Here is a 238,659-nt window from a genome sequence, read left to right as displayed (position 1 = left end):
TGTATCAGTCTCAGTGGAAGAAAAACTCTCTACATCTCAACAGAGTCTTAGACCAGTGGTTCCTAAACTTTAAAGTGTGCATCAGAATCACCTGGAGGGCTTGTGAAAACAGATTGCTGGGCCCTATTCCAGAGTTTCTGACTCAGTAGGTCTGGGAAGGGGCCCAAGAATTTACATTTCTAACTAGTTCCCAGGTGATACTGATACTAGCTGGTGGGCCGAGAACCATACTCTGAGAACCACTGGTTTGCACATACTACATATGTAGAAAAAGATATATTGTAATGTTCTTATACACATGGCACAAAATATATAGAAAGACAACTGGTTTTAATGAATTCCCAAACATGTAGGTTAGCAAGCTGAATGTTTCTAAAATAATCTGCTAAAGCGTAATCATTTCCCCTTATAGTAAATTACATTTCAAAGTCTTAAGTCCTACACAGTCATTTTAGAAAAATCCATATAACATTTATACCAAGTTGGCTATCCAAAAGAAAAGGGACATAATATTCTAAAGAGTTAAGATGAATTTGTTAGGAAGGAATCATTACTATACAGCATTCTTGGCTTCTTTGGAATGATTAAAGTGCATAATATCAATAGGGTATTAAGAATATTGCATAAAAGTTTGCAGTCCTCAGTGCCACTAACAGTCACAGAAATACTAGCATGGGGAAAGCAGCCCTATCTCAAAGGTACAACTATCCTGACCTGTTGCTGATGGCTCTTTCTTCAAGCACCACCACCATGGTAAGGAGCTGGAATACAGGCAAAATTAACAAAAACCAAGGCACTCCATCCAACTTTATCTGATCAAAAGGAATTATCTTAGGTCTGGAGGGACTCAAATATAAATTTTTTCTCATTTCCTTTGATACTTTTTTTTCTAGGTAAATTAACTGAGGACAGACGAGAAGTACACTGACATAAACAACTTTGCCGAGTCTAGTTAAAAAAAAAAGTGACATAAGCAGGCTTTACCTAAACTATGTTTTAGTGATTTATTTCCATCTAATTAACATCAGAGAAAATGCTTTGAACACTTTCTTCCTGAAATTTACACACATCTATGTGCATGGAGTTTCACAGATGCTAAAATTCTCATCAGTATTCAGATAAGACCTACCATTAGCTGGTTGAGATGAAGACAAACTTAATTTATATAAAGCTTGAACAGTCTAATTCTGTAATCTTTTACCCTCTCCCAAAGAAACAATTCTAGTAATGTACCTTTTCTTCCATTCTTAAGCCAAAGGAAAGAAATGGAGAAAAGAAGGTTTAAATGGAAAAAGTGAAAGCTGGGACCTATTGAAACTATTTGTTTATGTGTTTTTGGAAATAGTGAAGAATAAAATTATAAATGATAAAAAGGCACTTTTCCATAGCATTTGATCTAGATATAAAATATTCATTTAAAAAATTTCCTGAAAGAGAAAGTAAAAACATAATTTTATTAATAAATGAGGCTACAATGGCATAAAAATAAATGGGGATTGAAGAAGTAATTAGGCCAGATGTGGTGGCTCATGCCTGTAATCCTAGCACTTTAGGAGGCCGAGGCAGGTGGATCACTGTGTTAGGAGTTCGAAACCCGCCTGGCCAACATGGCAAAACCCCGTCTCTACTAAAAAAATATAAAAAAATTAGCTGGGCCTAGTGGAGGGTGCCTGTAATCCTGGCTACTCGGGAGGCTGAGGCAGGTGAATCGCTTGAACCCGGGAGGCAGAGGTTGCAGTGAGCAGAGATCGCACACTGCACTCTAGCCTGAGAGACATAGCAAGGCTCCGTCTCCAAAAAAAAAAAAAAAAAAAAAAAAAGAAGTAAAGTAACTAGAGCACTGGGACCATCCACAAATGATACTGTAGATATTATTCTGATATTTATTACATCATGAGCATTATCTCTACAATTTTGCTCTAGTGACACTAACAAGCAGAGAAGAAAACCTCTTTTTAATACATGTTATGAGATTCATAGGCAGTTATTTTTCTAACCTATGGTCTTTCTTCATGGAGTCCCTCTACACAGTCTAAGGCATGCAGATATAAGACAGCTGTCTTGGTTAGGGATAAAACCTATGGTCATAAAGCAGAGGAAAGCTAATTAATTTTAAAAATCAATTAGGAAACAGATATTGGAAGAGAAATCTTCATCAGAAAAATGAAAAATTATAAGATTACTATGTATGGTGAAAATGTATAACCATGGTGACTTTGAGTCTTTAATTATGAAATCATTTTATCCTGGTCATTATTTGTTGATGCATCTAACAGATTCACTTTCCTAAAACAAGCATTTATAAAGGCTTAAATGGTCAAAAAGAATTATCTTAGTTCTAGAGGGACTCAGATACAACTTCCTCATTTCCTTTGATACTATTTTTCCTAGGTAGATTAGCTGAGGTTCTGATGGGCAAGAAATGCACTAGAATAAACTTCCAAACTACAGCACATGTGATATTACAAAAAATGAAAATAAAAGGCAAGGAAGGATGGATGGAAGGAAGGAAGAGAGAAGGGAGGGAGGGAGGAATAAGCGAAGGAGAAACGAAGAAGGCAGGGAGGAAGGGAAGAAAGAAGGAAGGAAGGGAGGCAGGAAGGGAGGCAGGGAGGGGAGGAAAGGGAGGGAGGAAGGAAAGTCCTTCATTAATACTTCTTCTATAATAAAGCCCTTAAAAACTTGTTCTTTTTTTAAAACGATTTGTTTTAAAACAGATTTGCATTGGCTAAATAACACGATACTTTAATCATAAAGGTAACATGATCAAGCTTAGAGGCAAAATATGACTTCGAATGATCTTCACCCATGTTGTTGTTGGTGTGGATATATAATGGAATGACAATAAGGAATCACACACATACACACACACACACACACACAGAGAAAGAGAGAGAGAGAGAGAGAGAAGCTCCAAGCGTTAATGTGAGTTGCTGAAAGCTAGAACAATTAAATGTAACAATATAAAGAAGAAAAGGTGGCTCACAGTTTATTTAGGTCCTTCTGCCATAAATACGTTTAATAAACTGTTGTTTCTATGGCCTTTGCTGGCTCACTGAGTCTCTCCCATATGTAGCTATAACTTGTAACAGTAATCAGGAAATTGCATTATTAGCACAAATATCAACCACTGAGCTTCAAAGAAGATGAATACTCCTTGTAGCCAAATTGTATTTTCAGAACGTTGTACTTAACATTGACCTTTAGGGGTAAGGAACATTTAACAATGTAAAAAAAAACAACAACAAACCTATTATTATTGAACAAGAATATGGTAGCATAGCACAGCCCTTGTATAAATAACCACAAAATTTATGAGAATAAAAATCGGGTTTTCTGCCTCCATCCAATCAAACCACTACAGTTCAGGTATATATTCTGTTCTAAACTGAGATATTATAAAACAGAAAATTGGTCCCAGTGACTTGGCATTGCCAATCAGCATTTGATAACAATAAACCCCTTGCTAAACCACAGAAGTCAGCACACAAGCCAGTTGCCACTTCATCCACAGTTCTGTATTAACAATCATCCTAATTAGAACTTGGTGAACAGATAGATTTCTTTAGTCTCCTATGTAATCTCTTAGAAAAAAGTTCAGAAAATTCAAAAATAACTTACAGATTTTTATTTCTACTACTTCTTTTTATACCTGCTGGGTTTGCTTTGTCTGAAATTTCAATCAACCCTACTTTAGGGTTAGAGTTTTACATTTTCAAACTGAAGCACTGGATTGTGTGGCTGATCCTCCTCATAACCTGAACTATACTGGGTAATTTTTCCCAATAGGGGCTGGGGGAGAAGAGATACACTGAGGAAAATACTTTTGGTTCAGAGAATTTATAAAGTAGCTCTGGATATTACAAGATGGGAAAAATGTTATTAAAATTACAAACATGGGTTTTCTTAGTGTCTTTATAAATAAAAGGCATAGAATACAGAAAGCCAATTAATAATAACAATAACAACAATAATAAAATATTAAATATATAGTGAGCAAAGACTGAATGGCTCATTCTTGTGAAACACCATTTGACGCAATTGCCTCAATGGGTTTCCTGACTCTTAACACTTGGCTGAGTGAAAGCTCCAGCAGACACACAGTAAGCTGCCTTTAGCCCACTACTAACATCAAGGAACTGCCTGATGGAATGGCCACAGATGAACAGGTCATTTGTTTCAAAAGATACTTAAATACTCAATAAAGACATAACAAACCCCACCCCCCCTCACTGTTATCAGACGCCACGTTGTGGTAGAACATCAGACAAACTCACAAATTTACCACAAAAATGTGTGGCAAAAAAGAATAGTTTATATATATGTATATATATAAATTTCTATATTTATGCCAATGTACTCACTCAGTACAAATAGCAAAATAGTATACCATTTCCTAAATACAAAATATAGCTTTCCAAAAAAATGAAACACACATTAGATATAAACCATCCAAAACTTGAACGATTGAAAACTGTATTCAAAATTAAATGACCCAGAGTAGGTCTCTTTCTGAAAAGTTCCCTTCATATCGGCAAGAAGCCTGTACTACTGAAAACGTAATTCAATGCCTCTCAATCAGAGAGAGAAAGAAAGAAAGGGGCAGAGGTGGAGGGAAGAAAACGTGAGAAAAAAGAGAAAAAGACAAAAGAGCACATTCAAAGAACAAAGGAAGATCATCACCAAAAAAAAAAAAAAAGAAGGAAAAATCTGGCTGTATAAACAAAACCAACACCACAATTCCACACAGTTCAACTAAATGTACAGGATAGAAAAAAAAAAAAAAAAGAACAGAAAGTTAGCCTTCAACAATTAACAGGTTATTTTTTGTACACTTAAAAAATAAATGAAACGGACAAGGATACCAAAACATTATATCAACACATAGAAGCCACACACACGTTGGCCTTACACTGCATTGACAGCTTTCCACATGCCAAAAGGAAAATGAGACATAAGCATGTGTCCAGACACAGGTGGTAGTGAGAAGCAGGCATCCCACGGGTGGCAACAACGCCCAAAACTGTATAACTAATGCTACAACTGCCAAGTTCTGGAGTGTGTTATTTTGCTCTTTATAGATGTAACACAAGTTAATTCTTCATTTTAAGTCAATGATATGACCCTGTAAAGCCTAAGGCTTGTGGGAACCATCAGGTAAGTGACCACTTCAAACTGTAAAGCACTGAGGTGACAAGTGAATTTATACTCACTGCAGATCAGGGAGAAGTGATGTTTCAAGAAATTTTAGTTTGCCTTTTTTTTAAATTAAAATTTATACTGTTTCCTATTAGAAGGAAAAATTTGAAGACTTCAGAACAGCACCGTTCATGGGGAAAAATGTGTTGTTTCTCAGGAATTAACTCCCAATAATTCCTAAGACAGTACTTTCTGCCCTGTGCTGCAGGACTGCTAGGTCACCCTAGATTAAAGTGGCCAAAGATGCTACAGGGTCATAAAGCCAGTAGTATATCAATAGTTCTCTAAAGTAAAGTGAAAAAGAGGTAAAAAGTAATATAGATGTATATAAAAAGGGAACACCAGCCTAAGACTGGGTTAAGAATAAAACACTCAAACTTTTCTGTCAATTTAAACTACTGTAGGAGGATATGAGAACATAATTTATCATATATTATCCCCTTCATTTTTTACAGATAAAGATAATTATTTTTCTATGCACAGTTATGGCTAAACCCCTTAGTAGAAACCCAGACAACTAACAACTCTCTGAAAAAATAAAATCAATGGCATTCCAGCTGTTCCCAGTTTTCTAAGTGTATCATCTGCCTTTGTGTTAAATCAAGAGTTCTTTTATCTGCATATACAGTTTACTTGTTAGAATGTTACCCCTTCAGTTTCTCCAATAAAACTGAAAAAAGATTCCTTCACTTTGGCCAACAGCTGTGCCTTTTATATTGAAAAAAATAACCGCCTTAGTTACTACTGAACTTTACTTTTTCAAAAGCCATTACTTGACTAAAACAATGCAGGAAAGAAAATAATGAAGAACGAAAGTAAACATGATATATTATTTTCTAATAGCAATAATAACTGAGTGGTCCAGCCTTTAATTTAAACTGTACGTTTAAGGAAATTGCGCCTAGGAAAATAATAACAATTCTGCCAGCTGGAAACTCAAATAGATTCTCAGTCATCACTGTTATTAGGAATATAAAATATGAAGATGTTAACATTTGTGGTTAGTCACTGCAACAAGCAGCATAGGTGTGCTCTTTTGCAGTCAGAATAAAATCTATCAATTTACTCAAATACAGTTTTTCATATTTTGTTTTGTTTTTAAAATAATAATTCTCATGGAACCACAAGATCTCAGGACATCTTGGAATCAGGATTTTCTTCATGGAATTTCTAAAAAAGAGAAAAAGTTTAATGTAACTTACGAGGGAGGGAAGTATTTATAAAGTGTCTGATACCCTGAATGATCCTAAAGTATATTATGGTACTATAAGTAAAACTTTTTCATATTTGATTTTCCACAGACTTTTCTGACTCAAAATTTATTTCTGGAGGAAGGGATGATTATATCCAATATATAGTACAGAGGAAACACACTGTGCATACTCATCAGATGTTTTGTTATTCCAAGGCAAAGAAGCTCAGAAGCAGAAGGAATTTCCAATATAGGTTGAATATCCCTTATCTAAAATGCTTGGGATCAGAAGTATTTCCAATTTCTTTTTTGGATTTTGGAATATGTACATACACACAATGAGATATCTTGGGAATAAGACACAAGTCCAAACATGTAATTCACTTCTGTTTCATATACACCTAAAAAGATCTATCACAGCTGAAGGGAGCTGGGAAAATCTTTTTTTCCCTCAGGGACACCAAATCAACTGCATGTTGTGAGCCTGCATTTTGACTATGACCCTATCATATGAGGTCAGGTGTGGAATTTTCCACTTGAGATGTCATGTCAGCACTCAAAAAGATTCGGATTTCAGAGCATTTTGGATTTTGGATTTTTGGACTAGGGATGTTTGGTCTGTATTAAGTATATGACCATAAGCTATCATTCAGAATAATTTTATTCAGAGTAAAAAAGTATCATCTTGTGAGGAAGTCACATTTTAAAAGTTTAGAACTAAACTACTATTACTTAACCTAAATCTGTTAAGAATAAAATTTGATGCTTTCCAATAAGAAGCCAAAATGCAATACTTACATATCCAGTTAAAAGGAGCCAGTCAAGTTGTTCCCTTGGTTTTGCAACGAAACAAGCAAATCAATCTTTTCGATGTTCTGGTTGGTGTTTATAGAGGATGCCAGTGGAGAATTCTCTGGCATTTGCTGAGAAAGAAGTGTTGTCACAGGTGGCTGGCCCTCATTTTGTGGTTGGCCTGGCTGACTTATGGCCATCAACTGATCAGGCAATGTAGCTGGTCCAGAGGTTAAAAGCTGACTACAGTCTGCAGAGACATTGAAAATAGAAGGTATCTGGTTAGTGAAGATTCATGAAAAGATATTAGTTGTTGGGGCAAATTCATTACTGCATTCTCTTTGTACATTACTAAAAGTTAGGCACCTGACAGTCCAAGAAAAAAGTTTTCACAGATTGGCACTGGAATTCATCTTAGGTTTCCTTTAAGCAGTCTAAAAATACAACTTTGCTTAAATATCAAAAGTCCTATATAAATTCCTTGGTATATTAACATTAAAGATGGGTTTTTTTTTTTTGAGACAGAGTCTTGCTCTGTCGCCCAGGCTGGAATGCAGTGGCCGGATCTCAGCTCACTGCAAGCTCCGCCTCCCGGGTTTACGCCATTCTCCTGCCTCAGCCTCCCGAGTAGCTCGGAATACAGGCGCCCGCCACCTCGCCCAGCTAGGTTTTTTTTTGTATTTTTTAGTAGAGACGGGGTTTCACCGTGTTAGCCAGGATGGTCTTGATCTCCTGACCTCATGATCCGCTGGTCTCGGCCTCCCAAAGTGCTGGGATTACAGGCTTGAGCCACTGCGCCCGGCCTAAAGATGGGTTTCTACCTCCTTAGAAACTACTGACTTCAATTGGCTAAGATATTATCTGTCATTCTTACTTCGTTTTCCTTTTAAGTTTACAGCTTAAAATGGCAAACACACATTTTTATACATAGGCGCCCGGCCTATTATCACCATTTTAAATGAGAGAATTGAGACCCATAAAAGCCACATAACTTATACAAGATCTCATAGTCTATAGGTGATAGAGTTCTAACTACAATCTACACTCTTAAAACAACCGTACAGGACGGGTGCGGTGGCTCACGCCTGTAATCCCAGCACTTTGGGAGGCCGAGGCCAGCAGATCACTTGAAGTCAAAAATTCGACACCAGCCTGGTCAACATGGTGAAACCCCATCTCTAACAAAAATACAAAAATTAGCTGGGTGTGTTGTGCAAACCTGTAATCCCAGCTGCTCAGGAGGCTGAGGCAGGAGAATCACCTGAACCTGGGAGGCAGAGGGTGCAATCAGTCAAGATTGCACCACTGTACTCTGCTTCCTTCTAATAATAATGATGACCAATTAAGTAATGAAAAATTAGAGTTTCTTACTATTTTGAATGCCAAATAAGAACATTCCTGATGTCTGCTGAGATGAGCCAGGAGAATTCTGTAGTTGGTTCATTGTGCCTCCTGCTGTGTTGTGAAATAAAGTAGCCTGTGGTTGAGGCGAAGATGAGGCTCCTTGAATTCCAGGCATGTTGTTCTGAGGGGAATAAAGAGGAGACTGTTGCATATCTTGTTGATTTATACTGGTCTGCAAGGCAGACATGGATGCTGGAGATAAGAAGAGTGTTACTTGCTGCTCTTGAGAACTAGGTGACCCTTGTACCAACTGAATCTGAGGAGAGCTATGGAACAAGGGGGTCTGTGATGATTCCGACTGGGTAGGACCTGGGTTCTGAAGTGAGGAAACTGTGGACTGACTCTGAAATTGCATGGCCTGTTGCTCTTGATTCATTGGGGCCATATTACTTTGTTGGTGAAAAATTGACTGGTTCTGTTGCTCCTGATTAGCCATTGGATTTTGATTTGGGTTGAATATCATGTTTGGTGGTGGTTGCTTTGGAGACGCCATTGTAGCCATGGTATTCTGATTACTGAATAAAATGCCCTGTTGTTGTTGCTGCTGCTGTTGCTGCTGCTGTTGCTGCTGTTGCTGCTGCTCCTGGGATGGAGAGTTACTCTGCATGGCAACTATTGAGTGCTGTGACTGGAACATGGTTCCTTGTTGGCTTTGAGGCATTGGATTAGGTGGAAGGGAGCCCAGGGACACCTGAGGCTGAAATAAACCTTGCTGGGGGGGTTGTGCCTGTTCTTGGGAAAGCATAGGGGTCTGGATGTGTGATATTGGAGCTTGCTGTTGGAAAGCAGCTTGTTGTTCAGTGTTTGATGTTGACTGAAGTGGAGAAATTGAGTTCGGTGCTGCAAAAAATGCTTCTTGGGCTACTGTGTTAGTCTGAAGATTATTCATGGGACTCTGGGAAAGAAATATGTTGGTTGACTGCTGGTCTTGAGGAACTGAAGAGCCCTGTAACACAGCAATGGTACTTTGAGAGTGAAACATTGGAGGCTGCATTTGTTCGGAGGAGGTTGTAGAAGTCTGACTGTGGACAATAGGATTTGGACTATGAAAGAGAGAACCTTGAGTTTCCTGGGAAAGATTCTGAGCATCGGCAATAGGATTCTGAGGATGAAAAAGTTGGGCCTGTGAATGAGAAGACTGCTGCAAAAAATTTCCAGATTGAAGTGACATCATCTCATTCCCTTGCTGGAATAAACCATTACCTTGTTGCTGGGTACCACTATTCTGAACACTCATCATACTTTTTGTGGATGAAAAAAGGTTAACTTGAGGTTGATTGTCTCCACTATGTTGCATTTGGACCATGGTCTGAAAGACACTGTTCTGAATCTGTTTTGCTTGTGTTCCAGTTTCTTCTCCATCTCCTGAACTTGATGTCTGAAACATGGTAGTGCCAGGGGTTGCAACCTGCTGTGTGGTGGTTGTAGAAGTTTCATTTCCAGAAACTGCAGGAGGAGAAGAAAACAATTCACACTGCATTTGCATATCCTCATTGGTAGACAATGCACTCATCATGTGAGAAGTCTGCTGGTAAACTGGCGATTGCTGAAGGTTTCCATTTGCTGAAGCAGTTGAAGGGAATAATTCTGACTGAATCTGGGCAGCTGCCTGGCAGATACTCTGTTGCATCTCCATCACCATTGCGGCTGAAGATTCCATCACTTGCTGTTGTTGCTGCTGCTGCTGTTGATTAGATAATGTGTTTTCAGACTGTGGATGAACACTTTCAGCTCTTCCAGGTAATAAATTATCTGGTCTGGTATGGACTGTTGGCTCTGTTGAGGAAAACATTCCAGGGCTTACACCACTCTGAATTTGACTGACTTGTTGAAAAATATCTGCACTAAGCTGCTCTTGAACATTCTCATTACCATCTGGAGCAGAAAATAAAACTGAAGATAACTGTTGCTGTGCCTCTAAAACTTGCTGGACCAAGTCAACACTTCCACTGCTGCCACTAGCAGTACTGCCTGTAAAACTCCCTGCTTGCAGCTGCTGAATAGTATTCTGAAGCTGACTCACACTATTTGGTGATGGAAAAATATTTGATGAAATCTGCTGCTGTAAAGTCTGTGCTTGTTCTTGTAGTGGTGACTGCTGCTGCTGTTGTGACGCCTCAGTCAGTTGTGACAAATTAACCACTGTGCCATCTGACTGTAATACCTCTCTAGACTGAGTTTCTCTTGTCTGAAACTGTGTAGCCTGCTGCAATAATGCATCGCTGTTGGGCAGCTGACTAGAAGCAGAAACTGCTGGAAAAGTACCAGGCTGTGAGATGTCCTGGGTTTGAATAGTTGTCAGGGTCTCTGGGTTGTATGCCTTGGGCTGAATCTGCTGCTGTTTTTCATTTTCAGAAGGTAGGTGGGAAGATGATGGTGATGAAAAAGAGCCATTTCCTGCTATGTTTGAGATGTTTTCTAATGCTTGCTGAGTTGATCCGACTGTCTTTGTAGTCTAAAACATAAAAATCCCCAAATAATATGAATATATAAACATTAAATAAGTTTGTAACATACATCAAAAATCACTATTGTTTGGCCAGGCGCAGTGGCTCAAGCCTGTAATCCCAGCACTTTGGGAGGCCAAGGCGGGCAGATCACGAAGTCAGAAGATCGAGACCATCCTGGCTAACACCGTCAAAACCCGTCTCTACTTTTGAAAAGACAAAAAATTAGCCGGGTGAGGTGGCGGGTGCCTGTAGTCCCAGTCACTCGGGAGGCTAAGGCAGGAAAATGGCGTGAACCTGGTAGGCGGAGCTTGCAGTGAGCTGAGATCATGCCACTGCACTCCAGCCTGGGTGACAGAGAGAGACTCCATCCGTCTCAAGGGGGGAAAAATCACTATTGTTCTAAAAATATATGCAGGACCAGTTTTCCACTCTATATTATCATCATTTACAAAACAGGTATGGGACTACAATTCTCCATTATATGATGCCTCATTTTCCTTGGGATATATTTTTAAAAAGTACTATAAGCAAAGATAGTCAAACAAAGAAGTAGAATAATCAGCTATTGATATACTTAGGTGAATTAAGGGTAATCAGAACACATTAATTTTATGGTTCATCAAGAGCAGGTATCAAAATATCTCAATTTTGCAGCTCCTCAGTAACATTACAGGGGAGAAGACAAGTAAAAAAAAAGAAATAGAAAGTTACGGGAAAAGACTGGGAAAAAAATAAAAACACCTCTTAACTCTGAAAATGCTAAAATTAGTACTTTCATTAATATCTCATATAACATATTAATTCCTCCCGTGTCAAAATGTATATTGGAAGTCACTTTGTGGGCAATTTTGCTGAAGTATAAAGCATTCCCTCTTTACAGCAAAATTCATTAAGTACATCCAAAGTAAAAGCAATGTGAAAAAAATAGGAAAAGTAAAAGACAGCAATTTTTATATAGGAGGTTAGAAGTTGGAGCAGTAGTCAATATAGCTTACCTTAAAAATAGTGGAAGATCTTTTTTCTGCTGTTACTTCCATTGGAGTAACATCTTCACTCTTAATCATACTGCTTGGTATGAGTGGAGTGATCAGGGCGTTAGGAATAATATTTACCTTATCTAAATTACATCCAGTAGTTTTCATTGCTGCATACACACACAAAAAAAGAAAAGTTTAAAATCACAAAAATTACCAACTATTTTATTCTAAAATTTATTATTAGTCATGATTTAAATGTCTATTTTTTGATGCTATAATGGTAGCATGAGATACAAAACTGGTATATTAAGATGTATCTTCCCTTTTATGAAGTGCATTGGCTGGGGGACCTCTGGAATGGGCCTGGAACTATAGCTTAAATATTAATAATAAGCTTAAGCAGTTCGATTACCAGGCTATATTCCCCAAGACCGTTCCAAGTGCCTTGAATCATACTACCCAACCTGACCAGAGTATATTATAGGATACAGCTTAAAAATCTCCAGGAGGATAAAGCTACTCAATTACAACCACTACACTCTTCTCTTAGGATTTAGCTGTCTGACAATATAAAGTCTCAGAACTTCTTAAGGGCTATGAGATTGTCAGAGCACTTCTTTCTTAAACTAAGTTCAAGCTTCTCATTAGAAAATACCACCCAGTGATCAATAAATTTTGCTTTTCTAAATTAAAACTAATTAGAAAATTTGAATATGACAAGTTGGCACATGGACACAATTCTCTTTTAGACTGGACTTTAAACATCTTTTTTTTTCCCCCAGAAATAAGGGCTATTTTAGGTTTACAAACCAAATTTCCCAAGCAAAATGAAAAATTATTTCCCACCTCCTACCACCTCCATTTTGAGGAGTAGTTAGTTCTAGATTTGTACCTAGAGGCAACATATAGCAAGATTCTACCACTCCACTATATCTACTTTTCCCCCTTGATTGCTTTTCTTTCTTCTTTTTTGTCTACCTGAGTCTGCACTGGCACTCAGTGGTAGCTACCGCTACTGCTAATGACAATCTTCTGAGTTGAGCACATAGCCAAATCCTGATTTAAAAGTTTACTACCACTTGGAGGCTCTATGGAAAGAGTCTTCAGAAAGCATAGCTGTTAAATTTCTTAATTTGATACCGAGAAGAAATCCTGGCTATAAAGCTTTTAAAAAGGCACATGGTATATTAGTTGGATAGCTCCCTTCATAAATTTTTTTTGTTGTTATTGTTAGTCAATATGCTGCTGAAAGGCCAAGTGTGGTGGCTCATGCCTGTAATCTCAGCACTTTGGAAGGTTGAGGCGGGCGGATTACTTGAGGCCAGGAGTTCGAGACCAGCCAGGCCGACATGGTGAAACTCTGTCTCTACTAAAAATACAAAAATTAGCAAGGCATGGTGGCACATGCCTGTAAATCCTAGCTACTTGGGAGGCTGAGGCACAAGAATCGCTTGAATCCGGGAGAAGGAGGTTGCAGTGAGCTGAGATTGCTCTACCATACTGCAGGCTAGGCAACAGAGCAAGACTCTGTCTCAAAAAAAAAAAAAAACCTGAAAGTAAATATTTTCATCTAAAAATATATTTGCAATTTTCTTGTCTTCAACTTGCCTCACAGCCATTTGGCTAAAAACCTAATTCCTATGAAAACTGATTATTTTGATAGAGGGGAAAGTGCTCATTTAACTTTTGACATTCCATGTTTTATTATTCTACCTGTTTGAGAAATGAATCATTTATTCATGAGTTCTTTGGACCTATTTTCACCTAAATTATAATACCAATACAATTCCCCTAACCACCAGATTTTTATTTTATTTTATTTTATTTATTTTATTTGAGACAGGGTCTCTCTCTGTTGGTGGGTGTGCAGTGGTACAATCAGGCCTCACTGCAACCTCCACCTCCTGGGCTCAGGCAATCCTCCCACCTCAGCCCCACAAGTAGCTGGGACTACAGGCACACACCACCATGCCTGACTAATTTTTTAAATTTTTTTGTAGAGACAAGAGTCTCATTATGTTGCCTAGGCTGGTCTTGAACTCCTGAGCTCAAGCGATCCTCCCTGCTAGGCCTCCCAAAGTGCTGGGATTATAGGCATGAGCCACCACACTCGGCCTACAACCTAATTTTGACTGAGACAAAACTTCAGATCATGTACAGGGCAGGCATTTAAAAGTAATCTACGAATATCCCATAGAACATTTTTAAAACCATTGGTGTTATCTTAAGTTGATCCTGTAATAGTCAACTACTATTCTTGCTTTTGAATTTCATTAGATCATGAGCTCCATGAAGGCAGATGTTATCGCCTGTTGCACAGTAGGTAATCAACAAATGTTTGCTGAGTGAATGAAGAAAAGAATTAATCTTACTTTAGCTTTATCACTGTCAATTTAGTTTGTTGTGGATTATTTGGTTAATCCTACAAAAATAAAAATATGGGCCAGGTGCAGTGACTCATGCCTGTAATCCCAGTAATATGGGAGGCGGAGGCAGGTGGACCACGAGATCAGGAGTTCGAGACCAGCCTGACCAACATGGTGAAACCCTGTCTCTACTAAAAATACAAAAAATAAAATAAAATAAAATAAAAAATAGCCAAGCGTGGTACAGGGCACCTGTAAATCTCAGCTACTGGAGAGACTGAGCCAGGAGAATCACTTGAACCCAGGAGTCAGAGGTTGGAGGTTGCAGTAAGCTGAGACCATGCCACTGCACTCCAGCCTGGGCAACAAAGCAAGATTCCATCTCAAATAATAATAATAATAAATAAAAATAAAAATATACAGTCTGTATTTTTCTTTTTAAAAATATTCATTCATTCATTCATTCACTCACTCATTTATTCAATTAGAGGCAGGGTCTCATTCTGTTACCCAGGCTGGAGTGTAGTACCTGCAGCCTCAAACTACGGGATTCAAGTGATCCTCCCACCTCAATCCCTTGAGTAGTTGGAATTATAGGCACTAGCCACTGTTCCTGGCTTATATTTTTATTAACATTATTTTTGGTCTAAAAATTTCCATGTTTACAGTCAAGATTATATTATAATTCAATTAGAAATTACATATAAATAAATATATCACCTATACAGTTACTGCTTAACAGATCTACAATTTTTCTTAAAATGTATTTAGATAGTAATGCTTATTATCTTCTCCCCCTTTCTGGAAAGTGAGACTAGGTAGAGTTAAGTTGAGCAAGACTCTTTTATCTATCCTCAGCTGACCACTGACAAGTATGTCTACCGGTAAGACAAACAGTAAAAGGACATTTTAGTCTAATGCTCATGCACAGATATAAGTCTTTCTACTGTCATATGCACAAAGGTCACAGAGGTTAATTTTATTTATGTTCCAATCCTTTTTTTTTTTTTTTTTTCCAGAGTCTCACTCTGTTGCCCAAGCTGGAGTGCAGTGGCTCAATCTGGGCTCACTACAACCTTCGCCTCCTGGATTCAAGCGATTCTTCTGTCTCAGCTTCCCAACCAGCTGGGATTACAGGCACACGCTACCATGCCCGACTAATTTTTTATTTTTAGTAGAGACAGGGTTTTGCCATGTTGGCCAGGCAGGTCTCAAACTCCTGACCTCAGGTGATCCACCAGCTTGGCCTCCCAAAGTGCTGGGATTACAGGCGTGAGCCACTGCATCTGGCCTTGTTCCAATTTTATCTAAGTCTAGTCCCACCAAAAACAGTCCAAAATGTCTCCAGGCCAGACACTAAGTTTGTCAGATATGTTCCATCTTGTTAATTTAATAATAATCTTCTAGTCAACTTCAATTTAGTAGTACATTATAAATGAAAATATCAGATTAATTTTTTTCTCCTCCTCATTAAGAATTAATTTGCTCTAAGAACATCAAGCTGGCATCAATGCATTACAATCCAACACTTGCATTTTTTCTCAAGTAATCTCTATTTACCAAACTATTTCTCATATGTGATTTATATATATTTTTTGAGGTAGAGTTTTACTCTGTCGCCCAGGCTGGAGTGCAGTGGCATGATTGCGGCTCACTGCAATCCCTGCCTCCCAGGTTCGAGAAATTCTTCTGCCCAATCTCCCGAGCAGCTGGGATTACCGGCACGCACCACCACGCCCAGCTAAATTTTGTATTTTTAGTAGAGATGAGGTTTCACCATGTTGGCCAGGCTGGTCTCAGATTCCTGACCTCAGGTGATCCACCCACCTTAGCCCCTCAAAGTGCTGGGATTATAGGTGTGAGCCACCATGCCCAGCCTGATTTAAATTTTTTATCAAAAAGGTACATAAACAAAACAAATTTCTGCTTTGTTTTGTTTTTGAGAGTCTTGTTCCTTTGCCCATGCTGGAGTGCAGTGGTATGATCACAGCTCAATCCAGCTTCAACCTCTTCAGGTTAAGCAATCCTCCTACCTCGGTATCATGAATAACTAGGATGATAGGTGCATGCCACCATGCCCGGTTAATGTTTATAATTTTTTTTTTTTTTTTTTTTTTGAGCCCGAGTCCTGCTCTGTTGCCCAGGCTGGAGAGAGCAGTGGTACAATCTCGGCTCACTGGAACCTCCACTTCCAGGGTTCAAGCGATTCTCTTGCCTCAGCCTCCAGAGTAGCTGGGATTACAGGCACATATCACCATGCCAGGCTAATACTTTTTGTATTTTTAGTAGAGATGGGGTTTCGCCATGTTGACCAGACTGGTCTTGAACTCCTGACCTCAGGTGATCTGCAAAGCTCAGCCTCCCAAAAGTATTGAGATTAAAGGCATGAGCCACCGCGCCTGGCCTATTTTTTTTTTTTTTTTTGAGATAGGAGTTTCGCTCTTGTTGCCCAGATTGAAGTGCAGTGGCACGATCTCGGCTCACTGCAATCTCTGCTTCCTGGATTCAAGCAATTCTCCTGTCTCAGCTTCTCGAGTAGCTGGGATAACAGGCATGTACCACCATGCTTGGCTAATTTTGTATTTTTAGTAGAGAATGGGTTTCTCCATGTTGGTCAGGCTGGTCTTGAATGCCTGACCTCAGGTGATCAGCCCGCCTCGGCCTCCCAAAGTGCTGGCATTATAGGCGTGAGCCACTGTGCCTGGCCTGTTTTAAGTTTTTTTTTTTGGTAGAGACAAGAAATCTTCTCACTGTGCTGCCCATATCTGTTCAGCAATAACTACAGATGATGCATTTAATTATTAGCCAATGGATATCTATCATCTCAAATTTCTGGACTCAAGTAATCTTCCTAAATCTTCCTACCTTCGTCTCCCAAAGTGCCGGGACTATAGGTGTGGCCCACCGTGCCTGGCCTTACTTTCCTTTTTTTTTGTTTTTGAGACAGGGTCTCGCTCTGTGACCCAGGCTGGAGTACAGTGGCATGATCTTGGCTCACTGCAACCTCTGCCTCCCAGATTAAAGAGATTCTCCTGACTCAGCCTCCCAAGCAGCTGGGACTACAGGCACCTGCCACCACCCCTGGCTAATTTTTGTATTTTTAGTAGAGACAGGGTTTCACCATGTTGGCCAGGCAGGTCTTGAACTCCTGACCTCAAATGATCTACCTGCCTCGGCCTCCCAAAAAGCTGGGATTACAGGCATGAACCACTGTGCCCGGCCTCATATACTTTTAATATTGGGGAATTAAAAAAACAAAAAACAAAAAAACAAAACTCCTCCATTCCAATGTACTTTAAAATATATATAAACATATTCAGCAAGAAAAATATCAAATTGGAAAACAAGTCTCTACATTTAGTAAAATTAAACACGTATTTATTTTACAATATGAAAGATACCCTGCAAAGTATTGTAAGTACTTAAGAGAAAATAAAACAGTAAGGTGTGCTAGAGAAAACATATAGGAGCACCTAATTACGATTTTTGAGAATAATCTACTTGGTACCTTTCATGGCCTCTTCAAAGGAGCAAGGTCTTGCTGGACTAGATATTTCCTTCTTCACATTTACATTCAAAGCACCAGCTGCTGCTATTAAAAAAAAAAAGATTAATGTATTTATCTACATTTACTCATCCTAAAAACCTTGTATCTTAAACTCTTTAATTAGAATATCTTGTCACACAGTATCATTTAATTATTTGTTTAGCAGAAATTCTAGTTGAGGTAAATTTCTATCCTCTAAATTCTCCAATCTCCAAGTGGGCAGAGCATGCGATCACTTAGCAAAACAAAACCAGGCGGGGTGCAGTGGCTCACATCTGTAATCCCAGCACTTTGGGAAGCCAAGGTGGGTGATCACTTGCGGTCAGGAGTTCAAGACCAGCCTGACCAACATGGTGAAACCCCATCTTTTTTTTGAGACAGAGTCTTGCTCTGTTGCTCAGGCTGCAATACAGTGGCTCGATCTTGGATCACTGCAATCTCTGCCTCCTGGGTTCAAGCAATTCTCTGCCTCAGCCTCCTGAGTAGCTGGGATTACAGGTGCCTGCCACCACTCCCGGCTAAATTTTTTTGTATTTTTAGTAGAGACAGGGTTTCACTATCTTGGCCAGGCTGGTCTTGAACTCCTGACCTTGTGATCCACCCGCCTTGGCCTCCCAAAGTGCTGGGATTACAGGCGTGAGCCACCATGCCCAGCCTAATTATCTATTTATTTATTTATTTATTTTTGAGACAGAGTCTCGCTAGGTCACCCAGGAGTGCAGTGGTATGATCGTGGCTCACTGCAACATCCACCTCCCAGGTTCAAGCCATTCTCCTGCCTTAGCCTCTTGAGTAGCTGGGATTTCAAGTGCATGCCACCATGCTAGGCTAATTATTTATTTATTTTTTGAGATGGAGTTTCACTCTTGTTACCCAGGCTGGAGAGCAATGGTGCAGTCAAGGCTCACTGCAACCTCCACCTCCTGGGTTCAAGGGATTCTCCTGCCTCAGCCTCCCGAGTAGCTGGGACTACAGGCGCACACCACCACACCTGGCTAATTTTTGTATTTTCAGTACAGACAGGGTTTCACCATGTTGGCCAGGCTGGTCTCAAACTCCTGACCTCATGTGATCTGCCCATCTTAGCTTCCCAAACTGCTGGGATTATAGGTATGAGCCACCGCACTGGCTGCCAGGCTAATTTTTGTATTTTTAGTAGAGATGGGGTTTCACTGTGTTGGCCAAGCTGGTCTCAAACTTCTGATTTCAAGTGATCTGCCCACTTTGGCCTCCCAAAGTACTGGGATTACAGGCTTGAGCGCCCAGCCTACTATAACAAATTTAAACTATAAATTTAATGGGCCTGGCTGGGCGCGGTGGCTCAAGCCTGTAATCCCAGCACTTTGGGAGGCCGAGACGGGCGGATCACGAGGTCAGGAGATCGAGACCATCCTGGCTAACACAATGAAACCCCGTCTCTACTAAAAATACAAAAAAATTAGCCGGGCGAGGTGGCGGGTGCCTGTAGTCCCAGCTACTCGGGAGGCTGAGGCAGGAGAATGGCGTAAACCCGGGAGGCGGAGCTTGCAGTGAGCCGAGATAGCGCCACTGCACTCCAGCCTGGGCGACAGAGCGAGACTCCGTCTCAAAAAAAAAAAAAAAAAAAAAAAAAAATTTAATGGGCCTAAGAATATAAATCAGTTCTAAAAACTAAAGTTTAATAAATTACAAATAAATTGGTTCTTGCTTCAAATGATTACATATTTTATTTGAATACATTTTATTTTTTTTTCCTTTGAAACAGGGTCTGGGGCTCTGTCACCCAGGCTAGAGTGCAGTGGCATGGTATTGGCTCACTGCAACTTCCACCTCCCAGGCTCAAGCCATCCACCCACCTCAGTCTCCCGAGTAGCTGGAACTACAGGCGCACGCCGCCACGACAGGCTAATTTTTGTATTTTTGGTAGAGATGGTGTTTTGCCATGTTGCCCAGGTTGGTCTCAAACTGCTGAGCTCAAGCAATCTGCCCACCTCAGACTCCCAAATTGCTGGGATTACAGGCATGAACCACCATGCTTGGCCTTAATTTCTACTTTTCTTTTTTCTTTTTCTTTTCTTCTTTTTTTTTTTGAGACGGACTTTCGTTCTTGTTGCCCAGGCTGGAGTGCAATGGCGTGATCTCGGCTCACTGCAACCTCCACCTCCCGGGTTCAAGCAATTCTCCTGCCTTAGCCTCCTGAGCAGCTGTGATTACAGGCATGCCCCACCACACCCGGTTAATTTTGTATTTTTAGTAGAGACAGGGTTTCTCCATGTTGGTCAGGCTGGTCTCTAACTCCCGACCTCAGGTGATCTACCTGCCTTGGTCTCTGAAAGTGCTGGGATTCCATGTGTGAGCCACCACGCTCGGCCAATTTCTATTTTTCAATATATTTATTTTATATTTTCTAATATGTCAAATGATATAACGAAAATAAAGAGAGGAATTTGTACACATCTCCTGTGAATGAAGTTAAATAATTTATCTTAGTATGTTTCACAGTAGGTCCAACAAATGATTTATAGGCAACTGAATGGAAAAAAATACACATAAAATATTTATGCATGACATTAATTCTAGTAACAATAGATTTAAAAATATAAACTAATCCTTGAAAAAAATTTAAATTTCTATTTTAAAATCATGTTATTAGTAATTTTAAAATTCTTCTTATTCTTTTTTTGAGATAGGGTTTTGCTCTGTTGTCCAGGCTGGAGTACACTGGCCTGATCACGGCTTACCGCAGCCTCAACCTCTCAGGCTCAAGCGATCCTCTCACCTCAGCCTCCCGAGTAGCTGGGACTACAGGCACATGCCACCATGCCTAGTTTAGTATTATTTTTTCTTTGTAGGGATGGGGGGGTGTCACTATATCGCCCAGGCTGGTCTCGAACTCCTGGGCTCAAGTGATCCTCTTGCCTCGGCCTCCTGAAGTGTCAGGACTACAGATGTGAGCCACCTCACCCAACCAGTAATTTCTTTTTAGAAAAAAAAGATGTTAAATATTACATCCCCATTTATTATAGAAATCACCACTGTGGAGTTACAGCAAATAATGTCTAGTGTGATTTCTGTGTCTGAATAGGCTGAAGTAAAAAAAAATTTAGGATGTTTTAATGGCTAAGCAAAGCTTCAGAGACTATCAATAAAACAAAGGTTTTACGACTCTGGAAAGTATCTAAGTGCCTGAGAGCACACACATTTTGATTTGGGGCAGTATGGCCCCATTGGGTGTTAGAAGGTCTGTACCTGGAAGAATGTGTGGAACTAGGATACGTTCACTTGAGCCTTTGCCTTGACCCTACCTTTAGACCATGTAACAGGCACCCAGGATCCCTAGATTTTCTTTTTTTTTTTTTTTTTTTTGGGATGGAGTCTCACTCTGTCACCCAGGCTGGAGTACAGTGGCGCAATCTCGGCTCACCGCAAGCTCCGCCTCCTGGGTTCATGCCATTCTCCTGCCTTAGCCTCCCGAGTAGCTGAGACTACAGGTGCCCACCACCACGTCCGGCTAATTTTTTGTATTTTTTAGTAGAGACAGGTTTCACTGTGTTAGCCAGGATGGTCTCGATCTCCTGACCTCATGATCCACCCGCCTCGGCCTCCCAAAGTGCTGGGATTATAGGCATGAGCCACTGTGCCCGGCTGATCTCTAGATTTTCTGTACAACTATCCTAGATTTTGTGTGCACTCTTAGGCATATTAGATGGAAGCACTGATTAAGGTATCAAAAGGCTTCCAAGTATAGGATGGAGCCAAAAAATGTCAAAAGAAGGGTGGCAGGTAGGGATGCTCTCTCCTCATGCTACCACAGCCCAGCTTAGAATTCAAAGCAGTTTGAAAATTCTAAATTCAAATTTAGCCTTTCAGGTTGTTATGAGGGTATTTTGGTCAAAATAGTATAGGAGGTATATTTCACTTAATGATTTGTTAGTTTTATTTATAACTTTTAAGTATTTCAATAAATAGTATTAACAGTCACCACTTCTACTCCAACCCGTAAATATTAGGATGGACCTTGTTGTGGCTGCTATAATTATACACTAATGAGTAATCAAATATTTAACAACAGTCCCTAAATGAACCACAACAGCTATTAGTTTGCCATACTGAGATAGGCCAAATTTTCTGTGCCCAAGTTTTCCTGAAATCATATTCTCTCTCATGGACACTTGAAAAGATTATCCTATTTCATAAAATACAAAAAAGTAAAATTGTGGCTCATGCCTGTAATCCCAACATTTTGAGAGGCTGAGGCGGGCAGATCACTTGAGGTCAGGAGTTAGAGACCAGCCTGGCCAACATGGTGAAACCCTGTGTCTACTAAAAATACAAAAATTAGCCAGGTGTGATGGTGGGCACCTGTAGTCCCAGCCACTTGGGAGGCTGTGGCAGGAGAATCGCCTGAATCTGGGAGGTGGAGGTTGCAGTGAGTCGAGATCGCGCCATTGCACTCTAGCCTGGGTGACAGAGCAAAATTCCATCTCAAAAGAAAAAAAAAAAAGGAAAACTGCGGGAAGGCTAATTAGCTGTATCACAGAGGCAGAAGCTAAGGCATTAGATTGTATTAGAAAGTTTGCATACCTTATATTTCTTCAAACAAGGTTTTCTAAGAGTGATTGCTATCTGTAACATACAAAATATGTGGGGAAAAACTTGAAAGAGCAAACATATGGTAATGATTGCCTAAGAATGGCCAAAATTAGGCAATTAGTATAGCCTTTGAAGTAGAATAGTTAAAAGCTGTTTATTCAGCAATTTATCAAAGGGCAATTTTTAATAATTAGCATTTATCACTAAGAAATGAGGATTCTTAATGTTGATGCTAAGTACTTCAAAGTCCTGAAGTCTCTATAATTAATCAATAAAAACAAAGAAACAAGTGAAGACAAGAAAATCTCAGTGTTTTCAGGATAGCAAAACCTTTAAGGCTATTCCCTGACATAAACACCTTTCCCTTCCAACACAACTGATGCAGAAGCTCATCAGGAAAAAAATCCTATGTATTAATTATACCATCTCTCTTCTCATGTTTGTGCAAGCTCCTGCAAAACATTAAATGTCAATATTTAGTAACTAACAGTTACTAAAATGCTTTAACTATCATTAATTTTCTTTCCCCCCTTTTTCTTTTTGAGACAGAGTCTCACTCTGTCGCCCAGGCTGGAGTACAGTGGCGCGATCTCAGCTCACTGCAAACTCTGCCTCCCAGGTTCACACCATTCTCCTGCCTCAGCCTCCCGAGTAGCTGGGACTACAGGTGCCCACCACCAGGCCCGGCTAATTTTTTTGTATTGTTAGTAGAGACGGGGTTTCACCGTGTTAGCCAGGATGGTCTCAATTTCCTGACCTCGTGGTCCGCCTGCCTTGGCCTCCCAAAGTGCTGGGATTACAGGCGTGAGCCACTGTGCCCGGCCAACTATTAATTTTACATCAAATTTCCTTAGATGTTTGAAGCCTTCCTAGAAAGGAAACAATAAAATATTTGGTCTTTGAGAATAAGCCAATCTTCTTTCTCCTATTTTTGTTGAAGCCAGGATATTATTTCTAAACTTTGCCTTTTTGGTCCAAAGTTTTTACACATGATCTTTAATTCTGAGACAAATATCAAGGTTTTTAAAATTTGTTTGTTCTGTTTTTTGACAAAATCTCACTCTGTTGCCCACGCTAGACTACAGTGGCATGATCTTGGCTCACTGCAACCTCCACCTCCTGGGTTCAAGAGATTCTCCTGTCTCAGCCTCCCACGTAGCTGGGTCAATAGGTGCCCACCATCATGCCTGGCTAATTTTTGTATTTTTAGTAGAAAGGGGGTTTCAACATTTTGGCCAGGCTGGTTTTGAATTCCTGGCCTTAAGTGATTCGCCTGCCTTGGCCTCCCAAAGTGCTAGAATTATAGGCGTGAGCCACCACTCCAGGCCTTCAAGAGGTATTTTAACAGTGCTGTACTGTGGCATACCTTTTGCAGCAAATTAGTAGAAAATAATGCTGCAAAATTCAGATATGACTAAAAATAAAATAGGAGGCTGGGAGTGCTGGCTCACGCCTGCAATCCCAACACTTTGAGAGGCTGAGGCGGGCAGATCACCTGAGGTCAAGAGTTTGAGACCAGCCTGGCCAACATGGCAAAACCCTGTCTCTACTAACAAAAATTAGCCATGCATGGTGGTGCATGCCTGTAGTGCCACTACTCATGAGAGGCTGAGGTAGAAGAATCGCTTGAACCTGGGATGTGGAGGTTGCAGTGACCTGGGATCACGCCACTGCACTCCATCCTGGGCAACACAAGACTCCATCTCAAAAAGGAAAGAAAATAGGAAATAGAAAAATTAAGTGATAGAAAGCAATTAACTTAAACTAGTTGTAATTCTGTCCTGGCTACTGTTTTCTTCACTTTTTGATGCCAGGGCTTTCTTTCTCTGTCACCTTTCTTTACCTTCTACCTCACTGGATCTTGAACTATATGGAAATAACATACTAATAAACTACAGATAGAGAAGAACTGCTAATTCTGAAGTATGCCTGAGACTGGATTGAACTGAACCAATGGTAAACATGGCAGAAGCCAAGCCTAGGTCAATGGAGCATGCAAAGAGTTTCCATTTCCAAAATGTTCTCCCCATTTCTGCCAAAAGGAGCCTTTTTCTTTTTTCAGGCATCTAAATGAATGCAGGCAAACTTGTGAGACACTTCATAAACAGATATCTTCTAAACTTTTAACATTTTAGGGTCGGACGTGGTGGCTCACGCCTGTAATCCGAACACTTTGGGAGGCCAAGGCAGGCAGATCACAAGGTTAGGAATTTGAAAGCAGCCTGGCTAACACGGTGAAACAAGGAGAAACCCGTCTCTACTGAAAAAACAAAAATTAGCTGGGCATGGTAGTACACGCCTGTAGTCCCAGCTACTCGGGAGGCTAAGGCATGAGAATAGCTTGAACCCAGGAGGCGGAGGTTGCAGTGAGCCAAGATCGCGCCACTGCACTCCAGCCTGGACGACAGAGCGAGACTCCGTCTTCTCCCCACAAAAAAAAAAAAAAAAAAAAAAAATTAGCTCCTCTAATTTCTAAAATATCAGGTTTTTGTTTTTTTTTGTTTTCTGTTTTTGAGACAGTCTTGCTCTATCGCCCAGGCTGGAGTGCAATGGCACAATCTCAGCTCACTACAACCTGTACCTCCCGGGTTCAAGCAATTCTCCTTCCTCAGCCTCCCCAGTAGCTAGGATTACAGGCGCCCGTCACCATACCCAGCTAATTTTTGTGTGTGTATTTTTAGTAGAGACAGGGTTTTACCACGTTGGCAGCCTCGTCTCAAACCCCTGACCTCAAGTGATCCACCGGCCTCAGCGTCCCAAAGTGCTGAGATTATAGGCGTGAGTCACCGCACCCAGCCTAAAATACCATTTTAACACAACCACTTAAAGTTATATTTAAAATATTTATCAGGTATTATGGGGCAATATAGAAAGAAAAAAAACATTTATTCACCATCAGTCTTTGATGAGATTTTTTATTTTATCACTTGTCACTAGTTTATCTCCTGTCTCAAAATGTACCCTATAAACCAGCCAAACTAAACTGTTAGCAATTTCCCAAAGTTGTCACTTTCATGTTTCTGCACATTAGTAGTCAATGCATGGAAATTCTTACGGAGGAGTAACCTGTAAGATAGTTTCAGAGAATCTGACTTCAGAGCATTGCTGGCTTTTATTATTATAATGTAAGGTAGAAATGATTCCTTAACATAAGAGTAAAAGCAGTATTTGGTGGCTGTCTTCTTAGAAAATAATGCCATTTCCAAAATAAACTAACATTAATTCATCTTAGTGAGCAACTTTCTTTTTGAGATGGCTAGTCTTCTTAATATTCTTTCAAAAAACTGGAAATTAACTATTCGTTTTAGTTCTGAATTTTTCATTTTGACATACCTGGGTCTGGAGTGTAAGTGAATGGTTGAACATCATGAGATCTTCCAGCGTTCGTCACTACATATATTCCCACTGACACAGGCAAAGTTATATGTTGGTCATGATAGGGGGGAACCTTCACAATAAGATGATTCTAATGTAAAGAAAAGTACAAGAGTTGGAAAAGAAGCAACACTTACATTTAAAATTTTTTAATTAAGTATATTTCCTGTTAGCTGTAAAGTTTAAAAAGTGATTAAAATAAAATAATCTATTTTAAAGCTCAGGTTCACAGGCATCAGGATATTAATCTTAACACTGCTTTAAAGGTAAAATCCAAGTGTTTTACAATGGCTTACAAGGTCAAGATCCCTGCCCTGTCAACTTCATCTCATTCCTCCTCTTCTAGTTCACTATACTGTAGCCACACTGACCTCAGTACCTTCTTTTAACATGCTAAACTCAGTTTTACCTCAGATTCTCTATACTTGCTATTCTCTTCAACTGCAATATTCTTTCTTCACCTCCTCAAATGGTGAGTTCCTAACCCATTATCAGGTCAGATACAAATGTCACCTCAGAGAAGCCTTCCCTGATCATCCTATTTAAAGCAAAACCCTTCCCCAACCTTGTAATATAATATTGTTTATCTCCATAACAGCACTTATCATCACCCCTGAAATTACCCTATTTGCTTGTTTTTTTGGTCTCTCTCCAAACACAAGAATGTAAGCTCCATGAGGATCTAGGTTGTTTTGTTCTTCACTCTGTCTCACTTGTAAAGAATAGTATCTTACATAAGGTACATATTGAATAAAAGAATGAATACATTATTAGAAAAAAATATGCCCACCAAGGGCAAAGTCAGTTACCATATGTTCTGTACAACCTCAATGTGAGATGTATCTCACAATGCAGTTTGCTACTCCTAACAACATAATTCTCATTTTAAGTCAAACTGGATTCAGTTTATCCACATCTCAGTAAACCAAAGATGTTTTTAGTTGCAATAGTGGCGGAAGCATTCTTATAAGAGAAAGGTAGAGTTCTTAATGTTTCACCAGTACTTAACTCAAGGGGACTATATCTTCTTAGAGGGTAATATGAGCCATATTTGACTTTTTTTCTTCTTCCCTAGTACATTATTATAATGGTAGGGGATATCATAGGGCAGTGATTATGCTTTTTTACTAATGATCTGATTTGTAGGAGGCCGAAGCTGACAGCTGAGGGTGATGTGAGTTTGATGACATTTAAAATTTAGTTAGACTATATAGTTTGTTGACTCAGTTGAATAGAAAACATGGGACAAATTAGATCAAGGTCAAGGTTTCCATTTCTGAGAATTTAATTTGTTTCTGAGCCATCTTAAAACACTCTCTGAAATATAGTCACATTACAAATAAAGAACTAGGCCGGGTGCAGTGGCTCACGCCTGTAATCCCAATACTTTGGGAGGCCGAGGTGGGCAGATCACCTGAGGTCAGGAGTTCGAGACCAGCCTGGCCAACATGGCGAAACTCCATCTCTACTAAAAATACAAAAAATAAGCCAGCTGTGGTAGCACACACCTGTAATCCCAGCTACTCGGGAGGCTGAGGCAGAAGAATCGCTTGAACCCGGAGGGTGGAGGTTGCAGTGAGCCGAGATCGCACCACTGCACTCCAGCTTAGGCAACAAGAGCGAAACTCGGTCTCAGAATAAATAAATAATAAACAGAACTAGCTGGGAGGCTGACATGGGCGGATCACCTGAGGTCAGGAGTTTGAGACCAGCCTGACCAACATGGGGAAACCCCACCTCTACTAAAAATACAAAATTAGCCCGGCGTGGTGGCACAGGCCTGTAATCCCAGCTACTCGGGAGACTAAGGCAGGACAATCACTTGAACCCAGGAGGTAGAGGTTGTGGTGAGACAAGAGCGCGTCATTGCACTCCAGCCTGGGCAACAAGAGCATAACTCTGTCTCTAAAAAAAAAAAAAAGAACTAGCTTCTAATTTACGGCATTAACAGAATGCCTCCTAAGTTAGCCATCTCAAAAAAACCACATTTTTTTCAACGAGGTGGAAAAACATGTACAAATATGCATACATCCAGTTATGAAGCAGGAGCTAAATCTGAACACATACAAGGTCATAAAAAAATGCACTGGTATTGATCCAACTTCTAAGAAACAGAGTTACTGAATCTTGTCTACCCTCATTTTTACTCTGTTGTTTAAACACTACAACTATGTCACAGAAACAGTCTACCTAGAGTTAAGGAGATGGGTGAATGAAGAGCCTGTGAGAGCTTCCACTCTTAAAATTATTTGGCAAACTCCATAATTCAAATTATTCTTTTGAATAAAAACTTGTTTCTTGGCAATTAGTAACAGGATTAGTGTCTACAAATCAGATGCATATTTTATCAAAATACTTTTACTCTACCTGCTTTGGAATGCACATTTAAGTAAAACTAATTTTGAAAGCTTTAAAAAACCAAGTGAACCTATTTTGCTGCTAATTCTTCAAACTTCCTCAATCTGAATCTAGAAATTCTACAACTGATCTGAATTAAAAATTCAGTAAACTGTGACTAGTGATCAAAAGTTATTTTTAATACCCTCTCATAAATTAGAATCAATTAAATATCACTGAGCTAGGAATACAATACATACAAAACATACAAAAGGTTGGGAGGCCTTGGGAGCAGGTATAATGCTCTTCGGGATAAAAAGAGGAAAATAATTGAATTTTAATTTCTTAGAAAAATCTGCTTAGATTCAAAATAGCTTTTTCCCTAGCAGATAATCTTTTTCAGAGTGTACCAGCAATGGTGCTAGATATCTTTGATTCTTCTATGAGATACTTTTTCTTTTGTCACATTAATTTTACAGTTGGGAATATATATAATTAGACTATCTACAATTAGACTTAACCAAAGACCCATTACAAAATTACTCTTAGAACCAATTTGAAAAACATAACCTCCAAGCTTTCACATCTTTGTTTAGTTGTTCCCACAGATTCTTCTGAGGATCTTTTTTTTGTACTTCTTTCAAGAATTTTCTTTCCACATTTATACCATCTTCCCTTGAGCTATCCTTTTATGTATATTTGTATATATAGATTGAATATCCCTTTATATACATATTTTAATAGGTAATCAATGTTATATATAACTCATCTAAAAAGGGAATAGATATAATGAACGACCATGTACCCATCACATTTGGTATACATGAGCACGAGGTATACTATGGACCACAAATATTGAACAAAGAATTGTTTTCCCAGATTTCATTAGTCTCGATATTTATAATATTATATATATATATATTTTTTGAGATGGAGTTTCACTCCTGTAGCCCAGGCTGGAGTGCAATGGTGTGATCTCAGCTCACTGCAGCCTCTGCCTCCTGGGTTCAAGTGATTCTCTTGCCTCAGCCTCCTAAGTAGCTGGGATTACAGGCATATGCCACTACACCCAGCAAATTTTTGTATTTTTAGTAGAGACGAGGTTTCACCACATTGTCTAGGCTGGTCGCGAACTCCTGACCTCAGGTGATCCACCTGGCTCGGCCTCCCAAACTGCCGGGATTACAGGCATGAGCCATGTGCCTGGCAATATTTATAAATATTATAACAGAAAAAGTGTAATACCTGACGAATTGATTTTGGGTTTGCAACTGAATGGCTATTACAATCTTTCATAATTGCAATTTGTGAAATTATCTTTCAAAGGTCTTTTCTACTATACCATCTGCTGGATATTTTTAAATATTGTAGAGATTCCCTTTCAACCTTTTTTGTGTAGGTCTAATATTTCTTTACTGATCACATCCGAAGTGTCTTTTCTTTTTTCTGTTTGAGACAGGGTCTCACTGTCACCCAGGTGGAAGTGCAGTGGTGGAATCAGGGCTCACTGCAGCCTCAACTTCCTGGGCTCGAGTGATTCTCCGACCTCAAGTGATTCTCCGACCTCAGCCTCCCAACTAGCTGGAACTATAGGCATGTGCCACCATGCCTGGCTATGTTTTAAATTTTTTGTAGAGATGGGATCTCACTACGTTGCCCAGGCTGGTCTTAAACTCCCAGCTTCAAGCAATCCTCCTGCCTCTACCTCCCAAAGTGCTGGGATTATAGGTATGAGTCACCACGCTCAGCCTCAACACATTTTTTTCCCCCTAAATGTTTACTTTGTGGGTTTTCTTCCTTTAATATAATCTCTAGAATCAATTCTCTAGGATCTCAGCTCTGATTCTACTCAAAGAAAAGGCTTCCAAGAAAACCCCTTTAGAAAAAAAAAAAAAAAAACCCTCTCTCTGAAAAAGATAAAAATGAACAAAACCACAGAATTAATGACAGATTATATTATGATTTAGTTTGTTTACATACTTGCTTGCAAAAACCCCAGGACCTCTAGATATAGTCACCAAATAAGGATATAATTCCTTTCCATTCCACCACATGTCTTATTTATTATTATTACTAGTCTTTAATCTACCGTAGCTGGCATAATTGCCCTGAAAAAAAGTGTTTTAAAAATATAACTACCCCATGCCTCAAAGGGAAAGAGAGAGAGAGAAAGCAAAATGGAGGTAGGGAGGGAGGATAACTTATGAATATAAAGTTCTATACAAAATAGCAAGTTAATACTATAATTTGTTGGGGCTATTTCATAGATATTTTGTATAATTTATAAGGCAAGTCTCTCAATCTCCAGAAATAGCCTCCTTATCTATAAATCTTTATCATAAGAATGACAATCATAATAGAGCATTACGAGCAAGGGAGTCTACATTAATCTAACCAATTTGTCAAGAAACAAAACATGTCCATAGCATACAAAAGTACTGCATGAATAAATTAAGTTTCAGTTAGGATTAAAACTCTAGATATTTAAAGACCTGGCTGAAATTAGGGTTTGAAGTATCGTCAGAAAGAACAAATGAACCTTACTTAGACCACACAGTCACCCATCTTTTTCTTCAAGGTGAATAAAATGAACTAACGAGTTTTTCTTGTGTATCTATTAAGTGTTTGGTATTACAAGGAACACAGAAGAATTATAATACATTGCCTCTAACCTCCAGGAGTACTCCAGAGAAAGCTATTGTTGGTTCATGGGAGTGGAGATGGTCTGATCAAATAATATAAGAAATAATAAAATGTTAGAGTCAGAGGAGTCTCAAATAATCTAACGAAAGCACTTATCTTACAGATCAGAAAACTGGGGCACAAAAGTGATTTTTCTTACTTAGTTAACACAGATTGCTAATGACAAAGCAGGTATTAGAACTTCAATTAAGACTAGTCTGACAGTAAACCCTAGGAGATATTGTCCAATGGTCTGTGTGACAAAGGAATGTTTGTTAAGTCCCACTATCTCTTTTCTACAACATGTAGTAGCATGAGGCCAGAGGAAAACTTGCCACATAGCATTTGTCTAGGTATATAGGAATCTCCACACTATACGATATTGTGTAGGAAATAATTAACTTTACCCAGAGAGAGTTCTGGTCTTTACCTTTGGCTGCTAGGAGGTAATCTCTAGGTTCCTGCAATGTCTTGTGTGACAGTGGTATTTACTTGAGAGATTTGGTCACTGGACAGTCTAACAATGTAATTTATAACAGGCTTTGGAACACACCATATAAATTCCAACCTCGTAGTGAAGACCAAAGGTCAGCTGCATGGGCAGTATATAATCACGTGTGAAATAATAACTCGGGACACCAAAGGCTCGGGTGAGCTTCCCTGGCTGGTAATTCTCTAAGTATTGTTATTAACACACATTGCTATGCCAATATGGTAATGCCTTTCTGAGGATGACAGAAGGTTGGTGCCTGGGACACTCCTAGACCTTGTGTTATGCATCTTTTCCCTTTAACTGATTCTGATTTCTACCCTTTTGTTGTAAAACTATAGGCACTAGGCTGGGCGCAGTGGTTCATGCCTGTAATCCCAGCACTTTGGAGAGGCCGAGCCAGGCGGATCACAAGGTCAGGAGATGGAGACCATCCTGGCCAATATGGTGAAACCCTGTCTCTTCTAAAAATAAAAAAATTTGCCGGGCGTGGTGGCTCAAGCCTGTAATCCCAGCACTTTGGGAGGCCGAGACGGGTGGATCACAAGGTCAGGAGATCGAGACCATCCTGGCTAACATGGTGAGACCCCGTCTCTACTAAAAATACAAAAAACTAGCCGGGCGAGGTGGTGGGCGCCTGTAGTCCCAGCTACTCGGGAGGCTGAGGCAGGAGAATGGCGTAAACCCGGGAGGCGGAGCTTGCAGTGAGCTGAGATCCGGCCACTGCACTCCAGCCTGGGCGACAGAGCGAGACTCCGTCTCAAAAAAAAAAAAAATAAAAAAAAATAAAAAAAAAATAAAAAAAAATAAAAAAAAATAAAAAAATTAGCTGGACATGGTGGCACGTGCCTGTAGTCCCAGCTACTCAGGAGGCTGAGACAGAAGAATTGCTTGAACCAGGGAGTCGGAGGTTGCAATGAGCCGAAACCGTGCCACTGTACGCCAGCCTGGCGACACAGCAAGACTCTGTCTCAAAATAAAACAAAAAAACAAACAAACAAAAAAAACGATAGGCACTAAGTATAGCACTTTCCAGAGTTCTGTGAATTGTTCTAGGAAGTTATCAAATCCAAGGGGACGGTGGGAAAACCACTGTTTGAGCCACTCGTTCAAAAAAAGAGGGTGGCCTGGGGACCTTTGAACTTGTGTCTGGTATATGAAGTGGGAGCAGTCTTGGCTGTGCCCAGAGCCTTGAGTCTAGCAATATATTGGATATATGTTTTAAATTTTATTAGGTTTTTAAAAATACACAAAGGAATAAAAAGTAAATTTTAAAATGACAAGGAAATTATAAACTTTTTGGATAAAGTGGCTATAGATTGTCCAAGTTTTGCCTCTTCTATTTTTCTACCTTCCTTCATGTGTTCTTCTCTTTCCCCATCAGCTTCTTACACTAAATTTTAGGCTTTGGGTAATTGACTCATTAGCTTGTTCCTGTTTCTCTCTTCTCTGTCTGTCTTCGGTCTATACCTGTACATACTACTACCTCTTCTGCATGTGCCCTTCTAACTTGCTTATAAATTTGGCCTTCTCTTAGTCTCAGTCTCAGTTTCTATGGGTTTGTTCCTGTCTGCTCTAAATACTAATTCCTAAGTCAGGTCTTGGTCCTTGTTTTCAAGTTTTCATTGTTATTTGGAAAACAATACATGGTGAGGTCCTCCTACAAATACAGACTCTTTAATATCAGTGTGATGAGTGCTTCTAAACACAAGAAGGTTTAACAATCATAAAGCACCTGAAACATAACAGATTCTCAAAATACTGGTTTCCCTTTTATTTAACTATATAGTAGATTAAGATTATGCAAATCCTCAGAGAAAATAAATATCAGGAAATAAATATTTTGTTTATTAACAATGGAAACATTTGCTAATGCTCAACTTTTTAAAATAGAGGTGGTCATTTTTAGCATTAGGAAAATAATTCTAATTCAGTTAAAGAAACTCAAGAAAGAAACTTTAAATGATTCACATCAATCCCACAAGAAGAAGAAATTTAATCTACTGATTCAGGAAAATTTCAGAACAAAACTGAATTGCTCAGAGAGTGAACAACCAAATTATAAAAAAGCTTAAATTATACCTGATGAAATAATTCCATGTCAATTTCAGCTTCTGACTTCCAAGAGTTTTCATCTGATTGAAATAAAAATAGTGATTTATTAAATTTTTGAACTTTTTTTTACTCTGTAGCTATGACTATATCCATAAAACAAAGTGAAAACATGCAAATATCTGTACCACAAATATGCGTACTTACCAGAAACATTTTCTTGGAAAATAACTTTAGTTCCTTTCAGAAAGTTCTTGCCGATTAAAAACACTTCTTCTTCTCCTTTCACTGAACAGCTATGCAAGCTTTTCTTCAAGATTTCTGGCACTCCTGCTGGCTGAGCTGTGGAGATACATATGCATTCTATAACAAGAACCACCACAAGTTATTTCTTACTTAAAATCAACCTGCAGTCATCCAGTTCTATGGGTTGTCTTTTTTGAAAGAGGGGTAGTAAATATTTTTACAGTAACACAATTATCTGGAAAGGCTATAATTCTAGCTCCACTGACATCAGGCTTGGCCACGTGACTGGTTTGGATAATCAAATATGAACTGAAGTAATGTGCCAAGTCCAGGTAAAAGCTTTGAGAGCCATCACATGGTTTTACCAGCTCGGTTATTGTAAGCCACACTGAGTTTTGTTCTGTTGTCTTTTTTAAATTGTATGTTATTGCAGTATCATTTAGACCTCAGCTATTGATACAAACAAGTATCCCGTCTTTGTTAAACACAAACTGAGCATCCCTAATCCAAAAATCTAAATTTTTTTTTTTCTTTTGAGACACCCAGGCTAGAGCAGAGGCATGCTCCCGACTCACTGCAACCTCCACCTCCTGGGCTCAAGCAATTCTCCTGCCTCAGCCTCCTGAGTAGCTAGGATTACAGGCGCACACCACCATGCCTGGCTAATTTTTGTATTTTTAGTAGAGACGGGATTTCACCATGTTGGTCAGGCCGGTCTCGAATTTTTAACCTTGTGATCCACCCACCTCGGCCTCCCGAAGTGCTGGGATTCAGGCATAAGCCACCATGCCCAGCCAAAAATCTAAAATCTTAAATGCTCTAAAATCCAAAACTTTTTGCGTGTCAATACAATGCTCAAAAATTTATACACCTGGGCCAGGTGCAGTGGTTCATACCTGTAATCCCAGCACTTTGGGAGGCTAAGGATGGAGGATCACTTGAGCCCAGAAGTCCGAGACCAGCCTGGGCAATAGTGAGACCTTGTCTCTACAAAAAAAAAATCAAAAAAATTAGCTGGGCATGGTAGCATGCACATGTAATTCCCAGCTACTTAGGAGGCTGAAGTGGGAGGATCACTTAAACCCCGGAGGTCAAGACTGCAGAGAGTCATGATTGCACCACTGTTAAGTACTTATGTGTGAAGAGGTATAAGAAAAGGATTGCTTCTTGGTAGCATATAAATTCAGAGTCAGGTGAAACCCCGTTTCTACTAAAAATACAAAAAATTAGCTGGGTGTGACGGTAGGCACCTGTAATCCCAGCTACTTGGGAGGCTGAGGCAGGAGAATCTCTTGAACCCGGGAGGTGGAGGTTGCTGTGAGCCAAGATCGTGCCACTGCACTCTTGGCGACAGAGCAAGACTCCATCTCAAAAAAAAATAAAAGCAAACAAATAAAAATAAATTCAGAGTCAGGAATGATGGTGATGCCAAACAGGTTATTTACAAAGATTGTTTACAAAGGTGGCTGGAACACTGTCACCTTTGCTTTTTGAAACTTTGATGCACAAAATTATTTAAAATATTATATAAAATTACTTTCAAGCTATGTGTATAGGTGCATATGAAACATAAATGAATTATGTGTTTACACTTGGGTCCCATTCCCATGAAACCTCATTATGTATATGCAAAGAAATTCAAAGTCCAAAGAAATTCAAAACCTGAAACACTTCGGGTCCTAAGCATTTCAGATAAGAGATACTTAACCTTTTTGTATATGCTAAATGACATTTTCAACAATGCTGGGGAGTTTAAAAGAAATTGTGAATGTATAAACAAATACACTGGCCGGGTGAGTTGGCTCACACCTGTAATCCCAATACTTTGGGAGGCCAAGCGGGGGCGGATCACCTGAGGTCAGGAGGTCGAGACCAGACTGGCCAACATGGTGAAACCCCATGTCTACTAAAAATACAAAAAATTAGCTGGGTGTGCTGGCGCATGCTTGTAATACCAGCTACTCGGGAGGCCGAGGCAGGAGAATCGGTTGAACCCAAGAGGCAGAGGTTCCAGTGACCCGAGATTGCACCACTGCACCCCAGCCTGGGCAACAAAAGTGAAACCCTGTCTAAAAAAAGAAATAAACAAAAAATAAAAAAACAAAAAACAAGTATTTTCTAGAACCTACAAGGTTAATGTGTGAACAGAATGGAAAGGGTCATTGGTCATACACTGACAATTATATACCCTAATAAATGAAGAATTAACTAAATCAGTTTATTTAACGTAACTTTTTGGAGTAACAGGAAATAGATACTTGGTTTTTAAAAACATTCCAGAAACATATGGTATGTATTGTTCTGATAAGAAAATAAAAGGTACAAAATTACATTAATATGTTGTATTACCACAATGAAATGTAAAGCGTATAACCTTTCCCTCCATTTTCAAATACTGTGTGGAAATTCCACTTCACTTATTACTGGTAAAACTTTTTCCCGTATCTCATTTTTTTCATTTATGTGTTAAAGGCATAAGATGGCCAAATGAGGTCCCAAAGGTTTAGAATATATTTGTCTTCTACATATTTGTATTTACATTACAGAAAGAACTAGTCTGTTACTTTCAAGATAATTTAGCTTTTGGCCTTTTAAAAGGTCCGTTCTTTAAAGTTTACGAGATGGGTCCCCGACAGATGCCATACTAAACTGAACTGAAGTCAAGATTATTTAAGCACTAACTTTTATTTTTAAGTTATTTATTTATTTATTTATTTATTTATTTGAGATGGAGTTTTGCTCTTGTTGCCCAGGCTGGAGTGCAATGGTGCAGTCTTGGCTCACCAGAACCTCCATCTCCCGGGTTCAAGCAATTCTCCTGCCTCATCCTCCCGAGTAGCTGGGATTACAGGCATGCACCACCACGCCCGGCGAACTGTATTTTTAGTAGAGATGGGTTTTCTCCATGTTGGTCAGGCTGGTCTCAATCTCCAGATCTCAGGTGATCTGCCCACCTCGGCCTCCCAAAGTGCTGGGATTACAGGCGTGAGCCACTGCGCCCTGTCAAGTTATTTATAAGCTGACTCTTGAAAGGGATAATGCTTAAAAATTAGAACACATAAAAAAGCAACCACCTTTTTGGTATTATAAAAACTGTGTACTTTTAGATGCTTTTCAACTAGCAGTCTTAAAAATAAAGTTGATTACACTCCTGTAATCCCAGCACCCTGAGAGGCCGAGGCAGATGGATCATGAAGTCAGGAGATCGAGACCATCCTGGCTAACACGGTGGAACCCTGTCTCTATTAAAAATACAAAAAATTAGCCGGGCGTGGTGGTGCCTGTAGTCCCAGCTACTAGTGAGGCTGAGGCAGGAGAATGGTGTGAACCGGGAGGCAGAGGTTGCAGTAAGCCGGGACTGCCACTGCACTCCATCCAGCCTAGGCGACAGAGCAAGACTCTGTCTCAAAATAAATAAATAATAAATAAATAAAGTTGAAAAAAATAACGAATATCTAAATACTGAAAATTAAGTAAGCAAATATTTCAACCCATCAAGAGAATAAAGCTTTGTAATAATGTTTAGTAGAAGGACATATTTAATAGAAAATTTTAGAGTACAAAGCCTACATCTGTTTATGTATATTACTAATCCTGTCCAAAATTTTAAGAGAGGGATAGTTTACTTAACAATACTATCCTTTCCCCAGAGCTGTGGGATAGGTAGAAATAGGGGAAGTAGAAAATTCTTAAATTCCGAGTCAAATTTAATTTAGTAAGCATAAGATAAAATCTAATATATATTACATGTAAGAAAGCCATGATTAATTTTGTCCTATTAAAAACTACTATAGAAGGGTAGATATGAAAATCTTTTCTTTTTTCTTTTGTAGAGACAGGATCAACAAGACCTCACTCTGTTGCCCAGGCTGGAGTGCAGTGGTGCCACCATAGCTCACCGTATCCTTGAACTCTTGGGCTCAAATAATCCTCCCATCATAGCCTCTCAAGTAGCTGGGTCTACAGGCGCATGCCACCATGCCCAGCAAATTTAAAACATTTGTTTTTTGTGGAGATGGGCTCTTGCTATGTTGCCCTTGCTGGTTTCAAACTCCTGGCTTCAAGCAATCCTCCTACCTTGCCCTCCCAAAGTGCTGGGATTATAGGCATGTACAACGGCACCTGGCCTTTTTTTTTTCTTTTTTTTTTTTTTTAAAGACATGGGTTTGCCGGGCGCGGTGGCTCACGCCTGTAATCCCAGCACTTTGGGAGGCCGAGGCGGGCGGATCATGAGGTCAGGAGATCGAGACCATCCTGGCTAACACGGTGAAACCCTGTCTCTACTAAAAATACAAAAAATTAGCCGGGCGTGGTGGTGCGTGCCTGTAGTCCCAGCTACTCGGAGGCTGAGGCAGGAGAATGGCGTGAACACAGGAGGCGGAGCTTGCAGTGAGCGGAGATGGTGCCACTGCACTCCAGCCTGGGTGACAAAGCGAGACTCCGTCTCAAAAAAAAAAAAAAAAAAAGACATGGGTTTGAATCCCAGGCTGGATTTAAACTCCTGGGCTCGAGTGATTCTCCTTCCTCAGCCTCCCAAGTAGCTGGGACTACAGCTGTGTGCCACTGCACCCAGCTGAAAATTGATATTCTTAATTTGATTTAACATAACAAAATAATATAAACATACATACCAAAACAAAAAACATATACACCTATATTTTCTGGAGAACATGAAAGATGTTAAGAATGTAAAAAGGGGCCGGGCGCGGTGGCTCAAGCCTGTAATCCCAGCACTTTGGGAGGCCGAGACGGGTGGATCACAAGGTCAGGAGATCGAGACCATCCTGGCTAACACAGTGAAACCCCGTCTCTACTAAAAAATACAAAAAACTAGCCGGGCGAAGTGGCGGGCGCCTGTGGTCCCAGCTACTCGGGAGGCTGAGGCAGGAGAATGGCGTGAACCCGGGAGGCGGAGCTTGCAGTGAGCTGAGATCCGGCCACTGCACTCCAGCCTGGGCGACAGAGCAAGACTCCGTCTCAAAAAAAAAAAGAATGTAAAAAGGGATGATCTATCCCCTTAAAAACAAACAAAAAGACAAAGGATCCAATGGCCACTGTTAAAGCAATAATTAGAAGTAATTTTTTTAAAGCCACAAGGTACTGCATGAATCCTGATATTACAAATTCTTTCCACTGAGTGTCTACAGAAGGAAGATCAAGTATCTGTTTCCTTTTCTCCCTTCCAACTGTGTCACCTTTTGGCCCCTTTCCTTTTCTACCTCTGTCTCTTCCTGTTTCCTTCTATCTCCCATTCCAATCCCAACTCTTCGCACTAACCAATTTCCTTTTTACCTCTCATTTTACTGCAACTGCTTAAACCTGCCAAAAAGTTTATATTCATGGAAATAAACACAAGCCAGAAACTTATAATGGAACATACATTTTAATTTTTTTAGATAAAAATATTTTTGGGGTTCTGTGTTTTACTGTGTATCATTTTTATGTTTATTCTTCTTTTCCTCCCATATCCAGCTCTCAAAGTCTAAGTTTAAGCATCAAGCTTCCTAAGTGGTCAGGATAAAATTCAAATTATTTTGCTGAACACACAAGTCACTTTATGAAAGAGGTGTTGCCTACCTCTGTAACCTCAAATCTTACCATTTCATCATGTATATCTTTTTGTTCCAATCACATCAAACTCTTCTTATTTCCCCCAAAAGGATCATACCCTTTCAGGGAGCATATTTATACACGAATCCTTCTGCCCAGAATGACTATAGAAGGGCAGATATGAAAATTTTTCAAGTAAATCCCATTTTACTTGTTTTACTTCTAATTGTGTTTTAAGACAAGACAGAACAAGTTCTACCATCTCTGAGCAGTCTGAATTAGATGCTCTTACTATATTTCCACTGTACTTTAGTCACACAGCTACTGTGCAGTATAGCATCTTTATATAACTATATAATATAATTGGAAGCTTATATAATTTTTATATACAATTAAAAAAAAAGAGGGACAGGGTCTTGCTTTGTTCCCCAAGCTAATCTCAAACTCCTGGGCTCAAGTGACCCTCCTGCCTTGGCTTCCCAAAGTGCTCTCATTACAGGTGTGAGCTACCATGCCTGGACTATATACAATTTTATATACACATATATGGAAGTTAATATAATTTTATAGTAAAATTAGACATTTACTTGCCTGTTTTTTCCCCTAGCCTGCTAAACTGTAAGCTCCTCAAACTATCATCTTTAATTTCAGAGTTAAGCACACTGTAATTATCCATTGAATTAACTATGAAGCTTTCCAAAAACAAACCATCAATTGGCAAGTCTTTTTGTTTGTTGTAATGCACTACAGGTGACTCTAACCTACACCCAGGACTGAGAACCATTGCATTTAATTTATGTTGACTAAATGAGTGACTGAATGAGCAATGAGGCATATTTTGTTATCAGAACACATTACCGTTTCCCTGAACTAAACTGTAGCCTCCAGTAATTATAACTGTTAAAAAAAAAAGTAGGCTAGAAACAATAAATTAAAAAATTTTTTAAAAAGCACTCATCTGAACAATTTCCCTTTTTTGTTTTTTAGAGACAGGGTCTCTTGTATAGGCTGGAGTGCAGTGGTGTGATGACAGCTCACTGCTATCTCAAAACCCCTGGGCTCAATGATCTTTCTGCCTCAGCCTCTTGAGCAGCTGGCACTACAGGCACATGCTACCATGCCTGGCTTTTTTTTTTTTTTTTTTTTTTTTTAATTTTTGTAGAGACAGGGTCTCTCATTATGTTGTTCAGTACACTTCCATTATAAGTTTCTGGCTTGTGTTAGTTTCCATAAATATAAACTTTCTGGCAGGTTTAAACAGCTGGAGTAAAATGAGAGGTGAAAACAAAGTTGGTTAGTAAGAAGAGCTGGGATTGGAATGGGAGACAGAAGGAAACAGGAAGAGAGATCAGCCCGGGCTGGTCTCAAACTCCTGGCCTCAAGCGAACCTCCTGCCTTGGCCTCTCAAAGTGCTGATATTACAGGCATAAGCCACCACACTCAGCCTTATTCTTTAAAAAAAAAAAAAAAAAAAAAAAAAGGGGGGTTGGGGGAATGCTAGAGAACGATGGGTGGATCATTTGAGGTCAGGAGTTCAAGACCAGCCTGGCCAACATGGTGAAACCCCATCTCTACTAAAAATACAAAAAAAATTTAGCTGGGCAAGGTGGCACATGCCTGTAATCCCAGCTACTCAGTAGGCTGTGGTAAGAGGACTGCTTGAACCTAGGAGGCGGAGGCTAGGTCTCACTATGTTGCCCAGCCTAGTTTCAAATTCCTGGCCACAAGCAATCCTTCCACTTCAGCTTCCCAAAGTGCTGGGATTACAGGGGTAAGCCACTGTGCCTGGCCTTGAACAACTTCACTGCCTGCCAAATTTGCTGACTGATCTTATTAATATAAACATTTTTAGTAATATGTCATATATTGTTTTTAAAAATAGGTCAATAGGCCAAGCACAGTGGCTCACGTCTGTAATCTCAGCACTTTGGGAGGCCGAGGTGGATCATTTGAGGTCAGGAGTTCAAGACCAGCCTGGCCAACATGGTGAAACCCCATCTCTACTAAAAATACAAAAATTAGCCAGGTGGTAGTGGCACACACCTGTAATCCCAGTTACTCGGGAGGTTGAGGCAGGAGAATTGCTTGAGCCTGGGAGGTGGAGGTTGCAGTGAGCCAAGATCGCACCACTGCACTCCAGCCTGGGCAACAAGCGAAACTCGGTCTCAAAAAAGAAAAAAAAAAAAAAAAAAAGAGAGAGAGAGAGAAATGTGAAAAGGAAAAATTTTCCTATTTATTACTTGTAACAATAATCATTAGAGAGAAACTACAATTATGGTGAGACATACATAACAACATAATTGAATTTACACACACAAACACACACACATCATTTTCTGTCCATGCCAAGGTTAGTGATAAGAATTGAATTTCCCACTCCCAACACTATACTGTACTATTATAATTAGTAATCAAAACTTCTGCCATGTTGTTATTCACAAAGTCCTCCTTACCTTACTCATGTTCTAACACAGAACAGTTAGAACCATAGCAATTTACCACACAGTGAAGATGTTTAGAAAACGCTTTCATTTTGTAATTTACTTCTGATAACCAGCTCAAATTACTTTTTTTTTTTGAGACAGTTACAGTCTGCCGCCCAGGTTGGAATGCAAAGGCATGCTCAAGGCTCACTGCAGCCTTGACCTCCTGGGTCTCAAGTGATCCTTTTGCCTCATCTTCCCAAGTAGCTGAAACTACAGGCACAAGTCATCACACCCAACTTACTATATATGTTTTTTTATTTTGTAGAGACAGGGTTTTCACTACATTGCCCAGGCTGGTCTTAAACTCTTGGGCTGAAGTGATCCTCCCACCTTTGCCTCCCAAAGTGCTGGGATTACAGGTGTGAGCCACCATACCTGGCCCAAATTACTTTTTAAATCAGCATATTATGATAATAGGAAACTACAAAATGCTCCACATCTTTTGAATTGTATCCCAATTATTCATCTCTAGTTTGGTCTAGAAAATCTGACTACTGCTTTTAAAATATTTCAAATTTTGCATGATCACAAGCCGGAGTATGGGAAATATCTAAAATTTAGAGATGTCTAAAAGATTAACAGAAAATGAAAGAAACTCCATATGTTTAGTATCTCCATATCTTCTTACTTACTACACAAAATTGGAGAAGAGGGTGTTTGCAGTGTCAAAGTGGAGCCATCTTTCCTCGTGATATTAACTCGAAAAACCAATCTGGCACGAGTGCTTTTTTTCTTGGAACCAGCAATTCCTATTCTGGCTTCAACATCAGCATTCCTCAATTTCAATATCCCTACGCAGTCCACCCTAATACAGAAAAAAATATATAAAGGGACATTTTGTTGTATAAATAGTGTAAAGCTCTTAATCAACAAGTTTGTTTTTTAACATTTTGCTTATCTATTAATTCTGTGAATATGTAATAAAGTTACAAAGTTCCAAGTTCAAAACTACAAAAGGGTAAATTCTAAACATTCACTGTTCCTAATCCTGTCAATCTTTTGTTTATAATAATAAAGAAAAAGTAAAAAAAAAAAAATCACTATTTTAAAATCTGAACATAAGTAATGGCTTATAAGAGACCTTTTTTTTTTTTTTTTGAGATGGAGTCTCACTGTCACCCAGGCTGGAGAGACTGGAGTGCAGTAGTATGATCTCAGCTTACTGCAACCTCTGTCTCCTGGGTTCCAGGGATTCTCCTGCCTCAGCCTCCTGAGTAGCTGGGATTACAGGTGTCCGCCACCATGCCCAGCTATTTTTTGTATTTTTAGTAAAGATGGGGTTACACCATGTTGGCCAGGTTGGTCTTGAACTCCTGTCCTCAAGTGATCTGCCCACCTTGGCCTCCCAAAGTGCTGGGATTACAGGCATGAGCTACCGCACCTGGCCAGAGACCATTTAAAAAAAAAAAATTTAGCCTCTTTCTTTACAGAGCTAATTCTGAAAACAGAGAAAATGGATTTTACTTTTAAAAACTTAGTAGCTGCCTCCAGAAGGATGGAATATTAGACAGCCACTAAGAAGTATGTTACCACATTGAATGATATGTGAAAAACGCTCATGATATGTTAAGTAAAAAGCAGATTACAAAACAATGGGTACACTATTTTTTCAATTTTGCCCAAAAAAGACTGGGAAGACACACATTAAAACAGTGGTTATTTCCAGGAAGTTGGTTTTTATTTATTTATATTTATTTAATTTTTTTGAGACAGAGTCTTGCTGTGTCACCCAGGTCTGAGTGCAATGGCGCTACCTCAGCTCACTATAACCTCTGCCTCCTCGGTTCAGGTAATTCTCATGCCTCAGCCTCCTGAGTAGCTGGGATTACAGGCATGCACCATTACCCCAGCTCATTTTTGTACTTTTAGTAGAGCCAGAGTCTTACTATGTTGCCCAGGTTGGTCTTGAACTCCTGGCTCAAGAGATCCATCCACCTCAGCCTCCCAAAGTGTTGGGATTATAAGCATGAGCCACTGTGCCAGGCCGGAAGTTGGTTTTTAAAGGGCATGTTTTTAGCTTTTTATTACCCTGTGTTTTCAACGTTTTTTTTTTTTTTTTTTTTTTTTTTGAGACAGACTTTCGCTCTTGTTGCCCAGGCTGGAGTGCAATGGTGCAATCTCATCTCACTGCAGCCTCTGCCTCCAGGGTTCCAGCAATTCTCCTGCCTCAGCCTCTCACGTAGCTGGGACTACAGGCATGCACCACCACTCCTGGCTAATTTCTATATTTTTAGTAGAGATGGGGTTTCACCATGTTGGCCAGGCTGGTCTCAAACTCCTGGCCTCAGATGATCTGCATGCCTCAGCTTCCCAAAGTATTGGGATTACAGGCATGAGTCACCATGCCTGGCCCCTTTTTCAACTTTCTTATATTGACTAAGTACTATTTTTATAATCAGTAAATTCTTTCCTTTCCTCCTCTACTATACATATTTACTTTTATAATTGTCTTTTTTTTTTTTTTTTTTTGAGACGGAGTCTTGCTCTGTCACCCAGGCTGGAGTGCAGTGGCGTGATCTCAGCTCACTACAAACTCCGCCTCCCGGATTCAAGCAATTCTCTGCTTCAGCCTCCCAAGTAGCTTGGATTACAGGTGCCTGCCACCACACCCAGATAATTTTTTGTATTTTTAATAGAGACAGGGTTTCACCATCTTGGCCAGGCTGGTCTTGAACTCCTGACCTCATGATCCACCCACCTTGGCCTCCCAAAGTGCTCGGATTACAGGTGTGAGCCACCGTGTCCAGCCCCTTTTTTTTTTTTTTAATAATTTTCAAAAGTTACAAGTTAAAAAATATTAACGAGGCCAGGCGCGGTGGCTCACGCCTGTAATCCCAGCACTTTGGGAGCCTGAGGTGGGTGGATGATTTGAGGTCAGGAGTTCGAGACCAGCTTGACCTACACAGTGAAACCCCATCTCTACTAAAATACAAAAATTAGCCAGGTATGGTGGTGGGCGCCTGTAATCCCAGCTACTCGGGAGGCTGAGGGAGGAGAATCGCTTGAACCCAGGAGGTGGAGGTTGCAGTGAGCTGAGATCATGCCACTACATTGCTTGGGCAACAAAGCACAACTCCCTCTCCAAAAAAAAAAATTTACAAAATATTTCTCAAAATGTCTTTTTTCCAACTAACCTTTTACCAGTCTACTTAAAATGGCTTTCAAAAGGAAACTGAAAACCAAGTAAAGTCTTTAGCAACTATCCAATACACAAATAATTACAACATAGGTCTACCCCATACAAATATATTTCCTGCTGTTATGATTCAGTTTTACAACTGAAGGTCCTTTACGCAAGGCTTAAGGAAAAATAATTTTTAAAACTTAAATGTACAAGATGAAAAACACATAATCTAAATCTAAAGATATATATTTTTTAAATACAGGAAAATAACAACCAATGGTGAATTTAAACCAGCAATACGCGTTTCACATCAAGATGGAATAAGGCACTTCATAGCCTCTGCTGAACAGTTTCTTGGCCGGGTGCAGTGGCTCACGCCTGTAATCCCAGCACTTTGGGAGGTCAAGGTGGGTGGATTACCTGAGGTCAGGAGTTGGAGACCAGCCTGGCCAAGATGGTGAAACCCTGACTCTACTAAAAATACAAAAATTAGCCAGGGGGGCGGTGGCAGGTGCCTGTAATCCCAGCTACTTGGGAGGCTGAGGTAGGGAGAATCACTTGAACCTGGCAGGCAAAGGTTGCAGTGAACCGAGATAGCACCACTGCACTCCAGCCAGGGCGGTAGATGGAGACTCTGTCTCAATAAAAAAAAAAAAAAAAGTTTCTAAAGCAAACATTAAGAAGGTGGAATTCAGGAAAACAAATCAAATCGTAGTTTTTATTTTCAATGTTACTATTATAAACCCAAAAAAGTAAGTCTTTGGCCAGCTTTCAACTTGGCTTTGATATCCCTGCCTTTACCGTGGGAATTCTTTTTTTTTTTTTTTGAGACGAAGTTTCGCTTTGTTGCCTAGCTTGGAGGGCAGTGGCACAATTTCAGCTCACTGCAAACTCCACCTCCTGGGTTCAAGTGATTCTCCTGCCTCAGCCTCCCAAGTAGCTGGGATTACAGGCATGTGTCACTACGCCCAGCTAATTTTTGTACTTTCAGTAGAGACAGGGTTTCGCCATGTTGGCCAGGCTGGTCTCTAACTCCTGACCTCAGGTGATCCACCAGCGTCACACTCCAAAAGTGCTGGCATTACAGGCATGAGCCACTGCACCTGGTCCAACCATAGGAATTCTTTAGCAAAGGGTAAAAGAGTTAATTTTAACCCACAACCATTCTGAAGTAGTGTCCTTTTTTATTCATAATATTTAAAACATTTTAATAAAATACTCAAAATCTTCTGTACGTTAGAAACTGAACAATTCTCCTGCCTAACACAAGAGTGTAATATATAATGAAAAATTCTTACTAAGTACTTACGCCAGTGTCATGTTGTTGCTAGGATCAAGGCCGACTTCTATAACAGTAGTGCCTTCAATGTCCACTTCTTTGCAAGGAGTTGTATTTCGTCCAGTCACCCTGCAGGCCTGATAAAATCCATGTGGTTTCACTCGTCCAGAGTCGTTGCCCACAAACACTTGCAACACTACAGGTTCATTATGGCCTTCCAGCTGAAACAAGAAAACATGCAACAGAAATACTAATTAGCATTTCAAATAATCTAATTATAAAATCAAATATTTAAGACCAAATCCTATACTTGTAACTGAATTACATTTAAAAATATTTAAATCTTCAAGAAAAACAGAGGTAAAACATTTTCATAACAGAGTTGGCTAAATTCCTGAAGTAAGTCATAGTTTTAATTCTGTAATAACCATACTTAAATTATAAATTTAGATGTTAGATGATAAATTACCATTTATAATTTATTTGTACAAGCAGATGAGAATGAATACGCAGTACTTTAGGTAGCATTTGGGTTGCTCAGGACCTACCACCATAACAATGGAAAAACTCACGAAACTGTTAGTGGCATCATCATCATCATCAAATGAGAGTACATATACCGTATTTTTATTCTACTAAAGCTACTTGAGTAGAAAAGTATGAGTGCAGCTATATGAATAACAAGGAAATGAAGCTCATTTTCATGGACTAGATACATACATATAACATCATTAAATCCTGGGATAAAACATTATGGTCTGAGAGATTGCCAGTTCAAACGGGGATCTATGGCTCATTACAGGTCTCTAGCAAGCCTTCATAAATTAAATTATAATTTGTATGCTGAAAAATAAATAAATATTTAAAATAGCATTTGGGAACAAATGTTTCCAATACTGATTCTTGATAAGGCTTATAGTTAAACATTGAAGCCGCTAATATAGAATGCAGAAAATCACAAAGTAAATTGTACAATGCATGCCAAACAAAGTGCTTAAAAAATTCACACATGCCTTACAGCTGTATCTCTACAAAATGGTATCATAATGAGGAAAATAAGCAAACCCCAGTCAAATTGCTGGTCAGCAGAACCTAGAACAGAGCCTGGCACATGGAGAGTGCAGTATTTGTTGAATGAATGACTAAACAAATTTTTAAGGTCAATTCATTCCCTATCATAGTTAAGCAATTAATCTAACAATACTTCTAAGTAGACAAAACATAAAGTCAGGGCAATTAGGTTAAACGTAATGACCAAACTACCAAAATATCTGGCTAGACAAATATTTACACAAAGCATAACATAAATTTCTCACTTGCCTGTTACCTGTCCTGGGTTTGAAGGATTGGGTGTGGGTTAAGGCAGTAAGTAGTGAAGAAGGGTAGGCTTGATATTGTACACATGACTATTAACCAACCTTATAAATGGTGGCAGACACGTTTCCTGATTGATCCAGAGAGTTTCAATCATAATTTCATTCAAGTATAAAATGAAAGGCAGTCCACTTCTACTCCTAACTTAAAATACTGTTTAAATAATATATTTATACAAATTGTATTTAATAAGAATCTACCATGTGACTAGCCAAAATTCCTCCCTATTTAGTCTTTTGCAAGGGGTAGGGACACTTGTTAAGTCTTCTCCCCATTCTCCCATTTTTTTGAGGTTTGTCTTCAAAGACAAATATTCTTTATAACAAGATATCCTAGGTGTTAAGTCCCTTTTAACTTTTAGTCTCAACTTTTAAAAAAATTAAGACTCAACTGATATCCCATTTCTTTTTTTTCCCTCATTTCCTTCTTTCCCCCTGTACTTGAGTGGATGCAAATAATATCCCATTTCTTAAACCAAAGCCTTAAGTATTAATCAATTCTTTTCTCAGTACAATAGTCTTGATTACTTAACCATCTCAAAAACCTTATTTTCAAAGTTCTCAATAATTTCTACTCTATTTCTTTGAATTCACTTTAATATTTCTTCCTCCAAGGCGGGAGGATCACTTGAGATCAGGAGTTCGAGACCAGTCTCACCAACATGGTGAAACCCAGACTCTACTAAAAATACAAAAATTAGCTGGGCCTGGTGGCACACACCTGTGGGTCCCAGCTACTCAGGTGGCTGAGGCATGATTACTTGCACGAGGGGACAGAGGCTGCAGTGAGCTGAGATTGCACCACTGCACTCCAGCCTGGGTGACAGAGTGAGACTGTCTCAAAACAACAACAAAAATTCTTTCTAAATATAAAGTTTGAGATGAATCTAATTCAAATATCAAATATGAGGGAAGAAAATTCAAGATTTGAAAATATTTTACTTTTCAGGACATATTCCCCTTTACATTTTAACTAAAATTCAAATGAAAATAAAGTAAATACCTTTACTGTAGGAAAGCCTTGCTGTGTTCTATCTTTTACTGAGCCGCGGCTGCCCTCAGTCAGGTACCGAGCTCGATGCTGTGTCTCAGGTTGCACAACTATCTTCAGCTCCTTTCCCTCACTTTTAACAGGATATTGTCCACACAACATAGGGCTCTTCTTTACTCCAGTTCCTTTTTGGTTTTCCAATGTTCTGAGAAATCAGAGCACAACATGGAGAAAGTATCAAAAAGAGTTTTTTGATTAAAAAAAAAAAAAAAAGCAGCCATCTAAGACAAAGGAAGAAACAGAACTGGCAATAATAGTAAAAACAACTATTTAGCTTGCTGGCAAAATAAAATATTGCCTAAGGGAAGATACATGAGCCAAGTATCTTTAAAAAGATTTTGTAAAAAAGTTTACTATATGATGCAAAAATAAAAGAAAGTACGTTTGACAGAAAAGAAAATGAACGTAAATGAGTGGTAGGAGGAAGGGAGGAAGACTGACTGCAATAAACTGAAACTAATACAAAAGAATAGTTAATGTCACTATAACCTTTCACACTGTACTTCAGTCAAAATAAGATTTAAAAATTCCATGTATGCATTCCATATATAAATTCTAAATTTTATATAAAGCTATAAGATTAACTACTGTTATTTTTTAATTGCAAAGTAAAAGAAAAAAAGTGAGGGTAGCAAAAGCAAAAATCAAACCCCCAAAAACCCTACATACCCCCATACAAAATGGCCTACAAACCAAATGAAGGTATATGTAGCTTACTCTTTTTGGTTTCCTTCTCAGTAAATCAAACTGAAGAAATTATATAAAAAATTAGTGATTCAATTTTTATGGGGAAATTAGCTTTACTCTAAACAATCTTTTCTAGGAGTGTGATTTTTCAGATTATTTTTATTTGTGATTAGTTAAGTAAAGCTCTCAATAAAAATTTTACAATCTGGGCTTGACAGCACCAGCATTCTACCTTTTTTTTTATTTTCTGAGACGGAATTTTACTCTGTCACCCAGGCTGGAGTACAGTGGCACAATCTCAGCTCACTGTAACCTCTGCTTCCTGGGTTCAAGTGATTCTCCTGCCTCAGCCTCCCAAGTAGCTGGGATTACAGGCGTGTGCCACCACACCTGTTTTTATATTTTTATTAGAGATGGGGTTTCACCATGTTATCCAGGCTGGTCTTGAACTCCTGACCTCAGGTGATCTGCCCACCTTGGCCTCCCAAAGTACTGGGATTACAAGCGTGAGCCACTGCGCCTGGCCCTTATTGTTTTTAGTTATGCTTTTAACATTTATTTATAATGCATTTGCTATGTGGAATATATGTTCAAAGGAAAACAGTATCCCAAATGGTGGTTATGACTTCAGGCGAACACATTTAATCTGTAAAATAGTTGAAGCACTGCAAATACATAATAAAAATAAGTAAAAACAATATTGCTAGTTATCTTTCCTTCTGAGCAACGGAGTGGTGGCTCACACCTGTAATTCCAGCACTTTGGGAGGCCAAGGCGGGTAGATCACCTGAGGTCAGGAGTTCGAGACCACCCTGGCCAACATGGTGAAACCCCAACTCTACTAAAACTACAAAAAATTAGCCAGTGGCAGATGCCTGTAATCCCATCTACTCTGGAGGTTGAGGCAGGAGAATCACTTGAACCCAGGAGGTGCAGGGTTGCAGGGAGCCCAGATTGTGCCATTGTACTCCAGCCTGGTCAACAAGAGCAAAACTCCATCTCAAAAAACAAAAAAACAACAAAAAAACAAAATTCACCTATGTTTTTAAATAAAGTCAGGGTCATAGCTTTCTCTGTGACCCCCCTAGTCCTCAGTTTTGACTCACATCAAAGATCCAGGAGCCAGATGACTGTGAAGAAAAATCTCCTCTAAAAGCAACCAGATCCCAGTAGGAATATTATGACTTCAAACACAGAGGAGCTAAGCAGGCTTAAACCTGGCTCTAATGTTTACCCCTCTAGCTGTAACCAAGTTGTTGCCTCAATCATCAAGAACAAAGTGAGAAAGGCACTATCTTCAATGGAAATGGGGAGTAGGTTGAATTGTTGGCTAAGAAAGGGGCAAAAGAATGGAACAAAGAAGAACTGAAACTAGCACAGGAATTCAGTAAGACTGATAGATAAGAGGAAGAGTTCTCAAGGCGCAATACTGTGCTTAATCATCTTCATATTCCCTGAACCTGATACAGTTCCTGAAACATAACAGGTGCTGAAGAAATCTTTGTTGATGAAGGCAAATAATAAGAAGAAAGGGACAAAGAAAGGAAAGCAGAGAGATAAAGGAGCTTCTGTAATATTAAGATGAGAAAGACCTAAGATGAGAAAGGTCCTAAATGGACAAGGAATGCTATTCGTGCAAGTTTGACATAAGTAGGTCAGATTACTTGTGCAAGTCATTTAAAAGGCCCTGGAAGAATAAATTCTATGAACATAAGTATCAAGTTGAAGCTGGAACAATGGGCAATAAACCCTGTTGTTCTTTTCATCATTCTGGGTACAGACCCAGAATTGGTCTAACTAGTGTGCAGTTCCTCACACATGAAAGTCTATGATATTTTGTTTTATACTAATCTTAAAGTAAAAATATTCATTTATTGAAATGATGTAGAAATATCCCCCAGATACACATACAAAGAGATGAAAAAAAATACTGCAAAACGATAATAGCAGGTTTACTGAGTGACTAGATTATGGGGTTTTCTTGTATTTTTCAAATACTTGTAATTCATATCTATTAATTTTATAATAGAAAAGGGAAAATTTTAGTTTGAAATATAAGGAAAATTCATACAGCATATTAACTTGGCAAGACATGTTTTTATACTCACGCTAGTCAAGCTAATATTTATAAGGGCAAATAAATGAAAATGAGTTTTACTCGTCTAGCAAAACAAATGATCTCACTTGGGATGAAGACTATTGAGTGAGTATACACATTATGGCTTAAAAAAGAATATCATATGTAATTAAGCAATTTCTAAAATGGTACTTTAGAATTCCTTAAAACTATCTTTATTTTCTAAAATGTAAAAATGGAATACATACATATTGAGATGTATAGACATGTAAAATCATGAAAACATCCACTAACACTTAGAAACGTAGTCAAGTTACTAATTTTTAAGGCATGATGGCTTAAGAAAAAATAAAGTAGCAGTCAGTTACATGGGATTTTACCATGTAAAACCAAAAAGGAAAATCCACCATCATGGCATATTCTATTCACAAGTCTTAAAATGACATTCTAATTTATGTGTGCTGCATAATCCTTCTGGTGGTCTATGTCAAAAAAAATAATTTTCACTACAAAAAGCCTAAAATAGGTTTCACATCCAGATGACATCATATCTTAACTTATAGAAATATCTAGAAGAGACATGGGGCAACTGATTCTCAGGACACTTAGTTGAGAAATTTAAGAATGATATGGCTAGGAATATTCAAATACTAAGCTTTTTTGTAAAAAAAAAAATGGTTTTATTCTTTTTTTTTTTTTTTTTTTTGAGATGGAGTTTTGCTCTTCTTGCCCAGGTTGGAGTGCAATGGCGTGATCTTGGCTCACCATAACCTCTGCCTCCCGGGTTCAAGTGATTCTCCTGCCTCAGCCTCCCGAGTAGCTGGGATTACAGGCATGCACCACCATGCCCGGCTAATTTTGTATTTTTAGTAGAGACGGAGTTTCTACACATTGGTCAGGTGGGTCTCGAACTCCCAACCTCAGGTGATCCGCCTGCCTAAGCCTCCCAAAGTGCTGGGATTACAGGCATGAGCCACTGCGCCCAGCCAAGTTTTATTCTCTTATTAGACTCTAACATTTTAGTCATATAAAAATGCTATTTTCATCTACAAGCTATCAGATTTCTATGTGGTATCTTGAAGATCAATAAACTGCTGTATATATTTTAAAGTACATTTTCTAAATACTTAGTATGATATAAATTGTAATTTTATGGCACATTAGATCTAAGGCTATATTCTTATCTCTCAAAACATTTTAAGATTTTTTTCACTGTTGAAGAATACAGGCTTTTAGCTTGACATGCTCTGAAAAATTATTTTTAAGGCCTATTTTTCTATATATTCAGGTATGATTTCATCCTTTCCTCAACATAGTTGTTATAAATTCCAATTTCAAACTTCTTCCATCATTTCCATATACTAGTTTTAAATTTTTTAAAATTACCTAAGAAGCTGGACACTTCTTCTGCTTGATGGAGTTTCTGCTCCATGAATTATTTCATGAAAGAGACTGTCTTGACCAATTATACTTTCCCTGGGTAACCTCAAATCATTTCTAAGATACAGCTATCATACAAACGTAGAAGCAGAAAAGATGAAGGTCAAGATATTTAATTAGCAACTGCAAATCACTGTGTTTATTAGTCATAAGTAAAAATTATATTTGCTCTAAATTTGAACCTTCAACATTCATTTTGATATAAAAATGAAAATTTATCTTCCAGAACTTTATATTAAAGACTTTCTCCACTAAAGCATAAATAAACACACATACATAATTAAATGATATTCATGAGCCTTTTAGATCTGTGCTACTATCACAGTTACTTTTAAGTATTTACCTCCTGTATTCATTACATTTCAGAGCCTTATTTTATAAGTAATAGTTCTACAAATATTATGTTCTGAAATTCTTGACTTTATTAAATGGCAACATTTTAGGAAAGAGTATATCTTGTTTTCTTTTAAGTAATTTACTAATCTGGACTTTCTAAAACTGAAAAGCATTTAAATATTCATTTTCATTTAACTACATCACCCCAAAGGAGGTAAAGAAGCAGTGTAGAGTAATTATTGCTTAAAGGGTAGATATTACTTTTTAAAACGAACTGAGGGAGTGCTTAAGGGCAAGTTTAATATACATTAAGAATATTCTCTATAATATTCAACTGGATTTTTAACTGAAAAAAGATTAGTGATGTCATCAAGTAGTAAACCAATCTAAAACTTCCTGACCACTTTTTGTGTAAAACTGAAATTGTAGGAGATCCTGGGTCCTAGCGAGTTAAATTTTAACAAATTATTTTGAATGTACTATAGAAAAATCTAATTTAAAAGTCTAGCAATTAAATATTACAATAAAATTACTAAAGGAATTAAAAATAAGTCATACTAGTCTGCATTATAGCAGTGAATATTCTGTAACATAGCTATTGAACTGTATTAGTGGGTAGTGTGACTGACAGAGATGAAAGAAAACTCAAACATGTACCATGATCCTGTTTCATCACCCTCTAAAGAAGTAACCCAGAATCACAGAAAAAAAATGAGTGATTTAAAAAAAATATTGAATCTGCACAGTGTATTAGTATCAAAGGAAAAAAGCTTATGATACATGAATCTAAATGATGAGAATCAAACTATCAATTTAGTTTTTTCTTGTTTTCATCAATTAAAGAGAAAAAAATTTAAGTCTAAAATCTTCTAAAAAATGTAAACCATATGAGGACACAATGTGAAAGAGAACACAGCTCTTAGTGACTGAGTTGTTTTCGATAGAGTCGTTACATTGCTAGTTATTTCTATGAGGAAATATATATATATAGATACACATTTTTTTTTTTTCTTTTTTTTTGAGATGGAGTTTTGCTCTTGTCGCCCAGGCTGGAGTGCAGTGGCATGATCTCGGCTCACTGCAGCCTCCACCTCCCAGTTTCAAGCGATTCTTCTGCCTCAGCCTCCCGAGTAGCTAGGGTTACAGGCATGTGCCACAATGCCCAGCTAATTTTTTTTGTATTTTTAGTAGAGATGGGGTTTCACCATGTTGGTCAGGCTGGTCTCGAACTCTTGACCTCAGGTGATCCACCTGCCTGGGCCTCCCAAAGTGCTGGGATTACAGGCGTGAGCCACCGCGCCTGGCTGAGTAAAAATATTTTCAAGTCCTTTTAAAATATAAATTCATTTGAAATTTAAGTTATTTCAAAACAGATTATTTTCATTTTCTACTACCTAACTATACTGGTAATAAGATATCTATTGCTAGAATCTATGATTATTTTATTTTCTAGCTAGTAAAAGTTGGTAATTTTAAGTTAAAATTTTCAGGTATTTCAATGATAAAATTAGCACTGTTGCTTTATATGCAAACTTGAGCTGAGCAATTAGGAAAAATTGGGAATGTTTTTTTGTTTGTTTGTTTTGCATAATGGTGATAGAATTTTAAAAAATGTGAATACCAACCCATTTCCCGCTTTTGAGTTGCCTTTGTTGTCCGTGGTAAGCTGAGAAAGCACATAGTGAGGTGCTTTGGCACTGTCGGCATCAAATATATCCATATTAGATTCTTCACAATCTCGTCGTTTGACCCCCGGCCTCTGCTTTGGATTTCGTTTTCGTGATTTACGAGGTACCTCAGTGTTATCATTGTAGGAACTGGTGCTCATGTTACTGAAGTTGGAGGGGGAATCCTCCATCCACATACTGCAGCTCTGCTCAGATTCCAATCCACACCCCTCATCCTGGCAGGACATCCGACTGTTATCCAGCAAGTCCTCAGGTGGTGGTGAGATGTACAAGACTGTGTGCCTCTTCGGTGTTGATGGATGCTGCTGAACTGTGTTACTGGTTAACTGCTTTTCACTTACCCCTCTGTTACTTACCCCCACGGCTGAGGAGCAGCTCTCCACTTGCATAGCCTTGCTGTCGGTGACTGAGGTAGAATAAATGGTAGGGCTGGAAGAGGTGGTAAAGGAGCTGCAAGCACCGCCCATGGAGGAAGAGGAGGGAGCTGAAGAAGCATCTGCAGTGTACAATTCAAGAGTAAATACACTATACATGTTTTCACCTATGCTGGCTAGCAGTCCCATTGAAAATGTGATTTGTGAACTGATTGTTTTTCCCCAAAATGAATAGTCAGAATTTGGTTACGTTTTAGAATACAAATGCTTCAAGCAATATAAGGCCTAAGAAATGCAATTTTAAAAAATGCCCAAATAGCATTATTTTACTTGTGTTACAATCAATAGATTTTTTAAATCTCATTTAATGTTTTAAGCTGTAAAGCAAAAATAAAGCTTTTATTGCCTCAGCTGGACATTCTATTGAATTTTAATCATTTAAAGTAATAAAGAAAACCCCAATACGAAATATATGCTTGTGGTCCACATTCAATGCCAATTAAATAATTCATTATAGAATTTGAAAAGTGGGACTGTGCTTAGCCACAAAATATTAAAATAAGTTTCTAACCTATGAAGCAGAGAACTACAGGTCATTTTTAATGCAGACACTCCCTGCTTCAGAGGCAAATCCTGGAATAAAAATATGAGAAAATAAATGAGAAAAGAGCTGCTGATTATTCCAGATATCAATTATAAAATGAGAAATAAATAGAAAAAATATATAATCAACTGAATTGGAGGCAAAATGGAACTGGTATTGTCACTATGATTTGTTGTAAAATCTAGGAGAATCAAGATGAAAAAGGTTTGATTTGGAACATTCTGGGTTGTGGAAGATAGACAAGTTAATCATTGGGTCTCCAGAAGCTGGAAGTGGTAGTTCAAAACCATAGGCTCTAAAATAAATCCATCCTTTATGACATAATGAAAAGCAAAGGAAGAACTGATTAATGGATGGATTTCTCTTATAAAGTACTTGATTATATGCTTGACAATTGGTTAGAGCTGTTTATTTTCTCTCTTTTTAAAGGGCCTGGTTGATTGTGACTAATAAGGGAATTTTCCAATATAAGAACAATGGTAAATTTTACTGGCTTAAGTCTAACAGAAAATAGTTAAGCATAAAAATCTCTGGAGAGCATCAGAATTAATTTTTTTATAAAACTATTTATCTATTATGCCTAGCAAGAAATATTTAAGTAGATCTTTTCAGCATGTGTGGCAACTGGCAGAAGAGCTCACTGAAAATACTACTACTTTAGCCCTTAACAGCATAACCTCAGAGGTGCATTGATTGCTAAGGTTGGAAGTTGTCATGACTAACATTTTAGATATCATTTTATCTTGTTCACAATATGGAAAGGTTTGTCATCATATACACACACAAAAATAAAAATAGGTAACGTGACAGACAAAGATATGTTTCAATCTAAAATTAATTTGTATCTATGATCAAGTATGCCACTGTTTTAAAGTGTATAATAAAACTGTGATGTGCAGTTACTGGAACTGCAACATACACATGAATTGTAATATAAAGAGCAAAATGTAAGAATGTCAATCTTTACATAATTAAAAGCCAAGTGCCAAAGATCTGTTTTTTTAATTGAAAACATGTATTTAAAATACACCTAAATTATTTAAATGAACTAAATCCACCCAGAATTCTTCATTGCTGTCAAGGCTAAAGAGCACAGTAATTAATATTAGTCATCAAGAATATGATCTACATAATGCCACATGGAAAGATTTTTCCCAACTACTGTAAGTGAAGGAGCCTAAAGAAATTAGATGATACCAGTTCCATTTTCCAATATGTATCCTTGTCAAATGCAGTAGCTGAAATTGGAAAATTCAGTCACTTTAAACTGCATTCCAATTTAAAGGAAAACTTATCAATTTTGTATCATGCATTAATGCAATGTTTTCTTAGTAAATAAATATTTTAAAAGGTTTGTAAAAACTACAAAATCTATATGCTAATGTCAGTGACAGTTTAGGAGCTGATTTGTAGCCACTTTGAGTTTAAATATAATTTTTTTCCCTGTCTTTTGAAAAATACTACAGAATTCATTTTAGAAAAAATAGAAAAGGTATTACATCTAACATTCCTCCATCTGGTCCAACTATTGGCAAAAACAAAACTAATTTTTTGTGTACTTATGAGCCTACGTTCTTCATTTTCAGAGAAATACAAGTATGCAGCATACAAGTATGCAGCATGCAATATTTGCAGTGGAACACACAAAACATGAATGCTGTGAACTTATATTTCTATAAAGCAGCTTTCTCCCACTCACCCTTTTTAAATCTAAGGATCATGCACATGAGAATGTAGAGTATGAACATCTCAGGGATCCCTGTTCATGACAGATGGAAAGTACAGGTGAAAAGCAATCATGAACCCAAAAGCAAGTTATATGGTATTATGAATTTAATATGCACGATATAACCTTGTCTTGTTCTCTGAGGTAAAAAAATTTATATTGCAAATCTTATCAAATATCAAAACCGTAATGATTATAAAACCCAACTGATTTAACAGTCATACATAAGTGTGTGTTCTGGGATAAGTATGCCAAACTGTGATACCATATCCTACATAAATTTAAATATTCTACACATTTTCCATGGACAGCTAACACATGATTATGTGTGCACAACTGCCAGATTGATCCTGGGTATACTTAATAAAGAAAAAGCACAAAATTATGACACTGAAAATATTAACTCTGTCAGAAGAGAACGGTAAGCATTTTTTAACTGAAAATTACTTTTTAAAGTGTACCTCAATTGCAAAGATTCCACTCTTTTTAAGACAAATGAAATAATTTTTTTTTAAACTATAAAACCTTTTTTTTAAAGGCAGGGTCTCGCTCTGTTGCCCAGGTTACAGTGCAGTGGCATGATCATGGCTCACTGCAGCCTTGACCTCCTGAGCTCAAGCAATCCTCCTGCCTCAGCTTCCAAAGTAACTGAGACTACAGGCACACAACACCATGCATGGCTACTTTTTAAAATATTTGTAGAGACAAGGTTTTGTCATGCTGCCCAGGCTGGTCTCAAATTCTTGGGCTCAAGCAATCCTCCAGCTTTGGCCTCCCAAAGTATTGGGATTACAAGCATGAGCCACCACACCCAGCCTAAAATTCTTTACAATGGTACTACTGATACTCTGATGATGATAATGATGTATAAAATCTTTCATATCAAAACATTACATTCTGGTTAGCAAGAGATCTGAGTGCATTAATTAATAATGCCAGGTGAGGTAGTAAAGTGGAGGGTAAGAACTGTGAGCACCTTAAAAGCATTGACAATATGTTTCTCATCTTAGATCCTCCCAACACCTATCACAGTGCCCACATTGTAATAAAATTCAAATTTATTAAATTGATTTATGGGAAGCCAAAAATTTGGTATGTATTTTGAGTTACATTAAATTTAAGCTGGCAAATAAATATAGGTTGAAGAATAAAAGAATTTACTACTCAAAGTACTTAGATATATATTACTATGATAGCATTATTTGATACAGGGAAAATACTAAGAGTCTAGGGGTAACTATTTGATATCTCTACCAAGAGTACTCTAGTAATTTTATTTCTTTAAATTATAAATAAGCCAAATTACCTACTTCTATATCCATAAATCTAACATGAAAAAATCCTTAATATCCTATTAAAATATAAATACATAAAATAATGATATCCAAACATTTTAAATTTCTAATGCTAATTAGTCATTTCCAAGCATTCTCAGAAAAGTGCTAACAAATCCTCCTGGGAATATTGTAAATGTACTTAATACATCTATAAAGACCTTTCAGTCACTGTATTACTAAATAAAATATCAAAAAAACAGCTTGATATTCTATAGAACTAAAGTGTGAGTGCAACTCTGACCTATGTATTCTTTTTTTTTTTGAGAGGGACTCTCGCTCTGTTGCCCAGGTTGGAGTGCAGTGGCACAATCTCGGCTCACTGGAACTTCCGCCTCCCAGGTTTCAAGTGATTCTCCCACCTTAGCCTCCTGAGTAGCTGGGATTACAAGTGCCCACCATCACGCCCAGCTAATTTTTATATTTTAGTAGAGATGGGGTGTCATCATGTTGGCCAGGGTGGTCTCGAACTCCTGACCTTAAGTCATCTGCCCACCTCGGCCTCCTGAAGTGCTGAGATTACAGGTTTGAGCCATGGTGCATGGCCATATGAATAAATTTTATTGATTTTTTTTCTTTTATGAAGGAATTATCTTTGAACCTATAGTCTAACTTATATAGAATACTTTTCTTTTTTCTTCTTTCTTCTTTTTTTTTTTTTTTTTTTTGAGACACAGTCTTGCTCTGTTGAGGCTGGAGTGCAATGGCACTATCTTGGCTCACCGCAACCTCCGCCTCCCGGGTTCAAACAATTCTCCTGCCTCAGTCTCCTGAGTAGCTGGGACTACAGGCGCCCGACACCACGCCCAGCTAATTTTTGTATTTTTAGTAGAGACAGGGTTTCACCATATTGGCTAGGCTGGTCTTGAACTCCTGACCTTGTGTTCCGCCCGCCTCAGCCTCCCAAAGTGCTGGGATCACAGGTGTGAGCCACCGCACCTGGGTTAGAATAATTTTACTTTTTCTAAAGCATTTTCTGTGACCACAGAAAACACAACAAACTAAAGGAAAATTAATAGACCATTCTATAATTTACTCATATAAATTTATAATGTCAGATTATTTAAAATAGAATAATTTTATCATTTGAAAGAGGAAGGTAAGTGTCATATGTAAAGTATCCTGTATTTAAGTCTATATGCCACTATTAGCAGTAGCCAATTATCAGACCAAATGCCAGTAATGATGGTGAACTTGAATTGTGTATATGGCTTCTTTTAAGAATTGATGGAAACTATAAATACTCAAAAATAGTTGAGATTTAAAGACTGGCAGATATTAAATAATATCTACATGGAATACGGATATCGCAGAATCTGTAATTTAATAACAGATGAAAAAGGATTTTCTTTATTTTGTTTTTTTTTTTTTTCTTTGTTGAGACAGTTTTGCTCTGTTGCCCAGGCTGGAGTGCTGGGGCACAATCACAACTCACTGCAGCCTCAACCTCCTGGGCTCAAGCGATCATCCCACCTCAGCCTACAGAAGAGCTAGGACTGCAGGTGTGCGCCACCATACCTGGCTAATTTTTGTATTTTTTGTAGAGATAGGGTTTCACCATGTTGCCCAGGCTGGTTTTGAACTCCTAGGCTCAAGGAATCCTCCCACCTCAGCCTCCCAAAGTCCTGGGATTACAGGAGTGAGGCACCATGCCCAGCCTGAAAAAAGATTTTAAATGGTACCATTTATAGAAACCCATGTATACTTTATATACTCCTTGCTTAAACTGTATTTTAAACTTAAGAACTATCAGTTCTAGATTTGTCAACCAGAAATTATTTTAACTACCATAATATATTACTGCTTAAAATATCATAAAAAAGATATAATACTTTATATGGAACTAACAAAACTTTTAATAGAAAGCTTTGAAATTAGAAATATTTGCTGAAGTTCTCAAAAGAAAGAAATACCTTTCATTGATTTAAAATATATGACAGAAATGATATTTAACTTCCAAGCTTCCAAGATTAAAATTTGATCCCTAACATTTGAATATGTACATATTTTATAATTTTTCAACATCTGTACAAAATTAATTGAGTTTTCTAAAAAAGCCAGTTAAAAAAAGGCCATGAAATTTTGCAAGTGTGCTAAGTGAACAAATAGTGGAACAAAGAAGGAATAAATTATTGACTATTCAGAAAATAATCATTTAAAAAAAATCGAGTATTTGGAAACAATTTCCTCTTTTTTTGAGACGGAGTCTTGCTCTGCTGCCCAGGCTGGAATGCAGTGGCGCAATCTCAGCTCACTGCAACCTCTGCCTCACAGGTACAAGCGATTCTCCTGCCTCAGCCTCCCGAGTAGCTAGGACTACAGGGGCCCGCCACCACGCCTGGCTAATTTTTGCATTTTTAGCAGAGACGGGTTTCACCATGTTGGCCAGGCTGGTCTCAAACTCCTGACCTTGTGTTCTGCCCGCCTTGGCCACCCAAAGTGCTGGGATTACAGGCGTGAGCCATTGAGCCCAGTCTTTTTTTTTTTTTTTAAGACGGAGTTTCGTTCTTGTTGCCCTGGCTGGAATGCAATGGCACGATTTTGGCTCACTGCAACCTCTCTACCTCCTGGATTCAAGCGATTCTCCTGCCTCAGCCACCGAGTAGTTGGGATTACAGGCATGCACCACCACGCCCAGCTAATTCTGTATTTTTAGTAGAGACAGGGTTTCCCCATGTTGGTCAAGCTGGTCTTGAATTCCTAACCTCAGCTGATCCGCCCGCCTCAGCCTCCCATAGTGCTGGGATTACAGGCGTGAACCACTGTGCCTGGCCAGAAACTATTTCTGATCTAAAACACATATTGTTCAACCTTAGTTATTTATTCTTAAGCATTATATTTTTCTTACTGGTAACAATGACCAATTCTGAATTTCTTATCTGATAAAAGTCACCACATACAAGGACATATTTTCAGATTAAAGAAGAAAGATATCCAGAAAAAAAAATTGTAAGCCCAACACTCATGTTGCCAAGAGATTGAAATATCTAGAACACACAAAGTGGCTGCAAACCTGCTTTGTCAACACCTTACATGCCAACCTTCATTTTCTACTTTTCTTCTTCTTCTAATATTAATGTAAAGTTTAAAACTTTACAAAAAGTTTTAGTTTCAATCAGTATCAATCCAGTATTTAGAAACAAACAAACAAACAAAAAAAAAAAGTAAGAAAGGAAGAAAGAAAGGAAGAGAGAAAGAGAGAAGGAAAGACTTATGAAGAAGTCTGAAAACGAGACCGACCTATACCCTGGGTGAGATTGGATGGGTTAAGTGTCTCTGGTACTATTTGTCTTCACTATTGACAGACACTGTCACACAACCCACCACACGATGCCTGTCTCTGAATGGCGAAGCTAGAATGCAAGTTAAGTGTATTAATAGAAAAAACAACTAGCATCCCAGCATATAAAATAAGCATTCCAGATTATTAAAAAAAACAAAAATTGTAGGGTTGATCATTTAATTTACATGATTAAAACAGTTTCAATCTCCCATTTGTACTTTTCCCACCCAACATATGTTTACATGTTAAAATAAGCAATGTTTTAAAATAAACTTCAAAAAAATTAATCATTAAGCTCTGAATGCATGTGGGGAAATTTCTTAGACAAAATTTTTATTTACTCTTATTCACCAATTTGTTCTGTTTATAGATGCTCTCTAATCCATAAGCCAGAATTATCTCTTTCAGGTGTTTTTCAGGCTGTTCCCTTACCCAAACTCTTTTGAAGTGTGGAAGAAGATATGTTCTGAGCAATGCACTTACTCTGCAAAAAAATCTATATTTTAGCAGCAAAATAACCTTTTCATTTTTCAGATCACGTTGACTCCTACATACTTCTTTATACTCCCCTTAAAAAATATACCAATTTATACTTTTAATGATATATGCTACTTTGTATAATATGTTTGATCATAGAGGCTCTATTTCTTAAAATAACGAGCACTACTGCTGAAGCTGAAGGGTTTGTTACTGACTTATTGCAGACATCTTTTTCTTCTCCAGTCCATCAAATTGCCACTCAGGGTTCTAATATTATAAAACAATTACTCTCCAGTTTTTAATCTGAATTCTCCTTAAATAATTATTTCTACCTTATCAGAGTACCATTAATATACTCATATAACATTACTAAAGAGTGCTCCCTGAAAAATAAAATGCTTATCCTGAAACTTAGAGCAATGTTTTAAATGTATTTTTTGTTCTATTCAAACAAAAATTTTTTCTATTCAAACAAAAATTCAACCCAAAGGATCTAAGCACAGTGCATAAAACATGTACTAGATATGCACGTTAAATAATTTGATTTTTAAGTTTATTTAAAATTTTTTCCTAATGGAAGAAAAAGATGTTTTCCATCATCCAATGATTTAAGTACTACTGGATAGCATCACTTGTCAATACTGAATGAAGAGACTAAAACATAGATATAATCTTCTATCTCAAATAATTTAAACACAAAAGGGAATAATTATGCTAGCTGACAGCTACATTTATTACAGTGCCAAATATACCAGAAAGTACAGGCTAAAAAGAGAGAGAGACAGGGACAAATACTGTACTACTGAAAGATAATGTCACTTTCAGATAAAAACAGAGTATCACTAAACTTCAAAATGAGAGAAAAAAACAGTTCCAAGGGATGTTGTCTGAAGGACACTTCAATACTCTACATTTTAAATAGTTTAGATTAAAAAACAAAGGCATTTCTGCCAATTCTACTCCAATGTTTTTGCTTTTTTTTTTTTTTTGAGACGGAGTCTCGCTCTGTCGCCCAGGCTGGAGTGCAGTGGCCGGATCTCAGCTCACTGCAAGCTCCGCCTCCCGGGTTCACGCCATTCTCCTGCCTCAGCCTCCCCAGTAGCTGGGACTACAGGCGCCCACCACCTCGCCCGGCTAGTTTTTTGTATTTTTTTAGTAGAGACGGGGTTTCACTGTGTTAGCCAGGATGGTCTCGATCTCCCGACCTCGTGATCCGCCCGTCTCGGCCTCCCAAAGTGCTGGGATTACAGGCTCGAGCCACCGCGCCCGGCCTTTTTTTTTTTTTTTTTGAGACTGAGTCTTTCTCTGTTGCCCAGACTGGAGTGTAGTGGTGCGATCTCGGCTCACTACAACCTCTGCCTCCCGGGTTCCAGCAATTCTCCTGCCTCAGCCTCCTGAGTCACTGGGATTACAGGCGCTCACCACTAATTTTTTTGTAATTTTTAGTAGAGACGGGGTTTCGCCCTGTTGGCCAGGCTGGTCTTGAACTCCTCACCTCAGGTGATCCACCCGCCTCGGCCTTCCAAAGTGCTGGGATTACAGGTGTGAGCCACCGCGCCCAACCCTACATTTTTTTTTAAATATGACTAAAACAATAATAAAAAATAGTTTACAGCATCATTAAAAACTTCTGATTTAATCAGCTTTTAGACCTGGGTCTGGAGTAAAGTGTACATTAGATCCAATTGCAGACAAAATAAATTGCGTAGACAAAAAAACCAGAAGTCATAAATTGCTCTACCAGAAGTTTTTTGTTTTTTGTTTTGTTGTTTGTTTCTTTGTTTTTGAGACAGAGTCTCACTCTGTCGCCCAGGCTGGAGTGCAATGGCATGATCTCAGCTCGCTGCAACCTCTACCTCCCAAATTCAAATGATTCTCCTGCCTCAGCCTCCCAGGTAGCTGGGATTATAGGTGCCCGCCACCACACCCAGCTAATTTTTGTATTAGTAGAGCCGGGGTTTCACCATGTTGGCCAGGCTGGTCTTGAACTCCTGACCTCATGATCCATCCACCTCAGCCTCCCAAAGTGCTGGGATTACAGGTGTGAGCCACCATGCCCAGCCTCTACCAGAAGTTTTGATCATTAACCATGCAACTTAAATAATTTCATTAAAAAAAATTCTATGAAGAACTCTTAAACAGCAGACTTTACGGAATTATCAGTCCTTCAGAAACTGTCTGTCCTTCCTATGATTTCATCATCCTCTATCAATGTTCCTTTTATACACAAAGATTCTGATATGGTTTAGCTGTGTCCCCACCCAAATATCAACTTGAATTTTATCTCCCAGAATTCCCATGTGTCGCAGGAGGGACCCAGGAGGTGGTATTTGAGTCATGGCTGCTGGTCTTTCCCATGCAATTCTTCTGATAGTTAATAAGCCTCACAAGATCTGATGAGTTTATCGGGGGTTTCCACTTTTGCTTCTTCCTCATTTTCTCTTGCTGCCACCATGTAAGAAGTGCCTTTTGCCTCCCATTACAATTCTGAGGCCTCCCCAGCCAGGTGGAACTGTAAGTCCAATTAAACCTTTTTTCTTCCCAGTCTGGGGTATGTCTTTATCAGCAGCATGAAAATGGACTAACACAGTAAATTGGTACCAGGAGTGGGGTGTTGCTGAAAAAATACCTGAAAATGTAGAAGTGACTTTGGAACTGGGTAACAGGCAGTTACCCAGTTACTGGAACAGTTTGGAGGGCTCCGAAAAAGATAGGAAAATGTGGGAAAGTGTAGAATTTCCTAGAGACTTGTTGAGTGGCTTTGCCCACACTGCTGATGGCGATATGGACAATAAGGTCCAGGCTGAGGTGGTCTCTGATGGAGATAAAGAACTTGGTGGAAACTGGAGTAAAGGTGACTCTTGTTATGTTTTAGCAAAGAGACTGGTGGCATTTTGCCCCTGCCCTAGAGATCTATGGAACTTTGAACTTGAGGAAGATGAATTAGGGTATCTGGTGGAAGATATTTCTAAGCAGCGAAGTATTCATTAGGGGACGTGGATTCTGTTAAAGGCCTTCAGTTTTATAAGGGAAGCAGAGCATACAAGTTTGGAAAATTTGCAGCCTGACTATGTGATAGAAAAGAAAAACCCATTTTCTGGGGAGAAATTCAAGCTGGCTGCAGAAATCTGCATAAGTAGCAAGAAACCTAATGTTAATAATCCCCAAGACCATAAGGAAAATGTCTCCACGCCATGTCAGAGACCTTTGTGGGAGCCCCTCCCATCATAGGCCCAGAGGCCCAGGAGGAAAAAGTGGGTTTGTGGGCTGGGCTCAGGTTCTCCATGCTGTATGTGGCCTAGGAACTTGGTGCCCTGTGTCCCAGACGCTCCAGCCATGGCTGAAAAGGGCCAATGTACATAGCTCGGGCTGTGGCATCAGAGGGTGGAAGCCCCAAACCTTGGCACCTTCCATGTGGTGTTGAGCCTGCGGGTGCACAGAAGTCAAGAATTGAGATTTGGGAACCTCCGCCTAGATTTCAGAGGATGTATGGAAACCCATGGATTCCCTGGAAAAAGTTTCCTGCAGGAGTGGGGCCCTCATGGAGAACCTCTGTTAGGGCAGTGCAGAAGGGAAATGTGGGGTTGGAGACTCCACACAGAGTCCCTACTGGACTACTTAATGGAGCTGTGAGGAGAGGGCCACTGTCTTCCAGATCCCAGAATGGCAGATCCACTGAAAGCTTACACCATGCACCTAGAAAAGCCGCAGTCACCAAACGCCAGCCCATGAAAGCACCTGGAAGGGAGGCTGTACCCTGCAAAGCCACAGGGGCAGAGTATCAGCGTGACCTGGATGTGAGACCTGGAGTCAAAGGAGATCATCTTGGAGCTTTAAAATTTGACTGTCCCACTGGATTTTGGATGTGCATGGGCCCTGTAACCCCTTTGTTTTGGCCAATTTCTCCCATTTGGAACAGCTGTATTTACCCAATACCTGTACTCTCATTGTATCTAAGAAGTAACCAGCTTGCTTTTTATTTTACAGGCTCATAGGCAAAAGGAGCTTGCCTTGTCTTAGATGAGACTTTAGACTGTAGACTTTTAGGTTAATGCTGAAATGAGTTAAGACTTTGGAGGACTGTTGGGAAGGCATGATTGGGTTTGAAATGTGAGAACATGAGATTTGGAGGGGTCAGGGGCAGAATGATGTGGTTTGGCTGTGTCCCCACCCAAATCTCAACTTGAATTGTATCTCCCAGAAATCCCATGTGTTGTGAATCATGGGGGCTGGTCTTTCCTGTGCTATTCTTGTGATAGTCAATATGTCTCACAAGGTCTGACGGGTTTATCAGGGGTTTCTGCTTTTGCTTCTTCCTCATTTTTTCTTGCTGCTGCCATGTAAGAAGTGCCTTTTGCCTCCCACCATGATTCTGAGGCCTCCCTAGCCATGTGGAACTGTTAAGTCCAATTAAACCTTTTTTTCTTTTCAGTTTCAGGTATGTCTTTATCAGCAGTGTGAAAATAGACTAATGCAGGTTCCCACTGACAGAGTGTCAACATGACAGAATAACAGAGTCAGAAAGTATATCCTATGGCCCACGTATATAAACATCCTGACTGGTGTGTGAACTTCAAAATAAGGCCAAAAATAGACTGGGTGAGAACGGAAAGAAAAAAAGTCAAAATAAAGTTCAAAACTAATTTTTATAATCTATTTTTTTAAAACCTTACTAATGGCCGGGCATGGTGGCTCACGCCTGTAATAACAGCACTTTGGAAGGCTGAGGTGGGTGGATCACCTGAGGTCCGGAGTTCAAGACCAGCCTGGCCAACGTGGTGAAACCTCATCTCTACTGAAAATACAAAAATTAGCCAGGCATGGTGGCAGGTGCCTGTAATCCCAGCTGCTTGGGAGGCTGCGGCAGGAGAACTGCTTGAACCCAGGAGGTAGAGGTTTCAGTGAGCTGAGATTGCACCACTGTACTCCAGCCTGGATGACAAGAGTGAGACTCTGTCTTTAAAAAAAAAAAAAAAAAAAAAAAAAAAAAAAAAAAAAACTTTACTAACAAAGGAAGTTAGAAACACATGGGGAAGGAGGTCAATGTTTATTCAATGATTACTACTTGTCAGAAAATGTTCGGTTATTTTACATATTTATCTTCATAAGAACCTTAAGAAGAAGCTGGTATTATTGTCTAATTATAAGGGTAATATTATTAGAAATAAATTTAACTTCCCAAGAGTTCATCTCTATAGGAGATATGATATGATAGCTATCAGATTCAAATCCAGTCTTTATGACTCCAAAGCCCGTGTTAATCTCATCTGTGACAAAAATAAACAAATAAAACTATGTATATGTTGTGTGTGTATTTGTATGTGTCTGATCTAGAGAATGGTTGTATAGACCTGGTACTTTGAGGTGCTTTCTCATTCATTTTCTGATTTAATTTAGTTGATGATAATACCCTGTAATTATACGGGAAGAATAAATTTTACCTGAGTAGGCTAAATAAATACTGCCAGTACACATATACTTGATACACATATGCAATGATGGATGAAAAGTGAATATAACTTTACTTATGCCAAAAATAAATCCATCAAGTATCTAATATATCCCAATACCTTTGTTAGTTTTTAACAGTACAGTTTATTGGACACTTTTATTCATTAATCATTTGCACCCAGTGATTTTAAAATTATGAAATATTTAAAACACCCATGTACCTTCCACTCATATTCAACAAATGCTACCATTTTACTACATATGGGTTTTTTTTTTTCTGAGTCGGAATCTCACTGTCGCCCAGGCTGGAGCACGGTGGCATGATCTTGACTCACTGTAACCTCTGCCTCCCAGATTCAAGCAATTCTCCTGCCTCAGCCTCCTGAGGAGCTGGGATTACAGGCACCCACCACCACACCCGGCTAATTTTTGTATTTTTAGTAGAGATGGGGTTTTACCATGTTGGTCAGGCGGGTCTCAGACTCCTGACCTCAAGTGATCTGCCCACCTTGGCCTCCCAAAGGGCTGGGATTACAGACATGAGCCACCATGCCTGGCCCATGTATGATTTTTCTAATTTTATTTTTTTAATTAACAAATCATAAATATTCACGGGGTAGATAATGTTTTGATACATACAGTGTACAGTAATCAAATTAGGGTAATTAACACATCCATTATCTCAATATTTATCATTTCTTTGTATTAGGAATGTTCAATATCTTCCTTCCAGCTATTTGAAACTACATAGTATTGTTAACTACAGTCAGCCTACAGTGGTATAGAACACTAGAACTTATTTCTTCTATCTAGCTGAAATTTTGTATCCTTCAACGAATTTCTCCCTATCCTTTCCTTCCCCCTACCCCTCCCAGCCTCTACTATCTATCCTCTGTCTTACTTTTTACTTCTATGAGATCAACCTTTTTTAGCTTTCACATATGAGTGAGAACATGAGGTGTTTAACTTTCTGTTCCTGGCTTATTTCACTTAATGTCCTCCAGTTCCATCCACATTGCCATAAATGCCAAAATTACATTCTTTTTTATGGCTGAATTCCAGAGGAAAAAATATCACAGAAACAGTGAAGTTCCTTTCTTATAAAACAATTAGCTATAAACACTTTTTTGCTTATATTGTCAACCTTGTTGGTGATATAAAAAAGTCCACTTCTATGCATTAATTTCTTAGGCAAAATTGTACAAAATGCATAAAACAGTAACTGTATCTATTTTCTATAAGTATTTAGCTTATGAATGTTTGCAAATCTGTGAGCAGTTTCAAAATGCTGTTCTGTCGATTCAAGTAATATAAAAATATGCTTGTTTATTAGAAACTGAATAAATCATAATATTTATAAAAGTGTTATTAAGAGGACAATAAAAAGAGAACTATTAAAGGAACAAAGCAATAATAGGCCAAGTTTGCGTTTTGGCAATGTCAGTTTGTAACTGTCAAACAATTAGCAGTTGTTTCTGAATTAATGGCTATAGGCCCAAGTTTGCTCTCTAATAATGCAGACTTCAGCATAAATCCATCCATACATACCATCTATATGTATAAGTGTATGTATTTAAATTTACTATGTAATTTCAGTACAATAAGATAGAAGGAAGAGTAGAGATTTTTAAATCTGCTTGCAACATGTTTGTAACTGGGATCTGACTTACTTCTAGAAATGGTCCAGTTTTCTTGGAAAAAAGGTAATGGCCATAAAGAATAACCAAGATCAACTCACAGCATTTTAGCTCACAACATCTAGAGGTGAATCACCTTTCTTGTTAGTGGGTTTCAGGTTTAATTTCATGCATAGTATACTACATTAGGTGGCAAAAATTCTGAAATATGTTAACCCGGAAAGCAATCAAAGGCAAATTTCTTCCTCAAATTTAGTCAACTCAAGAAAATCCTCATTATGTAACTGTAAATACTTTCTAACGTAAGTAAATAAGTAATAATAAATTCAATGGGATAAAAAATTCAGTTGCTAGAAATCACTTTTATTAAAAATTATTCTTCTTGGCCAGGCGCGGTGGCTCAAGCCTGTAATCCCAGCACTTTGGGAGGCCGAGACGGGCGGATCACGAGGTCAGGAGATCGAGGCCATCCTGGCTAACACAATGAAACCCCGTCTCCACTAAAAATACAAAAAAATTAGCTGGGCGTGGTGGCGGTGCCTGTAGTCCCAGCTACTCAGGAGGCTGAGGCAGGAGAATGGCGGGAACCCGGGAGGCGGAGCTTGCAGTGAGCCAAGATCGCGCCACTGCACTCCAGCCTGGGCGACAGAGCGAGACTCCGCCTCAAAAAAAAAAAAAAAAAAAAAAATTATTCTTCTTCTAGAAATCAAATTCCCATTTGAAGATCCTGACACTTGTAAAGGAGAAGTATGGCTTTTCAACTCAATATTCTATACACTGCCTAGTTAACGATCTTGTGTTTCCCTAATTGAAGTGATAGCACACAATGCCAAATTGCCTCAAGCACAATGGCAAAGAGGAATAAAGCAAAAAAGAGAGGTACTTTATGGCTAGAAGGATTGTGATATAACATGCAAATTATCTATCACAATTCTTGTCACATAGCAGGAACTTTAAAATGATAATATATTTTCATTTTTTAAAAGCTGTCTCCTACAGGAAGGAGTAACATATTTTCTTCACCTCAGTTTTTGTACAGTATATTGTTATAGATGGTTTAGAAATTTCTATGATTTTAATTCAGGTGATTAGGACATATGAAATGAATTAAAATATAGCTCTTGTTTGATTACAGGACATTAATTTGGATCTCTAGTGCCCTCTCCTATAGTATAAATAGCACTCAAGGAAATTTTGTAGAAAATACTTGTTACATACTTGAGATTTATTAAGTGACATGGCATAGAAGTCAAAGCACTATATGTCAAAGCTCTTCCAAAAGAAAAATTTATTATATGGATCACTTCACATCAAGTTATGAAGTTAAAAGCCGACAGTGGTCCAACAAGTGGAGATATTCAACCAAGATTTCCACTGTACACACTTTATGACTGTGTATTATCTATACATGTTAAAAACTGCTATGAAGCTAGCCAGGTGTGGTGGTGTGTGCCTGTAGTCCCAGCTACTCAGGAGGCTGAGGCAGGAGAATCGCTGGAACCCGGGAGGTGGAGGTTGCAGCGAGCCAAGATCACACCTCTGTACTCCAGCCTGGCAAAAGAGCAAGACTCCATCTCAAAAAACAAAAACACAACTGCTATGAAGTATTAGTGTACTGTTACTTCTAAAAAGAGTACTAATATATAATTACTGAAACCAAAATATCAACATTATGAAACTATGCAAAAAAGAATTATTAATATGTTATTAAGATTCTCTGGCTGAATTATAAAATCTATAGTTTAATTCATTATTTTTCTGTTTTGTTTCTTTGAGACAGAGTCTCACTCTATTGCCTAGGCTGGAGTGCAGTGGCGTGATCTCGGCTCACTGCAATCTCTGCCACGTGAGTTCAAGCAATTCTCCTGCTTCAGCCTCCCAAGTAGCTGGGATTACAGGCGCCTGTCACCACGTCCAGCTAATTTTTGTATGTTTAGTAGAGACAGGGTTTCACCATCTTGGCAGGCTGGTCTTGAACTCCTGACCTTGTGTTCCACCCACCTCAGCCTCCCAAAGTACTGGGATTACAGGCTTGAGCCATTGCGTTCGGCCTAGTTTAATTCATTGTTTAGTTCAAGAATTTGAATTAAAAATTTTAAAGAAACTTGAAACAGTCCACTTGGCAAAATATATTTTGAAATAAACTAATATTACACAACGTTATATTCCCAAATGAAGCCAAACAAATCGAGTCTATGATAGAACAAGAAAATAACTTGATTTCTTAAAATAAAGACTAAAGTTTATTGTTTACTTCCATGAAAGACTTTCTATTTTAAATAAATTAATTTAATGATTAAAACTGTAAGCACATAAACAGATTAAAAATCATATTTGGATATAGAGCATGTGAATTATGCCTCAATAAAGCTGTTATTTAAAAAAACCCAAACCTGCCATATGTCTTTTCAAAAGCCCCAAATTCTGATATAACTCATTTAGTTCTCCTAAATAATACCTATGTTTTAATTCTGTATAAACTATACTATGGGATTATCCAACACAAAAACAAAAGAATCTTTTCATGATTTGTACTTCTTCTTAACAAACTCCTTATTTTGCCAAAAAGTGTCATCAATTCATTTGGATAACTTTTATGTTTTAGGAACATGGCCTCTCTTTTAACTACTGAGAACTTACCAAATGGTTCAGAAAGTTTATATTTTTAAAGCTTTTATTCATTGCTATATTGAACATCTAAGGCTTAACTACATTTCCACTGGGACAAAAACAGAATTCTTAAAAATGAGGAGGAGGGCCCAGTGTGGTGGCTCACATTCCAGTGCTTTGGGAGGCCAAAGTAGGAGAACAGCTTGAGGCCAGGGGTTCGAGACCAGCCTGCGTAATACAGCAAGACATCTCTACAAAAAATTAAAAAGGCCGGGCGCGGTGGCTCAAGCCTGTAATCCCAGCACTTTGGGAGGCCGAGACGGGCGGATCACAAGGTCAGGAGATCGAGACCATCCTGGCTAACACGGCGAAACCCCGTCTCTACTAAAAACACAAAAAATTAGCCGGGCGAGGTGGCGGCGCCTGTGGTCCCAGCTACTCGGGAGCCTGAGGCAGGAGAATGGCGGGAACCCGGGAGGCGGAGCTTGCAGTGAGCTGAGATCTGGCCACTGCACTCCAGCCTGGGCGACAGAGCGAGACTCCGTCTCAAAAAAAAAAAAAAAAAAAAAAAAATTAAAAAAAAATACAGGGCCGAGCATACTGGTTCACACCTGTAATCCCAGCGCTGTGGGAGGCCAAGCACGGAGGATCACCTAAGCCCAGGAGTTCGTTTGAGACCATCCTGGAGAAGCAGCATAGTAAGACCCTGTCTCTACAAAAAAACACGAAAATCAGCCAGGTCCATCACCTGGGGTCAGGAGTTTGAGATCAGCCTGGCCAACATGGTGAAGCCCCGCCTCTACTAAAAATATAAAAATTTGCTGGGTGTGGTGGCATGCACCTGTAATCCCAGCTACTCGGGAGGCTGAGCCAGGAGAATTGCTTGAACCTGGGAGGTGGAGGTTGCAGTGAGCTGAGATCACGCTGCTGTACTCCAGCCTGGGTGACAGAGTGAGACTCTGTCTAAAAAAAAAAAAATTAGCCAGGTCCATGTGGTGGCATATGCCTGTGGTTCCCAGCTACTCATGAGACTGAAATGGGAGGATCACTTGAGCCCAGGGGGTTGAGGCTGCAGTGAGTCAAGGTCACACCAGTGCATCCAGCCTGGGTGACAGACCCTGTCTCTAAAAATAAAAAATAATAATAATAATAATAATAATCGCCCCGTGTGGTGGTTTGCACTTATTTCCCAGCCGAGGTGGGAGGATCACTTGAGCCCAGTAGTTGAAGGTTGCAGTGAGGTGAGCTATGATCGCACCTTGCACTCCAGCCTGGGTGACAGAGCTAGAACATGTCTCTTTACAAAAAAAAAAAATGGGGACAACAACAAAATTGGTGACTCTGAACTCCACCTCACAGATTCTGACACTTGGCCCCATGAAGAGGGGAGAAACTGTGTCTAAATAAGCCCCTTTCCCCCACACCGTGACCCTGGGATTAGAGGATTAAAATGTATTATTGATGTGAGTGTGTAAAAGTGTGAATTGTGTAGAAGCAGATAAAGGCTTGAAAGACACTTTTAACCAATATTCTGGATTGTGGATTAGCAGCATCATATTTACTTATTCCCTTAGTAACACGAAGAGGAAAAAAAATCTAGATTGGTGAATCTGAGAAACACATTTTAAAAAATTAAACAACAAAAAATGCCCATGAACACTCATATGCCCAGTCTTTAAATTTTAAAATTTAAATTAATTTAAAACTTGTCAAACACAAACCTTTATGGCAGAACTAGAAGTCTGTTCCCACCAGGCCCTCATACCTGAGAGCAGCCAATCCGGCTCCTTCAAAACTCTGAAGAATTAACTTTATCAAGAGTCAGTGTTTTCATGCATTTCATATTTTTTCTTTTTAAGATGGAGTTTCGCTCTTGTTGACCAGGCTGGAGTGCAATGGCACGATCTCGGCTCACTGCAGCCTCTGCCTCTCAGGTTCAAGCAATTTTCCTGCCTTAGCCTCCGAAGTAGCTGGGATTACAGGTGCCCGCCACCACACTTGGCTAATTTTTTATATTTTTAGTAGAGATGAAGTTTCACCATGTTGGTCAGGCTGGTTTTGAACTCCTGACCTCAGGTGATCTGCCCACCTGGGCCTCTCAAAGTGCTGGGATTACAGGTGTGAGCCACCACACCTGGCCTGTATTTTTTATAAAATGCTAAAGATTTTTTAAAAACCCATACAAGTCTAAATTAATGTGCCTTCCCCTAGACATCTGTCTAGCCTTTTGGCTAGAAAAACATTGAGTAACTTGGTAATATACTCCAAGTATCTCTGACAGTTACATCGCCAAGAATATTAATATGTCAAATAAAAATATAATTCTAATGATATATACTGATTTCCCTACAATAATTATTCTGTGATTTAAACTCTCTTGTCTATAATGGTAAGGTATAAAGTACTCTTTCTAAGCTATCAGAATCCTAGAATAATCTACATTGGTTGCTAAATTTATATTTTAAAAAAGATTATAAATGACTTGTTAATGATCATATAAACTTTCTGTGTGTGACTATAACAAAACTAGAAAGGTTACCTTCTTACTCTCTTTGCCATCTTTACAACGTCAGTAACTTCACGGTAAGAATGTATTACTTCAAAATACTTCCTTTGATTAAATTTCTTATTTTCATGATTTTTCAACTCACAGGTTTCAATGTAATTTATCTTGAGAGATTTTTCTCAAATATACTGGGATGGGGGGAAGGTTAATATTTCATTAGTGACCCAAATTCAAGAACTTTTTATATATATATATATGTTTATATATATATATGAATTTCTAAAATTCAATTTGGTATTATTTAAAAGGAAGAATAGTTCTTTTTCTAAACCTAACATTTTTTCCAGCTTTTAAAAGGAACTGGATCTACCGTCAACAGATGTTAAAAAGCACAGAAGAAACAGACTTTTAGTTCTATATAGATTCAACGTATCTTTAAAAAACAATCTCAAAAGATACAAAAGAAATCAGTTAGTCAATTTCTACTTGTGGATTTAAAGTGAAGTATCTCATAAAAAATATTTTATCTTTGTCATATTTTATTATCGGATGCAATTTTAAAACCAGATTTAAAACTTAAAATTCCAGAAAAAAATCATGAGAACCACTTTAGAACCCAGTGGATATAAAGCAAACCAGGTCATCTTATCAATTTGATTACTAAAAAGTTCACTAATTCACAATTAAATCCACAGAAACTGTTAGAAAGTGTCTGGCAACACATGAACAGTGAGCAGGGCTGATCAGTTTCTTTGCCATATTTAAAGTTTTCCTGCCTTCAACCAGGAAGGCTTCAATAATGTACTATGCAGCTTGAGAAAGATTGGTACATAAGGTTAATGGTACATAGGTTAATGCATATGAGAAATATATTGGAAGTTATACTATGGTACCAATATCCTCTTTTAAACCAAAACTTTACACTTTACTGTTCTCATTTTGAAACTAAAATAATTTACTGAAAACAATGCTCTGATAAACTTTAAATATCATTTTTAAAGACAAGAAGTGTCATATTAGGCAAGAAACCTCTAATTAGGACAGATAAAACTTCTATATATATATACGTTTCCTTTTTTTAAAGCAAACACACTTAGCAGTCTATAAACCCAATATTAGGTGGGCAAACTAATATTAAGAAAGCACTGATACTAATTTATCACTGATAAGACTTTTTTCTATTAGCTTGTCAATTTTTTATTCTTATGTAAAATAAAAATTTGAGCCAATTGTATATCATTAAGTGTATGATTTGAGAGCTGAGTAAAAACAAATCTAATAAATTTCAAACATTACTTTCTATACTTTTTCACTGATATAAGAAAATGTCTTTATGTAAATATTATATTGACATCCTCCATTACTTTCAATAAATTGAAAACAACTACGAAGTCACATATATTTTCAAATATAATAAAAAGGTTTCAGTAACATGTTATGAATATAAAAGACACTTGAGTGCTTCAGTCATTTTTCAGATCATATAAAATATTTTCCCTCGGAGCAAGTCTTTAAAATTAACTATTAAATAGAAACTCAAATATAATTTTCTATTCACAGCTTGGTATTTAACCTTTTTAAGCGCAGTCAACAAAACAACTTTAAGCTGGTTCCCATATTTGAAGACAAGGTCCATTTTAGGAAATGGCATTTATAGATGTGACAATGTAAAATTTTAAGAAATAAGAATTACATCAAGAAAATAATATTGAAAAAGTTTAAGGTTAAAAGTACATATTTTAATGTCTCTTTTTAAAACCCTCAAATCACACTCTTTTTAATATGAATTTTGCCAGCACTGTTCATGTTGGCCAGATTTCATGTTGGCCCTAGTTTTCTTTAATAAAGTAAAATGAAATGCATACCAGCAGCAACAACAGCTGGAGGAGGCGAGCCTGCCTCACCACCGCTTGTCTGACTCATTGATGCTACAGATGTTTCTCTAGATGGAGGTAACTGTAACTCCTTTGGGAGAAGATCATAGACAGATTCTGTGGGGAGGGGAACGAGAGGAGAAAACAATTTTTAAAAGAGATTCAGTCAACAATCTAATATTATATGTACAAAATGAGTATGTCTTTTCTCTCATGAGGAAAACTGTATTATTCACAAACAATCCCACAAAATTAATGTAAAAAGTTATTAGCAGCTAAGCACAGTGGCTCACACCCGTAATCCATGATTTTGGGAAGCCAAGGTGAGAGGATTGCTTGAGGCCGGGAATTCAAGACCAGTCTGGGCAACACAGTGACCCCATCTCTACAAAAGTTTTTTTGTTTTGTTTTGTTTTGTTTTGTTTGTTTGTTTTTAATCAGCCAGGCATGGTGGTACACACCTGTAGTCCCAACTATCTGGGAGGCTCAGGTGGGAAAATTGCTTGAGGTCAAGGCTACAGTAAGCCATGATCATGCCACTGCACTCCAGCCTGGGTGAGACCCTGTCTCAAAAAAAAAGGAAAAAACTTTTTAAATTTTTTCTTTTATTATATAACCTTATTGAACTGAAAAATGAATTTCCCATTAGTTCTGTCCCTGTTTTCTTGTTGGTTTTACTTCTTATGTTCAAGACAGTCTCCAGAAAAAGTTATTAACATTGAAAATTGGATAAAACTAGACAGAATGGAAGAAATGCCAAATAATCCAAGATGGTCCAGTATCTTCCTTTGTAATAGTACAAGTAAAACTTATCCTTTACATATGAGATGGCATATACTACACTACTGTGGATCAGCTTTAAATTGGCTTCTCCAGTCAATTAGTATAGTACTGCTCTTTTACCCAACACCCTTGAGAAAATATTTTAATTCAACACTATCATAATTTATTTTCCCAATTATTAAAATAAATCAATCTAATCAAAGAAAAACTTTGTGGATTGAAGTGTTAAAAAAAAAAAAAAAAAAAAAAAGGAATGTTATAGCTCAAGCAAATACTTCTTACTCTCTGAGGCATCCCCAACCCTGGAAAGGTAAAGGCAAAGGAAACTCTTAAATCAGACTGCATAACCTATTAGGTTACGATTACTTTTGTATTCCAGATTAAAGAATCCTGTATCTTTTAAAAATATTTTGTAATACTATAATTGCCCATAAAATCATATCTATTAAAATATATTTTAACTTTTTAAAAAATCCCTTATTGTATAGGATTTTAACAGAAGTATTCCCAAAATATCCTCTAAAGGTAGTAGAATCAATATTAGAAGGAACTTCAAAAGACCGATTAGAGTCAGGCACGATGGTCATGCCTATGGCCTCCCAAAGTGCTGGGATTACAGGTGTGAGCCACCACACCCGGCCTCAAGTCTTTTTTTTTGCCCAAACAAAAAAGAAATGTGAAAGAACAAATTCGATAAAAAGAGAAAAAGATCTACCCAAATGCATTTATGATTTATGTGATGGAAAAAAATTTATACTAGTAATAGCCCAATCACTAACAGCATGTTACCACTCAGGATTCTATCTCCATTTCTCCAATTATTAAAATAAATTAATCAAATCAAAGCAAAACTTTGTGGATTGAAACACTCTAACTTTCCCAAAGAAGGGTATAAAGTTGAGTCCCTGTTAGAAGTATAATAGTAATGTCACTAAAAAGTACATGGAAAGAAATTAAATGCAGAATTTGTTATACTCCACCCCTCTCCAAAGTCTGCCCCTCAAAACAAACAAGTAAAATGCAAAGTCAAGTGGAAGGTATAGGAAGCATGGATTCCTTCACCAAAGATGTTTTCTGATTAACTGACTCAAGTGTTTGGAAATAAAAGAAGTCAGCCTGCGAGAAGTTTATCATATCTATCCAAGGGAAGCTGTAGTTCATATAGTCATTACCAGCACAGGATTTTATTTCAGACATAACTGGGTTGGTTCTGCTACTTTAAAATAACTTCTCTAAGACTTAAAACATCATTTAAACTCTTCTTTTACCCCAGTACCCCAAAGATATTCCCTCTAAACTATAACCATACAATCCAAACACAGACACTGGCCTTTCTCTTAAATCTGCTTCCCATGGGATACCTAAAGATTAAAGTAATATAAATTATGCTATTAATACTGTTATTCATCCCTAAATTCAATCTAAATTAAATGCTTTTACAGTCTCCACTGTAGAATTTTCATTCTAGCCAATGAAAGAAATCCTGAATAAGAGCACATGTACTTTACTTTATTTTATTTAATTTGAGTCAGGGTCTCACTCTGTCATCCAGGTAGGAGTATAGAGACACAATCAAAGCACACTGCAGCCTCCAACTCCTGAGCTCAAGAGATCCTCCCGCCGCAGCCTTCCAAGTAGCTGGGACCACAAATGTACAGCATCACACCTCGCTAATTTTTTTTTTTTTTAAACTTTTTGTAGAGACAGAGTCCCCCTCTGTTGCCCAGGCTGGTCTCAAACTCTTGGACTCAAGTGATCCTCCTGTCTCAGCCTCCCAAAGTGCCTGGATTACAGACATGAGTTACTGCATTTGGCCCATATGTACTTTCAATCTATGAAAATGACAGTCCTAAATAAGTGCCAGCTACTTCATGTTATGCCACAGTATCTATTTTTCTTATGTTATCTTTTAAATCAGTTCAGATATATAAGGCAATAATGAAATTCCAGGGTTTATAAACACAAGATATGAAGAAACAGAATGGGAAATCCCTAATGGAAAGGCAGCTTCTGAGGAAAGACTCCCTTAGAAAACAAAAGCAAAATCACTTTTAGATGAGAGAGAAAAGAGAGTGAGAGAGAGGGAGAGAGAGAGGGGGGATATGGGTATAAAATAAGGTTTCTTTTTGGAGTGATAAAAATGGCAGTGGTTACACAACTCTGTATATATATATATTAATAACCACTGAATTGTACCCTCTAAATGTGTAACCTTTATAGTATGTAAATTATATATCAATAAAGCTGCCTTTTTTTTTTTTTTTAAAGGAAGACAGTAATAGAAGAAGCACAAGTAAGAATTACACAAGAGCAAATAGGGTATCTAACAGTGCTCTGATAAACTTCATGGACAAAATCATCTCTCTTCACATAGTTTCTATATATGAAGAAGGCCAAGCTGCAAACTAATTTGTCTTTTAAGGCTCTTCTACTAGAGGATCAGGAAAATGCTGCAGGCATAGTTATCCAAAATTCAGTAAAATATGTGATAAAAAATGTTTGTAAGTTATTGTAAACAAGATGAAGAAATATAGACTTAATAAAATAGATGACTTCCAAACAACAGTACCCAAAAAATGTATAGGTTCAATCTGGAAGAAGATGGTTATTATATCACAACTTGAACAAAGATATGAATTTTCAAATGACATAGGCTTAAAAGGGATTAAATCTTATGTCATAATTCATCACAGATCATGAAAGACTGGAGTATCTGCCCAAAGGAATAAGATGAAACTTAACAAGGATTAATGTAACAGCTGGTAAAATCTGCTCTTGTGAAATAAACTTACATGTACTCACTATTTCTCTTTCTCTCTCTTTTTTAATCTAGAAGTGATTTTACTTTTGCGTTCTAAGGAACTCTTTCTTCAGTCTGCCAAGACTAGGGTGATTATTTTCTTTTTATTTATTTATTTTTTTCAGACAGGGTTGTGCTGCGTCACCCAGGCTGGAATGCAGTGGTGTGATCATGGCTCACTGAAGTTTTGACCTTCTTGCTCAAGCGATTCTCCCACTTCCGTCTCCTGAGTAGCTGGGACTACAGGTGCATACCACCATGCCCAGTTACCTTTTCAATTTTTTTGTAGAGACAGGGTCTTGCTATGTTGGCCAGGCTGGTCCTGCACTCCTGGGCTCAAGCAAGCCTCCTGCTTTGGCCTTCCAAAGTGCTAGAATTACAGGCGTGAGCCACCATGTCTGACCTATTTTCTTATATACTTTTCTATTAATGCTGCTAATAATTTGTGCGATAACGTGTAATCAACTCACCTAATATTTCATTATAAATTTTAGTTGACCAAAATGCCAGGTTAAGTGCACTGCTTAAGTATCCATGTAGTAGAACTAGGACAAGTGCACTATAATAACTCCATTAACATAAATTACTAATATGTGTAAAAGAAAAGTAGACAGAAAGGGAAGCAAGTTCAGAAGATCAAGAATCTGTCTCATGCTGGTGCATTCTCATAGAGCCCAGGGCAACTGGAAAAAGGAAATAGAGGAATGAAATCAACATTTTCAGATATTGAAAATAAATTAATGCTTCCCAATGTTGGGTGGAAAGGAAAACAATGTAAAAATGCACTGACTGGTTGGCTTGTTTAATCATTCTGTAAACTCTAATAGATCCATTAAAGTCACTGATTATTTCTGGGTTAATTCAATCCTTTATTATTCAACACTGTCTATAAGAGGGTGGAAGAATTTCACTACAGTGGGTCAAATTTAAAGTAGGCAGAAATCCTATTCTGAGGCACAAGACAGTGAGAGAGAAGAAAAAATTGGTAATTTAATAGGGCAACTTAATTTGTTGGTTGTTTGTTTCTTCTCAGTTGGGCACTCTATGTCCAAATGGCTGATCACCCAAATCCCCTTCTCTACTGCTTTACTGTTACTGGTCATTCCAGGAAGAGATGAAAAGACCTCAAAAGAGTGCAGGGAGATAAGCCACAGGAAACAGCTGGGAAAAGACACGCTTTTCATGCTGTACTCACTCAGCAAAATAACAACACTAATAACGTAATTACAGCTACTATTTTTTGAGCACTTTGCCAGGCCAGGCTCAGTATACATATATTCTCATTTAACCTCAAAACAATCTTATGAGGTAGGTTTTATCAATAAAGAATGCGATATCTGTGTAACAGTAAAAAAAAAAAAAAAAAAGAAAAACACGTGATAAAAGAAAGATGATAAAAGTTTAGGACAGTGGCTTCCTTTGATGGGAGACAAGGAGGAGCAGAAATAAGCTGAGCTGTACAATGGGTTCACAGGTGTTTTTACTAAAGTATATAATCAAATAAAATACATACAACAAAATTAGGGCTATACATGGATAGAGCACAGCCTCACAGAGATGCTACAAAGTTTAAATAAGTTGATCTCTTGAAAAGGAGTCTCAGTTCTTATTCTTTCTTAGAATTTTCATCCCTGCCTCACCTTTGTTGACCTAAGAGGTGGCATTTGGTGTTCAACTGCTTTGGGGTCAGAGAGTAAAAATCGAAATAGTCAGAGAGCCCATCTACTTTATGACTTTTCTCAAAACTGTCTTACTTTCAAGTAGTAAAATAAAGTTGTACAACTAATACTACTGACTTGCATCTATACAGAGATGAATCATAAAAAAAGGAAAAAAGCTCCATAAATAAGATGTTTCTGTTCAGTTGTCAAGTAAGCAGCTAAAGAGAAATATCTGTGGTAAAAAAGAATGTTCCTTTGTGTTGGGAATGCTTTAAAAAATCTAACAAGAAGTAAACTAATGCTCAGAACAGATATTAGTTACTCAAACAATGAATGCTCTCTGATATGAAATGTAAACATTATAATCCTGAAAAATCCATTTCTAAACATTTTAATCTTGTTTTAAATATTAGATTTTACTTTTTAAAAAACTCTAAATGTGAAACTACTCTAGGAATCTGAAAGAGTTAGAAAAAACCTTCAGAAAATGGCTTGGGAATGAAATGCCTTACTCTTCCACCTCTCCATTAACTATCTCAATCAGCTGAGAAATCCCAAGCCTATAATTTCACATTAAATATTTTAAAACAAAATGCCTGGCATCTCCAATATGCCAACATAGTTCTGCATTGAAGAGAGACAGCATTCATTTTGTTAAAAACACTTCAAGCTTGACAGTCATCATACTTGGCATCTCTACTGGAAAAAAATGTACTGGCTGCAGGTCCACTGGATATTTAGTTTCTAAAAGAGTATGCAGTCCAAGAATAACTGGTAGGTAATGCTCTGTTTTAACAAATTTTTCTCAACTTCCCAGTTTAAGCCAGTTTACTAGTCTGCTGCCACATATTTACTTATTCATATCACTTCCTCCAGGTTGTAGTTCATTACTGTTTTCCTAAAACAATCTAGTGTTTTAAAGAAATTTTAAATAATATACAGCAGTATAAATTACATCAATTTGGGGAATAAGAAAACTAACTTGAGTTCTACAGACTTTTTTTTTTTTTTTTTTTTTTTTTTTTTTTTTGAGACAGAGTTTTGCTCTTGTTGTCCAGGCTGGAGTGCAATGGTGTGATCTCAGTTCACCGCAACCTCCGCCTCCCAGGTTCAAGCAATTCTCTTGCCTCAGGCTCCCAAATAGCTGGGATTACAGGCATGTGCCACCACACCTGGCTGATTTTGTATTTGTAGTAGAGACAGGGTTTCTCCACGTTGGTCAGGGTGGTCTCGAACTCCCAACCTCAGGTGATCCGCCCGCCTTGGCCTCCCAAAGTGCTGGGATTATAGGCATGAGTCACCATGCCCGGCCTTCCACAGACAATTTAATATAGTATACCATACATTTTTTTCTACTAGGTATTATTTTTCACTTAAAAACTTTAAAATTATGTTCAGCCAGGCAAAGTGGCTCATGCCTGTAATCCAGGCATTTGGGAGGCCAAGGTGGGAGGATTACTTGAGCCCAGGAGTTTTGAGACCAGCCTAGGCAACACAGCAAGACCCTGTCTTTACAAAAAATACAAAAATTAGCCAGGTGAGGTGGTGCAAGCCTGTAGTTCCAACTACTCGGGAGGCTGAAGTGGGAGGACTGCTTGAGTCCAGGAGGTCAAGGCTGCAGTGAGCCATGATTGTGCCACTATACTGCAGCCTGGGTGACAGAGCAAGGCCCTGTCTCAAAAAAAAAAAAAAAAGAAAATTGTTTTCTAAATAACCTCTTAGCATGAAAGACAGAATGGAATATACCAGTCACCTAACTCTTCTGATTATCTACATTTTAAATTTCTTTGTTATTTTCTGAAGAAATTACTCGAGTCTATCCTAGAAAGAACAAAACTCTCAAGTTATCAAGGATCCATACATCACTGAGTAAAACATTTATGGTTTATTTATAATTTTTAGATATCTTACAAGAGTACCTTTTCAATAGTGTTTTAAGAACTTTGGACTCAGATGGAGTCCAAGAGGAATAAGGAGGGCTCAGAGGAGGGTATCAGAAGCCTAGCAGGGAGGGGGAAGGATACCTATAGAGAAGAGGGGGAGACCTGGGAAGGGATTTCAGAGCTTAAGCAGGGTGAGGAGGACATAAATGAGTGGATGAGAGGGGCAATAGCTATTCCAGATGCAGAGTCTGAGCAACATGAAGAAAGTATCTATATAAGATAGCCTAGTGTGTGGTGTCAGAGCCTAAGCAGGGTGAAGAATATATTAATATCTGTGCAGAGGAGAATGGCTCAAGTTGGAATGTTGGTGCCCAAGGAAATGGGATGAGGACAGCATCCACACAAGAAAGAAGGCTGATGCACAGGGGGTCTGTCTAGGGTGGGAGGTTGGAACCCAAGCAGAACGCAAATCTCCATATGGATGGACAGCCTAGCCCAAGGAGTAAAAGCTTGAGTAGAATGAGAAGGGTCTCTGTGGAGTTAGCAGGGAGAGCCCAGGATAAAATGTCAGAGCCAGAGAAGGGTGAGGAGGGTATCCAAGCAAGGGGCAACCAACAGAGGGTATCAGAACCTAAGTAGTAATGAGGATGTCCACACAGAAGGATTGCCTGAGGTTGGGTATCAGATGTTACCCAGCAGGTATAAACAGTGTGCCCACCGGGCAAGAGAGGGGGAGCCCAGCACGGGGAGTTACAATCCACACAGGGTGAGGAGGGCATGTGAGGCCTTGGAGCCTGAGCCGAATAAGGAGGGCATCTGTGTAGAAGGGTTGCCTAAGGTGGGAAAGTAGAAGACTGACTAAAGAGGGCATTTCCATAGATGGGCAGCCCGGAATGGGGTGTTGGAGTTCAAATGGGGTACGGAAGACATCTACAGGGGTTGAGGGAGCAGGAGCAAAGGGCAGTTTTAGGCAGGATTCAAAATCCTAGCAGGATGAGCAAGATAGGAGGCTGCCTACCTAGTAGGGCTGCCCAAAGTGGGGAGTAAGAAACCAAGTAGACTGGAAGCGTTCACAGGTGAGCAGGACAGCCCCAAGTGTCAAGAACATCCATGTAGGAGGCAAGCTATGAGAGGCCAAGTTGGGTAATTAGGGTATTAATGTGCCAGAAAGTGGGAGGCAGTAGCAATGGGAGATTGGTTACAACAGGAGATTGATCAAATAAGTAAACATAATAATATGAAAGGAAATCAAGTTTCTCAATAAGATGAAAGGAAATCATGTTTGTCAAACAATGAGTTACAAACATAGGGAGAAAAGAAGAAGGAACCCTACAGTATTGCATTGCAACCGGAGGTACTGATGTGAACTCCTTAGTCAATATGTATGGATAGAAAAATATAGGCATAAATGTGTGTATATGTGTGTGTGTGTGTACACAGATATATAAATATACATATATTCCCTAGCTTCTGTCCTCTGAAAGGTCCTAGGAGAAGCAGCACCCCAAAAGTAACCAGAGCTTTTCAGAGAAACAGGTAGTATCAGGGCTAGGACAGGCAAAATAGAAGATGAACCTGGAATGTCTTGTTTTACTAAAGGTAAGAAAGTACTCAAAGAATTATGGCAGCATATCAAAAGGACACAAAAGACAGCATGGGTCGGGGTGCGGTGGCTCACGTCTGTAATTCTAGCACTTTGGGAGGCCAAGGTGGGCGGATCACCTGAGGTGGGGAGTTCAAGAGCAGCCTGGCCAACACGGTGAAATCCCATCTCTACTAAAATATAAAAATCAGCTGGGTATGGTGGCACATGCCTGTAATCCCAGCTACTCGGGAGGCTGAGGCAGAAGAATCTCTTGAATCCAGGAGGAGGAGGCTGCAGTGAGCCGAGGTCGCAGCACTGCACTCCAGCCTGAGCAACAGTGAGACTCCATCTCAAAAAAAAAAAAAAAAAAAAAATTTAGCTGGGAGTGGTGGGAGGAGGAGGCTGCAGTAAGCCAAGATCGTACCACTGCACTCCAGCCTGGGTAACAGAGCAAGATTCTGTCTCAAAAAAAAAAGAAAAGAAAAGAAAAGGAAAAGAAAAAGAAAACCATAAAAGCCCAGGAAACACCAAGGAATGATTTCAGACTGAAAGAAACTAAAGAGATATGACAACTAAATGGACATATAATTCTAAACTGGATCCTTTTGCTATACAGGAAATTATTGGGACAATTTGCAAAACCCAAATAGGATCTGAGGACTACGTGAAAAAAAAAATGTATTGATGTTTATTTTGGTAGCTATATTGTGGTTATGTAAGGGAATATTCTTATTTGTTAGAAACACAAAAGTATTGGGAGGCAATGAGGAACCATGTCAGCAACTTATTCTCAAGTGATTCAGAAAAAAAGAAATAAATTATTTGCACTATATTCACAACTCTTTTGTAAGTTCAAGATGGTTCCAAAAAGTGCATACAGGCATACGGTTCATTAGGAATTTATTAATTACTAAGGAATCAAAAAATTCAGCTATGTAACTGTAGTTACACATTATAAGATCTCAATTTGCAAAGAAATGAATCTATCAGAGTAAACAAACTTATTTCATGTCTTCATTTTTAGATATCTGGCAATCAAAAACCAATCCAGGGCCGAGCCTGGTGGCTTATGCCTATAATCGCAGCACTTTGGGAGGCCGAGCAGAAGGATTGCTTGAGCCCAGGAATCAAGGCTGTGATGAGCTGTGATTGTGCCACTACATTCTAGGCTGACAGAGCAAGATCTTGTCTCAAAAGAAAAAAAAAAAAAGAAAAAGAAGAAAAGAAAGAAAAGAGAGAAAAGACCAATCTACCTTGTTCTCCCTCTCACTTTTGCTATGCTTTCTGTTAAAAAAAAATAAAATAAATATTTTGGTTGAAAAAGGCAACAGAATCTTGGTTACACCATATACCATGAGTCTTCTCTTGGTCATATAATTACTTGTTTGACACCTTATTTGCCACACTCACAGGGGCTAAGTATTTTTGTCTATGCCAGCTCCTCTTCACTATCACCTTCAGCCTGACAGAGCAGTAATTAAACGTTCATTCAACATTTATTTAGCACCTGCACTCATCTAGGGACACAATACAAAAGAAAATCACCCTTATTAAGCAGTTCACAGTCTAGAGACAATAAAATGAGTCAAGTTTAAAATAATGCCGTATGTGCTTTAATAAAGTATGCAGTGTTACACAACTGGAGAAGGAACCTTTAATGTTATCTGTGGAGGGTCTGAGAAGGCAGCACAGAGCATGTACACCTGAAGTCAATCTTGAATACTGAAATGGCTATTTAGCAGACAGATTTGGGAAAAGGAAGGAGAAACTATAAAAGCAAATCTGAACAAAAAGAGTATTTTCAACTCAGTTTTTTAAGTAACTCAGTTACTCAGAACATGGAAGTTACAAGCAGTAACATGAGATGAAACTACTAAAGGCAGGGTGAGGCCAGATTATGACAGGGTTTATGTATCATGCTAAGCAGTTTTATCCCTCAGCACACAGGGAGACTTTGAGGGTTTTAAGCAAAGAAATGAAACTCAAACATATATTTGAGGAAGATCATCCTACCAGGAATACAGAGAATAGATTAGGTCCTACAGATGGAGATGAGTAAGAATGTTTTTCCAATAGCCCAAGTAAGAAATAATGAAATCCTGAACAAAGGAAGTGGCAGTGAAAATAGTCAATAGGCTATGAATTTAAAGCTGTTTAAATGGATGAACTAAATTGGGTGACTGGCTACAGAGGGGAAGGGAGAGGGAAAAAAAAGAGAGTTCCAAGTAGCACATAAGAACTCTGGCTTGGGAAAATTGATAAAAGATGGTGCCATCTCCCGTGATAGAGAATATAGGAGTTAAGAGTAAACCTGGAAAGAGGAGAATTCAGTTTTAAATGATGAATTTGGATGCCTATGGGACATCCAAGTGAATACATAAACAGGAGAGAGGTCTAGCAATTGAGGTTACTAAACACATATCCTGCTTTAAGCCTGCTTTACTTTTGTTTTTTATACCAAATCTGTCCTAGAACTAGAATTTTTGTTTTGTTTTGTTTTGAGACAGGATTTCACCCTGTTACCCAAACTGGAGTGTAGTGGCACGATCACAGCTCACGGCAGTCTCAAGCTCCCGGGCCTAAACTGATCCTCCTACCTCAGCTTCCCGAGTAGCTGGGACCACAGGTGTATGCCACTATGCCTAGCTAGTTTTCGGTGTGTGTGTGTGTGTGTGTGTGTCTGTGTGTATGTGCTTTGTAGAGACAGGGTCTCCTTTTGTTGTCCAGTCTGGTCTCGAATTCTTGGACTCAAGTGGTCCTCCTGCCTCAATCTCCCAAAGTGCTGGGATTATAGTCATGAACCACTGTTCCTGGCCTAGATTAATTTATTTAGAGTTATTGCTTGCTTTTAAAAATACATGTAAGAAATAAAAATTCAACTTGCCCATGATCTCATCAAAGATAACTATTAAAACAATGGTATACTTATGCTTCCTTTCCATATTTTAATGCAAATTTTTAAAAAGTTGAATAATATACATAAACAATATCAAATTTTCACTTGAATATAACATTAATTTCCTACATGTACCATTTCTTTGACACCCCTCAGGTTGTTACAAATCACTTTATATCTATTTCCTCCTTCTCCAAATGGGTTGAAAACCCTTCATGGACCAAAGCTATGTCATGTCTTCTCTAAGGTTCGGCAGTACTCTACTTAGAAGAGATACTCAGTGTTTCTTGATGAGGTTATCAAAATATTAAGGAAAGTTACTGGGTAATAATTCTAAGTTGCAAAGCAAGCTTCAATAAAACTTCTAATTTTAGTATTATTTCAGAAACACTGCTAATAAATAAAAGAATAAATGAATATATCAGTGGTGAAGAAACAACATTGTACCTGCTATAAAATGAAGCACAGCTTAGTAAATATTCTCATTCATTTATTCATGTAGTCATTCACTCAATAAATATTTATGGACTGCCTGATGTACATCAGGCACTCTTTCAGGTTCTGGGGATACATCAACAACAAAACAGACAAAAATCTGTCTTCATGGACCTTCCATTCTAAGGGACTTATATTACAGTGACTGCTGGCTTGTCTGGTGCTACAGGCTAAGTGTTAGTGTCCTGCCAAAATTCATGTTGGAATCTAAAACCCAATGTAATAGTGTTAAGAGATGAGGCCTTTTAGGAAGTAAGTCATGAGGGCTCTGCCCTCCCAAAATGGAATGAGTGCCCTTGTAAAAGAGATTGAAGGACGCTGCCTTGGCCCTTTCACCACATGGGTACACAGTGAAGAAGGCATCATCTTCAAAACAGAGAGCAAACCCTCAGCAGACACAGAATCTGTTGTTGCCTTCATCTTGGACTCTCCAGACTTCAGACTCCAGACTGTCAGCAATGCATTTCTATTGTTTATAAATTACCTTGCCTAAAGCATTTTCTTATGGCTGACAAACAGAGGAAGACATCTGTTAAAGAGAAAAGGAGACTCCAGTTTCCTCCCATTTTTCTACCCTTACTAAACTCACATTTAATTGTTACCAGTAAAATAAGCTCATTTCTGGAATGTAAGCAATAGAAAAATGTCAACATACGTTCATTTTAAAATTTAGAACACATACTTAAAACAGAATTTTGCTGAGTGCTTATAAAACCAATACTGAATAGAGATCTGTTCCATGGCTATTAACAGCTAACCATATTATATAACCATATATTTAATAATCATTCCTCTCTAAACTAATCATGTCCTTGTAAACATACATAATAATCTATCAATGAAAAGAAACAAGCAGAATTACAATTTATATTATTTTACATATATTATTGTTTTTGATCTTGAAAAAACAGTCTAATATTAAATTCACAAGGTAAGATCAACAGCATCTTCAAAAATAAGAAAAAACTAATTTTGTCACCATTTGTTCATTTCATGTGCGTAGGTACAAACACAGTAAATCACATGTACACAGAAACGCGAGTCTGTTCCCAGAAAGCTTTCAGTCCAGTGAGGTTGACTGAAAGCACATAAATAGCGAATCAAAACTGTATCAAGACACATGAGCTATGAGGGAAAAAAGGTAGTAGGAGAGAAGAAATTATAATACAGAGGGCAATGCAAGAATGGTATGAATGTAATGAATGTAGTTTTAAGGGTTTAATCTAATCTAAATTAATCTAAAATTCACATTAAAAGCATAGAATTTTAGAGGTAGAAGTGGTGAAAGTATTTGGTGTAACCCTCAGTTTTTACAGAGAAGAAATAATGTTCCAATTAGGTTACGACTTGCTTTGTACAGCCAAGACTAGTTAAAGCTGGGTCCCAGGCAGGAGAATAGCTGGCTGAAAGATAAATTCTTTCCCCAGCATTCCTGTCTATGCAATTAAAGTAACACTGAGGTTAGGAATGCCATCTATTTTACTTACTATATTATTGTGCCTGGCACATAATGGGCATTTCAATAATGTGCTTAATAAACAAATGAATGAATAAGCAAATCATCTACCTTAAGTGATTCTACCCAAACAATTCTAAAACATAAATTCCTGTTTTTATACCATAATCTTAGAAAGGAAAAACAAAAATATTAGACAAACAAAAACCAAAAAAACCCATCTTGTTTTCCTGTCATTACCAGAATAGCCTACTACCTGAACTAAAAATGTTACCTATGTTTTTTAATCCAAATACTCTGTCCACTCACATCCTATCTTCCAACTTCTACCCCATTACCATCTAAATCACCAATTTTCTGATTAACAAAAAACACTTTTCATAAATCAGGGTCTTCACTTTCAGTTATTTTTAAAGCCTTAAAAAGTTAGTTTTCTTTTTTTCTATTTATACACACAAATTTTTTCCCTTCTTTGAGCCAAAACTGAAGAAATCAACAAGGCACTTGCTCTGTCTTGTCTGTCTATCTGTCTCTCTCTCTCTTCTCGTCTCACTCTGTTGTCCAGATGGAGTGCACAATCATGGCTCATTGCAGCCTCGACCTCCCAGGCTCAAGTGATCCTTACACTTCAATGTCCCAAGTATGCTGGGCCTACAGGCTCATGCCACCATGTCCAGCTAATACTTTCTTTTTTTTTTTTCTTTTTTTAGTAGAGACAGGGTCTCACCATGTTGTCCAGGCTGGTCTTGAATTCCTGGGCTCAAGCGATTCTACCACCTTGGCTTCTCAAAGTGCTGGTATTACAGGTGTGAGCTACTGCACCTGGCCCCACTTTGTCTTTTGTGTTCTACACAAAGATTATCACCCATAATCAAGTATTCAGACCTCATACTTTGAGATACAAGCTGATGTTTACAGAGATCAAAAATAAGTGTCTACGATGAGTGACAATAAACAAATGACCAAATTCATTACTTCTGCCTCTTAATTTTTTCCATTTTAACTTTGTTTCCCTTACTCCCCATACAACTGCAGAATGCCTCTAACTTAAGACTGGTTTTCAATAGGGAATACCAGAATTTCATGTAGAAATATGTATATATTTTTTTTAACCTCAATGAAGATGCTTGGGATTTCATCACAGACCGACTACTGAATAAGTGTTTACAGGGAATAAGATCACAGAATGTATAGGTGTATAAAGCTTCACAAGTGATTCTGGCTAACAGCCATTACTCTGAAGCATGAAATTCAGCTGGAATGAAAATGGATTGGCTTGTGTTTACCACCTCTTTAAGCATTGCTAGTTAATTTATTTTTTCTTAAGAGTCTAGGAAAGAACAGCAACCAAAGAGCTGAACCAACTTCTTCTGCAGACTTTTTTTTTTTTTTTTTTTTTGAGGCGGAGTCTTGCTCTGTCTCCCAGGCTCAAGTGCAGTGGCGCAATCTTGGCTCACTGCACGGTCTGCCTCCTGGGTTGACACCATTGTCCTGCCTCAGCCTCCCGAGTAGCTGGGACTACAGGTGCCTGCCACCACGTCTAGCTAATTTTTTGTATTTTTAGTAGAGACAGGGTTTCACTGTGTTAGCCAGGATGTTCTGGATCTCCTGACCTCGTGATCCGCCCGTCTCGGCCTCCCAAAGTGCTGGGATTACAGGCGTGAGTCACCACGTCCAGCCAGATTACCTAAATTCTTAAACCTTGAGGAAAAAAAATTATATTTACATAACAAAAAGGGGAAATAATTGTTATATCTTTTTCCTGACTAAAATGACAACTACTATTTCACATGATGGTAGATAATTTTCAATATACTTAGATTGGATATATGTAGACTTGAATATACCTAAAATAGTGAAACAAATTAGCAGAGCTCCTGTTATTTGAGCCTGAGAGAAATTATCTAGAATTACCCCTTACAGGCAAAGACCAGATTCACAATGAGTAAAACTGATTCACTGATAGTGTATGGTAGCCCTCCAGATCATCCGCCTGGCTATTCTTTAGTACAAATAATATTTATTCTATAAAAGTTTAATACATTGTTTCTTACCAAAAAAGAATACCTTGATTGTGTTATATTAACCAGAGGTCAGTTTACTGATGGAAAAGGCCATTAATTTTTTATTTTTATTTTTTTTAAAGACAGGGTCTCACTCTGTTGCCCACTGGCATAATCACGGCTCTCTGCAGCCTCAACCTCTTAGACTCAAGCAATCCTCCCAACTCAGCCTCCCAAGTAGCTGGGACTACAGGCACATGCCACCACGACTAGCTAATTTTTGTATTATTTTGTAGAGACTGGGTTTCACCATGTTGCCCAGGCTGTTCTAAAAGGCCGGGGCTCAAGTGATCCACTGCTTAAGCTCCCAAAGTGATGGGATTACAGGTGTGAGCCACTGTGCCTAGCCACAAGGCAATTTTTTAAAAAATGAATTGTGATAATGATTTTCAATTGTCATTTTACAATAGCAAATGAAAAGGTAGCTTGTGCAGTCCTTTGTGCCACAACATGGTCCATAAATAGAAACAGAGAAACAGCTCTAGAAAATTGAAAATTGTTCTAAAAATAAATAACTGAAGTATCATGACTTAAAGTTTAGAAAGTATTTTATATGCACAATCATAACATTGGTATTTGTGAAAAGTGCTTTGACATAAAGTATACATAAACAAAAATGGATAATTATTATTAATCTTATAGGTCATAATTTCAGAATTCTTTTTTATTAGTGTTTTTTTTTTTTTTTCTTTTTTAAAAATGACTAAGTCTTGGCTCTGTTGTCCAAGCTGAAGTACAGTAGTGTGATCATGGCTTACAGCAACCTCAGACTCCTGGGCTCAAGTGATCCCCCCGCTTCAGTCTCCCAAAGAGCTGAGATTACAGCCGTGAGCCACCGCACCCAGCCAGTTTTAACTTTTTATTAAAGCATGACATATACGTATAGTACAATTCTTAAGTCTTGAGCTTGCAGAATTTTACAAAGTGAACATACCCATAACATACCCACCACCAAGCTGATTAAGCATCCCTCCACATGCTTTACCTCTTCCAGAAGTGACTGATCTTCTAGCTTTTATCACAGACTATAGTTTTGCCTGTTTTTGAATTTTATATAAAAGAAATTAGACAGGATACGGGTGCAGACCAAAAAAAAAAAAAAAAAGCCACAATCTATTTTTGGATCAGTTTTGATTTATTGAATTTTCTCCTCATTAAGTGTTTCCATGACTGGTGATTTTTTTATTGGATACCAGATATTGAGAATTTTACCCTGTTGTGTGCTGAATATTTTAGTACTCCTATAAATATTCTTGAGCTTTGTTTCAGGATATGGTTAAGTTACTTGGAAACAGCTTGATCCTTTTGGTATTTTCTTTTTTTTCTTTTCTTTTTTTGAGACAGTCTCACTCTGTTGCCCAGGCTGGAGTGCAGTGGCGCAATCTCAGCTCACTGCAACCTCCGCCTCCCGGGTTCACGCCATTCTCCTGCCTCAGTCTCCTGAGTAGCTGGGATTACAGGCGCCCGCCACCGCGCCCAGCTAATTTTTTTGTATTTTTTAATAGAGACAGGGTTTCACCACGTTGGCCAGGCTGGTCTGGTTATCCGCCCGCCTCAGGCTCTCAAAGTGCTGGGATCACAGGCATGAGCCACCGCGCCCGGCCTTGGTTTTTGCTTTTAAGCTTTCATTGTCAAGAACTACAGTGTGTTTAGTCCAGGGCTAATTTTTCCCCACTAATGAGGCAAGACCCTTCAACACTACCCAATGCCCCTGAAAATAAGAGATTTTCTACTCAGGCTGTTGCAAAAAGACATCATATCCAGTCCTTTGTGAGCTCTGGAAACTGTTCCCTCTAATCCTCTCAGGCAGTCCGTCCCCGCTCTTGTCCCCAGCCCACTCCCCATCCTTGAGTAGTTCCCCACATGCATACAATCATTACCACTCAACTAGATACTCTAAGGAGATCCTCTACAGATCTCCAGAGTTCTCTCTGAGTGTACCTCTCCTTTCTAGTACTCTGCATTGAGAACCCTGGCCATCTGGGCTTTCCCAGACTCCTATCTCTACCACTTTGACTTAAGAAGACCGCTGGGCTCTGCTTTGGTTCCCCCTTTCTGTACCACAGCCCAGGAACTTTCTCCTGGCAGTAAGCCAGGGAAACTGTAGGCGTCATCTCATTTGTCTTCTCTCTCAGGGACCACCGTTCTTCATCGCCTGATGTTACATATAAAGAAAATCACTGTTTTATATATTTTATCTGGCTTTTTAGTTGTTTTGGGCAAGAGGTAAACCTAGTCTTCTAGTTAATCTACCTTGGCTGGAAGCAGAAGTTATTCTATTATAATTTTAACCCATTTCAACATGTTCTTTGCTCAGGGAGGATTAAGAATTAACATTACTATTTCTACTTGACAACCTTCAATAGATTTGAAGAATTTTCAGGTTACTTAATATTCAATAAACAGTGTATGTGCCTTATGTAACATGCTGGGTTAAGCCCTCTGAGGCTTAAAAAATTAGTCTTAATTTTGTAAAAGCACAAAATACTCTGTACACACACAAGTGTATCCTTTAGGTGCAAAGAGATTTAAAAGAAATTAAAGATGTAGTAGTTCCTGCCCTCAAAGAACTGAAAATCTAGCTGGGATAAGGTTACACACTTACACACACACACATACACACACTTAGAGAATAAAAATAAGTTGTACAATACAGAAAATGGGGATACTTAAAGACAAGAGACAGGAAACCAGGGTCCTGAGTAATTAAAAAGTGCCGTTTGGATCAGATCTAGTAATGTACTAGCACAAGCTTACCAATTGTATAATAAAGTAGTTTTTCTTTTCTTTTCTTTTTGAGATGGAGTCTGGCTCTGTCTCCCAGGCTGGAGTGCAGTGGTTCGATCTTGGCTCACTGCAACTTCCAGCTCCCGGGTTCAAGGGATTCTCCTGCCTCAGCCTCTCTCGAGAGGCTGAGATTACAGGCGTGTGCCACAACACCCGGCTAGTTTTTTATAATTTTTGGTAGAGACAGGGTTTTGCCATGTTGGCCAGCCTGGTCTCGAACCCCTGACCTGAAGTGATCTGCCCGCCTTGGCCTCCCAAAGTGCTGGAATTACAGGCGTGAGCCACTGCGCCCAGCCAATAAAGTAGTTTTTCTAGTACACTCTTATAGAATTATACTACCATAAGGATTTAGTTTTCTAATTTCTTTTGAAGCACCAGGGCCCTTATGAAATTATATCAAATGCAGAAGTACCTTTTCAGAAATCATAGTTAAAAGCAGTTTGACTACTGCTGATAGGAGGAAAACAAACACATGAAAGGGAGTAATGAAAAGAGAGAGTGGAAAATAGAAAAAGTATGTCACAGAATCAAGTCAGGAAATTGAAAGTATCTTAGAAAACTGATTGAGAATCTCTTCCACTACATGAGAGAAAAAGAAAATAGAAAATGAGAAGACCAAAACACATTTTTCAGAAGTCACAAGTTGAGAAGCTTTAGTGAGATGGATTCAAATGTGCTCTAGAAGAGAATTCAGTTGTTTCCATTTGCCAGTGGCTATGCTCTATAAGCAGATGCTTAAGAGGTGTGTAAGAAATCCTTCTACACCCATTTATCTTTAAAGAGCCAATTACAACATATGCAAGAATTAAGGGGTTAAGACTCAGGGGATAAAGGTTCTAGTATTAAAGGTTGTCAATATCATTGTTAAACAAAAGCATATAAATTTTCATTTGGCTTGATCAGAAAGTCACAATCATGACTATACATAACAGATAATTAGGAGGCATTTCAAGTGTTATTGTAATCTCTCTTTTTTTGCATTAAAGGGGATAAAGTAAAAAGAAGAAAGTTACAAGTTTCCTCGGAAAAGTCTACAACCATTATACAAAGCATCTGATCCTTGTGTCAGTATACCAATATTGTTTATAATAAATAAGAGGTAGGTAGCATGTCATAATGAAAGAATGAAGTTAGTCAGAACTGAGGTTTCACCATAAATGTATCACTTATTTTTTGTGTGACCTTGGACAAGTTACTTAACACAGCAAGCCTTGGCTGTCTCATTTATAATACAGTGGTAATACCTATCTACCTTGTAGAGTTGTAAGCACTAGCAACAATGGGTAGAACACACCTAGAACTATTATTAATATATTAATTGGAGCTACTAATATAGATAAAAGCTATAATTTCTGCCCTCGAAAGGGTTAGCAATGAGGAAGTGTTACTGAGATATTCCACGGGCATTATTTCTTTTATTCCAAACGCAATCTGATGAATACCTCATGCCCGTTTCAAGATGATTCTGATTTCACTTCAAAATGTACAGCTTTGGCAGGGCACGGTGGCTCAAGCCTGTAATCCCAGCACTTTGGGAGGCCGAGACGGGCGGATCACGAGGTCAGGAGATCAAGACCATCCTGGCTAACACGATGAAACCCCGTCTCTACTAAAAAAATACAAAAAAAAACTAGCTGGGCAAGGTGGCGGGTGCCTGTAGTGCCAGCTACTCGGGAGGCTGAGGCAGGAGAATGGCATAAACCCAGAAGGTGGAGCTTGCAGTGAGCTGAGATCCGGCCACTGCACTCCAGCCTGGGCGACAGAGCGAGACTCCATCTCCAAAAAAAAAAAAAATACACAGCTTTCCTTTCGTTATTGTTGTTGTTCTGAGACAGTCTCCTTCTATCACCCAAGCTGGAGTACAATGGCGCCATCTCAGCTCACTGCAACCTCTGCCTCCCCAGTTCAAGCAATTCTCACGCCTCAGCCTCCTGAACAACTGGAATTACAGGCGCACCACCACGCCCAGCGAATTTTTTGTATTTTTAGTAGGGATGACGTTTCGTTATGTTGGCCAGGCTGGTTTTGAACTCCTAGCATCAAGCAACCCACCTGCCTCGGCCTCCCAAAGTGCTGGGATTACACCCGTGAGCCACCATACCCATCCAGTTTTCCTTTCTACAAGTCTTGTACTTCCTATAGTATATACCTGGACTTTAGAAGTGTTCTGTTTCGCCTGCACAGTTTAAAAAAAAAACATTTAAAATTAATTACCAACATTTAAAAAACAGATTTTACATAAAAATCTCAGACCTTTGGTTTCTCTTGAATCACAGGATCCGGCAATACTAAATCCACAAGAAAAACTGGAACTGCCTCCTTTAGTGTACTCTCTAGTTACTTAAAGTACCGTTCAGCCAATTTCTCTAATGGATATTATGCTGTCTGTGCCCTATAGGCACTTGAGTTTTTCAATCTCTCTACTAGGGTTTGCAAGATATGGAAGGGGAAGATGGGAAGATAAAAAATGAGTCTTTCCTGAAGAAACCTTGTAAGAGGTTAAAGACAAGAACAGTGAGTGGTCCCAACTTTCTTGATCAAACAGCCCTTTCCAGAGGCAAATTTAATGAGAAAGAACTGCCTACAACAGCCAAAGGCTGGTAAGTACCTATTTTCCAGAGGGTAAAAGGATATAGCACCAAAACATTTCCTATTAAAAGAAAAAAGGGAATAGACTTTCACAGAACTTACAGGACTCTTAAAGAGTTTAGTCTATTTCTTTATAGATTTAAAAACTGGGGCCCAGAAACTGAGGATTTGTCCAAAACCAGATAGTTAATAGCAAAATCAGAATTAGAAAGAAGTTTCTCAAAAACCAAAAATTCAATTTAACAAACATTTACCAAGCGCCAAGTCATGCTCCCTGCAAGATGCTATGATACAAATATGTACAGTAGTACTCTTTACTGTATACTACTTTTCTATTTTTTTTTTTTTGAGACAGTCTTGCTCTGTTGCCCTGGCTAGGGTGCAGTGGTGCGATCTCAGCTCACTGCAATGTCTGCCTCCTGGATTCAAGTGATTCTCCTACCTCAGCCCCCAAGTAGCTAGAATTACAAGTGCCCACCACCATGCCTAGCTAATTTTTGTACTTTTAGTAGAGATGGGGTTTCACCATGTTGGCCAAGCAGATCTTAAACTCCTGAACTCAAGTGATCCACCTGTCTTGGCCTCCCAAAGTGTTGGGATTACAGGCATCAGCCACCGCGCTCGGCCTCCATTTTCTTTTTTAATGTTTTTATAGAATTTTTAAACATCCAATAAAGGCCATTTTCCTTTAAAAAAAACTTCTTATACTTAAAATAATTAAAAGTTGGTAGTCAAACAAATACATGCACACACACGCTATAGCATATGAACAGCAACACTATTAACAATGGCCAAAAGGTAGAAAAAACACAAATGTCCATCAGTGGATGAATGGGTAACACAAATCGTGGTATCCATAGAATGGAACAGTACTCTCCCACAAGAATAAATGAAGTACATGCTACAAGGTGGATAAATCTCAAAAATATTATACTAAGGGAAAGAAGCCAAACATAAGAGGTCACATATAAATCCAGAATAGGCAAATCCATAGCAACAGAACACAGATTGGTGGATGCCATAAGTTGGGCTCATGGCAGGCACAGGAGGATGAAGATGGACACAGGATTTTTCTTCTGGGAATGACAAAAATGGCTTTGAACCAGATAGCTAGATAGAGGTAGTGGTTGCACAACAGGATTTTCTTTAAAATGATTGATTTATTGTGCAGTTCATCACAATAAAACATTTTTTAAAAAGAACCCCTACTCATGGACACAAAGAGGGGAACAGACACTGGGGCCTACTTGGGGGTAGAGGGTAGGAGGGAGAAGGTCAGGAAAAAATAACTATTGAATACTAGGCTTAGTACCTTGATGATGAAATAATCTATCTGTACAACAAACCCCAGACCCGAGTTTACCTATATTAGAATTCCTTATTTGACCACCAGGTGGAATATGCCACCTAATTCAATGGGATCACTCTACCCATTACAAAAGAAAATTCAATTGAGCATCTACAAGGTATGAAGTGCAGTGCTAGATCCTTTAAATATACATTATTTCAGCAAACTTCACCCAATCAAGAGAAACAAATTTATTATAGTAGGAAGCACAGAGTCTGTGTATGCACGTGGTCCTGGTACCAAATTGCCTCCATTTAAATCCCAGCTCTGCTGCTTGCTACTATGTGCCCCTGGACAAGTTACTTTTGGTCTGTTTTCCTCTCTGTAAAATAGGAGTAATGAGGCTATCTAGACTTTATATGGTTGTTCTGAGGATTAAATGCAATAATCCAAGAATCCACTGACCTAGGCTATTAGAAAGAATTAAAACAAATATTAGCTACTAAAATTAATTATATAATTAAGTATAATATAGCTAAAAATTAATGTTGTTGGAAAATTTTAACTGTTAGGTCTCTCCACCACCAAAAGCTGCTGCATATGATAATACTGACAAGGAAATTGTTCAAATCTCAAGTTTTTAAATTTAGTATATATACAAAGGAAATGATAATCCTAGAACTATACACACATCACAGAATCAGACCTCAATACAGAAATATGTTCTATGGTGTTTTTTGTTTGTTTGTTTTGAGATAGGGTCAGAGTCTGGCGCCCAGGCTAGAGTGCAGTGGTGTAATCTCAGCTCACTGCAACCTCTGCCTCTCAGGCTCAAGCCATCCTCCCACCTCAGCCTCCTGAGTAGCTGGGACCATAGGTATACACGATCATGCCGGGCTAATTTTTGTATTTTTTTTTTTTAGAGACAGGGTCTTACTTTATTGCCCAGGCTAGTCTCAAACTCCTGAGTTTAAGTGATCTGCCCACCTCCCAAAGTGCTGAGATTACAGGCATGAAACACCGTGCCTGGCTGATATGTTCTATTTTAACTCCAATAATGCATGATATAAATGAAACACCTGAAGAAGATTTAGAGGGCTGCCATAAATATAAACACTGCAAATTAAAATCTATGAGAAAAAATTAAGAGAATCATAAAAGTTTCAGTTATAATGTTCTACTATCTGAAGACTCCTATTTTAATATTGGCACACTTTATTTAGGTTACAAAAGTGATGGACAAAAAGGATGTATAAAGGATTTAAGGGAGATATAAAGAGGATATATCATAAAAATTCAGAAATTTTTTAAAAGTATAAGAAAGAAAATAAAAAGTCACTTCAAATCTCAATTCCCATAGATCACCATTCTAACATTTTAGTCTATTTTCTATGGGCCTGTTTTATTAAAAAATAAAACTAGGATTATAATTTTATATGTTTCTTTAAAAAATATAACATACAATCATGAATATTTTCTTCTATCATTAAATATTCTTTGAATACATGTAACATGATTTATAATAATACATATTTATTTAATACATAAACATGATTTATAATAGGAACATAGGATTTCATTTATGAAGGTTTGTTAAACAAAAGTTAACCAAGGCCAGGGGCAGTGGTGCATGCCTATAATCCCAGCACTTTGTGAGGCTGAGGTGGGTGGATTGCTTGAGCTCAGGAGTTCAAGACTAACCTGGGCAATGTGGCAAAACCTCATCTCTACTAAAAAAAACAAAAAAACAAAAAAATGAGCTGAGCATGGTGTTGCACGCCTGTAGTCCCAACTACTTGGGAGGCTGAGGTGGGATTGCTTAAGCCCAGTAGGTTGAGGCTGCAGTGAGCCAAGATCGTGCCACTGCACTCCAGCCTGGGCTGGAAAATCTTTTCTCATAGATTTTGAGAGTGAGAGCCTGTCTCTCTCTCTCTCTCTCTCTCTCTCACACACACACACACACACACACACACACAGTCTGGGCATGGTGGCTCACACCTGTAATCCCAGCACTTTAGGAGGCTGAAGTGGCAGATCACCTGAGGTTGGGAGTTCGAGACCAGCCTGACCAACATGGAGAAACCTCATCTCTACTAAAACACAAAAAATTAGCCAGGCATGGTGGTGCATGCCTGTAATCCCAGCTACTCAGGAGGCTGAGACAGGAGAATCGTTTGAACCCAGGAGGCGGAGGTTGCAATGAGCCGAGATCATGCTGTTGCACTCCAGCCTGGGCAACAAGAGTGAAACTCCATCTCAAAATAAATAAATAAATAAAATAAAAATAATTAAAAATATAATAACCAAGATTTATCTACTTTCCCTTAATCTAGACAAGGAAAATAACATTAAACTGTAGCATGAAGGATTTTAATTAGCTAGAAAAATTTTAAATAATGATTATTTCATCTCAGTTATAGAATTCTCCCAATGAAAAAAAGCCTTATGCTTTCAATGTTCTTTATTTAATAGACTGGAAAACTGAAGTTTAAAGCTATGCAACTAAATGAAGTAGCAGAGCAAAGATTTGAATCCAATCTGTTCTGACTCCAAAGCCTATGCACTTAACCTCAACACTATAGATTACAAGATGGTTTGGGGGTGGTCTTATCTAATAATATGCAGGCAGTCTTAATCATTTGGATCCATTCTCAAGAGAAAGCTAAAAGAATGCAAGTCTGAAGGATTCACCTTGAAATATGACAGCAGAAGAAATTTAGAAATAAAAGACAAATTTAAGTATTTAGAACAGTACTCATACCAGTACAGGGGGAAATCATTTGTACTATATTCATTACAATGACTTATAACAGTTAAAAAATAAAATGAAATAATAGTCCATCACCAAAGGATTGGCTAATTAAATTTTGTTATTTAAACCACGTTGCTTGGCATGGTAGCTCACACCTGTAATCCTAGAACTTTGGGAGGCTGAGGCAAGAGGATCACTTGAACCCAGGAGTCTGAGACCGGCCCTGGCAACATAGCAAGATCTGGTCTCTACAAAATTTCTTTTTTTTTTTTTTTTTGAGACGGAGGCTCGCTCTGTTGCCCAAGCTGGAGTGCAGTGGTGCGATCTCGACTCACTGCAAGCTCCGCCTCCCAGGTTCACTCCATTCTCCTGCCTCAGCCTCCTGAGTAGCTGGGACTACAGGCATCCACCACAACACCTGTCTGATTTTTTTTTTTGTATTTTTAGTAGAGACAGGGTTTCACTATGTTAGCCAGGATGGTCTCGATCTCCTGACCTCGTGATCCGCCCTCCTCGGCCTCCCAAAGTGCTGGGATTACAGGCGTGAGCCACCGTGCCCGGCCTCTACAAAAATTTTTTTAAAAAATAGTAGCCGAGCATGGTGGTGCACACCTATAGTCCCAGGCACTTGAGAGGCCTAGGCTGGAGAATCACTTGAGCCCAGGAGGTCAAGGCTACAGTTAGCCGTGATTGCGCCACTGCACTCCAGCCTGGGCAACAGAGAGAGACTCTGTCTCAAAAATAAACAAATAAATAAATTACCATGTAATATTTTGCAGCCATCACAAATTATATATATATTTAATAACAGTAGGCAAATAAAACAGATGTATAATCCCACTTATGCAGAAATGTATAAATAAGTAGATATGTATAAATATATACAGATGTCTGAAAGAATAATCACCAACATATTAACAGTGGTCATACCTAGATATGGCAGGACTGCATGTGATTTGTCCTTGTTTTGTGGTTTTCCATATTTAAAAAAAATTTAAGTGCTTAAGAGTGTGTGTGTGTATGTGTATGTGTGTGCGTAAATTCTAATGGACTAAACATAAGGCAGCAATAGCAGAGAAAAGTACAAAATTAAAAGAGAAAAGACCAATGGGGGACACTTCAAGGAAAAGACGAAGCCTGAGATATGTCTTGAAGAATTCCTTTATCCCATCCCTATTATTTTTCTATCATATTCATCCTGTTAATCATACCCAATCCTGAATGACCCTAAGCACTCATCTTCAACACTCCTGCACCACAGCTTCTAAGTTTTCAGAGAAAAATCAAAATTGTGGACCAGTGCCACTACGAATTTAAGATCTTCCTCAAAGTAGCTCAGGAGCCTTTTTTTTTTTTTTCCAAAGTATTCCTCATCAGCTTTACTCCCCAATTCCTCATGATGATTCTCTTAAGGCTACTATCCTGTATCTATCATTCTTGGCAAATGACTGTCTATTTCTCCACAGCAAATTTATAGGACATAAATTTCTCATACTTCCTTTCCCAGATAAAAATTATCCTTACCTCTCCGGGCTCAAGAAAAGAAGCAACCATATGTACTAGATCCCTTTTTCTTCATTGTTCCTCCAAAACTTTCCTCTACTAATAATTCCTGTCCTTTCAACTCCCTCATTCCACAAGATTCCTATTCTTATATATGCTTTTCTAGTTTCCACTCTCTTCTTCCCCTCCCAACTATTCTTACTTAGTACTATAGTTGTCTTCCTAGCTGCCTCCACTTCCTCTATTCACATTTATTGCTCAGCCAACTACTACTTGGCTTCTGTTCCAACCACTCTCCATTCAAATTGCTCAGTTATCAATAAACTCCTAATTGATTTATTTCCAATTACTGACACAATTGACTACTCCTGCTTTCAGGAATTCCTGTTTATTTTCTTCCTTTGTTGGCTTCTCTTTAGTCTACTCCTCTCTTCATGTACCTGAAATACCTTGTTTTTTTCCCAGAGAAATGAATCCTGTCTTTTTCTTTCTCACTTTTCTAATCTAGAATTCCGCCACTTCTTAACAACCTCCACTACTACAATCCTGATCTAATCATCTCACCTGAACTACTTCAATTGCCTCCTAATTGATTTCCTTTTTCATTCTTACACTTTATTATCTACACTGTAGCCAGTATTCATTAAAAACGTAATGCAGATGACATCGCTCCTCAGCACCCATCTCAGCATAAAACCCAAAGTCCTTACATGATCTAGCACTTTAATATCTCTCTCCCTCTCTCTTCTACAACTCTTCTGCTTTTCCACTCTGCTCCAGGTATACTGCCTTTATTGCTACTTCTTGAACACGCCAAGCACTTTCACAGCCTCGATGTCTTTGTACTCGCCTTTCCTCCACCTGGAAAACTCTTTCCACATATATCTCCATTGCTTACCCTTTCGATTCCTTTAGGTGTCTGTTCAAATTAGACTCAAAAATCACTATGATCATGCTCTACAAAATAGTGCCCCCATCATTTTCTTATCCCTCCGAACCTTGCTTTATTTTTTTCACTCCCAGTTTTTAAATTCTTTTTGAGACTGAGTCTCGCTCGGTCACCCAGGCTGGAGTGCAGTGGCACCATCTTGGCTCACTGCAATATTCACCTCCTGGGTTCAAGCAATTCTCCTGCCTCAGCCTCCCAAGCAGCTGGGATTACAGGCACGTGCCACCGGGATTACAGGCACACGCCACCACGCCTGGCTAGTTTTTTGTATTTTTAGTAGAGACAGGGTTTCACCATATTGGCCAGGCTGGTCTCGAACTCCTGACCTCAGGTGATCCTCCCGCCTTGGCCTCCCAAAGTGCTGGCACTGCAGGTGTGAGCCACTGCGCCTGGCCAACTCCCAACATTTTTTGAGATATAATTCACATAACATAAAGTTCCACCCTTTTAAAGTACATGATTCAGTGGGTTCTAGTATAGCCCAAAGTTGTGTAGTCATTACTACTACCTAATTCCAGAACATTTTCATCACCTCAAAAAAGAAAAGCCATCCCCATTAGCAGTCATTCTCCACCCCCATTCCTTGAATCCCTGGCAACCACTAATTTACTTTCTGTTTCTATGGACTTGCCAATTCCCAAACCCTGACTTTTTTTTTTTTTTTTTTTTTTGAGACAGATTCTCACTCTGTCACCCAGAGCCCAGACTGGAGTACAGTGGCACCATCTTGGCTCACTGCAACCTGTACCTCCCAGGTTCAAGTGATTCTCCTGCCTCAGCCTCCCAAGCAGCTGGGATTACAGGCGTACACCATTGCGTGTGGCTAATTTTTGTATTTTTAGTAGAGACGGGGTTTCACCATGTTGGCCAGGCTGGTCTCGAGCTCCTGACCTCAGGTGACCCACCCACCTCGGCCTCCCAAAGTGCTGGGATTACAGGCGTGAGCCATCATGCCCAGCCTACCCTGACATTTTTATAATCATTTGTTTAATGTCTGTTTCCAACCACCAGAATATGAACTGGTGAGGAAAAGGACTTTATTTTCTTTACTTTTTGTAGCCCCAGCATATAGCTTAGTGCTTGTTACATAGCAGGTGTTCAATATCCCATAAGCAGCTCAATTTCAACATATCCCAAACTGAACTCATTATCAGACTAGGAATGACAGCAAAAGAAAATGATAGTCAAAACTGATATCCAGAGTTCACCATGATGAACAGTGCACTGTTAACCTACTTTCAACTTTTAGGATAACGTGCCCTTTACTGTGCAAGAAAATCACTATATATACATATATATACACATATATATATAATAACTGTATCAAATATAACTTGTTGGCTAAAATATTTCTAACACATTTATTTAGTCTGTGCTACCTGCAGTACTCTTTTTCTTTTCCCAGTTGTCACTAATTTAGGACCTTATCATATCCAGCTTTTGGTTTACCAAATCTTTCATAGCTGCTTCCTTTCCCTCCTTTTCCCTCCCCTTCCCTCTTCTCTAGCTCTAAAATCCAGCCACACTGAATTTCTTTCAGTTCTTCAATACACCAAGCTCTCGTTTACCTCCAAAACTTCTAACATGGTATTCTCTCCTCTGCCTGGAACACTCTTCCTCCAACATAGCCCTTTAATCTTTACCTGACTAATTTTTATGACTTCAGGACTGATTTTGAAAGCAAGTTTATCTCCTATCAAAAGCCCTTCCTGATCCCCGGGCACATAGGCACTCCTCTATTTCCCACCTCATCAAACTATACTTTCCCTTTCAGAGCACCTAACACATTGTTTTTAATTGATTATTTACTAGTCTGACTCCTGGACTATGAAGTAAGCTCAATTAGAGAAGAAATCACATTTATGTCTTTTACCATTATAGCTGAAAATACTCAGTAAATAAATTATCTTGGCTGCAGTTAGAGAAAAAAAATGGATTGAAGTCAGAATACTTTTTCTTTTTTCTTTTCTTTTTTTTTTTTTTTTTGAGACAGTCTCACTCTGTCGCCCAGGCTGGAGTGCAATGGCACCATCTCGGCTTACTGCAACCTCTGCCTCCCAGGTTCAAGCAATTCTCCTGCCTCAGCCTCCTGAGTAGCTGCGATTACAGGCACGTGCCACCACACCCGGTTAATTTTTGTATTTTTAGTAGAGATGGGGTTTCACTATGTTGGCCAGCATAGTCTTGAACTCCTGACCTCGTGATCCACCCGCCTTGGCCTCCCAAAGTGCTCAGGTTACAGGTGTGAGTCACTGCACCCAGCCCTTTTTTCTTAAGACTAGCTCTTCTAATGACTAACAGTGTCAAATTGGGCAAGTCTCTTAATCATCTGGAAGTTTGGGTTTTATTATCTATGAGAATATATATCTCTCAGATGTCAAAAAGATTAAATGAAGTAATATACATCAAAGTGCTCTATAAAATTATGAGCAAAGTACAAGACTAGTGTAATATCTACCTGCCCAGTCTCTTATAATCTAAATAATCCTGTTATCATAACATATTAAGTCAGCCCATTAAAGTTACAAGTAATTTTTCTCAAAATGCAATCAACACATTTGGTAAATACAGTAGTCCTCCATTATCCATGGTTTTGCTTTCCATGGTTTCAGTTACCCATGGTCAACCAAGGTCAGAAAATATTAAATGAAAAATTCCAATTTAAATAACTTATAAATTTTAAATACAACACCATTCTAAGTAGCATGATGAAATTTTCTGTTGACCTGAGAGTCTAGCTCCATCCCAACCAGGACAAGAATCATCCCTTTATCCAGTGTATCCATGCTATACACACTATCTATCTTTAGTCACTTAGTAACTATATGGATTACCAGATTAACTGTCAAAGTATCACAGTGTTTGTATTCAAGTAACCCTTATTTTACTTAACAATGGCCCCAAAGTGGAAGAGTAGTGACATTTGGCAATTTGGATATGCCAAAGTGAAGCTTCATTTAAGTGAAAAGGTGAAACTTCTTAATAAGGAAAGAAAAAAATCGTATGCTGAGGCTGCTAAGATCTATGGGAAGAATGAGTCTTCTATCTGTAAAACTGTGAAAGAATGAAAAAGAAATTATTCATGCTAATTTTGCTGCCACACCTCAAACGGCAAAACTTACAGCCAGAGCAAGATAAGTGCTTAGTTAAGATTTAAAAGGCATTAAATTTGTAGGTGAAAGACATGAACAAAAAACATGGTTTACCCAATCTTTCATAGCTACCCCCTTTCCCTTCACTGACAGCAACATGTTGCACCAGAAACCCATGAGCCTAAAGGAAGATTTCGACAAGGGATCCCCTGAAATGACTGACACAGACTTGGGAATACAGAAGGTCAATAGTAGCCTAATGCTGTGTCACAATGCCTATGTGATTCACCTCACTTAGTTTCATCACATCGGCATTCTATCATCTTACATCATTATACGAAGGGAGAATACAGAACAGTAAGCTATTTTGAGAGACCACATTCACATAACTTTTATTATAGTATGTTGCTTTATTGTTCTATTTATTAATAGTTGTGATGGTTAATATTGAGTGTCAACTTGATTGAAGGATGCAAAGTATTGTTCCTGGGTGTGTCTGTGAAGGTGTTGCCAAAGGAGATTAACATTTGAGTCAGTGGACTGGGAAAGGCAGACCTACCCTCAATCTGAGTGGGTACAATCTAATCAGCTGCCAGCACAGCCAGAATAAAAGCGGGCAGAAGAATGTGAAAAGACTAAACTGGTTTAGTCTCCCAGTCTACATCTCTCTCCTATGCTTGATGTTTCCTGCCCTCGAACGTCAGACTCCAAGTTCTTCAGCTTTGGGATTCGGACTGGCTTCCTTGCTCCTCAGCTTGCAGATGGCCTATTGTGGGACCTCACCTTGTGACTGTGTGAGTCAATACTCCTTAATAAACTCCCCTGTAGATATATACATCTATCCTATTAGTTCTGTCTCTCTAGAGAACCCTGACAATACAATAGTTATTATTATTAATCTCCTACTGTGCCTTATTTATAAATTAAGCTTTATCATAGGTATGTATGTATAGGAAAAAACATAGTATAGTCATGTGCCACATATGTTTCAGTCAAGGATAGATCACATATATGACAGTGGTCCCATAAGATTATAATACAGAATATACAGAAACCTGCTATATGGCACTTACTATTGACATTGTGGATCAAGTAGGGAAAATGGATGATACTCAGCAATGGTGCTGGGACATTTGGTTTTCCATATAAAAGGTATATAAAGACTTATAAATTATAATTAATATACAACACTGGTCCCATAAAATTATAAAGAAGATGAAAAATTCCTATCTCCTAGTGATGTCATGCCATGTGTTGCCTCCTCTGTTCAGATACACAAATACTTACTATTGTGTTACAATTGCCTACAGTATTTAGTCCAGTAACATGTCGTACAGATTTGTAGCCTAGGAGCAACAGGCTAAATCATACAGCCTAGGTATGTAGCAGACTATCCCACGTAGGTTTGTGTAAGTACACTCTATGATGTATGCATGATGAAACTACCTAATGACTCATTTCTCAGAACATATCCCATCGTTAAGTTACGCATGACTGTATATATAGTGTTTGGTACTATGCTCGGTTTCGGGCATCCACTAGAGGGTCCTAGGACATATTCCCCACAGATAAGGAAGGACTGCAGAATAGTTTCAATTCCAGCTCTGAGCAGTTTCAACTAACAAGCAGATTTTCCTGAACCTATTAAAGTAGTCAAGCACTAATAGGTTAATGAACAACCAGGGAGCTTGGAGTAAATTCACCCCATTAATAGCTACAGCTGAAAACAGGATCTGGAAAAAAATGGCTCTAATATGAAAATGTGTTAAAATACAAACTTTAATATTTAAAAATTCTGATAAGCTTATATTTTTATACTGCACAAAATGGCATGTTTTCTTCCAATAATAAACTCCAAAATTCAATTTACCGTATTTCCTCCTTCAATTTAATTTGCTTCCTTTTTCTCTCCCCATTCTACACACCAAACAGTTTTCGGATCACATCCTTTTTACCTGTGTTCTCAAAATTACTTTGTTAAAAATGTAACTAGGCCAGGCACGGTGGCTCCTGCCTGTAATCCCAGCATCTTGGGAAGCTGAGGCAGGAGGATCACTTGAGCCCAGAAGTTCGACACAAGCCTGGGCAACCTAGGGAGACACTGTCTCTAGTTAAAACAAACAAACGAACAAAAAAAAAAAATTAGCTGGGCCTGGTGATGCACACCTGTGGTCCCAGCAACTTGGAAGGCTGAGGTGGGAGCACTGCTTGAGCCTAGGAGGTGGAGGCTGCAGCCTGGGTGACAGAGTGAGACCCTGTCTTAAAATTTTAAAAAATTGTTTTTAAAAAAGAAGTAACTGTGCTGCAATACCACAAGTAAAGTTACTCATTCGGCAGACACCACTTCATTTCAGTTTCCCTCCTAAGACATTTCACTATAACATCTAGAAAGATAAAGACAGAAACTCAGTAAAACTCACAGTTTTAAAAGTTGACCAATCAAAATAAAATTCTGACTAGTATCTGTTGGCTAATTTATGTATTCATAGTAAGAGCATGTATATATATAAAATATTCAAAACACACAGAAAACCTAAAACTAGTTTATTCATTTTTGACACATAATGCAACTAACTAGAAAAAAATATGTAGTTAAACCTGGGATTTTCATGATTCCTCATAAAAAAAATAAAATTCCCAATAGTTCCAGTTTTAAAAAGGATTAAATTCCTAAAGCACCCAGACAGGAAATAGATGTGAATCCATTCTTATATCCACGCCTCTGTGCTCAACTTCAAACTCCCAAGAATAAACCCTACTATACTCTGAAAGCAGCTTATTCCATTTAATGATCAAATATATTATTTGCATTTAAAGGATATATCTAAATCCCTTAGTTCTACACTAAACAAGTACCAGTACATTTTATGATTAATAAGCATTCTTATATTTTTAGTTAGAATGCATTTTTCAGAAGCATGAATTAAGGGGAGTAATCAAAAGATGAGAAAACTATCAATTTCATAAGATTAATGCCCCTTAAAAATTTAAGTTAGAAATATTATGAGGGAAAAAAAAGCTTCACTTTAATCTTAATCCCTGTAAAGCACACGTTTTAGTCAAGATTTGAGATCATAAGAGTTTGAAATAACCACAAGCTTTTATTTATTTATTTTTCTCCTCACAATCTGTTCCCATGTTCACAAGATTTTAGAGACTATAATAATTTCTAACTGAAAAAAAAAACATGGAAACTAAGTACCATGTATCATCCTCTAAAAAGTAATTACCACTGAGCATGGTGGCTCACACCTGTAATCCCAGCACTCTAGGAGGCCAAGGCGGGTGTATCACTTGAGGTCAGGAGTTTGAGATCAGCCTGGCCAACATCGTGAAACCTGTCTCTATTAAAAATACAAAAATTAGCCAGGCGTGGTGGTGGGCACCTGTAATCCCAGCTACTTGGGAGGCTGAGGCAGGAGAATCGCTTGAACTCAGGAGGCAGAGGTTGCGATGAGCTGAGATCGCGCCACTGCACTCCAGCCGGGGTGACAGAGTGAGACTCCTTCTCAAAAAAAAAAAAAAAAGAAAGTAATTATCATTTTCCTTTTAAGGATTATTGGTAGGAGTTACAACTAAACCTAAAAGAGCCACTAAATATCATGGAAAAAGAGAAACAATAAAGCTTAAAGTTTTTATAGCTTTGGAAAAAATTTTTGTGATTTTTTTTTTAAATCAAGACAAGGTCTCATTCTGTCATCCAGAATGAAATGCAGTGGCACAATCGGAGCTCACTGCAGCCTCAAACTCCTGGGCTGTGTAGGAAGGGGTCTTGTTATGTTGCCCACTCTGGTCTTGAACTCCTGGCCTTAAGTCATCTGCCTTGGCCCCATAAAGTGCTGAAATTACAGGTGTGAGCTACTGTGCCAAGCCAACTTTCAATTTTTGAAAAATTTTTTGTTAAAAATATCTTGAACACCCAAAAAGATTTGCTTATCCTGAAAAACCAACTTTTTCCTTCAAACAAAGATTCAACTTTTTTCTCAAAATATTCAGAGCAAGTTAGAGATTCATAATCAAACAATGTTTAAAGGCACTAGCATAATGTAAAAAATTGTTCATAGAAGCTTCACGATAACCTTGTTAGATAAAAAGGAAATGAGGATAAAAAGAGGAAAAGAAGTAAAACTAGCAAAGTTTAAAACAGATATTTGATTATGTTTCCTGACTAGAAATTCTGTACTTTTCCCCTTACTAAACAGCTTCCTCCAACTTAACTGAATTGCATATTTCATAAAACAGCAAATAATTTTTCCATGGTGGCCAGCCTGAAAAACCAACTATCTAAAGCTTTCCCCTTCATCTTCATCCTCAGAGTAAGAAAACTGGGGGGGAGGGGGAGACTCTTCAATAATTTTTTCATATGAACTAGAAGGTTAGAGAAAATACAATTTGTGGCCAGGCACAGTGGCTCATGCCTGTAATCCCAGCACTTTGGGAGGCCAAAGCAGGCATATCACCTGAGGTCAGGAGTTTGCGACCAGCCTGGTCAACACGGCAAGACCCCGTCTCTATTAAAAATACAAAAATTAGCTGGGCATGGTGGCATGCATGCACCTGTAATCTCAGCTACTAGGGAGGCTGAGGCAGGAGAATCGCTTGAACCCAGAAGACGAAGGTTGCAGTGAGCCGAGATTACGCCGCTGCACTCCAGCCTGAGCAACAGAGTGAGACTCAGTCTCAAGAAAAAAGAAAATACAATTTGGGAAATAAAATGATACAGCCTCTCACACATTAAGGTCCAGATCGTGCCTAAATTTCTAGTGATTTGAGTTAGAAGACCTGAAAGATTCCCCTTTGTCTCTAATCCCGCAACACTCTACCCCAGATGGGGTGGGGAATCCCACGACACTGTACCAAAGAAAGGTAGCCATTTAAAAAATATGTTCAGCAAAACTGAAAAATAATTACATGGGACAAATCTCCCTATCCTGAACAACTAAACTCTTAGGCTGAGGGAGGGGAAAGCCAAAAAAGATATAGAACACAACCTGAAATCTATATAACACTAAATTTAAAACATGATTTGGTTTAAACCACTTCAGAATTAATTTTCTCCTTATAATCATCTCGTCTGAGGCAAAGTAGCTACGAATAACAATTTTCCAGTATTTACAAACTGAATTCAACTGAGTCTTATTTTAACAATACAAATACAAAGAAGAACTAGAACTGCCTTACACTTTAAACCACCTTTACACAAAAAATCCTGAACTTTGACTAATACAGTTTTTTAAATAGCATTTTAAATATCCTAACCTGAAATTATTTGGAAACTACTTTGTTGCATACCATAGCAAAATTGTCTAAAACAAGATTTGTCAATTTACCAATCCATTTACAATATTAGAGTTTTTAGTCACTTGGTACTCAGGACTCATTAACGTCTGTACTCAGACAACCTACAAGTGCCAAAAAGGAGAGCTTTTTATTTATTTATTTTTATTATTTGAGACAGGGTCTCACTCTGTTGCCCAAGCTGGAGTGCAGTCATGCAATCATAGTTCACCGTAACCTTGAACTCCTGGGGTCATGCAATTCTCCTTTATCAGTCTCCTAAGTAGCTAAGTCTACAGGCATGTGCCACCAGACTTGGACTAGTTTTTTTAAAGTTTTTGTAGAGACAGTTGGGGAGGGGGAGTTGGTCTTGCTATGTTGCCCAAACTGGTCTCAAACTCCTGGACTCAAGCAATCCTCCCACCTTGGCCTCCCAAAGTGCTGGGATTACCGGTGTCAGCCACTGTGCCCAGCTTAAGGAACTGTTTAGATGCCTGAGGTGTCAATGAGTCATCTGTGATGAAAGAAAAAAAGATACAGAGAAGGAATAATGAGAAACGAAATTATAAATAACTTATATTTCAAGAAAAATAACTTCCTGTTGCCTAGCAAAAAAATGAGAATTTCTCTTTTATTAAATTCCTCGGTTGAGAATTCAAGAGTCATCCTGAGGTAGACACTGCAACTTGAAGTTTCTATTCAACCTTAGTCAAATACAAAACTTAAGGCTATTGCTTTCTACTCTATTCTCAGCTGTTTTCACCGCTAAATTTTTTTTTTGCCCTCTTATTTTTATCAAATTTTATCCTTTGAGTTTCTGAGTTGAGGTTTCATTGTCATTTAAAGATTATCTGTCTTATATATAGCACATCCACATTTGGATTGCTAAAACGGTATTTTTCTCATAGGACACACCATCCAATTCTGTTACGAAGAGCTATGTTTACTAAAATCCGTGATCTCTGAAATATCCAATTGATAGACAAGTTAGACAAACAACGGGCTACTAAAAAAGAAGTAGGAGGCTGGGCATGGTGGCTCACACCTGTAATCCCAGCACTTTGGGAGGCCACAGCGGGTGGGTCACCTGAGGTTGGGAGTTCAAGACCTGCCTGACCAACATGGAGAAACCCTGTCTCTACCAAAAATACAAAATTAGCCAGGCGTGGTGGCGCATGCCTGTAATCCCAGCTACTTGGGAGGCTGAGGCAGGAGAATCACTCGAACCCAGGAGGCGGAGGTTGCGGTGAGCCGAGATTGCGCCATTGCACTCCAGCCTGGGCAATAACAGTGAAACTCCATTTCAAAAAAAAAGAAGTAGGAAAAGGGGAGGGTCCAACACCAAGAAGGACCCTGCATGTAATGCCCTGGTCTTTCTTTGCTCCAAAACTAGACAGTGGTAAATATTCAAATCATTCTACATGGTCTTTTCTTCATAAACTTCCCTCTAATCTGGCATTTCAACATGGATGGGTTTTCTCTTCTAGGGAATATTATAGGTTCCAACCTAACATGATTTTTCCAAAAGAATCCACCTCTCATAGTCTACTTTTTCTGTTTCATTTCAGTCATACAATAAATGATTGCTAAATTTCACTTCTAAATATATTTGATATGGGAGATTCCAAAACACACTTTGTTTCTTTACTAGTTAGTAGTTGATGATTCTGGTAAGTAGCCTAGCAATTTGAAGAAGTACTTTCTAGTGAGAAAAATAACAGAACAAGACATATCTAAATTTGAGGGGAAATGCACTTTTAAATTTACACACAAGTAAATAAGTGTGATGAGAACACAATTACTCAGTAGCTATCTTTCTGGCTGTAAGTTACCTTTATATTTTTAGGATTAGCAATCATCTCTCTTTTGAAGCTTGGCACCCCAACAGCCCATTAATTTCACCAAATATAGGCAATCCTGATTACAGACCTTAAGTATTCTCAGGAGTTAGTTGGTTTTTATAATTAGAAAAGATATTAAGCTAATATGCTAGTCAGGTTATCTATCAGGAAATTATTACTTGGTGAAAGCACTAATCACGCAACCAGGTACAGTGGCTCACGCCTGGAATTCCAGTACTTTGGGAAGCTGGGGCAGGTGGATCACGAGGTCAGCAGTTGGAGACCAGCCTGGCCAACATGGTGAAACCGGTGTTTACTAAAAACACAAAAACGGGCCAGGTGTAGTGGTGTGCACCTGTAATTCCAGCTACTCAGGGGGCTGAGGCAGAAGAATCGCCTGAACCTGGGAGGTAGAGGTTGCAGTAAGCCGGAATCGTGCCACTGCACTCCAGCGTGGGCAATAGAGTGAAACTGCGTCTCAAAAAAAAAAAAAAGAAAGCACTATAAATTGCCAAAGTGCCTAATTTATAACTAAAATAATTTATTCATAAAATCTATCTGCGCACAGCTAATATGCATTTTACCAGTAAACAAACGTACTGGTTAAGATTAACTTTAATAAACAGAGTCATATTCCTATTCTCTCATTTGTTCTCAAATAAATTGTCAGCTGTGGCAATAATCTAGTGTTATTCTTTCAAATAGAAAATGCTTTAGTAGTTGAGGATCATAAGAAATGAAATTAGGGTGGGCACAGTGGCTCACGCCTGTAATCCCAACACTTTAGGAGCCCGAGGTGGGCAGATCACTTGAGGTCAGGAGTTCAAGACCAGCCTGGCCAACATGGCAAAACCCCATCTCTACTAAAAATACAAGAATTAGCCCAGCATAGTGGCAGCGGCTATAATCCCAGCTACTCAGGAGGTGAGGCAGGAGAACTGATTGAACACAGCGGGGTGGAAGTTACACAGAGCAGAGATCACACCACTGCAGTACAGCCTGGGCAACAGAGTGAGACTCCATTTCAAAAAAAAGAAGTGAAATTGAAGAAAAATAGGCCGGGCATGGTGGCTCATGCCTGTAATCCTAGCACTTTGGGAGGCCGATGTGGGCGGATTACCTGAGGGTTGGGAGTTCAAGACCAACCTGGTCAACATGGTGAAACTCCGTCTCTACTAAAAAAAATACAAAAAATTAGCCAGGTGGTAATTTCAGCTACTCAGGAGGCCGAGGCAGAAGAATCACTTGAACCCGGAGGCAGAGGTTGCAGTGAGCCGAGATCACACCACTGCACTCTAGCCTGGGCTACAGAGCGAGACTGTGTCTCAAAAAAAAAAAAAAGAAAGAAAGAAAGAAAAATAAGCACTTTAATGTTCACACAAAACAAAAACTACACTACCTAACAGTACCTTTTAACCAGGCCTTTTGATGAATACAATCACACCTAGAGTTAATCTAGCAGTTATCTAGGGTCCTTATGAACCCCTATCAATGTCTAATTAATAATACAAATATGAAGAGAATACCTTTATGAGACTTAGTAGGGGTTTACAGTTTCCATAGCTATAGAAGTATGTCTTATTTCACTAATACAGCTTTTCTTCTTCCTGGCTCACTGCCATAATTCTGTGACATTTATTAGAAAACTGCAATCCTATTGCTACTATTAAATACAAACATTTGCTTTCCAGAAATCAACAAAATCAATCAACCAAGCATATTAAAAGTCAAAAAAATTTCCAATCGAGGCCGGGCATGGTGGCTCACGCCTGTAATCTCAGCACTTTGGGAGGCTGAGGCAGGCAGATCATGTGAGGTCAGGAGTTCAAGACCAGCCTGGCCAACATGGCAAAATCTTGTCTCTACTAAAAATACAAAAATTAGCCAGGCGTGGTGGTGGACACCTGTAATCCCAGCTACTCGGGAGGCTGAGGCAGGAGAACTGCTTGAACCTGGGAGGTGGAGGTTACAGTGAACCAAGATCACACCACTGCATTCCAGCCTGGGCAACAGAGTGAGACTCCGTCTAAAAAAAAAAAAAATCCAGTCTAAACAAGATTAATATGTCTATGCCTCATGAATTTTTCACAAAGTCATCTGTAGTCTAGTCTGGCTTATCAAAATCTAGTCTTTGATGATCAAAGATGTAATATAGTCAGCGGTATTTAGGTCATCTCATTTACATCTAAAGCTAAAGATTCTAGGTCCCACATAGAAAGTAACAGAAACTCACACTCTCTGAAAACAGAAGGAAGAAAACCACAAATGACAGACAACTAAAACACTATATTCTTTTAAATGCAAAAATGAAAATATTCTCCTTTCCACATACCACCACACAATTACGTCTCACTAACTTTACAAAAAAAAAGTAGTGCATCTTACTCTTAAAAATTTCTAGTTTTTTGAACGCCTTTTTTAATTGCAGTAAATTATACATAAAATTTACCATTTTAACTATTTTTAAGTGCACAATTTAGTGGCAATAAATCTATGCATGACACTGTGCAACTATTACCATTATTCATTTCCAGAACTTTTTCATTACTCCAAACTCTGTACCCATTTAACTATAGCTTCCTAATCCTCCCCTACCCTCAGCTCCTGGTAATCAATATTCTACTTTCTTTCTCTGCCTATTCTAAGTAGTTCATGTATCTAGTTCCCTGATGTAAATGGAATCATATAATATTTGTCCTTTTCTGTCTGGCTTATTTCACTTTGCATGTGTTTTCAAGGGTCATTCACACTGTGGCATGTAACAGAATTTCATTCTCTTTTAAGGGTGAATAACATTCCCTTGTACTTATATACCACACTTTGGAATTTATCCATTCATCTGTTGATAGACACCTGGGTTGTTTCCATCTTTTGGCTATTGTAAACAATGCTGCTAGGAACATTAGTGCACAAGTATCTTTTTTAGAGTCCCTGCTTTCAGTTCTTTGCGGTGTATACCTATGAGTGGAATTGCTGGATCATATAATTCTACGTTTAACTTTTTTGGGGGAACCACCTGTTTTTCACAACAGCTGCACCATTTTACATTCCCACCAGCAATGCGTGAAGAAAGCTACTTTTATGAGACAGCCCCACATAATTAAAAAAAAAAAAAAAAAATTGGGCTGGGCGCAATGGCTCACGCCAGTAATCCCAGCACTTTGGGAGGCCGAAGGCAGGTGGATCACGAGGTCAGGCGATCAAGACCATCCTGGCCAACATAGTGAAACCCCATCTCTACTAAAAATACAAACAAAAAAAAAAATTAGGCCGGGCGCGGTGGCTCAAGCCTGTAATCCCAGCACTTTGGGAGGCCGAGACGGGCGGATCACGAGGTCAGGAGATCGAGACCATCCTGGCTAATATGGTGAAACCCCGTCTCTACTAAAAATACAAAAAAAAAACTAGCCGGGCGAGGTGGTGCGCGCCTGTAGTCCCAGCTACTCGGGAGGCTGAGGCAGGAGAATGGCCTAAACCCGGGAGGCGGAGCTTGCAGTGAGCTGAGATCCGGCTACTGCACTCCAGCCCGGGCGACAGAGCGAGACTCCGTCTCAAAAAAATAAAATAAAATAAAAAAATAAAATAAAGTTCCCTATGAGAACTTTAGCTCACTATATTACACAGTTACACATTTTGCCCTAAAGCTGCGTCTTTCAAGCTCCAAGAGAACTTTCTGATTCAAGTATTCTGGATTTAGAGAACAAATCCACCTCGATTTTCAAGTGTCGGGTGTGGTGGCTCACATCTGTAATCCCAGCACTTTGGGAGGCCGAGGCAGGCGGATTACTTGAGGTCAGGAATTCGATTCCAGCCTGGCCAACATGGTGAAACGCTGTCTCTACTAAAAATTCAAAAAAGTAGCCAGGTGTGGTGCCATGCGCCTATAGTCCCAGCTGCTCAGGAGGCTGAGGCAGGAGAATCATTTGCACCTGGGAGGCGGAGGCTGCAGTGAGCCGAGATGGCACCACTGCGCCCCACTCACTCCACTGCACTCCAGATGACAGAGTGACACTCTGTCAAAAAAAAAAAAAAGAGAGACACAGAACAAATACACAATTTTCATCTTATTTATCTAAATTCTTGTCTTTACAGATTAAATAGTTCCAATCCTTTTTTTTTTTTTTTTTTTTGAGACAGTCTTGCTGTGTCTCCCAGGCTAGAGTACAGTGGCACGATCTCGGTTGGCTGCAACCTCCCCCTCCAGAGTTCAAGCGATTCTCCTGCCTCAACCTCCCGAATAGCTGGGATTACAGGCATGTACCACCACACCCAGCTAATTTTTTTGTATTTTTAGTAGAGATGGTTTCATCGTGTTGGTCTTATGCTGCTGACCTCAAGTGATCCACCCACCTCAGCCTCCCAAAGTGCTAGGATTACAGGTGTTAGCCACCACCCCAGCCCCAAGTCTTTAAAGGCCTAGTTCCCCATTTGTAGTTATTTTAATGCAATTATTATTATTCCAACTGAAACCTGCTACATGGTTGCATATAACTAGAGCACAGTCCTCAAACTTCCAAAACCCTTCCTTCCTTCTTTTCTGGATGTAGGATTCATTCATTTACTCATTCATTCAACAAATATCAAGAACCTTTCAAATACAAAGCACTTGTGCCAGGTGTTACAAAAATGCAACGTATAGTCAATGCCCTTAAGAAGCTTACCATCCAGTATAAATATCTAAGTAAAATTCACTAGACGTTCTTTATGGTTTACTGCACCTTTACTTCTATGACTGATTCTAATATTTTACAGATTTTATCATATGCTAGGTTTCTTTCCCTTAACACATGCATAATCTTGTGTTTAAATACAAAAGCTCAGCTAGGCCTGGAGGCTCATGCCTGTATTCCCAGCACTTTGGAAGAATGAGATGAGAGGATCACTTGAGGCCAAGAGTTCAAGATCAGCCCGGGCAACAGAACAAGAACCCGTCCCTACAATGTTTTTTTTTTCTTTTTAAATTAGCTGGGTATGGTGTTATGCACCTGTAAACACTGAGTAGTCCCAGCTACTCAGGAGGCTGAGGCAGGAGGATTGCTTTAGCCCATGAGTTCAAGACTGCAGTGATTCATGCTCATGCCACCACACTCCCAGCAGCCAGGATGACAGAATGAGACCCCATCCCTTAAAAAAAGAAAATCATAAATACAAAGGCTTTCCTACATTTTGACAAACCTTTCTTCAAATCATTTCCATAATTTTATTAACACTTAAAAAACAGTGATTAAAAACAAATAGAATACTTACAAATAAATTTTTTAAAGAATTGTTGAAATAAAGATCTAAAAAAAAATAAAAAGACATCCCATGTTCATGGACAAAAATATTTAATATTAAGACGGTAATACTCCTCAGATTAGCCTACAGATTCAACATAATTCTTATTAAAATCACAGCTGACTTCTTTGCAGAAATTGAGAAGTTGTTCCTAAAATTTATATAAAAATTCAAGGGACATTAAATAGCCAAAACAATTCTATAAAAGAAAAAAAGTTGGAAGGTTCACACTTCCTAATTTCAAAACTTCTACAAAGCTACAGTAATGAAGACAATATGGTATTGACACAGGATAGACATATAGCAAAATGGAATAGAACTGAGAGTCCAGAAGAAAAAAACAAAAACAACCCATACAACTATGCCCAATTAATTTTTGACAAGAGTGCCAAGACCATTCAATGGGGAAACAAGTCTTTTCAACAAATAGTGCTCAGGCAACTAGATATGCACATGCAAAAACAATGAAGCTGTTAGGCTGTTACCTCACACGATATACAAAATTAACTCAAAATGGATCAAAGACCTAAATGTAAGAGTGAAGATTATAAAGTTCTTAGAAAAAAACATAAGTATACCTCTGTGACCCTGGGCTACACAATAGTTGTTAAAATATGACACCAAAGCATGAGCAACAAAGAAAAATAAATTGGCTTTTATCAAAATTAAAATATTTGTGCATCAAGTAACACTACCAAGAATGTGAAGCCAACACACAGAGTGGGAGAAAATTTTTGCAAATCAAATATCTGATAAAAGACTTATATCCAGGATATATAAAGAACTCTTACAATTCAAGAATAAGATGACAAATAACCCAATTTTATTTTATTTTATTTATTTACTTATTTATTTGAGACAGAGTCTCGCTCTGTCACTCAGGCTGTAGTACAGGTGCATGATCTCAGCTCACTGCAACCTCCCCCTCCTGAGTTCAAACAATTCTCCTGCCTCAGCCTCCTGAGCAGCTGGGATTACAGGCATGCACCACCACACCAGCTAATTTTTATATTTTTAGTAGAGATGGGGGTTTCACCATGTTGCCCAGCCTGGTCTCGAACTCCTGACCTCAAATGATCGGCCCTCCTCAGCTTCGCAAAGTGCTGGGACTACAGGCATGAGCCACTGCGCCCGCCCGGCCTAATAACCCAATTTTAAAGCGAGAAAAATTATTAACAATGTATTACATTCTTGAAAATCACTAAGAAAACAGATTTTAAGTGTTCTCACCAAAAAAAGTTAATGCATATATTAATAAGCTCAAATTAGCCAATGTATACATATTTCAAAACAACATGTTGTACATGATATATAATCTTTATTTAATTTTTTTATCATAAAAAGTTCACAAAAGCCTTGAATAGGCATTTCTCCAAAGATATATTAATACTACTGTCTAGTAATCACATGAAAGGATGCTCAATATCATTAGTCATCAGAGAAATTAACTCAAAATCACAAGAAATACCAATTCATACCCACTAGGATGGCTTTATTAAAAAGACAGACAGAGGCCAGGCGCGGGGGCTCACGCCTGTAATCCCAGCACTTTGGGAGGCCGAGGCGGGTGGATCACAAGGTCAGGAGATCGAGACCATCCTGGCTAGCATGGTGAAACCCTGTCTCTACTAAAAATACAAAAAATTAGCCAGGTGTGGTGGCAGACGCCTGTAGTCCCAGCTGCTCGGGAGGTTGAGGCAAGAGAACAGCGTGAACCCAGGAGGTGGAGGTTGCAGTGAGCTGAGATCGTGCCACTGCACTCCAGCCTGGGTGACAGAGCTAGACTCTGACTCAAAAAAAAAAAAAAAAAAAAAAAAGACAGATAGGTACTGACAAAAAATGTGAAAAAAATCAGAACCCTCATACACTGCTGGTAAAAATGAAAAAATGGTACAGCCATCATGGAAAGCAGTTTGGCAGTTTCTTAAAAAGTTAAATATAGTTACCATACGACCCAGTAATTCCACTCCTATGTATAGACAGACCCAAGAGAAATGAAAACATCTATCTATACAAAAACTTGTACATGAATGTTCACAGCAGCATTGTTCATGACAGTGAAAATGTGGAAATGACACAAATATTTATCAACTAATGAATGGATAAACAAAATGTGGTATAGCCATAAAATGGAATACTATTCTGCAATAAAAAGGAATGAATTACTGATGCATACTATAACATGGATGAACTTGAAAATATTATCCTAAGTCAAACAAGCCAGTCACTAAAGACCACATATTGTAGGATTCCTTTTACATGAAATGTCTAGAATCAGGCAAATCCATAGAGACAGAAAGTTAACAAATGGTTGCCAGGACCTGAGGGAAGGGGCAAATAGAGAACGACTACTTAATGGTAGGGGCCTTCTTTGGAGAGATGATAAAAATGTTCTAGAATGTGTAATGATGATGGTTGCACCACATTTGAATATATAAAAACCACTGAATCGTACACTTTAAAATGGTTAAAATGATTAACTTTAGTGGGGCGCGGTAGCTCATGCCTATAATCCAAGCACTTTGGGAGGCTGAGGCAGGCAGATCACTTGAGGCCGGGAGTTCAAGACCACCCTAGACAACATAACAAAACCCCACCTCTACTAAAAATACAAAAAATTAGCCTGGTGTGGTGGCACACTCCTGTAGTCCCAGCCACTCAGGTGGCGAGGCACGAGAATCACTTGAACCCGGGAGGCGGAGGTTGCAGTGAGCCAAGATCGCACCACTACATTCCAGCCTGGGTGACAGAGTGAGGCCCTGTCTCAAAAACAAAACAAACAAACAAAATGAACTTTGTTAACTGAATTTTTTCTCAATTTTTTAAAGAAATGTAATCAGGGCCGGGGGCGGTGGCTCACGCCTGTAATCCCAGCACTTTGGGAGGCCGAGGCGGGCGGATCACAAGGTCAGGAGATTGAGACCACGGTGAAACCCCGTCTCTACTAAAAATACAAAAAATTAGCCGGGCGCGGTAGTGGGCGCCTGTAGTCCCAGCTACTCAGGAGGCTGAGGCAGGAGAATGGCATGAACCCGGGAGGCGAAGCTCGCAGTGAGCCGAGATCGCGCCACTGTACTCCAGCCTGGGGGACACAGTGAGACTCCGTCTCAAAAAGAAAAAAAGAAAAGTAATCAGGACCCAGGTTTTAAGAATTTGGATTTCAGATGGGCGCGGCAGCTCATGCCTGTAATCCCAGCTCTTTGGGAGGCCGAGGCAGGCGGATCACGAGGTCAGGAAATCGAGACCATCCTGGTCAACACGGTGAAACCCCTTCTCTACTAAAAAAAATACAAAAAATTAGCCGGGCGTGGTGGCGGGCGCCTGTAATCGCAGCTACATGGGAGGGAGAGGCAGAGTTCATGTGAGCCAAGATCACACCACTGCACTCCAGCCTGGGCAACAAGAGCAAGACTCTGTCTCAAAAAAAAAAAAAAAAAAAGAATTTGGATTTCATCCTAAAGCCCATGGATACTAGTAAAGGATTATTTAGGCAAGTGATAAGTTTGGATTTGTATTTTAGGGAGATAAACCCTGCACAATATAGTGCTATAAATGCCTAAACTTTTTTTTTTTTAAAGTTTTTTAAGTTTCGCTCTTGTCACCCAGGCTGGAGTGCAGTGGCAAGATCTTGGCTTACCCCAACCTCCATCTCCTGGGTTCAAGCATTTCTCCTGCCTCAGCCTCCTGAGTAGCTGGGCCTACAGGCACACACCACCACGCCCAGCTAATGTTTTTGTATTTTTTAGTAGAGACGCAGTTTCACCGTATTGCCCAGGCTGGTCTTGAACTCCTGATCTCAGGTGATCCACCCACCATGGCCTCCCAAAGTGCTGGGATTACAGGCAGGAGCCACCTCGCCCAGCCCTAAACTTTTAATATGTAATAAATATTATATATTTAATTACATTACATATTAAAATACATATTCCATTAAAATACATATTACACTAATATGTAATCTAATGTAAATGTAGGAACACTTGAGTTGTTCTGAAGCTTATGCTAATAAAATCCTGGTTTCTTGCTACATTCTGAGTATGTTTGCCAAGTAATTTTCCTCTGGATACATACTTTTATTTTGCTTATTTAACAAGAACTCATATAGTACTTACTATGTGTCAAGCACCATTCCAAATGCTTTAGAAATACTAACCCATCTAACCCTCCTTACAGTTCTATAAGTCTACTATCCCTATTTTACAAGAACAAACAGTCACAGAAAGGTTAAGTAACTTACCTAAAAATCACATAGCCAGTTAGTAATGCATGTTTTTGAACTGGGTTTTTATTTACAACCCTGATAAATATGTGGGACTTTTGATCTGCCTATTATCATCTTTACCATTTGTAATTTCTAAAAATAGCACTTCTGTGCATCTGTTCTCAATTTAGTATGCACTATTATTTTTCTGCGCAGAATCTACAGTGTTAATTCCATCCATCCTTGTGAAGTTTGGTTAAAAAATACTTTCAAGGAAGTGTCTTTTTAGTTTTTATTTACCATAGTTTACACTGTAAGCATGTTATTTGTATTTACTGTAATATAGTGGTAATTTAGTTAACTTAATGACATTCTGTATTTCAACTACTTAATTACTTAATTTTTTTTAAAAAAGCAATAATTAGTTTTTTAAAGACTTAAGTAGTCATTTTATCCAAAGCATCTATAATTCAAATATTACATATAAATTATCATCCCGTACTCAATATTAAAGGCAAAAATTAAGAAAATGAAAGGTTCTTTAAAAATAATTATAAAATTACATCTGTGTTTATTTTCCCATCTATTCACCCTATGTTAGCCCAATATTCTAGAGAATATAATTTAATAATAGACACAAAAAAGAATACAGAAAAATGTCTTGGAGTTCACAATATAATTTTATTAAAACTTATGGCCAGGTACAGTGGCTTGTGCCTGTAATCCAAGTACTTTGGGAGGCTGAGGCAGGCAGATCATGAGGTCAGGAGTTCGAGACCAGTCCGGCCAATATGGTGAAACCTTGTCTCTGCTAAAAATATAAAAAGTTAGCCAGGTGTGGTGGCGGAGGCCTGTAGTCCTAGCTACTTGGGAGGCTGAAGCAGGAGAATCACTTGAGCCTGGGAGGTGGAGGTTGCAGGGAGCTGAGATCATGCCACTCCACTCAAGCCTGGGCAACAGAGTGAGACTCTGGCTCAAAAAAAAAAAAAAAAAAAAAAACTTATTCAGATTAAACTTTTATAGTGTTTCTAAAGTTCTTACAAATGTCAATTAACAAGGTGTTTAGAAGTTGAATATTGACATTTGGGAACATTAATTTATCATTCATTCCATTTTACCATATTTTTTTCAAGTAAAATCTTTGTTTCAGTGTTTCAGAATGACAATCCAACAAGTTGCTACTTATTGGAGAAAAGAAAAACATTAACAAATTCACAACTCCATTGTAAAGGATAGCTATTTGTTGGCTTAAGTCTATGTTTGGCTTATGGTCACTGCCATAGGACACACTTAAACATGTGTTTTATTGACTTAGATGACAATAATGAAAACTTTAATTCAAACAAATAATTTGAGTTATGTAATCAGTCTTCTACCAACAAATATTTAAGTCTTCTATTGCATTGCTAATAAAAGCATGTTAATGCCTAATGTCTCAAACTAGCTATACAGAATACAGTATATGTATGATTATGGGCACATCTGAATTTTACTCAAAATTAGTGTTTATGATACATAGTTAAACACAAGATAGTACTCACTTGTAAGGGACCAAAAACTCACATTCTGCTTTCACCTTTATGCTTAACTGTAGAAACTATATATCAGAGTACAGTTGTCCCTTGGTATCTGTTGGAGATGGGTTGCAGGACTTCCCACAAAATTTTCGGATGCTCAAGTCCCTAATATAAAATGGTTTTGTATTTGCATATAACCTATGCACATCCTCCTATATACTTTAAAACATCTCTAGATTACTTCTACCTAATACAACATAGGTGCTACATAAATAAATAGCTGTTATACTGCATCATTTAGGGAATAAGAACAAGAAAAAGAAGTCTGTACGTGTTCAGTACAGGTAAAAAAAAAAATCTTTTTTTTTTTTTTAAACAGGGTCTCACTGTCACCCAGGCTGCAGGGCAGTGGCACGATCTCTGCTCACTGCATCCTCTACCTCCTTGGTTCAAGTGATCCTCCCACCTCCGCTTCCCAAAATAGCAAAATATCACTATTCATATAGCTTACATTAATACTATTTCTTCTGTTGCCCAGGCTGGAGTGCAGTGGCAGAATATATATAACCCATATCCTTTATAGAAGTATCGAAGTGCACCCATTTTAAATGTTCCATGACTTTTTTAAAAAGTATGTATGTTTGTGTAATCACCATGGTCAAGATAGAGAACATTTCAATCATTTGGTAAAGCTACCTTTCGGTCCGCTGTAGTTAATTCTGCCCACTCCAGCCCCAGGCAACTACTGATCTGCTTTTTCTTACCATAGATTAGGTTTGTCTTTTAAAGAATCTCACATAAATGGATCTAAACAGTGTGTACTCTTTACCTTTTTGTTGTCGTTCAACGACCACAACCTTCTAAAAGGGAACACGGTATTTTAAAAACTGGGTATAAAGGTAAAAAACTGTTTGTTCCTTTATAGATTCCTGTATTATTCTGTAATATAGCCAAGCATATATTTTTCATATATATACGCAAGTACAGGCCACTTAGCCATAATAGTGTTGTTTATTCATTCACTCAAGATGAATTTACACATAGGTTCTGGCCCATGTTGCTTACAGCTTATTAGAAGAGACTAAACTACAGGGGGAGGGTTAACTTCTAAACTACAATTTACAATAGCAAACCTCCTTTATAGAGGCTTGTTTTTCAGAAGAAGGGAAATAGAGAAAGGATACAAGATGCGATAGCAGAACAACAAAATGTATAGACTATCATGAGAAAATGGACACATGGGGTGAAAGGGGCAGATTAAAAAAGACAAAGCGGAAAGAACCAAAGTAAATTAATAAGGGCTCTATGCAAAATACCACTATTCATATAGCTCACATTAGTACTATTTCTTCTGTTGCTCATCTCTTCTTGAATTTACTTTGTCTCTGAAACATACTAGCAGAAATAGGGAACAATGGCATCCATGCTTCCATAAAACTCCTGCCAAAGAAATCAAGAGCCCCATGGCACCTTCATTTCTAAAGTAATTCTCCTTAGGTGGTGGCTTCTGCTTAGCCTTCTCCTACTTTTCACTTCTGAGTCCCATCATCAGCCAGGACAGAGGTGTTTCTCGACCTCCTGGGCTCATGTGATCCTCTCACCTCAGTCTGCCTCCCAAGTAGCTGGGACAACAGGTGCATATCACCATCCTCGGCTAATTGTTGTAGAGAGGGGGTTTCGCTACGTTGCCTAGGCTGATCTTGAACTCCTGAGTTCAAGTGATGCCTCCCCTCAGCCTCCCAAAGTGCTAGGATTACAGGCAGGAGCCACTGAGCTAGGCCAACATAGGTGTTTTGATCAGCCATCTGCTTCATCTAAATGTTAAAGACACTCACCAAAGTCAGGCAATGATTTGCTAATTTGGAGTGTCAAAATCTTCCCCAAAAGGGTCATAATCATATTCTTTATGGATTTTTGTATGTGGCTTATAAAATTTGTCTCATTACTTTATGGAAGCTGCTTAGCTAAAGAATCCTACACAAGGCATTCTTTTTATACCATCTGAACAATGGTGTAATCTTATTAAGGCCCAAAGTATAAACGCCAATTTCAAATGTTCTTTTTTTTTTTTTTTTTTTGAGATGGAGTCTCACTCTGTCACCCAGGCTGGAGTGCAGTGGTGCGATCTCGGCTCACTGCAAGCTCCACCTGCCAGGTTCACGCCATTCTCCTACCTCAGCCTCTCAAGTAGCTGGGACTACAGGCGCCCGCCACCATGCCCGGCTAATTTTTTTGTATTTTTTTAGTAGAGAAGGGGTTTCACCGTGTTGGCCAGGATGGTCTCGATCTCCTGACCTCGTGATCCGCCAGCCTCGGCCTCCCAAAGTGCTGGGATTACAGGCGTGAGCCACCGCGCCTGGCCTCAAATGTTCTTACTGACTGTAAGACAGTCAATATAATCTCGCAACTCTGGGGTAAAACTGGTGAAGTTCAAATTCCAGCCTCATCCACAAGATACGTGCTCTTGGGAAAATTAGTGGATCCCTCCGTACCTCAGTTTGCTCATTTATGAAATAGGGATACTGGTACTACATCGCAGGATTTTTCTAAGAATTAAATGTGAAAAATATATGTAAAATGCTGTTAAACATAAACTGCTTGACATACAAATTGCTCAAAAAAGGTTTTCAATTATTACTAACACTGAATTTATTCGACTAGCATGTCCGACAAAGATTGCTTCAAGTAGACTTTTTAAATTAAAACTAAATTTTTTTCTTCTCTTGCTTTATTTATTTATTTTATTATTATTATTTTTAAGACAGGGTCTTGCTCTGTTGCCCAGGCTGGAGTGCAGTGGCAAGATCCCATGATCCTGCAGGCTCACTGCAGCCTTGACCTCTTGGGCTCAGATGATCCTCCCACCTCAGCCTCCTGTAAAACTAATTTTATAAAGATAAGCATAATCAGCCTGGCGTAGTGGCTCACACCTGTAATCCCAGCACTTTGGGAGGCTGAGGCAGGCGGATCACAAGGTCAGGAGTTCAAGACCAGCCTGACCAATATGGTGAAACTCCATCTCTACTAAAAACACAAAAATTAGCTGGGCATGGTGGCAGGTGCTTGTAGTCCAGTTACTCAGGAGGCTGAGGCAGGAGAATTGCTTGAACCCGCAAGGCGGAGGTTGCAGTGAGTCGAGATCGCACCACTATACTCTAGCCTAAGCGACAGAGAGACACCGTCTCAAAATAAATAAATAAGTATAATCAACAACTTAGCTCACTATTAGAAACTTTTCTGTTCTTCTCTCATCTTCAAAACTAAATACCAAATTCAGTAAAAGACTAATCATAATGTTTCCTGGATGAAAAAGTAATAAACATTCATGGGTGGGAAGCAATAATGATGATCACATATATACCACACAAATATTAAAAATAAAAGAGAATGGGCCAGGCACAGTGGCTCATGCCTGTAATCCCAGCACTTTGGGAGGCTGAGGCAGGCAGATCACCCAAGATCAGGAGTTCGAGACCATCCTGGCCAACAGAGTTAAACCCCATCTCTACTAAAACAATACAAAAAATTAGCTGGGCATGGTGGTGCGTGCCTGTAATCCCAGCTACTTGGGAGGCTCTGGTGGGAGAATTGCTTGAACCCGGAAGGCAGAGGTTGCAGTAAGCCAAGATTGTGCCACTGCACTCCAGCCTGGGCGACAGAGCATGACTTCGTTTCAAAACCCCCTCCAAAAAAAGAGAGAAGTATATATTTTTCAAAAGCTATTAAGAACAAATAAAAGTAACTGAACTCTCATGTAACAAATGTTCAGTTCAAATCATTAAATATATATATACTTTATTATATCAAGTTTATTTATATCTGAAAGCTAGATCCATTATCTGTAGTTAACTCATAAGGGAAATCTCTACCTTTACACTCAAGTACATAATTATCACTGGTCTTATACTCTGTTAGTTTATTTAACCTTGACTTTTATTAACACAAAAGCAAACAAGACACAGGAACCTTTTTTGTGTAACTTGAAATAAAATATTAGCCACAGCAAGAAAAGACAATAATATAAATTAATAAGCAATATTTCTATTGAAAAATGTCTTACCTCTCTAAAGTTAACAGGTCTATATTCTATGCCACTGAATAATCAAGCCTAACTGATCTCTCTGATTAATCTGATCTTTGTTTTTTTCTAGTTACTCTTAATATAAAATATAATCTAAGGAGTCAACTTTTTCATATAAAAGTGGCTGTTTTGGCCAGGTGCATTGGCTCACGCCTGTAATCCCAGCACTTTGCGGGGCAGAGGCAGGTGGATCACCTGAGGTTGGGAGTTTGAGACCAGCCTGACCAACATGGAGAAATCCCATCTCTAATAAAAATACAAAATTAGCTGGGTGTGGTGGTGCACACTTGTAATCCCAGCTACTTGGGAGGCTGAGGCAAGAGAATTGCTTGAACCCACAGGCAGAGGTTGCGGTGAGCTGAGATTGCGCCATGGCACTCCAGCCTAGGCAACAAGAGCGAAACTCTATCTCAAAAAAAAAAAACAAAAAAAAAAACGGCTGTTTTTTATACATAATACTAATCACACTAGGAAATGTTTTTCTGAACTACCACTCTGAAATTTTAGGGGACTCCTGGAATAATCAGAGTCAAGAGTAAATTAAAAGCAGGTCAAGAACCACCTGATTAGAATATGAATTTATGGCAGGGTGCAGTGGCTCACGCCTGTAATCCCAGCAGTCCGGCCGTGGAGGCCGAGGCGGGCAGATCACGAGGTCAGGAGATCGAGACCATCCTGGCTAACATGGTGAAACCCCATCTCTACTAAAATACAAAAAATTAGCCAGGTGTGGTGGCAGGCGCCTGTAGTCCCAGCTACTCGGGAGGCTGAGGCAGGAGAATGGCATGAACCGAGGAGGCAGAGCTTGCAGTGAGCCAAGACCACATCACTGCACTCCAGTCTGGGCAACAGAGCGAGACTTCGCCTCAGAAAAAAAAAAAAAAAAAGATATGAATTTATATCCTTCTATTTTAAATAAGCAATAGAATTCTAGTATTGAGTGAAAATAATGAAAGCAGAGTTCAGGAGGGGACACAAAAACAGATGGTAAGCAATCAGAGAGATGGATCTAAAGACAAGAAGCTGGGATGAACTAGGTATGAGTTTTGACATGTTTGAACTTCATTACTTCCATAATACTTTTAGTTTACTAGACATAGATCCATAGAGATTATTAGATACTAAACAAGAAAAGAATTCAATAGATTATTTTTCATGTTCAATGTTTTCAAAAAATCCTTTCCAAAAAGGTATCTTCGTACATAAAATATTACAGGCATTTATGATCTAACTATGATATAACAAGGGCCCTAGGAAGATATATAAATCAGAAATATTCTATAAAGTCAATAAAACATCGCTACTATGTTTAGGATTTTCCATTTTTGCACTATAAAGTATAATTCTGGATGGTACCATATCAAATAGATTAGCAGTAGTAAACAAAAAATCATTATTTATTTTCTCCTCATTGTCATATTTCACATTTTCTTTTAAAAATCTTCTGGTCTTAAATGTTTAATTTAAACAAAGATTGTGGCCAGATGCAGTGGCACATGCCTGTAATCCTAGCACTTTGGAAGGCTGTGGAGGGTGGATCATGAGGTCAAGGGATCAAGACCATCCTGGCCAACATGGTGAAACCCTGTCTCTACTAAAAATACAAAAATTAGCTGGGCATGGTGTGGCGCCTCTGTAGTCCCAGCTACTCAGGAGGCTGAGGCAGGAGAATAACTTAAACTCGGGAGTTCATGGCGGAGGTTGCAGTGAGCCGAGATCCCGCCACTGCACTCCAGCCTGGCAACAAAGTGAGACTGATAAATAAGTAACAAAGATTGTATCAGATCAGCATTTAGGTCTTATTTAACCATTTCTTTCATTTGATACATCATATAATCTCTTAACGCATGCTTTTAAAATCATTAAAATTGTTAAATCTATTGTTTATATTTATCTATTTTTCCAATTTGCTTATATTCTTATTTTTCCTGTTTTATCTATGATTTTTCTATAATCTTATATTTCTCTATTTCTAGAATGATTCATTCAGTTTCATTTCTATCTTAGTTTTTCATTTGTCAAAATGAATAGTTTTCATTATAGAATGTATAACAAATGGCGCCTTTTCTCTGCAGCTGAATTTTTTTCCCAGGCACTTCAAAAAGGAACCCTAGCCTTCGAATTTGAACTTACTAATGGCAAACCATTTTATTTTAAAATATATATATAAACCATGTTCTTTAAAAAAGGAAAATACAAAATAGAATTGAAAAATAAAAATCTGTGGTGTATACGTTTGTTCAGGATTTTTGTAATACAAGTTACTTTGAATATAATTGTAACAGCATAATTTTTATTTACTTATTTTATTAAGAGTGTCACATGTTAATTATGAGGTTATCAGAAACATCATTTAATGGCCGTGTATTATAACATTAATTAATTAGCCAGGACCCTTATCCCATTGTCAGGCAATTATCACATTAAATTTAAAAAGTGGTTGCAAGAAAGACTAGCACTGTTTTGATAGGAAGGTTAAATGCAAACTCAGTCCAACAGTAGACATTTTGAATCTACTTCTAAAGTTTAATAATACCCAAGTGCAGGCCGGATGCGGTGGCTCACGCCTGTAATCCCAGCACTCTGAGAGGCCAAGGCGGGTGGATCACGAGGTCGAGAGATCGAGACCATCCTGGCTAATACAGTGAAACCCCGTCTCTACTAAAAAATACAAAAAAAATTAGCCTGGTGTGGTGGCAGTTGCCTGTAGTCCCTGCTACTCGGGAGGCCGAGACAGGAGAATGGTGTGAACCCAGGAGACAGAGCTTGCAGTGAGCCGAGATCATGCCACTGCACTCCAGCCTGGGCAACAGAGCGAAGACTCCGTCTCAAAAAAAAAATAATAATAATAATAATAATAATACCCAAATGCAGGTTTTCCAACCTGTTTCCCCCCAAAAAAAATTAAATTTGGAAAAGATACATTCTATAAAAAAAAAAAAAATTATATCACACCAATTACTTAAATTCCCCTCACTCTGGGTCGAGTTTTTAAATACTATTAATAGATGAAAATCTAGACTACTGATGTAAAACATGCATACATAAATATTACTACACAGAACTTGATAGCATATACCATTGGTAGTTAGTATAGCATAGTAGTTAAGAGCCTAGGCTAAAGTGAGACTATGTGGGTTGGAATCCTGGTTCTACAATTTACTAGCTTGTGACTCTGGGTGAGTTACTGAAGCTCCCTATGCCTTCAATTGCTCATCTCTAAAGTGGGATAATAATAACCATCTCAAAAGGTAGTCAGGAGAATTCACTGAGTTCTTTTTTGTTTGTTTGTTTGCTTTTTGTTTTTTGCTTTTTTTGAGACAGAGTCTCACTGTCACCCAGGCTGGAGTTCAGTGGAGTGATCTCGGCTCACCACAACCTCCGCCTCCCAGGTTCAAGGGATTTTCCTGCCTCAGCATCCCAAGTAGTTGGTATTACAGGTGTGTGCCACCATGCCTGGCTAATTTTTTTTTTTGTATTTTTAGTAGAGATGGGGTTTTACCATGTTAGCCAGGCTGGTCTCAAACTCCTGACCTCAAGTGATCTGCCCGCCTTAGGAGTTCTTATTTGTAAAGTTTCTTGGCACACAGTAAGCACTCTATAGCTAGCATTTAGTTGTTTAAAATTTTTTAACTTTAGCTAACATTTACTGAGCACTTACTATGTGCTAAATTAAATGCTTTACATGAATTTGCCTCAAATAATCTTCACAAAAACCTAGGATGAGGCACTGTTATTGCTCCCATTTAAAGATGAGAAAACTGAAGCAAAAAAGATTAAATTATTAGGCCAAGGCCATACAAGTAAATGTCAGAGCAATAATTTGAACTCAAATCTAGCAGCATGGCCTACAATTTTAACATGGGTTATAGAATACACTATATACTAGAAGCAGTAGCCTCCTGCAGTACTCTATTTTGAAAAGAGGGCAGGAGAGTCACAAGAGACTTTGCTGAAATAAACTAGAGTAATTAAATGGAGTAATAAAAATTAGTAAAAATAGTAAAAGTAGTAAAAGTAGTAAAAATAGTAAAGTAGTAAAAAATAAATAAAATAGTAAAAAGTAGTAAAATAAAATAATAAAAAGTAGTAAAAATAAAAAAAAGTAAAAGTAGTAAAAATAAATGGAGTAATTAAAAATTAATATAAGAAATAACTCACTGTCATACAGAAATATTTATATATGAAGTGATATGATGCTTGATATTTGTTTTAAAATAATCCAGCTTGGGAGAGAAGAAGGGATAAAAGAAACAAGATTAGATTGATAATGGTGAAACTGTGGTGATAGGTATATGGGGGTTCATTATTTTATTCTCTCTATATATTCTTTAAAATGTCAATAACAAAAAAGAAATAGCAACAAGGTGGCAGAGATTAGACACTTCATTACAGAAGCAAACAACTTCTTTAAGACTCCCTATCTCAAAAAATTTTAAAGGACATGACATAATTGATACTTATACGTGTTATATTTTATATATAATTTCCAAAAGGGTAGCCTTACTTTAAATAATTGAGAATCCTCTTAACTAAAATGAAAAATTAACAAAAGTATTTAGGCATAAACATGTAAATAAACATGCTAAATGGTTGTATTTCCATCAGCTCACTAAAAATATTTGCTTAAATAATTAACACTCATTTTTTTTTCATGTCTTTCTCCTCCCTGATCATCTCTATGATTATGACACTCTATGGTTTGTTGCCCAGGAAATGGGATGGGTTTGTACAGACAAATATGTCTCTACAACATGGTCACAAATTGAATACGAATAAAAATCAGAAATCTGCTTCACTAAGAAACACTGCTAAAAATTTCTCACTTCAAATTGTAGTTTTAAAAATATTTGATTTTCATACTAATTTGTATCTATGGGCTGCTTATATGTACAAAACAAATATAACCAATTATTAATTTGAGAACATTTTATATGCTCTAAATTATACTGTTAAAAAAATTTAGCTGATACTAAAGGAAAAAACTAACATTAATTAAGCTAGACGCTATACTAGGCAATTTAATGCACATTGGCTCACTAAATTTAAGAGACAGCTACATTTTAACAGGAAGAATATTAAAGTTTAGAGAGGTAAAATCCCTTGCCCAAAGTCATAGAACTAATAAGTAGCTAAGTTGGTATTCAAATTTAAGCTCAGCTACAAAACCCACTTTCCCCCCACTATCCCAGACTACCTCCATGGGAGGCAAAAATCTTCTCAAGTCAAACTTAAATATTTAGGGCCTTTTTAAAGTAGACCATAAAATGTTTGTTACTGGTTACATGTGTATTTCACGATGGCCGCTTGGCTCTGGATAAAGAACACTAACACGAATGCAGAAAGTATTATTTCTTCTACTGTGAGACTTTTTTTACTTTTTTTTTTTTTTTTGGTTTCTTAATTTCAGCATTAGTTTCTCTTCTCTACAATGGGGAAATTAATATCTTTGCTGTCCAATTCCAGAATTATAAAGATTTAAAGATGATATATGTGAAATCACTTCAAAATCTACAAAAACACAGAATATTTTGTCTTAAAATGTTATAACACACACACACACACACACACAAAGCCAAAAGTTGTCTAAAGTAAGTGTAAGCTGTTTAAACTTATCTACAAACTCTATTAACATTTCCAGAACTTTCTAAAACCCCTTCTTCTAAGCACAGCTCAATCATAATCACTATTACTTGGCTTTCCTTACCCTTAAGTATAATTCAGTAGTAATGGCATCAATGATTTTGCAATAAATAATTAACATATCATTTTGAAATGCTCAGCATATAAATGTTCTAAATTCTGAATTTTCAAACTAATTATGTGTTTGGTGTCACTCTTTTATATTCATGTTAATGTTTGGGCCTTTTCACATTCTATTTTGTGTATAAAAAGCTAAAATGAAGGTCTGGAATTCTAAAGTAGAACACTCAACACATAATTTAAAATGATTTTTTTTCAGTGTTTCTCAAAGCAGATATAATAGCCAACAAGCACATCAAACGCAGCAACAAAATCCATTGAAACATTCAGCTGCTCTAGAAGAAGGATCAGACTCTTTTTTTTTTTTTTTTTTTTTTTTTTTTTTTTTTTTTGAGACGGAGTCTCGCTCTGTCGCCCAGGCTGGAGTGCAGTGGCGCGATCTCGGCTCACTGCAAGCTCCGCCTCCCGGGTTCACGCCATTCTCCTGCCTCAGCCTCCTGAGTAGCTGGGACTACAGGCGCCCGCCACCGCGCCCGGCTAATTTTTTGTATTTTTAGTAGAGACGGGGTTTCACCGTGGTCTCGATCTCCTGACCTTGTGATCCGCCCGCCTCGGCCTCCCAAAGTGCTGGGATTACAGGCGTGAGCCACCGCGCCCGGCAGAAGGATCAGACTCTTAAGGAGAAAACGACATTGTGTGAGTTTGCAAAGTTTCATACTTTCCCATTTAAACTCCATTTCAGAGAAACCTTTGCATACTAACACAATATGCTTTAAAATGGTACTTTGCTGACCTTCCAATAGTCCAGCTCTATGAAAATTCTGTGATGGGTGTAACTTCAGAGAATCTGAAAAACACAAAAAGCATTAGGTACTTTTTATGCTGAATGAGGAAAAAAATGCCAAGGATAGCATACATCTCTTATATAACCGCAATGTGTGTATATATATATATATATTTTGTGTGTGGGGGGGTGGGGACGGAGTTTCGTTCTTGTTGCTCAGGCTGGAGTGCAATGGCAGGATCTCAGCTCACCACATCCTCCGTCTCCCAGGTTCAAGCGGTTCTCCTGCCTCAGCCTCCCGAGTAGCTGGGATTACAGGCATGTGCCACCACGCCCAGCTAATTTTGTATTTTTAGTAGTGACGGGGATTCTCCATGTTGGTCAGGCTGGTCTTGAACTCCCAACCTCAGGTGATCCAACTGCCTCGGCCTCCCAAAGTACTGGGAATAAAGGCACGAGCCACCGCGCCCGGCCAACTGCAATGTATTTTTAAGCGCTAAAGCCCGTATTTGTGAATATATTCCCCGCAAAAGAGGCTGAATTGTCTCTATATTGGACTCTAAGCTAAACTTAGATTTTCATAAAGTATGTTTCATGGAAAATTATCTGATGATTACTGCCCAAATGGTGATAATGTCTTGACTATTTTTAGCATTCAATTCTAACACATTAGCCCTGCTTTAAGAATCATCTCTTGATATGCCTTTTTTTTTTTTTTTTTTTTTGACATTCAAAACTACAATATTTCTAAAGTACTTCAGGTAATGTTGCCCAGAAAACATCCTACAGGATGGTGGCTGCCAACTAAAGTCACTGGAGCAACAGACAGTGGCTACAGTTACTAAGTAGGACTCTGTGTACAAAATCAATGGTCAGTCTGTAAAGTCCAGTACCTTTCAGAGTAAACCATCTCACTCTGACTCACTTAAACAATTTAGATACACTAGTATGAAGGTGAAGTCCCTTTTTTGGAGGGGGTGGAATAAGCAAACGGATGGATACATCAAACCAAAAGCAGAAGAAACACCTACATTTTTTTTCTTCATACGCTGAAATGAATAGTTAACAACCCAGTTACGTCTTTTGCCCCCTCCCGGTGGTTTAAAAAGCGGTGAAGAGCGCAGTGGGAGTATTTTGGTTTTGATGCCCCTTGCACAGGGAACCTGTTCTGACACATTCTTGTGGTGTCCAGTATAGGAATTTCACCTGAGTAGAGATCTGCTCCAGTGCTAATATTTCAGATGCTGGGAATCCCCTGCAGGCCTTAGCCAAAAGAGTTCTTAAATGAAAAATCTCTGTCCTGAGCTCCCTCCTGCAACCAGCCTTTGAACAGAAAAGCAGAGAAAATTCTCAAAGGACAGCGTCTGTGCCTGGGCTGGTCCTCCCGGGAGAGGAGAGGAATAAAACCAATCCAGAGAGGGCACCCCCATCTTTGTAAAGGAGAAGGGAGAAGTAATTAGAATGCCACGGAGGTGGGAAGAGAAAAAAAAAAAAAGAAAATTCGGGCCCTTTCCAGCAAGAAGATGACGAGGAAAGGAAGAACGCCTGGTCGAGGGGGGCTGTCCCAACATGGGGAGGGAGTGGACTAGGCCGGAGGGAGAGGGGGTGGAACGACGGCGCACAAACAAGCTGGAAGGGGAGGAAAATGGTGACCCTGCACCCAGAACCGGCTCCAGGCCACGCCGCCCGCTTGGGGGCAACTTTGCTGGGGAGGAGGGTGCCGGTAAGAGAAGACGCGGCGACCCCATCGCGGTGGCCCCAAAGCGGGGCCCAGTCTGGGGCCATCCCCGAGCCCGGGAGGCCGGGGCCGGCGGCTCGCGGAGCCTGGCGGGGCCGGACGGGCTGAGAGCGGCTGGGAGCGACCGATGCCGCAGAGCCCCGGGGGCCGACGGAATCTGGGCCCCGAGCGGCCGGCGGCTCCGCGGGGGAGGGGCCGCCACTGCTCCGCCCGCCCCCTCCACCGTCACCCCGACCCCTTCGGCCTCTGCCCGCTCCGGCCAGAGAAGCCATCGGGATCGCGGCTCAGCGGCCCCAGGCTCCGACGGGGACCCCTCGCCTTCCCCGGCCCTGTCTCCCCGCCCCCACGCCCCACCCCCCAACCTGACTCACCTCGCGAGTACAGGGACTTGGGCGATTCCAGGTCTAGGTCCGCGCTGAGCAATGAGATGAAGTCCGAGGGCATCGCAGCTCGACCCAGCCCGGCCCGAGGGCAGCGGGAGGGGGGGAGCGGCGGTGGCGGCGGCACCTCCTCTCCGAGACCGCGGGCACCGAACCGGGGGCGACGAGGCGAGGGCGGCTGCAGCTGCCTCCTCCTCGAGGGTAGTGACTTCCACCGGGCCGAGGACCGAGGAAACGATGGCGAGGTGGAGGGTGAACTCCACGGGGACTGATTCTCGGTGGCCAGGAGAGGGTTCAGGGCGGGGAAGGGGAAAGGAGAGAGCCAAAGGGTCCGTTTCGTGCTTCTCCTCAGCGAAAACTGACGGTCGCCGCCACCGCCGCCGCCGCTGACAGGAATCTGAGCCCCGCCCCCCGTGGGGCACGGCGCAGGCGCGGAGGGGGGGCGCCCGGGAGCGCGGAAGAGCCGCGGCGGCCCCCGGAGGGCGGGGAGGCGTGCCAGGGAACAGCAGCAACAAGGGCCTCGCTTCCTGCCGCCGCTGCCCGGGTTGCTGTTCCCGAGCCGGGGAAGGGCCCCGCTGCCAGAGTGGGAGGGAGGCTGGGAGGTGGCCGCGCGCTGGGGCCCCGGGGAGGGAAAAGGTATTTGCAACGACCTGGTGGCGGCGAGCCTGAGGCGGCCAGCCCCGCGCCGAACCGAGCGCAGGAGACAGAGCCGGGGCAAGCGAGGTGTCCCCGCGAGCCGGAGACGGACCCCAGAGGCCGGCTATGGACGGGCTTGGCTGGCCCAGGGTCTCGCAGGGGGCCGGAGTGTCATCGCCCGGACAGCCACCAACCCTTTGGGGTTTTCACAGCAGTGTCTACAAAGGGACTGTCAAACCCATTTCTTAATTAGGAAATGGCAAACGGTATCCCAAAAACCTCGAGTTACTGATTTTTAATTAAAGTACTTTCTCCCCCAACACTCCCCTCCCACCTTTGGAGACTGACATTTTTTTTAGAAAACGGTCTCTCTGATTGTGCTGGGGCATCCGGGTTATTCGGAGTGGGACATAGAACACAATTAAAAAATTGGATCATGTGAATCCACCTGGCTGTTTTAGAGGAAAAATAAAAAGTAAAAAGCAAACCTCAGCGCTACTCATCCAAACAGTTTTTCTTTTTTCTTTCTTTTTTTTTTTTTTAACTTTTGTATTAGGCAAGGATGGAGGAAGAACGCGTTTAATTGAGTTTTTGCTCTTGCTCTTCTGTTCGTGGAGCCAAAAGTTTCCGTTGCAAAAATTTAAAATCCTCACCCACACCGCAGAGCGTTTCCTGATTCTAATAGACTTCTGAGAAATTTTTAATCGAGTTATTGAAATATCAACTGGAGTACAGGGTGTACATCTTGGAAAGTAATTTTAATCTTGTGTGGAATACTGATGCCAGTAGCCACGTGGGCAAGGTTAAGCTATTCGAATTGGTTTCTTTGTTTTTTGTCTACAAAGATAGTTACAAATCATGAAAATCAGTCTGTTGTAATATGTGCGTGTGTGTATATACACACACGTACATATACATATATATATAATTATAGAGGCTTTTTCCCATGAGATTGAGCAATTCTCGGGACCTGGAGTGCTAGGGTTGGGGTAAGAAGCTCTCTGCAAAGGAGGGCCCAGTACAGAGGTCGCTGAGGCAGGGCCCTTTACAAAGTTTTACCTGTAGACCTAGAATTTAAACATGTGTCATCAGAGCTCACCTATCTTTCCATCTCAACAGTTGATTCAGGTTGCCCAATTGTCTTCACTGAATTCTGTGTAGTAATCAATCCTGTGAACATTTTTCTTTTGTCAGAGGTTCAGAAAGCTTTTCAAAGCCACCCCAAGATGCCAAAGCAGAACAAGAAACTACCCTCAAATTTCCATCTCTGCTCTATGGTGTTGTGACAAGTCCCAAGGGAAGTCCCTTCATAACTGATAAGAGCCCACTCATTTGAGAGAGGAAGATTGAAACCTCACATTCCCCAACAGGCCAAGGCTTACTGAAATCCTACAGCTTTTGAATTGGAGTAAACACACCTCTTGGAGACCACCACCCCCCAATCCATTAGTCAATACATAGGGTAGCGGAGAAGAAATGCAATTCACCACCCGATACTAAGAAAACTGAGTGAATCACTCTGAGCAGATCCCATTTCCCCAGACCGATGTAATCACTTAACAAACTTAGGGTATAGGAAATCCCCAGTATGGTTCTGACCCTAATTAACTAGTCAAGAACTGGCAAGGCCTCTTCCTTTTTTTCTCTCAATCCTTCTCTGCCCTTTTGTGAACTTTTTTCCCCCCATTGAGGCTTTGTTGTGTATGTTAATCAGATTTCCCCTGATTAGGTAAGAGCAAAGTGAAGACAGGCCTACCAAAGCGTGGCTTAACCTAAACTGAATTCCCTGAGGGGGATTCTGTGGGCTCAGGCCTCACTCACCTCGTTAGGTCCTGCATTAAGCATGGATTGTATCTAAATAGGTATTTGAAAAATCAGCGTCCACAACCACCCCCTGCACCTGTCTTCTTACAGAGACATATTCTTTTGTTTGTTTGTTTTAGACAGAGTTTCACTCTTGTTGTCCAGGCTGGAGTGCAGTGGTGTAATCTCAGCTCACTGCAACCCCTGCCTCCCGGGTTCAAGTGAGTCTTCTGCTTCAGCCTCCTGAGTAGCTGGGGTTATAGGTGTCCACCACCATGCCTGGCTAATTTTTTGTATTTTTAGTAGACATGGGGTTTCACATGTTGGTCAGGCTGGTCTCGAACTCCTGACCTCAGGTGATCCACCCGACTTGGCCTCCCAAAGTGCTGGGATCACAGGCATGAGCCACTGCACCTGGCCTATATTCTTTTTTTTTTTCTTTTCTTTTCTTTTCTTTTCTCTGATTTTTTTTTTTTTTTTTCGAGACAGAGTCTCGCTCTGTCGCCCAGGCTGGAGTGCAGTGGCGGGATCTCAGCTCACAGCAAGCTCCGCCTCCCAGGTTTACGCCATTCTCCTGCCTCAGCCTCCCTAGTAACTGGGACTACAGGTGCCCGCCACCTCGACCGGCTAGTTTTTTGTATTTTTTAGTAGAGACCTGGTTTCACCATGTTAGCCAGGATGGTCTCAATCTCCTGACCCCGTGATCCACCCGTCTCGGCCTCCCAAAGTGCTGGGATTACAGGTTTGAGCCACCGCGCCCGGCCCTTTTCTCTCATTTTTTTGTTTTGTTTTGTTTTTTGTTTTTTGAGACAGGGTCTTGTTCTGTGGCCCAGGCTGGAGTGTAGTGGCAGCGTCATACCTCAGTGCAGCTGCAGAGCAAAACTCCTCCCGGGCTCAAAGTGATCCTTCCACCTCAGCCTCCCAAGTAGCTGGGACTACAGGAACGTGCCACCACACTAGGCTAATTCATTTTTTTTTTTTTTTTTTTTTGGTAGAGACATGGTTTTACTATATTACCCAGGCTAGTCTTGAACTCCTTTTTTGCAGAGACATGATTTTGCTATATTGCCTAGGCTGGTCTTGGACTCCTGGCTTCAAGCAATCCTCCTTCCTCTGCCTCCCAAAATGCGGAGATTATAGGCATGAGCCTTTGAGCCTGGCCCAAGACACCTTCTTCGAAAAACTGCTTAGATTGCTCGTTTTCTTGGCCATACTTTGCAATAGCACAGAGACCTAGATTTTCATTTTGTCTTTCAAATTTCAGTGACTGAAAACACAAATAAATTCATTAGTAAATAGTGTTTGCTCTGATCTCATCACAAAATAAAATGTGACCTACATGATATTCAAGGTTATCAGAAATAACACCTGATCACTGTGTCATTAGTAAATTATACGCCATTGTTAGTTCCAATGATATTTCCCTCTGTGGTCATTTACGTCTCAGTTGCATCCCCTTTTCTTTGATATTTGAAATAGTCTAATGATATATTTTTTAAACTACCCCTTCAACTATATACCTTTATAAAACTTCCTCTGGCCGGGTGCAGTGGCTCGCACCTGTAATCCCAGTACTTTGGAAGGCCGAGGCAGGCGGATCACTTGAGGTCCGGAGTTCGAGACCAGCCTGGCCGACATGGTGAAACCCTGTCTCTACTATAAATACAAAAAAAAAAAAAAAAATTAACTGGGCATGTTGGCACGTGCCTGTAGTCCCAGCTACTTGGGAGGCTGAGGCAGGAGAATTGCTGGAACCTGGGAGGCAGAGGTTGCAGTGAGCCAAGATCACACCACTGTCTCAAAAAACATATATAAATAAAATAAAATAAAATTTCCTCTGTACACAACAAAAAGTAAAACTTTAAGCATGTAAAATTTGGAAATTTCCTCTTTTTTTATTTATTTATTTATTTTTTTTTTTTTGAGACGGAGTCTCGCTCTGTCGCCCAGGCTGGAGTGCAGTGGCCGGATCTCAGCTCACTGCAAGCTCCGCCTCCCGGGTTCACGCCATTCTCTGGCCTCAGCCTCCCGAGTAGCTGGGACTACAGGCGCCCGCCACCTCGCCCGGCTAGTTTTTTGTATTTCTTAATAGAGACGGGGTTTCACCGTGTTAGCCAGGATGGTTTCGATCTCCTGACCTCGTGATCCGCCCGTCTCGGCCTCCCAGAGTGCTGGGATTACAGGCTTGAGCCACCGCGCCCGGCCGGAAATTTCCTCTTATTGAAAACGATAATGGGACCATGGAGCTAATCGTACAGCAGATTTAGTAGTTTGTAGAACTCCTTCATATTTCTTCCTGATCATATATTACCTTCCCTAGTCACTTGATTAAAATTTCGCGAGAACCCAGATTCAACTACAACACTGTAGATTATGCAACCGAATGGCAATTTTTCTGTTGGTGGTGTGTACTTTAACCTCTCCTGGACTTGTTTAGGCACTTTGTTAATTGTGCAGCTGGACTGACTCTAAATGAAAGAGGTTCAAATATCAGCCACTGAAAAGGAATTAAATAAACTCATACAGAGCAGAGTTTATTTAATCTTGCTGTCACAAGATCTACAAATCTTTGTCATTGTAATACAATTAAGCTGTTAAAATAATTTTAGTCACACATATATTGTAAGGAAGCTGCTAAACAAACACAAAATCTGAAAGGAAAATTTCCAGAGCAATTCAAGTCAAAAACCAAAGAAAAGTTTAGACCATAATTATTTTTGCCCCACCATGGGAGCACTCCTTAATACTAATGGAGAATTGATCGTGGTGGGATAGTAGTGACTCCTTTTGTGCTGGAATTGTAATCAAATTCCTATTTGAATATGTTTAAGTGTCAATTTCCACCCATATAACATGTTCTAGCAAATATTTCCTTTTGTTTTTCTTTGAGACAGAGTCTCACTCTGTTGCCCAGGCTGAAGTACTGTGGTATGAACATGGCTCACTACAGCCTCAACCTCCTAGGCTCAAGTGATCCTCCTGCCTCAGCCTCCTGAGTAGCTGTGACCACAGGTGTGTGCCTCCATGCCCGCCTAATTTTTTTTTTTTTTTTTTTGTAGAGACAGGGTCTCACCATGTTGCCCAGGCTGGTCTCAAACTCCTAGGTTCAAGCAATCCTCCCTCCTCAGCCTCCCAAAATGTTGGAATTGAAGTGTGAGCCATGGCGCCTAGCCTCGCAAATATTTGTGAAAGCAAAATTAGTTTATATACTATTTAGCATCAGGTTTCAAACATTCTCACTCCTGGCATCTTCTAAAGTGCCCAGATATTAGCATCAGGCATCCAATTCACTTTGTTCACTTTGATGGCATACTTCTTTAGTTCATGAGTTAGTCTCAGTCAGAGTTTGCATCTAAAGTCTTATAGAGACCAGTTAAGACTCTCAAGATCTAGAGTAATTGCAAGTCTTGAGAAACAGTGCAATCATTTTGAATCTAGGGGACTCAGTGAGCAGGGAGCAAGGAGATAAATACCAGAGCTTTTTTTTTTTAAGTAGAGACAGGGTTTCGCCATGTTAGTGGCCAGGCTGGTCTCAAACTCCTGACATCAAGTGATCTACCCTCCTCGGCCTCCCAAAGTGCTGGGATTACAGGTGTGAACCACTGCACCCAGCCAATGCCAGAGCAAAATGAAGGATAAATTAGGGAGGAGAAATTTTAATGGGAAAATAGAAATAGTTGATCCCGCTTAACCCAAGAAAAGAAGGAAGATAATGTCTCCAGATCTTCACTGGAGGTTACACATGAAAACTGCAAGCAAGTCCTTATTCACACTGGCCTACGACCATTGTGGAGACCACCACATTGCATTTGCTACAATGCTCTTTCCCCCACGTGATCATGGTATCTATTATGCATAGTAACCCCACCTCAGCTGTGATATTAGTTTGACCAAGAGTATGAGTTAGTAAAGGTCGTACAATTTCTCCTTACCCTCTCTCTTAATTCAGGGAGTTTTAACCTCAGAGGTCCATGAGTTTGCTTCAAGGCATCTGTAACCTTCCTAAACTTGTATGCAAATTTTGACAAGCGTCTCTTTTCTTGGGACAAAGGTTAAAATTTTGGCCTTCTTAAGCTTTCTGAAAGAAAGACTCATCACCCAAAAAAGATGAAAAAACTATTCCTCTACGTGAAGCAGAATCGTTCTTCTCTCATTCCACAGTGGGTGCCGGGAGCTGTGCTAGGTGTAAGAGATATAAACATTTTACACGGCCACGTGCGGTGGCTCATGCCTGTAATCCCAGCACTTTGGGAGGCCGAGGTGGGTGGATCACTTGATGTCAGGAATTCGAGACCAGCCCGGCCAATGTGGCAAAACCCTGTCTCTACTAAAAATACAAAAAAAATTAGCCAGGCATGGTGGTGCGCACCTGTCCCAGCTACTTGGGAGGCTGAGGCATGAGAATCACTTGAACCGAAGAGGTGGAGGTTGCAGTGAGCCAAGATGGAGCCACTGCCCTCCGATCTGGGCGACAGAGGGAGACTGTATCTCAAAATAAATAAATTTGTAAAAGATATAAAGATTCTTAAAAGATGAATATAAGAAGTACACTTAGCATTGTGATAGGTGTTATGCTAGAAATCTGTACAGATATCTAGAAATAAATGATCAGTTTGCTTTCTTGGTGACCTGCGAGAGGGGAAGGAGAGGAAATGTCATCTCACATACCACACTCTTCTCTTCTCCCACTACCAGAGCTGGTATCTCTTCACTTCAACCACCGTTTCCTACAGGGGTCAAAAGAGGTTAGACAGCCCAGCCATGGTGGCTCATGCCTGTAATCCTAGCACTTTGAAAGGCTGAGGCAGGCAGTTCACGAGGTTTTAGGAGTTTGAGACCAGCCTGGCCAACATGGTGAAACCCCATCTCTACTAAAAATACAAAAATTAGCCGGTTGTGGTGGCGGGCGCCTGTAATCCCAGCTACTTGGGAGACTGAGGCAGGAGAATCGCTTGAACCCGGGAGGCACAGGGAAAGGTTGCGGTAAGCCAAGATCGCACCACTGCACTACAGCCAGGGCAACAGAGCAAGACTCCATCTCAAAATCTAAAAAAAAAAAAAAAAGGAGGCTACACAGTTGCAGGACAAAGTCCTGACATACAAATGTTTACAGTGCAATGCATCACAGGTATTACTTGTTGATGCAAAGATTCCGTGAAATACCTGGGCTTCGTTGGACTTTGTCAGTGGATGGTCAAAGAAACATTGAGTGTCTTTTTATAGCTTTGTGGAGGATTGGTTCAATACCTAGGTTAAGGATGCAATGATAAAATAATTGAATTGGTCATCCACAACTAAGCCCCAGAATTAAAAGGCTAAGCTGAAGTTACTGGATAAACTATACTGATTTTAGAAATAACATATTTCACCTGAGAAGTATTTGTTTCAGCTGCATGAGGAAATGTGGACTGCCCCAAACATGGGAAGAGACATACCAGGGATTAATCTGCCTCGAGGTGTTAGAATCTAATTATAAAATACGAACTTACAGAGAATATTTATCTGTTCATTCAGTTTCTCCACCTGCAAAATTCTTACTTTAGTTTCAAAGTCCAGCTCAGATATTACTTCCTCTGTGAATTCATTCCAAACCTTTCCAAGCTATATTAGTCATTCTCTCTTCTGTGTTCCTATAGCATTTTGTTCAAATTGCTGGCATAGCGATGATCACACTGAATTACAGTCCCTGGATCCCTCTCTGATATAGTGTGAACGCACTTGGTCATATAGTATCAGAGAAAGTAAAAATAAAACACAATTCTTGCCTTAAATAGCTTATAATTGATTGCCAGCACACAGCTTTAGCACCCAGACAGAATGAAACAAATGTTACAATAGCCATCTGTTGACATGTTAGTAAGAATTTGACATTGGGTACAGAGATGAAGAGAAAAGAAGAAGTAAGAAACTCGAAAGGTAAGAAAAGGGCAGAGGTAAAGATCTTAAACATTAGGCCAAGGATTTTGTTCTTTATCCTGAAGGCACTGGGGACCACTGAAGATTTTTTAAGAAGAAATGACCTGACCAGAGCTCGCATAAACTGGCGGCTGAGAGCCTAGAAAGAGAAACCAGCCAGGAACCAATGAGGCCTGAAAGAGTAGAGCAGGAAACAAAATGTAAAGAAGGAATTGTATCTGTAAAACATCCAAGTAGAATCGGAAGAACTGAGAACTGCTCAAATGTTGAGAGTAAGGAAGAGAGAAAAGTCTGAAAAAGGAGATGATGAGTCAAAGGTTTGAAAATTCTACCAACAGGTTCTTCATCATTGGAGTCTGATATGGTTGAATGTTTGTTCCCTCCAAATCTTAGGTTGAAATAGAATCCTAAGACCAGGCATGGTGACTCATACCTGTAATCCCAGCACTTTGGGAGACCGAGGCAGGAGGATTGCTTGAAGCCAAGAGTTCAAGACCAGCCTGGGCAACATAGCAAGACCCACCTCTATTAAAAAAAAATTAAAATATTAGCCAGGTGTGGTGGCCTGTGCCTGTAGTCTCACCTTCTTGGGAGGCTGAGGCGGGAGAATCACTTAAGCCCAGAAGTTCGAAGCTGTAGTGAGGTATGATCCCACCACTGCACTCCAGCCTGGGCAACAGACTGAGACTCTTGTGTCAAAAAAGTAAGAGAAATGGAGTCTCCAAAGTTGGAAGTGAGGCCTGTTGGGAGGTATTTGGGTCATGGGGGTGGATCCCTCATGAATGGCTAGGCTCCTTCCTTCTAGTAACGAGTCCTCGCTCTGAATTCATGCAAACTCTGGGTGTTTAAAGAGCCTGGCACCTCCTCCTTCTCTCTCTTGCTCCCTCTTGCCATGTGACGTGCCTGCTCCCACTTTACCTTCCTCTATGAGTAAAAGTTCCCCGAGGCCTCACCAGAAGCCGAGCAGATGCTAGTGCCATGCTTCATGTACAGTCTGCAGACTCAGAGTCAATTAAACCTCTTTTCTTTATAAATCACTCGGTTTCAGATACTTCTTTATAGCAATGCAAAACTAGCAGAGTCCGATAGCTTAATCCACCAAAAGAAAATTTAACAGAGAAGCAAACACCACCAAATACAAATCACTCGAGAGACTTTATACTTTGTTTTTTTGTGTTTTTTGTTTGTTTGTTTGTTTGTTTTTTTGTTTTTGAGATGTAGTCTTGCTCTGTCACCTAGGCTGGAGTGCAATGGCCCTATCTCGGTTCACTGCAACCTCTGTCTCCTGGGTTCAAGCACTTCTCCTGCCTCAGCCTCCTGAGTAGCTGGATTATAGGCGCCTGCCACCATGCCCAGCTAATATTTGTATTTTTAGTAGAGACAGGGTTTCACCACTTTGGTCAGGCTGGTCTCAAACTCTGACCTCAGGTGATCCACCTGCCTTGGCCTCCCAAAGTGCTGGGATTACAGGCGTGAGCCACAGTACCCAGCAAGACTTTATACTTTGTTACCTGCAACAGCAAAGACTCTACTCAGAAATGATCCTAGACTTACACTTTGCCAGTAGGAAATTTAAGTGAACATAACTTGCTGGAAGTCAGAGAAAGGGTAAACTGGTAAGAAACAAAAAGAAACAAATCTGCATGACCATGCATTCCCAGTTTTCGCTCCATACATACTTGAGCACTAATTTTTAAGCCTTTATATGCTCACTTTCATAACTAAGTGTGGAGGAAGTTCAAGAATCCTACAGGCCAACAATTCTAAGGAAAGAGAAAACAAGCTTGTAGAAGGAAAAAAAAAAAAAAGCAGCCATATGGCTATGTCTTTAAAGAGGATCAGTTTGCAAACCTTCCATTCATGGAAGACTTGGGTAATAATGGACCTGAAGGTTATTCTGTAAGGCCTGGACTAGGCACCAAAATATTTAAAAACTAGATACAGTACAGGCTGAGGGTAATCTGAACTCAGCTCTGACAACCTGACCTGATCAGGAGGAATCAGTAGATCATCTGCGCTTCCGAGCTATTAAATGAATACTTTTTTTGAGTGCAAACAGAATTTGAAAAAAAAAGAGAAATTCAGAAAGAAATGTTCAATAAGAACGTTCAATAAGAGAAAACGTTCAATAAGAGAAAAAGCCTGTAGACAGTTGCTCCAGCAGGCTTTCCTCCAGAAGCAAAGGAGAAGATGTAATCTGTGTTACTATTCATGAGCAGGTCCACCCTAAACCCCAGATCAGACTTGAGCTTCACTGTTGGGGACCATCTTAAGGTATGGTGCCCAGTGATTTCTAATTTCTTCTAGATAGACTTGGTATTTTCTCCATGATACTCACATACCTTAATGGTGATAAGCTTCCAAAGGAACATGTGATCATCCATGTGATCGAAGGAAACATCTGATATTTCTCATGGATGCTACATATACCTATTTAGGATACATTTTTCAGAGGCTATTTGACAAAGTAGAAAGTGAACTGACTTGGGGCCAGGCACAGTGGTTCACACCTATTATCCCAGTGCTTTGGGAGGCCAAGGCGAGAGGATCCCTTGAGCCCAGGAGTTTGAGACAGCCTGGGTAACATAGCAAGACCCTGTCACACACACACACACAAAAGCGAAAGTTAGCCAGGTGTGATGGCGCACACCTATAGTCCCAGCTACTCAGGAGGTTGAGGTGGGAGGATCCCTTGAGCCCAGGGGTTCAAGGCTGCAGTGAGCTATGATTGCAACACTGCACACTCCAGCCTGGTTAACACAGTGAGACCCTGTTTCTAAATAAATAATAAAATGAAATTTAAAAAGAAAGTGAAGTGACTTGGAGCACAGAGTCCTAAATTCTAGTTCTATTTTGGCCCCTACTGTGCACAGGAAGTGAGGCATTCCCTGCTTCTCCTGAGTAGTGTGACTTTCCTCCAGACAGGAGTTTTCACTTTCTACAGGACTTCATCCTGGGTGAGGTAACGCTGGAGCTGCTGGCACCACCTTGCCACAAAGAGGAAAGAGCCAGAAGCAGACTAATTATGAGGAGCAAGAGCCAAGAGATGGGGAGAGAAAAACCAGAACCTGAAAGAAAACAAAACTGGAGTCTCTGGAGGAAGCTATGCCTGACTTCAATTATCTGAATTGATAAATTCCCTTTTTGTTGTTGTTTTTTTTTTTTGCTTAAGAGGTTGTTTGTATTGGGTCTTCTGTCACTTGAAAGTAACACAGAAGTTCTTAGCACAAGATAACCTGTCCAGGTTTATGGGACTTTCTTGGGCCTCCATCCCTTCTCTGTGAAATAAGTGGCTTAGGTTATTTATCAGGGAAGGATTGTGTTTAGCTGCCGGTAACAAATACCAGTAGCTTAGAGGTTTTATTTTTCTCATGCAAGAAGTCTGGATTTAGGCAATTGATATGGTTTGGCTGTGTCCCCACCAAAATCTCATCTTGAATTGTAGCTCCCATAATTCCCACATGTTGTGCGAGGGACCCAGTGGGAGATCATTGAATCATGGAGGTGGTTTCCCCCATTCTGTTCTCCTAGAAGTGGATAAATCTCACAAGATATGATGACTTTATAAGGGGAGACCCCTTTCACTTGGTTGTCATTCTCTCTTGTCTGCCACCATGTAAGATGTGCCTTTCACCTTCTTCGCCAGCCATGTAGAACTGTGAGTCAATTAAACTTCTTTTTCTTTCTAAATTACCCAGTCTCAGGTATGTCTTTATCAGCAGCATGAAAACGGACTAATTCAGCAATCCAGGGCTAGTCTCACAGCCCCACAATGCCATCAGGCACATAGGCATCCCTGTTAGCCAGCCTGAGAGGTGGCACTTGTTCTCATACTCAGAGGATGGCTGTCCCCTCTAGGCATCATGTCTGCATGCGAGGCAGGAGGAGGAAGAAGAAAGGGGCCAACACACACAGTGGCTTCGACTTGCATCTCATTGGTCAGGACTGTCACATGGTCACTATCTGAAAGGGAGGCTGGGAAATGTGTAAGTTGGGTACATTGTAAATGTGTTGTAAAAGTTGTAAATGTGTTGATGGGTACATTGATACTCTGAACAAAATTGAGGGTCAGTTTGCAAGGAAGTGGGGGGAGAATAGATGTTGGGTAGACAATGACAGTATCTGCCACAGAATGCATAATACCAAAAGTAACCTCTTTCTCAGAAACTCTGTAATTCTAGTCTTCTTTCCATTTTGTTTTACTTAGTCATTTCCTAATGGAAAAGAGCTAAGTATTTTATGGAAAGCACATTTTAAAATCCAAAGCATTGGAGAAGTAGAGGTATGTCTCATATATTAAACGACAATACATTTGTGTGAGATATCAGATTACAGTCAAAATTGCTTCACATTTATTATATTTGTCCAGAAATGTTCTTAAACTCTTAAATTCCAAACTTCAGGAAACTTATTCTCACTAATCCCAGCTATTCAGATATCTTCTTTTGTTGAACTAAGTTACCTGAGTTGTCCTTCTAATTTTCTAGTCCTGGCCGGGTGCAGTGGCTCACACCTGTAATCTTAACACTTTGGGATGCCAAGGCAGGTGGATCACTTGAGGTCAGGAGTTTGAGACCAGCCTGGCTAACATGATGAAACCCCACCTCTACTAAAAAATTACAAAAATTAGCTGGAATGGTGGCATGTACCTGTAATCCCAGCTACTCAGGAGGCTGAGGCAGAATTGCTTGAAGCTGGGAGGCGGAGGTTGCAGTGAGCTGAGATTGTGCCACTGCACTCCAGCCTGGGCAACAAAGGAAGTCTATCTCAAAAAATAAATAAAATAAATAAGTGAACTAAGTTACTGGGGTTTTCCTTCTAATTTTCCAGTCCTTCTCAAATGATTTCATAGCCTTGTGTTTCATCTGTCCAACTAAATTGTAAACTTGTCTAGAGCAGGACCCAACACTTAGCACAGTGCTGGATTCGTAGTGAGTAATGTTTCAGCAATGAAAGAATGAATGAATAATTGAAATCTGAGTTTCTATTTCTTTTCACTCCGCAGAACTCTGCCTTCCATGCATGCTTATGAACTGACCGCCTCTAAGAGTCATTACCAAGGCAATTTGTATCCTAGGCAGCCAGCTTCAGAAAGCCTTTTATTTTCTGCCCTCAAATCCTCTCCACCATTATACATTCAGCTGGCCCCGCAAGTGTGCCCTGACCACTTCCCTTTGCCTAATTGTTTCACCTAGGCCCCTTCCCATTTTATCAGATTAAAGGACTTACCTTCAGGAAATTCTCCTTATGTCTAAATTAAATTCTGTACACAGCTATTTCCTCTTCCTTTGCTCTCTAAGTTGACAGAACGCAGCAGGTAATATGTTTATCAACGCTTTAGAAAGGCCTGAGTGGCTTTTTCTCATAAAAAATAAGGTGTGTGGGGGTTATACTTCAAAAACAATAGGTGTTCATTGTAAAAACAAAAAATAATCACTGAAAATATAAGTAAGTAAATAAGTAATAATGATTCAAAACCTCACAAACTATCACACAGAGAATATCATTTAGTACATATCTTTCAGAAATTTTTTCGTGTATATTTTGCATTACATGTTACAAAAATTGGCTATACTATATGCACTATTATCCTGCTTCCTGATTTAACTGTGAACATCAGTCCACATCAGTTAATATTCTTAATAATGTGTGATGGCAGAAGACTATTCCATTGCAGGAAATACCTTATTTACTTAATCTACGTTTGGCATTTAGTTTATTTTCTTTTTCAGAAACCTTTGTAGGCTGGGCATGTTGGCTCACATCTGTAATCCCAACAATTTGGGAGGCCAAGGGGGGTGGATCACTTGAGGTCAGGAGTTTAAGACCAGCCTGGCCAATATGGTGAAACGCCATCTCTACTAAAAATACAAAAATCACCCAGGCATGGTGGCGCACGTCTGTAATCCCAGCTACGCGGGAGGCTGAGGCAGGAGAATCACTTGAACCTGGGAGGCAGAATTTGCAGTGAGATGAGATTACACCACTGCACTCTAGCCTAGGCGACAGCGTGAGACTCTGTCTCACAAAAAAAGAAAAAAGAAGAAGAAAAAAAGAAACCTTTGTAAATACCACTGAAATGAACATCCCTGTAGCTAAACCTATGCTTGTGGCCTTTTCCTTAATTATTCCCTTTAGATATGCTCCTCAATCAGATTTGTTTTGATGACCAATAAGGAGTAGCAATACACATTTCATATGAAATGTAAGAGAGTGAAGCAAACCCACAGTAGTACTTTACCATTATTTTGGGACCTAAAATGTATTTGGCTTGCAGGCTCCAGGGCTTACTCAGCAAAACCTAATGCAGTGGTTTTAAAATTTATTGTTGTGGCACCACACCTGGAAATCTGAGCTTTCTGCAGAACACTGAAGAAATTCTTATAGGGAAACTTAAACATCATAAAACATATAACATCCTACTAAACCAGATACCATCCTATTGCAGCATCTAGTATAGACAAGCATGAGGTATCCATTTAAAGAAAAACACGTTAGAGAAGATCACACCACTGCAATCCAGCCTGGGCAACAGAGCAAAACCGCGTCTCTAAAAAAAAGAAATAGAAGAAGTATGGCCCATTAATTAATTATTTTTCTACTTTAAACTAGAAAAAGGCTGGTGCAATCTGATTTGGTGGAGCTCAAAAACCACTAGTGCAGGTGGTAAAAAGCAGAATATTTCATTTTAGTCTCTATTCTGACACTTTTTTTTTTCTTTTTGAGATGGAGTTTCCCTGTTGTTGCCCAGGCTGGAGTGCAGTGGCACAATCTCGGTTCACTACAACTTCCGCCTTCTGGGTTCAAGCAATTCTCCTGCCTCAGCCTCCCGAGTAGCTGGGATTACAGGCATGTGCCATCATGCCCGGCTAACTTTGTATTTTTAGTAGAGACGGGGGTTTCTTCATGTTGGTCAGTCTGGTCTCAAACTCCCAACCACAGGTGATCCGCCCAACTCGGCCTCCCAAAGTGCTAGGATTACAGGCGTGAGCCACCATGCCTGTCCTCTGCCACTTATGAAATACATAAATCTCCTAATCACTCTGAAACCTCAGTCTTCCCCTGTGCAAAAGGATTTAATAACAATATCTGTGTCATAGGGAAAAAACGAGGTGAAGTGTGAGAAAATTCTTTGTAAAATGTAACACTTTGACACAAACGTTAACAGCAGTTGTTATTGTAGTTGATGAGGTATTGAAAACTTTAGGCTTGATTGACTGTAATCCTAGCACTTTGGGAGGATGAGGCAGGCTGACCCCACCCAGGAGTTCGAGACCAGCCTGGGCAACATGGCAAAACCCCATCTCTAGAAAAAATACAAAAATTAGCCTGATGTGGTGGCAGGCACCTATATTCCTAGCTACTCAGGAGGCTGAGGTGGGAGAATCACCTGAGTCTGGTAGATCAAGGCTGTGGTAAGCCATGATTGTGCCACTGTGCTCCAGCCTGGGTGACAGAGTGATATCCTGTCTCAAAAAAGAAAGAAAGAAAGAAAAATTTAGGCTTTATTGGAACTGAGCTTCTAACAAAGATCTGACAACATAAATAAAATCCTAAATATAAGAATGTAATGATTTGGCCAGGTGCTGTGACTCACACCTGTAATCCCAGCACTTTGGGAGGCTAAGGCAGGCAGGTCACTTGAGGTCAGGAGTTCAAGACCAGCCTGGCCAACATGGTGAAACCCCGTCTCTACTAAAAATACAAAAATTAGCAGGGCATGGTGGTGGGCGACTGCATCCCAACTACTCTGGAGGCCGAGGCAGAAGAATTGCTCGAACCTGGAGGCAGAGGTTTCAGTGAGCGGAGATCACGCCATTGCACTCCTGCCTGAGCAAGAGAGAGATTCCGTTAAAAAAAAAAAAAAAAAAAAAAAAAAGCAGGTTCGGGTTTATTTTTGCCTGCTACCTTTTAGTCCCTGTTCATATAACCCTCCCCGAGCCCGCTTTTTTTTTTTTTTTTTTTTTTTAACGGAGTCTCTCTGTCGCCCAGGCTGGAGTACAATGGCATGGTCTCAGCTCACTGCAACCTCCACCGTCAGGTTGAAGCGATTCTCCTGCCTCTGCCTCCCGAGTAGCTGGGATTACAGGCATGCCCACCATGCCCAGCTAATTTTTTTTTTCTAGTTTTAGTAGAGACAGGGTTTCACCATATTAGCCAGGCTGGTCTTGAACTCCTAACCTCAGGTGATATGCTGCCTCAGCCTCCAAAAGTGCTGAGATTACAGGTGTGAGCCACTGTGTCCGGCCAAAAGTATGTATGTATGTATGTATGTATGTATGTATGTATTTGAGACAGAATTTCACTCTTGTCTCCCAGGCTGGAGTGCAGTGGTGCAATCTCGGTTCACTGCAACTTCTGCCTCCCAGGTTCAAGTGATTCTCCTGCCTCAGCCTCCCAAGTAGCTGGGATTACAGGCGCCTGCCCCGATGCCCGGCTAATTTTTGTATTTGTAGTAGAGACAGGGTTTCACCGTGTTGGCCAGGCTGGTCTCAAGCTCCTGACCTCAGGTGATCCTCCCGCCTCAGCCTCCCAAAGTGCTGGGATTCCAGGCGTGAGCCACCGCGCCCAGCCAAAAGTAGTTTTATATTCGTAAGTTTTATAGATTGTTTTCCTTTAGAATTTCCATTATGACTCATAATACATCATTTTAAATAACATTTTAAATGTGTAAAGAACAAATAGTGTCTCTCCTTTGTCTTATTTTTTCCTTCTATTTCTTTAAAGTTTGTAATTACATGTGCAAATCAATTTAAAGAAATTCATCCCAGCTTGAAAGTACTTAGAGTTCTGTGTCCTTTAATCAGCTTATTCCTGCTCAACTTTCAAAAATATTTGTAGTTAGACAGAAAACATATTCTAATCTATGTTCTAGAATTAAGCATTCTATCTTGGTTAGAAACAAACACCAGGGCCAGGCACGGTGGCTCAAGCCTGTAATCCCAGCACTTTGGGAGGCCGAGACGGTTGGATCACGAGGTCAGGTGATCGAGACCATCCTGGCTAACACGGTGAAACCCCGTCTCTACTAAAAAATGCACAAAAAACTAGCCGGGCGCGGTGGTGGGCGCCTGTAGTCCCAGCTACTCAGGAGGCTGAGGCAGGAGAATGGCGTGAACCCGGGAGGTGGAGCTGAGATCCGGCCACTGCACTCCAGCCTGGGCAACAGAGCGAGACTCTGTCTCAAAAAAAAAAAAAAAAAAGAAACAAACACCAGATAAATAAATGTTATAGGGGCCAGGCACAATGGTTTATGCCTGTAATCCCAGCACCTTAGGGCACCTATGTGGGAGGACCTCTTGAGACCAGCCTGAGCAACATAGCAAGATCCCACCTCTATAAAAAAAATTTTAAATTAAGCTGGGCGTAGTGGCACGCACCTGTAGTCCTAGTTACTTGAAAGCGATGCAGAAGGATCGCTTGAGCCCAGGAGTTGGAGGATGCAGTGAGCTATGATCATGCCACTGCGCTCCAGCCTGGGTGACAGGGCAAGACCCTGACTCAGAAACAGACAAAAATACAGAAGACAAAGATGTTTTCCTCTCAGTGCTGCTATTTTATATTGTCCTAGAGGTTCTAGTCAATGCAATATGAAAAGGGTTGCAAAGTAAGGAAGAAAAATCTTTGTTATTTACAGTTGAAATGTTTATCTACGTAGGAAGTCCAAGAAAAATATTAAAGTAGTTCAGCAACTTGCTGGCAAAGACATTCAAAAATGTAGTTAATTATAAAAAATACAATTTCAAGAGCAACAAAAACTATGAGATGCCCATGAAAATATAACCAAAGATGGGAAATACTTTTTGTTGTTGTTGTTGTTGAGATGTTGCTCTAAACAGGCTGGAGTGCAGTGGCGCAATCCCGGCTCACTGCAACCTACGCCTCCTGGGTTTAAGCGATTCTCCTGCCTCAGCCTCCCAAGTAGCTGGGACTATAGGCGCATGCCACCATGCCTAGCTAATTTTTGTATTTTTAGTAGAGACAGGGTTTCACCACGTTGGCCTTGATGGTCTCGATCTCTTGACCTCGTGATCCTCCCACCTCAGCCTCCCAAAGTGCTGGGATTACAGGCGTGAGCCACTGTGCCCAACCGGGAAATACTTTTAAGGAGAAATTTACAAAATGTTTATTGAAGGACACAAAGGAAAACTTAAAAAAAAAATAGAGCTGATGCTATGTTCCTGAATAGAAGGACTCAATATTACAGAGTTAGTCTATCAAGACATTATAACACCAACCAAAATTCCCAGAGGACTTTTTATGGCGCTTGATAAACTGATCCTAAATTTCATATGAAAGAACAAATAGGACAAAAATAGCCAAGATAATTTTGGGGGAAAAAAACACAGAGGAGGGAACTCGACCTGCCAGATAAGAAACATTTATCATAAAGCTGTATTATTTAAAAAAACAATGCAACATTTGTTTAGGAATAGACAAAGATTAAAGGAGCAGATAAGCCAGAAACAGCTTAAATACATATAGAAACTTGCCGTAAAATAGAAATGGCTTTATAAATCATTCAGTGGGGAAAAAAAAAAGAGAAATGCAATGGTGCTAGAACAATTATTTGTACAATCCCCCCCCCCAAAACTAATTAGTTCCTTACATAGATAAAAATAAATTCTAAATGGATTAAAAATTCAAAAGGTGAAAAGCAACATGTAAAAATGTTTGGAAGAAAATGCAGAATGTCCTTATGGCATCAGAACAGGGAAAGATTTTCTAAAGACTCAAAAGTACAGAACATAAAGAAAAATTTTGTACTACATTAAATTCAAAATATCTGTATACAAAATATATTATAGAAAATATCAAAGGATAACATATAAACTGAGGTTATTTACAACTCATTTACCCAGCAAAAGATTAATACACAAATATAAGTATATCTTGAAGATATTTCAGGTTCAGTTCCAGACCACAGCAATAAAGTGAGTCATATGAATTTTCTGGTGCATATAGAAGTTACGTTTATACTGCACCATAGCCTATTAAATGTGCAACAGCATCATGTCTAAAAAACTGTACATACTTTAATTAATCAATTATTTTTTTGAAACGGAGTTTTGCTCTTTTTGCCCAGGCTGGAGTGCAATGGCACGATCTCGGCTCACTGCAACCTCTGCCTCCTGGGTTCAAGTGATTCTGCTGCCTCAGCCTCCTGAGTAGCTGAAATTACATGTGCACACCACCGTGCCTGGCTAATTTTGTATTTTCGGTAGAGACGGGGTTTTGCCATGTTGGTCAGGCTGGTCTCAAATTCCTGACCTCAGATGATCCGCCCACCTCGGCCTCCCAAAGTGCTGGGATTACAGGCGTCAGCCACCGTGCCTCTCCCATACTTTAGTTTTAAAATACCTTATTGCTGGCTGGGCACAGTGGCTCACGCCTGTAATCCCAGCACTTTGGGAGGCCGAGATGGGTGGATCACTTGAGGTCAGGAGTTCGAGACCAGCTTGGCCAACATGGGGCAACCCCATCTCTACTAAAAATAAAAAAAATAAAAAAAATAAAAATCAGTCGGCCGTGGTGGTGGGTACCTGTAATCCCAGCTACTTGGGAGGCTGAGGCAGGAGAATCACTTGAACTCAGGAGGCGGAGGCTGTAGTGAGCCAAGACCACTGCATTCCACCCTGGGCAACAGAGCTAGACTCCGTTTAAAATAATAATAATATAAAATACTTTATTTCTAAAAAATGCTAACAATCATGTAAGCTTTCAGTGGGTGGAAATGTTTTTGCCCGTGGAGGGTCTTGCTGAGATGTTGATGACAGCTGATTAATTAGGGTGGTGGTTGCTGAAGGCTGGGGTGGCTGAGGCAATTTCTTAAGACCACAATGAAGTTTGCCACATCAATCCTTTCTTTCTCTGAGAAATCTCCAGATTTCTCTGGAGCATTTGACACTGGGTTTTTGTTTTGTTTTTAGACATGGGAAGTCTCTCTATGTTGCCCAGGCTGGCCTCGAACTCCTGGGCCAAGCAATTCTTTCTCCTCAGCCTCCTTAGTAGCTGGGACGATAGGTGGACAGCACGGTACCCAGCTTGTGATGCTGTTTGATAGCATTTTACCCACAGTGCAACTTCTTTGAAAATTGGAGTCAATCCTCTCTAATTGTGCTGCTGTTTTATCACCAAAGTTTTACGTAATAGTTTAAATCCTTTTGCTGCTGACCAGGTGCGGTGGCTCACGCCTGTAATCCCAGCACTTTGGGAGGCTGAGATGGGCGGATCACCTGAGGTAAGGAGTTTGAGACCAGCCTGACCAATACAAAGAAAGCCCGTCACTGCTAAAAATACAAAAATTAGCCGGGCGTGGTGGCGCACACCTGTAATTCCAGCTACTCGGGAGGCTGAGCCAGGAGAATCGCTTGAACCCTGGAGGCGGAGGTTGCAGTGAGCCGAGATTGCACCACTGCACTCCAGCATAGGCGACTTTTCTGTCATTTGTAACCTCATTGGGTCCTGACTGACCCATCTAGAAATTATCATCAAGTTAATCTAAATCAACATCCAGTTTTTTAGAAAAGGAAAAAGGCCACAACTATTAAGCAAAGGCAAAATGCCTAGACTGAAGGCCCCAGAGGCCAATCAAACCACAACAACCAACATTTCTGCTGTTTACAATGCACAAACTATTCCAGGTAAGTCTGTTGATTGAAGCACAAAAGCAACAAATGAAAGAAGTGAAATAAATGTAATCTTAAAATAGAAGAAGATATTTTATAAATTAATGTCTTACAAACTCTATATTCATATAAATCAGCTCAAGGTGAAGTTTTTTCCTTTTGTTTTATTTAATTTTTTTTTTTTTTTTTTTTTTAAGACGGAGTCTCACTCTGTCACCCAGGCTGGAGTACAGTGGCACAATCTCGGCTCACTGCAACCTCCGCCTCCTGGGTTCAAGCGATTCTTGTGCCTCATCCTCCTGAGTAGCTGGGACTACAGGCATGCACCACCATGCCTGGCTAATTTTTTGTATTTTTAGTAGAGATAGGGTTTCGCCAGGCTGGTCTCGAACTCCTGACCTCGTGATCGGCCCACCTCAGCCTCCTAAAGTGCTGGGATTACAGGCATGGGCCACCATGCCCAGCCTTTTGTTTAATTTTAAAATAGGAAATATCTCAGCTGGGACCAGTGGATCACACCTGTAATCCCAGTACTTTGGGAGGCAGAAGGATAGCTTCAGGCCAGTGTTCAAGACCAGCTGAGGCAACAGCAAGATCCCATCCCTACCAAAAATTAAAAAATAAAAATTAGGGCTGGGTGTGGTGGCTGATGCCTGCAATCCCAGCACTTTGGGAGGCTGAGGCAGGCGGATCACTTGAGGTCAGGAGTTCAAGACTAGCCTGGCCAACATGGTGAAACCCCGTCTCTACTAACAATACAAAAAAGAAAAAAAAAGTAGCCGGGTATGGCGGCACACACCTGTAATCCCAGCTACTTTGGAGGCTAAGGCAGAAGAATTGCTCGAACCCGGGAGGCGGAGGTTGTCCGAGATTGTGCCACTGCACTCCAGCCTGGGCTGCAGAGTGAGACTCCATCTCAAATAAATAAATAAATAAGAATAAAAAGTAGCTGGGTGTGGTGGTGTGCATCTGTAGTCCCAGCTACTCAGGAGGCTGAGATAGGAGGATCACTTGAGCCTAGGAGTTCAAGGCTACAGTGAGCTATGATGGTCACTGCTCTCCAGTCTGAAAGACAGAGAAAGACCCTGTCTCAAGAAGAAGAAGAAGAAGAAGAAGAAGAAGAAGAAGAAGAAGAAGAAGAAGAAGAAGAAGAAGAAGAAGAAGAAGAAGAAGAAGAAGAAGAAGAAGAAGAAGAAGAAGAAGAAGAAGAAGAAGAAGAAGAAGAGGAAGAGGAAGAGGAAGAGGAAGAGGAAGAGGAAGAGGAAGAGGAAGAGGAAGAGGAAGAGGAAGAGGAAGAGGAAGAGGAAGAGGAAGAGGAAGAGGAGGAAGAAGAAGAAGAAGAAGAAGAAGAAGAAGAAGAAGAAGAAGAAGAAGAAGAAGAAGAAGAAGGAGGAAGAAGGAAGAAGAAGAAGAAGAAGAAATTTAAAAGGAAGTATTTAAAATATACAGAAAATAGATGCCACATATCCACAATCCAGATTTAACAGATGTCAATGTTCCGTATATTTCTTCATATTGTTTTCATATTTTTTAGAAAGAAAAAAGATATATACATAACACCTAAGCCTCATTTCCTATTCTTTGTTCCTTTCTCCCTCCCCTTAGAAACTACTATGCTAGGCCAGGCGCAGTGGCTCACACCTGTAATCCCAACATTTTGGGAGGCTGAGGTGGGTGGATCACCTGAGGTCAGGAGTTCAAGACCAGCCTGGCCAATATAGTGAAATCCCATCTCTACTAAAAATACAAAAATTAGCAGGCATCTGTAGTCCCAGCCTCCTCGGGAGGCTGAGGCATGAGAATTGCTTGAACCTAGAAGGCAGGGGTTGTGGTGAGCTGGCATATTGCCACTGCACTCCAGCCTGGGCAATAGAGCAAGACTCCATCTAAAGAAAAAAAAGGAACTACTATTTTGAAGTTGGTATGTGTCATCTGTTTGTTTTCATACTTTTACTGCATATGTACATATCTCGTTGGAATTTGCATTTTCCTATGATGACTCTGGACATCTTTTCAGATGTTTATTGACCATTAAGTTTCCTCTTCTCTCCTTGTTTCCTTTGCTTATTTTTTCATTTAGGATATTTTTATCTCTTTTTCTTATTGATTTGAGCCTTTTCCTTTTTTTAATTTAATTTTTTTTTTTCTTTTTAAGGATAGGGTCTCACCCTGTCAACCGGACTGGAGTGCAATGGCACTCTCATAGCTCACTACAGCCTCAAACTCCCAGGCTCAAGTGGTCCTTCTGCCTCAGCCTCCCAAGCAGCTGGGATTACAGACATGCGCCACCACGCCTAGCTAATGTTTGTATTTTTAGTAGAGACGGGGTTTTGCCATGTTGTCCAGGCTGATCTTGAACTCCTGACCTCAAGTCAGGTGTCTTCTAATTCAATTCAATTCTAACACTGTCTACCTAGAGATAGTGTCAGATCCCATAGATTGAGGGCTCAGTCCCACAAGTCTGCCCCCCACTTTCTGATGCCAAATGCAAGTCCCAGGTTGTTTTTCCCATGCTGCTGACCAACCAGATATAAATAGGGGTTCTCACAACCCCCTCCCGGGTTTGATTAACTTTCTAGAGTAGCTCACAGAACTCGGGGAAACAAATGTTTACATTTACTGGTTTATTGTAAAGGGTATTGCAAAGGATACAGATGAAGAGACGCATTGGGTGAGGTACAGGGTAAAGGGCAGAGTTTCCATGTCCTCTCTGGGGTGCCACCCTCCAGGGACCTCCATGTGTCCAGCTATCCAGAAGCTCTATGAACCCTGTCTTTTTGGGTTTTTATGGAGGCTTCATTACATAAGCATGATTGATTAAGTCATTGGCCATTGGTGATCAACTTAACCCTCAGCCCCTCACCCCTCCCCAGAAGTTGAAGGGTGGGACTGAAAGTCCCGATCCTCTAATCATGCCTGGGTCTTTCTGGGACCAGCCACATCCTGAAGTTACCTAGAGGCTTCCAACCCACCAGTCAACTTATTAGCACATAAAAACACACATCACTTTGAAGGATTTTAGGAATTGTATGTCAGCAAATCGGACGAAGACCAAACACATATTTCACAATATCACAGTACTATTATTATCATCTTGCAGATGAGAGGACTGAGGTTTTATTCTCCTATACGGCTCAGGATTCCCATTCTTCAAGAGGGACATTAAGATGCAAAACAACAGGTATACTATCAATATGTTATACATCTAAACAACTCTATACAATCACTATATATTGAAACAACAGCTATATAAGCTGAGCATGGTGGTGCTAACCTTAGTCCCAGTTCTCAGGAGGTTGAGGCAGGAGAACTGCTTGAGCCCGGGAGTTTGTGTACAGCCTGAACAGCACAGTGAGACCCCACATCAAAAAACAAACCTATAAATATGTGCAATTTAAAAAAAACACTCAGAAGAATACTACATACTGTTTTATATAAAATATATGTATCTTGTGGCTCATGCCTGTAATCCCAGCACTTTGGGAGGCTGAGGTGGGTGGATCACCTGAAGTCAGGAGTTTGAGACAAGCCTGGCCAAACTGGCGAAACCCTGTCTCTACTAAAAGTACAAAAATTAGCCGGGCGTGGTGACAGGCGCCTGTAATCCCAGTTACTCGGGAGGCTGAGGCAGGAGAATTGCTTGAACCCAGGAGGCAGAGGTTGCAGTGAGCCGAGATTGCGCCACTGCACTCTAGCCTGAGCAACAGAGCAAGACTCTGTCTCAAAAAAAAAATTATGTATATATATACCTTATATATAATTATATGTTTATGTGAATGTTTATGATTTATGTACATATATATACACTCTATACATACTCTTTTTTTTTTAGAAATGGAAGTAAAAATTTCAACCTCATTGTAGGGGATAGTGGTTAAATCTGTCTTTGGATTTATCTGCAATATTTCAGGGTTTTTTTGTTTTGTTTTTTGTTTTACAAAGGTAGAAACAAATAAAGACTGGTAGCAAATATGACAAAATGTTAATGATTATTTCTAGATGGTGAGAATATGGGTGTGATTTTTTTTTAAAGTCTTTGTGCTTTTCTGTATTTTAAAAATTTCTCAAGGCTGGGTGCAGTGGCTCACACCTGTAATCCCAGCACTTTGGGAGGCCGAGGCGGGTGGATAACCTGAGGTCAGGAGTTCGAGACCAGCTTGGCCAACGTAGTGAAACCCTGTCTCTACCAAACATACAAAAATTAGCTGGGTATGGTGGCGCATGCCTGTAATTCCAGCTACTTGGGAGGCTGAGGCAGGAGAATCACTTGAACCCAGGAGGTAGAGGTTGCAGTGAGCTGAGATCGCGTCATTGCACTCCAGCCTGGGTGGCAAGAGTGAAACTCCATCTCAAAAAAAAATTCTCAAAATATAAAAGACTTTCTAAAGAAAAAATGGGTGTGGGTATGGTGGCTCATACCTGGAATCCCAGCATTCTGGGAGTCTGAAGCAGGAGGATCACTTAAGCCCAGGAGTTCAAGACCAGCCTGGACAACATAGGGAGACCCTGTCTCTACAAAAATTAAAAAAAAATTATTTTCATGCTGAGCATGGTGACACACTCCTGTAGTTCCAGCTACTCAGGAGGCTGAGGTGGGAGGATCACTTGAGCCCAGGAGGTGGAGGCTGCAATGAACAGTGATTACTCCAGCATGAACAACAGAGCAAAACTGACTCAAAAAAAAAAAAAGAAGAAGAAGAAGAAGGAGAAGGAGAAGGAGATGGAGATGGAGTTGAAGACAAAGAAGAAAAAATGGGAAGGAACTACACCAAAATAGTAATAGTGATCATCCTTTTATTCTTCCTTCTGCTTTTCTATAATTTCCAAAATTTTCATAATAAGCAAATCTATAATGGGAAGGAAAACACCAGATCATTCAGTTTTGTTCAGAAGTTTTGTTTTTAGCAAACTTAATCCTAATACCTGGAGGTCAGTTAATGTCAGTAGAGAATCAACACCCAGTACCAAGTATCTGCAATTAAATAGGTGATGGAAAAACCCACATTTTTCTTTCTTTCTTTTTTTTTTTTTTTTGAGACGGAGTCTTGCTCTGTCGCCCAGGCTGGAGTGCAGTGGCACGATCTTGACTCACTGCAAGCTCTGCATCCCGGGTTTAAGCAATTCTCTCACCTCAGCCTCCCAAGTAGCTAGGATTACAGGCATGTGCCACCATGCCCGGCTAATTTTTGTACTTTTAGTAGAGACGGGGTTTCGCCATGTTAGCCAGGCTGGTCTCAAACTCCTGGTCTCAAGTGATCTGCCTGCCTTGGCCTCCCAAAGTGCTGGGATTACAGGCATGAGCCACCGTGTCCAGTCAAGCCCACATTTTTCTAACAATATTTCCCCACCCAGATAAGTAGATTAAAGCCCTCTCCTAAGATTGAAATCATATGAACATGAGTAATGGACAAAACGCCAAGGTCTATTGTAGATTTAATTTCTAAAGAATAGAATATATATTTGCCTGCATGTGTATATTCTAAAATACTGAATTGTGGTTACTGCCCAAAGACAACTGACGCATTCAAACTAGTAGAAATGAGGTATTTACTGGAAGTAAAGTTTCTCTTACAATTATTATCATTGCATTGATATTAACAACTGGGTAACAGTAGATGTGAATGGGTAAAATGACTCTAAGTCACAATCACTTGGGGGAAGTTAGAAAAACTGTGTGTAGCATGGAAACCTTTTGACTTTTCTAGCTATCTGGGCAAGCAAAGCTGGGGTTTCCAAGTTTAGTGACAGATTTATTTTAATGTAATTAAATAATTGGAGTTTTCCACTGCCAGAAATTTTTATCCACTTTATTACTTAGAGGATTAAAAGAAAATTTGATCCGATGTTTTATAGAGCTTTCTCTTCCCAGGGACCCAGAGAGGGGACAACCGGGAACATATGACCCTGGATATTATCTGTTTCCGTTGCATCTGACTGAGCACAGCATAGACTAGACCATTGCCAAAAGTTTAAAGTCAGTTTCTCGCCTCTATTTTTCCAGAAGAATTAGGTTTTATGCTGGAGGAAGAAAACTTAGAAATCACTGAATCCTTCTTGTTTGACAAATTATGGCACCCTTCCTGGCAGGATTAATAAAATTACACTTATGCATACACTATGAAGAAATTTCCTTCCTAAGAACTAACCAGGAGGAGCCTAATGCTATAGTTTGAATGTGTCCCCCAAATTTCAGGTGTTCAAAATTTAATCTCCAAATTTGCATGTTGACTGGGGCTTTAGTGAGGTAGTTAGGATTAGATAAGTACATCTGGGTGGGGTCCCCAGAGTGGGACTTGTCGTTTTATAAGAAGAGGAAGAGAGATCTGAGCACACACACACTCTCTTCTCTTCTTGCCAAGTGATACCCTCTACCATGTTATGAAGAAGCAAGAAGGCATCACCAGAGGCTGGAGCCATGCTCTTGAAGTTCCCAGCCTCCAGAACTGTGAGCTAAATAGTTTTTTTCTTTATAAATTACCCAGACTGTGGTATCTTGTTATAGCCACAGAAAATGGACTAAGACCTCTAAGGAGACAATACAAAGACGTTCATTGCAGCATTGTTTGTAACGGAAAAAACAAACAAACAAACAAAACAGAAACAACCAAAATGTCCATCAGTAGGAGAATGGCTACCACTACATAAAATAGTCATACCATGAAGCACTATGCAGTAGATAAAAGCAATGAGCTGGATCTAACAGGACAGATATCAGAAACAGAATGAGTGAAACAGTCAAGTTACAGAACCTGTGAAACTATATTTGTATAAAAACTCATGCAACAGAACTATTTTACATGGGTATATGTGATATGATCTTAAATGCAAAAATCTTCTAAAAGGTCTAGAACTGTGCTAATACAGTAGCTACTCGCCACAAGTGGCTATTTAAATTAAATGAATTTGTCCCACTAGCCATATTTTGAGGGTCCATTAGTAACTTACGGCTAGTGGCTTCTGTTTTGGACTACACAGATATAAAACATTTCCGTAATTGTAGGACGTTCTATTGAACAATGCTGATCTAAACAAATACATGCCAAATTCATAAGATCACTTAGCTGGGTAGTGGTAAAACCAAAGCTGGTGTCAGAAGACTACTATTGATGTATTCTTGGCATGAGGGCCCATTTGAGTCATGGATGAATGGATGGATGGATGAATGGATGGATGGACTCATTCATTCAGTCATTCATTCATTTACAAAGTCTTCATTCATTTGGAATCATTTGTTTACTATATGTTAAGCCCTGGTTTCAGCCCTTGGGAAACAAAATGTAATCTGATGCCATCCCAGGCCCAGAGGACAGAATAGGCAGGTGTCAGTCATCATCTATGCACCACATACCTTTTCTGCCACAGACTCTGTGTGAGAACTGGGTTCAGTGGCAAACAAAAAGACAAAATCCCTCTCCTTGTGGAATGTACAATCCACAGGAGGGTTTCTCAACACTGTGGACATTTTGGATGGCTCATTCTTTCTTCTGGGGGATGTCTTATACATTCTATTTTTTCTTTTATTTTCTTTCTCTCCTTTTTTTTTTTTTTTTTTTTTTTTTTTTTTTTGAGATGGAGTTTCTCCCTTGTCGCCCAGGCTGGAGTGCAATGGTGCCATCTTGGCTCACTGCAACCTCTGTCTCCCAGGTTGCAGGAGACAGTTGGCAGAAGAACTGAGGCAGTTATTCTGCCTCGGTCTCCTGAGTAGCTGGAATTACAGGTACATGCCACTATGCCTAGCTGATTTCTGTATTTTTAGTAGAGTCAGGGTTTCACCATGTTGGCAAGGCTGGTCTCGAACTCCTGGCCTCAGGTGATCCACCCACCTCGGCCTCCCAAAGTGCTGGGATTACAGGCCTGAGCCACTGTGCCTGGCCTAGTCTTGTACATCTTAGAATGTTTAGCAGAATCTCTGATCTCTATCCACTAAATGCCAAAAACATCCCTCCACCCTGCCTCCCTCCAGTTGTGACAACCAAAGATATCTTTAGACATTGTAAATGTTCCCCGGGGACAAAATTGTCCCTAATGAGAACCACAAGGAAAGACAGACATTAATCAAATTATAACAAATTATTTAAATGATGACAAGTGTGCTGACTGCTGCGCTAGGGATGTGTGGGATTCTCTGAAAGCTTTAACAAGGGGCCTGACCTAATCTTTAAGGGATAGATGAGAAAAGCTTCCCTGGGGATGTGACAGTGTTGCCTCCTCTTTTAGCCAAACATGGACAGAACTTACCTGCCATGGACACGCTTCTATATAAACAGGTGTATGCCATGATCAGAGAGAAAGGAAGTGAGACATCGGGTTCCTTTAGGAGAGGTAAGGTAGGCTGGCTTTGATGCATAATTATCCATTTCAGATGCTGCTATCTAAAGCTCACTCAGCTGGCACAGCTTGGGCAAGCGGCCATGAACGTAAGACTAAACCAGCTAGTACGAAATGGAGACCAGCTGCGGATCCTGTCTTCTTCACGAGAGATCTGGAAGTCATAAACAATAGAGCAAAATGAGAATCAGGATTTACCACATTTTCTCATTTCTCAAAGGATTTGGATAAAATCTCCCTCTGCCTCACACCAGGCCTTTTACAACACAATAAATCCTAGTAGAGAGAAATGGAAGAGACCTGTGAGATGAGCAAATGTCTCCATCCCCAGTAGTCACGGGATTCAGGAGTCCCCAGTTGGAAGATGTGATCAGATCTTTCACTGTTCCTTAATGAGGCCAAAAGGGACTCCTTGGAGCTAGGGCCTCTATTTTAATGTTTTGAGAATTCTGTTTTAAATGACTTTGCATCCTACTGTGACTTCCTCATTTTGTCTCCCCCTAAAATCAGTGGGCTTGGACTGTGAATTGGACTGTGAAAGAGGGAGCTTAGTGATCTCTTGCCCTACCCACTTTTTTTTTTTTGAGACGGAGTCTCGCTCTGTTGCCCAGGCTGGAGTGCAGTGGCACAATCTCAGCTCATTGGAACCTCTGCCTCTCAGATTCAAGTAATTCTCCTGCCTCAGCCTCCCAAATAGCTGGGACTACTGGCGTGTGCCACTATGCTTGGCTACTTTTTTGTATTTTTAGTGGAGACAGGGTTTCACCATGTTAGCCGGGATGGTCTGGATCTCCTGACCTCGTGATCCACCCGCCTCGACCTCCCAAAGTGCTGGGATTATAGGCGTGAGCTACTGCGCCCGCCAGTACCCACTTCTTTCATAGATGAGGAGACTATGGTCCAGAGAGAGGAAGTATCTGGCTCAAAACTGTACAGCTGCCTTGGCATGGTAGCTCATGCCTGTAATTCCAGCATTTTGGGAGGCTGAGGCAGGAGGATCACTTAAGCCCAGGAAGCTGAGGCTGCAGTGAGCTATGATCGCACCACTGCACTCCAGCCTGGCAATAGAGCAAGACTCTGTCTCAAAACAAAAATAAACAAAAACAAAACTGCACAGTTATTTGTGGCAGAGTAATTCTCAAGCATCTTGATCTCCTCTTTCCCCTACATTTGAGAACAACAGAAGACAATATAATATACATATTAATTTATATTTTACATATATATTGATTTATATGCAATGTGGGGATCCTGAGCATAAAAAGGATGTTAGTGGATAAACCAGTGAAATCCTAATAAAGTCTGGTGTTTAATTAGCAGTAATAAACTAATATGGGCTTCTTAGTTTTGACAAGCGTTCCATGGTTATATAAGATGATCACATTAGTGGGAACTGGGTGAGGAACATACAGAATCTCTGTACTATTTTTGTATCTATTCTGTACATCTAAAATTATTTCAAAATAAAAATATCATTTAAAAAAGAAGTAATAAATGTGCATAAAAACAAGTTCAAACAAAACAGAAGTGTTTAAAGAAACCACCACCAAAAAAAAGAATTAAAGTTCTTTATTTCTGCCTTATGATTCTGCCCCTAAGTTCCAACCACTTTTAATAGCTCAGTGTGTGTGTTTCATGTTTATTCAAATAGAGAGAGTTTTAAAATATTCTATCTCATTTAAACAATGAGCTACAGTCATATGATACAATCATATGAAATGGGCATGACAATCAAATGAGGAAACTGAGGCTCAGAGAGGTTACATACCTGGCCCAGAGCCACAGCTAGTAAATAATAAATGTCAGGGACTAGATTCAAAGCAGACTCTGACTCTACCTAACTCCAAAGGCCACGCTGTTCGCAGGGTCCACTAGAGCTGTGGAGTGGATGAGTGGGAGCCCATGCTGTGGAGTGGATGCATGGGAGCCCATTTGTGCTCTCCAAGCCACATGCTCCGGCAGGGGCTGTGCCTGCTTAAAGGACAGGTGCCACCCTTTACTGAGCATGAAGGCTCCCTACGGACAGCACCAGCCCTCCTCTTTCCCTCTATCCTATGCCAAGGGGAAGGTGATGCTGGCCATGGCCATGATCATTATAGAAAATAACGAGTGTGGCTGGGCGTGGTGGATCACGCCTGTAATCCCAGCACTTTGGGAGGCCGAGGCGGGCGGATCACGAGGTCAGGAGATCGAGACCATCCTGGCTAACATGGTGAAACCCCGTCTCTACTAAAAAATACAAAAAATTAGCCGGGCGTGGTGGCGGGCGCCTGTAGTCCCAGCTACTCAGGAGGCTGAAGCAGGAGAATGGCGGGAACCCGGGAGGCGGAGCTTGCAGTGAGCTGAGATCCGGCCACTGCACTCCAGCCTGGGTAACAGAGCAAGACTCTGTCTCAAAAAAAAAAAAAGAAAAGGAAAAAGAAAATAACGAGTATGATTGAGGATGTTTCAGGTCGTCAGCAGTGAAGGATGCGAAGGGAGGTGTGTTCTGTAAATATCAGGAAACACAGGAGTATGAGATCTCATAATATGTTCTAGCAAACCCACATTCTGCAGGTGATGGGTGCACATTTGGGGTCCTTTGGTGTGAACCAATAGCAGAGGATTCAAAACAAAATACATTCAGCTCTCTTTCTCAAAGCAATGTGCTCCACTTGCTAGGAATGGAATTTTCACACATTTAAGGTTGAAATGAAATTTCTGGGAGGGATCTGTGAATCATCTAGCCAGTCACCACTTGCAGGGGCCTCTGAATAGGAGGAAATCAGGACAATATGCTGAGTTTTTCACCACTGGCCTCTGGGCTGTTCAGGATATTGAGCCTTGTGTGACCTTCCCAACAGAAAAATCACCTTTGGATACAATAGCAGAGTGGTGCTCGGAAAAATTGCCTGGCAAACTAAGTTTTGCACCTTAGAAAGGAGGAAACTACAGTCTGTCTTACTGTCCTTCACTCTGTTCCAAGTCCTGCATTAAGCACTTGTCTGTGCTCTCACTTATTCCTCACATCACTTTGTGAGGAATGTTCAGTACAATTATCATGCCCATTTCACAGATGAGGAAACTGAGTCCAAAGAGGAGAGGTATCTTGCCCATTCACATTCCATAACCAGCTAAGAAACAATTCCATACCACTGGGTGCAGCGGTGCACTACTGTAATCCCAATACTTTGGGAGGCCAAGATGGGCAGATCACCTGAGGTTAGGAGTTCGAAAACAGCCTGACCAACATGGTGAAACCCCCTCTCTACTAAATACAAAAAATTAGCTGGGTGTGGTGGCGCATGCCTGTAATCCCAGGTACTCAAGAGGCTGAGGCAGGAGAATTGATTGAACCCGGGATGCAGATGTTGCAGTGAGCCGAGATCACACCATTGCACTCCAACCTGGGCAACAAGAGTGAAACTCTGTCTAAAAAAAAAAATTCCACACCAAATCCTTTGCTTTTTTTTTTGAGACAGAGGCTTCCTCTATCAGACAGGCTAGAGTGCAGTGGCTCAATCTCACTCATTGCAACTTCTACCTCCCGGGTTCAAGTGATTCTCCTGCCTCAGCTTCCCGAGTGGCTGGGACTACAGGCATGCACCACCATGCCCGGCTACTTTTTGTATTTTTAGTAGAGATGGGGTTTCACCATGTTGGCCTTGGCTGGTCTCGAACTCCTGACCTCAACTTATCTGCCCGCCTAGGCCTCCCAAAGTGCTGGGATTACAGGCGTGAGCCACCACACCTGGCTTGTAGTATTATTTACAGTGGAAAAATTGGAAACAATTTAAATGCCCATAATTAGAAAATGATCATGGTATCTTCAAAAGATGGCATATGATACAAATGTTAAAAAATCATCTTTCTTTTGCCTCATAGAAATATTTGTCAATCTAGCATACAGCATATGTGCACAATACAAATGTAATATGACATTCAAGGATGTAATTGCTATTCTTAGCCATATCATTCTCTTTGGTATAAGAAAATCATAGATTGAGTGTCAGAAGCTGAAAAGCACAGGGCACCAGGAGAAAAGGAGTCCAGGAAAAGATAGAAATGCTCTTTAAAGGGTGTCATCATATAGGATATGTCTTGTGTGCAATTAGCTAGTCTTGAAAAACTTGATGTAAGATTAAAAAAAATCACTAGCGTCCTTAATTGTGTACACATTTGTTGAGTGCTTATTATATGCAGATACTGGAGACTCAGTGATGAAGAGAAAGCGTTCCTATCTTTCTGAGCAATGCAGTCTGTATAAGAAAGCATTGTTGGCCAGCACAATGGCTCACGCCTATAATCCCACCACTTTGGGAGGCAGAGGCGGGCTATCACTTGAGGTCAGGAGTTGAAGACCAGCCTGGACAACATGGTGAAACCCCATCTCTACCAAAAACACAAAAAAATAGCTGGGCAGGGTGGCACACGCCTGCAATCCCAGCTACTCGGGGGGCTGAGGCAGGGGAATCACTTGAGCCCAGGAGGCGGAGGTTGCAGTGAGCTGAGGACACGCCACTGCACTCCAGCCTGGGCAACAAAGCAAGACTCTGTCCCAAAAAAAAGAAAAACAAAGAAGTAATTGTTCTATCTAGTCTGTGGGTAGCATCAAATGAATGAGTTAGGAAACATTTCCTCCATCTGATAATACTTAGAGGGGTAATTCTCCGAGGGGGGTGATGTTCCCCGCAGGGGACATTTGGTAACGTCTGCAGACACTTTTGAATGTCACAGCTAGCGGGGGGCAGGGGAGGAGTGCTTCGGGCACCTAGTGGAAGAGGTCAGGATAGTAAACATCCGACAATGCACAGAACACCTCCTAAAACAAAGAATTATGTAGCTCAAATATCAATAGTGCTGAGATGGATAAACTCTGACTTAGACTATCAGGATTCTTTCTTGGAAGTTACAGAGTTACCTTTCGTGGTGGGAATGGGGAGGGAGTGTCCCACAAGGAGATGGCAGCCTTGCAGAGACGTGGTTGCAGGAGGGAAAAGGATTTACCTGGGTGATTATGTAGCTTGTTAGGCAAAACTATGGATGGAGACAGTCCCAATTTACTGAGAATCCTACTCCAAACGTTAATTTGTAAATTGCTTCTTTGGCATATCTTGGATCCCCTCCCTGCCTCCTTCCAGAAGGAGACCATATGGTAAAAATGAAAGGCTCTGGAGATGAAATCAAAAGACCTGGGTTGAATCTCAACTTCATAATCATGAAAATCATTTTACTTTTCTAAGCCTCAGTTCCCACTTTTGAGAAGCAGGGATGCAAATGCTACCCCTCCCAGCTGAGAAGAGAACAGGTGTTTGAACTGCTTGGCTCTGGATACAGGCTCATGTGTAACTCTGACATTGTATGTTTACAACGTATCATTAAATGAAAAGGGTGGTTATAAAGCAGTATATATTGCATGCATCCAATTTTTGTTCAATGTGACTATCTGCCAAGAAACTAGTCGGGAAGTAATTATATCAAACAGCTAACATGAATTGTTCTTGAGTGGCCAGAAACAAAAACCAAACCAAAACACAAACCAATATATTACTTTTGATATTAGATTATAAATACATATTATTGAAACTCATAAAAGTTTTTTTAAAAGATATTTTTTGATATGAGAAATACTTAGGATGCAATTTAAGCAAACACAAAAGCAAGATAGAAATTGCATGAACTTGCCAGGCAAGGCTCATGCCTATTATCCCAGAGCTGTGGGAAGGAGAATTGCTTGAGGCCAGAGTTTGAGACCAGCCTGGACAATACAGTGAGACCCTACCTCTACAAAAAATGAAAAAGAAATTAGGCAAGTATGGCAGCATACAACTGTAGTCCAGCTACTTGGAAGGCTGAAGCCGGGGGATCACTTGAGCCCAGAAGGTCAAGGCTGCAGTGAGCCACAATCATATCACTGCACTCCATCCTGGGTGACAGAGTAAGACCTTGCCTCAAAAAAAAAAGGAGTTGCACAGGCTTGCACTGTTCAACATGTTAGTCACCAGCCTCATGTGCCTACTGAGCACTTGAATGTGGCTAGCTCTGAATTGAGATGTGCAAGCATGTAAAATATCTCCTTTTAATTTAATAATCATAAAAATTGCTAAATGTTTATATTGATTATATGATAAAATGATACTTTTGATATATTTGGTTAAATAAAATATATTGTGTGGTGGTTCACACCTGTAATCCCAGCACTGTGGGAGACCAAGGCGGGTGGATCACCTGAGGTCAGGAGTTAGAGACCAGCCTGACCAACATGGCAAAACCCCGTCTCTACTGAAAATACAAAAATTTAGCCGGGCATGGTGGCAGGCACCTGTAATCCCAGTGACTCAGGAGGCTGAGGCAGGAGAATCGCTTGAACCCAGGAGGCAGAGGTTGCAGTGATCCAAGGTTGCAGTGAGCCAAGATCACACCACTGCACTCAAGCCTGCACTCCATCTCAGAAAAAAAAAAAAATATATATATATATATATGTATATATATGTATACACACATACAATTTCACCTGTTTTTATTTTTATTTAATGAGGCTTCTGAAGCACTTTAAATTACATATATGTTTCACATCTGTGGTTTGCCTATTTCTTTTGTATAGTGCTGATATAGACAACAGAAACTTGACTGTATAATGAAAAAATACAGAGAAAAAAATAGAATGGAAAAATACCGAACTCATCACTGTGATACAGTTTAAACGATAGGATTATAGGTGATTTTTTCTGCTTCTTTGCATTTTTCTGCACTTTCAAATTTTCTATGGGGTCCAGATCTCCCTGTGATAATCTGGAAAAGGGCAAAGGGAGTCTAGAATCTCTCCTGTACTCCTGGGACAAAAACTATTCTTCCTTAAAAAGATTACATCTTACGGGGACTGTTATTGTGTGAATTAAAACATGGGGTGCTAGCTACTTGACGTCTCCATGGTTCTGGGTATGACGGAGAAGGTCCCACATTCTGATCCCTGCTCTGGGCGGGGAGGGGCATCTTCCTCCTGCCTTCCCCACAGAGAAGGAACCAAGGGTATGAGAACTATGAGAAGCAGCTCCGTGGATGCTCAGAACATCCCTGGGCAAGGAAGTGAGTCATCTGGTGAGTCAGCCCCGCCGCCCTGCTTTCATTCTTGGGATTGTTCCATGTCACTGCTCCTCTCTGTTACCCTTTCCCCCCTCACCCCCGCATCACATGTGTGGTCTCAAGGCAGCCCAGGCAGATTGCACTAAGAAGGGCTCCTGGGTGCTCAGCACCTAAAGTGGGTCATTCATGGCACTGCCTGCGGTCACCCACAAGCTCGCCTCTTACTGTCATGTCAACTCATCCGGCAAAGGTGTTATTAGCATTCCCATTTCACAGATGAGAAAACAAGACAGAGAGAGGTGAAATACTTGGCCAAGGGCTCACAGCTAGGAACAGACTGGGTCCTGAGATTCAAGTTCAGGCTGATTCCAAAGCATGTGTTTCTAGAACTTTCATCTAGGTCTGCCGCAAACAAGACTGAGAAGTAATTTTTTTTTTTTTTTTTGAGACGGAGTCTCACTCTGTCACCCAGTCTGGAGTGCAGTGGCGCAATCTTGGCTCACTGCAAGCTCTGCCTCCCGAGTTCACACCTCCCGAGTTCAGGGTTCTCCTGCCTCACCCTCCCGAGTAGCTGGGACTACAGGTGCCTGCCACAACGCCCAGCTAATTATTTTGTATTTTTAGTAGAGACGGGGTTTCACCGTGTTAGCCAGGATGGTCTCCATCTCCTGACCTCGTGATCTGCCCTCCTCGGCCTCCTAAAGTGCTGGGATTCCATGCCTGGCCAAGACTGGGAAGCTTGTGTCTTCCAAGCCACCATTGCCCTAGATTTCAGGTGCTTGAGACCCTCATAAGGTCTGGTCACTCTCTTAACAAACAGGTCTCTGGGAAAGAGTCTAAGAATCTGGTATCAGACATTTACAACAAAGCATGAATTTAGGCTCATCATTACTCCTTCAGTGAAAATCTGCAATGCGAAGTCTTATTCCAATTGTGGGGTGAAAGACTAAAAGGAAGGTCTACCACTGGCAGACACACTGGGGAGATGTCCGGGGAAGAAAGGGAGTGTGCTCAGTGCTACTCTCTGTTGAACCGGACCACGAGCCACCCTGGCCATCTGCTCAGGAGCCCGGTCTTGCTTCCAGTTTACTAAGCCAGGTGGGTGGGGCCAAGGCCAAGGAAGAGATGCTCATGTGATGTGGCTGCCACAAGAATCCCACCCACTACAGATTCCTCCAGTGGAGAGTCACGCCTAGGGATGAAGCATTTCCCTTTCTTTTCAACCTTTTGATTTTTTGGTAATTTAATGTTTTTATAGGTAATCTGTTCACATGGTTCAAAAATTATATACATTACATACACGCACACACAATTTTCTTTCTCTTTCTCTTGCCAGGTCCTCCTTCTCCCTAACTCTTATCCCACTCCCACGGTCTCTAATGTTATTAGTTTCTTGTGTATATTTCCAGAGTTTCTTTATGCACATACAATAAACGCACACATGCACACACCACCACCCTTCTTTTTATACAAAAGTCGCAGGCTCTTTTTACAAAAGTGAAAATGCTACAGGGAAGAACACATTGCTATAAACACTTGAATGAAAAGGAATCTGGCCGGGCACAGTGGCTCACACCTGTAATCTCAGCACTTTGGGAGGCCGAGGCGGGCAGATCACCTGAGGTCGGGAGTTCGAGACCAGCCTGACCAATATGGAGAAAGCCCAGCTCTACTAAAAATACAAAATTAGCCAAGCATGGTGGCACATGCCTGTAATCCCAGCTACTCGGGAGGCTGCGGCAGGAGAATTGCTTGAACCTGGGAGGCAGAGGTTGCTGTGAGCCAAGATTGCACCACTGCACTCCAGTGTGGGCAACAAGAGCGAAACTGTGTCTCAAAAAAAAAAAAAAAAAAAAGGAATCTATAGGTATTTTCTTTCTGGGGCCATTAACTAGGCCCCAGTTTTTTTAGCTTTTGCATTTTTAATGTTAGGTTTAATGAGGCATAATGTACATACAGTAAAATGTATCCTTTTTAGTGGGCAGTTCTGCAAGTTGTCACAAATGCATATGGTCTCACAGCCATTACTATGATTAAGATGCAAAAGGGCCCAGCGTGGTGGCTCATACGCCTGTAATCCCAGCACTTTGGGAGGCAGAGGAGGGTGGATCACTTGAGGCCAGGAGTTTGAGACCAGCCTGACCAACATGGTGAAACCCCATCTCTACTAAAAACACAAAACTTAGCCAGGCGTGGTGGTGCACACCTGTAATCCCAGCTATTCGGGAGGCTGATGTAGGAGAATTGCTTGAACCCGGGAGGTGGAGGTTACAGTCAACCAAGATCACGCCACTGCATTCCAGCCTGGGCAACAGAGTGAGACTCCATCTCAAAAAAAAAAAAAAAGATAAAAAAGGCTTCTACCACCCCCACCACCAAATTCTTTGATGCCCCTTTGCAGTGCCCTCTAGTGCCACCCCCAACCCCTAGCAACCATTGGTATGTTCTCTGTGCTTCTAGCTTTATGTTTTCTAGAATGTCTCATAAATGGAATCATACATCATTCCACAAAAAATATGCACTCTTTTGTGTCTTGCTTTTCTCACTTGGCAGAGTGCATTTGCGATTCATCTCTGTTGTTGTTGCATACATCCTGCATGTTAATAGTCTATTTCTCATTATTGGCGAGTTGTATTCCATTATTTGGATGTGCCACCATTTGTTTACCTTCATATCCATTGAAGGATATTTGGACATTTGGACATTTGGGTTGCTTGCAGTTTGGCGGTATCATTTCCATTACTTCTCTTCCCTTTTTTTTTTTTTTTTTTTTTTTTGAGACGGTGTCTTGCTCTGTCACCCAGGCTGGAGTGTAGTGGCACGATCTCGGCTCACTGCAACCTTCGCCTCCTGGGTTCAAGTGATTTTCCTGCCTCAACCTCCTGAGTAGCTAGGACAACAGGCACCCACCACCATGCCCAGCTGATTTTTTTGTATTTTTAGTAGAAACGGGGTTTCACCATGTTGGCCAGACTGGTCTCAAACTCCTGACCTCAGGTGATCCACCTGCCTCAGCCTCCCAAAGTGCTTGGATTACAGGCATGAGCCAACCTGCCCGGCCTCTCTCTCTCTCTCTCTCTTTCTTTTTTTTGGCAATAGGGTCTTACTCTGTGTCCCAAACTGGAGTGCAGTTGTGCCATAATAGCTCACTGTAGCCTGAAACTCCTGGGTTCAAGCAATCCTCTCACCTCAGCCTCTCAAGTATTAATAGCTGGGATTACAGATACATCACTGCTCCGGCCATCTCATTTTTAATCTTTATAATAGCCCCATGACTTACACTCATTAGCCTCATCCTAGAGGGGAAATCTGAGAGCAGGAGAGGTTCAGTGGCCTGCCCTCCCACATCATTCAGTGGAGAAGCAGCAGAGATGGGATCTGAATTCAGATTTGACAGGAAAAAACCTCCTGCTGGGAACGGCAATGTGATCCTGTCTTCCCGCCACTATGTTCAAAGCAGCCAAAGACACCTAAGCTGTAAGGGCTAAAGGTATTAATAAAACACAAACTTCTCTTTCTAATTTTGGCTCCCTTGCAAGAATTCAGACTAGTGGTGAGAGGAAATACTAACGGGGGCCCCTCTAGGCTGGCAGCATGCTCTACCACCTTAAGCCTACCAGCTTTCCCAAAGGGAATGATTCCTAATGTTTTTGAGTGGGTATGGAATGTGCTCTTAAAAGTTTATAGTTCACTTAATATGCATCATCTCATCAAAGAACAACTTCACAGGGGGTGGACCTGGCTCTCCCTGCAACCCACCCACAGAGCCACAGACGCCTGGTGAACTTCGTGCACAAGCCTGTGAGTGACCCTTAGCATTTCTCTCAATTCTGAGCCACACACACCTACCCTTGTGCAATGACAACCTGGCAATTCCATACGCCCTCCTGGCACGCCTGGATTGGCAGGGTGGTGGCCTGGAACGCCAGTCGTCCTCTTGGGAGTTTGTAAGGAATTAGAAGGGCCGTATGAGCACCCAGAGTGGGGCCTGGCATCCAGGAGACAGGCAGCAAATATTGTTCCCCTTCGCTTTGCTGAATCCAAGAGTCAGGTACCATGCCAGCAAACGACACACTGGAGGTTAGACCAATGCGCTACGTGCCACAAGCAAGTCACCTCCTACTCCAATGCTTGCAGTTTCCACATTCATAACGTGGAGCGGGTCCAAGTTCATTAAATGGCATGTAATTATATACGTAGCCTTTCTTTCAGCTGAAAGAGGAGGGATTAAGGAAAAAAACTCTTGTAATCTCCTGGGTACCCAGAGGGCCTTGCCCAACCCAAGCAGAGAAAAAGATTTTACAACCATAGAGAAGCTATCAGACGCAGCTGGAAGAGACCCGAATCTTATTGATCACCAAAGCCAGGCCCACAAGGGGACGTGAAGGAGTGTTTCACTGGGTCATAGAATAAATAGATTCTCTGTGTCACACTCATTGTAGAAGTCTTTATAAAGTGGATTGTGGGGATAGCGACCTAGAGGGCACAGACACTTCACTGGGGTGAAATGAGATCATTGTTTATGAGCCAGCAGTCTCGCGTCACTTCTATTTGGCCCACACGTAGGGTGACCAGCTCATCCTTATTTGCAGTGAAAGTTCCACATCCCAGGCGTGGTGGCTCACACCTGTAATCCCAGCATTTTGGGAGGCTGAGGTGGGCGGATCACCTGAGCTTGGGAGTTCAAGACCAGCCTGACCAACATGGAGAAACCCTGTCCCTACTAAAAACACAAAAAATTAGCCAGGCGTGGTGGCACATGCCTGGAATCCCAACTACTCGGGAAGCTGAGGCAGGAGAATCACTTGAGCCTGGGAGGCGGAGGTTGTGGTGAGCTGAGATCACACCATTGCACTCCAGCCTAGGCAACAAGAGTGAAACTCCGTACCAAAAAAAAAAAAGAAAAGAAAAAGAAAGTTCCACATCCCAGGAAACCTCTTATCCCGGACACAACTTAGTCCCGGACAAACTGGGATGGTTAGTCACCCTTCTTACATGATAATTTCTTAAAACCAAATTCATAACCAATATTCACGACTGAGAAGATTTCTCATGAAATATTCCAAATGCCCAGAATCTCTTAAAAACTGGACAACTTGGTAACTCTGCACCCACATTTGCACATGGAAACAATTGGCTGGTATTGAATGGTAGCAGCTTCTCCCAGATGGATCAAGCACTCACCGCGTTGCCACAGTCCCCATCACTCTTTGTCTTACATCCATCCACTTCATTCCAGGTGTTACCTGCCTGGCTCCTGTAGCATTAGTGTTTGCAACCCTTGAGGTAAATGTACTCTAGCCTTTGAAAAGCTTACAAATTTAAGAGATGGCCAGGCACAATGGTTCTCACCCGTAATCCCAGCTACTTGAGAGGCCAAGGTGGGAGGATTGCTTGAGGCCAGGAGTTTGAGACCAGCATGGGCAACATTGGGAGACTCTTGTCTCTATAAAAAATTTTTTCTTAAAATTATCCAGCTGTGGTGGCATGTGCCTATAGGCCCAGCTACTCCAGAGGCCAGCCTGGGCAACAGGGGGAGACCCTTATCTCTAAAAACAAACACAAACTTAAGAGATGAAACTTTTAAAGCTGACCCTGGGTTGCTCCTTTCCAAATGTTCCAAGATAGGAATATTTTAGGGGCTACAAAACACCATCAATTTTCTTTTTTTTTTTTTTTTTTTTTTTGAGACGGAGTCTCGCTCTGTCGCCCAGGCTGGAGTGCAGTGGCGCTATCTCGGCTCACTGCAAGCTCCGCCTCCCGGGTTTACGCCATTCTCCTGCCTCAGCCTCCCGAGTAGCTGGGACTACAGGCGCCCGCCACCTCGCCCGGCTAATTTTTTTTTTTGTATTTTTAGTAGAGACGGGGTTTCATTGTGTTAGCCAGGATGGTCTCGATCTCCTGACCTCGTGATCCGCCCGTCTCGGCCTCCCAAAGTGCTGGGATTACAGGCTTGAGCCACCGCGCCCGACAACACCATCAATTTTCTTTTTCTTTTTTTTTTTTTTGAGACGGATCTCACTCTGTTGCCCAGGCTAGAGTGCAGTGGCACAATCTCAACTCACTGCAACCTCCGCCTCCTGGGTTCAAGCAATTCTCCTGCCTCAGCCTCCCGAGTATCTGGGATTACAGGTACACATCACCATCTCTGGCTAATTTTTCTATTTTTAGTAGAAACGGGGTTTCGACATGTTGGCCAGGCTGGTCTCGAACTCCTGACCTCAGGTGATATGCCCACCTCGGTCTCCCAAAGTGCTGGGATTACAGATGTGAGCCACTGCGCCTGGCCAAAACACCATCAATTTTCTTGTGTTCTTACTTCAAAAACAAAATAATGTAAACAGTGAGACTCTACACTGTTCACCATAAAACTTAGTGTTGCTGTTGTTCAATGTAAAAAATAAAAAAAAAAAAAAATTTAAACTCCCGCTGTTTTCATCTTGAATTGACCCTCAAGCACAAATTCTAGTTGCAAGTAATAGAAACAGAATCTAAAGTAGTTTCAGGAGAGACTGATTTAATGACTTCTGTAATCAAATTACAGACCAGTGGGAGTGGGTATCTGGATCCACGGTCAACTGGATTCAGAAACTCCAGTTCTGCTCAGCCAGAATTCTGTTCCAGGTTCTCTGCAAATCGGCTTCATTCTCTCAGGCCAGCTTCTCCACAGGGAAGGGAAAATGAACAAAGGCAGCTCTGAGCTGACGTCCTTACTATTTGAAACCCAAAAGGTGGAAATATTGTAGAGAGAGGGAGTACACTTTTTTCTACCAGTTAGAAAAATCCTAGTAAAGAATTTCCGTTCCTGAGCCTATCCAGGGTCTGTTCTCAGAAGAAAGGAGGGCTGGGTTTCAGGTAGGCCCAAATCATATCTACCAACAGGTCATGCTCTGTGGGTTTTAATGATCTTTAGAGTCCTCCAGGTTGGAAGCTCTTCTCTGTAGTCTATAGTTTTTTTGGTAGCAGTGATGGTAACCATAATTGCTTACTATGTGCCAGACACTATTTTAATTGCTTTGCATATTAAATGCATATGCATAAATACATATTATCTCATTTAATCCCCTCAACAACCCCCTAAGGGAGTTCATTCTTCCGGTTTTACAAATTTGGAAACTAAGACACAAAGTAGTTAAGTAGTTGACACACTTGCCAAGTGGGCCCGACTTCATCTGTGAACTGAACCCAGGCAGCCTAGCCAGAAATCACAGGACCCAATCATATCACAGCTGCCTATCTGAGAGAGCTACATACTAGACTATAAAAGATTTGTCACAAACGCCTGTGTGCTGGCAATGCGCAAAGGTGTGACCAATAATGGTGTGGTTTTCCATCTGTGAGCGTGGGTTGGGGACTGGGTGAGAGGTCTCCCAGATTCCTGCCATGCTTGCTACCTGTGCTGGGAAAGCCGGCTTTGATCTGCCCCCTGGAGCCACCGGGCACAGCACTATCTGTTTATCTAGCTCTCCGCCAGGCACCTTGCCTCAGACTCTCCCGCTGCTGCATTTTTACTTCTCATCAAATCTGCATCCAGTGACCCGAGTCCTGCATCAGTAATCAGAAAAATCATGTTTTGATTTTTTGTTTTGTTTTGTTTCGTGTTCCTAGTCTAGACTCTGTTTCTAACAGAATACAAATAGCAACATGTTTGTTGATTGTCTGGGTTTTAGAGGACTTAAACTCAATTTAACAAATATGTAGTGAGTTTCTACTCTGAGCCTTACTGTGTGGCCAAGGGTTATAGCAACAAATGAGAAGCAGATTCTGCCCTTAATGAAAAAGCTACATTTTTAAAAAAGGACTTATCTCTAAACTCTCTGTTCTGGATTAAGCAAAAGCTTTCTTAATGGTCTGGGTCCCTTCAGGTTCTTGATGACTTCAATACTTTCAAAGAGCTGCAGCCAGTCTAGTGGCTGTAGAATGCTGCTTTCATCGACAGCGGGAATGTCTTTCCTCCCACCCTAGGACTAACTCAGACCTTTAAATCAGGCCTTCTCCCTTACCTTGGGGTGACCCAACCCAAGTGAATTGATTTGCTCCCTGCATTATTAACCTGTGGGAATTAAGCTTGTCTATTGTTGTCTCCCGGTCCACACCCCTTCTTTTTAATTGACCTTCATCCAGAGGTCTTGGTAGGCGTAGGCAGCCATATTTTAATCATATGATTTTCTTCTTGGCCACAGCTGATTGGTTCTGAATGATCACCTGACCCAGCCCAAAGGCTGAACTGAGCCAATCAGCTTCTTTGTCCTTGAGAGTCTGACTTAAATAGTTCAGAGAGTGAATGCCGAAGGTTGGCCGTGGAGCAGGAGAGTGTTGTGGCATTCAGGTGTCAAGCTTGCACCTGGTAAAATCCTAATAAGAGAAGGAAGCCAGAGAATGAAGTCTAAAGAACAGAAGTAAAAAGCCATCCATGAGGCATGATCGCAAGAAAGGAAAGGAGAGAGGGAGGAGGGTAGGTGCCCAGTTTTCCAGGTCTCTTGAATCCAAGTCTTAGCCTTGGGTGTCTGGTTCACCTTTCAGTAAACTCCCAATTTATTTGAGCAAGTTTGGTATGGCCTCGGTTTCATGCAACTTAATTAGAACATCAACATATTTTGTCCATACTATGATTATCACAGTTATTACAATAAAAGATAGATATTCTGCCAATCCCCAACAGATGGTCATGTCTTTTTGTTCATCTTTCTTTCTCCACTACTTTCCCTTGCCTGTGTGCCTAGAGCGTGGCCTGTGCTCAGTAAAAGCTTGATGAAAGAATGAAGGAATGTTCATCTCTAAATTTCTCTGCCTGGCTTTCCAGCCTTCCCCCATCTGGCCCCGTATCTAACCTCATTACCCACTCACTACTACTCACTCCACACCCTCCACTGTGGTTAAACCAGTCTCGCCAAGGCATCCGGCTCATTTCTCTGGGCCTTTCCTCCTGCTGGAATGCCCTCCTCCCTCTTCTTCACCTACTTATCCTTCTTATATCAGCCCTCTCCTCCTTCATTCATTCTTCAGACATCTACTGAATGCCCACTATGTGTCAGACATTATGCTAAGTGCTGAGCCACAGTGGGGAACGAAACAGATGTGCTTTCTGTAGCCATGTTGCTTATTGTAAAAGGGGAAAGATGTATTCGTTTTGAAGAGAAACCAGAGTATATGTTGCTTATTGTCTTACAAACATTCTCCGTGAAGCTTCCTCCAAGAGCTGCACCACCCTCCACCATCTCGCGCTCATCTTCCTCCTCTCTTACCTTATTTAATGCTTAGTAACTCACACCACTGTTAACAATTTCTCTTGAGTTTGTTTTGCCCACCAAGCCTCCTCCTATTAACTGGATTTTATGTGTCTTTGGGGCTGAAGCCTGAGTCTTGTACTTTTTCTATTTATACTTATGTGGCTCAGCAACAGGGACACAGTGGGCACCTAAAAAATAACTCTTCACTGCCTGCCTGCTTGATCAAAAATGTCTCCTGCCCTCCTTGCCTGGTAAATGGAAGGACAGAGAAGTATTTGTCTGTCTTTGCAATCCCAGGAATAAACATCAGCCTGGGTTTCAGCTGATCCCCATAACCCTGGCCATAAAGCACCATCTAAAGCCAGGGTAGAGATGAACAAATAGAGGTTGTATTTGTTCTGTTTAGTCCCGGGTACTCTGGGGAAGGCTTCACAGACCTCCTCGCCACAAACCCATGCTAACAAACAAGAAGCCAGTTCTCTGGCAGTCTCCTGTACAGTGCCCGTTTACCTGGGAGTCAGCTCCCTTGTCTCCAGCCCTTCTGAAAGACACCTTTCAGCTCTGTGTCTTTACTGGGTGGAAGGGAAAGAAAAAATAGGGGCACTAGATTTCATTCTCTCCCCAGACGTAAGCAAAGGCAGTCCATCCCAGACCGAGCTCAGCAAAACCTCACCACAGAGTTTCTCTGCATAAAGAAAGTACCTTTTTGAAACACAAAGTCAGTCTTTCAACTCAGGAAGGGAAAAAAAATAATCCACCAACCAACCCCAAACCTGCACTTGGCCAAAATCCTGAGGTTGGTGGCAGGATTGAAGTGAATCACTTCTCTTTACTCTGATTGCATCAGCGACAGGCAGCTACTTGGTCCCCAGAAGAGGCCTCATGCCATGTTTGTGCCTAATTCTGATTCCTTTTTTTCTTGTAAGCAAAGCCATCTTAACTAATGCGAGACGGGAATTGGATCCAACCCAGGCAGCCGAGTCCAGAAACTGATAGTTCTGAGACAGAAACTGTTACACCCATTAGGGGCTGATCCTCTTAAGTCTAAACTAGCTCCATCCCTCTGTTCCCTGTTTGAGAGGTTCCATGATACCTTTGACATGAAGTCTTAGCTCGTAAATATCCTAAGTTCTACGCAGTGATAACTACAACTTTTTGAGTGAAGCCTTCCTAAGTTCCCTGCCTTTGCCTAGGTACAATATATATTATGTATATAGTATTTCACTGAATCCTTTAAGAAAACAAACACCCCATGAGGTAGGTGCTCTGATTATATCCATTTTATAGATATGGAAACTGAGGCCCAGAGAAGTTAGGTGGCTTGTGCATAGCTGAGCCGGGACTTGGACCCAGACTGCTGACTACAAAGCCCATACTCTTTTTTTTTGAGGCGGAGTTTCACTCTTGTGGCCCAGGCTGGAGTGCAATGGCACAATCTCGGCTCACCGCAACCTCCACCTCCCGGGTTCAAGCGATTCTCCTGCCTCAGCCGCCCAAGTAGCTGGGATTCCAGGCATGCGCCACCATGCCCGGCTAATTTTGTATTTTTAGTAGAGACAGGGTTTCTCCATGTTGGTCAGGCTGGTCTCAAACTCCTGACCTCAGGTGATCTGCCCGCCTTGGCTTCCCAAAGTGCTGGGATTACAGGTGTGAGCCACCAACTCCAAAAGCCCACACCCTTAATCACTGTGCCAATGAGTCTCCCTTTCTTCTCAGCTTTCCAAGGACTCCCCATTCTCTAAAGACTGAAGGAAAGTCTACCCCCTTCCAGATATCTGCAGCCAACTCTGAGCTCTCCCTTAACTGACTGACTTCCTCTAATCTGTTAACAACTCGCGGGGCATTTTGAAATCATCATTCATTTGTGCAGTAATTATTGAGCATCTATGTATGCCAGACACTCTTCTAGGAGACCCAGGTGTGAACAGAACAGACAAAAGTCCTTGCCCTCATGGACTTTACATTCTATGGAAGCAGACAAACACACAAAAATACAAATATGCTTTGGGAGGCTGAGGCGGGTAGATCGCTTGAGCCCAGGAGTTAGAGACCAGCCTGGGCAACAGGGTAAAACCCCATCTCTACAAAAAATATAAAAATTAGCCTGGAGTGGTGCTGTGTCCGTGTAGTGCCAGCTACTCTGGAGGCTGAAGCCAGAGAATGGCTTAAGCATCAGGAGTTGAAGCTGCAGTGAGCTGTGATGGTGCCACTGCATTCCAGCCTGGGCAGCAGAGTGAGACCCCATCTCAAAAAAAAAAAAAAAAAAAAGAATATAAATACATAAAAAATTTATATTAAGGCCAGGCATGTAGCTCACGCTTGTAATCCCGGCACTTTGGGAGGTCAAGGCAGTGGATCACCTGAGGTCAGGAGTTCAAGACCAGCCTGGCCAACATGGTGAAACCCTGTCTCTACTAAAATTACAAAATTAGCTGGGTGTGGTGGCACACACCTGCTGTCCCAGCTACTTGGGAGGCCGAGGCAGGAGAATTGCTTGAACCTGGGAGTAGGAGGTTGTAGTGAGCAGAGATCATGCCACTGCACTCCAGCCTAGGCAACAGAGCGAGACTCCATCGCAAAAAAACAAACAAACAAAAAAAAGTGTATTAGATAGCAATAAGTGCTAAACTGGGAAATAAGACAGAGAAAGGAGATAGGGAATGTGTGATAGGGAAGTTAGAATTGTACACAGAGTGGCCAGGGCAGGCCTTCCTGGGAACGTGATACCAGACTTCAGAGCTAAGGAGAATACTGAGGCATGGAGAGGGAAGGGCATTTGAAATGGAGGGAAGGGAAACTGCAAGGGCATGGAGGCCGAAGAGTGCCTGCTGCATTCAAGGAACAACAAGGGGACCAGTGTGACAGGAGTAGGACAAGTGAAGACAAGGACAGTTAGGAATGCAGTGAGAGAGGCGAGAAGAGGAGACCAGCCTCTGTGGAGGCCCTCAGAGCCTGGTGAGGGTGTTGGTGTTTATTCCGAGTGGAATGGGGAGCTCAAAGAGGATTCTGAGTAGACTTGTGTGAATGGGAAAGTTCGATGCCTTTCCTCACCTATTATAAAGGTCACCACCAACACTCCTATAACAAAAGATAGGTCAACAAGAGAAAAATATAACACGTTTATTTATTTATTTGAGACAGAGTTTCGTTCTTGTCCCCCAGGCTGGAGTGCAATGGCGCAATCTCGGCTCACTGCAACCTCTGCCTCCCGGGTTCAAGAGATTCTCCTGCCTCAGCCTCCTGAGTGGCTGGGATTACAGGCATGCACCACCACGCCCGGCTAATTTTTGTTTTTTCAGTAGAGACGGGGTTTCACCAGGTTGGCCAGGCTTGTCTTGAACTTCTGACCTCAAATGATCTGCCCGCCTCAGCCTCCCAAAGTGCAAGGATTACAGGCATGAGCCACTGCACCTGGCCCTTACACATTTAATCAAAGTTTTATGTGACACAGGGAACTTTGGAAATGAAGACCCAAACACCCAGGGAAAACCGTCCATTTTCCTGCTTAGATTCAAGGAAGAATGGGCGGCTGTGTAGAGATGTCAATGGGGGTATGATCTAGTGGAAATAGACTGAGGCGGAAACCTAGCAAGGCCTGTCTGTGCCAATTCTTCTTGGCCTCTCTGTGTAGCATTTCTTCCTCTCGGATGTAGGGCAGGACCTTTCTGGAAAGAGGGCCTTATGACTTGCTATCAGATGAGGGGGGTCAGAGAATTTCTTAATGGCCAGCTCCTCCACAGAAAGGTGGGTGAAGGTTAGAGTGCGTGATAGTTCTAGGTTTTATGGCTTGCTTTGGGGAGAGGGGTTCTACATTTTTGGGTGTTTTGTTTTTGTTTTTTGAGATAGAGTCTCGTTCTGTTGCCCAGGCTGGAGTGCGGTGGCACAATCTTGGCTCACTGCAACCTCTGCCTCCCAGTTCAAGCCATTCTCCTGCCTCAGCCTCCCGAGTAGCTGGGATTACAGGCATGTGCCACTATGCCCGGCTAATTTTCATATTTTTAGTAGAGACGGGGTTTCACCATATTGGTCAGGCTGGTCTCAAACTCCTGACCTCAGGAGATCCGCCCACCTCGGCCTCCCAAGTGCTGGGATTACAGGCGTGAGCCACCTTGCCCCACCCAGGTTTCTAGTTTTTATGATGTGCCTTGGATAAAGAGGAATTCTGGTTCCTGTGACTCACTTCGATGGAGAAAAAGGGACAGGAGATAGGAGGGCAAGAAAATGTCAGAGAGAGACTTTGCTTCTGAGGCCTTCTAATGTCCTTTAGTTCAAAGTACTAAGCCTGTCAAAGCACCATACTTTGGGGTATCATTTTCTGAGCCCTAACATTTGCATTTTAACAGTACCACTCTGGGCCGGGCATGGTGGCTCACGCCTGTAATCCCAGCACTTTGGGAGGCCGAGGCGGGTGGATCACCTGAGGTCAGGAGTTTGAGACCAGCCTGGCCAACATGGGAAACACTGTCTCTATTAAAAATATGAAAATTAGCCGTGTGTGGTGGCAGGTGCCTGTAATCCCAGCTATTTGGGAGGCTAAGGCAGGAGAATCGCTTGAACCCAGGAGGCGGAGGTTGCAGTGAGCTGAGATCGCGCCATTGCACTCCAGCCTGGGCGACAGAGCACGACTCCACCTCAAAACAAAACAAAACAAAACAAGCAAAAAACCAGTACGACTCTGGCCATTGTGTTGAGAGCAGGCTGAGGAAGCACAAGGCAGGGATGCTGTGAATAATGGTGGAGGCTGATGGTGGCTTTGATGGAGGGAGTGAAGGTGGCGAGAGTAGTTGGATTCTGCGTTTTGAAGTTAAGTCAACAAAATTTCCTGACAGTTTGGAGGTGGGAGGTGAGAGAAAGGGAGGAGTTAGGAATGACACCCAGGTTTTTGGCCTGAGCGTCAGGAAGAATGGAGTTGCCATTTACTGAGATAACCGTGGGAGGAATGGGTTTGGAGGAGGGATCAGGAGCTCAGCGTTGGACATGATGCATTTGAGATGCCTACTAGGGACCTAGGTGGAGATGAGTAGGTGGTTCAATAAGCAGTTCTGAAGTTTAGGGGAGAGATCTGGCTGGAAACACCAATGCGGAAGTTATAAGGGTATAGATGGCATTTTTTTTTTAAGTCACAAGAGTGGGTGAAGTCATCAAGGAAGTGAAAGTAGCTTAAGAAGAGAGGTCTAAGGATCATGCCCTGGGGCACTCCAACATTTAGTGGTCAAAGAGATGAGGAGGAACCAGCAGGAGCAGACCAAATATATACATATATATACATATTTTTAGTATATATGTATATGTATATATAAAATATACAAATATATACATACCATATATATATATATTAAAAAAATAAGGAGGTAAGAAGAAACTTACTTGAAGAACATTTCAAGAAAGCGGGAACGGTTGACTGTGTCAAGTGCTTCTCATTGGTCACGTAACAAGAGGACTGACACTTAACCCATCAGCTGAAAATAAGAAATGCTTAATTAAATAGTTCTCTTGCTTAGTTTAGATGTGGATTCCTCTAGACTTCTTGGCCAATTGCAAGACTGGGCAGGGCAGGGATTTTGTCCTTGAGCTCTGTATCCTACTCTCATCTCACCACCATATTTCTGTTCCTTCCTCCCCTATCCTCTTACCCTCATTCCCCCATACACCTCCATCCAGGCTTTGCTGAGGTCTGAGGATTGGCTTACCAGCCAAGGGACCCTCAAGCCTGAGCTGAAGCACTAGAACAATCTCTTAGGCAAGTCACTGCTTCCGAGATTTGGCAAAGGAAGTGAGCCGCAACCACCACTTTCAAGCAAAGAAGATGGAAGGGATAACTCAGGGTGGTAGAAGGGAAATATGCTGGCATCTCTGTAAAGGGAAGACAAATTTTGCTTTAAAAAAAAAAAAAATGCCCATGGCAATGTTTGTGGTTGTAAGGAAGCAAAGGAATTTCTCCTGGGCTGCATGGCCCCATGGTTTAGGTCATTAATAAGTTTTTTCTAGTTGGATTCATCCTGCAGCCTAGACAAGGGTAGAGAGGTTGAGAACTGAATTCCTCTGCACTGAGTTTTTCCCTGGCAGGTGAAGGAGACAGGCGTGTCAGAGCCTGGGAACCAGGAGAAGGGAGATGGGAGCAAGATGGCTGGCAAAGAATTCCCAGGGGTGGGGCTGGGCTGAGGAACCTGTTTTAGGAGGGGTGAGGGCTAACATTAATTTTTGAAAAACTTTTCACTGGAGCATATAATAGATAATAGGAAGAAGTACGTGCCATTCAATTAATTTTCACAAACTGTGCGGACCCTTATAACCAGCACTCAAGTCAAGCAACAGAACCTTACTCAAGGACACCCAGGAGCCCCGCCATGTCCTCTTCTAGCCATGATTCTGCCCAAGGGCAATCACTAGCCTGACTTTGAATGGTATGAACTTGTTTTGCCTGTTTCTACACCTTATATGAATGAGTTATATTTTATGTCACTTAACATTTTTCACTTAAGATTATATTTGTGAGATTCATTCATGCTGTTGCATATACTCATAGATCTTTCATTCTGATTATTGCATACTCTTCCATTACATGATTATATCACAATGTATCTCTTCTATTGTTGATGGACATATAAGTGCTTTCCACTTGGGGGCCATTACAAATGGTGCTGCTATAAACGTATTTAGACATGTCTAATACTCAATTTCCCCCCAAGAGTTTACTTTGAAATTTTTCAAACATATAGAAATGTTGAAATAATTGTACAGTCAATAACTATTATGAACCAACCACTCATTCTAAATTAAAATTTTATATTTGCTTTATCACTTATCTATCCTATATCCATTTATCAATTCATCTTTTTTTTTTTTTTTTTGAGATAGAGTCTCGCTCTGTCACCCAAGCTAGAGTGCAGTGGCTCCATCTCAGCTCACTGCAACCTCTGACTCCCAGGTTCAAGCCGGCCTCCCACCTCTACCTCCCAAGTAGCTGGGATTATAGGTGCATGCCACCACATCTGGCTAATTTTTGATGTTTTGTAGAGATGGAGTCTCACTATGTTGCCCACGCTGATCTCAAACCTGTGAGCTCAAGCAATCCAGCCACCTCAGTCTCCCAAAGTGCTAGGTTTACAGGTGTAAGCCACCATGCCTGGCCAATTCATCTTTTTTTTTTTTTTTAAAGCATTTTTAAAATGCATGTGTTGGCCGGGCGCAGTGGTTTATGCCTTAATCTTGGCAGTTTGGGAGGCTGAGGTGGGCAGATTACTTGATGTCAGGAGTTTGAGACCAGCCTGGCCAACATGCTAAAACCCCATCTCTACTAAAAATATAAAAAATTAGTTAATGTGGTGGCAGGTGCGTGTAATCTCAGCTACTCGGGAGGCTGAGGCAGGAGAATCACTTGGACCCGGGAGGGGGAGGTTGCAGTGAGCCACGATCGTGCCATTGCACTCCAGCCTGGGTGACAGAGCAAGACTCTGTCTCAAAAATAAAAATGCATATGTAGAGTAAACTTCACATAGCAGTCCACTTTACCCTCACACATTTCAATATCATTCACAAAGGTTTAATATTTATTTACGAGTTTTTCTTTGAGGGAAAATTTATACAAAGTGAAATGCGTGGATGTGAACTGTGCCATTCAATGAGTTTGAGAAATGTATGTACCTATGTAACCTATAGCCCTATCAAAACATAAAACATTATCATCCAGAAAGTTCCCTCAGGCACCTACCCAATTTCTCTCACCACCATTGTGTTCTCATTTTTAAACCATAGATTAGCTTTGCCAGATTTAGAACCTCGTATAAATACTATCATACAATATGCACTTGTCAGCAGCTTTCACTCAGTGCAGTTTTGAAATTCATTTATGGTGTTGCATGAATAAGTTTTTCCTCTTTAGTGCTGAGTAATATTCTCTTGTATGAATACACCACAATTTCCTTATCCATCCCCCTGTTGACCAACATCTGGAAGGTTTCCAGTTTTTGGGCTTTGTGAAGAAAAATGCTGTGAACATTTTCAATCTAGTCTTTTTGTGGACATATGCTTTCATTACTCTTGGGTAAACATCTGGGACTGAAATCACTAGGTCATAAGTGTATGTTTCGCTCTACATGAAACTTCCAGATCTTTATTTCAAAGTGGGTTGTATGATTTTGCACTTCCACCAATAATATAGCAAAGTACTGTTCAATATCCACACCAACATTTGGTGTTGTCAGGCTTTTTAATTTAAGCTATTGAGTGTGGAGTGATACCCCATTGTGGTTTAATTTGTATTTCCCTGATAACTAACGGTGTTGAGCACCTTTTCAAGTGTTTATTGGCCATTCATATATTTTCATTTGTTTGTTTGTTTGTTTGAGAGAATCTCACTCTGTCGCCCAGGCTGGAGTGTAACGGTGTGATCTTGGCTCACTGCAACCTCCGCCTCCCAGGTTCAAGCGAGTCTCCTGCCTCAGCCTCCCCAGTAGCTGGGATTACAGGCACGTGCCACTACACCCGGCTAATTTTTGTGTTTTTTGTAGAGATGGGGTTTCTCCATGTTGGTCTCGAATTCCCAACCTCAGGTGATCTGCCTGCCTCAGCCTCCCAAAATGTTGGGATTATAGGCATGAGCCACCGTGCCTGGCCTGTCTAGTTTCTTTATCAGTTACTGAGAAGTAAAATGTCCAACTATGATATAATAGTGGATTTTTGTATTTCTCCCTTTAATTCTGCCATTCTGTCAGTTTTTGCTTCATGTATCTTGAAACTCTATTAGGTATACATATATATGATTATTATACCTTCCAGGTGATATTATTATACAATTTCTCTTTTAATCTCTAATAATAATCTCATCCTGAAGACTACTTTGATTTAATGTAGGCACTTCAACTTTCCTATGCTTATTGTTTGCATAATATATTTTTCCCATCTATTTCCTATCAACCTCTTTTGTATGTCTCTTGTAGACAGAGTATAGTTGGATCATGCTTTTTAAAATCTGTTTGGCTATCTCTACATTTTAATTGAAGTGTCTTAGACCATTAACATTTAATGTAATTATTGTTATGGTTGAAAGCAGGTCTACCATTGTACTGTTCCTCTGTTCATTCCCCCCACCCTTTTCCTGTTCTTCTGTTGCTCCTTTCTTGCCTTCTTCTGAGTTAATTGAATATTTTTTAGAAATCTACTTTCAGCTAGGCACGGTAGCTCACACCTGTAATCCCAGCACTTTGGGAGGCCGAGGCAGGCAGATCACGAGGTCAGGAGTTCAAGACCAGCCTGGCCAGCATGGTGAAACCCCATCTCTACTAAAAATACACACACACACACACACACAAAATTAGCCAGGCATGGTGGCACATGCCTGTAGTCCCAGCTACAGCACTTTGGGAGGCTAAGGTGGGTGGATCACCTGAGATCAGGAGTTCAAGACCAGCCTGGCCAACATGATGAAAACCCATCTCTACTAAAAATACAAAAAATCAGCTGGGCGTGGTGGCGTACAGCATGCCTGTAATCCCAGCTACTCAGGAGGCCGAGGCAGAAGAGTCGCTTGAGCCTGGGAGACAGAGGTTGCAGTGAGCCGAGATTGCATCACTGCCCTCCAGCATGGGCAACAAGAGCAAAACTCTGTTTCAAAATAAACAAATAAATAAATACTACTTGCATTTATGTATTAGCTTTTATTAACATACTCTTTGCATTTTTAAGTAGTCACTATAGAAATTATAATATATATCCTAATGCTTCACAATCTACTTAGAATTAATATTGTACCACTTTAAAATGTGTATTATGGACCAGGAGCTGTGGCTTATGGCTGTAATCCCAGCACTTTGGGAAGCCAAGGCGGGCAGATCACTTGCGGTCAGGAGTTCGAGAATAGACTGGCCAACATGGTGAAACGCCATCTCTATTAAAACACAAAATTAGCTGGGCATGCTGGCGTATCCCTGTCATCCCAGCTACTCGAGAGACTGAGGCAGGAGAATCACTTGAACCCAGGAGGCAGAGGTTGCAGTGAGCTGAGATTACACCACTGCACTCCATCCTGGGCAACAGAGCGAGACCCTGTCTCAGAAAAAATAAATAGATAAATATAAAATGTGTATTATATATTATATCTACGTAAGTTATAAACCTCACAGTAAGAGGTTACAATTTTTGCTTTAAACAATCATAGGATTTTTAAAAAGTGAAGAGGAAAAATTACTTTTTTTGAGACAGAGTTTCACTTTGTTGTGCAGGCTGGGGTGCAGTGGCATGATCTTGGCTCACTGCAACCTACACCTCCCGGGTTCAAACCTCAGCCTCCTAAGTAGCTGGGATTACAGGCGCCCGCCACCACGCTCAGCTGATTTTTTTGTATTTTAGTAGAGACGGGGTTTCACCATCTTGCCCAGGCTGGCCTTGAACTCCTGAGCTTAGGCAATCCACCGGTCTCAGCCTCCCAAAGTGCTAGGATTACAGGCATGAGACACTGTGCCTGGCCAGAAAAATTACTTTTTATGTTACTCTTACACTTACTATTTCTGGTGTTCTTCATTCTGAAGATATCTCATATCATGTCCTTTTACCCTGAAACGTTTTCCCCTTTAGCATTTTTAATAATGCAGGTCTGCTGGCAATGAATTATCTTAGTTTTTGATTATCTAAAAACATCATTTTGTCCAGGTGAGGTAGTGGCTCACACTTGTAATCCCAGCACTTTTGGAGGTTGAGGCAGGTAGGATTGAGCCCAGGAGTTTGAGACCAGCCAGAGCAACATGGCAAGACCTCATCTTAACCAAAAAAAATTTTTTAAATAGACAGGCATAGTGGTGGACACTTGTAGTCCCAGCTACTTAGGAGGCTAAGGCAGGAGGATCCCTTGAACCCAGGAGTTTGAGGCTGCAGTGAGCTATGATCACACCACCGCACTCCAGCTTGGCTGACCAATCAATACGCTGTCTCGATTTTTAAAAAATTGACAAGCATTATTAAGTGCTTAATGTGTACTTTTAATTGTTTAGGTTTCCATAGGCCTTTCAGACATCTTACTTTTCAGCCAAGGAATGTGAAGACTTGGCAAGAAGATCCACTCCCCCGGCATTGGGTCTATGGAGTCTGCTTAATCCGTGATACCTCCTGGAAAAGTTGCTTACCAGCCAGATGCTGCCACATGTGCCCCATGAAGAGGTAAACAAGGCGCAACAGAGAGAGGTGACAAAAGCTTCCTCTCACCATCAGTGATGCCAGGAAAAGACAGCATTTCCTGAGACTCATGTTGCTCAGGTCACCAGAGCTGGGCATGTCTGGGGCAGGTGGTATGGGGGCTGCTTCTAGCTTTGCCTAGGAAGGATTCGTGCATATCTGTAGACCCAGGACTAGGTAAGGCACATGAAACACTTGCCTCAAGTGCAAAATTTAAGCGGGTGCCCAAAAACTCAGCAATCAAAATAATATTTTAATACCCTGTAAAAAAACAAAGTTAATGCAAAAAAATCTCTGATGAACAAAATATCAAACTTTTAAATAAGACAGACTTTGCATTTGCATGACTCACATCACTCACCACCCCCCTAATCTTAGCCCTGTTGGATCCTGCCTTTACTGAAAACGTTGATGTTTTGCTCATCATGGATTTTTTTGCATTAATTTTGATTTTTAAATATATCGCATAAAAATGGCACTTATCTTGATTAATAGTGGGGTTTGGGACATGCTAAATTTTGCAGTTGCCTCACCCTAGTCCCATTCCAGAACATCATTATGTACCTCTTTACAATCTTCCTTGCTACACCCCCATCCCCACCAAAAGAAATCCCCCCAGCCTACTTTGATGATAGCAAAGCATTTTTTTCATACATAAAAATAAAACATTGACTGGTGACACTAATGACAGCCAAGTGAGGGGTTTGGGTAAGTTCTTGGCATAGTTCACTTAGCAGTTTTATAAATAGGAGTTCTAACAGACTTCTGGATCCCAGAGTAAAAAAAATTCACCAATTAAAATGATCCTAAATTTCCTCATCTCGACATAAGAGACTAAGAGCAAGATTAAGAAATACAAGGAATCTGAGTACTTTTACTGTTTGTTATAATGCACATTAATGTATTTGTTATTAATTTGGGGCTGCAAGTGGATGGAATAATGAAATCTCAAATCTTATATTTTGTGGCAGGAGATGGCCAGCATGGCGCCATTCATAAGATATTTCACCCCTTTTCTTCAATCCTATTGTGTGTCTGCAGAGGCCACATGGAACAGTACTGGGGACCCCAGTTGTATTACCCATACCAACCTGAGCAAGTTACTCATTATCTATCGGTCTCACTTTCCTCATCTGCAAAATGGGACTACAATTTACCTTAACTAAAGGTTAAAACAAAATTTATAGGACAGGCATGGTGGTTCACTCCTGGAATCTCATTACTTTGGGAGCCTGAGGCAGTAGAATTGCTTGAGGCCAGGAGCTCAAGAACAGCCTGGGCAACATAGGGAAAACTTGTCTCTACAAAAAATACAAAAATCAGCTGGATATGGTGACACATACTTGTAGTCCCTGCTACTTGGGAGGCTGAGGCAGGAGGATCACCTGAGCCCAGGAGTTAGGGGCTGCAGTGAGCTGATTATCCCTTTGCACTCCAGCCTGGGTGACAGATCAAGACCCTGTGTCTAAAACAAAAACAAGGCCGGGCACGGTGGCTCAAGCCTGTAATCCCAGCACTATGGGAGGCCGAGACGGGAGGATCACGAGGTCAGGAGATCGAGACCATCCTGGCTAACACGGTGAAACCCCGTCTCTACTAAAAAATACAAAAAACTAGCTGGGCGAGGTGGCAGGCGCCTGTAGTCCCAGCTACTCGGGAGGCTGAGGCAGGAAAATGGTGTGAATCCGGGAGGCGGAGCTTGCAGTGAGCTGAGATCCGGCCACTGCACTCCAGCCTGGGCGACAGAGCGAGACTCCGTCTCAAAACAAAACAAAACAAAACAAAAAACAAGTCTTCATGGTTCTCTCCTTTATTTATGCTAAATAGTTACAGGCTATCTCGATTATCCTTGGTCTCTAAAATTATAAAAGTTAATTCTGAAAAATAAAACATTATTATTTAGACATATGATCTCATTCTCACTCTCAGGCTGGAGTACAGTGGCTCAATCGCAGCTCAGCTCACTGCAGCCTTGACTTTCCAGGCTCAAGCAATACTCCCACCTCAGCCTCCTGAGTAGCTGGAACCAAGGGCATGCATCACCACACCTGGCTAATTGTTGTACTTTTTTTTTTTTGAGATGCAGTCTTGCTCTGTTGCCCAGGCTGGCGTACAGTGGCACTATCTCGGCTCACTGCAACCTCCGCTTGAGGTTCAAGCTTGAACCTAGTTTCAAGCGATTCTCCTGCCTCAGTCTCCTGAGTAGCTAGCTAGGACTACAGGCACGCACTACCACGCCCGGCTAATTTTTGTATTTTTAGTAGAGACAGGGTTTCACCCTGTTGGCCAGGCTGGTCTCGAACTCCTGACGTCAGGTGATCCACCCGCCTCAGCCTCCCAAAGTGCTGGGATTACAGGCGTGAGTCACCACACTCAGCCAATTTTTGTATTTTTTTGTGGAGACGGGGTTTCACCATGTTGCCAGTCTGGTCTTGAACTCAAGCTCAAGTGATCCGCCCACCTCAGCCTCCCAAAGTGCTGAGATTACAGGCATGAGCCACCGTGCCTGGCCGCCTTTTTTCCCCCCTGGGCTAGAGTACAGTGGCGTGATCACAGCTCACTGCCACCTCAACCTCCCAGACTCAAGCAATCCTTCTCTCTCAGCCTCCCAAGTAGCTGGGACTACAGGCACCACATCTGACTAATTTTTGTATTTTTTGTAGAGATGGGATCTCACTGTGTTGCTCAGACTGGTCTCCTGGAGTCACTGCACCTGGCCCCGCATCTCCTTTATTCATTCATCAGCTGATGGACATTTGGGTTGTTTTCATTTTTTGGCTATTATGAATAATGTTGCTATGAACATTCAGGTACAAGTTTTGGTGTGGACAATTTCTTTTTTTTTTTTTTTTGGAGATGGAGTCTCACTCTGTCACCCAGGCAAGAGTGCAGTAGCACAATCTTGGCTCAATGCAACCTCTGCCTCCCGGGTTCAAGCGATTCTCCTGCCTCAACTTCCCAAGTAGCTGGGATTACAGGTGCACACCACCACGCCCAGCTAATTTTTGTATTTTAGTAGAGATAGGGTTTCACCATGTTGGTCAGGCTGGTCTGGAACTCCTGACCTCGTGATCCGCCTGCCCTTGGCCTCCCAAAGTGCTGGGATTACAGGCGTGAGCCGTTGCACCTGGCTGACAAGTTTTCATTTCTCTTGGGCATATGCCTAGGAGTTAAATTTCTGGGTCATGTGCCTCTTTATACTTTTCTTTTTTTTTTTTTCTTTTTCTTTTTGAGACAGAATCTCGCTCTGTCTTCCAGGCTGGAGTGCAGTGGCACGATCTTGGCTCACTGTAACCTCCACCTCCCAGGTTCAAGTGATTCTCCTGTCTCGGCCTCCCGAGTAACTGAGATTACAGGCATGGACCACCACATGTGGCTAATGTTTGTATTTTTAGTAGAGATGGGGTTTCACCATGTTGGCCAGGCTGGCCTCGAACTCCTGACCTCAAGCAATCTGCCTGCCTCAGCCTCCCAAAGTGCTGGGATTATTGACATGAGTCACCATGCCCGACCTCTCTTTATACTTTTCAAGAGAATCATATTAATTACCTACTGCTGTGTAGAAAATTGCTCCAAAACTTTATGGCTTAAGATAATAATAATAATAATAATAATAATAATAATAATAATATTTTTTTGAGATGGAGTTTCACTCTTATTGCCCAGGCTGGAGTGCAGTGGTGCAATCTCGGCTCACTGCAATCTCCGCCTTCCGGGTTCAAGCAATTTTCCTGCCTCAGCCTCCTGAGTAGCTGGGATTACAGGCGCCTGCCACCATGCCCATCTAATTTTGTATTTTTAGTAGAGATGGGGTTTCTCCATGTTGGTCAGACTGGTCTCAAACTCCTGACCTCAGGTGATCCACCTGCCTTGGTCTCCCAAAGTGCTGGGATTACAGGAGTGAGCCACCATGCCTGGCAGATAACAATAATTATTATCACTCACAGTTTCTGAGGGTCAGTTGTTTGAAGCCCTCCAGGTTGCTCGTGAGGCTGCAGTTAGATGCTGGTCAAGGTGGCAAGGATCCAAAGGCTTGGCCTGGAGCTAGAGGATCCACATCGAAGGTGGTTCACTCACATAGCTGGCACGTTGGTGCCGGCTATTGGCTGGGTGCCTCAGGTCCTGTCCACATAGACACCTGAGTATGCTCAAAGAACGTGGCTTCCTCCAAAACAAGCTGGCCAAGAGACGAGAGTGGAAGTTGCATTATCTTTTATGACTAAGTAGCAGATGTCACACCCAGTCACTGTCACCCTATTGTATTGTTCATGTATGCCAGCCCTGATTCACAGGAAAGGGACTACAGGAAGAGGTGGATACCAGGGGTGGTAGGGATCAGCAGGGACCATCTTGGTGTCCCATCCAAGTGTTAAACTGGCCCAACCTTGCTTAGCTTCCAAGAAAAGATGAGATCAGGCCAGGCGCAGTGGCTCACACCTGTAATCCCAGCACTTTGGGAGGCTGAGGCAGGCAGATCACGAGGTCAGGAGATTGAGACCTCCTGGTTAACACAGTGAAACCCCATCTCTACTAAAAAAACAAAAAATTAGCTGGGTGTGGTGGCAGGCACCTGTTGTCCCAGCTACTTTAGGCTGAGGCAGGAGAATCACTCAAATCAGGGAGGTGGAGGTTGCAGTGAGCCGAGATTGCACCACTGCACTCCTGGGTGACAGAGTGAGACTCCGTCTCAAAAAAAAAAGAAAGAAAAGAAAAGATGAGATCAGATCAGATGCGTTCAGGGTGCTATGGCCGTAGACAGGGATCATCCTGAAGCCTGGCTGATTTCAAATAGGTTGATTTCAAGGCTCTGTTCTCTTATTCCTGAGGAGATAATCCAATGTATGCACCCCAGACTGGAGATCAAAAATTATATGTCTGCTGAGCGCCTGTAATCCCAGCTCTTTGGGAGGTCGAGGCAGAAGGATCACTTGAGCCCAGGAGTTCAAGACCAGTCGGGAAACATAGAGACTCCATCTCTATTTTTTTAAAATAAAAATAAAGAATTTTTTTAATCATGTCTCAAAACTGGCCAACTGGCCTGACAGCAGGATCTGTCAGGATCTGTGGTTTACTTCCTCTTCTTGGTGAATTGAACAGCATGCAGTAGAAAGTCCTAACTCTCCTGCTGGGGAATTTGAGGAGAAAGAGAACCTTAGTGCACTACGTAATAGAAATAAGATAATGAAGTCTGAGTCTGCATGTTGCCCTTGGGCTGACACAGCCTGAAAGAGCCAGCCCTTTGTCTCTCTATCTACAGCAGCAAAACCTTCCTGGAATGTCATTTGAGTTATTCCACCCAGTGGTCCAATCCACTTTCTCTCCTGGCACATCAGCAAGTTACTTATTAAGCATCTACTGTGTACCCAAGAGCAAATCCCAGGATCGTTTGAGACTAGTGTAGATGGATAAGCCAGAACTGCCCAGGCATGACCAAAATAGATGTTGTCAAACCCACCTGTCCAGAGGCTTCAAAGGCAAGGAACTGAAAAATATTTCTTTCCTTTTTTTTTTTTACCCCCCCAAGTTAGCATTTAGAGAAGTCACGGCCACGAGAATGCTTTCAGATTTATTTTCATTTAGAAAACTCCCAAGGACATGAGAGACAAAGAAAGATTGAGCAACACTTCTAGATGAAAGAAGAGTAATAGCACCTGTGACAACAACAACATGTAACGCGCATCCTGATTGGAGCCTGGACTGGGAGAAAATAGCTGTAAGATACATGATTGGAAATTGGTGAAATTTGGCATATGAATTGTAGATTAGATAACAGTATTCAGTATTAGATAACAGGATCAAGGTTAACTTTCCTACATTTTCTTTTTCTTTTTCTTTTTTTTTGAGATGGAATCTTGCTCTTGTCGTGAAGCTGGAGTGCAATGGTACAATCTCGGCTCACTGCAACCTCTGCCTCCCGGGTTCAAGTGATTCTGCTGCCTTAGCCTCCTGAGTAGCTGGGATTACAGGTGCCCGCCACCATGTGTGGCTAATTTATTTTTAGTCAAGACAGGGTTTCACCATGTTGGCCAGGCTGGTCTCGAACTCCTGACCTTGTGATCCACCTGCCTTCAGCCTCCCAAAGTGCTGAGATTATAGGCGTGAGCCACCGCGCCCAGCCTAACTTTCCTACATTTTCTAATTATATTTTGGTCATATAATAAAACAGATTTGTTCTTAGGAAATACACACTAAAAGATTAAGGGGTAAATGTGTCCACAACTTAACTGTCGTCAAGTTGTTCAGGAAAAAAGTATACACACACACACACACACACACACACACACACGTTTATGGAGAAAGGAAGAGAAAGAGGTAATCCTAGCACTTTGGGAGGCCGAGGTGGGTGGATTGCTTGAGGCCAGGAGTTCGAGACCAGCCTGGCCAACTTGGTGAAACCCTGTCTCTACTAAAAATACAAAAATTAGCTAGGCGTGGTGGCGCATGCCTGTAATCCCAGCTACTCAGGAGGCTGAGCCAAGAGAATCGCTCGAACCTAGTAGGTAAAAGTTGTGGTGGGCCGAGATTGCGCCCCTACACTCCAGCCTAGGTGACAAAGTGAAACTCCATCTCAAGGAAAAAAAAAAAAAAAAAAAAGGAAGAGAGAGAACAAATGCAACAGGATGTTATTAACGCATCTGAGTGAAAGGTATACAGGAATTCCTTATAGTATTCTGTTTGCTGCTTTTGTGTAAATTTGAAATTTTTCAAAATAAAAAGTTTTTTAAAAAATGAAAGGAGGCCAGGCGCAGTGGCTCACACCTGTAATCTCAGCACTTTTGGAGGCAGAGGTGGAAGGATCGCTTGAGGCCAGGAATTTGAGACCAGCCTGGGCAATATAGCAAGACAATCTCCATTTAATTTAATAAAAAAATTAAGAAATAAAAGGGCACTGCTGAGGGTCTTCTGTCAAGGACAGGACAGGAGAGGTCGTGGTGTCATCATTGCTTCATGGAATGTGGAATGGTAAGTAGAGGTCGAGGTCAGATGGTTCCCGGCATGGCCATGCTGCCGCTGTGTCTTGGGAGCTGGAGGTGACCACTGTCTGAGTTGACAGCATCTCCTGGCAGCTGTTAGGAACCCCAGCACTACCAAAACTTTACATTGTCCTTGTGACCCCAGGGTCAGCCCCTCAGTCAGTCTCTACTTGTTTCACTCCTACCTCTGATCTGGGGACATCTCAGTGGCTCCCCGCGATGTCTCAGGCTAGGCCGTCTTGCTCTTTGACTACATCTTTCTGTGGAGTTGGGCCCTGGGCCAAAAGGCAGAAATCTCTCCTTTTCCCTCCAGATGAGAAGCAGCCTGGCCAGAACACCATGGCACAAACCCCCAAGTTACCAAGAACATCTCAGAGCTGTGGAATTAACCAAATATCTTTGTGTGAGTTAGAAAACCCCTCCCCATGATGCCACAGCATCAGAGGTTTGGGCACCCAACCTGATTCCTAGTCCAGCGGATGTGGAAGAGGCAGATGAGAGCTCCATGAACGTAAGAAACAGATCCTCCGGCCAAGGCCCAGAGAACACCCAAGAGCAACACACAGGCCCTTTGGCCTTCAGAACTCACAAAATATGAAGTCTATAAAACAGTTTCAATGCCAGCCAAGACTGAGTATCACCATTGTGGGAGCCAACCTGCTGCCTTCCAATTAGCAGTGAGATGAAGTGGAAAGGGCGCCAGGCCCAGGGGCTTCAAAGAGGAGGAGGTCAGGGAGATCCCAGACAAGAGAAGCAATCACAGAGCCCCCAAGGAGATGAGCACAATGGGAGAAGAAGGCCTTTCTAGTTCCCATGAAAGTGGTTACTGGACTCTAATGGCCGCAGGCAAGCTCATAGCCCACACAGCCCCCTCCCGGGGACAAAGCCCTTTCTCTTCCTCTCAGGTGTGTAGGGGTCAGATCAGCTGGACACTATTCACAGATGATATTCTCCGCCCTCCTCATTCCCAGCCATCAGGCAAATGAATCTCAGGCCCTAGCCCATAGCAAATTCTTTCTTTTCTCTTGAGACAGAGTTTCGCTCTTGTCACCCAGGCTGGAGTGCAATGGTGCAATCTTGGCTCACTGCAACCTCCATCTCTCGGGTTCAAGCGATTCTCCTGCCTCAGCCTCCCAAGTAGCTGGGACTACAGGCACGTGTCACCACACCCAGCTAATTTTTATATTTTTATCAAAGATGAGGTTTCACTATGTGGGCCAGGCTGGTCTTGAACTCTTGACCTCAGACAATTCACCTGCTTTGGCCTCCCCAAGGCGTGGGATTGCAGGCATGAAACACTGCACTCAGCCCCATAGCAAATTCTTGACAGCAAACATTTTTTTTCTTTTTTTCTTTTTTCTTTTTTTTTTTTTTTTTAAGACGGGGTCTCTGTCACTCAGGCTGAAATGCAGTGGCACAAACACAGCTCACTGGAGCCTTGACCTCCCAGACTCAAGCCATCCTCCCACCCCAGCCTCCTAAGTAGCTGGAACTACAGACATGCACTACCATACCTGGCTAATTTTTGTAATTTTTTTTTTTTTTTTTTTGAGATGGAGTCTTGCTCTGTCACCCAGGCTGGAGTGCAGTGGCCGGATCTCAGCTCACTGCAAGCTCCGCCTCCCGGGTTTACGCCATTCTCCTGCCTCAGCCTCCCGAGTAGCTGGGACTACAGGCGCCCGCCACCTCGCCCGGCTAGTTTTTTTGTGTGTGTGTTTTTTAGTAGAGACGGGGTTTCACCGTGTTAGCCAGGATGGTCTCGATCTCCTGACCTCGTGATCCGCCCGTCTCGGCCTCCCAAAGTGCTGGGATTACAGGCTTGAGCCACCGCGCCCGGCCAATTTTTGTACTTTTTTGTAGATACTGGGTGTTGCTATGTTGCCCAGGCTGGTCTCAAACTCTTGGTCTCAAGCGATCTGCCCGCCTCAGCTTCCCAAAGATCTGGGATTACAGGCATGAGCCACCGCACCTTGCCAACATTTTTTTAGTGCTTACCAAACACTGTCCCATGTGCTTTACAGACAGCAACTCATGGAATCCGCCCAATAATCTCCTATGAGCATAGTACTGTTAATATTCCCATTTGACAGATATGGAAATTGAGGCATAGAGGCATGCCCAAAGTCACTCACCTGGTAAAAAAGGAAGCCAGGATTTGAACCCAGGCATCTGGCTTGAGTCTAGGCTCCTAACCACTTCCTTATGTTAGGTCTCCTAGCCCACTCTACCTGCTGCTTCTAAAACCCTATTGATGAAGAAATAAACACTCGTATTTTAAAAATCGTACATAGCCAGGCGCGGTGGCCCAAGCCTGTAATCCCAGCACTTTGGGAGGCCGAGACGGGCGGATCACGAGGTCAGGAGATCAAGACCATCCTGGCTAACACGGTGAAACCCCGTCTCTACTAAAAAATACAAAAAACTAGCTGGGCGAGGTGGCGGGCGCCTGTAGTCCCAGCTACACAGGAGACTGAGGCAGGAGAATGGCGTAAACCCGGGAGGCAGAGCTTGCAGTGAGCTGAGATCTGGCCACTGCACTCCAGCCTGGGCGACAGAGCGAGACTCCGTCTCAAAAAAAAAAAAAAAAAAAAAAAATCGTACATAGACAGAAAGAGATGGATAAGGGGGGTCTGCACAGCACAGACTGATAGATGATGGGGAAAAAGGAGTGGGTCTCATCGTTACCTGGTGCACTTAATCTCATTCATTCACTCATCAATTCATCGTATGTAGAATTCAGGGGCTACTAGGTGTTAGAATGAGAAGATATCAGAAAACAGTTGAGTTGGTGACATGAAACCCAATCACACACACAGTGAAATAATTGGGGAAGGGGAGTGCAGGTCCAGTGCGCAGTGCTGGCAGGAGCCGCGGGGTGGGGTCTGGGAAGGAAGATCTGGCAGGAGGAAGGGAGAGGGCCAAGCTCCAGGGAGCTTTCCCTGGCCACCCCACCCCCACTGTAGGTTGGGGGCCCTTCCCCTGTCCTGCTTATCTGATCCACACTCCCATCCTTATGTTAGCATTTCCCACACTGAGTTGAAGTTTCCTATTCAATTCTCTGTTATTAACATCTGTATCTCCAGAGATAGGCATGGATTCAGTGTTTGTTGAGTGACCTTCTGGAATGAAGAAGTCTCTGAGGGGGGGAAAAAAAAGCTCAGGTGTGCAAGAGGGGAAATGAGCAGACAGGCTCACCTGAGCAGGCGGCGCTGCAGTGGGTGCTTCTCAAACTCTAACATGCATAAGAAACTCATGAGGAGCTTGCAAAGAACTGCAAATCCTGATTCAGGCAATGCGGGGGTGAGGGCCTGACAGTCTTCATTTCCAGTGAGCTTGCTGGGGATGCCAACACTCCCGGTCCCCAGACCCCACTTTGAGTAGCGAGACCCTAGATGATCCCGACCTGTCTCCACCCACAAGAGAGGCTCATTCCACACTAGGAATCCCTCCCTCCCTCTGCCTCATCTTCCGGAAGTCACTCACGCAGCCTCAGCCAGCCACTGCTCCCGTTTTTCCTCCTCCTTCCCAGGACCAGGTTTAAAGACAACTGGCCTCATCCCTGCTGTTCCCACAAAGTGTGTCCACTGGTCCTAAGGGAGGTTTGGTGAGGGAGCTCCTGTGGTCAGGGACGTCTCCCAGGACTCACAATCACAGATCACTTTAGCTCCAAGAAGTCTTGAAATGAGAAAGCTTTGTTTAGGAGCCGGGGCTAGTGGGAGGAGGAGGGGAAGAGATGGCTGAAGTGGGGAAGAGACTTAGTGGTCCTACTAATCCTCCTCAGTACCCTCCACCCATGCTACTCAAATCTAAGTGACACCCCAGGTTTGCTACGCAGTGGTGGCTTCCCTGTCATCCAGATGCCACCCTCAGATCTTCCCCACAAGGAAATTCCAGAGCCACCACTAGAAACAGGCAAGGTTTGTCTTTGTTTTGGGGGAGGTGGAGGAGGGGAGGCAGCTTTTCTCCAGTCAGTGACACTCTGTTCATTGTAACTCTTCAGGACCCTGGTCCCCAATCTCCTTTGCCTCTCTTCCTCACAGGATCTGTATTAGTCTGTTCTCACACTGCTGAGAAAGCCATACCCAAGACTGGGTAATTATAAAGGAAAGAAGTTTAATTGACTCACAGTTCCACATGGCTAGGGAGGCCTCCCAATCATGGCGGAACGGGAAGGAAGAGCAAAGGGGCGTCTTACACGGCAGCAAGCAAAAGAGAGAATAACAACCAAGCGAAAGGGGAAACCCTTTATATAACCCTTAGATCCTGTGAGGCTTATTCACCAGAACTGCAGGGCAAAGAACAGCACAAGAAAGACCCACCCCGTGATTCAGTTACCTCCCACAAGGTCCCTCCCCATGACAGGTGGGAATTTCGGGAGCTACAATTCAAGATGAGATTCAGGTGGGGACACAGTCAAACCATATCAGATCTGATGTCTTTATCTGCACTGAATTGTAAATGATTGATAAGATGGAATTACATCACCTCTGAAGCCTTGTTATTCTTGGTTTGTTCCCCTCTTCCAACCCCAGATCTATTTTCTGCTCTTCTCTGACCCTGGGAGGCTGACCTTTGGGGACCTCCTCACCCTCTGGCTTCCTGTTGGGTTCAGTCAATAGGGGGCTCTGCCAGGAGATCTGAGGGCAAGAGGAGACCACCATTGAGATATTTCCCACCTGCTTCAGCCTGGATAGGGGGCAATGGGTATGTCTCCACAGCCTCCATCCCCCTCAAGGCGGCTCCTCCATAGCGCAGTTCTCCCGGGCGCCCTTGAACTCTTCTGCCCCTGGGTGCTAACAGCTTCCTGCTGTTGCAAGGCCAGGGATGCCTCACTGTCTCTGCAGATTCCTTTAGTCCCATCCATCTCACTGTAAATAGTTCTTTTACTAATTTTTATTATTTTTTCTTCCCCCCACCCATTTAAACCCGGTTGAGTTTTTGAGTGCGCCTTCTGTTTCCCACTGGAATCTGACCGATATAGGATGTTGCATTTTTATCAGGTACAGGGTCCAGATTTGGCTGAAAACAAAGAAATGAAGCTCTAATCATAGAATTTGGGGCTAAAGAGAGTCCAGAGAGAGAAGGTATTTTTAAAGGGGAAAGTGTGTGGGTGTTTCTCAGTGCCTCAGAATCCAACTACAGCAAGGGCTGGAAGTTAGTTTCTCACTAATTTTATTCTCTTCAGCCGCCATGTACTGAGACACTGCTGTGTTCCAGACACCATGCTTGGGATTGTGGGAACTGAGGAAGATCAAGACCAGGCCCCATGTCCCGGAACCTTGTGCTTGGGGACACACACGACCAGGGCAGGATGAATGCCCTGGCAAGGAATTGAATGTGACAGGCAGCCAAGCAGGGCAAAGCTGGCTGAGATAAGGGCCTAATCACAGTTCAGACAGAACAGTGGCTAAGCAGCAGACGGAGGCTATGTTCCAATGCTAGGGACCTGGGAGAACCCTGGGGCCCAGGAGGAGGTCCCACAGGTCTCTGGAGGACTGTGAGGTCGGCCTCTCAACACCCTCAGTGCAAAAACCAGGGCAAGCGCCTCTCTGTGACCCCCTCAGGGAAGCCTTCTCAGACACCCAGGCAGGTTGTTGTTTTTTGAGATGGAGTTTCACTCTGTTGCCAGACTGGAGTGCAGTGGCACGATCCTGGCTCACCGTAACCTCCGACTCCCTGGTTCAAGTGATTCTCCTGCCTCAGCCTCCCGAGTAGCAGTCATTACAGGCACGCGCCACCACACCCAGCTAATTTTTATATTTTTAGTACAGACGGGGTTTCACCATGTTGACCAGGATGGTCTCGATCTCATGACCTCGTGATCCGCCCACCTCAGCCTCCCAAAGTGCTGGGATTACAGGCGTGAGCCACCACGCCCAGCTGCCCAGGCAGTTGTATTTGCTCTTCCTCAACTCTTCCTGCATGTCTCCTTTCCTTGCACATTTCCTGCTGATCAAGGGCTTCCCGTGCACACACATCGTGCTGGGGCTTTGCGGCTTGAGCTTTTTTTTTTTTTTTTTGAGACGGAGTCTCGCTCTGTCGCCCAGGCTGGAGTGCAGTGGCGCGATCTCGGCTCACTGCAAGCTCCGCCTCCCGGGTTCACGCCATTCTCCTGCCTCAGCCTCCCGAGTAGCTGGGACTACAGGCGCCCACAACCGCGCCCGGCTAATTTTTTGTATTTTTAGTAGAGACGGGGTTTCACCGTGGTCTCGATCTCCTGACCTTGTGACGCGCCCGGCTAATTTTTTGTATTTTTAGTAGAGACGGGGTTTCACCGTGGTCTCGATCTCCTGACCTTGTGATCCGCCCACCTCGGCCTCCCAAAGTGCTGGGATTACAGGCGTGAGCCACGCGCCCGGCCTGCGGCTTGAGCTTTCAATCCTTCCAACCACCTTTGGGGGAGGCCTCATGCATCCCATTTTATAGATAAGTAAACTGAGGTTCACGCCCAGCAACTTGTCCAAGATTTTATAGTCACTGAAAGAACCACAGTTTGAATCCAGACTGCCTTCCTCCAAAATGCACACTCTCAACCACTCTATTATTGCTTTTATTTCTAACTTGCAGGAATAGCAGCATCTACTACCAGCCAGGAGTGGTGCCGCGCACTTTGCAGTCAATCCTCACAGCGCCCCCATGAGGTAGATCCTAGGATTCTCCTCAGTTTCCAGAGGAAGAAACTGACCATCTGGAGGTGACTTCACTCCCGAAGGGCCCACAACCGGGTAGTGGTGGAGCCGGGGTTTGAACTCAGGAGACTCCCAGTTCATGCCACCAGCCACTACGTTCCTTGAGGGGAAGACCTAAGCTATTCTTTTTAAATAGACCTTCTTTTGTAGGACCTTTTAGATTTACAGAAAAATTGTGAAGGTAATACAGAGTTTCCATGTAACCCATTTCCAATTTCTACTATTAACATCATCTACTAATAGGATACATTTGTTATAATTAATGCACCAATATTGATATATCATTATTAACTGAAGTCCCTACTTTATTCACATTGCCTTAGTTTACCTAATGCCCTGTTTGTGTTCCAGGTCCCATCAGGATACTCTAGGACATCGTGTTGTCACATCTCTCTCTTTTTTTTTCCTTTTTTTGAGATGAAGTCTTGCTCTGTCCCCTAGACTGGAGTGCAGTGGAGCAATCTCGGCTCACTGCAACCTCTGCCTCTCAGGTTCAAGTGATTCTCCCTCCTCAGCCCCCCGAGTAGCTGGGATTACACACGCCCACCACCACACCTGGCTGATTTTTGTATTTTTAGTAGAGATGGGATTTTGCCATGTTGGCCAGGCTGGTCTCAAACTCCTGGCCTCAAGTGATCTGCCCACTTCGGCCTCACATTGTCACATATCTTTAGGTTCCTCTTGGCTGTGACAATTTATCACACTTTCCTTGTTTTCGATGACCTTGACAATGTTTTAAATTGTGGTAAAATACGTGTAACATGAAAATTAACCACTTTTAAGTGCACAGTTCAGTTGTGTTAAGTATATTTACATCATTGTGAGTCAGATCTCCAGAACTTTTGCATCTTGCAAAATAGAAACTCTATACCCATTAAACAATAAGTTCCCGTGACCCCTCCCCTAAGCTCCTGGTCACCACCATTCTACTTTATGTTTCTATGCATTTGACTACTTTAGATACCTCGTATAAATGAAATTATATAATATTTGTCTTTTTGTGACCAGGTTATTTCACCTTGCATAACATCTTCAAGTTTCATCCATGTCATGGCGTGTATCAGAATTTCTTTTCTTTTTAAGGCTGAATAACATTTCACTGAATGGATATATACCACATTTTGTTTATCTGTTCATTTGTGAATGGTCACCAGGGTGACGTCTACCTTTTGGCCATTGTGAATCGTGCTGCTGTGGACATGGTTGTACCAACATCTCTTTGAGACCCTGATTTCATTTCTTTGGGGTGTATACTCAGAAATGGGATTGCTGGATCATATTGTATTTCTGTTTTTAATTTTTTGAGGAATCATCATACCGTTTTCCATAGTGGCTGCGCCATTGAACGTTCCCACGGACAATGCACAAGGGTTCCAATGTCTCCACACTCCCGTCAACACTTGCAGTTTTCTGGGGTTTTTTGATGGTAGCCATCTTAATGGGTACAACGTGGCATCTTGTGGTTTTGATTTGCATTTTCCCAGTGACTGGGGCGATGAGCGTCTTTATTGGCCATTTGTGTATCTTTCTGTCTTCACTGGGGAAATGTCTACTCAAGTCGTTTGTCTGTTTTTTAATCAGGTTGTTTAATTTTTGTTACTGAGTTGTAGAAGTTCCTTACATTTTCTAGATATGCACCCCTTATCAGACACAGTCTTATGTCACTTAATGATGGGGATATGTTCTGAGAAATGAGTCCTTATGCAATTTTGTCACTGTACAAACATCACAGAGTATACTTACACAAACCTAGATGGCATATATATTTTTATTTACTTATATGTATTATGCAAAACCAGGTGTCCCAGCACCAGTACTGAATATCAGTCCTTTCCCTTACTGGACCTGCAATGCCAATATTAAGTACCATATATCAGGTTTCTTTTTTTTCTTGAGATGGAGTTTCGCTCTAGTCGCCCAGGCTGGAGTGCAGTGGTGCAGTCTTGGTTCACTGCAACCTCCGCCTCTGGGTTCAGGTGATTCTCCTGCCTCAGCCTCCCAACTAGCTGGGATTACAGGTGCCCACCACCACGCCTGACTTTTTTTTTTTTTTTTTTTTTTTTTTAAAGTAGAGACAGGGTTTCACCATGTTGTCCAGGCTGGTCTTGAACTCCAGGCCTCAGGTGATCCACCAACCTCAGCCTCCCAAAGTGCTGTAGCTGGGACTACAGGCATGTGCCACCAGGTCTGGCTAATTTTTTTTTTTTTTTTTTTTTTTGTATTTTTAGTAGAGATGGAGTTTCACCATGCTGGCCAGGCTGGTCTTGAACTCCTGACCTCATGATCTGCCTGCCTTGGCCTCCCAAAGTGCTGGGATTACAGGTGTGAGCTACCGTGCCCAGCTGAAAGTATATTTCTAAAAAATATTCAGTTAACTCAGAAGTTATAATCTCAAGGGACCACCATTTTTTATTCAGTCATGAACTGAAACATTTTTGTATTGCCATGACTGTATGATTTGCAAATATTTTCTCACATTCCAAAGGTTGCCTTTTCACATTATTAACTGTGTCCTCTGATGCACAACCACCTTGACAGGTTTGAGGAGTACTTCTCAGGTACGTCGTAGGCCCCTCTATTTGAACTGGTCTGATTGTTTTCTCACCATTAGACCGAGAGTAGGGTTTGGGGGAGGAAGACCACAGAGGTCAATCGCCGTTTCATCCCTTCATATCAAGGGTACATACAATCCACATGATCTGTGACCTTGATGTTGACCTTGATCGCCTGGCCGAGGTCGAGTCAGGTTTCCCCACTTTAAAGTTACTCTTTCTACCCGCCCCTCCCCCCACCCTTTTCCATATATGTTTCTCTTTGGAAGGAAGTTGCAGCCTTGGTGGTTTCTCTAGACCAAACACACCCTTATGCACAGTCCCTTTTTTTTTTTTTTTTTTTGAGACGGAGTCTTGCTCTGCTGCCCAGGCTGGAGTGCAATGGCCGGATCTCAGCTCACTGCAAGCTCCGCCTCCCGGGTTCACGCCATTCTCCTGCCTCAGCCTCCCGAGTAGTTGGGACTACAGGCGGCCGCCACCTCGCCCGGCTAGTTTTTGTATTTTTTTAGTAGAGACGGGGTTTCACCGTGTTAGCCAGGATGGGCACAGTCCCTTTTTTAAACTCTTCTCGAATTACCTGCTGGGACCCTGGCTATGATATAAACAGATAACACATTTCATGAAAGTCTTTTTGTGGACATATACTTTTCTCTTGGATAAATATCTTAATTTTTTTTTTTTTTTTTTTTTTTTTTTTTTAAGACACAGACTCTCTCTCTGTCACCATGCTGGAGTACAGTGACACAATCATAGCTCACTGCAGCCTCCAACTCCTGGGCTCAAGCAATCCTCCTGCCTCGGCCTTCCAAAGTGCTGGGATTATAGGCACGACCCCTCATACCCAGTAGATATTCTGCCCAGCCTAAATACCAGTGCTTAGCACCTTGTCATCACTCAAAACTTTTTTGAGGGAGCGTATATTCAGGGCACTTGACTCTAAGCCCCCAGGAAAAAACATAAAATAATAAAAACCCAAAATGTTTGATGAGACTAACTGAGTCACAGAACTAAGAGCTGTTAGGTCAATAAGCGTTTCATTGACTAGAGTACAGCAATTTCCAAAGTTAAACACGGGCCGGGGATGGTGGCTCACACCTGTAATCTCAGTGCTTTGGGAGGCCGAGGTGGGAGGATCACTTGAGCCCAGGAGGCTGCAGTGAGTCCTGATTGCAGCACTGCACTCCAGCCTGGGCAACAAAGCAAGACCCTGCCTCAAAAAATACAACTAAAAATAAAATACAAACTTGAGCATGTAAGCCAGTGGTAAATGCCGAAAAAAAAGAAAGGACATCTGAGGTAGACAGTGATTAAGTTGTGAATTTTGCAAAAGGACAGGCTTTGAAGGAGAGCCAACATGTGGGGACAACCAGTAGTAGGCTTCTTCCTGCAAGAGACAAAGACTTCTGGCCGGGCGCAGTGGCTCACACCTGTAATCCCAGCACTTTGGGAGCTGGATCACCTGAGGTCAGGAGTTCGAGACCATCCTGACCAATATGGTGAAACCCTGTCTCTACTAAAAATACAAAAAAATTAGCCAGGTGTGGTGGTGCGTGCCTGTAATCCCAACTACTTGGGAGGCTGAGACACGAGAACTGCTTGAACCTGGGAGGTGGAAATGGCAGTGAGCTGAAATTGCGCCACTACACTCCAGCCTGGGTGACAGAGTGAAACTCCGTCTCAAAAAAAAAAAAAAGAGAGAAAGAGGCAGAGACTTCTCTCCCATGCTGGCTGGACAGGGAGAGTCCTGGAGGGTGTCCCTGCTAGTGCCACAGCTGAGAGCCCTGTGGGCAGGGAGTCCCAACTAGCGCAAAGATTATGGCCCTGGGTTTGTTGTAGTAAGATTTTTCATGATGTTTTGTATCTTGTTGAGGAGCATTAATACCGTTTGTTTTTCCCTCTTGAAATCCACTCCTGAGTTGCCACACCGAGAGAGTTTGTCCTGGCCAGGAGACAATCACACAGTATTTTCTCCTTGGCGCTGGAAGATGTTTGTGTGTTGTCAGAAACTGGGTTTTGGCCTCTCACTAGCCATGTGTGTCTTTGTCTCTAAAGTTCCTTCCAGCTCTGAAATATTACAACACAACAACTATACTTCTTTCTTCCTACATATTTTTTCTTATTACAAAAGTATATGTGTTCACCATAGAAAGTTAGAAAACATACATAAGGGTGCAGAAGAAAATATAAAATCACTCATAATTTTACCAACCGATGCTAATTCTTTCTTTCTTTTTTTTTTTTTTTTTTTTTTGGAGACAGAATCTCGCTCTGTCGCCCAGGCTGGAGTGCAGTGGCGCAATCTTGGCTTACTGCAACCTCCACCTCCCGGATTCAAGCCATTCTCCTGCCTCAGCCTTCCGAGTAGTTGGGACTACAGGCGTGCACCACCACGCCCAGCTAATTTTTGTATTTTTAGTAGAGACAGGATTTCACCATGTTGGCCAGGATGGTCTCAATCTCTTGACCTCGTGATCTGCCTGCCTCGGCCTCCCAAAGTGCTGGTATTACAGGCATGAGCCACCATGCCTGGCCACCCGGTGCTAATTCTTATTAATAGTCACTCAATTATTTAGCTGATATTTAATGAGTGCTTACCATGGACTGAGCAGTTTGAAATAGATCTTTCTAGGCTATTTACATTTTAGTGAAAGCATCCTACTTTGTAACCTTCTTTTCACTTATTTTTTTTATTTTTTATTTTTGAGACAGGGCCTTGCTATGTCCCCCAGGCTGGGATGCTATGGTGCAATCATGGGTTACTGCAATTTCCGCCTCCCCAGGCTCAAGCGATCCTCCCGCCTCAGCCCCCTGGGTAGCTGGGACCACAGGTGCTCACCACCATGCCTGGATAATTTTTTATATTTTTGTAGAGACAGGGTCTTATCATGTTGCCCAGGCTCATCTTGAACTCCTGAGCTCAAGCGATCTTTCTACCTGGGCCTCCCGAAGTGTTGGGATTACAGGTGTGAGCTGGCTGTAAACTGCCTTTCACTTAATAAACAGTATGAACGCATTCCCACGTTGGTAAATATTTTCCTACAAAGTTCCAGTTTTTTTGTGTTAATAAACACTTTCAGAGCTCGATTTTGAGCAAAGTCATAACCATTTCTTTTTTCCTTTAGAGTGGGGGTCTTGCTCTGTCACTCTGGCTGGAGTGCAGTGGTGCGGTCATAGCTCACAATAGCCTCAAACTCCTGGGCTCAAGCAATCGTCTCACCTCAGCACCCTGAGTAGCTGGGATTACAGGCACACACCACCGTGCCTGGCTGATTTTTGTATTTTTTGTAGAGACAGGGTCTATGTTGACCAGGCTAGTCTCAAACTCCTGGCCTCAAGCTATCCTCCCGCCTTGGCCTCCCAGATCACTGGGGTTAAAAATGTGAGCCATTGCACCTGGCTGCATTTCTTTAGGATAATTCCTAAATCTCCTAGGTTAATTAGTAATCACACCGTGAAGCTTTTGGGAGGCAGTGCCAAAATGGTTGTCTCCAGCTTTCTTTACATCCTTCCACTCACACATATACATAGAAAAGGCCTAAACTGGGCCAGGCGCCATGGCTCACGCCTGTAATCCCAGAACTTTGGGAGCCTAAGGAGGGCAGATCACGAGGTCAGGAGATCGAGATCATCCTGGCTAACATGGTGAAACCCCGTCTCTACTAAAAATACAAAAATTAGCCGGGCGTGGTGGTGGGCACCTGTAGTCCCAGCTACTCGGAAGGCTGAGGCAGGGCAATCGCTTGAACCCAGGAGGTGGAAGTTGCAGTGAGCCGAGATTGCGCCACTGCACTCCAGCCTGGGGGACAAGAGCAAGACTCCATCTCAAAAAAAAAAAAAATAAATAAATAAATAATAAAAATAAAAATAAAAATACTGAGGTGGGGAGATCACCTGAGGTCAGGAGTTCGAGACCAGCCTGGCCAACATGGCGAAATCCCATCTCTACTAAAAATACAAAAATTAGCCGGGGGTGGTGATGGACGCCTGTAATCCCAGCTCCTTAGGAGGGTGAGACAGGAGAATCACTTGAACCCAGGAAGTGGAGGTTGCAAAGAGCCAAGATCACACCATTGCACTCCAGTCTGGGTGACAAGAATGAAACTCTGTCTCAAAAAAATAAATACATAAAAATAAATACATAAAATAAAAATAAAAAATTCAGCTCTTCAGTTTCACTAACCACATTGCAAGTGTTCAATAAACATATGTAGCTAGTAGTTACTATAATTGACAGCACAGAAAACATTTCCATCATCACAGAAAGTTCTATCAGACAGCACTTGTCCAGAATAATGTTCAGTTGATGTTAATCATTATTAGTTTGAGTTGGACAGATTTGGAGTGATTTTCTTTATGTTGCATTTCTTGACTCCTTTATAATGAGTATTTATCAATAAATATATACATATGTGTGTGTGTGTGTGTGTGTGTGTGTATATATATATATATAATGTTTAAAAGCCTTCCTCACAAAGGTTGTACTTTATACCCACTAGCCACCTGTAGATATGTTTAATTCTTCAGAACCTTTATGTCTGGTCATTGGGTTTGAATTCTAATTTTCTTCCTAGAGATACAGCACAATAGAGATGTATTAAAACTCTGCCAGGTGCAGTGGCTCACACCTATAATCTCAACATTTTGGGAGGCCAAGGCGGGAGGACCACTTGAGGCCAGGAGTTTGAGATCAACCTGGGCAACAGAACGAGACCCCCTTTCTAAAAAAAATTGAAAATTAGCTTGTGACTGTAGTTCCAGCAACTTGGGAGGCTGAGACAGGACAGTTGCTTGAGCCTAGGAGGTCAAGGCTACAGCCAGCTACAATCACACCACTGCACTGGGTAACAGAAAGACCCCCATGTCTAAAAAAAAAAAAAAAAGAAAGAAAGAAACTCTACACAAATTTACTTACATTTGCACAAAGAAATTCCAGAAGGATACATCAGTAATTAGTAAATTAGTTACCTCCGGCAGGGGGAAGGAGTGTCTAGGCAAAAGACGACAAGAATGAACGGGAGATTTTGCATGTGAATGTATTGCCTATTTAAAAGGAGATTAAAAACAACAGTTGAAATATATCTTTTTTTTTTTGGAGATGGAGTCTCACTCTGTCACCCAGGCTGGAATGCAGTGGCATGATCCCAGCTCACTGCAACCTCTGCCTGCCCATTTCAAGCGATTGTCTTGTCTCAGCCTCCCAAGCAGCTGGGACTACGGGCGTGCACCACCACACCCAGCTAATTTTTGCATTTTTAGTAGAGATGGGATTTCACCATGTTGGCCAGGCTGTTCTTGAACTCCTGGCCTCATGTGATCCACCCGTCTCAGGTTCCCAAAGTGTTGGAATTACAGGCATGAGCTGGTGTGCCTGGCCATATCACATATTTTAAATTACATAAATAGTATACAGTTGTTAATTAAATTATTTTAACAGTTGTTTTTAGCAGTTTTTTATTTTTTAATAAAAAAATAAAAACTAAAGGTAGACAGTGACATTCCTTTCCCTAAAGGTTATTATTGACAGGCTTTCGAGAACCCTTCCAGACTTGGTCTGTTACAGACAATCACACGTAATAACTTTATGATGTAAGCGGGTTCGTAGATATCTGTGCTGGGCACTGTGATTTTTGCCAATAGCACCATCTCTTAGATATTTGACCATGTCTGTGTGCATTTGTTCTTTTAGAAATCACCAGAATCCTGCCTCTCTTCCTGTTGATGAAGGCTGGACAAGGAGGGCCTTTTTCTCTCACACTGCAGGCGGTCCTTGACGCCACCTCCACGTCTCTTTTGAAACCCCTGTGTCGGCCGGGCGCGGTGGCTCAAGCCTGTAATCCCAGCACTTTGGGAGGCCGAGGCGGGCGGATCACAAGGTCAGGAGATCGAGACCACAGTGAAACCCCGTCTCTACTAAAAATACAAAAAAATTAGCCGGGCGCAGTGGCGGGCGCCTGTAGTCCCAGCTACTCAGGAGGCTGAGGCAGGAGAATGGCGGGAACCCGGGAGGCGGAGCTTGCAGTGAGCCGAGATCGCGCCACTGCACTCCAACCTGGGCAACAGCGTGAGACTCCGTCTCAAAAAAAAAAAAAAAAAAAAGAAACCCCTGTGTCAGGCTGTTTCCAGGTGACGGCGGAGCTGGCGTCAGTGGGTCTAGTCGATCCACCCATGTTGCCAGCCAGGTGTGGGGGCGGGGTTGCCTCACTGACCTGGCAGGGGCTGTTCCTCCTGGCCCTCCTCCTGCCTCCGGTATCTCCTTGCTTGCATCTTTCCAAGGCGTGGGGGTGACCTGAGAAAGGCGCGCACCTACAGGTTGTCAGAAGGAGTCACCTACAGGTTCCTCTCTCCTCCAGGCAGCCAGTAAAAACAAATTATTGTTGTTTTTGTTTTTTCCTTTTTTGTGGAGAATGGGGTCTTGCTATGTTGTTCAAGCTAGTTTCACACTCAATCCTCCCTCCCTGGCCTCCTAAGTGCTGGGATTATAGGCGGGAGCCACGGCATCTGGCATAACAACACTTTTACTTACTCCTCTCCTTTGCCCTCCAAACTCTCTTCCAGCCTGACCTTGCTGGATGCATTCCTAAACCGTCCTTAACTCCCCTGCATTTCTGTGATGGGTTTGCCATGTTGACCTTGGAGGCCCACTCCCCACTCCTTTGCTAGGTGCATCATTGCTCATGCCTTCCACAGGCAGGGGAGCAGAGTGAGTGAGGTGCACTTCCAGAGCCTGCATGGATCTGGGGTGGGCAGGGGAGGGAGGCAGGGACACAGGTGCTGAGTCAGCTTCAGATGTCTCTGATGCTCTTGAAATTCACCACCCAGCACCTGGATCAAATGGAGACCCTCCAGTTCAGAACTTTGTGCAGGAAGGTAGTGGGCCTGTCCCCTCACGGAGGCCCAGTAACTGGCTGAGCTTCAACATTTGTGCTCCTGGGCCCACTGGACCAGAATATAGAAATCCTTAGAGACAGAAAGACATCAGTGATCGTCAGGGGCCCGGGTTGGGGAATGAGGAGTGACTGTTAATGGATACAGTACAGAGTTCCTTTTTGAAGTTATGAAAATATCCTGGAATCAGTGGAATTAGATGGTATCTCTGTGAATACACTAAAAACCACTGAATTGTAAACTTTAAAAGGGTGAAATTTGTGGAATGTGAATTGTTTCTCAGTAAAAAAATGTAGAGGGCTGTCCACATATTGAGATCTAATTTATATGCGATAAAATCCACCCACTTAAATGTAGAGTTCGATGGTTTTTAAAACATATACCCAGGCCACCACCACCCCAATCAAAATATGAAACCTCTCTGTTATTCCAAAAAGTTCCCCTATGCCCCTTCAGCCTTTTCTTTTCACTCCCATGGCCTGAAAAAGTCAGTGGACCCCCAAACCAAGGAGTAGCTAAAACCCCCAGAGCCTAGAGATGATTAACGTCTCCTCAATATGCTGAACTGGTCCCACCAGCCAGGGATGATGTGGAAAGAATCAGACCGATGTGGGTTTGGATCCCAGTTATCACTTGTTAGCTATGTGACCTTGGGCAATTTACTTAACCTCTCTGAACTTCAGTTTCCTCATCTCAAAAAAAGAAAGAAAAAAATAAATAAGTGAGGCTAATAATTTGCACTTCGTAGGGTTACTGTGAGATCAGATGAGATTGAGGTATGCAGTTGGCACTTAACACATGTCAGCTCTTCTTTTCTCCTCCTGCCTGCCAAGGAGGTTAACTTTCTGCAGGGACAAGATCAGCCAAGTCACCGTCTCTTAAGGAGGATTTTAATCGTTTTTGTTTTTCTGGAAGGGCAAGAATAGGAGACTGTGTCATGAGCAGAGACTCTAACTTTGGTGCTGCTAAAATGCATTAAGCTGCAGTTTCTATGGGGCCTTAACCACTGTGCATTTGCAACATATTATGTTACAAAGAAAATTGTCTGCACCAGGTGTGTTCACCTGGAAAACAGTCCACTGTCTCTCTATCTGTAGTGCCGCCAAACAGGTTTGAGGCACCATGACCCCACTCACCTGGACCACTAATCAGCCTCTCACAGGTCCCCCGCTTCCATTTTTGCTCCCAAAATTATGCTCCTTTCCACAGACATCAGTTCTAAAAATGCAAATAGGGCCGGACACAGTGGCTCACACCTGTAATTCCAGCACTTTGGGAGGCCGAGGAGGGTGGATCGCCTGAGATTAGGAGTTCGAGACTAGCCTGGCCAACATGGTGAAATCCCATCTCTACTAAAAATAAAATAGCCAGGCATGGTGGCACATGCCTGTAGTCCCAGCTACTCAGGAGGCTGAGGCAGGAGAATCACTTGAACCCGGGAAGCAGAGGTTGCAGTGAGCCAAGACCACACCAGTGCACTCCAGCCTGGGCAACAGAGCAAGACTCTGTCTCAAAAAAAATAAATAGATAAACAAAAATGCAAATAGTTTCCACTCTACATTCTCCATTGTTTTCCCATCACCCTTGCAATAAAATCCCAACTCCTTCCTATGGCAAGCAAAGCCCACCGTGACCTCGCTTCGCCTACCTCTCCCCTCTCATGTCTCATCTCCCCCACCTCACTCTACGCCGGCCACACATGTTCCTTCTGTTCCTCAAGCAAACCAGCTTGTTCCAGGCCCAGAACCTTTGCAGCAGCTCTTTACTCTGTCTGCAGCCCTCCTTCTCCAAACGAAGGTTTCAGCTCCAATCCTGCCTTCTTAGGGACATCTCTGATCATGTTCCTGCCACCATCACATCCATCATGTCACCTTATTTTATGTTCATTCTTGCACTTGTTGCTACCTAAAATCCTCTGGAACCATGTATGTGTTATTCACCAGGTAACCCCGGTTTCTAGAATTCTATCTGGCACATGGCAGGCACACAATATGTGTTTATTTAATCGAGCCCCTTTGACTCGTCATTGATGCCTGAGTCAATGACCTTCAGGATCAAGTCTGTCTTCGTATGAGAGCTTCTAACATGTAAGTGTCTAGACAGTCATTTTATTTTTGGTATTTTTGGCAAAGTGAGTTGCTTCTGGAAAACCAGACAACGCCTGTCTCCCTAGAGTCTCATCCAAAGCTGTGCCACCTCTTCTTTAATCTGCCAAGACTCGCACTGCCTGGCCCCTCCATCAGAAAGAGGCATGGATAAGACAAAGATTGTACAAATCTCACCGGAACATTCTACTGAAAAATAGGCATGCTACTGGATTGGACCCTTCAACCAGAGGCAGCCAGAGCTAGTAAGAGCTTGTGCTCCTCAGCGGGCTGGACACATGGGATTAATTCTGGCAGGAGCCAGGCAAGAAATGCTGGCCCCTGCAGAGTGCTAAAGAAGAGGAATTTTAAGATCTAGAGTGAACAGAAAGCTGGTGTGAGGGTGGGGATTAGGGGTGATGAAGAGAGCGGGAAGGACTTACTGCCTTAACGCAAGGGATCTTAATCTGCTAGGGTTGATATTAAATGTTTAATCTGGGGCCAGGCACAGTGGCTCTCACCTATAATCCCAGCACTTTGGGAGGCCGAGATGGGAAGATCACTTAAGACCACGAGTTAGAGACTAGCCTGGTCAACATAGTGAGACACCCATCTCTATTTTAAAAAAAAATTTTTTTTTGAGATGGAGTCTTGCTGTGTTGCCCAGGATTGCAATGGCACAATCTTGGCTCACTGCAACCTCTGCCTTCCAGGTTCAAATGATTCTCCTGCCTCAGCCTCCCGAGTAACTGGGATTACAAGCACCTGCCACCGCACCCAGCTACTTTTTGAATTTTTTAGTAGAGACGGGGTTTCGCCATGTTGGCCAGGCTGGTTTCGAACACCTGACCTCAGGTGATCCACCCGCATCGGCCTCCCAAAGTGCTGGGATTACAGATGTGAGCCACCATGCCTGGCCTATTTTTTTTTAATTTTTTTAAAGTTTAAATAAAATGTAACAAAAATTTAACTTGGGGCATTTACATGTGTGAGTGTGTGAGAGTGTGTGTGTGTGTGTGTGTGTGTGTGCGCGTGTGTTTTAGAGAACTGGTCTGTAGTTTTTTATCAGGGTTGCAACAGGATCTGTGTCCCAAAAGGTTAAGAACCACAGTTCGGGAAGGCATGCAATTAGGCTAGCAAATCATCTCCATCCTAAACATGACCTGCACTGAAACAATCACGAGAAAGGAAAAGTGCTTCATGCTCCAAAGAAAACAAAAGCCACTTCCAACAGGAATTGGCTGTCACATTCTCTGCACTTGGAAAAAAAAAATCAACAGAGCATCCGCCCAGCCTGCCCAAGGCCCATCCCTTAAGCCCAGGTCTCCAGGGAAGGCAGTGAGCTTTTGTTTTCCAGTCTGTGGGCAACTGGCTGGGCAAGGAGCCAGTGGGGAGAGATCTCGATGGAAGAAAATACAGCGATGTGCTGAGTCGAGTGGGCTGGAAGCACCTGAAGGTGGGCCCCGGCTAATGCCGGGACAGAGATGCCGCGAAGACCCATCGCGGGAGGAGCCCTGTGCTGGCTGCTGCCTTGTCTCCTGCTCTCTTGACTTTGCTCCAGCCAGGATGTTGGGCCTGCTTTTCTCTCTTGGTGCTCCAGGCACCTCAGTATTAATCATGGGCCTCAGTGTTTTTCTAAGTAGATTTTTGGACCCTTCATGGATGACAAGTCCATGTTTCTCCCTGGGGCCACCCGTGCTATCAGATCAGAGCACCTGCCTATAGTTAAGGTTGTGTCACATTTGGTTTTCGGCAAACACTCCCTTCGCCTGGCCCTTCTTGCCTTTGTAAGAGAAGGACCTAGGACATGGCAAAGGTCCCAATAAATGCTGGAAGGAGCCCTGAGAGCAAGCGGGAGGGACCGGAGCCAGCGTGCTGCGCCAGCACTCCGTGTAACCTCCAGGGAGGGCGCAGTCCACACATGTCCTGGCTTCCGAGAGGCAGGCCCTGGGTGTCAGCTCACAGCCATCCGCTCCAGCTCAGCCTCTCCGGGAGCCCCAGGGATTCTCACTCGGCCTGGAGTTGTTGTTTTTCTGTGTTTGCATATATGTCCTATCTTTACAGGAAACCAGGGGATTCCTGGTTTCCTTCCCCAAATCTGTTTCTCCACCAAGCTTTCTCATCTCAATAAACAGTGCCTTCATCACCCAGGGGCTCATCTTTCAGGTCCCAGCTGAAGCAGCACCTCCTCCTTGGAAAGATCCTCCCAGGCACCAGATCTGAAGCGACTCCATCACCCACCCACACACCAAGATACCCTGCTTCATGCCAGCCTGTTTATTGATCACATTCTGTAATTATTTCATTTTTCTGTCTGTCTCCTCACTTAAAATGTAGAGTTGGCTGGGCACAGGGGCTCACGCATGTAGTCCCAGCACTTTGGGAGGCCAAGGTAAGAGGGAGGATTGCTTGAGCCCAGGGGTTTGAGACCAGCCTAGCCAATATAGTGAGACCCTGTCTCTACAAAAAATAAAATTTAAAAATTAGCCTGAAGTGGTGGCATGCGCCTGTAGTCCCAGCTACTCGGGAGGCTGGGGTGGGAGGATTGCTTGAGCCCAGGAGGTCAAGGTTGCAGTGAGCCGTGATCATGCCACTGCACTCCAGCCTAGGTGGCAGAGCAAGACTCTGCTCAAAAAATAAAAATAAAAAATAAAAAAGTAGAGTCCACAAGGATCGGAACAGCTGGATATACTGTGTTTGCTTCTTTCAATTCACTCTTCAGCCCTCTTCCCTCCTGCCTACAGCTCAGGAGGCTGACCAATAGGGACCGTGCCCCGGGCCTCTCTGCAGACTCCTGTGTCAGCCATGCACAGTTCCCATCCACGGAGGATCCCCAAGCTCCCAACTCCAAAGGCTTCTGGTTTGTGTCTCCTAAGGGGAGGTACAAGTAGGAGATGAGAGAGTGGAGGACAATGAGGCCAGGGCAGCTCCCTCCCTGCTGTGGTTCCTGCCCGTTCCCTCTGCTGCAGCCCTTACCAGGCTCTGGTAACCACTTTCTCCCCTTGCCTGTCTGGGCAGTAAGAGCTGCCATGTGTTACCATCCCTGAAATGCTTCCCCATGCCTTCAGCCAGAGTTTCCCTCTGCCCTGCACACATGGCTGCAAACGTTCCTTCATGAAACTCTCCTAATGACCCCTTTTGAATGTGCCATTTGTTACCTGCCAGGACCCTGGGGATGGTTCTGACCAATACTGGGGCCATGTCTGACTCGTACAGTGTTTCCCAGCAATGTGCTGGGGAATGTCTGGCATGTCTTAGGTACTTAATGCATGTATTTTGAATACGTAAATCAATGATAAAGATACTGTGCTTTTATTTACATTTTTATTAAGATAAAATTTATGGGTCGGGAGTGCTGGCTCACGCCTGTAATCCCAGCATTTTGGGAGGCCAAGGCAGGTGGATCACTTGAGGTCAGGAGTTTGAGACCAGCCTGGCCAACATGGGGAAACCCTGTCTCTACTAAAAATACAAAAATTGTCTGGGCGTGGTGATGTATGCCTGTAGTCCCAACCACTCAGGAGGCTGAGGTGGGAGCCCAGGAGGTAGAGGTTGCAGTGAGCTGAGATCACATCATTGCACTCCTGTCTGGATGACAGAGCAGGACTCCGTCTCAAAAAAAAAAAAAAAAGAATTTATGCACCACAAAATTCACCCTTTTAAAGTATACAATCCAGTGTTTTTCAGTGTATTCACGAACATATGAGATGAGACCATTACCACTGTCTAATTTCATCCCTTCAAAAAGGTACTCTGTGCCCTTTGGCAGTTACTCCCCACATCTCCCCTCCCCCTGCACCCGGAAACAACTTATCTACCTTCTGTCTCTGGGAACTTGCTTATTTTGGACTTTTTGTTCAAATGGAAGATAGAGTATGTGGTCATTTGTGTCCAGCTTCCTTCACTTAAGCACAGTATTCTTAAGGGTCACCCATGGTGTGAGATGTATCAATACTTGACTCCTTTTTATAGCTGAATAACACTCCAGCGTATAGAGACAACACATTTTGTTTACCCATTCATCAGGTGATAGACGTTTGGGTCATTTCCGTGCCTTTGGGCTATTATGAGTAAGGTGCTATGAACATCGGCATACTTGTTTTTGTGTGAACATGTTTTCAGTACTCTTGGGTACATATCTAAGAGCGGAATTGCTGGGTCACATGGTAACTCTATGTTTAACTTTTTGAGGAAGGATACTGTGTTTTCCATGGGGCTACCCAGTACTTTCTTTATCCTGTGGTCCCAGTTATTGGCATCTGCATGGAAAAGAACCCAAACAGACAAGGATGTGAATCAAAGGAAGTCTCAAACACTGCAGGTCCACTCCAAGGTATACATCCAGGCGACATTCTTGCACATACAAACCAGACTATAAGTGCAGTAATGTTCATAGTAGCAGTGTTGGGGAAAAAAAAAAAGACAATGACCTAATGTCCTTTAACAGTAGACTGAACTGCGTGTCGTGGCATGGCGGCTCACACCCGTAATCCCAGCACTTCGGGAGGCCAAGGCAGATGGGTCACCTGAGGTCAGGAGTTTGAGAACAGCTTGGCCAACATGGCAAAACCCCGTCTCTACTAAAAATAAAAATAAATAAATAAATAATTTAAAAAAAATTAGCCGGGCATGGTGGTGCTCACTTGCTGTCCCAGCTACTTGGGAGGCTGAGGCAGGAGAACCGCTTGAACCCAGGTTGTGGAGGTTGCAGTGAGCTGAGATTGTACTACTGCACTCCAGCCTGGCCGACAGAGTAAGACTCCATCTCAAAAACAAAAAACAAAAAACAAAACAGTAGATTAGATAAATACATTGTGGACAATGCATCAAAAAAAAAAAGATGACAGTACACATAACAGCGTGGGTGAATCTCACAAACATAGCGTTGAAAGAAACACATCATAAGAGAATACCTACATTATGATTTCATTTATACAAAGTTCCAGAACAAGCAAAACTAAATTGCGTGGTTTAAGATTGCATGTGTAGGTAGAAAAACTATTAAAAAAAACATTATAACCAAAAAACCAGGATATTGGTTGTCTCTGGCAGGGAGAAAGGAAGACATGTCAGAGAGGGGCACAAGAAAGTCTTCCAGGCTGTAGCCAGTGTTCTAGTTCTTGTCCTGGGTGACGGATACATGGGGGTTTATCCTGAATGACTCATAACTGTATATAGGTACTTACATACTTATGCCCTATTCTGAAAGGCTTTTGTTTTTGTTTTTTTGAGACAGAGTCTCGCTCTGTCACCCAGACTGGGGTGTAGCGGTGTGATCTCGGCTCAAGTGATCCTCCTGCCTCAGCCAGGCTGGTCTCGAACTCCTGGATCAAGTGATCCTCCTGCCTCAGTGTCCCAACATACTGGGCTCACAGACATGAGTCACCACTCCCAGCAAGACCTCTAGTTCATGGAGGAAGAGATGTAATATATTTTGTTGTTTATGGAAGAATATATGGGCTTTGGGGACGAAAGTATCTGAAGAAAGACCTGGCTCTACTAGAGGAAATCCAACTAAAGAAAATTAGTGGAGCCTGAGGCAGGAGGATCACAGAAGACTGAGGCTACAGGGAGCCATGATCACGCCACTGCACTCCAGTCTGGGTGACAGAGTGAGACCCAGTCTCTATAAATACATACATACATACATAAAAACTAGAGGTCTAATAACCTAGACAGCATAAAGTTTATAGTTGATTTCTTCTAAGTCCAGTGATTTCTTTGGAGTTTTCCTCCCATAAATAAAATCTCTTTCTCTCAAAATGTTGCTGGACAAAGTTCTCCAAGGACCAATGCCAGTCCATTAATTTTTATTCTGGTTTTTCATATGAATTATGACTGGGTTCTAAAAATGATGAAGTTGTTCACTGGCAAGGCTTTGAGGCCCTTCCATCTAAACCAAAAGGGAAAACATTTTGGCTGAGATAAGCGTGGGTTGCGCCACACACTAGTGAAAGGAAAGCTTTACAATGAGCTTCTGGGAGTTTATGAAAGAAGGCAGAACCTACTGCTTCATTTGACTGCCTGGTAAAACGACCACAACATGCCATCTATATCCTTCCAGGCAAGATATAAACAGTTTGTTTGGAGGTCTGGTTACAATACGGTATTTTAAAAATAAACTTTTTAAATTGACGTAGAACTTACCAAAAAACACACAAATCCTAAGCACACAGCTCAGTGAATTTACCCTAAAGTAAACTCACTCCTATAACCACCACCCAGATCAAGAATTTACTGGCATTCCAGAAGCCCCTCTCAGTCACTGTCTCCACCCTCTCCCTAAAGGTAACCATTATAATTTTAATATTCTGACCTCCATATTTTTATATATCTGATGGCCCAGATAATTATCTCTGGAGGCCAGAGTTAATCAGAAGCTGGGAGGATTGCTTGCCCATGAGTCATTCCTCTTAGGAATAGTTTATCAGCGAGGATGCTTCCAGCTGCAAGTAATAGAAACCTCAACTCAAGTGGCTTAAACAACAAGAAAATTTATGATCTCCACATAAATGGAAGCCCTGCTGCAGGGTTAATTGAGTGAGCAGCTTGAGTCAACAGAGACCCATGTTCTTTCCACCTCCTGCCTTGGCCATCCTTGCTGTTTGCTTCCTGCTCTGGCTGGTGGTAGAACAGCCATCGATGCTCTTTCTTGTGGCTCTGTCTTTGGAGAGGAAACTTCTCCCAGAGGTCCCTCTGCAGACAGCCCCTCACAGTCCATTGGTGAGAACAGGGTCACATGTACAACCAGTCAGACCAGGGGCTGGGATTATCCCAATGTCCTAGACTTTATCCCAATGTCCTAGACCTATCATTGGGGTAGGATGGACATGGAGAAGTCCATTCTGAAGCTCCCCAGTGAAAGTCATGTAATTAAATGGAAAGTGTCTGCTTTTCTTTATAAACATGCTTTACATTACTAAATGGTAACAAGAGTTATAAACAGGGGAGGTATGTGGCTAAACATACTGTTGGAGATTCAGGGTTAGAGGGAAGAAAGTAACTCTTTGATGAAAGAATAAATTGACCGTGGCAAAATAAACACAGCAGCTCTTGCTCTTGCTCCTCTGAACGTCAACGATCCTTCCTGTCTCAATTGCCTCTTTGGGTACTGAGTTATAAACATATGTTTTTTAAATTATTGGGATAGTGTCTGTTACCAGTTATGTTAAGCATGGGACATCATGTTTCAGTCCAATTTAGGACAAGTCTCCCCTCTTTGCAAATCACATGATGACATGCAGTGCACACGGGGCATGTCCCCTAAATGCTGCAAGGTGTGCAAGTCAAAGACTCCAGGTCCCTTCAGTCACCTCAATAATATTCAATAGCCATTCAGTTGCCCTAGATGTTTGAATATCCTTTCACATTAAAAGCCCAATTTTTCAATTAAAAATTGCCACCATTAAAAGCATGGTTGTGGCCAGGCACGGTGGCTCACATCTATAATCCCAGCACGTTGGGAGGCTGACACAGGTGGATTAGCTGAGGCCAGGAGTTCAAGACCAGTCTGGCCAACATGGCCAAACCCCATCTCTACTAAAAATACAAAAATTAGCTGGGCGTAGTGGCGTGCACCTGTAGTCCCAGCTACACGGGAGGTTGAGATGGGAGAATCGCTTGAACCTGGGAGGCAGAGGTTGCAGTGAGCCGAGATCATACCATCGCACTCCAGCCTGGGCAACAAGAGCAAAACTTTATCTCAAAAAAAGAAAAAGAAAAAAAGTCACGGTGGCTTATGCTTATAATCTCAGCATTTTTTGGAGGCCAAGGCAGGATTGTTTGAGCCCAGAAATTCGAGACCATTCTAGGCAACATAGCAAGACACTGTCTGTACAAAAAAAATTTGTTTTAATTAGCAGCTGTGATGGTGCACATCAGTAGTCCCAGCTACTCAGGAGACTGAGCCAGGAGGAGTGCTTGAGCCCCAGAGTCTGCAGCTGAAGTTAGCTATGAATGCGCCACTGTACTCTAGCTTGGGTGAGAGTGAGATCCTATCTCTTAATAAGTTAAAATTAAAATATAAAAGTGCTTCTTTTTCTAAAGAATATTACAAATATGAATCATATATGTGGATACATGTATTAATATTTATATTCTCAAGGTGGCTGAGAATGTAACACACTTCCATCTCTTTTTTTTTTTTTTTTCTTTTTTTTTTGAGACAAAGTCTTACTCTGTCTCCCAGGCTGGAGTGCAGTAGTACGTTCTTGGCTCACAACAACCTCTGCCTCCTAGGTTCAAGCAATTATCCTGCCTCAGTCTCCCGAGTAGCTGGGATTACAGGCGTCCACCACCACACCTGGCTAATTTTTATATTTTTAGTAGAGACGGGGTTTCACAATGTTGGCCAGGTTGGTCTTGAACTTCTGACCTCAGGTGATCCATCTGCCTCGGCTCCCAAAGTGCTGGGATTACAGGCCTGAGCCACCATGCCTGGCCAAGAGGTCTTTAAATAATCATTCGCAGAGGATGAATACACAAAGTGATATTCTTAGTACCAGCAAGAAAGGATGAATACCAGGGCAATTCCAATTCAAGAGTAAAAAAGTTCAGCATATCCTTCAGAAAAATATTGACCACAAAACTAACATTCCTGAGGAAGGTTTTTTTTTTTAATGTTTCTAAGATTTTAATTGCACTATATTTATAAGACATTGTATCAGTGCAAGTATTATAAACATTATAGCTAATAGGCACAGTTCTGAGAAGTTACATCAATGATACTTGATCTTGACGGGCCTAACCCTACCCAAGTTTTAGAATATGTATTCCTTTTTACAAAGTAAAAATACAATATTGCACAATCATCAAATATTTTGGTTGTTTTTATGATATCCAACAGCCTTTCAGTATTCCTGGGATGTTTAAATTTTCATTCTTGTTAGAATTCCAAATCCTTTTCAAGAATAACATAGGAGTCATATACATTTTGCTGTTCTTTCTTAGGTCAACCAGAAATGTATCTTTTATTTGTAACTCAATACTATTTCGCTTTGCTTTTCAGTGTAGGTTAGGCCTTCTTGAAAGAAGTTGAGTATTTCATGATGTCAATATCCAGTGTAGCCAAGGATCCTCCAATGAGGGCCTTCAATGTCACAAAGAAGCCTCTGTTAATTTGTTCTATGAAGGTCAGATGAAGGTTGTAGAGATTTTAAGAGGAATGCTCTTTTCTACCATGCCAGCAGAGTGCACATTTTTCACTTCTGTTTCGCTAAAACTACCCCCACGCAAGCAATCCAATGGATTCTGAGCATCTTCTACGTGTAGGGTGTTGCACTGTGATATGGTTTGGCTCTGTGTCCCCACCCAAATCCCATCTTGAATTGTGTTCCCATAATTCCCACGTGTTGAGGGAGGAACACAGTGGGAGATAACCGAATCATGGGGGCGGTTCCCTCCATACTGTTCTCGTGGTATTGAATAAGTTTCAAGAGATCTGATGGTTTTATCAGGGTTTTTGCTTTCGTGTCTTTCTCATTCTCTCTTTGCCTGCTGCCATCCATGTAAGACGGGACTTGCTCCTCCTTGCCTTTGCCATGATTGTGAGGCTTCCCCAGCCACGTGGAACTATAAGTCCAATTAAACTTCTTTCTTTTGTAAATTGCCCAGTCTCAGGTATGTCTTTATCAGCAATGTGAAAACAGATTAATACACACTGGTATAGTGAAGGAACACAGAGTAAGAATACTGCCCAATCTCTGCCCGCAAGGAGACTCCGGTCTATCTGGGAAGACTAACACAAAAACTATTCAGATGCCAAAAAATGACATGGCACAAGTGTGACAGGGACTCCGGGATGGAGAATTCAGTTGGAGTGAATGAGAGTGATTTGAGGTTTCATGGAGAAACTGCGACTTAGGCTGGTCTTTGAAGCCTGGATATGACTTAGCTAGGCCGACATGGTAAATATGCTGTCTACAGCCACTCTCTTCATGCCAATGTGGTTCCACTTCCTACTGAGCTCAGACCCAACACAGTACTCTAGGCAACCCAAGCCCATCCACTGGAGCCAGACTCACGACAAAATTCATTTGCCAACAGAAATGGGTGGGAGCGGATATTGGATATTGGCTCATGGAAAACAACACTCAAAAGTACAAGGGGTAGGAAAGAACAAGGTGGGAGCAGAAGACGGTGGATGCAGCCAGCTGAAAGTAGGTTCTCTACGTAATAAAAGCTGATAGGTAGTATTGGGTCAATTCATAGAAGCTACTGAAAAACAGGTAGTTCTCAAACAATGTTTAATAAATAGCTTGGAGGCCAGGCACATTGGCTCATGCCTGTAATCCCAGCACTTTGGGAGGCCAAGGCGGGTGGATCACTTGAGGTCAGGAGTTCGAGACCAGCCTGGCCAACATGGTGAAACCCTGTCTCCACTAAAAATACAAAAAACTAGCCAGGTGTGGTGGCACGTGCCTGTGGTCCCAGCTACTTGGGAGGCTGAGGCAGATGTTGCTTGCGGTGAGCCGAGATTGTGCCACTGCACTCCAGCCTGGGCAACAGAGCAAGACTACGTCTCAAAAAAAAATTTAAAAAGAGTGAGAATTCATAACTCTTATGAGCAAATGATTTCTTAAGTAAATAGACTGGATTCATTTTAAAAGAATTATGTGACCAAAATGATTTCTACTTTCCAGGTACCTAAGAAAAGGTACACCAGCATTGGATCCGACATGCAAAGTATCCAATTCCACAGTGAAACAGGCATTCTTAGATCTTGCTGGTGGGATGGTAAATTGTGCCACTCTTAGAAAGTAGTTAGAAAGTGATCCACAGACTTAACAATATACATATCTTTAGACTGAATAACCTCAGAGCAATAAATTGATCCAAAAAAAAAAAAAAAAAAAAAAAAGCCAAGAAAAGGCTTTCAGACAAGGATTTCTTTACAATGCTGCTTATAATTTCTAGAAGTCTTATTCTCTGAATGTTCTTTTCTTTTTCTTTTTTTTTTTTTTTTGAGACGGAATCTTGCTGTCACACTACACTTTGTTGGAGTGCAGTGGCACGATCTCGGCTCACTGCAACCTCTGCCTCCTGGATTCAAGTGATTCTCCTGCCTCAGCCTCTCGAGTAGCTGGGATTAAAAGCAGCTGCCACCACGCCTGGCTAATTTTTGTATTTTTAGTAGAGATGGGGTTTCACCATGTTTGCCAGGCTGGTCTCAAACTCCTGACCTCAAGTGATCCGCTTGCCTCAGCCTCCCAAAGTGCTGGGATTACAGGCATGAACCAGCTGAATGTTCCTTTTCTAAAATAGCATCCTATTGTATTCATGGAGACAATGTCATCTCTCATCTTTTCGATGTTATCAGTTTGTTGTTCTGTTTCCCCCTTTAGTTTTCTTCTGCATTGTTTTCTTTCTTTCTATTTTTTTTTTCTTTTTCCTATTTTGTTTTGGTCTCTATCTTTCATGGGAAGGCTTTCCAAAAATAGTCAATGGCCTTTGGCTATCCACGTTTAGGCAAGTTACTAAACACCTTCTGGGGCCAGGCGCAGTGGCTCACACCTGTAATCCCAGCACTTTGGGAGGCCGAGGTGAGCGGATCACAACGTCAAGAGATTGAGACCAGCCCGGTCAACATGGTGCAAGCCTGTCTCTACTAAAAATACAAAAATTATACGGGTGTGATGGCACATGCCTGTAATCTCAGCTACTTGGAAGGCTGAGGCAGGAGAATCACTTGAAACTGGGAGGCAGAGGTTGCAGTAAGCCGAGATCGCACCACTGCACTCCAGCCTGGGCAACAGAGCAAGACTCCATCTCAAAAAAAAAAAAAAAAAAAAAAAAAGCTACATATCAATCCACTATAAAATTCTGTGAAACCTGAGCATGGCGTGGTGTGGTGGTATGTGCCTGTAGTCCCAACTACTCAGGAGACTGAGGAGGGAGGATCACTTCGAGGCCAGAAGTTTGAGGCTGCAGTGTGCAGTGATTGATTGTACCTGTGAAGAGTCACTGCACTCTTGCCTGGGCAACCTAGTGAGATGCTGTCTCTAAAAATAAATATGTAAATAAAAAGAAATAAAACAATCTATGAAACCAATCTCCTATCCAGAAAGATTCTAAATAATGTATGCAGACACTCTGCTCTCAGGGAGATGGAGCATAACTCCCCACTCCTTAGGTGTGGGCTGTGCAGCGACTTCCTGCCACAGTGTGGAACAATATGGAAAGTCCCTCCTGAAGAGTGACTAGAGGGTAGAGAAACCTGATAAACAGTCCCGCAGCCGGGTGATCAAGGTCAATATCAACCATCACAGATCATGTTGACAGTGTGTCCTCTGGAGATGATATAATGAAAATGGCAATTTATCCCTGTGGTCCTCCTCTCCCCATTTCATAACCTCTGTCTAATCATGAGGAAAACATCTGACAAATTTTAACAGAGGGCATCCTACAATGTACCTGACCAGTACTCCTTAAAACTGTCAAGGTCAGCCGGGCACGGTGGCTCACGCCTGTAATCCCAGCACTTTGGGAGGCCAAGGCGGGTGGATCACAAGGTCAGGAGTTCAAGACCAGCCTGGCCAGCATGGTAAAACCCTGTCTCTACTAAAAATACAAAACATCACCCGGGCGTGGTGGCAGGCACATGTATTCCTAGCTACTCGGGAGGCTGAGGCAGAATTGCTTGAACCCAGAGGGGGAGGTTGCAGTGTGCCAAGATTGAGCTGAGACTCCATCTCAAAAAAAGAAAAAAGACATCAGGCAAAAACTAAGGAACTAGCATAAGAACTTCAATAATAACGTACCAATATTGGTTCATTAATTGCAACAACTGTCGCATATAAACATGTGATGTTAATAATAGGGGAAACTGGTTATGGGAACTCTACTTTTTTTTTTTTGAGACGGAGTCCCACTGTCGCCTAGGCTGGAGTGCAGTGGCACCATCTCAGCTCACTGCAACCTCCACCTCCCAGATTCAAGCAATTCTCTTGCCTCAGCCTCCCGAGTAGCTGGGATTACAGATGCGTGCCACAACACCCGGCTAATTTTTTTACGTATTTTTAGTAGAGATGGGGTTTTCCCATGTTGGCCAGGCGGGTCTCAAACTCCTGACCTCAGGTGATGCGCCTGCCTTGGCCTCCCAAAGTGCTGGGATTACAGGCATGAGCCACCGCGCCTGGACTATACTACCTTCATTACAGCATGGCTATAGTTGTAGCCATGCAGGCACAGCATGGTAAACCATACTGAATCCACTTTGCCCTCCCTATGGCCCAGCCCAATGCAGGGCACCCTGAGAAATGCAGAAGTGCCTTCCTTCAGAGGGCATTTAGTTAATTAATGAAGACATTTAAATATACACAAAGTATGCAATTATAGCATCTCCCTTGGGAAACTGCTTTCCCTATGATCCCCTTCCCATTCAAGGCTGGGGGATGGGTTTCCATTCCCTTGATGGGACCAAAAGTAGACACTCATATTACCCAGTCAACCACATTTTCACTTCTAATTATTAATTTCCTTTAGAAGTTTGGACAGGAAACTAAAGTAACCACTTTGGTTCCTATGGGTTTCTGGTTCCTGTTCCTAGATCCTCAGGAGGGCCAGCTGATTTCTATCCTTGTGTTCCATCAGATACTCATTTGTTACTGATTCATAGCAAGTCATTTCTCTGTTACCTATGTGAGCTTAAGTGGGTTTCTGTATCTTACTCTATGACAATAATAATCTGTAGGTGTTTTAAAGTGAAGAATGTTTCTTCTTTCCAGAGATACTGAGACTTGGCATGGAATAAAAAATGAGTTTCTGGCACAGTAGCTCACACCTGTTATCCCAACGCTTTGGGAGGCCAAGGCCAGCTTAGGCAACACAGCAAGACTCTGTCTCTAAAACAAATTTAAATTAGCTGGCCACAGTGGCAGGCACTTGCAGTCCCAGCAACTCGGGAGACTGAGGTAAGAGGATTGCTTGACCCTGGGAGGTGGAGGCTACAGTGAGCCATGATGATACTCCAGCACTCCAGCCTGGGTGACATTGTGAGACCCTTATCTCAAAAAATTAACAACCAAAAAAGTGACTTTCTGTCTTATGGGAACTTAGGTATACTTGGAAAGGAAGAACTTTTTTTTTTCCCTGAGATGGAGTTTCACTCTTGTCCCCCAGGCTGGAGTGCAGTGGCACGATCTCAGTTCACTGCAACCCCCATCTCCCAGGTTCAAGAGAGTCTCCTGCCTCAGCCTCCCGAGTAGCTGGGATTACAGGCATGCACTACCACGTCCAGATAACTTTTGTATTTTTAATAGAAACAGGGTTTCACCATGTTGGCCAGGCTGGTCTCAAAACTCCTGACCTCAAGTGATCCACCCGCCTCGGCCTCCCAAAGTGCTGGGATTACAGGCGTGAGCCACCGCATCCGGCCAGAAAGGAAGAACTCTTACAAGGACATTACCCAGGCAAGTGTTTTACGGTCAGATAAGTTGCAGAGACCATAGTTGTCAAGATATGTGGGTTTCAGAAGCCCAATTTTAAGTAACTGAAAAGGCAAATTTGATTCACACTAAAGGCCCAGAGCTAGAATGTAGCTCTAAACAAAGGTGAATAGAGATGTTCAAACAGAACTGCATTCTTTCTGGATGGTCCAGTTTATAAACAAATTATTTCTTCCCATTGTTTTTAGGACAGAGCGTCAAGTACATTTTTGTACCACAACACAAAAATGAAGATGTAGCCAGTGCAGTGGCGCATGCCTGTAGCCCCAGCTACTGGGGAGGCTGAGGTGGGAGGATGGCTTGAGCCCAGGAGTTCTAGTCCAGACTGGGCAACATAACAAGACCCCAGCTCCAAAACAAAAGAAAAAGAAAAGAGGAGCATAGCTGAGGTGTTGTCCTTTATAAAATAAAACACGAGGCAAAGCAAGAGGGCAAGATGAGGTAGGATGAGAGGTAGGAAAAAAAAAGTTACAAAAGAGAAAAAGGGGGTCAGACTGGGAGTCTCGGAAGCTCATTTTCCTGTGCTGTTCATGACTTAGCCTCTCCTGATTCTATTTGTCTCTGATTAGATTTCTTAGGTTATTAAAATCAGAGTGAGTAGGTCTGTCAGAAGATTCTTATTATGAACATCATTGTATTGTCTGGGAAGACAATCCCACCTCAATTTCTGAAAAACAGGGAAGGAAAAAAAAAAAAAAAAAGGAAAATGGGGCCAGGCACAGTGGCTCATGCCTGTAATCCCACACTTTGGGAGGCTGAGGCAGGAGGACTGGCTTGAGGCCATGAGTTTGAGACCAGACTCGGCAACATAGTGAGACTCTACTACTACCAAAAAAACAAAATTTTTTTTACGTTGCTGGGCATGGTGGCACACACCTGTAGTCCCAGCTAGTTGGGAGGCTGAGACTTGAGCGGAGGAGTTTGAGGCTACAGTGAGCTATGATCATGCCACTGCTCTCCAACCTGGACGACAGAGCAAAACCTTCTTTAAAAAAAAAACCAAAAACTATGTATTTACATACATGGTTCCACGTTAAATTTTATCCAGGATCCTAGACTGATGAAATGCAAGGACTTCTCATATGTGCTGCTTAAGGATTTCATCAGTCGTCCTCAATTCTCAATCCTTTGCCTCTTATGAAAAGTTGTTTTCAGCAACATAGTTCAGATCTAAATTCTCATTAACTGGCTTCAAGAAACTAAGCCATTTGCATGGGATTCAAGGGTCATTTCAAACTAGTCTCTACTGAGGCAGGTTTAAACCCTGGCTCTCAGGCCAGGGGAGGTGGCTCACGCCTGTAATCTCAGCACTTTGGGAGGCCAAGGCGGGTGGATCACTTCAGACCAGGAGTTCAAGACCAGCCTGGCCAGCATGGTGATACCTCGTCTCTACAAAAAAATACAAAAATTAGAAGTGCCAGCTACTTGGGAGGGTGAGTGAGGCGATTGCTTGAGCCCAGGAGGTGGAGGTTGCAGTGAACCCAGATCATACCACTGTGCTCCAGCCTGGGGGATAGAGACTCTGCCTCAAAACAAAACAGAAAAACCCTGGCTCTCCTCTTAGCTCTGTGGTCAAGTCAGGTGGCTCTCTGAGTTGCCATAAAAGTGTCCTTACAAGGTAGACAGGGACAGATCAGCAAGGTTTGTAAACCACATTGCATGGCACATAGTAGGTGTCAGAGAAATGACAGCATTACAAGTGCATTCTCATGTTTCACCTGGAAAGCCACTCTAGTCTCTCACTGCTTCATCAAATAATTTTGTTTTTAAAATGCTGGCATATATGTGATTAGGCTGACTGGGCTTTGCACATACATAGCAATCTAGTTCACTAATTAACGTTACATTTATGCTATCAATTACCAGCAGCTTAACAGATTGTGTGGATATTTCTTCCCTTAGATTTACATAATTGGAATCAGTCTTCTACCTCAGGCTTTCATGAATCGACCAGGATTTGTAAAGCACCTACCAACTATTCAGCATCAGCGAGAGTGCTATGATAATAAATTCTTATTAGTATCGAAGATTAAACATTAAATTCAAACTTTGGTAACAAGAATGGGGGCATCCTTTCCTGTTAGTAATCCTCAGTTCCTGTGATAGTGAAATAGCCAAGCCCTAATGAACGATCTCTCAACAGAAATCTGATACGTTAGTAATGGTAGATGGCTATCAGTATGTTTTAAAGGTAATTATAAAAATGGCTTATTTCCCTTGTTTTATTAACACAGTCACTAAACTTCAATCTCAGTGTTTAATTTCCCCCAACAGTTTAGCTATTTCCAAGAAAAACAATCATTTGAAGACTGGCATTGCAGATAACAAAACAGTATTACCTGGTACTGGCTTCTCTTTCAGTAGGTAGTTTCAGTGGAAACAGAACCTCAAACCTGGCTACCCTGTTCCCACCTCACACCCATTAAAACACAGCCTTACTTTTTGCATTTCACGATTATCAAATGAACGATTCACTTCACGAAAAGAACAGTGAGCAAAATCCTGGAGAACCACGGAACTCCCCACCACATTGTGCTAAACACATCGTTAGCACAGACACGGGAGACTGTCATGCTTCTCAAATCCTTCTCTTCCAGAACACCTGAGGATTACAAAACCAACACTTCTACTTAAAAAAAATTTTTTTAATTAAAAAAAAATAAGTGTAGTCAGGGCAAGAAAAGGAAAACAGTGTCTTTATTGCGTGTAGTTCTAACAAACATTCGCTGTGTGTGCGTTCCAGCAGAGAGAGACAAAGATCTTCGCTCAAAATATTCTGAAGTAAAATAGGTAAACTAACGCCATTAGTCAATATACAAAAGGAATGTTAATGTTACTTGTTCACAGTCAAAGGTGAAGTTAAAAAAAAAAGGGAAGTTAAATAACTGAAGTAATGGTTTGCCCAAATAGCAAACGTAGGATACAAGCGTGGGCAAAGAGCAGCTACTGAAGCTCACGAGGAGGATGCTGGATATAGGGTAGGTAACTTGACAAATGCCTCTGCTTCTTTGGAACCTTCTTCCTAGATCACCCCCACAAATTCCAAACCTGGCTCTTTCAGAGCACAACAGCCAAATGTAACTAAACTCCTCATTACTTCTGTGATATTTGGCAACAGAATGAGATAGTTAAAAAAAGAAAAATCAATTTCTTGTTGAGACAAGACATGTCTGAATCCATTTCTCCTGGGGTAGGAGGAGGTAATGAACATCAACGTTCTGCATCTCAATCTCCTAAAATGGAATTTAACCAGATAGATATTGCTTGAGATTTTAAAAGCAGGAGATACCATAAGTAATGATACTTAAGGCCTGTAAAGCATTTTTCATTGTCCCACATTGCAGCTAAATGAGTATAAACTCGACAGTGTTCTGATTTCACAACATATGCATTTATGACAACTGCTAAAAGAACTTTACAGGCTCAAAAGATAAGTTCCAAGGGATTTTTGTTTTTGCTTAAACAGTCTTGAGATCTAAACACAAGATAAACTTTGACCCCACCACTCTGTTATCTTTACAAATGCGGAAGTCATTTGGAAACCAAAACCAATTGCTGAGTAGGGGCTGGGGAATTTTGGTGTCATTTCAAACTAGTCTCTACTGAGGCAGGTTTAAACCCTGACTCTCAGACCAGGGGCAGTGGTACCAACACCCTCTATTTTGGTGGCATGAAACTTCTCTTACCTCCTCCTTCGTGTCCAGCAGCCATGATGTGTACAGTCCAGTTTGCAGCAGCAGCAGCAGTTAGTCCTCCTCAGGAATAAACAACCAAACACCCCGGAGACCAGCTCCAGGTGGCACTGTCAGCCAATGGGGACTGGCTCCACTTGCTCTCCAGAGGACTTTCACCACCTACCCATGTCAAGACTGTTTCGTGAATTCAAGTCTACTTCCTTAAAAAAAAAGTCCTTTTGGATGGATTTGGCTAGTGTGCTATATTTATTGTTTAGAAAAACCTCCGCAAACTCTCACACAAGATTTACCTTTCACCTGGCTGTTTTTGTAGGCAACAGAATAATAGTAAATGGACCCCCAACTGGTTTTCCTAATACAAAGTGACATCACATCAGCAGTAGCTCAGAAGCAGCCCTGGGTACTGCAGGGATTTCATGGGTGGAAGAGACAAAGTCTAATTATCTTTTCCTCTGGCTCTCAGTAAAAAACAAGTCCAGATGTAAACAGGAAAAGAAAACCCATGTGAAGTAGAAAAACATACCTTTTGCACTG

General features: G+C 41.2%; 1 protein-coding gene across 14 annotated transcripts; it reads right to left on the bottom strand.

Moving 5' to 3' along the window:
- Nucleotides 1-6,284: 6,284 nt before the first annotated feature.
- Nucleotides 6,285-138,392, bottom strand: NFAT5 (nuclear factor of activated T cells 5). Of its 14 annotated transcripts, none has more exons than XM_065537102.2 (16): nucleotides 138,024-138,392; nucleotides 135,924-135,977; nucleotides 112,962-113,024; nucleotides 76,643-76,768; nucleotides 54,710-55,268; nucleotides 48,497-48,689; nucleotides 46,151-46,341; nucleotides 42,350-42,522; nucleotides 33,643-33,777; nucleotides 33,466-33,518; nucleotides 25,833-25,965; nucleotides 17,889-17,972; nucleotides 12,033-12,181; nucleotides 8,555-11,042; nucleotides 7,190-7,433; nucleotides 6,285-6,369 (listed from the first exon to the last, which is right to left on the bottom strand). In XM_065537102.2, exons 1-15 carry the CDS (start codon nucleotides 138,094-138,096, stop codon nucleotides 7,198-7,200), a joined length of 4,710 nt encoding a protein of 1,569 aa, XP_065393174.1. In that variant the 5' UTR covers nucleotides 138,097-138,392; the 3' UTR covers nucleotides 6,285-6,369; nucleotides 7,190-7,197. The 14 variants fall into 14 exon arrangements, with proteins under 14 accessions (XP_065393174.1, XP_065393175.1, XP_005592443.2 ...); XM_065537103.2 differs by having other exon boundaries at nucleotides 17,889-17,969; XM_005592386.5 differs by lacking the exon at nucleotides 112,962-113,024.
- Nucleotides 138,393-238,659: the final 100,267 nt, after the last annotated feature.

Source organism: Macaca fascicularis, chromosome 20 (genome assembly GCF_037993035.2).
Source record: "Macaca fascicularis isolate 582-1 chromosome 20, T2T-MFA8v1.1".
Lineage (NCBI taxonomy): Eukaryota > Metazoa > Chordata > Mammalia > Primates > Cercopithecidae > Macaca > Macaca fascicularis.
Note: the sequence above shows the minus strand (reverse complement) of the source record. Positions and strands in the feature narration are given on the sequence as shown.

What these genes read in the sequence shown, in the direction of transcription:
- NFAT5 (XM_065537102.2), bottom strand. Translation starts at nt 138,096, where the DNA reads ATGCCCTCGGACTTCATCTCATTGCTCAGCGCGGACCTAGACCTGGAA. An exon ending in TAGAGCTGGACTATTGGAAG is followed by an intron (nt 113,025 to 135,923) that starts GTCAGCAAAGTA and finishes CTTTCATCACAG; the next exon opens with ATGACTCATTGACACCTCAG. An exon ending in CACTTACACTCCAGACCCAG is followed by an intron (nt 17,973 to 25,832) that starts GTATGTCAAAAT and finishes TTTTTTTAATAG; the next exon opens with CAGCAGCTGGTGCTTTGAAT.